Source organism: Delphinus delphis, chromosome 6, assembly GCF_949987515.2.
Source record: "Delphinus delphis chromosome 6, mDelDel1.2, whole genome shotgun sequence".
In the NCBI taxonomy this organism is placed as follows: domain Eukaryota; kingdom Metazoa; phylum Chordata; class Mammalia; order Artiodactyla; family Delphinidae; genus Delphinus; species Delphinus delphis.
This window is the reverse complement of record NC_082688.1, coordinates 89,192,063-89,417,025: the sequence shown is the minus strand read 5'-3', so window position 1 is coordinate 89,417,025 and position 224,963 is coordinate 89,192,063. Positions and strand designations below refer to the sequence as shown.

Sequence of the window (224,963 nt, the reverse complement as noted above, 5' to 3'; positions counted from 1 at the left end):
CCCCCACCTTTTTCTTCTGCTTCTAAAAGCAATACTGCGATGATCATCCTCTCCTGGTACTTAATCTTTGCACATACGCATGACTTTTCTAAAGAATAAATTTCTAAAGCAGATTTAGGGAGTGAGATAGCTGGCCTCAAGATGGGCACAAGGGTTAAGAATCCACCTGCCAATGCAGGGGACATGTGTTCGAGCCCTGGTCCAGGAAGATCCCACATACTGCAGAGCAGCTAAGCCCGTGTGCCACAACTACTGAGCCTGCACTCTAGAGTTTATGAGCCACAACTACTGAAGCCCGCGCTCCTAGAGCCCATGCTCCACAATAAGAGAAGCCCCCACAACGAGAAGCCCGTGCACTGCAACGAAGAGTAGCCCCCTCTCCCTGCAACTAGAGAAAGCCAGCGTGCAAAAATGGAGACCCAATGCAGCCAAAAATTAAAAAAAAAAAAAAATGGCCACAATAATCTTTGCTTTCATTTTCACACCCTTCTGTAGTCTCTTCTTACAGTAAATCAGAGCTAGTGTATATGGCCAATAAATTACAGCAGAGGTGATGGTGTGTGACTTCTGTGGCTTGGTCATAGAGGGCACTGTGGCTTCTGCCTTTCTCTCCTGGATCACTCTCCCTGTGGGAGCCAGCTGCCATACTGTGAGGATGCTCAAGCAGCACTGAGGAGAGCCCAGTGTGGGGAGGAGCTGAAGCTTCCAAGCAATGGCGGCCGGTACCAGCTGGCCATGAGGGAGTGAATCACCTTGGAAGTGCATCCCCAGCTCCACTCAAATCTTCAGGTGACACTATAGCCCCTGTTGACATCTGACTGCAGCCTCATAAGAGGCCCTGAGCCAGAGCCACTGTGCAGAGACACTTCTGAATTTTTGACCCACAGAAACTATTAGAGACACTAAATGATTATTTTTTAAAGCCACTTATTTGTTTCAAAGTGATAGATAACTAAAAGTGTGAGTATTTTGGTCGAGAGGCCAAACTCTGCTGTGGTATCAGATAAACCCCAGCATCTTAGTGGCTAATACAGAGTGGTTTATTTCTCACTCTCACACACCTGATGTGGGTAAGGGAGCTCTCCTGCTTTTCAACCAAGTGGTGCCCAGGGACCCAGCATATTTCAATCTAGTAGCAGGTCACTTCCTCCCACACATGAGAATTAGTCATGTGATCACACCCAGATGTATGGGGCCAAGAAAATAATTGGACAAACTCTGAGCATTGTCTCTGCCAGTGAATCAAAAGAAATATAAACGGCTACCACATATTTTAAAAAATAGCCTCAGAGCTAAAGACCTATATGTTGAAACCATGATTCACAATGACCAACAAACCCTGAATGTACACAAATTTCCACAGTTGCTACACGAGAAGCATCTGCAAACCCAGTGACTGACTCTTCCACACAACAATTTGGCAATGTATATCAAGGGCCTTCAGAATATTTATATCCTCTGACCCAAATAACTTTGCTGCTGGGAATCTATTCTAAAGAGATATTGTTTAATATGATAAAATCAGTATGAATAATTCACCATAGCATTATGTGAAGTAATGAAAAATTGTAGGCAACTTAAATGTTTGCCAGGGAAAGGATAATCTGTGGCCCCTCCGTGATAGAATATCATGTAACCATTGCAAGAGATGCTTACAGGGCAGCTTGTTATGGCTGACACTATACTGTTATGGGGAGAGGTCGCCAAATTAAGTGATTTCAATGATACAAACACACTTCCTTAGAAAAAAACCACTGAAATGTTAACCATGGTTTTCCCTGGGTGGTAGGATGAGGTCTTCCTCCTAATCACCTTTGCTGACTTACCAAGATTTTTCCAGTGGGCATGTGACACCTTGTAAGCCCGCTGGCTTCTTTCTTCATCCATAACAAAAATGGCATAACAAAAACGCCTTTTGTTTTTAGAGGACTTGCCTCTGTCAGTTACAGTTCTGTGTGTATACTTCCTACATTATTTTATAACCAGACAAAAGCGTTAAAAGAAACAACTTAAAAAGTGTTGCTGGTCTTTTTGATCCCTAGTCAAAGGCACGTCTATTGGCTTCACTGTCCCCTCTCAGATGACAGCTTCCCAGCATTCCCTAAGCTTCCCCAGGAGTGGATGCAGGAGAGGGCGCAGGCCAGGTAGGATCAGGGATGCTTCAGAGAGTGCCAGGGTCCTGATTCTGCATCCCCAGGGATGGGGCGGGGATAACCCTGGGCTCCTGGGCACCACCCACTCAGGCCAAAGTGAGAGCCCAGCCTAAGGCTGGGGACATCTCCCACCTCACTGGCCCCAGAGGCTGATGGCCCCCATGATGCTCATATCCCCCTATGATGTCCGTTTCCTCCATGATGCCCACAGTCCCTGTGATGCCCATGTCCTCCCATTATGTCCATGACACCCCATGATGTCCTTGGCCCCCTTGGTGCCCATATCTCCCATAATATCTATGGCCCACATGATGCCCATGGTCCCAAATGCCTATGGCTCCTATGATGTCCATGACCCCCACAGGCCCCATGGTCCCCATTATGCCCATGACCCTCTGTGATGTACATGTCCCCAGTGATGCTCATGGCCCCTGTGATGTTCATGACCTTCATGATGTCCAAGGCCTCCATGATGCCCATAGCCCCCCAGTGATACCGAGGAACCCCCCCACCGAAGGTGGCCTCTGCTCCCAGCCCACCACCCACTGAGTGCACTGTCCATCACACACTCCTTAGGGAACGCCCTGTGTCAGCTGGGGTGGCCAGAGGTGTGCAGGTAGCTCCTGGATGCAGAAGTTAGTCGCCGGGGTGTGGGCTGGGGAGGGCAGAGGGAACCCGAGGGACGCACTCGTCTAAAGGCTGGCCTCTGCCCTCGGGCCGTGCGGCCTCAGGCCTTGGTCTTGCTTCTCTGAACTTTGCAGGGAGAGCCCGTGTTGGAGCTACCTCCCCAGCCAGGGCTAGACAGGGTAAAATATGCGTTAGATGTTAGCAGTGAATTATAACTCACATACACCAAGAAAGCACTCATCTTGGAGGTCCAGACTGATGTGTTTTGAGAACTGTTTAGATGGACCATCACGAATATCAAGTCTTAGAACATTGCTGTCCCCGAGAAAGTTTCCTCTGGCCCCTGTGCAGTCAAGCCCTCTCCCCCCCACTACAGAGGCCACCACTGTTCTAATTCGCTTTGCCTGTTCTGGAACCACAAATAAATGGATTCATTTATTATATGTCTGGCTTCTTTCACTCACCAAATATTTCTGAGATTCACCAGTACTGTTTGTGTATCAGCAGCCCATTCCTGGATAAGCAGAAGTTTTCAATTTTATGTAGTCCAATTTATCAGATTTTATTCAGATAAATTCAGATAAAATAATAATTTTATATTATTTTACCAATTATTTCTTTTGGCATCCTGTACTGGAGGCCTCTTATTCTCCCAAAGTCAGTGTACCAGTTCATCGCCCCTGAGCTCCAAATACCCTTGGACATTTCTCCTTCCTGGTGAGCAAAATGTCAGGCTCCCCCAGTTCAGGACACTGGAGGGGTGGAAGGGAGAGGAGGCTCTGATGCCTGGGGGTCTGAGGTGTGGGGGTCAGCACATTTGGTGCCCAGCCATGCACCCCAAATGACATTCCCTTGTGACCTTGCAGCCCCACCCTGGTGATTACCTTTCCAAGGCCTCTAGATTCAGCTTTCCCCCTCTCAGCCCCCACCTGCATCCTGATGCCCTGAGCTTGCTATGTACCTGGCCACCAGGCACAGCGCCTGCGCCATGGTGGCTGCAGACCGGCCTGGCCCACACAAACCAGCAGGTTTCCCTGATACCTAGTGGGCTCAGGCATGCCTTCTCCATTGAGGCCTAGCTCCTTCCAAGCTGGCCTCCGCCAGTGCCGTCCCTCAGCCCTGGGTTCCCTGGAGCTTTCTTTTATGTCTCATCAGTGCTTACCAACTGGGCCTATTAGACATCCTGTTCAGGTCACTGTGTGGTCCCTACCCTCTGACTGGACACAGATTGACACAGTCACAGAGATACTCTCCAAGAAGGTCTGTGACCAATGAGATACAAGAGATCTATCAATATAGATACAGGTAGGTAATCTTTTTTTTACCACTTAATCTTTTTTTTTTTTTTGCAATACGCGGGCCTCTCACTGCTGTGGCCCCTCCCGTTGCAGAGCACAGGCTCCAGACGCGCAGGCTCAGCGGCCATAGCTCACGGGCCCAGCCGCTCCGCGGCATGCTGGATCCTACCGGACCGGGGCACGAACCCGCGTCCCCTGCATCGGCAGGCAGACTCTCAACCACTGTGCCACCAGGGAAGCCCCCACTTAATCATTTTTAAGTGTGCAGTTCAGTAGTGTTAAGTGTATTCACATTGCTGTACAAAAGATCTCTAGACCTTTTTCATCATTCCAGACAGAAACTGTCCCCATTAAACACTAACTCTCCATTCCCTTTCCCCCAGCCCCTGGCACCCCACATTCTACTTTTTGTTTTTATAATGTGATGACTGTAGATGCTTCATACACATGGAATCATACAGTATCTGTCCTTTTTATGACTGGCTTATTTCACTTAGCATAATCCTCAAGGTTCAACCATGCTGCATCATGTATCAGAATTTCCTTCCTTTTTAAACTGAATAATATTACGAGCGTCTGGAGTGGGAAGAACTCCACGCAGGCTCGGACCGGGGGCTGCAGCGCCTGAGCTTCCCCGTGTGTGGTGCGGCTGTCGGGACCTCCCCGGGAACACTGCCATCAGTCCCTCTGCTCCTGGGGCGTCCGTGGAGCACGTTCAATCTGGGCTTCTCCTCTAGCACTCAGAGGACTTTCCTGCCACCCAAACAGCAGATGGTCAGGAAATGAAGACTCACTCCAGTATCAACAAGAGGAAAATCTAATTGAATTGGCAAAACGTACAGTCAGAAAAACATGTGGCTTAACACTTGTCGTTTTGTTAGGTGTTGGCCTTCAGAGACCAAGGACCAATGACCAATAGCTGGGCCAGGGCTGGGGTGGGGCAGTGGAATTTTGTGGTCTTCTTTGTGTCAGCTTCCCTCCCAGGCTTACAGGCCTGGGTTCATTTCTACTCCACTCCCATCATACATGTGTGACTGGGTAGGATCCTCAGCTGGGATGCTTGTGATGGGCCAGATGCTGTGCCAGTTACTTTATATGCTTGGGGCAAGTGTGACTATGAGTAACACAAACCCCAACATACCAGTTGCTTAAGCAAGAAAGATGTTCTTTCTTATCATGTAGAGGATGTCCCAAGGCAAGCAGGATGAGCCTGGTGTGGCAGTTCCATGCTGTGAGAAACCCAGTTTCCTCCTAACTTCCTGTTCTGCTCGTCTCAGTACGTAGTCTCCACCGTGTGGCCGAAATAGCTGCTTGAATTCCAGCCATCATGCTTGCATCTATCCAGCAGGAAGGAGGAAGAGAGGAAGAAGTGTGCATCCTCCACTCTAAAACACTTCCTTTTTTTTTTTGGCCACACTGTGCGTCTTGCGGGATCTTAGTTCCCTGACCAGGGACTGAACCCAGGGCCACGGCAGTGAAAGTGCTGAGGCCTAACCACTAGACCACGAGGGAACTCTCTAAGACACTTTTTAGAAGTTTCTGGATACTTCCACTCACATCTATGGTCAGAACTTAGCCACGTGGCTATACCTAGATGGAAGGGAATCAGGGAGATGTACTTTCTGTTCCAGGTATCCATCCATGCTCCCAACTAAAGTTTCTATGATAGAGGAAGAGAAAGGATAGTGGAGTGCACTTAGCCATCTCTGCTATACACACCTAATTCGTTTTTTTTTTTAAAGTTAGAATGGGGTTTTTTTGGATACATTTATTTATTTTATTTTTGGCTGTGTTGGGTTTTTGTTGCTGCCCGCGGGCTTTCTCTAGTTGTGGCGAGTGGGGGCTACTCTTCGTTACAGTGCCTGGGCTTCTCATTGCGGTGGCTTCTCTTTGTTTCGGAGTACGGGCTCAAGGCGCAGGGGCTTCACAGTTGTGGCACGCAGGCTCAGTAGTTGTGGCTCACGGGCCCTAGAGCGCAGGCTCAGTAGTTGTGGCGCATGGGCTTAGTTGCTCCGCGACATGTGGGATCTTCCTGGACCAGGGCTGAAACCTGTGTCCCCAGCACTGGCAGGTGGATTCAACCACTGCACCACTAGAGAAGCCCAACACACACCTAATTCTGATAAGTTCTAACTATTGTTTAAGTTTAAATCTTATTTATGTATTTTTTGTTAAGTAGCCTGATCCCACAGTATGAAATTCAAAACGGTGTGTGGTGAAACCTCTCCCCCTCACACCTGCCCCCAGAAGTACCCAGTGCTACCAGAGGTTGTCTGGGCCAACAATTCTCAAAGTGGGTCCCAGGACCAGCCCAGCATCATCAGGAAACTTCAGAAATGCAGATTCTTAGGCCCCTGTTCCAGATTTGCTGAGTTGGATGGTCTGGGAGAGAGCCAGGAATCTGTGTTTCAGCCACCCCTTGGCGGTCCTGAGCCTGCAAATACATCTATGCGTGGAGGTGTCCCAGCCCGTCTGTGCCAGTGGAAGCCCACTACTCGTGCCGTCCTTCCCACCATTTCACGGAGAACATTCAGGACCACAGAAAATTTCCCCTTTTTTAACAGCTTGCTTGAGAAAGCATCCACACCCCATACATTTTATCCACTTAAAGTGGTTTTAGTATATTCAGAATTGTGTATCTACCACCTCAATCAATTCTAGGACACTTTGATCATTCTTTTTTATTTTTAATTTATTTTTTGGAAAGTCATATTCAGGTGACTCAGGCACTTTAAGAAGGCCTCCCCTCGTGCCTGCCTCCACCTGCTCAGTGCACCCACACCCAGGAAACCACTGCCTTTGGGTCTTGGGTTTCCTTCTGGAATCTCTTGTTGGGAAGGAGTGAAGCAGACACAGACCAAGGTTCTTTGTCCATACACACAGATGAGGGCAGGGCCGCGTTCTCACCATCCTGCACTTTGCACTTTTTCTTGACTTTTCTGTCGGGTGATGGGGCCCACCTGGCTGGCTCTCGGGGGACTCGGGAGCTCCATGGGCAATGGGTTCCACTCACAGCAGGAGCAGGACCAATGAGGCCTCTGATATCTCCCTCCCAGGCTTTCTTCAGTCAGCATTCAGCTCTGGGCTGCCAGCCCCAGAACAATGACATCCCTTCTTCCACACTCCCCACCAAACGCTGACCCCAGACCCCGGGCCAGGATCCTTGGAGTCCTGGCCTGAAGTTCCCAATGGCATCAATCCTGTTAAGTCTGTCCCTGACTGAGTTGGTCAGGGCTCAGCTGGGGTCTTTGTGGGGATACATCCTCACAAATGTTTGTTGAAAGAATAAATGAAAGAGCTCGTCCCTGAAGCTCCATCAGTAACTCTGGACCTTGGGCACTTACTGCACTTCCCCAAACCTCAGCTTCCTCCTCTGTAGAGTGGGGACTGGAATCTTCACCTCACAGTATAGTGGGCAGGATGCAAAGAGAGATGGCCAGTGGTCAGCTGTGTCTGGGACTGGGAAGCGGCAATGTTTTCCTCTTTCTCTCTTCCCAGAGGAAGAAAGTAGCCTTGAGCACAGATGTTGCTTTGTCACATCTAACGTTGATGCCCTCAGAGCCTGATTGTGCCTTGCTGCCTGGATCGCCCACGTGTCCTGAATGGCCAGGCGCCACCAGGGGGCGCAGCGCACCAGGGTCTGAGAACGGGCCTGCTGTCCAGGAGACTGAGCAGGGAGAGGGCACAGGACTTTGTCTAAGGAGCGTGGAGAATTTAGTCAAAGGTTTTGTTGGGCACAGGCAACCAAGGGAAAAACAGATACACTTCATCAAAATTAAACACTTTTGGAATCAAGGACACTATTAAGGGAGTGAAAAGACCACCCACAGAATGGGAGAAAATATTGGCAATTCACAGATCTGACAAGGGTCTAGTGTCCAGAATATGTAGAGACCTCCTAAAACTCAACCACAAAAAGACAAACAACCCGATTCAAAAATGGTCAGAGGAGCTTCCCTGGTGGCGCAGTGGTTGAGAGTCTGCCTGCCGGTGCAGGGGACACGGGTTCGTGCCCCGGTCCGGGAAGATCCCACATGCCGCAGAGCGGCTGGGCCCGTGAGCCATGGCCACTGAGCCTGTGCATCCGGAGCCTGTGCTCCGCAATGGGAGAGGCCACGACAGTGAGAGGCCCGCGTACCGCAAAAAAAAAAAAAAAAAAAAAAAAAAAAAAAAAAAAATGGGCAAAGGACTTGAATAGACATTTCTCCCAAGAAGATATGCAAACGGTCAGTAAGCCCATGAAAGTATGCTCAACATCACAAATGTTAATCAAAACCACAGTGAGATACCACCTCACACCCATTGGGATGGTTAGAATAGAAAAAATGGAAAATAAGTGTTGGTAAGGATGTGGAGAAATTGGAGCCCTCATACACTGCTGGTGGGAAGGTAAAACGGTGCAGCCACTGTGGAGAACAGTTTGGTGGTTCCTCAAACAGTTAACACAGAATTACCTTACGACCCAGCAACTCCACTTAGATATATACAAAAACGTGTACACGAATGTTCATAATAGCCAAAAAACAGAAACAACCCAAACATACACCATTGGATGATGGATTAAACAAGATGTGGTGTATCCAAACAATGGAATATTAATCAGCCATAAACGGGGTGAAGTGCCAGTACATGCTACAATGTGGATGAATCTGGAAAACATGCTGAGTGCAGGAAGCCAGGCACAAAAGGTCATGTATGGTATGATTCTATTTATATAAAATGTCCTGAATAGGCAGATCCAGAGACAGAAAGTAGACTCGTGTTTGCCAAGGTCTGGGGGGCCTGGAGTGGTGAGTGATTGCCTGATGGGTACAGGATCTATTTTTTGTTTTCCACTTTCCTAAACTTTATTAAAGAAAAGGCAATGATGGTAGCTCTCTAGGACATAGTCAAATTTCTGGGATTCTTCCATTGAAAATGTGGTATTTGATTTCCAAATATATGCCAGAGAGTACTAGGTAAAGGGGAAGCTAAAGTTCTAAAATGTTCATCTTCCAACTTTCTCCAGTCTGTGGTCTGTCTTTGGATCAGCAGTAATCACCTGAACAGCCACTCTGGCTGCATTAATTTTTGTCTGCAGCTCTCTGAGCTCTTCTATATGCAGCAAGTGCAGAATTTGACCAGCTTCATTAAGGACCACGTCTCTTGTGTCAAAACCAAGAATATACTTGTCTAAACCAACAGGCAAGCCCTCTTCTGCTGGGTTTGTGCTAGCAGCTACATCCCGTGTCAGGGCTCCTGGACCAAAATGCGAATTGCCTGAAGCACTGCCAGGTAACCACCATGAGCTGACTCTGAAGGTTAGCCTGGACCATGACACCAGCCCTAAAATTAGGATTAGTTACATCCAAATTGATCCCGGGCTCTGCATTTTCAGTTGCATTGTCAGCATTTTGTGCATTATCAGGTACCCGATCCTTGTATTTTTCAGCGTTATCTCCATATTCAAGACTAACAGCTAAACCAAGAAGCCAGTCAATTGCTTCTTGTCCATCCTGAATCTTGAAAGAACAGTTGACATCTCTGAGATACTTTTCAAAGAACTTGGGCTGGTCACTGCTCTGGATGTTTCTTAGCTTACCTCTGTCTTCAGTCTTGTAGTATCTCCTTTTCTGGTCTTCAGTGCAAACATCGTTTCTAAGTTTTGTTTCATCTCTTCAGTAGAAGAGGTAGGTGGTGGTAGTTGAAGGCCATCGTGCTCCCTGCTTCAGTCGGGAGGGCGGGGTATCCTTTGGGGGTGCCGAGAACATTCTGGATTAGTGGTGATGGTTGCATAAGTCCGTGAATGTGCTAACAACCACCGAACTGTACGCTTTAAAAGGGGAATTTTATGGCATGTAAGTGATGTCTCAATTAAAAAAAGACTTTCTTGCTCAGTGTGATATGTGGTGGCTGAGGGTTGGTCATGTCCTTGCAACTCTGGCCCCCCAGCCCAGGGCATTCTTAAACATTTCTGCCCAGTTTCCACATATTTCCAGCTTTCTGTCAAATTCATGTCCTCATTCATTTCGCACTGTGATTCTTTCTCTGGGGCTAGGTCGGGGGATGTGATGGAAAACTGCAATGTGGCAGACAGGAGCACAGCTGGGGGCCTGGCTATGTAGGTGGGATGGGGATATTCACTGTTTCTGGGACCCTGCTTGGCTGTCCCAGGGCAGTTACAGCACAGGAACATCAGGTCTGCAGTAAGTCTGGGCATCTTGAAGGCCGTGTGCTCCCATCCTGGAGAGATGCCAGCAGGGCTGGCTGTCACCCCTCAGGTCCCGGGGAGGGGCTTCCTGTATCAGCTGGGGGCTGGACCAGATGATGTTGATTTTCTCTGTCATGCACAACATGCGTGCATTCAAAAAATATCTCCAGAGGTACACACAGTACCTCAGAGTAGATTAAGTTATTCAACTAAATAACAAATAAACACTGTTTTATAATTGGCCCTGCGACTGAACTGCTGATCCGCAGTGAGTTTAGGGTGAAGTCAGATGGAAGCAGCACCTCCCCACCCTGAGGAGCCCAGCACAGCGGGGTGTATATCACGAGCTGACCATGACTGGGCACTGAGCACCACGATGTGCTTCTTAAAGTGCACAGACAAGAAAAATGCCAGAACAGTGCCGGGTCTGGGAGCTCCAGGTGCTGGGAATCCAGGATAAGCTATCTTCCCCTCTATTATTATAGTTTCCATCCTGCAGGTCAACAAGGAGAGCTCAGAGAGGTCAGTGAACCTGTCCAGGGTTTCACAGCTGACCATACGGGGGCAACTTCCTAGTTTATCCTTAACAGATCGTGATCCTGTCTTTTTGCCTATTCATCTTTCCTCCCTTCCCTCCCTCCTTCCTTCCACCTTCTCCCTTCCCTCCTTCTCTGTGTCCCTCCCTCCCTCCCTCCTTCCCTTCTTTCCATCCTCTAATCCTCTGAGCAGAGACTACCACATTCATTCACTCATCTGCCCGTCCTCACCTTGCAAGTGGGGAAACCGAGGCTGGAGAAGGGTGCCACCACCCGCTCAAGACCGCTGAGCCTCCTGGCTGCCTCCACCTGTGGCTGCAGGGCCTCGCGCCATTTGTGTTAAATTCCTGTGGAAGAAGATGAGGGTGCAAGGCTGCAGGCTCGGTGCTCCCAGGGAAACCATTCGCCTCCCAGCCCCCCTCCACAGGGAACCTGCAGAGTCGGCGATGAACATGGACACTGCTTGGATCAGGTGGGAATTGGTCTTTGAACCTCATCAGTGACTAGACTGTTCTGGGCTGGGTCCTGGACCCACTAGGAAAGACCTAGTGAGTGTTTGCTGAAGGAATGAATGAACACACTTTGAAACACGTGTGCCCATGAATAGTCTAGAGGGGACACAGCACAGCATGGTGGCTGTCAGGTTGGGAGGTGGGGTTATAGGTGAAGTCCCCTTCTCAGAACTTTCTCTGATAGCACACTGCTTCAGTCAAGACATAAGAGAAGAAGTAGCAGATGTTTATGGGGATACAAGCACTTAGCTCAAAGAAAATGCCTTAAATACTAGAAAAGGTGGGTGCGAGGTGATTTCCGAGGTGGGAGTGAGGGAGAGAGGCCCCATCTGTGAGAGAGTTCACAGGGCTGGCTCTGGCCTCCACCCTGCCAGTGGGAGGACCATGTGCAGACCCTGAAGAGTTGAGGTGTGGCCTCCCGTTTCAGCAGGGCGGGCTGGTGAAAGCCAAGGCCGACAGGCTTTGTTAGTTTCAGCTGAGTTTGGGGACCTGGATGGGACCTTGGTGTGGATAGGGGTGCTGGGGCTAGCTGACTCCACGTCTAGGTATTTACCCCATGAGCTGCATTTCCACAGGTTATTCTGTTTTTGAAGAAGCAAAAGGGTGGAGTCATCAAAATGCCCGCAACAGGGCTTGGGAAGATAAACATGGCACATGGTGCAACAAAACGCCACGTGGCCATCAACAGAGGAGGGTGAACTGGAAGTGATGGTCTTCAATGAGCGTGAATACAGCAAGGTCCACTCACCCATTGGCTGGGCTAGGTTCCCCGGGGAGCGCTGGGGGGAGTGGGACGGCCCCCCAGGACTGCCCACCATGAGAGCAGCTCCCCTGCTGGCACAGGCCCAAGGGAAGTGTGGGAACCCTCACTAGGATGTTCTGAGCAACCTTCCCCAAACAGCCCATCAGTGTCACCTGAGTGACGGAGTATAGGGCCATGGTCCTCCGTGCTGCAGGCACCTACACACCGACCACAGGCCTTGTGGACGCTCTCAGTGGAAGCAGCAGCAGGACTTCTGGGCGTGACGCCCTGCTCCATGACATTGCAGACAGGGCGTTCAGACTCGAGCTAGGCTCCCTGGGCCCTTGTGGTTTTGAGGTCGGAAAGGCTCACCCGGTGCCTCTCCTGCCCTGCCCTTGCCCTGGCAAAGTCATATGCAAGGTTTGCAGGTGTTCATTTGGTAGCAAAACGACAGACAACAAAACAGCATCCAGGCTGTGATTACTGTGAAAGCAGGGTTGGGGCCACCTCTGGGGTGTCAGGACCCAGGAGGACAGAGTTCTGGCATCACCGCAGGTGTCACGTGAGTGTGTACTTTGTAATGATTCTTCAGTCTGTTTAATGCATGTTTCTGGGTTTGTTTTGCATTTTGCAGTAGGAAGTGTTTACAATATAAATAGACAAACCAATGTCCAGAATTTTGAGGAAAGTGAGGCAGCAGCGTGCCTGGCCTGCCCCCACTTGGGCAAACCCAGGAGGGAAAGGGTCCATGTGTAGAAAATGCCTCTGAGGACACGGAAGCCGGCACCTCCTTGTGGAGGGAAACAGGCAGCGGCTGGAGTGTGAGAGACCTGCTGGGCTCCCAGAATGCTGAGTCCTATGCTGTATTCTTGTTGGAAAAGGTGGGATCAAAATGCTGCTGTGAATGGAGTCCCAAGCTGTTGCTCTCAAAGCAGGTGTTCACGCCCTGGCTTGCCCGAGCTGCAGGGAGGGAGGGACTGAGGGGGGTTGGGTCACTCTGAAGAGAGCAGGACGCAGCCTCACGGAGACCCAGCTGAGGTGACCTGATGGATGTCCCTGCCCTTGCGGAGATCACCTCCTTCGGGCCAGGCTACCTTGGGACCCCGCGAGTGAATGCTGGTGCTGGTGCTTTGTGAATGGCCGGTCCCTGTGCACCCCTGGACCATGCTAGCCCCTCTCCAGGTGCCACCCTGAGAACACCCTGGACTCCAGTCAGCACTGCCCACAGTCATCAGTCCATGTGGTGTGGGGGATGCTGGCCTCTACCACCGGAGCCGGGCATGGGCTGCAGGCAGCCATGGGGACCACGGAGTGGGGGGTCTGGCTGGCAGGGACCAGGCATGGACTAATTGATCAATCCAGCAGCCCCTCACCCCAACCATGGCACAGGCTGACAGTGGGCCCTGGGAGGGGAGACGCTGACCCAGCCCCAGCATAATCTGGGGGAGGATGGAGAGCTCAGGGGCGTGGTCCTTAGCTGCCTAGAGCTGCAGTGACCGATCCTCCTATGTTCTGGCCTAGGCTGCCTACTGGAAGCACTGCAGATGTCTGCTCTGTCATATTTATGGTGACATTGGGGGTTGGCAGATAGGAAACTGAGGCGCAAGAGGTGAACTTATTGCAGCCTAGGCATCTCTCCCTCAGGGTGGTGTGGCCTACAGTGGCCCAGGGGCTGGACTTGAGTCCAGGCCACACTCCTGATGGCCACATACAGGCCTCTGTCTTGAGGCTAAAGGCCTTGCTCAGTGGGGAGCTCAGAAGAGTGAGATGGGTCAGTTAGCAAAGATTCATCTCCAACTGGCTCAGGGCCTGCTGGGAAGATGGAGGTACCAGCACCAGAAGGGCAGGGTCCCTGGGCTGGGACCTGAGTGTCTATTACGGAGAAGCAGATGCTTCGATCAGGATGAGTTCAGGCAGGGCTGTGGGCCCCTCAGGGACCTCATCTCTCTGCGGAGGTGACTTCTGACCCTAAGGCTGACGGAAGAGACAGAGCCAGCCACTCAGAAGCTGAGCGAAGGTGTTCTGGGGGTCGGCAGGGCAGGGAGACGTCAGCCCCTATGAGGACAGCTCAAAGAAAAGAAAACTGGTCTGGACCCACGGGCAGAGGCTGAGCTCACGCATGATGGGAGACATGGAAATTAAAGCCTTGCTGGGATGTGGCGTTTCTCCTAATGCAAAAGTCAATTAACGTGCTTTGTGGGCATGTCTACATCACTGGTGGGAGTGTAAATTGGTACGACATCTCCTGAGAGCAATTTGACAAAATCTGACACAATTACAAATGCATAAACTTCTGACTCAGCAGCTGGTTCAGGGTTGGCCAAGCAGGTGAGTGCATGGTACAGCTGTGGCTGCCAGAAAGGCATAAAAGCAAAAACTGGAATTCACCCAAATAGAAATAACCACTGCTGATATCTGGTGTATTTTCTTTGAGATCATTCCTTTATTTGCTCTTTTAACAATTGTTCCTTGAGCTTCCAGGATCCACCAAGCTTTCTTGTGCCAGGAATCCAGTGTGGAGTGTATCAGTCCACATTTGCTGCAGTAACAAGTGATCATAAACCCTTTGGCCTAGGATAATGAAGGGTCACCCAGGCCTCCCCCTGGAATTTTGTCATTTCCAATCTTTTGGCATTTATAGTAACTCTAAGGTAAACCACTCTAGGTCTAAATCTTTGCTTTCCTCAGGGTAGATCCCAAAAGTGAATCAAAGTAAGAATAAGTGTGAGGCTTTTCCAAGCTGCTTTCCTGAAAGGTTGGACCAACTGACTTGCTCACAGCTTGCCTGTCTGCATTGGGCCTTATTATTAAACCAGGACTGCTAATCTCCACGTGAAGATGCCTGTTTGTCTTGCCTTATGACAGTTCCTGGTGAGATGAAACTGTGGTTCTACACATTCCATGACTTTCTGTGCTTGTCTGAGCGTGACTTTCACTCTCTTTTCTTTTGGGAATTTGGATTTTTCCACTCATACTGAACCCATATTGACTCATATGAGTTTTTGCATATTAATGATAACTCCCCTTACCTTTTGTATCTGCTGTGAATCTTTTTCCTCAAGGAAATGTCTGCCTTTTGATCTTATTTCTTAATATTTTAAAATTTGGTCAGTTTTACTTTTCCTTTTCTTAAAAAGAAAGTTATTTATTTATTTGGTAATGCCGGGTTTTAGTTGTGGCAGGTGGGCTCCTTAGTTGTGGCTCATGGACTCCTTAGTTGTGGCACGTGGCCTCCTTAGTTGTGGCATATGAACTTTTAGTTGCAGCATGCATGTGGGGTCTAGTTCCCTGACCAGGGATCAAATCCGGGCCCCCTGCATCGGGAGCACAGAGTCTTAACCACTGTGCCACCAGGGAAATCACCTACCTTTCCTTTTTATTTTTAATTTTAATTTTATTTTTTACCTTTCCTTTTTAAATCCCCCCTCTCTCTTCCTTGCCCAGTCCCTGTTGCTCTTGTGTCTGGAAGTTCCCCCCAACACATGCACACATCTGACGAATGTTCATGGAAAGCTCCCTCTAGCTGAGACAAAGCCTCTTTTGAACCTGGAGCCCTGGTTCTGTAGCCTGCTCACTGTATGCTCTTGCCCTTTTCATCTCTGAGCCTCAGTTTCTCCTCCTGTTAAAAGACCTACTTTGCTCTTGCTGGTGTCTGCGCTGGCCTCCGCCCCTCAGCTTCAGAACCAAGGCACCCTGCCTCCCGCCCCCCACCACCACTCACATCCTCAGAGACACAGACCAGAAACATGTCAAGCCCCAACACAGCACATTATGCCCCACATCCTTATCCTGGGGGCTCTAGGGCTCAGCTCCTGCCTGGCTGTCCCTGTGATAATGATGCAGAGATCACCCCAGGCCCTGAGGCTGCCTGTAGTACCCCGCTGATACCCGGTGGATGCCAGTCATATTTCAGGTCCTTATTCAAAGCAGAGTATGCTTCTGGTCATTGGTGCTCAATTATCTTGCAAAATGGCAATTCGGTCTCTAAGACCAATAAGTATTTGTTAATTGAGGGGTCACTGCTGTGGGTTATTGATCAGTGACTTCATTCCTGGATGTGTAGTTCACATAAAACCTTCTAGAAAAACATGTTGCAGCCTGATGGCCCCAGCGGCTCTGACCTGCTTCTTTGGCAGGTGTGTACGGAGCACTGAGCCCAGGAGGGTGGCATTAGGGTTTAATGAGCACCTACTGTGTGCCAGGTTGTCTTGGAGCCTCGCATTCTCCCTTGCGTGGCGTGATGAGGTGAGCCATTTAGCAGATGAGAAAACTGAGGCCACGAGGGTAGGAAGCGTGCGTGGGGCTCCCTGGAGGTTGGTGCAGTTCTTCAAAGGGGAACAAAGCCTGCTTCCCCAAGGTCAACGCCAGAGTGTAGGTGGGATGCTTCCCCTTATTTTGGAACAAGCCCTCCTCCCACGTGCAGTCCTTGGACCCATGGGAGACACATGCCCAGTTTGGCACATCAGAACATCCCAGCCCTGTCTACAGGGGTGGTTCAGGGATGACCACGTGACCTGTCAGCTAAAGACATTCTGTTCTTGGGCTTTCTCTAGGGCTATGGAGGGAAAAGCTCGGAATTTCGACGTGGCGCTGCTGGTGGACATGCGTGCCTTCTCCAGGAAGGGTCAGAAGCCACCGCAGAAGGAAGCATAGCTGAAAGACAGGCAGTGCTTCCTCACGTGATGTGGCCATTTTCCACTGTGTGCACTGGGCCTGGCCCCCAGTAGGCTCGACAGGTGTTTGATGACATATTATGTCACCTGGGCACCTCTTCATTCTGAATGAACAGGCATCCCCAGGGGCAGGCATTGCAATTCGAGCCGGGTCTGCTGGAAAACCCCAAGTCAAGCAGGCTGAGTCTCCAGCCAGAGGAAAATGCCTCTTCTGCATCACATGGAAAATTGTGTGGCTCCCCTGGGAGCTGATGGGGGCTGATGGGGCCCACTGAGTGTAAAGTGGAAACTCTGGGTGGGAGAGACCCCTGGGAACCCCTGGGGTAGTCAGCTACCCCAGCTGGCAGGACAACCTGACTCGGCCACCGGTCAGAACCTGCCCTGGACAGTGGCGTGGCTCTGGTCTGAGGACCCCTGCCAAGCCACTGTGGCACCTGGCTCTCCATGCTCCTTCTCTCTGCTCTGTCTGTACGAGCCCACATGTCTGCCCCTCCACTGGCTAGCTCTGTGGTCCTGAGCAAATCACTAAGACCTCAAACCTCCATGTCCCCCTGTGGAAATGGGGATTGAATGGCTCTCTTGAATCGGGGCCATTCCTCTCTCCATGACAGGTCCCACCAGCAAGGAGACAGGTGGCAAGGCAGGAGGTGGCCAGAGTCCAGGATGGCTATCATGTTTCAGTCCTACTGGGCTGCTGGACGCCTGGGGATTCCTTTAGCAATTCTTTCACAACCCCGGGAACTGGGTGCCACTGCCACCTGGTGACTGAGGAAACTGGAGTTCAGAGAACTTAATTAATGAATTGAAGGTCATGGCCAACGCGTGGTGCCAGGATTTGAATCGGATCCATGCCTCTAGACCCTTGATGGATCAGTGTGCCCCTCTTTCCCAAAGACACAGGCCAGACATTAGGTGGAGTTGCCTCTCGTCCAAAGTGCAGAAAAATGCACAAAAGCAGAAGCATCCACTGCTAACATTTTGGTGTGTTCCCTTCCGGTTTTTCTCCTGTGCACTGTCACTTCAAATTATCTCCTGCCTCATTATAAAACTCCATGAAGCGCATTTAAATGGCTTCATCATATTTGACTACATAGGAATAACAGAGTTTACTGAGCCATATTCCAATTGCCAAAAATTTACGTTATTCCTAATGCTTATTATAAACAACCCTTCAGTGAACATCTTTATGCACCACTATCTGCATAGCTGGTCACTTCACTTGTACACATTCCCCAAAAGGGAATTACTGACTTAAAGGGTATAAACATTTTTTAGATTCTTGCTCCAACTGTGAACTGCTTTCCAGGAGGCCTGGGCCAATCTGCTCAGTGAATCCATTTGGGCAGCAGGATGAGACAGAGGCAGCGGATCCACGGTGAGCAAGGGCTGGCATGCACCATCAGGACCAAGAGGAGAACATAGCCCAGAATTTGGGGCCTCACCGGGATGTGGCTGCTCTGAAGGGCAGTGGATAGATGTGGTTGGGCCTGAGGTCAAGCTAGAATTGAAGGAGGGTCCTGACTCCTCGGCCTGCCCATTAAGACGGACCCCCTAAGAGGAAGGAGTTTAGAGTTGAGGAGAGAGCTGAGGCTGAGACTGGGTGGAAATCCATTCAATACCAGGGGTTAGATGCCAGGTGCTGGCAGGGCTGAGTGAGCACAATGGGGGCTCTGCTCCCATTGAAACCCAGACTGCAGCGCACACTCTGGGTATGGACAGAAGGAAGCTTGGAGGGAAAGCCACCCCAGGGGATGCTCAGCCCCCCGGGGATTGGGAGTGTAGAAGGGGAAGCTGCTGCGCTCTGGCTGCTTCCTCAAAGGGGAGTGGAGCTGTGTGACTGGCTCTGGGGACTAAAAGAAGCCTGATGGAGAGCTCTTTCTACCCCTTCCCCAGTGGATGTGGATGGCAGCCCCTTCCAGTCTGCTGCCACCAGCACCTCCTCTGGCAATGCCTCCCTGAAGTCGCTGGGGGCTGGGAGAGGTGGAGCACAGACTCCCAGCCCCAGTGCTATATGGGGTGGAGCTGAAGGTGGATTGGGTCATGGGCATGTGACAGCAGAGCCAGCAGAGCTAGAGCTCCAGGGGCCATGTGGACAGAGGTGCTAAGAGAGGATGAGAGAGAGCTGGCACGATGGAGAATGTGCCAGCTTGCCGAAGACCGGCCCCTGGAGCTAGCGAAAGTCGATGGGCAAGGACTGGCCACAAAGTCCTGAAAAGGCTGGATGGCAGCCGTTGCAGGCTGAGAGGCAGCTCACTGTGGGGTGTGGGTAAGTTGGCCTCGTTCACCTCTGGGCCCACTGCCTGCGGTCGACTAACTCAGGCAAGTCTCTTTGCCTCTTTGCTGCTTCCTATCTGATAACAGGGCCCTCTAGGACAGTGTGGGGCAAGACAAGAGAATTCCTGCAAAGACTTAGCTCAGCACTGGGGATCATCATCATTATTATTATTTCAGCAGCATGACTTACTTGAGGCCCCACCACCCGCTGGGCTCAGTGACCCACCCCCATTTTGTATGGCTATCAGTTACTCAAGATCCCTAGGTAAAATTCCTGGGGCTTTAGGAGAGATGAAAACGTGGAAAATGGCCTGTGTTTTCTTCTGCCTGTCTCCATATTTCGTGATCCATGCAGGTCTCTAGGGCCACTTGGTCCTTCTCTTTGCAGATCAACTTCAAATCTGCTCTGAGACACTAAAAGAGGGCTCACTCAGTGGGTCTCAGGTGGTGGACACTGACATCACCTCTTGTGAGCAACCAGAGGAAGTCACACCCCGTCTACTTCTACCGAGTGCTTAAGAGGCTGAGAATGAAGGGCGGGCTGTGAACAAGGATGACAGTCACGGCGAACGCAGTGCTCCAGCTCCCGAATTTACCGCAACTCCTGCAGAGGTCGAAGGCTGGTCTGAAGGTGTGCAGGTGCCCTCTGTGCCCACCTAGCAGTTCCCCACTGAGACTGATCTGCACCCCCATGGCTCAGGCTACTGAATGGGTAGGAATGACCACTGAGTGGTCCTAGCTGTTCTTCTTCAGACTTTTAACCAGAAAAGTTTAAAAGTTGTTTCTAAAAGTTGTGTCCATTAAAACAAAATTCCTGAGGGCCAGGAACTGAGTGGTGCAGTTTGGGAGTGGTTCCTGAGGGGAGCCTGAGTGTTGATAGCATCCCCCACACCTGGCAGCAGGCTCACTTCAGCAGGGTGATGGGTAGAGGATTTCAAACACCTGCACATTCTAGGACATCTGAGGGCTGAAGCCGCATTCTCTGGACTGAACCAGCTAGGATATGAACCTAGCATCTGGTGTGAGCCTACCTGTGTAAAATTAAATGGTAACTTGCTGCATAGGAAAGAAAAGGTTTGAATCATTATTTGGTTATTATTATTTTTTAAAATAAATTTATTTATTTAATTAATTAATTTTTTGGCTGCGTTGTGTCTTCGTTGCTGCGCACAGGCTTTCTCTAGTTGTGGCGAGTGGGGGCTAGTCTTCATTGCGGTGTGTGGGCTTCTCATTGCAGTGGCTTCTCTTGTTGCAGAGCATGGGCTCTAGGCATGTGGGCTTCAGTAGTTGTGTCACATCGGCTCCGTAGTCGTGTCTCACGGGCTCTAGAGCTCAGCCTCAGTAGTTGTGGCACACGGGCTTAGTTACTCCGCGGCATGTGGGATCTTCCTGGACCAGGGCTTGAAACCGTGTCCCTTGCCTTGGCAGGAGGATTCTTAACCACTGCACCACCAGGGAAGTCCCCATTATTTGGTTATTTGATGCAAGCCTTCTGAGTGTCTCCTGAGTGGACAGCTGCACATGGAAAGACATGTGCCTGCCACAGGAGGTGCCATGGGATCACACTTGGGTAACAACTTAAAAAAGTTTTTATTTCTACTTTTTCTATCTTAACTTTCTTTAATGAGTACTTGCTCTTAAAAAATCAATATGGCCACAAAAAGAAGTGAAGTACTGATATATGCTATAATGTGGACTAAGTGAAACATTATGCTGAATGAAAGAAGCCAGTCACAAAGGACTGTTGTACGATTCCACTTATATGTGATGCTAGGAATAAGCACATCTATAGAGTCGGAAAGTAGATTACTGCTAGCCTGGGGCTGAGAGAGGGGTAATGTGGAGTGACTGCTAATGGGCATGGGTTTCTTTTGAGGGCGATAAAAAATGTTCTGGAATTAGACAGTGGTGATGGTCACACAACTCTATGAATATACTAAAAACCACTGAATTGTACACAGAGTGAATTTTATGGTATCTAAATTATATCCCAATGAAGCTGTTATTTAAAAAATCAACACGTTTTCAAATTTTTACAGAGAACAGAGTAAAAGAAATGTTATATCATCTTATTATAAGAGAGGAAAAAAACTGTGTTATAGAACTTCTCGGCCCCCACTGGATGGGGAGACTTCCTCAAGTGGCCAGAGTCCCAGGGGCCCCATTATTTGCCCACCCAGTTGCAGGAGGTTCCAGGGCCTAAGAGCCCAAGCTTGCGAGGTCCATATACCCGCACTCCATCTGTCTGCCCCAGTACCCTTCCTTCAGTTCCCTGAGAAGCCTACCCTGCCCCCATCACCCCAGGACACCCCTGCTGCCCCCATCACCCCCAGATACCCCTGTTGCCTCCAACTCTGCTCTCCTGGCACAGTCCCCCCATTTGCCCCTGTCCCCTTATGGGACCTGGGTTCTCCACTGTTTCACCTGCCCTGGGGTGGGCCCCACATGGTCAAGTGAGGAGCCACCTCCCCATGTAGTAGCCTGTGGGGGGCACTCAGGGAGGTGGCCCGGCTGTACTGGGTCTGACCACTAGACTGACCCCTGAGCCCACTGAAAGGCACACGCATCCTCAAAAGTACCTCTTGACTGGGGCTCCCTGGGGGCAAGGCCAGACCCTGACCTTCCTACCAGTGGGCTTTGCTGGGGACTGACTGGAGCAGAGGCAGAGGGTAGGCCCTGTCTCCTTTCCTCCCTGCCTCTGTAAGCATTTGTTGAACACCAGCTGTGCACTGACCATTATGTCCATCTCATGGATGAGCAAACTGTGACCTAACTGCTTAGCTGTGTTCTCATGGGTCATGGGCCGGCAGAGAGAGTGAGCTCCCTGTCATGAGAGGTATGCAAACAGGGCTGCCCAAAACTACCTCTGTGGGCTCAGAGAGCACATAGCGCTGAGTCAAGGACAGGTCCTCTGTAGTCCCCCAGCACCTAGGTTGCCGCTGCAATGTGTGGGGATACTGCTGCCGTATTATGTACATCTGCCAGCTGTCGGTGGGCAGCAGTCTGCCGGTGATGACGTGAATTGCCAGTCATCTCCTCCATTACCAGGCAGGCATGATGCCCACTTGCCACGAGTATGTCCCAGGGAGAACGGTGGAAGCCAGACTGGCTTGCATGCGTCTGTCTGGAACATGCTTAGCTCCATCCCTTCTCAGTTTTCCCTTTGATAGGCCTAGGCACGTCATCATGGACAGGCTTGAAACGGATAGGCTTGCAACTCAGGGTGTCTTCCTGGACTGACCGAGTCTTGGAACTGGCAGCCTTTCCAGGTGGACAAACTAGGATGGCCAAGCCAGGTTTGCAGGGGGGGATAACAGACCATTCGCGGCCAGCAGCCGCATGGGGCATTCCAAAGATCCTCAGGGGCCAGCAGTACCCGCCGGAGGGGGAACATGAGGGCCGCAGTGGGCCTGCGCGGCCCCGGGGGCTGGCCCGCAGGTGGCCGCGCGCGCCGGAGGACAGGTGGGCGTGCCAGGCCCCGCCCCGCCGCTCCGGCCGGGGGCGGGCAGCCGAATGCCCCGCCCTCCTCGCGCGCAGGGTCTGAGCCGGTGCGGGAGCGCAGCCGCGCGGAGCAGAAGCAGCACCCGGGAGCGCGGCCCCGCAGCGGGCTGGCTGGAGGAAGTAGCGCGGCGATACGGCACCGAGCGTGACCCGGGTCTGGAGCGCAGACCCCGGCCCTGAGAGCGACCCCGGACCGAGCGCAGACCCCAGCCCCGAGCGCGGATCCTGGCCCTGAGCGCGGCCTCGCCCGCCGGGGCCGCCGAGCCGCGGGCATGGACGGCGCCCGTTCGCCCTGTGAGTGCCGAGCCCCCCGCCCGCCGCCTTTGTGTGCGCGCCGCGCCGCCGCATCCCCCTCCCCGCGCGCCCCTCCTGCGCCCCGGGCAGCGTCCTTTGTGGAGCCGCCGCCTGGCCACTACCTCCTTCTTCCCCAACCTCCTTCACCCCTCCGCGGCCCAGGGCACTCCCCCAGCCCGGGCCTCCCGGCCCCGTGTTAACCACCCCCACCTCCCAGGGACATCCCAGTAGGCCCCCTTCCCCGGGGCTGGGCAGGGCGCAGGTGCCCCTCTCCCCGGCCTTCCGGCCCCTTCTGCAGCCTCCCTCGTGTCCCCCGGGACAGCCCAGCAGGGCTCCTCTCCGGCCCAGGCCTGAGCAGGGCACGGCTCCCTCCCATCCAGCCCGGCCTCCTGGTCCGGTCTGCAGCCCCCCTTCCCCCGCCCGCCCCAGGGACAGCCCAGCAGGCTCCTCCGCGGCCGGGGCGGGCAGGCCGTGGGCCCTGGGGCGGCGCTGTCTCATCCCACGTCCCGGGCAGGTGCGGCGAGGCCCGCGCTCACACGGGCCTGTGTGTCCTTGCTCGCAGAGATGGACTACGATGGCGGCCGCCGAGACGCCCCCGGCGCACTGATGGAGGCGGGGCGCGGTGCGGGGCCCGCGGGCATGGCGGAGCCGGCGGCGGTGCCGCGGGCGCGGGCGGCGCGGCCCGGGCCCCAGCGCTTCCTGCGACGCAGCGTGGTGGATTCTGATCAGGAGGAGCCGCTGGGCCTGGAGGGGGCCGAGTCGCCGGGCGCGCAGCCCCCGCAGCCGCTGCAGCGAAGGGTGCTGCTATTCTGCAAGACGCGCCGCCTCATCGCCGAGCGCGCCCGCGGTCGCCCGGCAGTCCCCACTCCTGACGCGCCTGCCGCGCCGCTGGGCGACCTTGCCGACCCCGGCCCTGAGCCCGCGGGCACGCAGGAGCCTGGCCCGGACCCCGCGCCCTCGCCCGCGCCTGCCCCCGTGGGCGGTCCCCGAGAGGAGGAGGCGGCGGCGGCCGCGAGGAAGGAGGACGTGGGGGCTCTCGAGGCGAGGCCAGAGCTCGGGCGCGCACGCCGGGAGGAGCCCGAGGAGGAGGAGGACGACGAGGACGACCTCAAGGCTGTGGCCACCTCCCTGGACGGCCGCTTCCTCAAGTTCGACATTGAGCTTGGGCGCGGCTCCTTCAAGACGGTCTACAAGGGGCTGGACACGGAGACCTGGGTGGAGGTAGCCTGGTGCGAGTTGCAGGTGAGGGGCGAGATGGACGCAGGTGGTGGTGGGCGAGTGCGTTCTGGCATCGGGCCATGCCTGGCCTTAGCCACCCTTGGCAGCGGCCCTCTGTGTGTCACCCTCTGGGTGGGTGGTTGGTTGCGCTGGTGGTCTGTGTGGTGATGGCTGGGTGACGGAGGTCGGATCTCCCAGTGTGTGGTGTCTAAGTGTGGCACGATGTGGGCCCATGATGGAGACTGGGCACTTGGAGGGCGTGTCTTTCAGTGCCGATCAGTGCCGCTCCTTCTTCTGGGCTGTACTGACCCAGGCTGACTGGATCGTCTGTGTCTGTGCAGAAGCAGTGTGTGGGCTGCAGGGCCCTGTGTCCAAGTGGTCACAGGGTGGTTTGGGGGACTCTCAGCTGCTCTTAAATGAGCACCTTACTGCGTCTTGCAGAGTGTGGATGCCCCAGTTGGGGATGTCTGAGGGGCTTTTCACCTGGGGTCTGTTTATGGTGAGGGATGGTGGGCCCTGGCGCCTCTGGGGCAAAGCGTGGAAGTGTTGTCACTATGTCCCGTTAGTTCACAAAATGGATATGTGAGAAGTCTTAAAACCCAGTCATGTCAAATGCAGGTGGGGTTTGGTTTTGTTTAGGTTTGGTTTTTGTGGATGCAAAGGCTCTGGACTTGCATTTTTCATAACCTTGCCCTCATGTTGGCTATGTCAGCCCCAGCCCTGGAAGATTATATAAACGGTAACTCAGGCTGTCCTGGGCCGGCCGTGGAAGCTGGGGCAGCAGCTGTCACAGTGGGTGTTTATTGGCCCTCCCTTGTTTGGGGGAACAGCTGTCAGGCATGGGGCTGGACTCTGCGAGAGCTGGCCATGCGGATGTAAGCCTACCCCAGCGCCCTGGAAAGTTAGCTGGGCCTGCCAGTCCTGATGCAGGCCGCCTGCCACACTGCAGGCAGCCTGCCTTTTTGGCTCAGAAGTGGGATTTGGTTGCTTTGTCCTCTGGGCCCCTGCAGGGTGGCCTGTGTGTGTGTGTATATGTGAGCTGGCTAATTTGTCCAGTGTCCACCTGTCCTCAGCCTTTCTCCTGAGACAAAGAGCTTCGGAGACCACCCCTCCTCACAGCTCCTTGGTTCTGTTGTGGAAATAGGGACTTTTCATGGTGGAGCCGGGGTGGCCTATCGAGTCCCTCACTGAGAGGGACTGAGAACTCCCCTCCCTCGCGGTTGCAGGTTCGGGGACCTGCTGAGGGGTGGCCTCAGTGGTTTGTGGTCTGGGGCCCTGGGGATGGTGTGCTGGGATGGCATAGGAGTGAGCTGGGCATCACTGCTGTGTGTGAACGCACAGGGGAGAGAGGACCCGGAAAGGGAAGACCGGAGAGGGAAAAGAGGATTCCTGATTCCAGAGTGTGGCTGTGTGCCTTCCCTCCTCGCCTTCTCGCTCTTGCAAGTGACCTGGTGTGGCACTCCAAGCACCCACTGGTGCTCTGCTGCGGAATGCCTCTGCGGGTGGAGGACAGGAGTGGGGGTGCTGCAGCAGGCGGGAGCTGAGTTAGACCTCAGCAGCAGAGCCCAGCTGATCTGGTTGAGGCATTGCAGGCGCATGTGACCCTTGGAGGAGGTTGTTAATTCCCATTCCCTTTAAGGCAAGGCAAGCTGTTCTGCCTCTGGGTCCCTAAGCAGAGCAGCACCGGAGTGGAGCCTGGCTGCTGTCCAGGGGGCTTTTACTCCTGTACTCTGGGTGGGAGTAGGAAAGTGGGAGATGGCTTCTAATCTGTCTGGTTTTGCTTCTTATACAGTAGTTACTGGGGGCCCCATGCCAGCCGGGAAGCTGTTCCTGTATCTCCCCCAGCAAGAGGGCTGATATGCAGCAGTTAGGGTCAGCTGCCTTCTGATGGGTAGGTCTGAGAGGGTTTTACACCAGAGGGGGCTGGGAACCAGCCTAGAGCCTGCTGTGTGTGCACTCTCCTTTTCACCAAACAGGAGGCTGTTGTTTCCCCCATTTTATTGTTGAGAGCCCACCAAGGTCACCTGTGAGGATACAGATGGTAGAGGGGGATTGCAGCATCATGGGAAGAGGCCACCTAGCATGGCCGTCCTTAGGAGAGGAGATAAGGGTGGAGGGCAGGGCGCCAGGTTAGTCCTCTCGGACCACCAAGCACCAGGGAGGGCGACAGGTGGCGTGCTGGCTTTGCGCCTGGGGAGGGGGTTTCCTAGTGCACAGGGTGGAGATGTTCATCCTCCACCCAGCCACCAGAATTCCCAAGCATCAGGGCTCCCACTGGAGGGTGGGTTGCCAGGAGCATTGACCTTCAGTACGGGGAGCTTTGCAGTATTCCTACTGCCCTCCAACCCTCCCTTCCCCAAGCCCCATAAGCTCCTCAGCTGGCATCTTTGGAATGCCCTGGAAGTCGACCCTCAAAAGTCTGTTTCCTCCTCTCAACCTTGGGACCATGGGGGATGTTGGCACCTGCCTGCCTCCCCCAGAACTGAGACAGTGTCACCCGCTTGCTTTTTCCAGGGTTCCCTGCCAAGGGGAGGAAAGGCCGTATTTTTGGACCTAATAAGTCTGGCTTGGAGGATGTAAGATCCCCACGACTTCAAGTTTCCTTCTGTAATTTAGTGTTGAAAGAGCTTTGCAGAAAGGGCAATATGTGTTCATATCACAGTGAAGGGCAGCGAGGTGTTTTCATCTCCTGAATTCTCCAGACGTTTGAAGCTGACATTGATTTTTGGGGGGAAGCCATTTAAAAATATTACCTCCCCTTCTGTTTTCTTTTGAATGAATGTTCATTTCTGGCACCAGGACACATAACAGCAACAGGGAAAGTACAAATGCACCCAGAGCACTGCCTTTACTCTGGCTCACATTTCCCACGTCCCTGTGGCCAGCTCTGGCCCCTCACAGACCCCATCCTGTCAGACAGTGCACGGGATAGCTGGAGGCTTCTGGTTGACTCTGGGTTGCCTGGGGTGGGGGTAGGTGTAGACCACTGACATGGTCTCAGGTGACTCAGGCACCCTCTCTCACCTGCTGATGCCTCTGAGCCAGGGGTGGGGCCTCCGAGCAGAGAAAATGCAGCCAACCCAGATCCCAGCCAGTGTCCAGAAGCCTCATTGGAGGCGGCCTGTTGGCCTTTCCTGGACCACCTGCTTAAGTGTCTTCCTCGAGAACTTGGAGAGAGCCTTGGTTTTCAGCCCCCTTGGTCAGTGCTGCCCCCTCTCATCAGCAGGCCCCTGTCTCCAAGGGTCCTCTGTGCTGCCTCCTGCTCACAGAAGGCTGCTTTGAGCTGCAGTTACAGGGTTGGGCACGGCCTCTTGGGGGACTCCACCCGCAACTCATGTTTCCCTCGCTTGTGTCCTGGCCTGTGCCCAGTGTGGGAGTCATTTAGCCTCATGGAGGTGTCAGTCATTGACCCTCTGCCTGGAGTACTTGCAGGGACTTTGAGGGCCATGAGAGTCCTGAAGAGGTACCATGGGGCCTGAGCCCCCATCAGCCAGGGACAGGTGTCTGGACCCCTCAGGTGTCATCATGAAGCTGTCCTGTTGCTGCTCTGCACTGCCCAGAGGTCCCTGGGCTCCCGTGGGGTGGTGATGGCCTGGACTCCAGGCCAGGGAGAGGCTGTGGATGTGGGGACCACAGGATCTGCTGATGTCTCCTTCGTGTGGCCACGGAGGACTCGTTTTTTCCCAACTCACCCACCACAACCAGACCTCTGTGTCACCTTCCTGCACCCTGGCAGTGGATAATGCCTGTAGGCGCCTGTCGTGTGCAGCCGTGCTGAGCATGCCGGGTCCCCTTGCTGTCCTCAGAGGGTGGCCAGGTCTGCCTGCTATTGGTGTGGTCTGGCACCGCTCCCATGGCTGTGGGTGCCCCAGCTGTACTGGGTGCTGAGCTCACACACCTGACCACATAGGTGCATCATCGCCTTTCATAGACCAGGCATGTGCCCTGTGGTGCTGGGCAGCCGCAGGCCCAGGGTTGAGAGGTCTCCCCTGTGGCCTCATGTGGGAGGGTCAGGTGTTGCTTTCAGAGGAGCCACAAGCAGCCCGATCTGGCTGACATGGGGAGATGAGGGGGTGTGCAGAGGAGATGGTGCTCACTTGCTGGAGCAAGATGCTTAGAAAGGGCTCAACTCAATTTGGCTGGCAGTCCCCCTGCTTTTATATTTTTATTTTTAAAAAATCTTCTAAGGGCACAATTTTGTTGGAAGAGGTGTAATTTGAAAGCAGTTGGGTGTCAACACTGAGCTTGCTTTCCCAAATGATGTTTCATGGGTCATCTTTTTTTTTTTTTGGCGGTATGCGGGCCTCTCACCGTTGTGGCCTCTCCCGTTGCGGAGCACAGGCTCCAGACGCGCAGGCTCGGCGGCCATGGCTCATGGACCCAGCCGCTCCGCAGCATGTGGGATCTTCCCGGACTGGGGCACGAACCCGTGTCCCCTGCATCGGCAGGCGGACTCTCAACCACTGCGCCACCAGGGAAGCCTCTCATGTGTCATCTTGACCACAGTTCTAGTTTGGTTGGTGAGAAAGGCTGGTGCCAACTTCCTGAGAGGCCTGTGAAATGCACTGGGGAGGGGCCCATCAGTGCAGAAGTGTGGGCATCCAGAACCCAGAGGCCCCTCCCCTATCCCCACGCTTTGTTGGGGAGGGGAGTGTGGTCAGCAATGATGAACAAGCAGCCCGAGCTGTGGGTCACCACTGTGGGCACATTGGGCATTGCAGCTTATTCCCTGTTGGAAGCAGGTGCTCCTGTGGCCGAGTGTGTGCCTCTCAAGGTATCCTCAGGGCTCTGGCGTGTGAGGGTACCAGGCTGAGCATTTCAGGCCTGAATTGCCCAGTGACTTGGACCCCAGAGGGGGGGATCCCCAGACTGTCTAACTTGGGTGGAGGGCTGGTGAGCATCTCCCCACCTCTTGTGCCATTTCCAGGTGGTGACTGGGTAACTCTGAGGTGGGTGAAGCTTTGCTGGTGGACTGTTAGCTGGAACATTATGGTGGCAAGGGAAAGAACTGATAAGAGAAGCGTAGAGACTGGACGTTCCCTAGGGTTCCCAATGCTGGGTCTCGTGCCCAGGCTCAGCAGCGCAGGCTGGTGTGGTTTATTGGCTCAGCAGGCATTTTTTTTTTTTTGCGGTACGCGGGCCTCTCACTGTTGTGGCCTCTCCCGTTGCGGAGCACAGGCTCCGGACGTGCAGGCTCAGCAGCCATGGCTACGGTACTAGCCGCTCCGCGGCATGTGGGATCTTCCCGGACTGGGGCACGAACCCGTGTCCCCTGCATCGGCAGGCAGACTCTCAACCACTGCGCCACCAAGGAAGCCCTCAGCAGGCATTTTTTGAGCATGTGTCCTGGTTCCAGCCCTGGTGTACCACAGTCAGCAGGAGAGTCATGGTGGGAGAGCCAGGTTCTCACAGAGGAGGGGTGTTTGCGAGAAGCCTGCAGGAAGCAAGGGAGTCAGTCTGTGGAGAGACTGTCCTGCGGTCCTGGGCTGGCTGGACTTGTTGGGTGTCTGCCACTCACCTTCCAGAATGGCTGACCCTAGCAGCCCTCTGCCTGGCTGTAGGCATCTCTTGGGGCCAGTAGCTTGGGCTGGCTTCAGGCTGGAGCTGGATGATGCCGAAGGTGAGAACACGGAGCCGTAGGTCACCACTTAGATGGGGAAGAGCTTGACTCCGTCCTGCAGGGGTTCAGGCCACAGGCTCGGGTCTCCTTTGTGGTCTGCCGTGGCTGAACGGTGCCAGCCTCTGCCTGAGGTGGTGGGAAGGGGCGCTTAGGAGCCTCGCAGCCAGGCAGGGCACACCGTGCAGTGCATACAAACACTGTGGGAGCGCGTCCTGCTGCATTCGGACCCCAGCCCCACAGCTTCCCAGTGGGGAGGCCATAGAGAGGGCACCCGCCTTTCTGAACGCCGGTTTACCTGTTTGTGCAATGGGGACTGTGGAGAGGTACATTCAGCACCGAGTGTGCAGCACTGCTGAGAGTGGGCACTCAGAGTTAAGCCTCTTCTCACCCTGCAGATGAACAGTTTAAGAAGCTGAGATTGAAGTGGAGAGCAAGCTGAACCTGGAGGAGCAGGGAGGCCTGCCTGAGGCTGGAGGTGGGCCCCTGGGGTGGCCCAGGGGCCTCCAGGTGCAGGCAGACTGAGGGCCTGTGCCCCTGCAGCTCTACCTGAGCACCTGGCTGGTGAGCTGCAGATAAGGAAAGGGTGTGAGTGAAGCAGGTGGAATCTCTAAGAAGCATATTAGGATCTGCTTCTGGCCACAGACAATCCAGGAGTTGTGTTTTGGGTGGAGAGGCCCCCTGGTGAGGATGCAGAAGCCCAGCCTATCTGAGGTTGGCAACCTGAGTCAGCTGTAGGTTTTCCCGCTTCAAGTATTTTTCATATCCAGTTCTGTTCCTGAGAGACTTGAATTCTAAGATTTCCTGGAATACTTGATCATTACCTCCAATTTATGTCAGAAGTTTTGGAAAAGAATAAAAGAAAAATGATCAAGGCAGTGTGGTATAGAGAAATAGATCAATGAAACAGAATAGAGAGCCCGGAAACAGATACACATAAATATATGACCTGACCTTTGACAGAGGGGCAAAGGCAACACAATGGAGAAAGATGGTCATTTCAACAGATGGTACTGGAACAACTGTACATCCACATGCAAAAAAATGAATATGGACACAGACCTTATGCCTTTCACAAAAGTTAACTCAAAATGGATCATAGACCTAAATGTAAAATGCAAAACTGTAAATTTCCTGGAAGATAACATAGGAGAAAATGTAGGTGACCTTGGGTTTGACAGTTACTTTTTAGATACAACACCACAGATATGATCGATGAAAGAAAAACTTTCTAAGTTCAGCTTCATTAAAATGAAAAACTTCTGTTCTGCAAAGGCCTATAAGCAAATGAGAAGACAAGATGCAGACTGGGAGGAAATCTTTGTCAAACACCTATCTGATAAAGGGCTGTTACCCAGAATATACCAAGAACTCTTAAAACTTAACAATAAGAAACCAGACAACCAGATTAAAAAATAGGGGCTTCCCTATTTTTGGCGCAGTGGTTGAGAGTCTGCCTGCTAGTGCAGGGGACACGGGTTCGAGCCCTGGTCTGGGAGGATCCCACATGCCGCGGAGCAACTAGGCCCGTGAGCCACAACTACTGAGCCTGCGCTCTGGAGCCTGTGCTCCACAACAAGAGAGGCCGCGATAGTGAGAGGCCCGCGCATCGCGATGAAGAGTGGCCCCCGCTTGCCACAACTAGAGAAAGCCCTCGCACAGAAACGAAGACCCAACACAACAAAAATAAATAAAATAAATCAATAAAGTTCAGAGAAAAAATTCGTCATTATAAAAAAAAAAATAGGCCAAGACCTTTTTTGTGGGTCACGGAAGGGGAACACAGAACCATGGTCCCCTCCTTGCCTCTGACCTTGGCTTCTTGAACAGAGGAAAGCTCGGGGGTGGGGGTGGGGGGAAGTGGGCTAAAGACCTTAACAAACATCTCATCAAAGAAGATACACAGATGGCAAATAAGCATATGAACAGACACTCCACATCATGTTTCATTGGGGAAATGCAAATTGAAACAATGAGATATCTCTTCACACCTATTAGAATGGCCAAAATTCAGAGTACTGGCATCACCAAATGCTGACAAGTGTGTGGAGCAACAGGAGCTCTCATTCATCGCTTGTGGGAATGCAAAATGGTACAGCCGCTTTGGAAGACAGTATGACGACATCTTACAAAACTTCACACTCTCACCATATCATTCAGCAATCGTGCTCCTTGGTATTTACCCAAATAAGTTGAAAATTTATGTCCGCACAAAAACCCGCACACAGATGTTTATAGCAGCTTTATTCATAATTGCCAAAACTTGGAAGTAACCAAGATATCCTTCAGTAGTTGAACAGATAAACTGTAGTACATCCAGGCAGTGGAATATTATTCAGCGCTAAAAAGAAATGAACTTTCAAACAATGTGAAGATACGGAAGAACCTTAAATGCACATTAGTAAGTGGAAGACGCCAATCTGAAAAGACTGCATACTGTATGATTCCAACTATATGACATTCTGGAAAAGGCAAAACTGTGGAGACAGTTAAAAGATCAGTAATTGCCAGGGGTTAGTGGGGAGGGACTGATGAATAGGTAGAGCACAGAGGATTTTTAGGGCAGTGAAACTATTCTGTGTGATACTATAATGATGGATACATGTCATTATAAATTTGTCCAAACCCATAGAATGTGCAACACCAAGAGAGAACCATAATATAAACAATGACTTTAGTTAATAATAATATCAATATTGGCATGCCAGTTATAACAAAGTACCACACCAATGCAAGATATTAATAATAGGGAAAACTGTGTGCAGGTGTGAGGGAGTACAAGGGAACTCTGTACTTTCTGCTCAATCTTTCTGTAAGCCGAGAACTTCTTTTAAAAAAGTAGTTCATTAATTAAAAAGCAAAACAAAGCAGCATAACAGCTACATTAAAGAAGTATGCAGAAATGAAAAAACTACTCATAATTCAAGTGAATATAACTACTTACTATTTTTGCACATTACCTTCAAGTTCTTGTTTCCCCATGTATTTTATAAATACAGCTATAGTTACTAAGTGTCACAGCTTTTATTTTTATTTAGTTATATATTTTAAATATAAAGTTATTTACGTATGTATGTATGTTTGGCTGTGTTGGGTCTTCCTTGCTGCGTGCAGGCTTTCTCTAGTTGCGGTGAGCAGGGGCTACTCTTTGTTGCGGTGCGTGGGCTTCTCATTGCGGTGGCTTCTCTTGTTGCAGAGCACGGGCTCTAGGCACGTGGGCTTCAGTAGTTGTGTCACATGGGCTCAGTAGTTGTGGCTCATGGGCTCTAGAGAGCAGGCTCAGTAGTTGTGGCGCACGGGCTTAGTTGCTCTGCGGCACGTGGGATCTTCCCGGACCAGGGATCGAACCCGTGTCCCCTGCACTGGCAGGTAGATTGTTAACCACTGCGTCACCAGGGAAGTCCCATCACTGCTTTTAAAATTTATCTTTTTATTTGTTTCTAGAGTGTCTCTTAATGCAATTTATTGGTTTGCAAGGAGAGGATCTGGTTTGGGGTCCATTCCTGTCTTTGTGCTTTGTGTTCCGGTCCTCTTGGAGGGGTTTTCCAGAAAGCCCTGCCCAGCCGTGCTCTGGGGGGAGGCTGCAGTCTGGGCAGAGCATCCTTGGCCATAGAGAGGTGGCCCTGGATTGTGGGCTCCCTGAGCATCTGCTTCCAGGGGCTTCTGTGCCAAGCGGTCTTCATGGCACAAGTCAGGAGGACTGGACAGTGGTCCCCCTCAAGCGCCACCTCCCTGAGGACCCAGGCTGGTCAGCCCTTGAGCTGGGCGTATTTCTCAGGTGTTCAGGAGTGGGGTCTTTCTATGGTGGCTCCAGAAATTAAAGATGGCATGGCATGAGCCCTGCCCAGGCACATGGGCAGAGGAGCCAGTGGAGTAGAGAGCGGTGCTGGGCGAGGCTTGGTGCCCCCAAGTTCTGGTGGTTTGCACAGGGCTGTCCTGGCTTGGCTTCGGGGGCCTCCGTGGCAGGAGGCTGTCAGCTGGCCATGGGCAGGAGGGCAGGAAAGAAGCCTGGTATGGTGAGGGCTTTCTTGGATGTCTGGACCCATGTGTGAGTTTATCAGGTCCTCAGAACCACTTAGAGAAGTTTTGGGACTCTGTTTTCATAGATGAGAAGGAGACTCAGGGAAGGTGGCTCACATCCAAGCTCACACAGAGAGACAGCAGCTGGTGGCACGCTTCCTGCTTCTCCCCTGCATTGTCATTTTGCATGTGTGTTCAGAGGGTTGCTTTGGAAAGGGGTGTTACTAAATAGGCTTGAAGAGTGCTGGGTCAAGCATGAATTGCTGTTGTGGGACTTCTCAGAGCCTTTAAAATACTCGCTGTGTTGTGAAGCTCTTGACAGGGTGTGGGAGGCCTTGCACCCCTTCCCCCTTTTCTTTAGTTTTGCGAAGATCTCATGGGACCAGGATGGGCTCCGAGGAGTGTTGGCTGACTGTTGGTAGAGTTCCAACAGTTCCAACATTGGAACATAGAGTTCCAATGTTCCCATGGCATGTCTTGGCTGCGTTGCAGACATTGCAGACATGGGGGTTCCCATCTCACTTATTGGTGGTGCTGTTGTCAGCACTTGGATCTAGACATGGAAAGCTGGCCTTGCCCTTGAGAAGACTCCCTACCTGTCTCAGGCCAGAAGCTGCCTGGAAGGACCTGTCCTCCTGATGTCCACTTTTTCCCCCAGGCCTCCTGCTTTCCTGGCTGTCTGTGTGCTTTCTCAGGAGTGGATAAGCTGGGAAAATTCTTAGCTGCAAACCAAGTGTGGCTAAGCAGTGCAGACTTTTGATCATCCCCAGAATCTGAAATCTGGGGATGCCTGTCCAGGGCCCTAGTGACTCAGCAATGTTGGCAGGGAGAAAGGTGCTGTCCCTCTTTCTCTTCTGCTTTCCTCAGCCTTGTTGGATTTGTCCCCAGTCTTGTCGCCTCATGGTGGCAGAAAGGCTGCCATAGTTCCAGGCATCACAACCATATTTGAAGACAGGAAGCAAGCAGGTGGTTAGGTGGAGGTTAGGTAAGGTGTCCATATTTTAATCCATAAAGGAAAACGTTTACCAGTAAGCCTCTTTGGTTTTTCTGGTTACAATGAGATTGTGTGGTCTCCCTTAGCTGCAAGAGCATCTGGGAAAGGCTTGATGGCATAGATGGGTTATGATCTATTCCCTGGGGCTGGGCACAGTGGGTTTTGTTGGTAGACAGGGGTGGCAGGCAGTGGGCGAGTGCGAGGGGTGCCTGCCCGTGTCTGTCTTGGTTACTTTATCCCCCCAAGATCTTATTGGTGCTCATTACCTCATCCCTCCAAGATCTGATTGGTGCCCATGTTTGATGAGGCCCTCTTCCACCCGGGCCTGTCTTCCGAACAGAACAACCCACATACCCTACTGCTTCTAGGTGCCTCCAGGGGCTGCCATGCCCTGCTCCTTCCACCTCTCACCTCCAGGAGTCTGTGGCTGGGACCCTGTGACATGGCCTCCTAGCTGTCTACCCACTGGCCCTACCCTCTCCTCTTTCCTCTTTCTCTGAGCTTTCTCCTCTCTGCCAGCAATCCAGTTTACGCTTTTCCACAAACTTTTTATTTTGAAAAACATGGATGGGAAAATTGGAGTTACCAGCTGTAAACATTTTGCCACATTTGCTTTATCTCTGTACCTCTGCATATGTTTTATTCTGGCCCTGAAAACTTCAGCACACATCTCATATAGGAGTGAGGACGTTTTCCTACAAAACCATAGCTCAGTGTCACACTCAGATCTAACTTGGGTGCTGTCAGCCACACGTCTGACGTGGACTGCGCCTTCCTGATGGTTTTCCTGTTTGGAGCCAGGATCCAGTCAGGAGTCATGCATTGCATTTGGTTGTCGTGTCAGTTTTAATCTAGAACAATCCCTCCCCCCAACGTGCTAGCCCTGGACCTCCTCCAATGAGTGGGGGTTGTGAGGATGGAGGGGGTGGCGGACGATGGATGGGGAGGCCACTGTGGGGTTTTGGGGGGGACGTTTCAAGCTACCTAAGTTACGGTTAGGGTGACGGACATGACAGATGCTGAAACCTGAAAAAGAAAAAACTGCCTCAAATCTCTTTCCTCTGACGTAGCTGTTTTCACTTTGGTACATGCCCTTCTTGTCTCTTTTTTATGTTCTGGGTATTTTGCAAAGTCATAATTGTAGCATTTGTGCTAACGTGTGCAGTGATGGTGAATCACCACGTGGCCTGCAGCTCCCACCTCCCTGAGCTGTGGTGAGAGCCCACCACTGGGATGACTGGATCCACGAGCCTCCTCTTTCCCCTGGGGGTGAGTTCAGGGTGGGCTCACACCCAGCCCTGCCCACAGCTGGGCCCGGGTTTTTGCATGTTCCTGTCATCTCTAGACTGGGGCCAGACACGTCAGGGTGCTTCCCCTTGCACCCTGTGGGATGCAGCTTCTCAGCCTGCGTGCTGCTGTGGTCCTCCAGAAGGAGCTGGCTGTTGGGCTGTGTCTTCAAGCCAGGAAGTCCTTTTGCTGCATTGGCCGGCAGCAATCCACTGACACCTACCTTGACAGGTTCTGTGGCATTTCTTCTCTCTAATTAAGAGTTTCAAGAAGGAGAGTAAATTTGGCTTTTTTGGAAGAACATTGAAAGCTTGAAGGGTGGAGGAGACTGGATGGGGAGCAGGGCAGGGGTGCAGTCACCAGGTGCCTTCCTGGGTGTGGTGGGGGCCCACGTGTGCTTGGATTTTGGAAATACTCCATCCTCAAGTGTTTTTGTGCAATAGCAGTAATTGACTTAAGGGGACTGCAGGGTTGTTGATTATCAGCATTGCGAGGGTCCCCTGCCACTGTTGAAAGACCCCCTGCATCCTCTTAGGTCTTTGGGGCCATCCTGTGTTCCCAGTTGGAAGCATGTTCCCAAAGGTCTGGGTCTGGATGGCCACAGCCACAGGCAGAGTGGGCTGGTTCTAGGGGACCCTATGGAACAGTCTCGATGTCTGCACATTCTCGGGCCCTGGGGACCCAAGCAGCACCCCCGCCTCTCCCTGGCTATGCACTAGACCTATGACATATGTGAACGATCTGCTCTAGCTTTTGCTTGGGATGGTTGCCCCCACCCTGCATGCTGTAGGTCTTGGCCTGGTCACCTGGACTGTTGGGCTCCTAGGGGGACAAAAGCTGCCCTCAGTGGTGGCTGTCTGTGCTTTGACAAGCTTCCAGACATTTCCCTAGGGACGTTTGATTGGGGTGGTTCTGCCCCATGATAGCGGCCTCTGAGCGTTCTGGGTGAGGACTCTGGGCTGTGGGCCTTGTGTGTGTGCTGAGTGGTCCTGAACTTGGAGCCACCACGTGGGGAGAAGGTTATCAGTTGGGGAGGAGCCATTTCGTGGAGAGGGGTAGGGGCTGTGTTGTGTGGGGAGGGTGGCTGGCTCTTGGTGTCTTGGGTGGCCAGGCTGGGCGGCTGGGGGTTCTGGTTTAACCAGGGGGTGATGGAGAACACTGAGGCTTCTCTGTTAGCACAGGTGTGGTGCTGTGAGTGATTTGGAGTCACACGGGGGGGCTGGTTCCTGGGGGTGGTAGAGGCAAGGGTGTTCCCAGGCATTGGTGGCCCTGACTGTGAGTGGGATTCTTGGCCTTTAGATGCCAGCGGATCCACCTTCCCCACCTATACTGTCTCCTGGCGTTTGGGGCCCAGCCTCAGAAGGGCTTGCCTGCCCTCTCCCATCTTGCTTAGCTGCTTTTGCAAGTTGGAGGTTAACATCCCCTGGATAGCACCCCGGGATACATACAGGACTGGTGTGGGTTTTGGGGCCCTCAGGTGGTCTGCCCGTGCTGGGGTCTGGTTGCTGTGGCCGCAGACCCGGCTCAGCCTGAGAGGAGGTACGCACAGATGACTGCGTTTGCTGTTTGTGAAAAGAAGGTTAAAGAGGACACTGGAAGTGAATAAACTCAGCTAGGCATACTTCAGAGGAAGAGGACAGGATGAGTTTAGGGACAATGGCAAAACACATTAAAAGCTATCAGTTAGAAATAAAATGAAGCAAAAGCAGATGAAAATAAACAGTGAAAGAGTTTTTAGGAAGAGAGGGATAGATGGTATTCTTTGAAAGTAAAGGAAAATAAAATGCTAAACAGTAGAGGGGCGTTGCTTTATTATCGTGGCGGTCAAACTGCTGGAGCCTACAGAGCAGGTCAGTGCGTCGTGAGCCCTAGCTGGCAGAGGCAGACATTCCCTGTAACCCCGGCCCCGGGTCCTGTTGCCCGCCTACCGTCCTGTAGATCGCCTGCCTGCCCTAGAATTGCCTGCACGGAGATCACACAGTGTGTGTTCAGCCTTCTGTGTCTGCTGCCCACACATGTCAGTATGCCCTTTGGGACTCAGCCCTGGCTGCACCGATCGGCCGTCGGTCCCTTTTCTACCGTGTAGGTGTTCACGGTCTGCCTGTCGATCCATGGACAGACTTGGGTAGTTTCCAGTCTGGACTGTAACGGATTGGAGGGAGGAGGCTAAGGTGGGCGTGGGGGTCCGGGGCTGCTCTCTGCCTGTCCTTGGCAGCTCTAGGCCCCTGCTTGCCTGGGCTGGAATGGGTGCCCGCTCATTCCCTTGCTCTTGAGTCCTGAGTGTGGAGAGCCCTTCAGCCTGTTCCTGTGTACTTCTTGCAGTGGGGACAGCATAGAGGCAGCCTGCTCTGGGTTCTGTGTCCAGACAACAAGGACCCAGACCCAGGGTGGGCATGTTTGCTCCAGTCGGAGAGAGCAGTGGCTGCCCTGCAGGAAACCTCACCCCTCTGGCTGCCCTGCCTACTCGCCTGCACCTCCGCCTGTCCTGGGAAGTGTGGTGTTTGGCTCACGGCTGCCCTGCCTGAGATGTCTGTCAGCCTCTGTAAATATTTGATGACGGTGATAATAAAAGACAAAGCCCTGCTCTGTTCCTGGAGGGGAGCAAGATGGTGACTCTGGAACGTTCTGGCCCTGCTGGCTGCTTCCTGGAGAGCTTTATAGATGCATTTTTGAGGCAGGCCCTTTGTGTCCTTGATCTGGCAAGACAGAGCGGAGGCAGCGTAGCCAGCTTTCCACCTGGAGCCAGGCTGGGCCTCTGTGAGTGGGGCTGGCCAGGCCAGAGGTCACAGTGGGATCTTGCCCTTCAGATGTGACTTGGGACAAACCCCTGGCCACAGGTCCTGGGGAGGAGCGCAGAAGAGCCGGGGGACCAGGGTTTGGCACAGGTGCCAGACTTATAGCAGAGGGGTCTGTGGCTGGCCAGTACTGTCAGGCCCTGGTGGGCTTAGCTGGGCTGTCATGGCTGTCATTGCATGCCTGCCCCCGTGGCCCTGCCCCCATGACCCTGCTCCTGTGGTCCTGCCCCCATGACCCTGCCCCTGTGGCCCTGCTTCCATAGTCCTTCCCTTGTGGCCTGCATGTGGCAGCAGTGGCACCTGACTCTGGCTTCCCCACCACTGGCTGTGGCTTATGCAGGTTGCGTGTGCGGTGAAGAAGCCCCATCAGGCCTTGCTGGCCTTGGTGTGCATTTGTGTCTGTCATCTTGGGTTTGTGTGCCAGAGAAGAGGCCTGCCTGCCCCGTGGGCGCCTCTGTGGGAAAGACAGGCCCTTTGAGGCAGCCTTGCCGAAGGGGAGCAGGCCTCCAGGGCTCTGGAGTCAGGGCCACCGCCCTACCAGGCGGTGAAGCCTTTCTCCTTGGGCGGGGCAGGAACTGTCAGTGGGCCTCTGTGCTCCTGGGGAGGGGGTGGGTGTTCCAGGCAGGTGTTCCATGGCTGATGGCCTTTCAACAAAGGGTTTCTGCTGGGTTTTCTCTTTGGAGGAAGGAAACTACTGTGGGCAGAGAGAAGGGTAGGTGTAGTTTGGTGGAGGTTGAATTATGAAGGTTTCAAAGGGCCTTGCCTCTGAGTATAATTATTAACGGTCGTGATAACAGCTACAGCAATTTCCTGAAAGCTCACTGAGGCCCCGTGCTAACGTGTGTGCTTACGTTTCTCATTGAGTCCTGGGTTGCTGCCCCAGGAGGCTGGCTCTTCTCTGAGGCCCATGAAGGCTGTGCTTGCCGGAGATGTCCTCCACTGCCCTGGGCTGCCTTTGCTTGGGATTCCTGTCGGCCACTCAGAGTACCCACAGTCTTGCTGGGGCGGGGCAAGCCTGGAGGCCCCACTGCCGGACCTGGAAGGCCTTTCCTGGGCGTTGTGGGAAGGGGGCCAGCCAGTCTGACTCAGGTCGGGGGCACTTTCGGGGGCCTTGAGCACACGTTGCTGAACCTGGCTTGTGACATGAAGCTGGAGTGAGGGCACTGGGCCTGGTGGGCGGGATGTGGCCCAGAGGAAGGTGGGTGGCCAGGAGGGGACACAGGCATGGCAACGTGGACAGATGGCGCCTGTGTGGGCAGTGATAGTCGGGATGTAGATGAAAGAGGGCCCATGTGGGGCTTCCTTCTTCATTTTGAGAGGGGAAAGATGAATTAAAAAAGATGGCATTGCTGCCATAACATCAGGTGTGAAGCTGGGTGACAGCCGGCCCCAGAGAAGGTTGGAAGGCAGCCTGAAGTAGGCGGCTGCTGGGTCCAGGCCCAGGGTCAGGTGGGCCAGGAAGGGGTGTGGGAAGCTAGATTATGGAGGTGTCCACGGCCTTATACCCTAACCTCTGAATATGCCACCTATGTGGTTAGAGGGACTTTGCAGATGCAGTTGGATTGAGGACCCTGAGGTGGGAGATGATCCTGGATTATCCAGGTGGACCCAGGGTCATCACTTGGGTCCTTTATAAGAGGGGGCAGGAGGGTCCTACGGAGACATGACTACAGAAGACGGAGGAAGGAGCCATGAGGTGAGGAACATGGTGACCTCTACCGGCTGGACAAGGGGATGGATTCTCCATGGAACCCCAGAAGGAAGCAGGGAGATGTGTGACACCTTGACTCTGCCCATGAGTCTGCCTTCTCGCTTCTGGCCCCCCAGAACTTTGGGAGAATGTGTGCTGTTTGGGCTGTAGTGGTGGCAGCTTGTACAGCAGTGACAGGAAGGTAGCCAGCCTGCCTCCTGGTGGACAGAGCACAGCTCGGGGCTGGACACCCAGCAGGCCAGGAGAGGCTGCCTGTGGGAGGAGTGTCAGGGGGTTTATGGGCTGTGGGTGGAGCCACTGGTGGTGCCTCTGGACCGTGCTCCCCCAGTTGGGTGTAGGGGGACAGCTGGCTTGGGGAGAGATGTGTCTGGCCTGAGTGCTGGAGCCGCCGGCGGTGTCATAACCTGGTCAATGGGTATGAGGGGCTGTTGCAGGCTCTTGGGGGCTGATGTGAAAACAGGGTTCAGGGACACGGGCCTGACAGCTGCATGTGAGGTGGTGGGAGCAGTAGAGACAGAGAGTGGCCGTGGCCCCTTCCTGGGGACCTGTCCATGCAGGCAGCCTCCTGGCTCACATCACTGCTGGGGGAGGCAGAAAGTAGTGAAGCCTCCAACTGTGACATGTGATGAACAGCCTGTGGCCCCACGGAGGGGTAGGGAGGCCTCTGGGGAGAGTTGTGAACGGAAGCCTGTGCACAGTGGGGAACCTCTGGGCCCTTAGGGTTCTATTCTAAAAGCTCCTGCCCAGGACCTGGCTCTGGGGCTGGTGGCACATGTGCCCCCATCTGCCCGTCACAGAGCTGAGGGGAACTTACCTGCCAGGTGGGATCTCCCAGGGCTGGGGTCTCCATGGCAGGGAGAGAGGGAGTGCAGGAGAGGCCACGGCCAGCTGTCCTATGGCCATTCCCTCGGGCTCCCTCCTGGAGGGCCGTCCTGCTGCTCACTACAGGCCGAGAGTAAACTCAGCCCATAGGAGGTAACAGTTTTAGGTGAGACAAGTCAGTGAATAGTAGGAATCAAGGCTCTCTGGGGGAATATGTTGGACTTGTTGCGCTCAAATTAGAAAAGCGTTCACATTTGTGGGAGATCCTGTTTTCCTCCTTCCGTTCTGGTACAAGTATTACTGTTTAGCGACCTCCCTCCCCAAAGTCTGTATTTGCACATCAGCTTTACCAGTGATGGGGGGCATGAGGGCCAGGGTTGGCCAGGTCCCTCCCTCCAGCTGACCAGCCTGTCTCTCCTGCCCCCTGCTGGTACCTCTCTGTTCTTCCACCCCATCTCCGTCCCCCCATATCCCATTGCTGTATTCCCTTCCCCCACTAGTCCCCCTGCCCCATCTCTGTCCCCACCGCTTTCTGGCAGGAGCCCTGTATCCATAGCAACAGTTGCTGCTGTGGAAACCGGTGCCTGCCTCCTCATCCCATGGGGAGGTATTTTTGGCACTGCAGAGAGATTTTTATTTTATCTTTGGTTTTGACTTTTACTCTCTGAGTGAGCACTACACAGACAGAGCTGGGGGCAGCATTCAAGGAGGCCTTTGCACTGGGGGGCACTGGGCCTGAGAGCCACCCTGTGGTTGTGTAGATGCAGGCCCTTCCCCGTGGGATCCTGTAGACTCACTCAGAGATGCTGGCTCCTTTGAGCAGCCTCTGGGGCCGTAGATCATGGGGTCCACAGATTGTACTGGGGGCTTTAGGCAGTGACTCTGGACAACAGGAGAAACCCAGGGGTGAGCCTGGACATGTGAAGTGGTTTGACTGAAGCCCCTCAGCCTTGGGCCTGAGCCAGTGGTCATGATAATAGCTCACTGGGAGTACCCGGGGCATTTGCTTTTGGGGCACCAACCCAGCCCTGGCTCTGTGTGGAGCCTAATGCAGCAAGTTCCTGTGATGCTGCCCAGGGCCCATTTTACAGATGAGGATACTGATCCCACCAGGGTGGTTTTGGGCACTTCTGCTAGACATCTCCTTCTGAGACGTCTTCCTGTCCCCCCAAGGCCCATGGATGGCATGATATCTGGGGTCAGCTTCTTCCATCGTTTCTTTGGGGGCTTGGACTGTACCCCTCCGTTACCCTGGTCTTGACAGCTGCGATTATAGGTGACCCCAATGTGTGGCACCTGCCCTGACACAAATTCACCCCTTGCCGGGGTTGCTACTGGGATGCCCAGGAGGCCCCAGGGGCATGGGATCTGCCCTGTCTGGCCCTGGTACACCCTGACATTGTGGCTGGGGGCTGTGGGTTCCCAGGTGTCCTTGATTGGGATGCCAGGGAGGCTGGTGGCCACATGGCTGATGGGGTAGACAGGTCTTCCCGTGAGCCAGTGCTGGGGTTGACGTGTGCCGGGCCTGCCCTTGACGAACAGTCACTGAGGATGGTCCACAGTGCATCTGCTGCCATTGGTGGGGAGCTGTGGCCCCTCGGGGAGGGAGTCCAGCCCCCTCTCCTGGTTTCCTTGTTGGGGAGGTGGCTTGGGTGTGCTGCACCCCAGGGTGACTAAGAGCTGCTCGCTGACCCATCATCTCTTCATCTTCCAAGTGGGGGTGATGACAGCTTGCAGGGGGCCATGGCGTTGCCCATGATGCCCATGCCTGCCCAGGTCTCCCTGGAAAGGTCATGCCCTGGGCATCCAAATCAGAGGCAAGGCCACTGGTACTGACTGAGGGCCAGAACATCCCAATTGTTATTACTGACTTATCATCATGGAAATTACAAATAGGACGGAAAAGTAGACTAACAAACGTCATCCCACCCTGAATTACTATCAGGAGTCTGCTGTACTTTATCTTCTCAAATAAACTCCCAAGTGCAGACCTGCCCAAGGTCAGACCTGCCCAGATCTCTGGGGGGACCTCAGTTGCCGTCCCTGACAGGCAGGACCCTAGTTCCCCCCAGCTTCCGCAGACGGTCTCGTCTCCCATTAAGCAACACACAGTAAGTGCTCAGTGCACACTCAGGGGGATTGGACTGGTCCCTCTTCTTTGCCCCCTGGAGGAGATGGAGCTCAACAGGAAGAAGCATTCAGCATTTGTGGGTTTTACAGAATTAGGAATTCTGTCTCCAGTGAGTGCGTTCGGCGCAAACCCAAAGCCGTTTATAGAACAGATGCCAAAGGGAGCATTTGAAGTAAACGCCATGGTAACCTCACTCTAGGGAGGAAAATAGCCTTGCAGTAAAAGTAAGCATTGCTGCTGCCCAGAACATGGTCCAGGGGTGTAGCTGGTGAGTGCTTTTTGTTTTTAGTTTCATGAAGTTCAGCAGATCGCAGAGAATGGGGGAAACAGAGGGAAGGAAGAAAAAAGTCCCTGTGCCCTCCTCCCTGAATGCAGCCCCCATTCTCATTGGCTGTTTTGTTCTCACTGTGTGAATTTTATGAAATCCCAGCCTGGTGCTTTTCACCCTTACCTGCCTCACCACTTTCCTCAGTAATCGGGGTTTGTAACTGCTCTGTGGACCACATGACCCACATCACCGCTGCCACGCCTGTCCTGGGATGTCTGGTTATTTCTCGAAATTATAAATAACCATCCAGTGAAGAATTCCAGACACACACACAGGCATCGTGGTTTTGGATGACTTCCCTGGGGGGGAGAGCACAAGAGTGAGAGTCCCAGGTGGGAGCTGCAGGGCTCGAGACAGGCTGTGGGTGCGCTTCCTGGATTGCGGTGCCTGCTGGCATGAGCAACTGAAAATGGAGTTTTTGTGTTAACATTATCTGCCACTCTCTTATGCTGTATTCTCTGAGAAATATTTTAAATACAGTAGAGGAAATAGCTTTTTACGGGGGAGAAACACCTGACTCCTGTCACTGGTCCAAGTGTAAGCACTTGCTCCTGCATGTGTCTCTGCCGCTCCTACCCGTGTCCTTTTGCGTGTGCGCCTTCACACACGTGCAGTCGGGCTGTGCTCAGCACTTGCCTGGCTGCTCAGACGTAGGGTTTGGGGTGCGTTGCTGAGGAGGAGCAGCTCAGAGGAGACAGCTGTGCCCGGCAGAGGCAACAAATCCTGCGTTGCAGGGAGCTGAGCGTCCGGCTGTGTGGCCTCGGGCAGGCACCTGCCTCTGGTAGTCTAGTGAGGGTGCTATGAGCATTGGGGTCACCACTGCCCAGTGGCCTTGCAGGGTACCCTCCGCCAGGCTTCTTCCTGGGTCAGGGGTCAGAGGGAGGATGGTTGCAAAGAGTTACGAGATGATGGTGACCCTGGCAGAGAAGGCCGTGAGCGAATGAGTTGTATCCTGTGGTTTACACTGGCCGAGTATCTACACCGGTCTTAGGCATTTCCTGTGCTGCCGAACCACACAAGGAGGTTCCCCATGTCAGTGGCAAGGAAGCCGATGGGGCTGGTTCATGTGGGTCACGTGATGCCTAAGCCCTGGCCCTGACCTAGGGAGTTGTGGGTGCCTTGCGGCACAGCAAGGGAGGAGCCCACGTGTGGTATGAGGAGTGAAGGGTGCTGAAGGTCACTGAAGAGCTCTGTCACTTTCTCAAGGCTCTGGGCTCTGGTGGGGAGGGGGGTTGTGCTTGTGCTGTGAGGATGGTGGAGTTGGGTAGAGTCAGGGCTCTGACCCACGTACCTGGGTGGGCAGGCCCCGTGGCCAGGTGGCTGACGTGCTGACTGCTCTGGGCACTGTCCCTCATGGGGAGTGGCATCCCCACCTCTCCCTGCCGTCTCTCCACACTGTGATGTTCCTGCCTGTGTATTTGGGGAGAACCAGGGGTCTGGGGGAGGTGGAGCTGTTTGTGCTCCTGGGGCCGGGTAAAGAGACTCTGGAGTGAGTGCAGCTGGGATGGGTGTGGGGGAGGCCAGGTGCCACATGATCCTGTGCTGGTGGCTATGACGCCCGCCACAGCCTGGGTGCTGACTGCGGCAGGCTGTCTGGGAAGGGGTATGAGCAGGACTTGGTTATCTGCAGAGCAGCCCTGGGAAGGGTGAGCTGGAGGGTGAACTTCGGGAACTCACCCTGCTTTCTGCTTGTGCATGCGTCCTGGGTTCTTTCAGGCCTCCCCACCTGGAGCAATGTGTGCATCCTACTCTGAGATCTGCCCGTCTTCTGCAGCCATGCTTCACCCATGTCAACCATGTTCCCAGGAGCCCGCACACACCTGGAGGCAATGGGAGCCAGGCTGGCTGGGTGTCGCGTTCTGACCTGCTGCTTGTGGAGGTGTTGAGCTTCTCTGAGCCTCAGCTTCCTCTTCTGTAAAATGGGGGCAGCACCGACTTGCATGGCTCATAGGGTTGAGCACCAAAGGCAGGGGTCTTGTCTTAAGGTCACCTTAGTGAGCCCAGCATGTGGCTGCACAGCAGGTCATGGCTGTTGGTAAATGTTTGCCTGAGGGAGAGGTAGATACAGGTGTGGAGGAGCTGGAGGCATTTCTTCACCCATCAGGGTGTAAGTGACAAGGAGAGAGACTCACTGACACCAGCTTTCCCGACCCTGAGTTCACAGGGTGTCAGACCTCAGAGTTTCGCTCCTGGGCCTCAGGAGCCTTTCCAGCTGTTGGAGGTGAGACATAACAGGTGGAGGCAGAGAAGCCCCTGTGGGATGCCAGACGTGGCATCTCTACGTCTTGGTCGTGAAATGGGGAGGTGGCTTTACCATCCCCCGGGGAGCAAACCCTCCTACAGAAAGGAGCTAGTGCCCCACTGAGCACTAGCTCTGCATTGGATTTGGGATTCTGTTCTGATCTTGGGAAGACCATACCATCGTCCCATAGGTTACTGGGGCCACAAAGATGGTTGTCTTTTGCAGGTATGCCCTGGGGAGACCTGGGCTGTAGGGCTGGATAACCCAGGAGGGCAGGATGGAGGGTGACAGAGAGCAGGATAATTGGGGTGGTGTGCTTATTTCACCTGTCATTTCATTTTACTTCATTTCACTGTGTATTTGTAATTTTTGGTCATTATTTCATTGCATACTTGTGTATCCACATAGTGGTAATTTTAACAACTGAGGTGTGGTTTCAGGTGTGTCTGCCTTGTTATTGGATGAACCAATCGTAGAGCTCTGGGCTTTGGGCAGTTTAGAGTTTGTACTTAGAAAGTTTGTTATGCATTCTTTTCTAAGTTTTTTAGTAGTCCAGCTAGAGACTACAACAATGTATCCTTGGTTATTAAAGCCTGGTATGAACTAGAACTTCTACCACATCCTGGGCAAGGCAGGGGTCTTGGGATGTGGAATTTCATCTACCCACCCCTGCCTGCCTTTTGTGATATTGTGTCTAAGATTTTCCTGTGTGTTTGAATTTGCAGGAGGTTTGTTTTGCTGCAATGTGCCCTGGTGTGATTTTCCTTGTATTTAACCTGGTTAGGGTTTATAGTACTTACTGAATCAATGTCTGGATGTCTTGTTTCAGTTTTGGAAAACTTCGGGCTGTTATTTTATACATATTCCTTTTGTTCCATTCTTTATGCCCTCTTGTTCCAGAACCCCATTTATGCATAGGTTGGACCTTTTCACTGTGTTCTATGAGTTTTTCAAAATCCTCTTTCTTGTATTGTCCATCCATTTGCCTCCATGTTACACTCTGTATACTTTGTACTCACCTATTTTCCAGTTTGCTGATCCTGTCTTTAGCTGTGTCTAACCTGCTGTTAAACCCATATATTGAGTTCCCAGGTTCATTTCTTGGTTTTAGCTTCCATTTGATTCCTGTTCCATAGATTTTAGTTCTGGTGAAATTATCTGTCTCACTATCTATTTTCTGGACCACACTAATTAGGATTTTATAGTCTGTGTCTAATAACTATAATATTTGGGTCCTCTTGTAGTTCATTGCCATTGTCTTTTTTTCTCTCTCGGCTTTCTCTCATTTGGCCTAGTCTCCTAGTCTGCCTGGCCATTTCAGATTTATGTGTTTAAAACTTATGGAGGTATTTGAGGGAGGTTGTGGGTGATTTTGTCTTTCTCTAGAGAAGATTTACTTTTGTTCCCAGAGGCAGTTAGAATTAGAGGAGATCATGTTAATCCAGTCTGAAATTGAGCTGATTCAAAGCTGAGCTTCAGCCTTTGTGAGGGCTGCTCTGTTCCATTTTATCCATTTTCCTAGCACTTTGTCCTCCTGGGGGGACTAGACTAAAGCCTGGGTGTTCTCTGAGGCCTCTCTTCCTCAGCAATCCCTGTCAGACTACTGAGGCTCTGCCCAGCCTTTCAGTGTCTAGTCTACTGCATAGTGCCGATGCTCTGAGGCAGAGCAACAGTGGTCCTACAGAAATGTATTGTGAGCCATATGTGTAATACATAGTTTAATAACCACATTAGAAGTGTAAAAAGAGGGCTTCCCTGGTGGCGCAGTGGTTGAGAGTCCGCCTGCCGATGCAGGGGACACGGGTTCGTGCCCCGGTCCGGGAAGATCCCACATGCCGCGGAGCAGCTGGACCCGTGAGCCATGGCCGTTGAGCCTATGCGTCCGGAGCCTGTGCTCCGCAACAGGAGAGGCCACAACAGTGAGAGGCCCGCGTACCGCAAAAAAAAAAAAAAAAGTGTAAAAAGAGCATGTAGAGTTAATTTTAATAATATATTTTCCTTAACTCAATATACCAAAAATATCTTTTTAATATGTACAGTTGACCTTTGAACAACACGGGTTTGAACTGCATGGGTCCACTTAATACATGGATTTTTCCCCCACTAAATACATGCCACAGTATTACACGATCCGTGGTTGGTTGAATCCATGGATGTAGAACCATGAATATGGAGGGCCAACTGTAAATTTGTATGTCGATTTTCAACTGTGTGGAGGGTCAGTGCCCGCAGCCCCCATATTGTTCAAGGAGCAGCCCTAATTAATGTAAGGTTATTAACGAGACTTTAAAAATTCCTATTAAAAATGCTATGTCTTAGAAATCTAGTGTATATCTTACACTTCAATTACATCTCAGTTTGGACCAGCTGCATGTCAAGTGCTCATAGCCACATGTGGCTTGTAGCTATTGTCTTAGGCCACACGACTCTAGGGGAGAATGTGCTGAATGTGGGGCTCCCTTCTCTTCAGAGGAGTCAGACCCAGACCTTATTGCTCATTTCACACGCATGTGCCCCATGTGCCTGCTGTCTTGTTTTGATTGTGGCCCCAGGGCTTTTACTGCCATCTTGGGGAGGAACCAAGGAGTTGGTTCACAGGATTGGAGCAGATGGGAGCCACTGGGCTTTCCTTCATTCCAGACGACGCTGAGCCTCTGTGGTCCTCTGTGGCCTTGATCGCATGTATTGTCCATCTGTCAGTGCCTCCCCCCACCTTGTGTTCTGGTGCAGCACCTGGCCCAGAGGGACAGGCCCAGCTTCTTGTCCTGCATCCCTGGTACAGCGCCTGGCCCAGAGGGGCATCCCCCTGCCCTGTACCCTGGAGCAGTGCCTGGCCCAGAGGGACACCATGGGTGTTTCAGTCCTGGGAGCATGTTCACTCAGCAGACACTAGCCTGAGGCCATCGGTCTGTAGCCTGGCCCGTGAGGTCATCTTACCTCTGTTGGTCAGATTACTTGGGCTGCCCAGGGCCTCTGGACAGGAGAGGAGTGAGTCTGGGCCACGTTTTTCTGGGGTGGGGCTTAGAGGACTTGGCTGGATGGGGCCTTCTGCAGTAGGAGGCATTGGGTTCTCCCTCCTCTCTGCTCCTGAGCAGGCAGCACTGCAGGTCTGCATGTTCCCAGGCTTGGAGGTGTGTGGGGGAGGGTAAATACTTTTTACTTTCTGGTGGAGTGTCCACAGCATTCAGCAGATTGTTACAAGGACCCTGCACCCCACTGCTACCCTAGGGTGCCCCAGCCACAGAGGAACCCTGTACAGGAAGTGGGGCCAATGAGGAGGCCCCAGAGGAGTGACCGGTCAACAGCCCAGCCCTGGTGTTGGGCAGTGTTTGCTGTCCTGCCTGCTCCTCCCCACAGGTGCTGTCCTTGGTTGAGGTGCTCATCTCGGCTGACCCGTGTCTGTGGTGCGTCCATATCTATCTTTAGGTGTCCCTGTGGAGAAGTGGCCTGGGGTGGGGCCAGCCCTTCCTAGAAACCAGACTCGTGGTGTGGTCAGATGTAGGGGTGGCTGCCGCCCAGCCTCTGCCTGCTGGGCCTTGGGGCTACCTCAGGCTAGTGCTCCTGGTTGGGAGGTTGTAGGGGAGCCAGGGCTGACGCAGGGAGTGGCCAGTGGGATTTCTCTTGCCAACTCCCATGCTCACCAGCCTCCTGTTTGCATTTCACACCATGATGACCCACTGCTGTGGCCCAGGGTCCCAGGGTTAGAGCAGATGTTCCCCTGAGAAAAGCAAAGCCTTCCCTCCTCTCCCTTGGCTGTCATCGTCCTGCATGGGTCTGCTGCCCTGGCCTCCTGGTTTCCCTTGCCCCACTGCCCTGTTTTCCCTTGTCCGCCTGCTTCTAGGAGAGAACGGACCTGAGTTTGGTACCACCCCCACTAGATCTCCATCCTTTCCCATTGTATGGAGGGGGAATAAGTGCGAATAGACCACAGCTGTAGAGTCAAGACCCCATGGCCAGGCCAGGAGGGACTAGATGGACCGTGGAGGGCTGACTCCCCAGGCCTTGCCAGGGAGGCCTGTTCAAGGCCGCTGTGACGGGAGGAAGTGTGTCTTGGCCGTGGCCATCTGTCATTACCTGGGACTGTTTGTGGGCTGGCTCAGGTCTGTCTGTGGCCCGTGTGAGGCCTGAGGTCCCATAAAAGGTTTTGTGGGGTGGAGGGCTTGGGGGTGGGTACTGCAGGAAGGCTCGGGCCTGCCCAGCGAGTTCCTGCTCTTGGGGATGCTGGTGGGCTGTGGCTGTGTCCCTGATGAGGTGCTGCCTCCTCCCCCTGCCCCCCCCCCCCCAGCCTGTCTGCTCTCTTAGAGATATCCCCCATCCCCCACCTGGTCCTCTTCCTCTGTTGGGCTCCTTTCCTCCACCTGTCCCTACCAAGTATGACAGCTCCCGCTGGCTTCTCACCATGGCCTGGTCTGTGTCCTGTGATGAGGAGGGTGGGTGGGCCTGGGGTGGGTGGGGTCCTGTAGCTTGCCCATGACCCAGAGCCTGGGATGGGGCATGGGGCAGAGGCCTCCACCCCAGGGGTGCCCAGCACAAAGGGCCTGTCCCAAAACTGACCCACTGTGTTCATGCCAGGGATAGGGGCTTCCTAAAGGGTAGGCAGGGGTCACCCCCCACCCACCCTGGACCTCACCTCTGACCCTGCCCAGAGTAAAAAGTAATTCTAGACCCTAGTGAGGGTCTGGGAATGGGGCTCCCACAGACGGGGTGACACACTCTATGTCCATAGAAATGGAGGAGGCCCTGATGGGGCTGCCGGCTGGTCCTGAAGAACTTCTCTGTGCTGGAACCATATCTGCTCCCTCACCCCATCTGCTGGCTGATGTGAACCAGAGATGAACAGAACTGATGCTGGCTCAGCTTCAGTTGAGTGATAATTAAGGTTCACCCACGGAGAATGTGTGAAGTGTTAGGGAAAAGGCTCCACCTGGCTCAGTAAGAGCTGCGTGTTCAGAAAAGTTTGTTATCTGTTTGATCAACTATGCACTACTCTTCTGTAATAATAACGCAGCGCAGAAGAAAAACGTTTGGCCCTCAAAGCAGTATGACCACAGGAAATAAAAACCCTAAATTCCAACGTGCATCATTTTATGACAGACAAGTGTGGCCAGGTGATCAATAAAGACTTTCAGGAAAAACTGTATTATATTAGGTTTGTGGAGTGGAAATAAGAATCTGCACTTGTGTATTTTTATAATATAGCTGGAAGACCATGAAGTTCCATGGAACCATTTCATAGAGCATTAAAATAATAATGGTATTTACAGTATGCTGGAGATGACGTCCTTTATAGCTACTTAAACTTATGACATAGTTGGATCCCAGCTCACACGTGGTGAAGGCACCTAATTTTACATAGTCCTTCTGTAGGCGGCAGAAGGGGCGGGGCCCAGTGGGGCCCTTGCTGCTGCTGGTGGCTCTGCCTTTTGTGGGAAGGGCAGTGGCCTGGGTGGCCTTAGAAGAGCAAAGGCCCTTAATTTTGAGTCATTTGTGCACCTAAATCTACTGCCCCACACCAAAGAAGATGGTATTATTTATGATAGCAGTGAGGGGCTGGATGGTGATGTTCATGTTCCTCCTCAGGGAATTACAAGCTTGTTGGCACCCATGACAAAGAATGTGTGAGTGTTGGAGTGCCCGACCCTCCCTGACCTGTGTGTCCCCTGAGATTTTACTCTCAGTCCGTGCCCAGTGGGATCTTCCTTTTTCTGTGACTCCATAGACCCTTCATGTTGGGTCTACGCTTCCTCAGAAGTGGGATACCATCTTAAGGCAGCGGTAGGAGGACTTTATACTTTAATAACGATGCCTTTATTTTATTTTAGTTTAGTTTATCTTTTATTTTATTTTTTATTTTTTCAGAAGCAAAGGAAAACTGTATTCTTTGATCAAAGAATGGAGAGGTGCGAGCTCGTGCTCTAGAGTACACGCTCTCTGATGCCTTTGTTTTAAAATGGATTAGAAAAAGCATACCTCCCTCTTCTGTGAGTTCACGTATTTTATAGCTTAGATGTGGCTAAGGAGAGCACTTGAGTTTAAAAGAAGTGAATTTATTTTTAAAACTACAGTAAGGGGGGGCCTTCAACATGGCAGAGGAGTAAGATGGGGAGATCACCTTCCTCCCAACAAATACATCAAAAATACATATACATGTGGAACAACTCCTACAACTCCTACAGAACACTTACTGAACAAGACCTCAGACCTCCCGAAAGGAAAGAAACTCCCCATGTACCTGGGCAGGGCAAAAGAAAAAAGAAAAAACAGAGACAAAAGAATAGGGACGGGACCTGCACCTCTGGGAGGGAGCTGTGAAGGAGGAAAAGTTTCCACACACTAGGAAGCCCTTTCACTGGTGGGGATGGGGGCGGGGGCGGGAGTGGGGGTAGGTGGGTGGGTGGGGAAGCTTTGGAACCAGGGAGGAGAGCACAGCAGTAGGGGTGCAGAGGGCAAAGCGGAGAGATTCCCGCACAGAGGATCAGTGCTGACCAGCACTCACCAGCCTGAGAGGCTTGTCTGCTCACCTGCCAGAGTGGGAGGGGGCTGGGAGCTGACGCTTGGGCTTCGGAGGTCAGATCCCAGGGAGAGGACTGGGGTTGACTGCGTGAACACAGCCTGAAGCGGGCTAGTGTGCAACAGCTAGCCAGGAGGGAGTCCGGGAAAAAGTCTGGACCTGCCTGAGAGGCAAGACACCATTGTTTCAGGGTGTGCCAGGAGAGGGGATTCAGAGCACCACCTAAACGAGCTCCAGAGATGGGCGCAAGCTGTGGCTATCAGCTCGGACCCAGAGACGGGCATGAAACGCTAACGCTGCTGCTGCAGCCACTAAGAATCCTGTGTGCAAGCACAGGTCACTATCCACACCTCCCCTCCCGGGAGCCTGTGCAGCCCGCCACTGCCAGGCTTCCGTGATCCAGGGACAACTTCCCTGGGAGAACACATGGCGCACCTCAGGCTGTTGCAACGTCATGCTGGCCTCTGCTGCCGCAGGATCGCCCGCATTCCAATTATAACTACTGTACCCCTCCCTCCCCCCAGCATGAGTGAGCAAGAGCCCCCTAATCAGCTGCTGCTTTAACCCCCTCCTGTCTGGGTGGGGAACAGATGCCTGAGGGCGACCTACATGCAGAGGTGGGGCCGAAACCAAAGCTGAACCTCAGGAGCTGTGAGAACAAAGAAGAGAAATGGAAATTTCAGCGCTCAGCCTCAGGAGCAGTGGATTAAATCTCCACAGTCAGCTTGATGTACCCTGCATCTGTGGAATACCTGAATTTTATTTTTATTTTAATAATTTTTAAAATTTTTATAATCTTATTTTTATTTTTTAATTTATTATTTCTTTTTCTTTCCTTTTTTCTCCCTTTTCTTCTGAGCCGTGTGGCTGACAGGGTCTTGGTGCTCTGGCCTGGTGTCAGGCCTGAGCCTGTGAGGTGGCAGAGCTGAGTTCAGGACATTGGACCACCAGAGACCTCCCGGCTCCACATAATATCAATTGACAAGAGCTCTCTCAGAGATCTCCGTCTCAACACTAAGACCTAGCTCTGCCTAACAGCCAGCAAGCTCCAGTGCTGGTCGCCCCATGCCAAACAACTAGCAAGACAGGAACACAGCCCCACCCATTAGCAGAGAGGCTACCTAAAATCATAATAAGTCCACAGACACCCCAAAACACACCACTGGACGTGGCCCTGCCCACCAGAAAGACAAGATACAGCCTCACCCACCAGAACACAGGCATCCGTGCCCTCCACCAGAAAGCCTACACAAGCCACTGAACCAACCTTACCCACTGGGGGCAGACACCAAAAAACAATGGGAACTATGAACCTGCAGCCGGGTAAAAGGAGACCCCAAACACTGTATGTTAAGCAAAATGAGAAGACAGAGAAATACCCAGCATATGAAGGAGCAAGGTAAAAGCCCACCAGATCAAACAAATGAAGAGGAAATAGGCAGTCTACCTGAAAAAGAATTCAGAGTAATGATAGTAAAGACGATCCAAAATCTTGGATGTAGAATGCAGAAAATACAAGAAACGTTTAACAAGGACCTAGAAGAACTAAAGAGCAATGATGAACCACACAATAAATGAAATTAAAAATTCTCTAGAAGGAATCAATAGCAGAATAACTGAGGCAGAAGGATGGATAAGTGAACTGGAAGATAAAATAGTGGAAATAACTACCGCAGAGCAGAATAAAGAAAAAAGAATGTAAAGAATTGGGGACAGTCTCAGAGACCTCTAGGACAACATTAAATGCACCAACATTCAAATTATAGGGGTCCCAGAAGATGAAGAGAAAAAGAAAGGGTCTGAGAAAATATTTGAAGACATTATAGTCAAAAACTTCCCTAACATGGGAAAGGAAATAGTCAATCAAGTCCAGGAAGCACAGAGAGTCCCATATAGGATAAATCCAAGGAGAAACGTGCCAAGACACATATTAATCAAGCTATCAAAAATTAAATACAAAGAAAAGATACTAAAAGCAGTAAGGGAAAAGCAACAAATAACATACAAGGGACTCCCCATAAGGTTAACAGCCAGTCTTTCAGCAGAAACTCTCAAGCCAGAAGAGAGTGGCAGGACATATTTAAAGTGATGAAAGGGAAAAACCTACAAGCAAGATTACTCTGCCCAGCAAGGATAGCATTCCAATTTGTCGGAGAACTTAAAACCTTTAGAGACAAGCAAAAGCTATGAGAATTCAGCACCACCAAATCAGCTTTACAACAAATGCTAAAGGATCTTCCCTAGGCAGGAAACACAAGAGAAGGAAAAGACCTACAAAAACAAACCCAGAACAATTAAGAAAATGGTAATAGGAGCATGCATATCAATAATTACCTTAAATGTAAATGGATTAAATGCTCCAACCAAAAGACATAGACTGGCTTAATGGATACAAAAACAAGACCCGTATATAGGCTTTCTACGGGAGACCCACTTTGGACCTAGGGACACATACAGACTGAAAGTGAGGGGATGGAAAAAGATATTCCACGCAAATGGAAATCAAAAGAAAGCTGGAGTAGCAATTCTCATATCAGACAAAATAGACTTTAAAATAAAGACTATTAGAAGAGACAAAGAAGGACACTACATAATGATCAAGGGATCGATCCAAGAAGAAGATATAACAATTGTAAGTATTTCTGCACCCAACATAAGAGCACCTCAATACATAAGGCAACTACTAACAGCCATAAAAGGGGAAATCGACAGTAACACATTCATAGTAGGGGACTTTAACACCCCACTTTCACCAATGGACAGAGCATCCAAAATGAAAATAAATAAGGAAACACAAGCTTTAAATGACACATTAAACAAGATTGACTTGATATTTATAGGACTTTCCATCCAAAAACAACAGAATACACTTTCTTCTCAAGTGCTCATGGAACATTCTCCAGGATAGATCATATCTTGGGTTACAAATTAACCCTTGGTAAATTTATGAAAATTGAAATCATATCAAGTATCTTTTCTGACCACAACGCTGTGAGACTAGATATCAATTACAGGAAAAAAACCTGTAAAAACAGACACATGGAGGCTAAACAATATGCTACTAAATAACCAAGCGATCACTGAAGAAATCAAAGAGGAAATAAAAAAATACCGAGAAACAAATGACAATGAAAACACTATGACCCAAAACCTGTGGGATGCAGCAAAAGCAGTTCTAAGAGGGAAGTTTATAGCAATACAATTGTACCTCAAGAAACAAGAAACATCTCAAATAAATAAATTAACCTTACACCTAAAGCAATTAGAGAAAGAAGAACAAAAACCCCCATAGTTAGCAGAAGGAAAGAAATCATAAAGATCAGAACAGGAACAAATGAAAAACAAATGAAGGAAACAATAGCAAAGATCAGTAAAACTAAAAGCTGGTTCTTTGAGAAGATAAACAAAATTTATAAACCTTTAGCCAGTCTCATCAGGAAAAAAAGGGAGAAGACTCAAATCAACAGAAGTAGAAATGAAAAAGAAGTAACAACCGACATTGCAGAAATACAAAGAATCATGAGAGATTACTGCAAGCAACCATATGCCAATAAAATGGATAACCTGGAAGAAATGAACAAATCCTTAGAAAAGCACAACCTTCCGAGACTGAACCAGGAAGAAATAGAAAACATAAACAGATCAATCACAAGCACTGAAATTGAAACTGTGATTAAAAATCTTCCAACAAACAAAAGCCCAGGACCAGATGGCTTCACAGGTGAATTCTATCAAACATTTAGAGAAGAGCTAACGCCTGTCCTTCTCAAACTCTTCCAAAATATAGCAGAGGGAGAAACACTCCCAAACTCATTCTACGAGGCCACCATCACCCTGATACCAAAACCAGACAAAGATGTCACCAAAAAAGAAAACTATAGGCCAGTATCACTGATGAACATATGTACAAAAATCCTCAACAAAATACTAGCAAACAGAATCCAACAGCACATTAAAAGGATAATACATATGGCTTCCCTGGTGACGCAGTGGTTAAGAATCTGCCTGCCAATGCAAAGGACACAGGTTCAAGCCCTGGCCCTGGAAGATCCCCCATGACATGGAGCAGCTAAGCCCAGGTGCCACACCACTGAAGTCTGTGCGCCTAGAGCCCGAGCTCTGCAACAAGAGAAGCCACAACAATGAGAAGCCCTCGTACCACAATGAAGAGTAGCCCCCGCTCACTGCAACTAGAGAAAGCCCACACACAGCAATGAAGACCCAACACAGCCAAAAATAAATAAATAAATAAATTTAAAAAAAGAAAAAGGATCATACACCATGATCAAGTGTGTTTTATCCCAGGAATGCAAGGATTCTTCAATATATGCAAATCTATCAATGTGATACACCATATTAACAAATTGAAGGATAAACACCATATGATAATCTCAATAGGCGCAGGAAAAGCTTTCGACAAAATTCAACACCCATTTATGTTAAAAACTCTTTGGAAAGTAGGCATAGAGGGAATTTACCTCAACATAATAAAGGCCATATATGACAAACCCACAGCCAACATCTTGCTCAGTGGTGAAAAACTGAAAGCATTTCCTCTTAAGATCAGGAGAAAGACAAGGTTGTCCACTCTCACCACTATTATTCAACATAATTTTGGAAGTTTTAGGCACAGCAATCAGAGAAGAAAAAGAAATAAAAGGAATCCAAATTGGAGAAGAAGAAGTAAAGCTGTCACTGTTTGCAGATGACATGATACTATACATAGAGAATCCTAAAGGTGCTACCAGAAAACTACTAGAGCTAATCAGTGAGTTTGGTAAAGTAGCGGGATACAGAATTAATGCACAGAAATCTCTTGCATTCCTATACACTAATGATGAAAAATGTGAAAGAGAAATTAAGGAAACACTCCCATTTACCATTGCAACAAAAAGAATAAAATACCTAGGAATAAACCTACCTAAGGAGACGAAAGACCTGTATGCAGAAGAGTATAAGACACTGATGAAAGAAATTAAAGATGATACAAACAGATGGAGAGATATACCATGTTCTTGGATTGGAAGAATCAACGTTGTGTAAATGACTCTACTACCCAAAGCAATCTACAGATTCAATGCAATCCCTATCAAACTACCAATGGCATTTTTCACAGCACTAGAACAAAAAATTTCACAATTTGTATGGAAACACAAAAGACCCCGAATAGCCAAAACAATCTTGAGAAAGAAAAACAGAGCTGGAGGAATCAGGCTCCCTGACTTCAGACTACATACAAAGCTACAATAATCAAGACAGTATGGTACTGGCACAAAAACAGGAATATATGTCAGTGGAACAGGATAGAAAGCCCAGAGATAAACCCACTCACATACGGTCACCTTATTTTTGATAAAGGAGGCAAGAATATACAATGGAGAAAAGACAGCCTCTTCAATAAGTGGTGCTGGGAAAACTGGACAGCTACATGTAAAAGAATGGAATTAGAACACTCCCTAACACCATGCACAAAAATAAACTCAAAATGGATTAAAGACCTAAATGTAAGGCCAGACACTATAAAACTCCTAGAGGAAATAATAGGAAGAACCCTCTTTGACATAAATCACAGCAAGATCCTTTTTGACCCACCTCCTAGAGAAATGGAAATAAAAACAAAAATAAACAAATTGGACTGAATGAAACGTAAACGCTTTTGCACAGCAAAGGAAACCATAAAAAAGACGAAAAGACAACCCTCAGAATGGGAGAAAATATTTGCAAATGAAACAACTGACAAAGGATTAATCTCCAAAATATACAAACAGCTCATGCAGCTCAATATCAAAAAAACAAACAACCCAATGCAAAAATAGTCAGAAGACCTACATAGACATTTCTCCTAAGAAGATATACAGATTGCCAACAGACACATGAAAGGATGCTCAACATCACTAATCATTAGAGAAGTGCAAGTCGAAACCGCAATGAGGTGTCACCTCACACTGGTCAGAATGGCCATCATCAAAAAATCTACGAAAAAAAAAATGTACAAACAATAAATGCTGGAGAGGGTGTGGAGAAAAGGGAACCCTCTTGCATGTTCGTGGCAATGTAAATTGATACAGCCACTATGGAGAACAGTATGGAGGTTCCTTAAAAAACTAAAACAGAACTACCATATGACCCAGCAATCCCACTACTGGGCATATACCCTGAGAAAACCGTAATTCAAAAAGAGTCATGTACCAAAATGTTCATTGCAGCACTATTTGCAATAGCCAGGACATGAGAGCAACCTAAGTGTCCCTCGACAGATGATGAATGGATAAAGAAGATGTGGCACATACATACAATGGAATATTACTCAGCCATAAAAAGAAACAGAGTTGCATTATTTGTCGTGAGGTGGCTGGACGTAGAGTCTGTCATACAGAGTGAAGTAAGTCAGTCAGAGAAAAATAAATACCATATGCTAACATATATATGTGGAATTATAAAAAAAAATTTATTCTGATGAACCTAGGGGCAGGACAGGAATAAAGACGTAGACGTAGAGAATGGACTTGAGGACACGGGGAGGGGGAAGGGTAAGCTGGAGCGAAGTGAGAGAAGAGCATTGACCTATATACACTACCAAATTTAAAATAGCTAGCTAGTGGAAAGCGTCTGCATAGCACAGGGAGATCAGCCTGGTGCTTTGTGACCACCTAGAGGAGTGGGATAGGGAGGGTGGGGATATGGGGGTATATGTATACATATAGCTGATTCACTTTGTTGTACAGCAGGAATTAACACAACATTGTCAAGCAATTGTACTCCAATAAAGATGTTAAATTAAAAAAAGAAAATAAAATAAAATAACCTTTATCTTCCAGAAAACCACACTAAATATTAGAGGGAACAGGTCACAACCCAAAGCGTGAGATATTACCCTCTGTCCAGAGCTCTCCTTTGCTTACCTGGTGGAGCTCAGCTCTTGAGAGGTCAGGACGTCCCCAGTGAGCCACCTGCCTGCTGTCCCTGCAGCCGCCAGCCCCTGTGCTGATGTAAACTACAGTCAGCCCACTCTTTCTGGGACCTCGCTCCCTCATACAGGATGCTTCTTCCTGGGATCCCTACCCTGCCAGTGCCCTAGGTAGGTGGGGGCTGCCCTTCTCCCCAAGCCATGGGGGTGTTCTCTGGTTCAGGGGTGCCCCTAGCTGCCCCACCCTCCTATCCCTTTCCTCTGTTTTTTGGTGCAGTGTAATTGTATATTTATCTGTTGCCTGCCACTCCCTTCCCCCCGAGATTGTCCACAGCCCTTTCCTGCATGCCCAGAGCCTCAGTGACCATCTGGTGACTGAGAGAGGTACATGACCCTCGCCAGAAGCAGGACTCGGGGGACCAAGCATCCTCTTCTTCTCCACTGACATGTCCGCTCCCTGTGCACCTACCTGGACCCCAGACTCTGTGCCTTCTCTCTGCTTCATGGTGAAAGAGTGGTGAGGAATGGGCCAGCTCTGCAGCGGGTTGAGCCTGGGTCAAATCCTCTAAACTTGGGAAGGCTCTTCCCACCAATGGAATCCGGGGCCTAGAGTGTGCAGAGACACTAGGCGGGGCCAGTGACCCCCCACCCTTGGGCCCATTCTGTCCCCAGAGCCCCTGTCCTGGAGTGATTCCCTGTACATGGGACTGTTCTCAACAAAGACCCTTGAGGCTTTCTTTTGTTTTATGACCCAATGGGGTTGGAGCGAGGTCCAGGTTGCCACCCCCAGGACTTTGGCTGTTCTGGGCATTCTCTCCCTGCTACTCATGTCCCGTCTCTGTACTGTGTGTGTGGATCCTGCCTTTCCCTGGCAGGACTCAGGGCCGCCGGGCAGCTCTACTCATCGTAGGGTTGGTTGGGCTTTGCCTGGCGAAAGGAGATGGTCGCAGAATCCCCTGCGAGCAGACGGTGTGGCCATTTGCGTCTAATGGCTTCAGCCCTCACTGGTGGAGGTGGCAGAGCTGGTCCCTGGGTGACCTGGGAGGGCCTGTCGGACCCGGGGCTTTCTTCCTCTAAGCACCTTGACCACCCGTCCTCCCTGTCCCCACTCCGAGGGTGCCATCTGTGACTGGCTGGACCTTTTCCCTATAGGAGACAAGAGCCAGCATTGTCCCAGAATGCTTTTATCCTTTATAATCTGATTGACTCTCGCCATCTTTACCCAATAAATAATTTACCAATAATTTATCCACCACCAGGGACCTGGCGGGAGGGAGGCTGGTCTAAGAGAACTCACCTCCCTGTGTGGTGGGGGTGAACTGTCCCGTAGCGGTACTATGTGAGCAGCCAGAGCCCACCACTCCACACCAGACCTCAAGAGCAGCCTGACTTTGGCAGGATTTGGGGTTCTCAAAGGGCTCAGGTGCCCTCTTCCTATCCTGATTCATGACTTGAGCCCCCAGCACCTCAATTACTGAATTCACCCCATAAAGAGTGATGATGCATCAGTCGCTGGGGTGGTCCTGCCTCCATGGAGTCACTGAGCTAATGGGGCCAGCCAGCAATCAACAAACAGGGAAAAGGACCCCGGCCAGCTCTGAGAGGGGGACGCTGGGCAGCACACTGCGGCGGCTCTGGGCAGTTCTCTGAGGACATGCCAACTGACCTTTTAAATTATCAAGCGGTGTGTCACCTAGTTAAAAATAGCGCAGTGGCTTAGAACATAAAATAAGGTATGCTCCCTCCCACCTCCACACCCAGTCCAGCTCCAAGAGGTGCTGTCATTAAAGAGCTGACTTTTGTGTTATACTCAGGTCTTGGATTTATCGTGTTTAGCTGGCATCTAAAAATGAAAACTATAGCATATGCAGGGCACATATGTTAGCTTTGTTAGTTATGTTATTTATGACGTGAACCTTTTGCTCCGAACTATAATATAATGAAATCTTTAACTTTGCTGTTGGTTGATGCTGAAATATTGGCAGACACAATTTTTATTATAACTATAAATAATCCTGTGAGTTTCCTCTAGAATCAGTGACTAGACCATTGGAAGGTCTAGTAACTGAAATATAACTGAGATGTCATCGCCCAAAGCTATCTGTTGGGGCAGGGAGTGGCACAGTGGGGCAACCCCATGTCCTTTCTGGTTTCCTTCACCTCGTGCAGCCAAGTTCAGTCGTCCGTCGTGGGCCAGTGGAGTTGGCTTCACCAGGTTCCTTTCTGTGTTGTTCTGTGTTTTGCAGAAACACTTCCAGTAGCTGTTTCACCTAGGGTGCTGGGAAGTAACCTTTGGGTTCTCGAGTGTCTGAGAATAAGTCTTTGGGCCTGGTGGTTTGATGTCCCTTTGGCTGGTGATAGAATTCCAGATTTGAGCCGGCACCAAATTCCAGGTTTGTTGCCAGTGTTGCCGGTGAGACTGGATGCCTGTCTGGGTGTTCCTCAGCAGGTAGAACTTGATCTCAGTCTTTGGGAATCTCACTTTTGCTGGAATGAGACTGGAGGGGGGTCACTTTTCATTTACTCTGACCTGGCCTCGGCACATGCTTTTATTCTAAATAGTTCTTCTTTTAGCTCAGGGAAATGCTATTCTGCTATCTTCCTCCTTGCTGATATCTGTTTTCTGCTCGTATAACTCCTGTTCCTTGTTGTTTAGGACTTCCAGCTGGTTCTTTCATGCCTCTTGATGTTTTTCTTCTATTTCTCTCATTTGGTTTTCAGATGCTTTCACTTTATTTTTTACATTTGAGAAATGGAGGTATAACTTACACATAATGAAACACAGATCTTAAGTGCATAGCTGATGAGCTTTGACAGATGCATGCGAAGGTGTAACCCTCGTCCTCTGTTACAATGTCGAGTGTTCCCGTCGCCCCCCACACCCCCCCAGGTTCTCAGCTCCTGCATCTTCCCCCACCAAAGAGGCAAGCCCTTGTTCTGGTTTCAACCCCACCTGTGAGTTCTGCCTTTTCTGGAGTTTGGGAGATAGTGTGAATGGAGCTGCTCTCAATCCTTTGTTTTGGGGTGGTTACCTTGGAGGGGAGTGGCTGGATCTAGAGCAGGGGTGAACCCGCCAAGGGCTCACTGAGGCTTGTGCCAGCTTGCACTTCCAACAGCTGTGTGCCCAGAGGGATCAGCTGCTCTCAGATGCCCAGTGGTTGGAATGATCCATCTTTTTATTTTAGCCCTTCTGGTGGGTGTGAAGTGGTATCTTGTGCTTGTAATAGGCATTTTCCTGGTGATTCATGATGCTGAGCATGTTTTCATGTGCTTATTGACCATTTCTGCATCTTCTTTTGTGACCTTGCTGTTCATGTCTTTATTGTTGAGGTATGGGAGTTCCATCTGTATTCTAGATGTGACTCCCATGTCAAATACACGTATTGAGGATACGTTGGTGGCTTGACTTATTTTCTGAAACAGAGCATCACTCTTGATGAGTAGAACATGTTTCCATGTTATTGTCTTGGTTAAATGGTTACTTTTTTGTATTTAGTGTTTCATTAGATTACAGAACATCTTATTCTTAAAACATGGAGCTTTAATTTGCAAAATCTCTTCCTTGATTGTTCCTTTTTAAGTAGAAGCTGCTCTTATCTATGTGTGTCAGCCTCTTAGATCTTTGAGGACATGAACTAGATTTTATTTTGAAGTCACTTTTGTCCCTGAATTATTTGTTTTTCTGGGATCAGTCTTGGTATGTCTTTGCTGTGTTGGTGATTATGCTGTCCAGTTCCACTTGTGCGTGGAGTGTCTGATGAGGGCTTGTTGGGGTGGGCCTGGTGGGAGGGAGGATGCCTAATGGGTACAGTGCCACTTGGGATAGAATTCCTTAACCAGCTGATCTTGTCATGATTCCAGGGCCCTCCTCTTCTCTTTGAATTGGTTGGAGCCTGGCTTGATGTCCTCTGAGGTCTTTCAAAGGACCCGAGGGGTTTTGGCCTGTGATTTTTTTCAGCTCTGATTTCTTCCTCCATTTGTCCAGATTTATCTATTTCTGTTCTCCTAGAACTCCTCAAAACTTGACGTTTTGTGTTCATTTGTATTTATGTTTCTTTCTGAGAGTCCTCCTGGTGGGAGGGTGAAGGCATGGGCTTTGTGGGCTGATTGGGCCGTGATGGAGGTGACACTGGGGGTGCACACTCAGGCTCGGGGAGAAGGCCATGCTGGGGTCCCTAGAGGTAAGATTCATCCATGAGCTGAAGTTGAAAACAACAGAGCTCTGAGTGCTCTGAGGTGGGAATCCTTTGGAAGGTTTTAGGAAGGGAAGGGCCAGGATCTAGGCTGCAGGGGTGGGATGAGGCAGGGGGCAGGGTTGGTGATGGATGGGGTCAGGGAAATGCTGGAGCAGATGGGGTGGGGACAGACAAGGTGCTTGCGGTATTGGAATGTGCTGCGGGTGTCAGTGGTCTTCCTCCAAAGATGTGGCTGGAGCACACTTACGGGCGACACCCCAGAGGTGACTCCTAGTACTTTGATGATGGTGTTATAGTTCCCCACTTAAACTTAAGGTCCAGCTTAGTGCTCAAGGTGCAGGTGTTCCCAGGCCCCAGGAGGTGTGTCTGCCACGTCCTCTGGGACTGATGCGGGCATGGCTGGAACTCTGCTCTTCTTCTCTGTTCTTGTCTCTTGTCAGCATCTCCTGATTTTCCGGTTGTCATCTGCTGTGGTTGTGAACGTATTCTCAAAGTTACGTGTAAATTAGAAGTAAATGGATGCTTCTTTCTTTTAATAATACTCAGTAAGTAGGTGTGGAGGGAGCAAGGTTTCAGAGCTGTTTTTAGGGGAGAAGGTCATGAGTATCGCAGTGTGGGTTTTGGAGGTGTCTCTGGTTCCCGAGACCATGTTGCCTCAGCCCTTCTTGAGCAAGGAGGAGCTCATTCAGGGTCAATGAGGCTTCAGGGTCCTATGTTGCAGATGTTGGAGAGCCAGGAGCAGCTTGTGCCGGCTTTCTAAGTCAGAGACCTGCTCTGCTCTCTGTGGATAAAGAGGGGAAGGACTTGGGTCAGACTTCCCTCGACCCTAGATGTCTAGTCCTTTCCATCTGCTGTGCTCTATGTGGAAGGAGACGAGCGAGTGGCCTGGCAGATTCCTGGCCCTGGCTCCCTGGAAGGCCTCTGCCTGAGGCTGCGCAGGGCGTCCCTCTCAGCCTGTGTGTGTTTCTTCCTAGGACCGGAAGCTCACCAAACTGGAGAGGCAGCGGTTTAAGGAGGAGGCTGAGATGCTGAAGGGCCTGCAGCACCCCAACATTGTACGCTTCTATGACTTCTGGGAGTCCAGTGCCAGGGGGAAGCGGTGCATCGTGCTGGTGACTGAACTGATGACCTCGGGGACGCTGAAGACGTGAGCATGCCACCTGCCCAGCCAGCCGGGGCCTCGGGGTGGGCTTGACCCAGGGCTCAAGGGTCGCGATGGCTGAGGCCCCAGGCATCCTATCTGCTTGGGGTGGTCCCGGCTGGTGTGGCCAGCACCCCTCTCTCAGAGGTGCCCCTGTTTGGGTGATAAATACACAGCCCCCAGCAATTGGAAGCCCCTTCCCCACATGAGCCGTCGGTGAGCCGCACCCCCACCCGCAGGTACCTGAAGCGGTTCAAGGTGATGAAGCCCAAGGTCCTGCGCAGCTGGTGCCGGCAGATCCTGAAGGGCCTGCTGTTCCTGCACACCAGGACGCCCCCCATCATCCATCGGGACCTCAAGTGCGACAACATCTTTATCACCGGACCCACAGGGTCTGTGAAGATTGGCGACTTGGGCCTGGCCACCCTCAAGAGAGCATCCTTTGCCAAGAGCGTGATAGGTAAGCCCGTCTCCAGGGCACCTCCCCGCCCCTCGGGGTCACCGTCCTGCAAGAGTGGGGTGCGCTAGTTCTGCTCCCTTCCTGTGCCCCTCTGCCGGGCTGCCGCCCTGGATGCCCTGTGAGTCCCTTGGCTCTGTCCCTTGGGTGGTGAGGCTGACTGGCACCAAGGGGCTGTTAGCACTGTGGGTACTTGGGAGTGGGAAGGAGGTCCGGAGGACAGAGGGATGTGGGGACTTTGTGGTCAGTGAGGCTGGAGCTGGCTTCAGTGGGCTGAGGGGTGGGTAGGGTGCCCCAGGCCCTGAGGCCCACAGAAAGGAGCCCTTGGGGTACTTTGGGGCACGGACTGAGCGTGTGGGGCATGGGGGCTGAGGGATTCCATGTGGATGGCGGTTTGCTGGCCGTTCCTGCCTCTGCATTTCTTGTCCTCCTCTGAGAAGCCGCTCTGTGGCTGTAGCTGCCATGAGGAGATGGTCTGCAGCTCGTGCCAGCCCCGTGTGGGGTCCTGGTGTGGTCCTGATACACAGTGGGCACTATGTGTCCGCCAGGCCCGGTGGGAGCCCCTCCAGGCTTTGCAAAGAGAGTGCTTGGAGGGACTGTGGGGCAGCCATTCACGGGGTTCAAGATGTCTGGAAAATGCCAGTGTGCTGCAGGGTCAAGTGGCTCCAGGATGTGGCTCTGGAAGCTTGGATCAGGTGGGATTGGGAGAGGCTCTCCTGCGTGCCGTGATGCGAGGGCTTCTTCCCACATAAGCAGAATGAGAGGGTGACTCAGGGCTTTGCGAGTTCATGGTTTTGCTCTATGGTTGGAGACAGAACTTGACCTGTTTGTGGAAAATGAAACTGGTGGGAACTTGGAAACTTCTCTGGCAGGGTAGTGGGTTTGGAATGTGGCATCTGGGGCAGGGTGGCCACAGGGGGTGCCCTGTGGACATGGGGCCTCCGGCTGAACAGGGAAGCTGAGTGGTAGGGCAAGGGTTGACACAGGCCTCAGTTCCCTATCTGTGAAATAAGTGGAGCAGGTGAGGGTCTGGCTGTGGGGCACACCCCCAGGCCTGTGAACTGCTGGAGGTTTCCAGGCGGGTTTTGCAGATTTGGCCTTGGAAGTGGGGGTTTCCTCGGTGCCTCTTTTCCCTCTTGGAAATGGACTTTCCAGTTGTTGGGGTGAGATGAAGCCTGGGTGTTTCCAGGAGGCACAGTGAGCCCCACAAAGGGTGCCTGATTTCATGGGGCTCCCTGATCACCCCACCTCTTGCTCAGCCGGAGCCCACGAGACTCCACACTCATTGTAAGTGGGGGCTGATTAACGCATCTAAACAGGCCCTGGACAGCAAGGCCCTGGCCTCAGCAAGGGGCCTCAGCTGAGTGTGGGGGGCGTCTGTGGTCAGGTGGGGGATCCCCCAGGATGACGCTTTCCCCTCCATGCTGTGTCCAGGGTACCTGAGGGGTGGTCGATGCTGTGGACCCATTCTGGGTGCAGCCGTCAGAGAGGTTTTGTGCAGATAAGACGTAGCCCACTTGAGACATCTGGGTGGCAGCCTCCCAGATGCTGTCTGTGACCCTTGTGGGGTTTGTCCCTGAGGGCCACTTGGATCTGATGCTGTCATGGTGTGCTCTCACTGCGTTTGTGCTGGGTCCCGAGTAGGTGGAGGTGAAGTGGGCGCAGTCCTTCCTGCAGGTGTTCACAGCCATGGAGGCTGGGACGTGGGGGATGCAGGGCCATGGGGCTGAGGAGGTGTGCCCAGAGGTCCCTGGAGAGACAGGTGTCTCTCTTCTTAACATTTAAATTTAAATGGCTACATTGTAAGGAAAGAGAAAAAGGTTCAGTGTCTGTGGCCCAAGCGCATGTGCAGAATTGGCATCCCCCACCATCCCAGATTGGAGCTGGGCCCACACACACCCACTGCCCACCCTACCCACCCCCCCAAAGCCAGGACATCTGGGGGCCTTGGGGTATTTCTTGTAAAGCAGCATTCCTGGTTCCCAAGGGTCTCAGAAGAGACTGAGCTGGGTGAGTGGGAGTCCTGACCAGGTGAGTGGGGTCCCCCCAGGCCAGCTCAGCTCCCAGCTTCTTGCCAGCAGCCCTGAGGCTCCTTTCTCCCTCTTCCCCTATAGATGGATATAGCCAAGTGCAAAAAATTTTCAGTACAGTCATATGGTTCAAAAGCCCAAAAGGATGAAAAATTCCTTGTGCAAGGTCCCTTGAACTCCTGTTTTCTCCCTACTCATCGTTATTTCTGATGGAATCTTCCGGAATTCTTTATGCGTGTATGTAAATCATAACATAGATTCTTGTTTTTCCCATTTTTTTTACCCAAACTGTTAATTTTTTTTACTAAACATATCGTACATCTTAAATTTGAAATTACAGGTAAAGGAGAAAAAATTAAAATCACCCTTAATCTCTCTGCATCCCAGGCCCCCCCCACAACCCCCCATGCTTTTTAACCCAATAGTTTGTGCTGCTTTGCATCTGCTTTTCAAGAAAACTGGAACATTTTGAGAATCTTCCAAAGTCCACAAAGATGGAGAAGTGAAAATTAAAAGCAGCCTTATTGAAATTGATGGCCCCTTGTCTTTGCATTCAGCTTGACAGGTGCTCAACTGGACCTATTTTAATAAAAGGAGTTTGTGATTTTTTAAAGCAAACGTTTGTTACAGGAAAATTAAAAACACCAGACTAGTGTAACTAAAGGAAAAAGCAGCCATAACCCCACCTCCTAGATGAGTCATTTTGGTCTGTGCGTATCGTTTTATATGGGATGGTCAGCCTGCATGTGCAGTCGTATATATGGCTTATTTGACTCAGCCTATGTGAGTCTCTCATGGCCTTAAAAATTCAGAGTAGGCGTTATTTTAAAAGTCTCTTGTGCTTAGAATGGATGGGCAGTTCTCACCATAACACCTAGCTGGTACCTGCCAGGTGAATGGTGCCTGCCCAGCTGTCCCCAGGCAGCCATCCTCAGCGAAGATGGTCACCGTCTGGGCTGCTGGGTGCTCTGCTTGTCTAGGGACATGGGAGGCTTTCTGGGGTTTTGCAGTTTAAGGAGCTCTGTGGTGGCCACACGTTTCCGTCTGCTTGGGGTTATCTGGGCCTGTGGCCGGGACGGGTGTGCTCAGGCTTCTGCCTCCTCAAAGAGGCACCTCTGCCGTTTCTGGCACAAACCCTGTCTCCTGGGAAGTCATGGTCTCCCAGCTCTGTGGTCAGGGGATGGCGCTGTGAACTGATCCAACCTGGAATCAGGAGGGTCCAGGGGGAAGTTTGGGGAACTTCTGTCAGTAAAGCAGAATCCTGTTTGAATCCTGCATTCCAGGACCAATGACAAGGAGCATGGGGGCAGGGCCAGCCCTGGCTTGTGGATGGGGGAGGAGGCGTGGGGCTCTGAGAGGCCCAAGGGTCTCCTGGGCTCAGTGACCACTGACCCTGCATCTTTTGCTCCTGGGCGCAGGTACCCCCGAGTTCATGGCGCCAGAGATGTACGAGGAGCATTACGACGAGTCCGTGGATGTTTACGCCTTCGGGATGTGTATGCTGGAGATGGCCACCTCGGAGTACCCCTACTCAGAGTGCCAGAACGCTGCCCAGATCTACAGGAAGGTCACCTGTGTGAGTCCACCGGCCCCTGTGACGGGCTGTGCGTCCCGCGCTGGGCTCTGTGTGCTTTGTAAAATCCTCGCAGAAGCTGTGTGAGGACGGGAAGGAAGCCGTTTTACAGATGGGGAAATAGAGGCTTAGTGGGTAACTCAGGTCTCTGAGCTGCGGTGGAGTAGCAGCAGTTGTAATGTGGGTCATGGGCGGATCCTGGAGGCTGTCACTGGGGCCTCACGCAGCGCTGCGGGGCTGGAGCACCGAAGGGGCCTCTCCAGGAGGTGCCCAGGCCGCCTGTCCATAGAACCCCTCCTCTGTGCCACCTGGGGGCTGCTGGCTTTCCCATCTTCCGGCATGTCCCTAGGCTTTAACTGGATGGTTTCAGTTGTGAAAACAGCATCCTGTTCTTCTCCCTGTGGCTGTCCCGCTGGGTGGGGCATGCAAGGGGAGCATCCAGGGCAGGGCAGCTGGGGCTGGGGCTTTTCCGGGCCCTGGTAACTCACTGTCCATTTGCACCTGCGACCCCAAGGCCCCACCACCCGCGTGCTGGTTGCCTCGCCCCACCCCCGATGCAGCCTCCTCACTTCTGCAGAAGCATGAGGAGCCATGGTTCCGCCACTCCAGAGTGCCCGCCCTTATCCCGCCCTCACCTTGAGCCCTTCCCGCAGGTTGCAGCTTGCTTCTGTCCTTTGGTTCTTAATTCTAAGTTATCTGTTGGTCATTTTTTTGCTTTGAGCCCCTCCTGTGTGCCGCTGAGGGTGCAAGGTGGGAAGGGAGAATCCTTGGTTGGCAGCACTTGTGGGCATGGGTCAGAGACCCACAGATAGGCGTGCAGCTCCCCAGTGGTGCTGACCGGAGAGGTGGTCCCATCGGCTGTGGGCAGTGGTCCTCCAGGAGGACAGGGGAGGGACCCAAGGGAGGTTAGAGCTGCATTGCCAGGCCTTGAAGGGGTGCTGGTGCCCAGGGTGCAGGTGGAGCAGCTGCTGACCTTGGTTCTGGTTGCACATGTGGATGGGGTGGTGGTCCTTCTGCTGGGCTTGGGAGACAGGGACTGAGTCCCCTGGGCACATGCTCCTCGGCCACTCTGGTTCTTCCACCAGCCCTGCTGCCTCCCATTTAGGCCCTGGGAGACAGGACACTAGTCAGGGTCCCGTGGCTCCTACGTGGACCCACGTTGGTTTGGGTAAAGCTAGGCTCGGCCCCACCTTGCCTCCTTGAGGAAATCAGATGAAAGGTGCATCCCCTGATCCTTGGTGTTTCCTCTGTTTGCAATAACACCCGTGTGCTCTGGGTCCTCTGGGCCCTCACGCTACGCCCACACACTGGTCCAGCCGCCAGCATCTGCTCCTGTCCTTGGGGGTCTCCTGGGGTCTTGGTGCCCATAGTTCTCAGCTGCCCCAACTCTGTGCTTCGGAGCCCAGAGACGCGAGCCCTTCAAAACAGCCACTTGTTCTTCTGGCACATTCTTCACCCGCTTTGGGGGCCTCAGCTCTCCAGAGATTTAAATGACAGTGTACGTACACACTTACCTGTATTTATACTTTCTCAGACCACCTGCCCCCACCCCCGTAGGACTGTGGCCTTTCTTTCTGGCATAGGTAAACTTTTTCTGTTGGCTTCAGTGGTGTGGCACGGGGTTCTTATCTTAGGGGGACCCCTTATCTGCTTCTGAAACCCAGCGTGCTGTGTCTGTTGCTGCACAGACTCCCCTGCGTGTCAGGCATAACCTGACCCCCATTGGTTATGGCTAGGGGTCGTGGGCAGGGGCTTGGTGGGCACCATGGGGCCCCAGCCGGGTGGTGGGAGCTGCTGGGGATACTGCACTCCCAGGTCTGCCCCTCGGCTGGGGGTGCGCCTCCCCTCTCCCCCATCCCTTTCTGTGGGAAAACGTATGCTTTAAAAAAACAAAAAAACAAGCCAGGACAAGACCTTTGAAGGCAAAGTCGTTTTGAAGGAGGAAGAACATGACGGTTGAGCCCTCACTGTGTTCAAAATGTTTAAAAACCAGGATCCCCTCCCCACAAACCCCATCCTGAACAGATTGCAGATAAGCCCGGCAGTCCAGCCCCTGTTTCTCCCGGAATCCTGTCTGCTTGTGGGATTGACACGCTGCTGCCCCCATGCCTCTGGCTGCACACCCCTAGCACCCGCTGGGTCTCCGGGGATTGACACTCTGCTGCCCCCGTGCCTCTGGCTGCACACCCCTAGCACCCGCTGGGTCTCCGGTCAGCATGAATGCTCGGTCACCTCCTGCTCCCGCTGCCTGAAAGGCATCTGATGTGGCTGCTGGCTGTGGAATTCCGTGGCACAGATGCTTGCTTGCAGCCCCCTCAAGCCACCAGGCCTTGGAAGTCAGCCCCACTGGTGACCACAGTGGGGCCAGCCACGGCGACCACATAGTGACCTCTGCACCCTCCAGGGGGCTGTGGTGAGAAAGGCCAGCTCTTTAGGGTTCCTTGTCCAGCCTCCAAGACCCTCTGGGCAGCTGGCATGGGAGGCCCTGGCTGGCTGGTGGGTGGCCTTGGGCAGGTGCGCCTCTCCCGCCCCCTCTGCTGTGCAGTAAGAGTGCACGTGCTCCCTTGTGGGGAGCTGGGTTGGGCAGAGTGAGCATCGTTGATGTCTGCTCTGAGTGTCCCCTGAATCTTTCTCTTCCCCAGACCTCACTACTCCCGACAGCCCTTCAGTGGGGACTTAGACTGAAACAGCCCCCCCGACCCCAACCCCAACCCCAAACAAGGCTTATGCACTTCCTGCCTTCTCTTCTGCTGGGGTGAGTGTGAGGTGCGCAAGAAACAGACCCCAATTTGGTATTAGGTGACTCTGCTCATGTCATCTTCAGGGCATCAAGCCGGCCAGCTTTGAGAAAGTGCATGATCCTGAAATCAAGGAGATTATTGGGGAGTGTATCTGCAAAAACAAGGAGGAAAGGTGAGTTCCCAGGCAGCACTGGATCTGGGCTGTGGCTCTGGCTGAAATCGCTTCCCAAGAGAAGAAGAGCGTTGGAGATAGGCCACTTTAGGCCACAGGCATACCGGGTCCCAAGAGGCCTGCTGGGCGGTTGGTGGGCAGTCCCTGCCTGAGCTCTGCTGCCTGGAACATGCTCCCTGGCTTTGGGGACTGTCCTAGAGCCCCCAACCCCTTGGCTGGCTGCTTCTTGCCCACCCAGCCTGGAGTGTGGGCGCTACTGGGGCCTCATTCTTCCCTTGTTGCTTTTCTTCTGTGTTGTCCCCAGCAAGTCTATCCATCCCCCCAGCCTGGAGGACACCCCCATGCCAGGCTCCCCTCTCTCTCAGCTCCAGGCTGCGTCTTTCATGCACCTGTTTGTCTGACCCATCTCAAAGTCCCACATTCAAGTCAGAGCCCTTGAGATGCCCCGCAGACCAGCTCCCACCTCAGGTCAGGGCCCTTCCTTCCTCAGCTGGTCAGCCAGGATGCTAGGTGTGTGTTCGGAGCCTTCCTCCTTCCTTCCTCCCTCCCCCATCCCTCCTCCCTCTTTCCCTTTTTCCCTCCCTCCCCCCTTCCTCCCTCTTCTCTCCTCCCCAATCCTTCCTTCCTCCCTCTCTCTCTCCTTCCTTTCTTCCCTCCCTCCTCTCTCTCTTCCCCACTCCGTCCTACCTTCCTTCCTTCCTTCCCTCCCTCCTTCCGCATCCCTCCATCCCTCCCTTTTCTCTCCTTCCTTCCTCTCTTCTGGCCCTTCTTTCCCTATCTCCTCCTTTCTCCCATCTCCCTCCCTCCTCCCTCTCTCTTCCTTCTCCCCCCTGCCCTTCTTCTCCTGCCCATTCGCCACCCTCCCCATTCCTCCTCCTCCTCTCCCCACATACCTCTTCCTCACTTCCTCATGTGCCCTGCCTGCCCCTGCACACCCAGCTCATGCCCTCTCCCCCAATTCTGTGCCTACCGTTGATCACTGTCCTTTTCTGTCATCTCTCATGTTGGGGCCCTGTCCTGATCCCCAGGCCTTCTCTCTTGCCCCCTGCAGGTTATCGTGTTTTGTTTTTTAAACAAAAATACTAAACGACTGTGAAAAGTATATCACATCAGGAAAGTACAGAGACCACCTCCCAAACCAGGACAGACAGAGCCCCCAGGGCTGTGACCTCTGCACCCCCAGGGGCCCTAACTCCTGACCTTCCCCAGGGTCCCCACAGGCATTTGTCACCCTCCCTGAGGGTTGCTCACCCTACTCTCCCCCTTTCATTCATGGTGGCTGTCTGGGCTGCGTGTGGGATGTGTTGTCTTCAGCAGCAATCAGGGATGGGCCACTGGAACTCGAAGGCCACGGTGACCACAGACAGGATGCTGGGAGGAAGCCGGTCCCAGGGCAAAACAGGGATCTGTTTGTGCCAGAGACGGGAACTAGACGAGCATTTAGGGATGTGGATTTGGGCGGCAGAGTGGTTAGCATGGCAACACCCACCCCCCATTACCGTGCTGAGGAGCCGCTGAAAATGTCCCTGCTTCCTTGAGGCCAGGGTCCCTCGGGTGGTGAGCTGGGGAGGTGGGGGCCTGCCTCTTCTGGGTCCAGTTCAGTTTTACCTGGAGCCAGGTATCCTGTGACAACTGAGAGCTCCCTGGCACCTCAGCAGGCTTTGACTACACAGTGCAGAGCCTGATTCAAACATTCTTTTCTGAATTACCCAAGTCTCTTAAAAGTGGGGATGTTTAATTTTTATAATGAGAGAAAAAAAGAAGGCTTACGTATTATGCAGTTAGATGTCTTCAGTAGTAGGTTTTTTCTCTTCCCCTGGGAGTTAAGGAATGGCGATGTACTGTTTTGTGCTGCCCTCTAGGGCAGATACTGCCCAGTGGGTAGTACAGTCAGAAGACTTTCTAGAGGGAGCTGGGCTGGTCGTGGCCCCTGCACCCCATGTCCAGGACCCCCTCAGCAAGTGTGCCTTTGTCCTGCCTGACAGCCATCCCCTCCCCAGGTACGAGATCAAGGACCTGCTCAGCCACGCCTTCTTCGCGGAGGACACAGGTGTGAGGGTGGAGCTGGCCGAGGAGGACCATGGCAGGAAGTCCACAATCGCCCTGCGGCTCTGGGTTGAGGACCCCAAGAAACTGAAGGGCAAGCCCAAGGACAATGGGGCCATAGAATTCACCTTTGACCTGGAGAGGGAGACGCCGGATGACGTGGCGCAGGAAATGGTAATGTGTGCTCGTTCCTTGGCAAATCTGGGTGCGTTCCTTGAAAGCGTGTGGTTTCCAAAGATTAGAATGAAGTCAGAAAGGGAGTGTGGTCCTGCAGTGGGTGGGCGGTTCTGGGAACAAGGATCCCTGTTGGTCGAGTGCAGCTGTGAAGGACGTAGGTCTGAATCACCCTGCTGCACAGATGTAGGACATCACCTTGGAAATGGTGCCGTGAAAGGATATCGCGGACTGGTCGGAGAGATCCCTGGGGACTTTAGCATAGCAGGAAGAGCCCTGTTTGGACCAGATTCTTGCTAACTTTGTGCAGGTGTGGGCCTTTGGGTTTGATCTTTATTTCACTTTGTTTCTGTGGAGGATTGTGGTCTGGAGGGCCTGGTGAGAGCAGGAGAATAGAGATGTTTTGTATCACAGAGGGAAAGAAGTATCCGTGAGAAATAAGACACTGGTTTTGACTGGAAAATCTGAGCAAGAGTGAAAATATGCATGCTTGTTGCAGGAGAGTAAGTGCTTGGCTGTGCCTGTCATAACCACAGAAATGCATGCCCTTTTTTTCTCTTTTTTAAAATAAATGTGTCACTGAAAATAGCACATCTATCAAAAATGTAGTAAGTCACAAGGGTATGGCTGATGGAGTCTTTACAAGTGGATTCCCTGGACCCCAGTAGGTTTTTTTTTAAATTAATACAATAAAATATATTTTTACAAATTGAGGTATGGTTGATTTACAGTGTTCAGGTGTACAGCAAAGTGATTCAGTTATGTATATGTGTATATACATGTATAGGTGTGTGTGTGTGTGTGTGTTTTAGGTTCTTTTCTAATATAGGTTATTACAGTATATTGAATATAGTTCCCTGTGCTATACAGTAGGTCCTATTGTTTATCTATTTTATATATAGTAGTGTGTATCTGTTAATCCCAAACTCCTAATTTATCCTCCTCCCAACTCTTTCCTCTTTGGTACCATAAGTTTGTTTTCTATGTCTGTGAGTCTATTTTTGTTTTGTGAATAGTTCATTTGTATCATTTTTTAAGATCTCACATATAAGTGATATTGTATGATATTTGTCTTTCTCTGACTTTACTTCACTTAGTGTGATAATCTCTAGGTCCAACCAGGTTGCTGCAAATGACATCATTTCATTCTTTTTTATGGCTAATATTCCTTTATTTTATTTAAGTAATATTCCTTTATGTATATACAGTATCACATCGTTTTTATCCATTCAATTGTCAGTGGACATTTAGGTTGTTTCCATGCCTTGGCCTGTTGTAAATAGTGCTGCTATGAACATTAGGGTGCATGTGTTTTTTTTTTTTGAAATAGAGCTTTTGTCTTTTCTGGGTAATGCCTAGAAGTGGGATTGCTGGATCATATGGTAACTCTGTTTTTTAAGGAACCTCCATACTGTTCTCCACAGTGGCTGCACCAATTTACATTCCCCCCAACAGTGTAGGAGGGTTCCCTTTTCTCCACACCCTTGCCAACATTTATTATTTGTAGACTTTTTGATGATTGCCATTCTGACAAGTGTGAGGTCATACCTCATTGTAGTTTTGGTTTGCATTTCTCAAATAATTAGCCATGTTGGACATCTTTTCATGTACCTGTTGGCCATCTGTATGTCTTCTTTGGAGAAATGTCTGCTTAGGTCTTCTGCCCATTTTTTTGATTGGGTTGTTTGTTTTTTTTGGTATTGAGCTATATGAGCTGTTTGTATATTTGGGAAGTTAATCCCTTTTTGGTTGCATCATTTGCAAATATTTTCTCACATTCTGTAGGTTGTCTTGTTGTTTTGTTTATAGTTTCCGTCACTGTGCAGAAGCTTTTAAGTTTAATTAGGTTCCATTTGTTTATTTTTGCTTTTATTTCCATTACTCTAGGAGACAAATCCAAAAAAATATTGCCGCGATTTATGTCAAAGTGTGTTCTGCCTATGTTTTCCTCTAGGAGTTTGATAATATCTAATCTTGCATTGAGGTCTTTAGTCCATTTTGAGTTTATTTTTGTATATGATGTTAGAGAATGTTCTAATTTCATTCTTTTACATGTAGCTGTCCAGTTTTCCCAGCACCAATTATTGAAGAAACTGTCTTTTCTCAAATGTATATACTTGCCTCCTTTGTGGTAGATTAATTGACCATAAGTGTATGGGTCTATTTCTGGGCTTTCTTTCCAGTTCCATTGATCTATGCGTCTGTTTTTGTGCCAGTACCATACTGTTTTGATTACTGTGGCTTTGTAGTATAGTCTGAAGTCAGGGAGCATGATTCCTCCCGCTCTGTTCTCCTTTCTCAAGATTATTTTGGCTATTCGGGGTCTTTCGTGGTTACATAAAATTTTTTAAATTATGTTGTTCTAGTTCTGTGGGAAATGCCACTGGTAATTTGATAGGGAAAGACCCCAGCATGGCCCTGGAAGGTGGGCTACAAGACGTGGAGGGGAGGCTGCCTGCACAGGCTCCTGTGGGGGGCGTATCTGCGGGGCCAGGCTGTGCTGACCACTGCTCAGTGAGGCTCTGCTCAGATAAGGAAATTGAGGCTGGCCATGCCATGTAAGGTGTGGGAGCCACGGACCAAGGAGAATTCAGGGGACTGGGCATGTGTCAGGTGAGGGGTCCATGGAACTTGGTTTAGGTAGTTGCAGCAAGTTAGGGCAGGACAGGAGTGGGAGGTGCATGGCCAGTCAGGACCCTGCCTTCCACTGAACAGCAGCCTGTGCCCCTGATGGCATGTGTGGTAGGTGTGACGCCCTGCTAATGGCATGGAGCCCGTGTCAGGACTCCTTCTCAGCTGCTGGTCACATTCCTGGGCCTAGAAACAGACACCTCTGCTGTAATCGGATTTAACAGTATCATTTAGCTCTGTGCTTCTGGGAGGATCTTTCTATGACCTTGCATAGTGCGCACTGTTGAACTGCTACATATTTGTTGAGAGTTGCATTAAGATGATTACCAGCTTATCTATTTTAGTATAGTAGTTTGTATCTGTTAATCCCATCGTCCTAATTTGTCCCTTCCCCTCCCTTTCCCCTTTGGTAACCTATGTCTGTGAGTCTATTTCTGTTTTGTATATAGATTCATTTGTATTATTTTTTTAGATTCCACATTAAAAAATTAGAAAAGAAAAAAAAAGAGAATTACCAGCCCATCAGTCCTATAATTCAGGATCTCTGTTTTTCCATACCGCGACACTGTGGTCTCTCCATGCTTTCTGCTGAAGTTTAAAGCACAAACATAAGTAACGATCAAGGTGGTGTGCAGGCTGGTATCCTGTGAGCTGAGGTTTAGGAAGGTGGGTTGCATATGGAAAGTGTCCTGGAGGGACCGCGGGGACTGGGGGTACCTGGCTAGCAGCTCCAGGTGTCCCGGGGGCAGGAGGAGCAGAGGGAGGCCTCGGGGGGGTTGGCTAGGCCTGCATGGAGATGAGGTGGGTCCCTGGACAGCCTTGAGGGGGTGTGTCTGTCGAGGTGCAGGCACCTCAGGAAGCACAGGTGGAGAGCAGTGTTCTCGTTCCCCCATGAGCATTGCATAGCGATGGCGTGAGAATGACAGGGCACACAGTTTCCACGTGGTGACCTGTTCTGGAGGCGCCTGGGACCCAGACAGCCTGTGCCATCTGCGTCTCAGCTGGACCAGGTACCTCCTCCAGCTCCAGCTGTGTTCTCGGTTCTGTTCCAGACACTCTTCGGTTATATGACAGTGGTACCCAAACGTGGCCTGGGCCCCTTCCCAGGACCTGCCCGCCCTCCTGAGAGGACTCATCCCTTCTCTGCCTCGACATAGAAAATACCTTGGCCCCTGGCCGCAGCACAGATGCTGCCCAGCCCCCAGGTCCTTGCGTACATGCCTGTGCCTGTAGCCACGGCCTGGTCCTCACCAAGTCCCTGGCACCTGACTGGACTCATGGGTGGGAGGTGTCTCCAAGAGCTCCCAGTGCAGGCCCTGGGCCTGGCGCCTCCCCCTTCCCTTTCCTCTGTCTCCTTTAAAAGCGCCTTCTTGTGGGGAACGTCCTCTGTGCTGTATGCCATCCTTGCAGAAGGTGCACCACTGTGTTCAGTTAAGGAATAATAGAAAAACAACACATACCCAACACTCTGCTTAAGAAACAGAATGAGCCCAGAGCCCTGGAGTGCCTGTGATGAAAGTGGCCGCACTCACACAGCGGGGTCTTCCACCTGTGTGAGTGCCCCGGTTGTTACTGGCTGCTGCTCCTGAACCCTGGCGAGACCTGGCTCCTGGCTGGTCCTTGCAGGTCAGTGCTGGTCCTGCAGCCGTTGGCCAGGGTCTAACTTTCCCTCTACTCCCCTCCCCTTCCCACCCATCCGTAAATACCAGAGCCAACCCTGGGGTCTGGGGCTCTCCTTCTCCCTGGGGTCCTGATGGCAGCTGCCTGGGCCTCTCCTGGGCTGTCCCTGGGCCAGGTGTTAGGACCCCGAGGAAGCCCCAGCTGGGCAGAGTTTCAGAGCTCACAACTCCCAGGTTGCTCAGCTGGGTGTTCACTTGCTGATAGCTTTAACTCAACACACACACTTCTTCAAAACTTAAAGTAATTTGAAGAGGAGATGACTACGAATGAAACACCAGTGTTGGTTATCATAAACAGATGGTAATCTTACAAAGGAAGTGCTTTGAAAGCATAGGGGTGTCACTGCACTGCCAGTTCTAGGACTTGGCACCTGGTCTGGGCTGCCCTGTTGTTAACACCTGAGCTTATTGACTGTTGAGTGGTGAAGATGATGAGGCTGCCTTCCTGAGGCTGCCTGGGGGTGGGAGGCAGGCCGATGGGATAGCTTTCTCTTCTCCCTCTACCATCTCCCCCCAGCAGGGGGCGTGGGGAGGGTGCCGGTGGTGGGTGGGGGATGCAGTGGGGAGGCCTGTGTGAATGTGGATCAGAACAAAGATGCCCCCAGGGCTCAGAGAAGGGTGGACTCTTTGGGGACCTGGGCTGGCTCTGATCTGGAAGTGACCCCTCGTGTAGACCCCCAGGGTGGGAGGGGAGGGAACTTGTAGCCTAGCCCAGGGATTCTCGTGTTTGTGGTACCAGCCCTTCTCCTACACAGCCTCCAGATAATAGGATGTTCCAGTGTGGCCAAATTCTCTGCTGTTTGGGAAAAAATAGAAGAAACACCTTGGAGAGGATCACTGGGGGGTGACTGTGAAAATGGAGATGGAAGGGAAAATGGGTCATGGGCAGAAAATAGAAATGGCAGGCAAGCGTGTCTGTGGGATGCTTTCTTTCCAGCGGCCTCTGGTCAGGTCAGCCACGTGGGGGTGGCACTGAGGGTGGGTGCTGAACCCTGGCTCAGCCTCTTCAGCAAGTCCTGGCCACGTGCCCAGCCCTGCTCACACCTCCCCATCCTGGTCTGAGCCTGGCGGGGGCCTCAGGGTGGATGTCTGCAGGATTTCAGCACAGTTCATTCTGTCAAATGGAGTTGTCTTCTGAAATGAGTCTTTTGAAATAATCACAAACTTATAGAAAAGTGGCAAATGTGGAACAGAACTGTTCAAGGTGACTTCTTTTGGCCAGACCCGTGTCTGTTTCCCACAGACAGGGACTTTCCTAACAGCCACCTCGGCTGTCAGAACTGGGAGAGCAACCCAGCCCCACCCAGGGTCCGAGTTGTCCAGTGATGCCTTCATGGCAAGAGCGCAGATCAGGGTCGCTCACCACGGTCAGCCCACTGAGGACACTCCCTGAGATCACGTGGTTGAGGGTTTCTGCCAGGGGTGTCCATGTGCAGTTATAATTAATAACTATTTTGTGGGGAGGTACCTTGAAACTACGTAAATATTCCATTTTCACCAGGCTTGCGTTTATTTATATCTGTGTGCACTCACAGTTTCTCTTTTATTCAGTAGGTTGTATGCTCCATTGGTGAGTTACCTATCGCTGTCAACAAATTACCCCAAACACAGGCCTGTACACACTTATGGTCTTGCGCAGTCTCCGAGGTCAGGTATCCGGGAGTAGCTCAGCAGGTGCTTCTGGCTTAGGGCCCCTCATGAGGTGTAGCCAGTGTGTCTGCCAGGGCTGACTGGGGCCGAGGGTTTGTGTCTGCTTGCTCACCTGACTGGTGGCGGGACACTCAGTTCCCAGCCAGGTGGGACATTCAAAGGGCAGCTCATGACATGGCTTCATGGGAGCAGGTGATCCACAGGAGGGAGAGAGACAGAGACACAGAGGGAGAGACAGAGAGATAGAGACAGAGACAGAGACAGAGGGAGGCACACAGAGAGACAGAGGCTGAGAGATAGATTGAGAGACAGAGAGACAGAGGCTGAGAGATAGATTGAGAGACAGAGAGACAGAGACTGCATGTATGTGGCCCCCCTTTGTGTACCCTCACTCTGGCAGCAAACCCATCACTTCTGCCACCACAGATCACTTTCATTTCTCCTGTGTGCATTTGTAGACACGTCCTTCAAACCATCATACATCACTGTTTATTTTGGTGCTCAGAATGCCCCAGATTCAGCCAGTGGGAGGCCCTGGGTGCTAGCTTCCATGTTGTCCTGCATGTCTGTCATTTTCTGAGCATGTCCTTGATTTCAGGCACAGTGAGATGTCCAGCTCCCCTCGCCCTTTCCCTGCAAGCCTGAACCCACTCTCACAGCGGCCAAGCTCCGGTCGTTGGCCTGGGCCCACTCGGTTCAGAAGCACATGCTACACCATAAATGTACACACTCACATCTACATCTGGCGTATTTATGTGTGTTGTACTTTGAAAACCGTGAGTTCACATGATGCCAGCGCCCCAAGGTTTGTTCTCTGGTTTTCTCCGGTTTCACATGGGGAATCCCACAGTGACGGCGAGGAGCCTGGCTTCCGCCGTTTTGTGGTTTTGCCATAAATATTCTCAGAGAGCACTCTGCTGTTTCCTGGAGATCCTTGATTCATTTACAAACGCTCTCAAATGCTCCGTTGGGAAAATTGGGTTCAGAATTTTGCTAGGCATGGGTACACACCTTTCTGGTCTCTTGTTACTAAATGTGCCTCCTTCCCCCAGCCTCTGTGACTTCTCAGAGAATGTCCAGGACAGCACTGAGGACTGGTTGAGGCTACTTGTCCCTGTCCCTGAGCACACAGAGGCAGCCAGGACCTCTTTCCCGCCCTCGGCCAGCCTGAGAAAGGGGCTCCATGAAAGCCCTGCAGCCCAGCCAGTGAGGGGCCACTCTGAGTTTTGGCCCTGCCAGAGGCAGATGAGGTTCTTCCCTTCTCCCTCACACATCCAGCCCATGGTTACGAGCATCTGCTGTGTTGCCGCCGACCAGGAGCCGGGTCAGTGTAGGTTTAGATGGTCACTCTCCCTGTGGATCTGCAGTCGATGGCGGGAGGATATTTACTTACGGGATGACGAGAGCGTCCACGAGAGGAGCGAGCTTGGTGATGGGGGTGAGGGACCCGAGGAGGGGACTTTGGGCAGAGACCCCACGAGCAGGAGGCGGCGGTGCATACGGCAGGGTTGCCTGGTAGTGGGGCATGTGGGTGGGGCCCATCCCAGTCATGACACGGTGATTTCCTTTGCAGATTGAGTCAGGATTTTTCCACGAGAGTGATGTGAAGATTGTGGCCAAGTCCATCCGTGACCGCGTGGCATTGATCCAGTGGCGGCGGAAGAGGATCTGGCCAGCACTGCAGCCCCAGGAGCAGCGGGACCCCGGCAGCCCTGACAAGGCCAGGGGCCCACCCACACCCCTGCAGGTCCAGGTGACCTACCACTCTCAGGCTGGGCCGCCAGAGCTGGAGGAGCCCGAGGCCGACCAGCACCTCCTCACCCCTGCGCTGCCGGCCAGCGCCACCTCCCTGGCCTGTGAGTGCTGCCCGCCCCAGGGCCCCCCTGCCCTGCTGCCCTCCCCTTAGCCCACCCCGCGGGTATGAATGATTGGTGTGGGCAAACATTCTTCCAGGGAGGGCACTGGAAGCATCCCCACGTTGCAAAGAGATCTGTTCCCAGAGGGGTTTAAGTCTCCCTGAAGTCCAGCTTCTCAGGACAGGTGGGGGACAAATATCCAGGGAGACCCAGAACCTCCTGCGCCCCCCGAGCCAGCAGGGATAGAGCTTGTTTAGTTCAGCTACTTATCCCGTCTGGAATATATCAGTCCCCGCCTCACAGGGAACCTGAGGGCTGGGCCTCAGGCCTGGAGTCGCTGACCAGTGGAGGCGTCTGTGCCACATGCTGTGGTCCTGGGGCTGCCAGTGGCTGCAGCCTCTAGTCATGCCGTGGTCTTGGTTGTGACTTTTGCTGCTCGGATTGTCCGTCCCCAAGGTTATCTCCCTTCTGGTACTGAACCTTTGAGACCTTTAGTGTGTTTCCCAGAGAGTGTCACTGATGGATTGGTGGGAGTCACTTTGTAGCTGGCTTCATCTCAGACCACTGGAATGAAGAATCCCGTGTCTTCTCCATGTCTAAGTGGAAGTCCTCAGTATCCTAAAAATTTAGCCGTGAGCTGAGGATGGGGGATGTAGCCTTTTCTGTCTGTTCTGTGAATAAGCATGGAGAGCTGAGCCACCTGCCCAAGCCACTATTTCAGGTTGTTTGTGTGGAAAGACCAAAATAGTCTGTGTAATCTATTTAATAGTTACATCCTTTCTTTATCAGTAAAATAGCTAAACATTCTTCAAAGCAGGCTGTTTGAATTCAAACCATCGGCTGGCTGGCCATCACTTTGAGATAGGTTGCCTACTGTTTACTTCTCTCCTACCTGCTCAAGTTTGCTTTGGAGAACAGAATCGCCACATCATCACTCCATTTTCTGATGAACCGAAAAATTAGTTCAAGAGCATAAAGTTTTTGCAGGAAAAGGCTTTCCACTCCTGACATACCACTACACACTCTGAAAACATAATTTTTAGTTGAAAAATTTCTAGGACAGGAATTAAGAAATCTCCTTTTGTTGAACTTTGAACAGATACAGTCTGTGACCTAGAAAATGCTCTGCTGTGGTAAGATGTTGTGACACAGGCTCGACCCGTTGCATAGATGTGAATCAACAGATGAGTTTAGGGTGGGCGTTCTGTCTGCAAACAGATCCCCTTCCTGACTGACTAAGAATGAGTGTGCTTCATGTAGTGGCCATGCTTCTCAAAAACAGTTTTACCTATTTACCGTAATTTCTCTAAAGTAGACTATATTTAGTCACATTTTATAAAATTCAGAAAATCCAAGAGGGTATACAGCAGAAACCAGTTAATTTTCCTCCCTGGAGGTCACTGATGTTTTAAGTCTTTTAACTTAAACTTCCAGAGATAATAACTTCCAGACGTAACCTATACCTGCAGTCTACCACACACACGCTCAACATGCATATGCATACATACATACATGTGTGCACGTAGAATATACCCACACGAGTGCATGTGCACAGGCGCATGGGCACACGTGCACACACGTGGGCACCCCTGTGTCTCCCTCTAATCTGTAACCCACAGCACCCTGCACATGCTCTTCTGCACCTTGCAGTGGGTCAGAACAGAAAGCCTGTGCTCAGCCATCCCTCTGGCCGCAGTGCCTGGGGCCGGCTGGACCACACTGTGCTTCATAAAGATGAACTAATGTAGACGCAAGCAGCACACACATCACTGGAGGGGACCTGGTCTTAGATAACAAGATGGGCACACACACACTTTCATATATTGGAAGGTGCAGCAAATATCATATGTTTTGACTCCCCACTCTGTTTTCTGTTAGCTGCCCACCAGCTAACCAGATCAGGCTCAAGCCTGGGCCAGCATCTGTGACTGTGAGAACACAATTTGTCAATAGGTTAAAAGTGATTTTTAAAAATAATTTTTATTATACAAATAAACACATTCACTTTAAAAATATAAAGTGTCACATATATGGTTAGAGTCACTGTACCTGAAATTGGTCTGTACACTCTCTCTCATGCACTCACCTCTCTGTCTCTGTCTCGTGTGCCCACACTCTGTCTCTCATGTGCACATGCTGTCTCTGTCTCTAAGTAGCAATGACTACCAGCCACCTCATCAAAACTCAGAGCCACTTGGTAAATTGGTTTTGCACAATCAAACCTCACCATTCTTAAGTCTTCCTGGGTCAAAATAAGTTCTGATCAGCTCTTGGGAAAAATTATTTTGTTGCAAAGCCAACAAGAGTCCTCTTTTACTTTATTTGTTTAAATTACAAATGGACACGTAGGCCAAAAGGTGCCCCATAGAAATAGCTTGGTGTTCATAGGTGACAAATCCTAATGCTTATGTAGCTTTTGGAACCTGGAGGCAGTAAAACAAAAGTGCCACTTCAAACAGGTTTTTGCTTTTCACTCTTGCCTGGCATGACCATGCAGGCGCCCTGTCTTCCCAGGTGTCTTCCCAGGCTTGGTGAGACCAGCCTGTGGGCCGTGGCAGTCTTGTCTGTGCCCCCATGTGCAGGCAGCTCCTTCCACCCAGGCTGGGTTTGATGGCCAATCTGGGCTGATCTTGGGTGAGGCTGGCCTCTTGGGGGGCTGCCTTGGGCCGTGGACTCTCCGGGTCCCCCTTTTATGGCCTCTCTGTGGGGCAGGCACCTCGTCCGCCCCGTTTTCCAACCACGTTACACCTGGGCCTGTGAAGCGAGGGGCTAGATTTGGACCCAGGTCTTCCTACTTCAGGCTCTTTGCTGTGGTGAGTGGAGGTGGTCAGGGTCCTGAGACCTCCCTCCCCTGCTATAAAACTCAGGTGGTAGTTCTTTCCTCCACATGACTGTAGCTTTTCCTAACTTGGACGTTCCATCTGGTGCCTTTGAAGAGCTGAAAGTGCTCACTTTCAAGGCCAGGTCAGGTGCCAGATGAGGTCCCTATCTGTAAGCTGGTGGAAGTTGTCCTGCCTACAGAGGGTGGTGCAAGGTACCCACCTGGGATCCATGGTGGCCCATGGTGAGCACCAACAGATGTCAGGCAGTGTGTGGGCAGGCTGCCAGGGCCATTGCTGGGTGGTACAATTACAGCCCCCTGTACCGTTCTTTAGTTGATTTTTTTTAATGACACACATTTATTATGTATGTGATCTGGAAATGTAACCAAGTCTTTGTTTTACAGAAGAAAACACGAGGACAAGCTATCCCATGTTTGCGTTCCCTGAGACTTGCTGGAGTGCTGTGGGGGTGATGTTTGGGGGTGCCCACTTTGAGCTGTGCTTTTGTCCTCCTTCCCCAGCGGACAGCACGTTTGACAGTGGCCAGGGCTCCACGGTGTATTCGGACTCGCAGAGCAGCCAGCAGAGCGTTGTGCTGGGCTCGCTGGTGGATGGAGTGCAGCCCCCCGCCCAGTGTGTGTGCAGCCCCCCTGTGAGCGTGAGTGACGGGCCTGTCCTGCCACATAGCCTGCCCTCACTGGGGGCCTACCAGCAGCCTGCCGTGGTGAGTCAGCCCACCCCTTCTGGCCAGAGTTCCTGTCCACATGGACTAGAGTCTGTGATGGTCCATCTAGTTGGTGCTGGCCTGTTGTCAGTTCCCAGCCATGCAAAAGCAGGCCCGTGGGAGGTCCATCCTTGCCAGTAACTGCAGGGCTGCAGGCTGGAACAGCCTATGGTGTACCCTCAAAGACCTGCCAGATGAGAAAATACTGGAAACAGAGCCCAGTGACACCCAGTGCTTGCAAAGCTGTGATAAACCTGGCAAGGTCCCGCCCTGTGACTGACGCTGGGCCTGAAAAGTTACTTCTGACTGTCGCAAAGGTGACAGAAAAGCATCATTTATAGTAATGAAGCCTTTGATTTTGTCTCAGTGTCTGGCTTCACTGAGGGAGTGTTAAGTATCTCCTGGCATTTCTCCACCACATATGCAGCTGTTAAAAGTTAGAGGTATGGAAACGACCAAATCATGGGAAGCATTTTCAGTGATGTTTGAGAAGTAGGATTGAAAGGGCCTCATGCTTCTTTATGCCTGTGGAATAATTTGTTAGATGAGATGGAAATTGCTAGATGAGGGAGTCACATTTAGCATTTGTTTTTTTATTTTGATTTTTTTTAATGTTAAAGAAAGCAAAACAATTGCTTGCTTCCCAGTCCCAAATGGTCAGTCCCAGGGAAGTTGCCCTTGAGCCAGGCTGTGGAGAGGGGTCCAGAGAGAGATTTAGATGCCCCTCAGGCCCAGAAGTGGTCAGGGCCAGTGCCCCTGCCCGAAGAGCGTCTCCTGCCTCACGTTACAGTGGCTCCCAACGTGCTCTCACATGTGCTCTCACTCCACGCTCTCACGTGTGCTTTCAATCACGCACTCTCACACTGCGGCTGCCTTTTGGGGCTGCTGAGTGCCGGGCCCCAGCCTTTCTGGCCACCTCTGTCTCTCTTCCCTCCCCTCCTGACTGCTCAGGCTCAGAAAGTCCCTTTGGAAAAGCAGTTGAAGCATTTGCCTCTGCTGACTGGAACCCAGTATTCATCTGCAGTTTGACTCGTTTCACAAAATTAAGTGAAATATGATTTTAGAGCAGGAAGAGTTCATTTATGAGAAGGCCACCTGCTTCTCAGAGCAGTGGTTCTCGGCTTTAGGTCACCCATGCTAGGGCTGAGCCAGAACCTTCCACCGGCCCTCATCCCCTCTAGGGCAGGATCATACTTTCCCTGGCCCCACAGTGTGCTCTCCACCCAGGTCCCTGCAGCACTGCCCCTGTCCTAGTTTTGGCTCACAGGCCGGAATGCCCGTGCACAGGTAGGTCGAGGGCCTGGCCAGGATGCACCCAAAATTGGCTGGAGTGTTCTCTCCCATCTTTTGCCTATTTATGCAAAAACACCTTGGACAGAAGGGGTCCCCAGGGTGCACTGAGGGCTCCTGGGGAGGGTTGCCATGGTGATTTGCCCCTGGGACCCAGGGAAGAAGTGGCACAGACGGTGGAGTCAGGAGTACAAGCCGCTCCTCTGAGGCCTCCAGGCTGCCTGAGCTCCTGACTCCTGCTGGGCTAGGGATTGCGGCTCTAGGAACACGTGCACACGTGACTCATTCCACCCTGTGGCTTCAAGTGAACGCAAAGGAGGGATTCCATTCTACCCCATGCTGCTTTTCATAAAGCGTTTACTGCAGAAGATGAAATGAGTGATAATGGTTTTGGAAATCACGTGTTTCATCTAGAAAACAAGTGAGAGAACTTTCTGATGTCGATGTGCTCTCACCTTCAGAAGTCATCTCTGTGTTTTTTTCCATAGCTCTCACCTGCTTCTCACATCCCCACTATTTTGAAGTAAATCCTAGACAGAAAGATGTTTTGCCCCAAGATATTTCAGTCTATATCTCTTCAGGATCAAGACTCTGAAAACAAAACCCCGTACCATTATTGCACCTAAAAATGAACAAGTTAGCAGCTGTTCTTAATAGCATCAAACATCCACTACTCAGATTTCTGACTCTTTCCTAGTCCATGTCTATGCTGTGCTTGGCGGTGAGGGCTCACGTCTGTGGCCTTGTTTCTTTCCTGATGGGTGAGTCATGGGAGACTCGCAGCTCTTCAGGGCACCCCTCTCTCCAGCTCTGTCCCATGTTTTATTCCCACGTTTCCATATTCTGTTTGTGAATATATCCACATGTACACATTTTATATTGTCTTATGAACAAGACACGTATGGCTTTTTATCTTTCCCTCATTTAATGTCATAACAAGCGTTTTCCAAGGTTCCACAAATCTCTTTTAATGATCTTTTCTCACAGCATGATATTCTGTGGAGCTGAAGTTCTAGGACATTCCCTGGTTGGGAGGTGTGGCTGTTCTTGGTTTAGGGACCTCCACACCTTGCTTCTGCTGCATCATGTTCCTCGGAAAGGGTCCCTGGCAGGATGGCAGGCACGGGGAGTGAGAGATGGGTCCCTGGAGATGGTGAGTGTGTGCTTGGCAGGGCTCCTTAGGACAGCTCCTGAGTGTGGCTCTGGGTGCTTTTTGCAGCCTGGCCTGTCGGTGGCCTCCATCCCGCCCCCCGCCCACCCTCTGCTCCCACAGCAGCCTTTCCCGGAGCCGGCCATGAGCTTCGCCCCTGGGCTGCCGCCGCCCAGTGCCCCTGTGCCGACAGGCCCAGGCCAGCCCACACCCCCCGCCCACCAGGTGAGTGCTGGCTGCCCCTCTTTATGGGTACCATGGGTGCCTCGGTCTCCCCAGGCCCTGCCCATCCGTATTGGCTGGCCTGAGCCCAGTGTCTGTGAGCCTCCTGGCAGGTCCAGGCCCCCTATACGCCTTCTCTGCAGTTCCCCAGGGCCCAGGGTGTAGATGGGAGTGGGGGTGGGTCTCTTGTGTCTGTGGAGTTCAGGGTTCCGCAGCACTCAGAAGGTCCCCGTTGCACACAGTGGTCCTCCCAGATCTGTGTGTCCCGGGCTCCAGCCTGGGTGTTTGAACATGTGTGTGGGTATGTGTGTGTGTGCATGTGTGTGAGTCGATATATTCTGTTGTGTCTAAGTACATAGGTGTATCTCAGGAGGGCACTGGTCTAAGAGAAGCCCCTCTCTCTTTCTAGCCTCCTCACGTGACCCAGCCGGTACCCCTGCCACAGGTCCTGGCCCCACAGCCTGTGGGCCCCCTCCAGCCGGTGCCCCCCAACCTGCCTCCATACCTGGCTCCAACCTCCCAGGTGGTGGCCCCTGCTCAGCTGAAGCCCCTCCAGATGCCTCCGGCGCCCCTGCAGCCACTTGCTCAAGTCCCTCCACAGGTACCTCTCTGTCCCCTGCCCTACAGCCTCACCTTCTCCCCCAGTCTGGTTGGCTGTTCCTTGTCCTCAGGGCACACGGGTCCCTCAAGAGACAGACACTCCCTGATGACAGGGCGGCTGGGCTGCCGTGCTCTCCTGCCTTTGACTTCTGCCCCACATGCATCTAGGATGGGGAAAGGTTTAGTCCAGAGTCAGACCAGAGAAGCCAGGATGGGGCTGTGAGCACGTAGCTATAGTCACCGTCCTCCACAGAGCTACTCGAGGCTGTGCTGACCCTGGATTCTTGGGAGTCCAGGGGACAGCCGAGCAGCTCGCCAGCTACAAAGAAGAGTTGACTGTAAAAGTGACTTCTGATGCCCGTCTTCGGGGGAGCATCACGGGACCAGTATCACTTGATAGCACGTGGTTGATGCTTGGGTGCTGTCACTCAGGCTAATGCTGTCAGTGGTCATGCATGTTTCCAGTGAACCTTGATCACGGGACGGCTTTCGTTTCATGGATCCCATTATAGTGTGTTGGCAGAGCTAGGATGGGAAGTGAAGCTGTGAGTGTTCCTGCGGTTTATAGGCACCACCCAGAAGGTTCTTTCATGTCAGCAGTTGCCTGTCACCAGCCTTGTCCTCATTACTCCTGCATTGGAGTCACTTTCATCATCTAGTTCACCCACCACCTTGCTCCCGGTGGTCGGGCATTTAGTTGCTTTTCAAATACACAGAGGTCAGTTTGCATATTTTCGCTGTCTTATAATTACACAAAGGCACATATTATGCAATGCTCGTGTGCCCGCAACCAGAAAAGCTTTATTTTAGAGAGAACTGTCAGAGAATCTGCTGAAATGTTTGAAGGGCTAGATCCACGAGATGTCTCCAGGATGGACGAGCAGACACTGAAGGTTCCAGAGCTCTGCTGTTGTGAGACGCTGCTGTCTCCCAGGATGCATGGCACAGGGGCATTCGGCCAGCAAGGAGGGGCTGGAAGATATGCTTTTCTTGAGATAACCTGTTGAAGAATTTGGTCTCAGTGTGAATTTATACAGATTGGAGGGAATCAGGCAAAGTAATTTCAGATGTTTGGGGCCAGTCCGGTAGCTCTGGCAGTCCTGGTCTTTCTGAATGAGAACATGCCAAAGCTGTGAATCTGATGGTCACTGTTATAACCCCTGATGTCCTTGCAGTCACCTAGCAGTAGCCTCAGCATGGCCCAGCCTGAGCCCCTTTGAGGTGGTGCTGAAGGTGGGGCTGTCTTGAAGGTCATGTCTGCACCCCACACCCTTCTGAGGCCTCCTGCCTTTCCTTCTCTTTGATGGTATCATACACTTGGTTCCATTTAAATTGGGTTTGTTTTTGTTCCCTTCCATAGAAGCTACACAGAAGTGTGTTGAGGCAGAAGCTGTGGGTGACGTGGACCCTCTCACCCAGTGCAGATGTGCTGCAGACACGGCCAAGTCTTGGTGGGGCTGACATGCTTGTTCTCTTTCAGATGCCTCCACTTCCTGTTGTCCCCCCCATCGCTCCACTGGCCACAGTCGACAGCCTCCCTGCAGCCCTTCCTGACCTGCCAGCCACCAGTGGGCCCGCCGTGCCTCCCCCCTCTCAGTATTTCTCTCCAGCTGTCATCTTGCCAAGCCTCCCACTCAGTGCCACCACTGCTCCCCTGCCCACGTCACCGGCCCTGCCTCTGCAGACAGTCAAGCTGCCCCACCCTGCAGGGGCACCACTGGCCGTCCCATGCCAGACCATCGTGCCAAACGTGGCGGCCACTGCTACTGGCATCCCTCTGCTGGCTGTGGCTCCACAGGGTGTGGCTGCCCTGTCCATTCACCCCACCGTGGCCCAGCTCCCTGCCCAGCCTGTGTACCCGGCGGCCTTTCCGCAGATGGTGCCCAGCGACGTCCCGCCTTCTCCCCTCCATGCAGCGCAGAATGTGCGGGCTGCCCCTCCCCACCCGGCACCCCCCATGGTGCCACAACCCCACAAGCCAAGTGTTGCCCGCCTTGCCGAGCAGGCTGCTCCGGCCGCCAGTGCTGGGAGTCAGGTAACCCACCTGCTGGCCAGGGCCCACCCTCTAGGCACTGGGAGACCCCTTAGCACACGAGGAGTTCATGGACCTCTGCTCCTTCTCAGCACCTTGACCCCGGTAGCAGAGTGGGAATGGACAAGCAGGCAGCTCTGTCCCATGGCTGCAGCGTCTCATCCAGCATGGGGGGTGTCTGCTGCCTCCTCTCACCTCCCAGCACGTGTTAGGAGCCTTGGGGATTGGGGTGGCTAGAAGCTCCACTCTTGGTTCCTTCCCAAGTGTCAGTAGCAGCTGCTTGTGGTGGGGGGGCTCCTGGGCATTGTGGCACCTGCCTTCACCTGGACAGGGTTGGCAGTCTCGGTGCAGCTGTGTCAGCCGCTCCGTGGACGCTGGAGAGGCTCACGCTGCCTGTCTTTTTGCCTGTCAAAGTAAAGAAGGCGGGTAACCCCCATCTCAGCAACTGGGAAATGAGGCAGATGGGGTTCTGACGGGATCTGTTGGTTGTGGACTGGGCAGTGCTGGGTGTACATGGGTTATTGGTTCCAAGGCAGTCATGGCAGACAAGGATGATGTCTCAGAATCAGGTGGGGACCATGGGCAGCTTGTTGGGCTGACAGTGAAGGGATACAGGGACACGCACCTTGCTGGCTGGGCGGACCTCCCCGTGGCTCCACGCACCTGCGCAGCCCATGCGTGTTTTGGAGCTCCAGGGCAGTTATCCACCCTCAGGTGAGGAGAGGAGCTGGCGTGGGGCTCTCACCTTGTGGGGGGCTCTCACCTTGTGGGGGGCTCTCACCTTGGGGAGGCTCTCATCTGGGCATCCCCCCACCTAGGGAGCCTCTTACTTGGGAGCCCTCCCACCTCAGGGCCTCTTACCTGGGCGCCCTCCCACCTGGCCACCCTGGCTCTAAGCCTCAAGAGCTTTGTGCCTGTTGGGCGTGTCCTTTGCTGTTTGAGCTCAGGCTCCTGCCCTTTTGATTTGGTCATGAAGATTCATTCTGGAAGTGTGCTAAGGGGCCGGGTGTCCCCCTAGCTCGTTTTGTACTGAATCCATTCTAGAGTAAGGCACTGTGTCCTAAGTATGCACAGATTCTCCTGGATGTTTCTGTCCACCGGGTGTGGCTGCCCTGTCCATTCACCCCACTGTGGCCCAGCTCCCTGCCCAGCCTGCGGCCTTTCCGCAGATGGTGCGGAAGAAGGGATTTGTACTCGGAGAAGGAAGGGATGATTTTCCTTGACCAGTAGGCTGGTGTTTGTTTGAAAACCAGTGTGAGGAGGTGCATCAGTCCAGTGCCTTGCCTGAGCAGGCACCTCCCTGGTCTGTTACTTGGAGTAGCACTGACTCGGGTCAGGGCCATTTGGGGAAAGCCAAGGGCCGAGTGGAGGCCTGGGGGTCTGTGGTGTCATTGCTGGGCCCGTGCCTGACGCCACATGCTGGCCTGGCACACTGTTGGCACTGGGTTGTTGGCTCAGCCAGTGGCTGGAGAAGGTGCTGGGTGCTTAGAGGTCACTGGCCAGGCCTGGTGGCCTCTCTGTGGTCCGGCTGGCAGAGGGTCTGGAGTTGATTGATGAGCTTGTCTGGCCGCCCAGAGGCTTCCCTGCGCTGAGGGAAGAGACTCCCCTGAATGCACCAGCTGGGGTGTCTTTCCAGGAGAGAGGGCTCCTCGGCTAGGCTTTGGCTTTCGCATCTTACCCCACATACCACGTGTCTTATTGGTCTCATACCAGCAGGCCCGGTGGCGGGTCATTCCCATTCCCAACCTCAACCCCGAACTGGAGCCCTTAGCCTGTCTTAGCCTTCCCCCATGAGAGCTTTTCAAGAGAGAACAGTAGGGAATCTGGTCCAGCTCCTGAGTCACCCCATGGAAGGCATAGGTCCACAGTCCCTCTTGCCATGGCTGGGATTGGAATGCAGGATTTGTTTGTTTGTTTTTTGCGTTACGCGGCCCCTCACTGTTGTGGCCTCTCCCGTTGCGGAGCACAGGCTCCGGACGCGCAGGCTCAGCGGCCATGGCTCACGGGCCCAGCCGCTCCGCGGCATGTGGGATCTTCCCGGACCGGGGCACGAACCCATGTCCCCTGCATCGGCAGGCGGACTCTCAACCACTGTGCCACCAGGGAAGCCCCGGAATGCAGGTGTTGACCTGACAGGAGGCTTGGATGGAGTAGCGTGGTGGCCTGGCCCTGTAGGGTGGTGGCACGGAGCCCAGACAGGTGCCAAGTGTATGCCATACTTACAGCTTCTCAGCCTGACTCAGCTAGAAGTTCCGAGATGAAGTGCAGTTTTAGGTCTGATTTTATACAGATGGGGACATGAGAGTGTCCGTTCTTGTTTGTTTCATTAAATCTGCATACAAACATTCCTGGATTTGTCTGTGGGGTGTGGGTGGATGGAGAGGGATGTCTGCATTTCCTGCTCACCTGCCTGGATGGTGGAAGTGCCTGCTTTGGTCCGGGACCCTCAGGAAATGCCATGGCCCGCACCCCAATTTGCATCCCTGTCCTCTGTGCCCCCAGATCCTGCTTGGCCACCCGCCTCCATATGCCGTGGATGTCACCACCCAGGTCCCCACAGTGCCTGCGCCTGCTGCCGTTCTCTCCCCACCTCTGCCAGAAGTGCTGCCGCCTACTGCCCCTGAGCTCCTGCCTCAGCTCCCCGGCTCCCTGGCCCCCACAGTGATGGCAGCTGCTCAGAGCTTGCCTGTCCAGACCACTGCGCTCCTGCCACCTGCTAACCTGCCACTGCCCAGCGGTCCTGGGATCACTGGTCCCTGCCCAGCCGTTCAGCTGACAGTGGAGCTGCCCCCGGAGGTGTGTGGCCCTCCCCTTGGGGCTTAGCCCCCATTCCGTCACCCTGATCCCAGCACCACGGCAGCCCTCCTGTGCCATGACCTTGGGTCTCAGCCCTAGAAGTCGGGGATGCCCTTGGGAAGGTGGAAGCATGTACTCAGGGACACCATGGGTGCTGTTCTTATCTTCCTCTGCTGTCCCTGGATGTCACACTTTCTTTAATGACACATCCAGCTGGAGACCGTGATTTTTACACATGGATTCAGAGTGCTTTTCTTTGGAGGCGATGGGAAGGCCTGTGACAATTCTTCCTGGGCCATGTGCTCCCTCATGGGGATGATCAAAGTGGGTTAGCGTGTTTGGAAAGGGGGTGGCCCCAGCTTTTAGAAATCTGCTTGGCTCCAAGCGTTAACATAAAACCCCTCACTCCTGCCACCCTGCGTGGTTTGCTTGCTGCAGTCAGAAGGAGGCGGGTGGCGGGCTGGGCTGTGGAGGTGGGGAGACAGCAGACTGATGCGTCTGTGTCGCGGGGGAATGGATGTGACCTGTCCTCCTTTCCATGGTTTTATTTCAGGAGCAGGCCTCGCAGGACAAGCAGCCAAGCCTCCCTCAGAGCTGTGAGAGGTAATGGCACACTTTGCCCTCATGTGTCAGGGCTTCTAACAATGTCGCTCATTTCCAAGTCTGACGTGGTGGAGCTTCAGGTAGCTCCTGTGGGGTCTTTGTCAGTGCTTGTTGAAATTTGGTAGTCAGTTGTGTTCTGGGTCCTTGTGCTGGTCTGCAATGCCGAGGACCTTCTAGAAGGGAGAGGCTGCGGACAGAGAGTCAGCAGGTCTGGGGACCGTGGGGAGGCCTGGAGGGCAGGGCAGAGTCCAGCCCACATCCTGGGTCTCCCAGCACCTCAGGCACGGAGAATGTTGCATTTGGGGAGGGAACTGGTTACAGGAAGTGACCCTGTGTCCCACCCTTCTGGTAATGCCAGCACCAAACTTGGTGTTCCGCAAAGTCTCCTCAAATCCTACAACAGCTGCATCTGGCTGGCGTGTTCCCCTTGCTGTTGAACAGATGGGGGAACCGAGGCACGGGGGAGGATTGTGTCTTAATCCTGACATTTACTGTAAGCCGAATAAGTCTGATTCACAGGCCAGGAGCTGAGAGGACTTAGGTCCTGGGTCAGAAAGGCCATGTGTTCTCTACGACTCCAACACTGCCTGGGACAGATGTTACAGGGGGAGAAGGGCAGCGGGCTCAGGGATCTCTCTCCTGGGCATGGCCAGCGTTAGACTCTCTAGGTTTTCCAGGTGAGCACACCCAGACAGTCAATCTTCTGGCTGTTTCCCGAAAAGCCAAGTTTCCACGTGAGGCAGGCTTGCAGGCCCTTCCCTTGGGTACTGTAACATTCTTGGTTTTTGCGTAGCTACGGAGGTTCTGACGTCACTTCTGGAAGAGAGATGAGTGACAGCTGTGAAGGTGCATTTGGTGGGGGGAAGCTGGAAGGCAAGGCCGCTCGGAAACATCACCGCAGGTCCACGCGTGCACGCTCCCGCCAGGAGAGAGCCAGCCGGCCCCGGCTGACCATCCTGAATGTGAGTAGCCAGGCAGAACGGGCCGGCAAGACAGGGCTGGCTAGGCACGGCCTCCTCCCTGGTCTCACTGCCTCAGTGTCCTGTAGGTGTGCAACACGGGTGACAAGATGGTGGAGTGCCAGCTGGAGACCCACAACCATAAGATGGTGACGTTCAAGTTCGACCTGGATGGGGATGCACCTGACGAGATTGCTACCTACATGGTGAGGCTAGGTGTCCTGCCTGGTCAGATGAGTCAGTGGCCCTTCCCCTGGGACTGTGAGGCTGTCTCCCTGTGTCCTTTGGGCGCATGCCTGCCAACCCCACTGAGGAGAATATTGGTTGCCAGCCTTACCTGTCCTCCCGCCTCTGCAGGTGGCTGCCTCTTGTGGGCAGCACTGGCCCATCACCTGGAGGGCCTGCTTCTCAAGCTGTGGCTTCTCTTGCTGAACCGTGCAGCCCTGATGTTGGGAACTGGGCTCCCTGGCTGTGTCTCCCCTCTTGGGTTTAGTCCAGAGTAGAAGTCAAGCAAATCAATCAGTGAAGACCCAGTGTGGCCAGTGGCCCGAGGTACATCCCTACCAGCAGGGTTGCATGCGCTGTTGCAGGTAGAGCACGACTTCATCCTGCAGGCTGAGCGGGAGACATTCATTGAGCAGATGAAGGACGTCATGGACAAGGCAGAGGACATGCTCAGTGAGGACACGGATGTGGACCGTGGCTCTGACCCTGGGGTGAGCCCGCCGCACCTCAGCACCTGTGGCCTGGGTTCTGGGGAGGTAAGTCCCGGGTAAGAGGTCCCAGGAGGGTCTGGGCCTGCTTATCCCCCAGCTCCAGGCTCTGTGAGTACAACACTGTGATGTCGCCTGCTGGAGGAGCCTGTAGGCCATGCAGTGTTGGGTGAGGTGGCTGGGAGGGTGGGCGCCTTCAGTTCAGTTAGAAATGTCCAAGCTCCTGAGGCCCCTCAGATGATTTGAGGCAGTGCTGTGCTCTGAAGGAAGTTCTTGTTCCACGCAGTCTGCTGAGTTCTGATCCTTTACCTCCTTCAGGAGAGTCGCCAACCCCAAGCGAATGCCCCGGTGTATCAGCAAAATGGTATGTCTCCTTTCAAGGCTACACCTGCCAATCAGACATGCATTTGGAGGAGGCATATCTGTCATTGTCCCTTCTCTGCCTTCCAGCAGGCATTTGATAAGAGTCCCACAATGAGCATATTGTAAGGGGTTTTGACTACCACACGGGGGGGGAGTGCTGGAGTGTGTGGTGAGCATGCCCCCATTGGGGGACAGCTGCCCTGTCTGAGAAGCCATATCTGGCCTGGGTTGGGACGGAGCATTGTGTGGACTCGCTGCTGTCTGCTGGTCCCCCAGCCAGCATTACCGCTTCAGTGATGCACCACAGGTGTCCTGGGACATAAGCCTGTGCTGGGGGGACTTGTGAGAGCCTCTGCCAGTGAGGACCCCCTGAGTGGGTTGCACATCCTCCCCACTGGTGTGAGAGGAGTTCCCCAAATCCCCATACGGCAGGTCTGGTGCTGGTGGGGAGGGGTCACGCCAGCCTTGGGAGAAACCTGCTCACTCTCACCAGCTGTTTTTGCCCTGCCTCTTAGTCCTTCACACTGGGAAGAGGTGGTTTATCATCTGTCCAGTGGCTGAGCATCCAGCAGCAGAGGCCCCCGAATCTTCACCCCCACTTCCTCTGAGCTCCCTGCAGCCAGACACCAGCCAAGGTATGAGCAGCCAGAACCCCTCAAATCTTCCTCCTTGATAATTAGGTGTGCCTCCTGTGTATTGCTCCACATCACCTCATTGTCCTCAGCCTGGCTTTACCTGTGTTCATGTTTTGCCAGCAGGTGCTGTGTGCCCAGCAAAGTGCAAGGGCCTCACCCTGCACTGTTGCCCCAAAATGCAGAGCAGTCTGTGGTGCTGTGTCCTTGTCTGTATCCCTGTCCTAGTTTTCCACCAAATGAGCCAAGTCAAGGTGGCACTTAGGCTTGGGCCTGCCAGTTACCTTCACAGTGCAGGTGAGGCACATGGGCTGCACAGGTGTGTGCTGAAAGGGCTCTGCGCTTGCCCTTTCTTACCAGTATTGTTGTGGGAAGAAGTCTCAAGGAAAATCAGAAAACATTTTGATATGAACAAGAATGAAAATACAACATATTAAAATATGTGGGATGCAGCTAAAACAGTAATTAAAGGGAAATTTATAGCACTAAATGATTAGAGGAAGAAAGAGATCTCAAATCAGTATCCCAAGCTTTCATTTTGAGAAATTAGGAAAACTAGAACAAAATCCAAAGCGAGCAGAAGGAAGGAAATAAAGAGCAGAAATCAATGAAATTTGAGACAAAAACAATAATAAAAACAATGGAACCAAAAACTGATTCTTTGAAAAGAATTAATAAAATGATTAACTTCTTGTAAGACTGACAAAGAAAAAGACACAAAATACCAATATCAGGAATAAAAAAGGAGACCATTACAGGTCTTGCGTAAAAGGATACTAGTCATGGAATACTATGAACAAACCTGCACACATAAATTTGACAACTTAGATGAAACAGACTAATTCTGAAAGCCACAAACTACTAAAACTCATCCAAGGTGGAATAGATAACCTGAATACTCCTATTAACAAGATTGAATTTGCATCAAAAAAATCTCCCAAAGGAATTTTCTAGGCCCAGATAGTTTCACTGGTGAATTCTATCAAACATTTAATAAAGGAAATAACACCAATTCTATATAGTCTCATCCAGAAAATGGAAGAGGAAGGAACACTTCTCAAATAATTTTATGAAGCCAGCGTCACCCTTATATCAAAACCACACAAAGGCAGTACAAAAAAAGAGTGACAGATGCTAATCTTTCAAGGATATAGAGGGGGAAAAAACACTCAATAACACATCAAAAAGTCAAATCTAGAAATTTATAAAAAAAGTAATATGCCATAACAAAGTGGAGTATATCCTGGGAAGGCAATATTCAAAAATCAATTAATTCACCATATAATGTCAATGGGAATTTCCTTTCTCTACAAAGGGAAAGATACATGATCATATCAGTTGATACAGAAAAAGTATTTGACAAAATACAGCATCCATTTATGATAAAAATGCTCAGCAAACTAGCGATAAAAGGGAACATCCTCAACCTGATAAAGGGCATCTCCAGAAAACTGACAGCTAGCATCATATTTAGTGGTGAAAAGCTAAATGTGTTTTCCCAGAGATTGGGATCAAGGCATAGATGTCCACTCTCTCTATTCCTATTCAACATCACACTAGAAATCTTAGATTCCAGATGGGCAAGAAACAGAAATAAAAGGCATGTGGATTGAAAAGGAAGAAATAAAACTGTCTCTGCAGCTAATATGATTTTATGTGGAAAAAATCACAAGCATTCTTAACAACAAACAACTCTTAGAACAAGTAAGAGAGTTTAGCAAGATCACAGGATATATAATCAACAACAAAAATAACTATATTTCTATGCTGACAGTGAACAATTAAAAACTAAAATTTTGAAAGAATACTATTTACAGTGGCTCAAAAAAAAAGATAATAGCTATAAATGTAACAGAACATATACAGAATCTGTATGGTGAAAACTATAAAATATTGATGAAATGGATTAGAGATGACCTAAATAAATGGAGAAACATTCTATGTTTATGGATTGGAAGACTCAACATAGTAAAAATGTCAGTTCTTCCCGAAGTGATATATAGATTTAATGCAATACCAATAAAAATTCAAACAGGATCATTTTTGCAGATATAGGCACTCTGACTCTAAAATTTATATGGAAGTACAAAGGTAATTTAAATAGCTAAAGCAGTTTTGAAAAAGGAGAATGAAGTTGGAGGCATCACACTACTCAGTATTAAGGCTTATTTTAATGTTACGGTAATCCAGAAAGCTCAGTATTGGCAAAGGGATTGGCACATAGATAAGTGGAAAAGAATAGAAAGCCCAGAAATAGATCCATAGAAATACGGCCATTTGATTTTTTGGCAAAGATGCAAAAGCAATTCTATGTAGAAAGGATAGTCTTTTCAATAAATGGTGTTGGACTAGTTGCTTATACATATGCAATAATTGAACCTTGACCTATGCCTGACATCTTATATAATAATTAACTCAAATTTCATTGTATATCCAAATATAAAATGTAAAACTATAACTTTTAGAAAAAAACATTGGAGAAAAACTTTTGTGACCTGAGCCAGGGAGTCGTTAGATCTAACACCAAAAGCATAACCCATAAAAGAAGAAAATGGATAAATCAGACATCATCAAAATAAAACTCTTTTGCTCTGTGAAAACGACTGTTAAGAGAATGAAAAGACAATCTGCAGACTGGGAGAAAATAATTGCAAATTACATATTCAGCATAGTATTTGTTCCTGAAATATATAAAGAATTCTCAAAACTCATCAGTAAGGAAACAAAGAACTCAACTAAAAAATGGACAATGGACTTGAATAGACACTTCCTTAAAGAGAACATAAGGATAGCAGTTAGGCACATTAAAAAAAATTAATGTCATTGACTACCAGGGAAATGCAAATAAAAGCCATAGTGAAGGATCACCACGCACTTGTGAGAATGGCTAAGCTAACAATACTAAGTTTTGGTGTTGGATGTGGAGCAACTGGATCTCTCATGTTAGTGGGAATGCAAAATGGTATAGCTATTCTGGAAAATAGTTGGGCATTTTAAAAATAAAAGATATACTTAGTATATGACAACAATTTCAATCCTCAGTATTTATCCAGGAGAAATAAAAAATCATGTTCAGTAAACACATATATAAGTGGTTATAGCAGTTCAGTTGCCTAATTGCCCAAACTGGAAACAACCCAAATATCCTGCAGTGGGTGAATGGAAAAACAAACTATGGTGCTTTGAAAAAGAAACAACTATTGACACATGCAACAGTATGAGTGAACCCCAAAGGCTTACTGAGTGAAAGAAGCCAGTCTCAAAAGGCTACATACTGTATAATCCCATTTATAATGACATTCTCAAAAAAACTATAGATAGAGAACAGATCAGTGTTTGCAAGGAGTCAGAGGTAGGGGGAGAATGTGAGTATAAAGGGATAAACCAATCACATTGTTTTGGGGTGACTGAATTGTTCTGTATTGATTATGGTAATAATTCTATGGATATATGGTGCTAAAGTTCTCAGAACTCTACACCTAAAGAAAAACTCCATTTTACTGTATGATAATTTAAAAAGTGAAAAAAATATATATATGTTATATATGTTGATAATGAGGCAAGATAGCATGAAAGGAAAGCAGCAGCAACAACAGACAATAAAAGAGACCCTCAGACTTCTACTTTGGCCAAGATGGATAATAGGCACTGGATTTATTTTCCCTCAAAACAACTAAAAAAGCATGCAAAATATATGAAAGAATGTTTTTTAAGACTTTGAACATAAGGCAGTGAAGGACATTGATCCCTGAAAAAATCTATGATCATTTCAGCTGACTGCACTGAGAAAGTTTTCACATCCCAGAGCATGGAGGGAGGGACCCAGGTAGAGCTCAGCGGACTACCTGTGGTGAGGAGACTGACCTGAGAGTCTGAGAAAGCCCGAGGGCAAGAGTTGGCTGGGTAGAGTTCTGGAGAGGAGAGAGCAGCACAAAGAGAAAAGTCTGTGGATTGACAGAGGATTCCCCTTGATTATTTTGCAGAGTAATGTATGTGAGGAAACTAGCCAATGCCAGGAAATGAAGCACCCCCAAAGGATTAGAGGGAATGATACTAAAGCTCATATGGACCAGAATGTCTGTTCCTACCAGTTAGCTGGAAGGACTTATAATTCAAGGGACATTGGGTAGAGTACTGAAAAGGGCCTTGCCTCAGTTGTGGGGAATAATTAGCCCTAGACTTAAGAACAGGATCTGAAAATATCAAGCCACAGTAGCTTAACTGCATCCCACAACAAAGAATGTTTCTAGGAATACAAATTCATACAGCACCCAAGAAGGCAAATTTTACATTGTCTGGTATCCAATCAAAATTACCAGGCAGGACAATATGAGAAAAATTCCTCATTCTAATGAACCCATAGCTGACACAGTTGTAAGAATTAGCAGACAAGCACATTAATACAGTTACTACAACTGTATTCCATATGTCCAAAAAACTATAGGAAATAGGAAAGAAATGTAATTTACCTTATTGATAGGAAAGACAATTCATAAGATTATCTCAATAAATGCAGAAAAGGAATTTCACAAAATTCAACAGCTATAAACATCCTTAGCAAACTCTATATGAACTACATAGGGTTAAACCTGATAAGGTATATGTAAGACCTGTGCAGTGAGAACTACAAAACAATGTGGGTGGAAACCAAAGAAGACCTAAAGAAGTACCCTATTCATGGGTCAGAAGACACAGTATTGTTACAGAGTTAATTCTTTCTCAGTTAATCAATAAATTTTATGCAGCTGCCACAAGAATCCCAGAAGTGTTTTTCTAGCAATTGAAAAGCCAACCCTATGAAAATGTAAAAGCCATTGGAATTTGGAAATAAGAGAAGTAGATTGGAATGCTAACACTAGCTGATTTCAGGAATTATTATAAAACCATAGTGATCAAGACTGTGTGGTATTGGTATAAATACAGATAAATAGATCAATGGAATAAAATAGAGTCCAGAAATAGACCCAAACACATAGAGACACTTAATTTTTTATAAACATTTCAAAGAACATTCAGTGAAGAGAGGACAATCTTTTCAGTCTTAGGACTATTGATCATTCATATGTGAAAAATGAATATCCATACTTAACACTATATACAAAAATCAACTCAAAATGGAATGTAAACCTAAATGTAAAACTGAAAACAATGAAACTTATAGTAGGATACACAGGAGAATGTTTGTGTGACCTTGGGTTAGATAGAGATTTCTTAGATATAGCACCAAAGCATGATCTGCAAAAGAAAAAAATTGGTAAATGAATCAAATTCAAAATGTCTACTCTTTGAGAAACAGCAAGGGAATGAAAAGAGAAACCAGAGACAAGGTGAAAATATTTGTTAACCATATATGCAATAAAGGACTTGTGTCCAGATAATATGAGGAACTCTCAAAATGCAGTGAGAAGAAAATAAACAAGCTAACAAAAATATTTGAACAGACACTTCACCTAAGATTTGTGGGTGCCAAATAAGTATATGAAAAGGTAATTATTCAGTAAGAAGCTGCAAATTAAAATCGCAAGAGGATACCACTACACACCTATTAAAATAGCTAAAATTTAAAAGACCAAGTGTTGCTGAGGATGTGGGGGAATTGAAACTCTTATACACTGTATAAAATGGAAAACAGCTGGAGAACCTTGGAGAACAATTTGGTAATGTCTTTTAAAAATAAACATACAAGTGCCATAGGATCTAGTTATTCTGCTCCTTGGTACGTATCCAAGAGAAATGAAAGCAGATGTCCATACAAACACTTACACAGCATGTTCATAGCAGCTTTATTTATAATAGCCGGAACGTAGCAATAGCTCACATGAACAGAAAAACATATTGTGATTTATCCATACCGTATAACACTACTCTGCAATAGAAAGGAATGAACAACTGACATTCATTATAGTATGGGTGATTCTCAGAATACGTCAGTGAAAGATGCCAAACAAAAAAATAATGCATGCTACATGATTGCATTTATGTAAAAGGCTAGAAAATGCAGACTAATTTATAGGGATGGAAAACAGACGAGCGGTTGTCTGGGAATGAGGTTGTGGTAGGAAAGGAAGGGAGGTATAGATTACAAGGTTCATGAAGAAATAGTTGGGAGAATGATGGACATGTACATTATATTGATGGTGGTGAAAGTTTTGCTTATATGCCTGTGTCAATACTTACAAACTCTACACTATAAATATGTACAATTCATTGCATGTCAATTATACTTCAACATAGTGGTTAAAAACCAAACAACAGTTACAAAGAAAGCTAACTCTCAGGGGCTCCAGATAGTGGAGTTACCAGACAGATAACTGCTTACTTAGTGTTAAAATAAATAAATGACTAGAGTGAAACTTTTGGCAGAGAATTGGAAAGTGTACCAAAAAAACCGAACCAAAAAATTCACCCTTCAAAAACAAACTCAAATGGAAATTCTGGAGCTGAAAGTTACAGTAGTTAAGATTAAGACCTCACTGGATAGTTTGTACACTGCTGGAGAGAGAATTAGCAAACTGAAAGGTAACTTAAAAGAAAATACTTAAAGTAGAATAATGATATCAAAACTGATGAAAAACAAAAGAGGAGCTAAGGAATGTAGGGGTTACTATGAGATAGTTAAACATATATAATTCAAGTCCCAGAAAGTAGAAGAATGAGACAAAATCAAGTTTTAGGAGGTAATGCAGAGAATTGAAAGGCATTAAGACACAAATTCAAGAAGCCCTCCAAACTCTGAGAGAAAAACTACACTTATATATATTATAGTTAAAGTACTGAATACCAAAGGCAGACCAAAGAATTTAAAGGATGCTAGAGGAAAGAGCAGGTACTGATTTGGACAGCTCCCATCTCACTAGATACAGTGTTTGCCAGTAGACCAAGGAATACTGCTATCCTCAAAGTGCTAAAGAAAATAAGCATAAACCTTGAATCTCTACCTGGTGGTATCGTCCTACATAATATGAAATGAAGACTAAAGGGATTTATCACCTGCATATTTCAAACAAAGATATACCAGGGGGGATATTTTTAGGCAAAACGACAGTGACCCCAGATGGAAGGTCAGAAATACAGGAAGGAATAAAAGTAATGGAATTATAAACACATTGGCAGGTCTAAAGGAATGTCGACTGTATAAAAACATAATGTCTTATGAGATTTGAAATATATTTGTTGTGTTAAAATACATGAAAATAAGGGCATATTTATCAGGGGGAGGGAATTGTACTCATAGGGCTCCTGGGTTCTTGCACTGTAGGGGAAGAGGGTCGAAATCAAGAATGTATATTGTAGTCTATAGAATACCCTTGTAAGAGTTGTAAAATAGTAGATAACTTTCACACTCATGGGGAATGGGTGGATGGGGGAGAATTTTTACAAACCAAAAGGCAAAGAAGGAGAGAAAAAGCAACATTGAACATGATGAAAATATAGAAAGTCATTACTAAGATGATAGTTTTAACCCCAACAAATGAGTAATTAAATTAAATGTAAATGAAATAAATATCAAAGGTTGTCAAAATGTGAGAGAACAAACCAATAACAAACTAAGGCGTAAGACTACAAAAGGTGAAGAGTAAAGAGCATGCTAATACTAACTTAAAGAAAGCTAGAATAGATCTTGTCTTTTTCTTCTCTTTTTTTTTTTTTCTGCACTGTGTGGCATGTGGGATCTTAGTTCCCTAACCAGAGATCGAACCCGTGCCCCTTGCAGTTGAAGTGCAGAGTCTTAACCACTGGACCACCAGGGAAGTCCCATAGAGTAGATCTTTTTATATCAGACAAATAGACTTTAAGACAAAAAAGTAATGGTGAAAGATTCAGCTTTCCAGGAAGATCAAGTAATTCTATATTTGCATGTCTTTTAATAACACAGCCTCAAAATATATAAAGCAAAAATTAACAAAACTAAATGAAAAAATAGAGTAATCTATAATCATCATGGGAGTTTTAACGTTTAGAATGGGAAGACAAAACCCAATAAGGATATAAAGGATTTCAGCAATAGAATTAGCAGTCTTGTTCTATATGTAGGACACCCAACAGCTGAAGAATGCACATTTTTTCAAGTCCACAAAGAATATTTTAAAATTAGCCATATGCAGGACACAAAGCAAATCTCAAATTAAAAAGGATCAAAATTATTCAATGCATGTTCTCTAACTACAGTTGGCAGTAAGCTAGAATTTGAAAACAAGAAGATACCTAAAGTCTCGACATGTATGACAGTTAAGAATTACATCTATAATATCTCATGAAGCAAAGAAGAAATATAGTGGAAATTGAGAAAATATGCTGAATTATAATGATATGAAAATCATGCAAATGAAAATATTACTTATCAAAACATGTGGGTTGCAGCTAAATCTATATTTTGCAGAAACTTTGCTGCCTCAAATGTCCATACTAGAAAGGCAACAAGGCTAAAAATCGATAATCAAAGTATATCCACTGTAAAAAGTTAGAAAGAGAAGAGAAAATTGAATGCAATTAAAAGGAAGAAATAAAACAGATAAATGCCTGAATTAATGAAATATAAAATAAATATACAATAGAGTGTCAACAAAGCTTAAAGCTGGTTCTTTGAAGTGGCAAATAAAATTGGTGAGCCCCTGGTGATACTGACTGCAGGAAAGAGAGAAGGCACAATCAATATCAGGAATGAAAAAGAGGGACATTGCTACAATCTGACAAACATTAAGAAAAAGATAAGAGTACATTCTGTATAACTCCATGCCAATAAATATGAAAACTGGTATGGATGTTGTCCTGGAGAAATATAAGAAGAAAGAGAAAATCTGAAAAGTGCTATAAACATTAAAAAGTTGAATCAGTAATTAAAAACCTTCTCACATTTATGCTTTTGTTGTGGCAAGATTGCTGGAACAGCTCAGTGTATAGACTTCCAGATTCAAGTATAGTCAGGAAAGAGAGTTCTCCCTTTTCAGAAGGATGCAGAAATTCTGGGCCTAACTCCACAATGCAGAACTAGGAATAATATCTGTCTCTAAAGCAGTCATGTGACAGGTGGCTGGAATGCACAGACTGACCTGTGCCCAAGTTACATGCACATCCCTGGACAGTGGTTCCCTAGAGGAAATTCAGAGTGCTGCTGCATGAGGGAGGGGATGAATGCTACATAGTCAAACCTGAAACATGTTTATGATGGTGAGAACGGTGGACTTGCTCAAATGTTGGAAAAGAGGTGATAATTGTTGAGAAAAAAGGAAAAGAGCAAAAGATTCATGTGAGGAGTGGAGAATTCTGGCCAGATTAAAAAAAACAGATTAAATAGACCCTCCCTCAGAAGATAATGGGGGAGGAGTGACATCAGCAAGATTGCAAAGTAGGTGATATCAGCATTCATCCTCCCATAAAAGCAATTGGACATTGATCCATAAATGGAAGCAGCTGTGGGATGGCTCAGGAGTCCAATTAAGGACACAGTGGAGCAAAAACGGAGAATAACTGCACAGAAAGGATTGTGGGAGATGAGCTTAGATGAGATGTCAGGAGATGGCAAGGAACAAAGAAGGCTGAGGTATCTGTATCAGCCACATTGCCAGTGCCATTGTGGTCCCCAGTGGCCTGCTCTATGGAGGCCCCATTAGCCTTTGCTGCTAAGGACCTAAACAGCCCCCATAGCAGCTGTGGGCTCCCCACAGCTTTCACGGCAGAGGACCCTGTAGTGTTAGCTGGCATGGGCCCCAGTTGTATACTCCACAGAGGCCATTGGGAGCTTTCACCATCGAGGTAACCAACAGCCATCACCACCACGAAACAGCCCAGGGAGGAAGATGCTGCTGCACCTTATTTCCCCCTCCCCTGGAAGGAGCTTCTCTCTTGCTGCCCTGGGACCAGGGCTGCCAGCTGCCTCCCCCAACCCTGTGCAGACCCCAGACCCCAGAAGCCTGGCTATTGCTGTTGCACCCATGCTTCCGATACCAGCTCCATGGTAGCTACCATAAGCTACCACACTTCTGCACCTGAGACACTAGAGCCACCACCATTGTGCGCTAGCCGGCACCCCAGAACCTGGAGCCATCATTGCTCTGTGAGTGCCTGCACTCCAGACCTCTGCTTTGTCTCTGTGCCATCGGCACCTATACATCAAACACCAGTGCTACCACTGCCAGGAGGGTGCCCACAAGCTGGGCCCAGTGCCAAGAGGTATCCCCTCAACAACAAAATCCCCATGGGAGAAAAAGAGATCAGGAGGTGTTCAGAAACTTTTACCACTGTAGATCCCAACAGCCTCCACAGCCACTGCAGCCACCTGCAGTTGAGGACCCCTGCCATCTTTGCTAGTGCTCACCTCAGCTGGATGGAACCACACAGAGACTACACTGCTGGGCCTGCCCTGTACCTGTAATCAATATACCCCACCCAGCCAGTGTCCCTGCACCCACTGGCATGTGAAGGTCTTCCCCACCAAAATCAGTTTGTAAGTTCTAGAAGAGATGACTGCTCCTTCAGATACACAGATATCAATACGAAGTTACAAGAAGCATGAAAAAGCAAGGAAATATGACACCACCAAAAGGCACAGAATAATTTTCTAGTAACTGACCCCAAAGAATTGAAGATCTATGAATTGTCATAGAATTCAAACTTGTTTTAAGGAAACTTGGTGTGCAACAAGAAAACACATGTAGACAACACGACAAAATTAGGAAAACAATACACAAACAAAATGAGAAGTTCAGCAGAGAAATAGAAATCATAAGAAGACCAAAACAGAAATTCTGGAGCTGAAGAAATACAGTGAATGAGATTAAAAAAAAAAAATGCAGTAGAGAGCATCAACAGCAGACTTGATCAAGCAGAAGACAGAATCTGTGAACTTGAAGATGGGTCATTTGAAATTATCCAGTCATAGAAGAAAAAAGAAAGAGGAATGAAAAAAAGTAAAGAAAGCCTGTGTGAATTATGGTGCTCCATCAAGTAAGTAATATTTGCATTGTGGGAGTCCCAGGAGAGGAGAGAGAAAGAAAGTGCAGATAGCTTATTTTAAGAAATTCCCAAATTTAGGAAGATATCATGTACGTCCAGGTATGTGAATATCTTAAGTCCCCATATAGATTTAACTTAAAGAGGGCTTTACCAAGATACGTTACAATAAAGCTATAAAAATCAAAGACAGAATTTTGAAAGCAGCAGGAGGGAAAAAAAAAAACCTCGTTTTATATGAAAAAAGGCTTTTAGCAGGTTTCTCAGAAGAAACCTTGTGGGGCAGGAGAGAGTGGAGTGATGTATTCTAAGTGCTGAAGAAAAACCCTGGTGACCAAGAATACTACTTTAACTGGCAATGAAGGAGAAATAAATACTTTCCCAAACAAACAAAAGTTGAGGGAGTTCATCACCACTGTACCTGCCTCATGAAAACACAAGAAAGTAAAAAATTCACTGGTAAAGGTAAGTATATAGGCTGTTTTAACTATATTTTTATTGTAAGCTTCATGGTAATCACAAAGTAAATACCTATACATAAAAGGTAAAAGAAACAAAGTGTACCATTACAGAAAATGATCAAATCACAAAGGAAGCTGGAAAGAAAGGAAGAAAAGAACTACGAAACAGTAAGATAACAAGAAGATGGAATAGTAAGTCCTTGCTTATCAATAATTACTTTAAATGTAAATGGATTAAATTCTCTAATCAAAATATAGAGTGGTGGTATGAATTAAAAAAAAAGACAAAACTATATGCTGTCTACAAGAGACTCACTTCAACTTTAATGGCATACATATGCTGAAACTGAAGGATGGTAACATATGTTCCAGGCTGATGGAAACCAAAAGAGAGCAGGGCAGTTACATTTATATCAGACAAAATGGCTGTAAGTCAAGATCTATGACAAGAGACAATGAAAGTCATTATATAATGATAAAGAAGTCAGTTAGTTTATCAAGAGGATATAGCAATTGTAAATATATATACCCAATATCAGAGCAACTACATATATTAAGCAAATATTAACAGCTCTTCAGGCAGAAATAGACAGCAGTGCACTTATAGTAGGGGACTTAAGTACTTCACTTACAATAATGGAGAGACTTTCCAGACAAAAAATCCATAAGGAAATATTGGACTTCAGTGGCACTTAGAACAAATGGACCGTAACAGACGTAAACAGAACATTCTACCCAACAGCAGCAGAGTACATGTTCTTCTCAAGTGCACATGGAACATTCTCAAGGATAGATCATTTGTTAGATTACAAAACAAGTCTTAACAAATTTAAGAAGATTGAAATCACATCAGTTTATCTTTTCCAACCACAGTGGTATGAAACTGGAAATCAATAACAGGAGGAAAGCTGGAAAATGCACAAATATGTGGAAATTAAGCAACCCGTTTCTGAATAACAAATGGGTGAAAGAAATAGAAAAAGAAATAAAAATATCTTGATACAAATGAAGATGGAGACAGAGCATACCAAAACTTATGTAATTCAGCACAAGCAATTTTCAGAGGAAATTTATAGTGATAAAAACCTGTATTAAGAAACAAGGAAGATCTCAAATAAACAATTTAAGTTCACACCTCAAGGAACTAGAAAAAGGACAAAATTAGTCCAAAGTTAGCAGAAGGAAGGAAACAACAAAATTCAGAGCAGAAATAGAGATTAGAAAAAATATAGAAAAGATCAACAAAACTAAGAGCTAGTTTTTTGAAAAGATAAACAAAATCAGCAAAATTTTAGCTAGGCTAAGAAAATAAAATCAGAATTGAAAGAGGAGACATTACAACTGATGCCACAGAAATACAAAGAATCATGAGAAAATAACATGAACAACTACACACCAAAACATTGGATAACCTAGAAAAATGGATAAATTCCTGGAAACATACAGCCTACCAAGACTGAATCATGAAGAAATAGGAAATCTGAATGGACTTATAACTAGTGGGAGAGTAAATCAGTAATCAAAAATCTCCCAACAAAGAAAAAGTCCAGGACCAGATAACTTCAATGGTGAATTCTACCAAATATTTAAAGAAGAATTAACACCATTCCTTTGTAAACTCTTCCAAAAAAATTGAAGAAGAGATAACACTTCCAAACTAATTTTACTAGGCCAGCATTACCCTGATATCAAAGCCAGACAAGGCTACTACAAGAAAAGAAAATTATAGGCCAGTATCCTTCATGAATCTATATTGCATCTATATGCCAAAACTCTCAACAAAATACTACCAAATTGAATCAACAGCACATTAAAAGAATCATACACCATAATCATGTGGGGTTTATTCCTGAGATGCAAGGATGGTTCAACATAAGCAAATCAATAAATGTGATACAACACATTAACAGAATGAAAAATGAAATCTTGTGATCATCTCAATAGATGCAGTAAAAAGCATTTGAAAAAATTCAGCATCCTTTCATGATTAAAAAAATCTCAACAAATAAGGTGTAAAAGGAATGTACATCAACATAATAAAGGCCATATACAACCAGCCCACATCTAACATCATACTCAATGGTGAAAAGCTAAAGCTTTTGCTCTTAGTTTAGGAACAAGACAAGGATGCACATTCTCATTACTTCTATTCAGCATCATCCTGGAAGCCCTAGCCAGAGCAGTTAGGCAAGAAAAAAAAAAGAAAAGCCATCCCAATCAGAAAGGAAGAAGTAAAATTGTATCTGTTTGCAGATTACATAATCTAATATATAGAAAACCTTAAAGACTACATCAAAAAACTGTTAGAGGGCTTCCCTGGTGGCGCAGTGGTTGAGAGTCCGCCTGCCAATGCAGGGGACACGGGTTCGTGCCCCGGTCCGGTAAGATCCACATGCTGTGGAGCGGCTAGGCCTGCGAGCCATGGCCACTGAGCCTGTGCGTCCGGAGCCTGTGCTCCGCAACAGGAGAGGCCACAACAGTGAGAGACCCGCGTGCTGCAAACAAAAACAAAAACAAAAACAAAACTGTTAGAACTAATAAACTCAGTGAAGTTGCAGAATATAAAATCAATATGCAAAAATGAGTTTCATTTCTATAAACTAATAACAAACTAACAAACAAATTAAGAAAGCAGTCCCATTTATAATAACATCATACCCAGGATTAAATTTCACCAGGAGATAAAAGCCCTGTGCACTGAAAACTATGAGACATTGATGAAAGAGACTGAAATAAATGGAACCATATCTCATGTTCTTTGATTGGAAGAATTAAATGTCTATACTACCCAAAGCCATCTGCAGATTCAGTGCAATCCCCATCAAAATTCCAATGGCATTTTTCACAGAAATAGAAAAAAAAATTCTAGAATTCATATGGAATCACAAAAGAAGCCAAATAACTAAAGCAATTTTGAGAAAGAACAAAGTATATCATTTCCTGATTTCAAACTATATTACAAAGCTGTAGTAATCAAAACAGTATATGGTATTAGCATAAAAAATAGACATAGACCAGTGGAACAGAATAGAGAGCCCAGAAGTATACCCAAGCATATATGGTCAACTAATCTATGATAAGGGCACCACATATACACAGTGGGTGAAAGGATAGTCTCTTCAATAAATCATTCTGAGAAAACTGGGTATCCAAACACAGAAAAACGAAATTGGACCCCTATTTCACACCACTCACAAAAATCAACTTAAAATGGATTAAAAACTTAAACTTAAGACCTGATACCTTAAAAATAGAGCTGCCATATGTTCCAGCAATCCCACTTCTGGGTATTTATCCAGAGGAACTGAAATCACTGTCTCGAAGAGATATCTGCACCTCCTTGTTCACTGCGGCATTATTCATAGTAGCCAAGATATGGAAACAATTTAAGTGTCACTAGTTGAATGGATAAAGAAAACATGGTAACTACAGACAATGGAATATTCAGCCACGAAAAGAAGGAAATCCTGCTATTTGTGACAACATGGATGAAATGAAGGTCATTATGCTAAGTAAAATAAGCCAATTGGAGAAAGACAAATACTCTTGATCTCAGTTGTATGTGGAATTTGGGGGGAAAAAAAAAGTTGAGCTCATAGAACCAGGGAGTGGAATGGTGGTTGCCAGAGGCAGATTAAAGAAGCATGTGATCATCTCAATAGATGGAGGAAAGCATTTGATAAAAGTCAACATCTATTAATGACTTTAAATAATAGGAACATAGGTATAAAAGTGAATTTGTTTAATCTGACAAAGGATATCTATTTAAAAAACAACAGCAAATGTTATTATTATTTATTATTTTTTTTTGTGGTACGTGGGCCTCTCACTGCTGTGGCCCCTCCCATTGCGGAGCACAGGCTCCGGACGCGCAGGCTCAGCGGCCATGGCTCACGGGCCCAGCCGCTCTGCGGCATGTGGGATCTTCCCGGACCGGGGCACGAACCCATATCCCCTGCATCAGCAGGCGGACTCTCAATCACTGCGCCACCAGGGAAGCCCCACAGCAAATATTCTTAATGGTGATATGTTGCTTTCTTTTTGAGATGCAGATCAATATAAAGATACCCGTTATCACCACTGATTTTTAGTATCCTACTGGAGGTCTTCGATAGTGCAGTGTAGAGTAGGACATTGTAAATGGGTTCCTTGACCCAATTCCAACTTTGTGTGTGTGGGGGGGGGAGGGGGACTTCCCTACACCAACAAGCAGTTCTCAGATGCCAGCAAGGTGTCTGAGAATTCAACTGAATTCTGACACTTTCTACCTGGAGATAGAATCAGATTCCACAGGTAAGGGGCTCAGTCCCACTAGACCACCCGCCACTTCAGATGCCGGTCATAAGCCCAGGTTGTTATCTGTGCATCTGACCAACTGGCTACAAACTGGAGTTTCCAATGATGCCCTCGTAAGTCAGCATGCCAATCATAAGTCCAGGTTGTTTCCCGTACTTCTGACTGACTGGCTATAAATCAGAGGTTCCTGTGACCCCTTCCTTGGGTTGGATTAATTTGCTAGAATTGCTCACAGAACTCAGAGAAACATGTTATTTACTAGATCATCAATTTATTATAAAAGGATACTAAAGTATATGAATCAACAGCCAGACGAAGAGATACATAAGGCAAGGCATTGGGAAAGGGCATGGAGCTTTAATGCCCTTTCCAGGCTCACCACTCTCCCCAGTCTCCCTGTTAAAAGTTCTAACAATAGTCTAATGGGCATCGATAAGCTGAATATACAGTATTTGTGGAAATGCACAGGCCGGAAAAAACCAAAACACTCTCCAGGGGAAGGACACTGTTCTATTGAATGCCATGACCAGTTACGTAAACGTACAGCCGCGAAATGATACTGGTACAAGGATAGACAAATTGAACAATGGAGTAAAAGCCCAGATGCAAGCCCATAGCTCTGTTGACAAGAAAAGCCTAACTGCTAAATGATGGGGACAGGATGTTCTTAAAAAAAAAAGGGCAATAGGCTGTCCATATGGGGGAAAACCATCCTTGTTTCTAAACTTATACCATAAACCAAACTCATTATAAGTAGATTGTGAATGTCAAAGTAATATAAGAGAATATAATATCTTTATGACTCCAGTGTAGACATAATAAAGTTCACAAAAAAACTCTAAAGGAAAGACTGGCAAAAATTTGGTTAAATTTGACTACATTAAAATTAAGAACTATTGTTCATCAAAAGACACCACGAATTGAGCAAATAGGCAAATTACAGAGTGAGAGAAGATATTTACAATGTTTATAACCAACAAAAGCTGGTTCTCATCCAGCATACGTAAAGAACTATTATAATCAAAAGGAAAAGAATGATAACTCAATAGAATAGGCAAGGGGCTAGGACAGGTATGTTGTTACAGAGGATAACCAGATAAAGATAAGAAAAGGTGCTCAATTTAATTAGTTATCAGGAAAATGCAAATAAAAATCACAATGACGTACCACCTCACCACCTGTCAGGATGGCTATCATAAAAAAAATAAAAACAGAAAGAGAAGCATTGGCAATGATGTGGATAAATGGGAACCCTGTGCATATTGGTGGGAATGTAAAATGGTGTGGCCACTGTGGAAAACAATATGGAGGTTCCTCAAAAAGAAAAAACAGAACTACCGTATGATTCAGCAGTCCCACTTCTGGGTATTTATCCAAAGCAAGTAAAATCACTATCTTGAAGAGAAATCTGCACACCCCCCCATGTTCATTCCAGTATTATTCACAATAGCCAAGATATGGAAACAACCTAAATGTCAGTCAGTAGATGAATGGTGTTGGGCTGCACCCTGGAGGGCTACAAGGCCTGCACTTGCCCAGCCTTAAGACCAGAGAAAGAGCCCAGAGTCAGTAACAGAGACATCAGTGATTTAATTGATGGGGGAGCTTACATGTCTGAAGCAAGGTCCTGGAGCAACACCCTACCGTGTGTGGCACATGGTGGGCAGGATGTGGTGGCAGCCTTTGCTCCTAGGGGGAAGGGGAGATTGCCAGTTAAAGGGGAAATTATATCAGGTTGGCTTATTAGTTACTAGGGAAACCAACAGAAGGGCACGCCCCCTCACCACTCTTTGATAGCTGGGGCCTGGAGCAAGTATGTGGGAAGGTCAGTCATGTGAGTAGGGTGTAGGTGAAGCAGGCACTGTTCTGGCAGGGGATGTACAGAGAGCAAGAGAACAGCCATCTTTAGTGGCCTGACCATACAAATGGATAAAGAAAATGTGGTATTTACTTACAATGGAATATTATTAAGCATTAAAAAAGGAGATCCTGCCATTTGTGACTACATGGGTGAACCTGGAGGACATTATGCTAAGCAAAGTAAGCCAATCACAAAAGACGAACACTGTACGAGTCCACTTATTATGAGGTATGTAGAGTAGTCAAACTCATTGAAGCCCGGAGTACAAGGGTGGGTGGCAGATCCTGGGTGGGGGGCAGAAATGGGAAGTTGCTGTTCAATGGGTATAAAGTTTCAGTTAGGCAAGATGAATGCATTTTAGAGATCTGCCGTACAACATTGCACCTATAGAAAACAATACTGTATTGTGTACTTGAAATGTTAAGGGAGTAGATCTCCTGTTGAGTGTATTTACCACAATAAAGCAAATGACAAAATCATATTAAGATCCTATTACACTCTCCAGGATGACCTATGGAGGGTAGGAAGCCCCAGGAGTGCTCAGAGGCTGCTATGGGAGGGGGAACTGGCACACTTGCTTTGGGAAGCTGGTTAGTGTCCTCTCCTGAAGGCTGAAGCTTCTTTGACCCAGCAGCTTTGCACAGCTTTGCAGTGTGCACAGGCACACTCACTGTTGTGTGTTAGTATTAGTCACACTCCAAGTTGCAGCAAGCCAAAGCACATCAGCCGCACAATTACTAGTGAGTCGTGGGAGAGTCCTAGAGTGAAACAGTCTACAGACACCCAAATGGATGAATCTCCCAGATATAATGGTGAGAGAGAAGCCAGACAGGAAAGGATAAATGCAGTGTGAGTTCACTGATACAATATTCTGAATCAGGCAAAACTCAACTGTGGTGTTTTAGAGCACATACTTGCATGGCAATGCTTTAAAGAAAAACAAATGTGAAAGTTATGTTACATATGCTGGGGAGGGGCAATGTGAGTCTGGGGGCTTAGGAACCTGGCACTCTCCCCCACTATCATTTTTTTGGTAAGCTTTTAAAACCTTGCGTTTTGTAAATTTTGTTTGTGTTATTAAAAGGAGAAACTTTGTTGTTTTTAAAAAGACAAGTAGACTCGAAGACCAAGTAAGTATTGGAAACTCTGCATCCTGTTTTCTCCTCTCAACTTTCCCACTCCTGTGAGCGCACAGAGGCTCTGAGAGGTCCTAGGTGGGATACTGTTGAGCTATGTTCTACCAATTGGTTCCCAGGGTACTTTCCTACCAGGATCCCTTTCCAGCCCCTGACAGGATGCTGTTGGTCTGAGCTTCTTTTTTTTTTTTTTTTTAATTATTATCTCCACTTTATCTATCTACCTATCTATATTGAAGTGTAGTTGATATACAATATTACATTAGTTTCAAGTGTAAAACATACTGATTCAATATTTTTATAGATTATAGTTGATTTAAAGTTGTTATAAAATATTGGATATATTCCCTGTGCCATACAATATATCCTTGTAGCTTATTTTATACATAGTATTTTGTTGCTCTTAATCCCCTAACCCTATCTTGCCCCTCCCCCTCCCCTATCCTTCCCCTCTCTCCAGTGGTAACCACTAGTTTATTCTCTATATCTGTGAGTCTATTTGTTTTGTTTTATTTTTTGGATTCCACATATAAGTGATAATATACAGTATTTGTCTTTCTCTGACTTATTTCACTAATCATAATGCCCTCCAGATCCCTCCATGTTGTTGCAGGTGGCAAAATTTCATTCTTTTTAATGGCTGAGTAGTATTCCCTTGTATATATGTATAATGCATCTTTATCCATTCATCTGTTGATGGACACTTAGGTTGCTTCCATATCTTTGTTATTGTAAGTAATGCTGCTATGAACATTGGGGGTGCATGTATCTTTTACATCAAATTAGTGTTTTCATTTTTTCCAGATATGTACCTAGGAGAGGAATTGCTGGATCACATGGTAGTTCTATTTTTATTTTTTTGAGGAACCTCCATACTGTTTTCCATGGTGGCTACACCAATTTACATTCCTACCAACTGTGTATGATGGTTCCTTTTTCTCCACTTCCTTGCCAACATTTGTTATTTGTGGTCTTTTTTTTTGATAGCCATTCTGATAGGTATGAGGTGATATCTCATTGTGGTTTTGATTTGCATTTCTCTGATGACTAGTGATTTTGAGCATCTTTTCATATGCCTACTGGCCATCTGTACATCTTTGGGAAAAAGTCTATTTAGGTCTTCAGCCCATTTTTAAATTGGGTGGTTTTTTTTTCATATTGAGTTGTATGAGCTATTTATATATTTTGGATTTAACCCCTTATCTGTTATGTCATTTGCAAATATTTTCTCCTATTCAGAAGGTTGTTTTTTCATTTTGTTAGTGGTTTCCTTTGCTGTGCAAAAGCTTTTACATTTAATTAGGTCCCATTTGTTTATTTTTGTTTCCTTTGCCTTAGGAGACAGATCAAAAAAAATATTGCTTAGATTTATGTCAAAGAGTATTCTGCTTATGTTTTCATCTAGGAGTTTTATGGTTTCCAGTCGTTAATCAGTTTGGGGTTTATTTTTGTATATAGTGTGAGAAAATGGTCTAATTTCATTCTTTTACACATAGCTGTCCTGTTTTACCAGCACCACTTGTTGGAGACTATCTTTTCTCCATTGTATTTTCTTGCCTCCTTTGTCGCAGATTAATTGTCCATAAGTGTCTGGGCTCTCTGTTCTGTTCCACTGATATATGTGTCTGTTTTTGTGCCAGTACCATCCTGTTTTGATTACTGTAGCTTTGTAGTATAGTGTGAAGGCAGGGAGTGTGATACCTCCAGCTTTGTCCTTTTTCCTCAAGATTGGTTTGGCAATTCAGGATCATTTGTGGTTCCAGATAAATTTTAGGATTATTTGCTCTAGTTTTGTGAAAAATGTCCTGGGTATTTTGATAGGGATTGAATTAAATCTGTAGATTGCTTTGGGCAGTATGGCCATTTTAACACTTAATTCTTCCAATCCAGGAACATTCAATATCTTTCTCTTTCTTTGTATCAACTTAAAATCCTTCATCAATTTTTTTTAACATCTTTATTGGAGTATAACTGCATTACAATGGTGTTTTAGTTTCTGCTTTATAACAAAGTGAATCAGCTATACATATACATATATCCCTTATCTCCTCCCTCTTGCGTCTCCCTCCCACCCTCCCTATCCCACCCCTCTAGGTGGTCACAAAGCACCGAGCTGATCTCCCTGTGCTATGCGGCTGCTTCCCACTAGCTGTCTGTTTTACATTTGGTAGTGTATATATGTCCATGCCACTCTCTCACTTCATCCCAGCCTACCCTTCCCCCTCCCTGTGTCCTCAAGTGCATTCTCTAGTAGGCCTGCATCTTTATTCCTGTCTTACCCCTAGGTTCTTCATGACCATTCTTTGGTTTGTTTTTTAGATTCCATATATATGTGTTAGCATATGATATTTGTTTTCCTCTTTCTGACTTACTTCACTCTGTATGACAGACCCTAGGTTCATCCACCTCACTACAAATAACTCAATTTCGTTTCTTTTTATGGCTGAGTAATATTCCATTATATATGTGCCACATCTTCTTTATCCATTCATCTGTCAAGGGACACTTAGGTTGCTTCCATATCCTGGCTATTGTAAATACAGCTGCAGTGAACATTGTGGTACATAACTCTTCTTGAATAATGGTTTTCTCAGCGTATATGCCAGTAGTGGGATTGCTAGGTCGTATGGTAATTCTATTTTTATTTTTTTAAGGAACCTCCATACTGTTCTCCATAGTGGCTGTATCAGTTTACATGCCCACCGACAGTGCAAGAGGGCTCCCTTTTCTCCACACCCTCTCCAGCATTTATTGTTTGTAGATGTTTTTGATGATGGCCATTCTGAATGGTATGAGGTGATACCTCATTGTAGTTTTCTTTTTTTAAAAATTTAATTAATTAATTTATTTTTGGCTGTGTTGGGTTTTCGTTTCTGTGCGAGGGCTTTCTCTAGTTGCGGCGAGCAGGGGCCACTCTTCATCGCGGTGCATGGGTCTCTCACTGTTGCAGCCTCTCTTGTTGCGGAGCACGAGCTCCAGACGTGCAGGCTCAGTAGTTTTGGCTTATGGGCCTAGGTACTCCGCGGCATCTGGGATCTTCCCAGACCAGGGCTGGAGCCCGTGTCCCCTGCATTGGCAGGGAGATCATCAACCACTGTGCCACCAGGGAAGCCCCAATTGTAGTTTTGATGTGCATTTCTCTAGATTAGTGATGTTGAGCATCCTTTCATGTGTTTGTTGGCAATCTGCATATCTTCTTTGGGGAAACATCTCTTTAGGTCTTCTGCCCATTTTTGGATTGGGTTGACTGTTTTTTTGATATTGAGCTGCATGAGCTGCTTGTAAATTTTGGAGATTAATCCTTTGTCAGTTGCTTCATTTGCAAATATTTTCTCTGATTCTGAGGGTTGTCTTTTTGTCTTGTTTATGGTTTTCTTGTGCAAAAGCTTTTAAATTTCATTAGGTCCCATTTGTTTATTTTTGTTTTTATTTCCATTTTTCTAGGAGGTGGGTCAAAAAGGATCTTGCTGTGATTTATGTCATAGAGTATTCTCCCTATGTTTTCCTCTAAGAGTTTGATAGTGTCTGGCCTTACATTTAGGTCTTTAATCCATCTTGAGTTTATTTTTGTGTATGGTGTTAGGGAGTGTTCTAATTTCATTCTTTTACATGTAGCTGTCCAGTTTTCCCAGCTCCACTTGTTGAAGAGGCTGCCTTTTCTCCACTGTATGTTCTTGCCTCCTTTATCAAAAATAAGGTGACCATATATGTGGGTTTATCTCTGGGCTTTCTATCCTGTTCCATTGATCTATATTTCTGTTTCTGTGCCAGTACCATACTGTTTTGATTACTTTAGCTTTGTTGTATAGTCTGAAGTCAGGGAGCCTGATTCCTCCAGCTCCGTTTTTCTTTCTCAAAATTACTTTGGCTATTCAGACTCTTTTGTGTTTCCACACAAATTGTGAAATTTTTTGTTGTAGTTCTGTGAAAATGCCAGTGGTAGTTTGATAGGGATTGCGTTCAATCTGTAGATTGCTTTGGATAGTATAGTCATTTTCACAATGTTGATTCTTCCAATCCAAGAACGTGGTATATCTCTCCAGCTGTTTGTATCATCTTAAATTTCTTTCATCAGTGTCTTATAGTTTTCTGCATACAGGTCTTTTGTCTCCTTAGGTAGGTTTGTTCCTAGGTATTTTATTCTTTTTGTTGCAGTGGTAAATGGGAGTGTTTCCTTAATTTCTCTTTCATATTTTTCATCATTAATGCATAGGAATGCAAGCGATTTCTGTGCATTAATTTTGTATCCTGCTACTTTACCAAATCGATTGATTAGCTCTAGTAGTTTTCTGGTAGCATCTTTAGGATTCTCTATATACAGTATCATGTCATCTCCAAACAGTGACAGCTTTACTTTTTCTTTTCCGAATTGGATTCCTTTTATTTCTTTTGCTTCTCTGATTGCTGTGGATAAAACTTCCATAACTATGTTGAATAATAGTGGTGAGAGTGGACAACCTTGTCTTTTTCCTGACCTTAGACGAAATGGTTTCAGTTTTTCATCATTGACAACGATGTTGGCTGTGGGTTTGTCATATATGGCCTTTATTATGTTGAGGTAAGTTCCCTCTATGCCTGCTTTCTGGAGGGTTTTTATCATAGATGGGTGTTGAATTTTGTCAGAAGCTTTTTCTGCATCTACTGAGATGATCATATGGTTTTTCTCCTTCAATTTTTTAGTATGGTTTATCACATTGATCTACATATATTGAAGAATCCTTGCATTCCTGGGATAAACCCCACTTGATCATGGTGTATGATGCTTTTAATGTGCTGTTGTATTCTGTTTTCTAGTACTTTGTTGAGGATTTTTGCATCTGTGTTCATCAGTGATACTGGCCTGTAGTTTTCTTTGTGACCTCTGTCTGGTTTTGGTATCAGGGTGATGGTGGCCTCGTAGAATGAGTTTGGGAGTGTTCCTCCCTCTGCTATATTTTGGAAGAGTTTGAGAAGGATAGGCGTTAGCCCTTCTCTAAATGTTTGATAGAATTCGCCTGTGAAGCAGTCTGGTCCTTGGCTTTTGTTTATTGGAAGATTTTTAATCACAGTCTCAATTTCAGTGCTTGTGATCAGACTGTTTATACTTTCTGTTTCTTCCTGATTCAGTCTCGGAATGTTGTGCTTTTCTAAGAATTTATCCATTTCTTCCAGGTTGTCCATTTTATTGGCATACAGTTGCTTGTAGTAATCTCTTATGATCCTTTGTATTTCTGCAGTGTCTGTTGTTACTTCTCCTTTTTCATTTCTAATTCTATTGATTTGACTCTTCTCCTTTTTTTTCTTGATGAGTCTGGCTAATGGTTTATCAATTTTGTTTATCTTCTCAAAGAACCAGCTTTTAATTTTACTGATCTTTGCTATCATTTTCTTCATTTCTTTTTCATTTACTTCTGATCTGATCTTTATGATTTCTTTCCTTCTGCGAACTTTGGGGGGTTTTTGCTCTTCTTTCTCTTAATTGCTTTAGGTGTAAGTTTAGGTTGCTTATTTGAGATGTTTCTTGTTTCTTGAGGTAGGATGGTATTTCTATAAACTTCCCTCTTAGAACTGCTTTTGCTTCATCTCATAGGTTTTGGATTGTCGTGTTTTCATTGTCATTTGTTTCTAGGTATTTTTAGATTTCCTCAGTGATCTCTTGGTTATTTAATAATGTATTGTTTAGCCTCCATGTGTTTGTATTTTTTACAGATTTTTTTCCTGTAATTGATATCTAGTCTCATAGTGTTGTGTTCGGAAAAGATACTTGATAACATTTCAATTTTCTTAAATTTACCAAGGCTGATTTGTGACTCAAGATATGATCTATTTTGGAGAATGTTCCATGAGGGATTGAGAAGAACGTGTATTCTGTTGTTTTTGGATGGAATGTCCTATAAATATCAATTAAGTCTATCTTGTTTAATGTGTCATTTAAAGCTTGTGTTTCCTTATTTATTTTCATTTTGGATGATCTATCCATTGGTTAATGTGGGGTGTTAAAGTCCCCTACTATGATTGTGTTACTGTCGATTTGCCCTTTTATGGCTGTTAGCGTTTGCCTTATGTATTGAGGTGCTCCTATGTTGGGTGTATAAATATTTACAATTGTTATATCTTCTTCTTGGATCGATCCCTTGATCATTATGTAGTGTCCTTCTTTGTCTCTTGTAATAGTCTTTATTTTAAAGTCTATTTTGTCTGATATGAGAATTGCTACTCCAGCTTTCTTTTGATTTCAATTTGCGTGGAATATCTTTTTCCATCCCCTCACTTTCAGTCTGTATGTGTCCCTAGGTCTGAAGTGGGACTCTTGTAGACAGCATATATATGGGTATTGCTTTTTTATCCATTCAGCCAGTCTATATCTTTTGGTTGGAGCATTTAATCCATTTACATTTAAGGTAATTATTGATATGTATGTTCCTATTACCATTTTCTTAATTATGTTGGGTTTGTTATTGTAGGTCTTTTCCTTCTCTTGTGTTTCTTGCCTAGAGAAGTTCCTTTAGCATTTGTTGTAAAGCTGGTTAGGTGGTGTTGAACTCTCTCAGCTTTTGCTTGTCTATAAAGTTTTTAAAATCTTCATTGAATCTGAATGAGATCCTTGCTGGGTAGAGTAATCTTGGTTGTAGGTTTTTCCCTTTCATCACTTTAAATATGTCCTGCCACTCCCTTCTGGCTTGCAGAGTTTCTGCTGAAAGATCAGCTGTTAACCTTACGGCGGTTCCCTTGTATGTTATTTGTTGTTGCTCCCTTGCTGCTTTTAATCTTTTTTCTTTGTATTTAATTTTTGATAGTTTGATTAATTACGTGTCTTGGTGTGTTTCTCCTTGGATTTATCCTTTATGGGCCTTTCGTGCTTCCTGGACTTGACTGACTATTTCCTTTCCCATATTAGGGAAGTTTTCAACTATAATCTCTTCAAATATTTTCTCAGTCCGTTTCTTTTTCTCTTCTTCTTCTGGGACCCCTATAATTCGAATGCTATTGTGTTTAATATTTTCCCAGAATTCTCTGAGACTGTCCTCAATTCTTTTTATTCTTTTTTCTTTATTCTGCTCTGCGGTAGTTACTTCCACTATTTTATCTTCCAGGTCACTTATCCTTTCTTCTGCCTCAGGTATTCTGCTATTGATTCCTTCTAGAGAATTTTTAATTTCATTTATCGTGTTGTTCATCCCTGTTTGTTTGCTCTTTAGTTCTTCTAGGTCCTTGTTAAACGTTTCTTGTATTTTCTCTATTCTATTTCCAAGATTTTGGATCATCTTTACTATCATTATTCTGAATCCTTTTTCAGGTAGACTGCCTATTTCCTCTTCATTTGTTCGGTCTGGTGGGTTTTTACCATGCTCCTTCATCTGCTGTGTGTTTCTCTGTCTTCTCATTTTGCTTCACTTACTGTGTTTGGGGTCCCCTTTTCACAGGCTGCAGGTTCGTAGTTCCTGGGTTTTTTTGGTTTCTGTCCGCAGCGGCTAAAGTTGGTTCAGTGGGTTGTGTAGGCTTCCTGGTGGAGGGGACTGGTGTGTGTGTTCTGGTGTATGAGGCTGTATCTTGTCTTTCTGGTGAGCAGGACTGTGTCCTGTGGTGTGTTTTGGGGTGCCTATGACCTTATGATTTTAGGGAACCTCTCTGCTGGTGGGTGGGTTTGTGTTCCTGTCTTGCTAGTTGTTTGGCATAGGGTGTCCAGCACTGTAGCTTGCTGGTCGTTGAGTGGAGCTGGGTCTTAGCATTGAGATGGACATCTGTGGGAGAGCTTTTGTTGTTTGATATTACATGGATTCCAGAGGTCTCTGGTGGACCAATGTCCTTAACTCACCTCTCCCATCTCAGAGGCACAGGCCTGACACCCAGCCAGAGTACCAAGACCCTGCCAGTCACATGGCTCAGAAGAAAAGGGAGAGAAAAATAAAGAATCAGAGAAAAATAAATAAATAAATGAAATAAAGTTATTAAAATGAAAAATAAATTATTAAAAGTAAAAAAAAAAGTAATAATAAAAAAGAAAAGAAAAAACGGACAGACAGAACCCTAGGACAAATGGTAAAAGCAAAGCTATACAGACAAATTCACATGAAGCATGCGCATACACACTCACAAAAAGAGAAAAAATATATATATATTAAAAAGGAAGAGTGCCACCAGATCAATAAACAAATCTACCAATGATAATAAACTCTAAATACTGAAATAAGATGAACATTACACCAGAAATAAATTAGATACAGAAAGCAAACCCCAAGTCTACAGTTGCTCCCAAAGTCCACCGCCTCAATTTTGGGATGATTCATTGTCTTTTCATGCATTCCACAGATGCAGGGGACATCAAGTTGATTGTGGAGATTTAATCCACTGCTACTGAGGCTGCTGGGAGAGATTTACCTTTCTCTTCTTTGTTTGCACAGCTTATGGGGTTCAGCTTTGGATTTGGCCCCGCCTCTGCATGTAGGTCGCCTGACGGCACCTGTTCTTCGCTCAGACAGGACGGGGTTTAAAATTAGCAGCTGATTAGGGGTCTCCGTCTCACTCAGGCTGGGTGCACGGAGGGGTATGGAATGCAGGGCAAGCCTGCAGCAGCAGAGGCTGGTGTGATGTTGCAACAGCCTGAGGTGCGCCGTGTGTTCTCCCAGGGAAGTTGTCCCTGGATCACAGGATTCTGGCAGTGGTGGGCTGCTTAGACTCCTGGGAGGGGAGGTGTGGATAGTGACCTGCACTTGACAGGCTTCTTGGTGGATGCAGCAGCAGCCTTAGCATTTCCTGGCCCCTACTTTGGTGTCTGCGCTGATAGCCCACCCGTCTCTGGAGCTCGTTTAGGCCGTGCTCTGAATCCCCTCTCCTGGCGCTCCTGGAAACAATGGTCTCTTGCCTTTTAGGCAGTTCCAGACTTTTTCCCGGACTCCCTCCTGGCTATCTGTGGCACACTATCCCCCTTCAGGCTGTGTTCACGCAGCCAACCCCCGTCCTCTCCCTGGGATCTCACCTCCAAAGTCGGAACCTCAGCTCCCAGCCCCCACCCGCCCCGGTGGGTGAGCAGACAAGCCTCTCATGCTGGTGAGTGCTGGTCGGCACCGGTCCTCTGTGCGGGAATCTCTCCGCTTTGCCTTCTGCAACCCTGTTGCTGTGCTCTCCTCTGTGACTCCACAGCTTCCCCCCCGGCACCCCCCATCCCCACCAGTGAAGGGGCTTCCTAGTGTGTGGAAACTTTTCCTCCTTCACCACTCCCTCCCAGAATTGCAGGCCCCATCCCTATTCTTTTGTCTCTGTTTTTTCTTTTTTCTTTTGCCCTACCCAGGTACGTGGGGCGTTTCTTGCCTTTTGGGAAGTCTGAGGTCTTCTGCCAGCGTTCATTAGATTCTGTAGGAGTTGTTCAACATGTAGATGTATTTCTGATGTATTTGTGGGGAGGAAGGTGATCTCTATGTCTTACTCCTCCGCCATCTTGAAGGTCTCTCCCCTTCATCAATGTTTTATAGTTGTCAGATTACAAATCTTTCACCTCCTTGGTTAAATTTATTCCTAGGTATTTTAATCTTTTTGGTGCAATATTAAATGGGATTGTTTTCTGATACTTGATTATTAGTGTATAGAAAAGCAATAGATTTCTGTATATCAATTTTGTATTCTGCAGCTTTACTGAATTCATTTATTAGTTCTCATAGTTTTTTGGTAGAGACTTTGTAATTTTCTATATATAGTATGTCACCTGCAAATGGTGGTAATTTTACTTCTTCCCTTCGAATTTGGATGCTCTTATTTCTTTTTCTTGTCTGGTTCCTGTGGCTAGAACTTCCAGTACTCTGTTAAATAGAAGCAGTGAGGGCATCCTTGTCTTGTTACTGATTTTAGAGGAAAAGCTTTTAGCTCTTCACTGTTGAGTATGATGTTAGATGTGGGTTTGTCATAAATGGCCTTCATTATGTTGAGATATGTTCCCTGTGTACCAACTTTGAGAAGAGTTTTTTTCATGAATGGATGTTGAATTTTGTTAAAGGTTTTTTCTGAGTCTATTGAGATGATCATGTGATTTTTATCCTTCCTTTTGTTAATGTGGTGTAGCACACTGATTGACTGTGGATTCTTTCATCCATGGAATAAATCCCACTTTATCATGGTGTATGATCCTTTATGTATTACGTTGATATTTGACTTGCTAATATTTTTTGAACATTTTGCATCAGTATTGATCATAGATATTGGCCTGTAATTTACATTTTAAAAAAATTTTTAATTGAAGTATTTGTTTTACAATGTGTTAATTTCTGCTCTACAGCTAAGTGATTCAGTTATATAACCATTCTTTTTTAAAAATATTCTTTTCCATTATGGTTTATCATAGGATATTGAATATAGTTCCCTCCCTGTGCTATACAGTAGGACCTTGTTGTTTATCCATTCTATATATAATAGTTTGCATCTGCTAATCCCAGACTCCCAATCCATCCCTCCCTCACCCCACTTCCCCCTTGGCAACCGTAAGTCTGTTGTCTGTGTCTGTGGGTCCATTTCTGTTTCGAAGATAAGTTCATTTGTTTTATATATATATATAGTTTTTTTTTTTTTTTTTTTTTTTTTTGCGGTTACGCGGGCCTCTCACTGTTGTGGCCTCTCTCATTGCGGAGCACAGGCTCCGGATGTGCAGGCTCAGCGGCCATGGCTCACAGGCCCAGCCGCTCCGTGGCATGTGGGATCTTCCCGGATCGGGGCACGAACCTGTGTCCCCTGCATCGGCAGGTGGACTCTCAACCACTATGCCACCTGGGAAGCCCTGTGTTATATTTTACATTCCATATGTAAGTGATACCATATGGTATTTGTCTTTGTCTGACTTACTTCACTTAGTATGATAATCTCTAGTTCCATCCATGTGGCTACAAATGGTATTATTTTGTTCTTTTTTCATTTTTAAAAAAATGCTCATATAATTGTATAGACACATATATAGATGTACATGAAATATTTTTATTGTTTTTATAGTTTTACAAAAACAGGGTCATATTATTCACACTTTTCTGCATCTTGCTTTTCTTTTTTTTAAATTTAATTTAATTTATTTATTTTTATACAGCAGGTTCTTATTAGTCATCCATTTTATACACATCAGTGTATACATGGCAATCTCAATCTCCCAATTCATCACACACACCCCACCCCCCGCTGCTTTTCCCCCTTGGTGTCCATACGTTTGTTCTCTACATCTGTGTGTCTATTTCTGCCCTGCAAACTGGTTCATATGTACCATTTTTCTACGTTCCACATATATGCGTTAATATACGGTATTTGTTTCTCTCTTTCTGACTTCACTCCGTATGACAGTCTCTAGATTCAACCACGTCTCTACAAATGACCCAATTTTGTTCCTCTTTATGGCTAAGTAATATTCCATTGTATATATGTACCACATCTTTTTTTTTTTGGCATCCTTATTGGAGTATAATTGCTTTATAATGGTGTGTTGGTTTCTGCTTAATAACAAAGTGAATCAGTTATACATATGTTCCCATATCTCTTCCCACTTGCGTCTCCCTCCCTCCCACCCTCCCTATTCCACCCCTCTAGGTGGTCACAAACCACAGAGCTGATCTCCCTGTGCAATATGGCTGCTTCCCACTAGCTATCTATTTTACGTTTGGTAGTGTATATATGTCCATGCCACTCTCTCACTTTGTCACAACTTACCCTTCCCTCTCCCCATATCCTCAAGTCCATTCTCTAGTAGGTCTGTGTCTTTATTCCCGTCTTAACCCTAGGTTCTTCATGACCTTTTTTTTTTTTTGATTAGATTCCATATATATGTGTTAGCATACGTTATTTGTTTTTCTCTTTCTGACTTACTTCACTCTGTATGACAGACTCTAGGTCCATCCACCTCACTACAAATAACTCAATTTCGTTTCTTTTTATGGCTGAGTAATATTCCATTGTATATATGTGCCACATCTTCTTTATCCATTCATCTGTTGATGGACACTTAGGTTGCTTCCATGTCCTGGCTATTGTAAATAGCTCAGCAATGAACATTGGGCTGCATGTGTCTTTTTGAATTATGGTTTTCTCTGGGTATTTGCCCAGTAGTGGGATTGCTGGGTCATATGGTAATTCTATTTTTAGTTTTTTAAGGAACCTCCATACTGTTCTCCATAGTGGCTGTATCAATTTACATTCCCACCAACAGTGCAAGAGGGTTCCCTTTTCTCCACACCCTTTCCAGCATTTGTTGTTTGTAGATTTTCTGATGATGCCCATTCTGACTGGTGTGAGGGGATACCTCCTTGTAGTTTTGATTTGCATTTCTCTAATGATCAGTGATGTTGAGCAGCTTTTCATGTGCTTCTTGGCCATCTGTTTGTCGTCTTTGGAGAAATGTCTATTTAGGTCTTCTGTCCATTTTTGGATTGGGTTTTTTTTTTTTTAATATTGAGCTGCATGAGCTGTTTATATATTTGGGAGATTAATCCTTTGTCCGTTGATTTGTTTGGAAATATTTTTTCCCATTCTGAGGGTTGTCTTTTCGTCTTGTTTGTAGTTTCCTTTGCTTTGCAAAAGCTTTTAAGTTTCATTAGGTCCCATTTGTTTATTTTTGTTTTTATTTCCATTACTCTAGGAGGTGGACCAAAAAAGATCTTGCTGTGATTTATGTCAAAGAGTGTTCTTCCTGTGTTTTCCTCTAGGAGTTGTACAGTGTCTGGTCTTACATTTAGGTCTCTAATCCATTTTGAGTTTATTTTTGTGTTTGGTGTTAGGGAGTGTTCTAATTTCATTCTTTTACATGTAGCTGTCCAGTTTTCCCAGCACCGCTATTGAAGAGGCTGTCTTTTCTCCATTGTTTATTCTTGCCTCCTTTATCAAAGATAAGGTGACCATATGTGTGTGGGTTTATCTCTGGGCTTTCTATCCTGTTCCATTGGTCTATATTTCTGTTTTTGTGCAAGTACCATATTGTCTTGATTACTGTAGCTTTGTAAGATAGTCTGAAGTCAGGGAGTCTGAATCCTCCAGCTCCGTTTTTTTCCCTCAAGGCTGCTTTGGCTATTCAGGGCCTTTTGTGTCTCCATACAAATTTTAAGATTTTTTGTTCTAGTTCTGTAAAAAATACCATTGGTAATTCGATAAGGATTGCATTGAATCTGTAGATTACTTTGGGTAGTATAGTCATTTTCACAATATTGATTCTTCCAATCCAAGAACATGGTATATGTCTCCATCTGTTGGTATCATCTTTAATTTCTTTCAACAGTGTCTTATAGTTTTCTGCATACAGGTCTTTTGTCTCCCTAGGTAGGTTTATTCCTAGGTATTTTATTCTTTTTGTTGCAGTGGTAAATGGGAGTGTTTCCTTAATTTCTCTTTCATATTTTCCATTGTTAGTGTATAGGAATGCAAGAGATTTCTGTGCATTAATTTTGTATCCTGCAGCTTTACCAAATTCATTGATTAGCTCTAGTAGTTTTCTGGTGGCATCTTTAGGATTCTCTGTGTATAGTATCATGTCACCTGCAAAGTGTGACAGTTTTACTTCTTCTTTTCCAGTTTGTATTCCTTTTATTTCTTTTTCTTCTCTGATTGCCATGTGTAGGACTTCCAAAACTATGTTGAATAATAGTGGTGAGAGTGGACATATTTGTCTTGTTCCTGATCTTAGAGGAAATGCTTTCAGTTTTTCACCAATGAGAATGATGTTTGATGTGCATTTGTCATATATGGCTTTATTATGCTGAGGTAGATTCCCTCTATGCCCACTTTCTGGATAGTTTTTATCATAAATGCGTGTTGAATTTTGTCAAAAGCTTTTGCTGCATCTATTGAGATGATCCTATGGTTTTTATTTTTCAATTTGTTAATATGGTGTATCACATTGATTTGCGTATATTGAAGAATCCCTGCATCCCTCGGATAAATCCCACTTGATCATGGGGTATGATCCTTTTAATGTGTTGTTGGATTCTGTTTGCTAGTATTTTGTTGAGGATTTTTGCATCTATATTCATCAGTGATATTGGCCTTTAGTTTTCTTTTTTTGTAGTATCTTTGTCTGGTTTTGGTATCAGGGTGATGGTGGCCTCGTAGAATGAGTTTGGGAGTGTTCCTTCCTCTGCAATTTTTTGGAAGAGTTTGAGAAGGATGGGTGTTAGCTCTTCTATAAATCTTTGGTAGAATTCACCTGTGAAGCCATCTGGTTCTGGACTTTTGTTTGTTGGAAGATTTTTTTTTTTTTTTTTTTTGCGGTACGCGGGCCTCTCACTGTTGTGGCCTCTCCCATTGCGGAGCACAGGCTCCGGACGCGCAAGCTCAGCGGCCATGGCTCACAGGCCCAGCCGCTCCGCGGCGTGTGGGATCTTCCTAGACCGGGGCACGAACCCGCGTCCCCTGCATCGGCAGGCGGACTCTCAACCACTGCGCCACCAGGGAAGCCCTGTTGGAAGATTTTTAATCACAGTTTCAATTTCATTAGTTGTGATTGGTCTGTTCATATTTTCTATTTCTTCCTGGTTCAGTCTTGGAAGATTATACCTTTCTAAGAATTTGTCCATTTCTTCCAGGTTGTCCATTTTATTGGCATAGAGTTGCTTGTAGTAGTCCCTTAGGATGCTTTGTATTTCTGTGGTGTCTGTTGTAACTTCTCCTTTTTCATTTCTAATTTTATAGATTTCAGTCTGCTCCCTCTTTTTCTTGATGAGCCTGGCTAATGGTTTATCAATGCTGTTAATCTTCTCAAAGAACCAGCTTTTAGTTTTATTTATCTTTGCTATTGTTTTCCTTGTTTCTATTTCATTTATTTCTGCTCTGATCTTTATGATTTCTTTCCTTCTGCTAACTTTGGGTTTTGTTTGTTCTTCTTTCTCTAGTTCCTTTAGGTTTAACGTTACATTGTTTGAGATTTTTCTTGTTTCTTGAGGTAGGCTTGTATAGCTATAAATTTCCCTCTTAGAACTGCTTTTGCTGCATCTCATAGATTTTGGATCATCGTGTTTTCATTGTCTCTAGGTATTTTTTGATTTACTCTTTGATTTCTTCAGTGATCTCTTGGTTATTTAGTAATGTATTGTTTAGCCTCCATGTGTTTGTGGTTTTTGTTCTTTTTCCCTATATTTGATTTCTAATCTCACAGCATTGTGGTCAGAAAAGATGCTTGATATGATTTCAATTTTCTTAAATTTACTAAGGCTTGATTTGTGACCCATTATGTGATCTGTCCTGGAGAATATTCTGTGCACACTTGAGAAGAAAGTGTAATCTGCTGGTTTTGGATGGAATGTCCTATAAATATCAATTAAATCTATCTGGTCTGTTGTGTCATTTAAAGCTTGTTTTTCCTCATTAATTTTCTGTTTGGATGATCTGTCCATTGGTGTAAGTGAGGTGTTACGTTCCCCCACTATTATTGTGTTACTGTCGATTTCCTCTTTTATAGCTGCTACCAGTTGCCTTACGTATTGAGGTGCTCCTGTGTTCGGTGTATATATATTTATAATTGTTATATGTTCTTCTTGGATTGATACCTTCATTATTATGTAGTGTCCTTCCTTGTCTCTTGTAACATTCTTTATTTTAAAGTCTATTTTATCTGATATGAGTATTGCTACTCCAGCTTTCTTTTGATTTCCATTTGCATGGAATATCTTTTTCCATCCCCTCACTTTCAGTCTGAATGTGTCCATGGGTCTGATTTGGGTCTTTTGTAGACAGTATATATATGGGTCTTGTTTTCGTATCATTTCAGCAATCCTGCGTCTTTTGGTTGGAGCATTTATTCCATTCACATTTAAGGTAGTTATTGATATGTATGTTCCTATGACCATTTTCTTAATTGTTTTGGGTTTGTTTTTGTAGGTCGTTTTCTTCTCTGTGTTTCCCACTTAGAGAAGTTCCTTTAGCATTTGTTGTAGAGCTGGTTTGGTGGTGCTGAATTCTCTTAGCTTTTGCTTGTCTGTAAAGCTTTTGATTTCTCCATCAAATCTGAATGAGATCCTTGCTGGGTAGAGTAATCTTGGTTGTAGTTTCTTCCCTTTCATCACTTTGAGTATATCATGCCACTGCCTCTGGCTTGTAGAGTTTCTGCAGAGAAATCTGCTGTTAACCTTATGGGAGTTCCCTTGTATGTTACTTGTCATTTTTCACTTGCTGCTTTCAATAATTTTTCTTTGTCTGTGATTTTTGCCAATTTGATTACTGTGTGTCTCAGCATGTTTCTCCTTGCTTTTATCCTGTATGGGACTCTCTACACTTCCTGGACTTGGGTGGCCATTTCCTTTCCCATGTTAGGGAAGTTTTTGACTATAATCTCTTCAAATATTTCCTCTGGTCCTTTCTCTCTCTCCCCTCCTTCTGGGACCCCTGTAATGCAAATATTGTTGTTTTTAATGTTGTCCCAGAGGCCTCTTAGGCTGTCTTCATTTCTTCTCATTGTTTTTTCTTTATTCTGTTCCATGGCAGTGAATTCCACCATTCTGTCTTCCAGGTCACTTATCCGTTCTTCTGCCTCAATTATTCTGCTATTGATTCCTTCTAGTGTATTTTTCATTTCAATTATTGTGTTGTTCATCTCTGTTTGTTTTTTAATTCTTCTAGGTCTTTGTTAAACATTTCTTGCATCTTCTCAATCTTTGCCTCCATTCCTTTTCGAGGTCCTGGATCATCTTCACTATCATTATTCTGAATTGTTTTTCTGGAAGGTTGCCTATCTTCACTTCACTTAGATGTTTTTCTGGGGTTTTATCTTGTTCCTTCATCCGATACATAGCTCTCTGCCTTTTCATCTTGTCTGTCTTTCTGTTAGTGTGGTTTTTGTTCCACAGGCTGTAGTATTGTAGTTCTTGCTTCTGCTGTCTTATTTTGTTCTTTTTTTTATGGCTGTAGTATTCCATTGTATATCTGTACCACTTCTTCCCTTTTTTTGTACCACATCTTCTTTGTCCATTTATGTGTCAATGGACATTTAGGTTGTTTCCATGTATTAGCTATTGTGAATAGTGCTGCTATTAACGTAGGGGGTGCACGTATCTTTTTGAATTATAGTTTTGTCTGGATATATGCCCTGTAGTGGGATTGCTGGATCATATGGCAAGTCTATTTTTAGCTTTTTGAGGAACCTCCATACTGTTTTTCATAGTGGCTGCACCAACTTACATTCTCAACAACAGTGTAGGAGGGTTCTCTTTTCTCTACATCCTCTCCAGCATTTATTATTTTTAGACTTTTTAATGATGGCCATTCTGACTGGTTTGAGGTGGTACCTCATTGTAGTTTTGATTTGCATTTCTCTAATAGTTAGCAATGTTGAACATCTTTTTATATGCTTGTTATTGGCCTGTAATTCTTTTGTAGTATATTTTTCTAGGTTTGGTATCAGGATAATGGTGGCCTCGTAGAATTAATTTGGGAATGTTCTCTCCTCATCAGTTTTTGGGATAGTTTGAGAAGGCTAGGTATTTGCTCTTCTTTATATATTTCATAGAATTTCCCTGTGAAGCCATCTGTCTTGTCCTGGACCTTTGTTTGCTGGGCGTTTTTTGATTATGAATTCAATTTCACTACTAGTGACCAGTCTACTCAGATTGTCTATTTCTTTCTGATTCAGTCTTAGAAGATTGTGTGGCTCTAGGACTTTTTATCCACTTTTAGGTTGTCCAGTTTGTTGCTGTATAACTGTTCTTATGATTTTTCATACCTCTGTGATATCAGTTGTAATTTCTCCTCTTTATTTCTTATTTTGTTTGAGTCCTCTCTCTTTTTTTCTTAATGAGCCTGGATAAAGGCTTATCAATTTTGTTTGTCTTTTAAAAAAAAAAACATCTCTTGTTTTCATTGATTATTATGTTGTTTTTTGGTCTCTGTTTTATTCATTTCTTCTCTGATCTTTATTATTTCTTTTTTCTGCTGACTTTGGGCTTTGTTTGTTCTTTAATTCCTTTGGACAGTAAATTCGGTTATTTATTTGAGATTTTTCTTTCTTTTTGAGGTAGGCCTATATTGCTATAAACTCCCCTCTTAGAACCACTTTTCAGTGTCACATAGATTTTTGAAAGTTGTGTTTTTATTTTCATTTCTCCAGATGTTTTCTGATTTCCTCTTTGATTTCTTCGTTGACCCATTGTTTTTATAATAGGATATTGTTTAATCTCCATATGTTTTTGTTTTTTCCATTTTTCTTCCTGTAATTGAATCCTAGTTTCATACTTTTGTTGTCAGAAAAAATGCTTGATGTAATTTCTGTTTTCTAAATTTGTTAAGACTTGTTGTGGCCTAGCCTGTGATCTATCCTGGAGAATGTTTCACATGCACTTGAACAGAATGTACATTGTGCTGTTTTTGGATGGAATGTCCTGTATGTATCTATTAAGGCCAACTGGTCGAATGTGTCATTTAAGACCACTATTTCCTTATTGATTTTCTTTCTATATGATATGTCCCTTGATGTAAGTAGGGTGTTATAGTCTCCTACTATTATTCTATTGTCAATTTCTCCTGTTAATATTTGCTTTCCATATTTAGGTGCACCTATATTGGGTGCATATATATTAATGAATGTTATATTCTCTTCTTGTATTGATCACTATATCATTATATAATGCCCTTCTCTGTCTTTTCTACACTTTCTTCTAAAGTCTAATTTGTAAGATATGAGTATCACTACCAGCTTTCTTATCATTTTCATTTCCATGAAATATCTCCTTCCATCTCCTCACTTTTAGTCTGTGTGTCTTTCACTCTAAAGAGAGTCTCTTGCCCATAGGTGGGTCTTGTTTTTTATCCAGTCATCCACTTTATGTATTTTGATTGGAACATTTAGTCCATTGACATTTAAAGTAATTACATATAGGTGTGTACTTAACTGCCATTTTGTTACTTGTTTTCTGGTTGTTTTTTTTCATTCTATATTCTTTTCTTCTTCTTTTAGTTTCTTCCCTTGTGGTTTGATGATTTTCCTTAGTGGTACGCTTGTCTTACTTTCTCCCTATCTTTTGTGTATCTATTGTAGGATTTTGATTTGTGGTTACCTTGGGGTTCATATATGTTGACCTATGTATCTACTTGTTTTAAACTGGTAGTCATTTAAGTTCAAACACATTCTAAAAGATCTACATTTTTTTACTCCTCTCCCCCACATTTTGTGTTTTTTTTTTTTTTTTTTTGGCCATGCTGAGTGACATGCGGGATCGTAGTTCCATGACCAGGGATCAAACCTGTGCCCCCTGCAGTGGAAGCGTGGAGCATTAACCACTGGACTGCCAGAGAAGTCACCACATTTTGTGTTTTTGATGTCATATTTACATCTTCATGTTTATCCCTTAGCTGTTTATTGTAGTTATTGTTGACTTTCTAATTTTTGTCTTTTAATCTTGTACTAACTTATGTAAGCAGCTGATCCACAGCCTTTACTATATATTTGCTTTTACTAGTGGGATTTTTCCTTTCCTATAAATTTTTACATCTTGTTGTAGCCTTTTTTTTCCCACTTGGAGAAGACCTTTTAAGACTTCTTTTAGGGTGGTTTAAGTATTGATGAACTCTTTTAGTTTTTCCTTATCTGAGAAGTTCTTTGTTGCTCTTTTAATTCTGAATGATAATCTTGCTGGGTAGAGTATCCTAGGTTGTAGATTTTGCCCTTTCAGCACTTTAAATATGTCATGCCATTCCCTTCTGGCCTGCAAAGTTTCTGCAGAAAAATCAGCTGATACATTTATGGGTGTTCCTTTGTATGTGACTCTGTTTTTTTCTTGCTGCCTTTAAATTGTCTCTTTGTCTTTAACTTTTACCATTTTAATGATGGTACATTTTGGTGTGTGTCTCTTTCAGTTAATCTTGTTTGGGGCATTCTCTGCTTACTGTACCTGGATATGTTTCCTTCTGCAGGTTTAGGAAGTTTTCAGCCATAATTTCATCAAATACATTTTTGACACTTTTCTCTCTCTTTTTTCTTCTGGAGCCCCTATAATGCAAATGCTAGTATGCTTGATGTTGTCCTAGAGGTCCCTTAAAGTGTTCTCATTTTTTTATATTCTTTTTCTGTTCTGATTGGATGATTTCCATTATTCTCTCTTCCAGATCTCTTATGCATTCTTCTGTATCACTTAGTCTGCTATTAAATCTTTCTAGTGTGTTTTTCATTTCAGTTGTTGCATTCTTCATCTCTGACTGTTTATTTTTTATATTTTCTACTTCTTTGTTAAAATTCTTACTGTGTTCATCTATTCTTTTCCTTAGTTCATTTAGCATTCTTTTTACTAATGCCTTGAACTCTTTCTGGTAAATTATTTATCTCTGTTTCATTCGTTGATTTTTCAGGTTTCTTTATTTTCATCATTTTTTCATTTCAAACAGATTCCTCTGTATTTGCATTTTGCTTAACGTTGTTTCTATGAAATTAGGTGAAACAGTTACCTGTCTTGGTTTTGGAGGGTTGTACTCGTGTGGGAGCATCTGTGTGCAGTCTGTCTGCCCAGTGGCTTTGTCGGGAGAGCTGGATCTGAAGTGAGCATTGGTCATGTCTTGCCCCAGAGTGCGCTGACTGGTGTCACCTTGGTGGTAGGTGGGGATGGAGATGGAGAGGGTGGAGGCAGAGCCAGATATGATCTGGGGCTGCTTCTAAGCTCAGTGGTCATCACTGCCCTTTTAGGAGCGGTGTCTGGTCCCGAGGTCTGGAGCCGAATCCCTGAGGGTGGGGTCTGAGCTACCTCCTTCCCCTCTAAGTGTGTGCTCTTCACCCTCCCGACAATGGCACCTTTGCACCAGTGGAGATCCATGCTGGAGCAAGAGTGTCTGAGTGGTGCCTGATGTAGGCCGGTGTGTGTGCTGATGCTGTCCCTGCACACCAGTCAGAGCTCCAGTCTAGACTGATTTGCCACCTCTGTGAACACCAGTAATAGCTGCTCCCACCCCATTCAGATGCAGGGCTGGGTCAGAGCCAGCTCTGTCTCCCACAAATGCACACTTTACTCCGTGACAGCAGCCTTTGACCTAGTGGAAGGCTGTGCTGGAGCTAGAGGTGCCGGAGTGGGTGTTCAGTGTGGGCTAGGGCACGTGTTGGAACAGTTGACCAGAGTCCCAGGCAGTTTCAATCTGCTTCCTCTGTCTTGTTCCTAGAAGTAAGCAAGAGTGTTCACACTCTTCACAAGTGAATTCTAGGATTGTTATAGCCCAGTATGTGTTCAAACGGCTCACTCCCCAGGGAGGATCTCCAAGCCCTTGTAATCCCTCTCTACTGTGTTCCCTCCTAGGGGTGCCGGTTCTGACCTGATCGCTTCTTACCCAACTCCATGTGGATCTTTACTGCCTTGGTTGTATAAGAGTCTTCCTGCCAGTCTTTGGTTTGATTTTAGTGAGAATTGCTCCATATTTGATATATTTTTGAAGTGTTCATAGGGGGAGGTGAACTAGTAGAAGGTGTCCTTCTATTCCTCCATCTTGATCTCCTCTCTCTGGTCTGAGCTTCTGATCTTACCAAAGCACGGTGTCTGGTTCATCAGAAGTTCCTGCTCACTCCAGGGCAGGAGAGTGTGTACAGTTCACTACTTAGATTTTATAATTTCATTTTACAATTTTGTGGAATGGACCAGTGCAAGGGTGACCAGAGCCATATTTTTATGGAGCTGGAATGACAGTCGACAGACAGGTGATGGGTTATGCCTGATGGCTTGGTGCTACAGAAAAATCAGAAGGAAGGTGTGGGTGTGCTAGTGCAGCTGAATGGGACACTGCTGGTGCATAGCCTGAGGTGGGAAGTGGGGCTGCGGGAAGACCTGTGCTAGATGTCTCAGGCAGAGGCCAGCACATGCATGACGTTGGCATGTCTGAGCAAAGGAGAGAGGACTGGTGTGTAGGGCACCGCCAGCTCATAGAAAGCATCTTTTTGGCTAGCGAAGTGCCAGGTAGATAGGACCAGAATAGGTTAGTATAGAGGCATGTTCCCTGTTTCTTCTAGATCCAGCATTCTCCAAAGACCAGCTGTCTTCGAAGGAAAAGCCCAGCTTCTCGGCCAGTCTGCAGCTTTTGAGCCAAGCAGGCCCCAGGGACCCTCCTGGTGGTGCACCATCCCCTCTGGTGCCATCATCCCCTCCCGTGACTGCTGTGCCCCAAGACATGGCCCCACCAGCTGCCAGTCCTAAGCCAGAGCCAGCAACAGGGGCTGCCGTGCAGGCAGGGGTCCCAGGGACCCCTCAGGGGCCGGCCAGTGAGCATAAGACCCCCTGGCTACCAGTGGAGACTCATGATGCCCAGCTTGCTGCACAGGCCCCTGGCACAGGCCGAGGGCCTTGTGCCCCATCTCTGGAAGCCCCATCCCACTCCACGGGTCTGGGGGATCCTGGCTCAGCCAGAGAGCCCAGCACCAGGGGGGAGCCCCTGTTGGCTTTGGCCCCTGTGTCTGGTGCCCCTGGCGGGGCCCCTCAGCCCACCCTGGGCCAGCCCCTTCCTCCACTCCCCTCTGTAGTGGGGGCCATCAGCCTGGCCACTCCCCAACTTCCCAGCCCCCCGCTGGCACCTGCCGCCCCCCCTCAGCCGCCCTCAGCCTTGGAGTCAGATGGGGAAGGGCCACCCCCAAGGGTGGGCTTCGTGGACAGCACCATCAAGAGCCTGGATGAGAAGCTGCGGACTCTGCTCTACCAGGAGCATGTGCCCACCTCCTCAGCCTTGGCCGGGACCCCTGTGGAGGCAGGTGACCGAGACTTCACCCCGGAGCCCCCAAGAGGGGACGAACCCCGCACAGAGGCCTCTGGGGGTGACCTGGCCCTGCTGCCCCAGCCTGCGGTGAGTACCACCTCACCCAGAGGCACTGTCCCCAGGTGGGGGTCTGGACAGGGGCGGGGACTGACTCTAACCCAGGCCAGCAGGCATCCTGGCCATATAAAGCCGCCTTACCCCAGCCCAGGCCGTCCTGTTCTCGGGGACCTCTGCCTGACCCACCCGTGCGTGTTTTGCTCGAGTGGCCTAGGGAGGAGGAGCCCAGCCTTTGGACTGGGGGAGAGGATTTGCAGTTTTGCTGCAGAGGTGTTAGCAAGTGAGGCTCACAGCTCTTTCCTTTTTGTTTCTTTCTTCAGTTGGAAAAGTCAGAAACAGCCCTTGGGTTAGATGTCACGTTGGAGCAGGCCACGTCCTTGCCGGTGACAGGTAACAAGCCATAGGCGCTACCAGCCTTCCTTACTCTGAAACATTCTGCCTCTTTACCCTTCATCCCCACAGCATCTTGGATGGGACCCGGATGTGGCAGGAGCTCATCACGATAAAGCCTTAGTTAAAACCCACTGAGTTCTAGCACAAACCATGTATTCACACTCCAGGGAGAGAAAGTCCTCTGTCTGTGGAAATGGGTGAACGCCCTGTTGACTGTGTGTTGGGATGTTATCAGGGCCTCTCTGGCCCCCCAGTGCTCTCAATATATTCTGGTGGACACCCCTAGCTTGCATTTCTGTAGAAGGTTACAAGATGACTGTTTCTATTTTGGACAGAGTACAGGGCTGGGACTGGGGAGTTCCAGCAGGTCCACGGGAGCTGCCAGGCTGGAGCCATCTGTGAAGTTCTGAAACAGGATTTCCTCCGTGGCTCCTGGGTATTAGGCATCTCTGCAGGGACTCTCGCTGTAGTTCTCATTTCATTATCTGAACACCTGTGTTTCAGCCCAAGGGAGTTGGTCTGACCTTCTAAGGTGTTGGTTCCTTCTTGGCCTGGAATTCCTTGGGAGATTAGCAAGATAAGGATCCAGCTGACCTTGTAACGGGACCCTGGGTGTGTGTCAGTGGCAGGCGCAGCCCCCCAGTTCACAGAGCAAGGGGAGTGGACCGTTGGATTCTGGCTAGACCCATGGACAGGGCATTCTCTTATAGATGCCACACTTGAGAGGGGTGAGGCAGCTGTAATTGGGGTCAGAAGCTGTAGCATATGATGTTTGCCTGGGGAAGATGAGGGTCATGGGGTGAAGCAGGAGTGTGCTGGGGAAGGGAGAAGGCGAGAGGTTGTACCTGAGTGCCTGCTCCATCTCCTGACTTCTGTCCGTGAGATGTGTACCATGGGCCTCCTTCTGCAGCATCAGTGACTTCAAGTGCTGGAACCTTCCAGAGTACAAAACTCATAGGAGAGTTCTAAGGAGACAGATTCTAGTTTGGAAGAGGTGAACTTTTCTGGCAGTCAGAGCTGTTGGTAATGAGCCTCCTGTCCCTGGAAGTGTGCAAAGCAAGGTTGGAGGATCCCTGCCACAGGCACGTGGGGAGGAGTGTCATGTGTTGCCTAGGGTTGGGGTTGCATGACAGACGGGTCTAGGTCTTCCCAGGAATCTGTGAGGGGGGCAGCCCCCCAGCCTGGCTGGAGGCTCTATCAGCCCCTGTCACCACCCCCAACCCCCCACAGCATGTCAGTCCGGCTCGGGTTAACGCACAGCCTCAGCTTTCTCTTGCTGTGTGCAGGTCTCAGCTCAGGCCAGACTCCCACACATGAGGTCCTTCTGCTTCTGTTGTTTACTCTTCACAGCAACCTGGGAAGGCTGATCAGAAATATCACCTGTAGATGGGGAACTGAGACAGCCTCAGATGACGGGGACCTTCCCTAGACACTGGAGCAGCAGGGTTAGGAATTAGCCTTATTGATCTGATTTTCCAGGACCTCATAAGACCCTTTTATCATCGGAACATGTCAGGGAGAGAGAAGGTGATGCCATCAGGTGATAGAGATATCAGGTGAGACAGGGTGACATCGTCAGGGGTCTAGAGAGGACAGGTGAGACAGGTGATAGTCATCAGGTATGTAGAGGGCCTGGCTGTGCCTGAGGGTCTGGAGCAGGGGTCTTCAGGGACCTGAGTGGTGTTGGGCTGATGTCTCCCTGCTTTTCTGGGTTCTAGGGAGTCTCCTGTGAAGTGACAGGGTTAGGATGTCAGTAGTTTTCGTTTTCCTAGCTGCACACACCTTCTCAGTGCCACTCCCTTTCTCTTCTGACTGGCTGCTTTTGGGCCATTCCTGCCCTTGTTCACTGTACCAGCCTGAGTAATGATTTTGATGTTCCTACAGCAGAATCATCTTTGAGCAGCATGTTGGGCTGTGAAGGAGGACAGGTGGCCTCAGATTCGCCCGTAGTACCCAGTGTCCCCCAGGTAAGGAGTTTTCTCCAGTGAGACGCTCAGTGGGTTGGCGGGCTTGCTCTCTGATGGTGTTTGTGTGGAATCTTTTCCTTTCCACTGTTTCCCAAGGATGCCCCTGCTTCTGCCATCCCTGCACGTCTGGAGCCCACAGATTGGAGCAGCAGGGTCCCTGGGGAAACCTTGGCCGAGTCCACGCAGAGCTGCCCGGGGACATTGACTCAGCGTGGCCTGGAGAGCCACCCCCAGACACACAGCACTCTGATCTCGGGATCCCCTCAGAAGTGGCCAGGGCAGCAGGATGGCAGCTCGCCAGCCAAAACTGTGGGCCGGTTCTCAGTGGTCAGCACCCAGGATGAGTGGACTCTGGCCTCCCCCAGTAGCCTGCGGTACTCAGCCCCACCTGACGTGTACCTGGACGAGGCCCCCCACAGCCCAGACATGAAGCTGGCTGTGCGGCGGGCACAGACAGCCTCCTCCATCGAGGTTGGCATGGGCGAGCCCATGTCCAGTGACTCTGGGGACGAGTGCCCTCGAAGGAGGCCCTCCATGCAGAAGCACACCTCCCTGCCTGGCAGCGGTGGTGGTGTGGCCAGTGACTTTGTGAAGAAGGCCACTGCCTTCCTGCACAGGTCCTCTCGGGCTGGCTCCCCAGGCCTGGAGACACCCAGCAGGATGGGCGTGAAGGTCCCCACCATCAGCGTGACCTCCTTCCACTCCCAGTCCTCCTACATCAGCAGTGACAATGACTCAGAGATCGAGGATGCTGATATCAGGAAGGAGTTGCAGAGTCTTCGAGAGAAGTAGGTCCTGCGGACCAGGTCGGGTCCGGGCCATGGTGTCAGGGAAGTGTCCGGCAGCTGAAGTCCAGGTCCTGCCATGTGCACTTTGAGCTGCCTGGGCCGGGTGACAGGGTACAGGTGATGTCCCTGCCGTCAGACCTGGTCCCTGGTCTCTGAGGACCACACCTCCCCTCATCCTTTGGCCTCACACACAGGCCTTGCTCACACTCGCTCTCTCCCCCTGCAAGTTCTACCTGCCCCTGCTGTGGTCAGGGTCACTGAGGTACAGCTACACCGTGAAGTCTCCTTCAGGGCAAGAGCGCCCCACTGTACAGTTACTAAGGTGGGGAGAGGCTGGAGTCCTTGGGAAGGAGTGGCCATGGGCTCTTGGAGTGGGCCCAGAGATGGGAGACGTGGGCAGGAGGAGCCCGTGCCTCTCTCTCCCACTATTGGCTCTGCACGGAGAGCCCCAGCCCCGCCCTCACCTCAGCCCCGCTCTCCCCTTCCCCTGCCCCAACACTGGTCCTAGCTGCATGCTCCCTGAGGAAGGCCAGCAGGGACCACCGGGCCCTTTCCTGGACTGTTCTAGAAACTGCCCTTGCCCACAGCCAGTGATTCTACCCAAGTCGTCATGGCAGCTTCCTACCCACGTGACCTGTCATCTCGACTCTGTTCCCAGGGATGATGTTGCTTGTGGGGTCAACCTGAGCTGGAAGCTCCACTGGCCAGGGCTGGAGCCCTGGGTCCCTGGATAATAACATGTCTTCTGTAGACTTGCTTGTGCAGCCTTCCTCTCCTCTGAGAGGCCTCTTGGGCCCTGTTCCCTCACATGGAGGAAGTAACACTTATTTGCCTGATAAGCTGAGGCAGCCCTCCAGTTCTGAGCACTGATTATTTGTTGCTTCACCCATGTTCATGGTTAGGGTTTGTGTTGTAAGCATAAATGTGTGAAGTTGTTCATACCGCTCCCCCTACCACTAAAAAACATAGCAATGTCACAAGTCTGGATATCAGAAAACTTGACTCTCCTTAGGCTGGGCTTCGTGCAGTTCTCTATTGCTGGGTGTGTTGATGCCAGAGGCCCCCAGTGATACTCCCCCTTGGCTTAGCTGTAAACAGAAAGTGATGTTTAAATGCCCCCGTGTCCCCTGTGCGTGGCCCATCTGCCCAGGCTACCCTGTGGGCTCCCCGCCGCACTCCTCACACCTGTCCTGCCAGCCCCGGGCTCTCCTGCAGGGGCCTCGTGTTGGAATCAAGCAGAATGCCCACCTGGCTTCCCTCTTCCCTTCCCTCCTGCAGGCATCTGAAGGAGATCTCGGAGCTACAGAGTCAACAGAAGCAGGAGATCGAGGCACTGTACCGCCGCCTAGGCAAGCCGCTGCCCCCCAACCTGGGTCTCTTCCACACGGCACCTCCAGTCGGCCGCCGGAGAAGGTCCAGCAAGAGCAAGCTGAAGGCGGGGAAGTTGCTGAACCCCCTGGTGCAGCAGCTCAAGGTCGTGGCCTCCAGCACAGGTTGGCCCAGGGCCCTCCTGGCCGCCCTCATGCGTGGGAGCCGGGCAGGCGGGAGGCAGGCACGAGGTCCTGAAAAAGCGCTTCTTGAATCTCCTTGCACTGGAGCAGGGAAGCCGTTTCAGGCCTGGGAGAGTTCGGGCCTCTGCCCCTCCTGCCGGGAAGGAAGGACTGAGGGGCAGGCTTTCGCGGAGTCCTCGGCCACCTGTGGTTGCAGTGTGCTCCTCCTTGCAGAATGCTGCCTGGGACGGAGGCTGCTTCCTCTGACCCCGTTTCTCAGGCATATGTCACCCCCTGACAGAGGGGGTCGAACAGCTGCCTTGGTGGGGGGGAGAGGATGGTAAGGCTCCCCCACCCCTAGCCCTTAACCGCAGTGCCCAGGCACTGAGAGTGCACCCTGACCCCAAGCCCCCACACTCTGGGGTGGGGACCCAGGGAGCTGAAATCCCCAAATGCGCCAGGTAGGAAGCCAGCAGTCAGTTAACCTTAAGCCCTCCCTCTCCATGTTACAGATAACCTGCAGGGCACACATCCAAGGATTACAAGAATTACACAAAACTACATGAATTCCATGCCAATTCCTAAAGCTAACATGAGACTTATGAGAGTGAGGAAATCCACAGGTCCCCTTTGAGCCTAGGTGTGCATCTCCAGGTGTGCTGTGGTCTTTTCACTGCACTTGCACAACACAGGCTGGCACAGTGTTGGTGATTAGTAGAAAGAGTGGTCGTTTTCTTTGATCTTCCTGACACCCCCACGTGGGCGACCCAGCCATGCCCCCGTTGCCTGCAGGGACTCAGCTTCCCCAAGGTCACCCAGCAAAGAGCAGGGAGGATAGACATGGCCTGAGCTGGCTGGTCTGTCCTGTGGTGCCTCATCGTGCCTGTCACCCCTTCTCCCCCCAACCCAGGTCACTTGTCAGACTGCAGCAGAGCCCCTCCTGCTAAGGACCCTGCCCAAGCTGGGGCAGGGCCCGCAGCAGCTTCAGACCCATGTGGGAAGGCAGTTCAGACCCAGCAGCCTTGCTCCGTGCGGGCCTCCCTGACTGCAGACATCTGCTCCGGCTTGGCCAGTGATGGAGGCGGAGCGCATGGCCCAGGTGATTCCCAGCTCGCCCGTCTCCGAGCATGTGCTAGCCTCATAGGGCCCGTGTGGCATAGAGGGGACGTGAGCTGCGGCCAAGGCTGCCGACAGCTTCTTAAGGAAAATAATAATAGACGTAGCTTTTGAATGAAAAAAGTGGATGGCCTTCCCATCGTCGAGTCTTGCTGTAAGCAGCTCAGAGGGAGGTGCGCTTTGCAAGAGCCGGCCTGGGGAAGGCGCCAGGACCAGTGAGAGGTCAGATGTGGCGTCTGCTGCGTGCTCTGCGCCGGTTCCCAGGCACTAGCCCACCCCGTCCCACCCCATTCCCCACTAAACATGGGTCCTTCCGTCAGGAGGGCCAGCTGGGGGGACGAGGGCACAGCTCTCGAGCTGGGAGATTGGCCTTGAGGAGGAAATGCTCGTCACCGCTGCCGTGGACGTAGCAGCTACGCGATGAGGTGCTCCACCCCCCACCATCTCTGTCCAGAGAAGTCGTGGTGACCGCTGCCGGTGCCCACCCCCCACCCTGCCCCGCACGCTCTCCTGGGGTCCGCTTCTCTTCCGCTCCAACACTGCCTCCTTTGCATTACATGGTCAGTGGCTGTGGTCCTCTGGGCTGGGCTAGGTGGAGCCGTGGATGCTAAGTGAAGAGGCTGATATGGCTTGTGGTGTGTAGGAGGAATCCCAGAGACTGTACTTGATGCCTGTCTCTTTGTTTTCTTCCCTCTATATTCATTTGCAGGCTGGACGGTTTACCACCCAACGTCTGAGAGAGTGACCTATAAGTCTAGTAGCAAACCTCGCGCTCGATTCCTCAGTGGACCCGTGTCTGTGTCCATCTGTCTGTATTTGTTCTTTTGTATTTTATCACCTCCTGGCCCTTGGTTTCTCCCCTGCCCCTCCCTGTCTTCATTACCTTCCATACATTCTGTAGGACACCTACCCCACCCCATTGAAATCACTTATTTAATATAAGAAACGGAACCCCGTCCATGCCCACCCTTCTGGCCCCAGAAAGCGCCAGTGCATGCTCTTGGCTGGCTCATGCCCGGACACCAAAAGCATGTGCAGTGGCTCACCCACTCCTGGCCTTGGGCGCTCTGCCGCCAGGCCCCCAGGTGCTCTGCATTTCTCTCGTCACTCGTTTGTTTAGTGTTTTTTTCTTTTTTTATGTTGGACGTAGTTTTATTTCTGTTGCGATTGTGGCAAATTTACACGTCCGCTGTCCCCAGCTCCAGCGACAACAAAAAGACAACCCCGGCCTTCTCTAGACGCATGGTGTGTTTCACACGTGTCTGGACTCTGAAGACATGCATGTAGCAAGCTGAGACAGTTCTAGAAGGTCACTGGAGGGTGTAACTTCTGTACAAGGGCCGTATCACAACATCCAGTACTGTTAACCCACTGCCCCACTCCCTGCATGTGGAAATGCTGAGAGAACGTGCTCCAGCTAGGATGTCCCAGCCCCCCTCTCCATTCTGGTCACGTCAGGAATCTCTAACCCTGAGAGATGTGATTCCCAGCCTCCTGCTGTGCCTCCCTTTCTGGGCCCGGCCCCTCCTGGTCTTGTCTCTAGCTGGAGCACTTTACTTGGTGTATTTCCTTCTCATCTCACCGACCTCAGAGATGAAGTCAATTATTCAGTTCCTCAAAGCTCTGCTAAACCAAAACTCAAGTCCCAGTCAGACTCCCTGGAACACCCTCCTAGTACCCAAGGACTCCATGTCCAGGAGTGGCACATCTGCTCAGGCTGTCCAAAATCGTTTTCAGTCCTCAGATCAATTGGCCAATGATTCAAAAGCTGTGAGGTTTTCAGGTTTTTGTTTTTCAACGGAAAAGTTAAGCTTTTAACCAGTTGAATTGTACATGCTGGTTTAGGGCATGTGGCTTTTGCTGGTACAATAAAGATACATTGTGCTTGTTGTGATCTGAGGCCACGTCCATGGCAGCCGTCCATCAGCGTTCAGTGTCCATCCCCATCAGAGGGACTCTGGCACCCTCCTGTGGGAGGGACAGGTTGGAGGCATAGGACCACATAGAAATGCTCAGGGACTGCCCAGTGCTTCTTGTCCACTAACAGGGGCCCTATTTCAGCTCGAGTGTCATGGGGCTACTGGTTAGTTGCTAAGTTGGGTGGGGGGCTGGGAGGCCTGCATGCATCCTGGCTCCCTGCTTACCTCACGGCATCACTCACTGGTCCTCTTCTGCCCGTGTGTGCCTGGCTCTTGCCTGAGAAGCTGTGGTGAGGGCACCTGGGTCTCCAGGTGTCTCATGGTCGGACAAGTATGTGTGTCACTGCTGGGAGGGTGGCTGGCCAGGCATGGGAAGCAGATCAGAGCAGGGCACTTAGAATAAAAGCGTGCGAGTGACCAGCACCATGTTCGCCCCTGAGGTCATTGCCATGCTACTTTTCTACCCACGTGGTTCTTTTTTTTTCTAAGGGTTTTCATTTGCATCGTTAATTCTTGTTCCAGGATAAAAAAAAATTTTTTTTGAGGCACAGTAGGGACAAAGCGTTTATGTTTTACTTCTGTCTCTGTGGCCAGGAGGAAAGGAACGTGTGAGGCACGGCTTGGTGGAGACAGGGACCAGGCCTAGGCGGGTTGATTTTAGGTCGTGGTACCTGCTGGCCTGTAAGGCCTTATTCCCTCTGATGCTGTGAATCTGATGGTACTGCTCGTTTTCACACCCTGGCCCTTTTAGGCACACCTTGGCTGAGTTCCTAGTCTTCGGGCCACAGCTTGGCCCCCACATGGTCTGAGGTTGCTGGTCCGAGGCTGTGCTGTGGGTTCCTGCCCTGGGCCCTCTCGCCCACAGGCCTCCAACGGGGGGCATGTGCAGGCTCAGCCTGAGCTCCTGCTGCTCTAACGGGGTGGGATGCCCCAGGGCACCCCCTCCTGTCCCACGTGCTCTGGCATTTGCCAAGCCCTCTAGGGGTCCTCAGTCTGCTGGTTTCTGGGTGACCAAGGAGCTTTGTGGTCCGAGAGGAGACTGAGTACATGGCTGTGAGAGACTGGAGGGAGATTCAAAGCTGGTTGCAGCCCCTGAGGGCTGAGAGGCAGGGGGACTTTGGGCAAAGATTGTAGAGAGGAGGGCATGCAGAGCAGTTGGAAGACCCTGAAGTGTGCCCACTCGGTGGGATCTGGGTTGGCTGCGAGGGCTGGAGGGAGCTTGAACTTGGGTGCTGAGAGCCACGGCTTTGGGGATGTGGGGGCAGCTAGCCCAGCCCAGAGCTAAAGCCAAAAGAGGGTTTTCAGTTTGCTGCCTTGAACTGAACAGGAGCCAAGACGCTAGGAAAATAAAACCTGTGTTAAGCTTTGGAGTACAGAAAGAAGGTCCCAGCTTCATTGAAGCTCAGAGAAGATGAGAGAGGTTGGAGATGGGTGGGGGCGACTGGGGTGGAGCTGCAGGCAGCTTCAGGAGGTGAGGAGGTAACTTGGGGTGGGTGAGGCAACCATGCACAGGATGGAGAGCCGGGGGAGGGAGGGTAAGCCTGGACGCCTCTGTGGGGCGGGTGCCGGGACAGGCCAGCCGTCGGAGCAGTAGGCAGGCCGGCCCGCAGGGAAGGGCAGATGTGGGGCTGAGGCTCTGGGCACAGAACCCTCCCTGCGGCCAGTGGAGGGTTCAGGGAAGCTTGGAGTCGGTGCGGGGTGGGGGTGCGTGGTCGTGTTCAGAAGTGGTTGTGTGCTGTTAGTCAGAAGCTGTTGTCAGACCCATTGATCCTCCCTGCCTCTGGCTCCTCCTCATCTGAACAGAGGCAGGTGCGGGTACCCTTCCAGGACTTTCTCTGTGCATGTAGAACGATGGGGTCTGCTTTGTGTTTTTCGCACGTGTCCATCAGCAGCAGGCCAGGTGCCCATGCTGTAGCAAGTTTGTCTCTGGGACCCCCAGGGGCTGCTGTGCAGCCCCCAGGTCCTTCCCTCACCTGGGAGTGTTCTCATCTCTCCCTGTGGGGACTCAGGCAGGGGAGGTCACCCAGGGAGGAGACACCCCCTCACAAAGCCCCAGCCCACCCTACGACCACTCAGGTCGAGCTGTCCGAAGGGCAGGCCCTGTGCCAGCTGGGGAGTGAAGCTCAGGGTGGAGTCACCCTAGGGCAGAGCCGAGACACATCCTGCTTCCCTGTTCATGCTGCACAGGAGAGTTTCAGCACTTGTCTTGGCTCGAGACTAGGGGGCCGGATACAGAGACGCCCGGAATGATGTTTTGGCTCTATAGGCCATTTGTTTCTGGTGCCAGAACAGAGTGTCTAATGCCACTGTCAGGTGAAAGGCTGACCGTTGGAGGTACCCCTCTTGTCACGGGGAAGGTGGGGAGGCCCCTGGCTGGTCCACACTGAGGCTGCGGGCCCCAGTTCCCGTGAGCTTCGTTAGTATTTGAACACTGACAAACAGCAGGTGTGGTCGTGGCTACAGGGCCTGGCCCACTTCTTGAGCAGTCTGCCTGCATCGGATACTCTGGGACTTGAGGTGTCCCTTGAGCGGTCCAAGGGTCTAGACGGCACTGGGTGCCCGAAGTGCTGACCGTCCACACCAGGAGCAGCCTTTGTTTCCATGCCAAAGTGAATGTGGGGGCAAAGTGGTGTGGGGGCCTCACTGCACACAGGCCTGGGTGCTGCCTGAGACCCCTGGCCTGGCTGTGAGGGCAGGTGGCTGGTGGCTCTGTGGGCGACTCCTGCAGACACGTGCTGCACCAGGACAAGGCTTTAGGTCATCCAGTGTGTTGCTCCTTTGCAGTCTGGGAAGAACAGTTTTCCCAACAGCTGGGAGAGGCTGCCAAGCCCTGCGTCCCTAGCATCTGCCCTTGTGGAAGCTTCTCTGAGTCGTTCTGGGGCCTCTAAGCCAGCTCTTGCCAAGCCTTGGCTAAGGACGGAAGTCCTACAGGGGAAGACTCACTCTTCATGGGAAACCAGGGGTGGGGCTGGTTAAAACCATTATGCCCCATGTGGGCCTGATGTGGGCTTCCTGTGGGCCCACGTGGGTCCCCTGTAGGCCTCCTGTGGGCCGTAAGTGGGCCCCTTGTGGGTCCCATGTGGGCCCTCTGTGGGTCCTGTGTGGCCTTCGTGCCCTTGTGTTGCTGCCTTGTAGCCTGCTGGCTCTGTAGGCAGGAACTCGATGTATACACTAGCACAGTACGGGTTGAGCAGGGCTGGGTGGAGGCTTGTTCATCAGAATCTGTCTGCGTGGTGGGTGTTGAGGGCAGGACCCAGGCCAGGGCACAGACACGGGGGAGGAGATTCAAGTGGCCACCTGAGGATGGACAAGGGCTCTGGTGTGAGTATGGACTGGTTAGCCACACGATGCCTGCTCAGCTGTGGTTCTGCACTGAGCCGGACAGTGTGGCCTCAGTGTGGAGGGACCCGAATCTGGTTGGTTTGTGTTTAAAGGTCCACCCTAAGGGCTGGGAGCTGTCTGTATTCTGGTCATCTCAGGGCCTGTGTTCAGCGAGGGCATGGAAGGCTGGGGGCTATCCGTGCTCCATCTCCTCGGGCTGTGTCCGGTGAGGGTGTGGAGGTCTCAGTGGGCTGGTATCGCTCTCTGGCTCTGAGCACCGTGTCCTGGTGGCCGATGGCTTTGACCCTGGGTTCCCGGGAAGGTCGGTCTGGGGCCCTGATCGCAGGCCCAGGCTCTGTCTAGCACTCCTGACCAGGCAGCTCCTGGGGCTGGCTGGCGTGTTCTCTTTCCTGTGAGCTCTGAATGCAGAGCTCTAGCTGCACTAGGAGGTGCTAGGCAGGCACAGAGAAGCCTTTTGAAAGAACCTGCTACTGTGAGGCTGCAGGGACCTGGCAGAGTGATTAGTCCCATGTCCCAGGGTCATCTCTAGGGGACTGCTACGGCCCAGAGGACGCTACAACCACAGGAATCTGACTAGGAAACGTGCACTCATCTGGTGCCCTGCATGCTCACAGAGCCCAGGACCCTCCTCCCTTCGTGCCTCAGAGCCCCCAGAGGGCCTTGTGCTCTCAGTTGGGGTCCATCACAGGACACAGACCAGCAAAAACACTTCAAAGTTCCCACTGAGAATCAGTCAGTCTGGATTGCTGGCCTTTTTTGGTTTTATTAGCACATTAGAGACCCCAACAGAATATCACCTCCCTTTTTATCAAGTCAGCCTCATAGAACACAACAGAATGAGCAAAAATAAGTGCAACTCAATTTGAGCTAGGTTTCTGAGCCCAGTGGGCACAGCTCTTCCCCAAGGAGCCTTTGTCCCCGTCCCCAAATGCAGGAGGCAGCATCTTGCCTTCCACAGCGAGAGTGCTAGGAATGACTGTGTGGCGGGCACCCTCCAGGGAGTATGGGGTGTGCAGGGAATTGTGCTCCAGGCGACGGGGCCGTGGGCCGGAGCACAGACACCCTCCGTGCTAGTGTGGCCTTGCTGAGTGACCTTGGGGACACCTGAGCCGTCCTTGCCCATCCCACGTTTGCCTGCTTGGCTCCCTGGGATGCCACTGGGTAAGCTGGGTGTAGCAGCCCCTCCCAGGCAACTCATCTGCCCTCCAGGTGGGCACTGACTGTCAGTGCCAGACACTAAAGTCACTGCCCATCTGTCTTAGCACAGACAGCCTCTGGGGAGCACAGGGCCTGGCAGCATTTAGTCATGGTGCAATAAGGAGGCCTCGCCCTGCCCCAGTGGACCTGGAATACCAGATGAGGCAGCAGCGATACAGAGAATCAGGGTCGGCCCTGCCTCCCACCTCTCTAGATAGGATCCCTCAGATTTCCTCACCACACTTGCCACTGGCCTGTTCAGGGCAGCTGTCCAGGATCTGGGATTGGCCTCAAACCTGCAAAACAATGTATCTTTTTGCACTTGGAAAACTGCCCATGGGCCTCCCTCTGGGCAGAGCTAGGCTCTGCTCCATTGAGAGCTCTCCTGGCTGACTCTTAGTGGGTTTCCTGCCTCAACCAGCGGGGCTCCCAGAAACCTTACATTTGAAAGCCAAGCAGTGTGCTTTGCTTTTTTTTTTTTTTCTCCTTTCTCTCTCTCTCTCTTTTGTTTTTTGAATATGCTTCTAGAGACACACACACTTCTACCTGAAGCTTGGGGCTTGGCCCTGCACCTCCGCCCCTCGGCGAAGCTCGTGTGAACCTCCACACTGACTTGGGGGCCGCCCAGTTAGCCCAGGAGGCTGGTCCCTTCTCTCTGAACTGCTGGCCTTTGCTCCTCCTCACACACTGATGACTTTTGCTTAGAGTGTGGTGGCTTGTCCCCCATGTGTGCTGTCCTGCCTAACCCTGTGGTCTTGTGTCATTTCTTCTTCCCTTGCAGGGTCTGCCTTGAAGCGTCTCTGTCTAGGCAAAGAGCACAGCAGTCGTAATTATCGGGTTTTTTACCCCTTGTCCGCTTCCATCGCATGGGCTTTATTGTCGCTAGTGTGCATCAGGGTTTCCGCAACTAGACCGGGAGCCAAGGGCCCAGCGGGTGGCCGGGCGTGGGCCTGCTCTGCGCCCACCCTTCACAGGTGCTGCTTGGCCTCCGCCTGGCGAGATAGCCGCCCTCGGGCGCCCTTTTGAGTCTCCATGGCTCCTAGAGTTTGTGCATTCTTGCCAGTTCACATCTAACAGGCTGTCCTTCTCCGGAACATCCACATATTACCAATCATTAATTGGCTCCTTTTCCAAAACCGTAGGAATGAGTATTTCCTTGAAGTGCTAAAGATGAGTGCCCCTCACAGAGGAGAGATGCCAGGACAAAATGGGTATCAGTTTACCTGGGCCGCCCACTGCTCTCATCTCATGCCTTTTTTTTTTTTTTTTTAATTTATCTGTTTTTCTTTTCTGGCTGAAATGTTCATGTAGAAATAGCAGCGTGTGTAAAATCTCATCACTAATGTTTAACTGTTTGTGTCTGTGCTGTTTCATTGCTAGCCTCTAAAGTAAACTACATATTGCAATGGCTTGTTTGAAGAGATGGTCATTAGGTTATTTATTTAATGCAGAAAATTTAAAAATTGGTTTATCCAAAATTGCCAATAAGAAATTATGTGCTGGGGAAGGAAAGGGACACAATTCAAAAATATTTAAAAGTCCTGTTTTGGTCATTAAAAAAGATCTTTGAGTGAAGTGGCGAAGTGCGCTCACCTTTGTCCAGCTCCACCTAAGCCACAGCCCCAGGCCTTCCCGGGCAGCCGGGCCTCCCAGTTCCTCCTGTGATAGGCATCAGCCCCTCCGTTGGCACCAAGCTTGTAGACCCATGTCGGAAGGCTCTGGGTATTTGTATCCTTTATTGTTATTACACACTCTGGTGAGGAGAGGCGTGATTTCTGTGTCTTAAATTCCAAATCACCAAGTCATTATCATTCACGGAAACATCAGCAATCCAGCCTATTGCAAGCATTTTCCCTTTGCTGGAAGGATAGCAGCAGCTGCTAAGCATTCTGCCTAAAGTATTGTTGAACCACCTCTGAATCCTCATATTAGAGCTGAGAGTGCAGAAGCGTGAGGAATTTGCCCCCAGTCTGTGTCCAGCTGCACCAGGAGTTTTCTAAACTCTCTCACATGGGGGTCTGGTGGTCCTGGGCAGTGTGGGCACAGAGGATGCTGAGTGAGGCTGCCAGCAGCTGGGATCCTGTCCCCTGGCTGATGAGATGGGTGATGGCTGCCTGGCAATGCCCAGTCCCCTGAGGTTGCTCCACTGTGTCTAAAACTGCATGGACCCCCCCAATGCAGACCATCTCCTGAAGCAAGGTGTTGCCTGGCTTAAGCGAGACCACTGTATGAATGACTGCAGCCAGCCAGTGGTGCTGGCGTGTGGTGTCACCAACCCTGGCCTGTGTGTGCTCTCTAGGGTCCTCCACCAGCAGCCTGGTCCCGGGCCCTGAGCCGGGCCCCCAACCTGCCCTGCACATCCAGGCGCAGGTGAACAACAGCAACAACAAGAAAGGCACCTTCACGGACGACCTGCACAAGTTGGTGGATGAGTGGACAAGCAAGACAGTTGGGCCCACACAGCTGAAGCCGTCACTCAACCAGTTGAAGCAGACGCAGAAGTTGCATGACATGGAGGCCATGGCAGGCTGGCCCCCGGCCTCTGGCGAGGCACGGGCTGTAAGTGGGACACGGGGTGGGGGGGAGGGGCAGGGCGGGGCTTGCCCAGAGTCGAAGACACAGAATGGGAATGAAGCTGTGACTCCAGATCTCAGCAGAACCTCTGAGCAGCAGGCCTTAGCCCAGTGTTGGGCAGTGTCTAGGTGGGACTGGCCAGCAGCTTGCAGGTGTGGCCTCATCCTGGTGAGCCCACCTCAACCTGTCTTCCACCAGAGCCCAAGCTGGCAAAGTAGGTGGGGTCTGCACAACATACCCAGGGGACACCCCTTATTGAGTTTTAGCTCAGGTGCCCCAGACCACGTGGGGCAGAAGTGAGGAGCTGCTGTCTTAGGTTTTGTTGTGTGAATTGTTCCTGTATTAGGACCACTGACTTCAAAGCCTACTTGAAGGAGTATTCCCTCTTTTTCAGTCTCCTGGAGGAGTTTGTGCAAGATTATGTTATTTTTTCCTGAAATGTTTAGCAAAGTTCACTGGTGAAGCCATCTGGGCCAGGAGGGTTTTGTTTTTCTTTTTAACTTTTAATTTTTTATTGGAGTATAGTTGATTAACAATGTTGTCTTAGTTTCAGGTGTACATCAAAGTGATTCAGTTATACATATACATGTATCTATTCTTTTTCAAATTCTTTTCCCATTTAGGTTGTCACATAATGTTAAGCAGAGTTCCCTGTGCTATATAGTGGGTTCTTGTTGATTATCCATTTTAAATATAGCAGTGTGTACATGTCAATCCCAAACTCCCTATTCCTCCCGGACCCTTCTCCCTGGTAACCATAAGTTCAGTTCTCTAAGTCTGTGAATCTGTTTCTGTTTTGTAAATAAGTTCATTTGTATCATTTTTTATTTTAGATTCCACATATAAGTGGTATTGTATGATATTTGTCTTTCTCTGTCTAATTTACTTCACTCAGTATGACAATCTCTAGGTCCATCCATGTTGCTGCAAATGGCATTATTTCATTCTTCTTAATGGCTGGGTAATATTCTGTTGTATATATGTACCACATCTTCTTTATCCATTCCTCTGTTGATGGACATGTAGATTGCTTCCATGTCTTAGCTATTGTAAAAAGTGCTGCAGTACGCATGGCACAGGGATATTGGCTCGGTGCTTTGTGACAGCCTGGAGGGGTGGGATGGGGAGGTTGGGAGGGAGGGAGACGCAACAGGGAAGACATATGGGAACATATGTTTATGTATGACTGATTCATTTTGTTATAAAGCAGAAACTAACACACCATTGTAAAGCAATTATACCCCAATAAAGATGTTAAAAAAAAAAAAAAAGTGCTGCAGTGAATATTGGGGTGCATGTATCCTTTTGGACCATGTTTTTCTCCGGATATATGCCCAGGAGTGGGATTGCTCCCCTATGATCTTTTACTTCAAAAAGTTTCAAACATACAAAAGATTGAAAATTCTTCAGTGAACTCTCAGGTACCTTCTACCTATGAGCTATGATTGACATTTTGCTGTTACATATTTATCACCCATGTCTACATCCCTTGAGGGTAAGGTTTCCATTTTGGATTTAATTTCTTTTACAGTTTTAGTACCATTTGGGTTTTCTATTTCTTCTTTCTGTTAAATACTGCTTTTCTAACAATTTGATACACTTCTAAATTTATCTGAGTTTTCCAATTAATTGGTATAAAGTTGTTTATAATATTTTCTCTTCACAGTTTGCAGGATTTGCAGTGATGATTTTTCATTCTGATATTGGTGATTTCTCTGAATTTATATATTTTATTCGCCTTTTCAAAGAGCTCATCACTTTGATGGTAATTCTTTATTGTATATTTCATTAGCTTCTTCCTTTTATTTCTTCTCTTCTATCTTTGGGTTACTTTTTTGTTCTAGAAAGTTTCTTGAGATGTGTAGTGCATTGATTTTGAGCCTTTCTTCTTTTATAATACAGACATTCAGGCTATAAAATTCCTTCTAGTGGTATTAGCTGCATTCCAAAGGTTTTGATATGTAGCATTTTCTTTAACCTCTGATCAAAATATTTTATAATTTCCGTGGTGATTTGAGGTAATATAGTTATTAATTTCCTCATGAGCTTTTTGATAGTGGTTTTCTGGGGATTTTTTAAGCCTAATTGCACTGTGATAAGAGAACAGATTTTGTGTGTTTCCAGTTCTTTAAAACTTGCTGGGACTGGATTTTCGACCCAAGCTGTCAGCCACTGCTCCACAGGTGCTTGAGGTCATCCTCTTTCATTCCCTCTCACGTCCACACTCCCAGTCTGAACTTTTGTTCCTCTTCTGTAGTAACCTCCTGACACTGCACCTCCATGAGTTTAACTCTTCAAATCTATTCTCCATTATTCTGGGACAGAACTGAGAATTCATAACACAGCCCCAAGGCCCTGCAGGTTCTGCACCTCAAGCCCTGGGCAGGCTAGTCTCTACTCTTCTGTCCAGACTCCACCACATCAGCTCTCAGTATCTGTGCTGGGCCAGGCCCTGTCGGTCAGCTCTGCTAATTCTGTTGTTCAGATGTCTGGGATTCTTTTTCTTTTCTTTTCAGAAAAGCCCCATTTGTTTATTTTTGTTTTTATTTACATTACTTTAGGAGGTGGGTCAAAAAGGATCTTGCTGTGATTTATGTCATAGAGTGTTCTGCCTGTTTTCCTCTAAGAGTTTGATAGTGTCTGGCCTTACATTTAGGTCTTTAATCCATTTTGAGTTTATTTTTTTGTATGGTGCTAGGAAGTGTTCTAATGTCATTCTTTTACATGTAGCTGTCCAGTTTTCCCAGCACCACTTACTGAAGAGGCTGTCTTTTCTCCATTGTATATTCTTCCCTCCTTTGTCAAAGATAAAGTGACCATATGTGTGTGGGTTTATCTCTGGGCTTTCTATCCTGTTCCATTGATCTATATTTCTGTTTTTGTTCCAGTACCATACTGTCTTGATTACTGTAGCTTTGTAGTATAGTCTGAAGTCAGGGAGCCTGGATTCCTCCAGCTCTTTCTTTCTCAAGATTGCTTTGACTATTCGGGGTCTTTCGTGTTTCCATACAAATTGTAAAATTTCTTGTTCTACTTCTGTGAAAAATGCCACTGGTAATTTGATAGGGGTTGCATTGAATCTGTAGATTGCTTTGGGTAGTAGAGTCATTTTCACAATGTTGATTCTTCCAATCCAAGAACATGGTATATCTCTGCATCTGTTTGTATCATCTTTTTAAAAAATTAATTAATTAATTTTTTAACATGTTTATTGGAGTATAATTGCTTAACAATGGTGTGTTAGTTTCTGCTTTATAACAAAGTGAATCAGCTATAGATATACATATATCCCCATTTCTCCTCCCTCTTGCATTTCCCTCCCAGCCCCCCATCCCACCCCTCTAGGTGGACTGTTAGTATCATCTTTGATTTCTTTCATCAGTGTCTTGAAAGACTTTCCTTCCTTTTAAATGCTGAGTCATAGTCCATTGTACGTACATACCACATTTTGTTTTATCCGTTCATCCGTTGATGACACTTGGGTTGCTTCTACCTTTTAACTGTTGTGCATAATGCTACTATGAACATGGGTATATAGATATCTCTTTGAGTCTTTGCTTTCAGTTCTTTAGGGTATATACCCAGAAGTGGAATCACTAGATCATATGGTAATTCTAGTTTTAATTTTTTGAGGAATCACCAAACTACTTTCCAGAGCAGCTGCACCATTTTACATCCCCACCAACAGTACACAAGGGCTCCAGTTTCTCCACATCCTCTCTAATACTTTCTATTTTCTGATTTTTTTCATGGTAGCCATCTTGATAGGTGTGAGGTGGTTTGCATTTCCCTAATGATCAGTGATGTTGAGCATCTTTTCATGAGCTTATTGGCCATTTGTATGTCTTCTTTGGAAAAATAATTCAAGCCTTTTGCCTATTTTTTAAATATAAACAACAGATATTTATTTCTCACAGTCCTGGAGGCTGGACGTCTGACATGAGGATGTCAGCATGCAAGGGTGAGGGCCTCTTCCAGGTTGCAGACTTCTCATTGTATCCTCACATGGTGGAAGGGGTTTTTGCCCATTTTTTCATTGAGTTGTTTCTTTTTTTGTTGTTGACTTGGAGGAATTCTCTCTATATTCTGGATATTAATCGCTTTTCAGATATGTGATTTCCAAAAATAATTCCCATTCTGTGAGTTACCTTTTTACTCGGTTGATAATGTCTTTTGATGCATAAAGCTTTTTCATTTTTATGAATTCCAGTTTATTTTTTCTTTTGTTGCCTATGTCATTGGATTTGGCAATGATTTATTGCCAAATCCAACGTTATAAAGCTTTCCCCCCATGTTTCCTTCTAAGTGCTCTCTAAAGATGCTAAGAGTTTAATGATTGTAGCTCTTATGTTTAGGCCTTTTATCCATTTTGAGTTAATTTTTATATATGGTGTTTGGTAAGAGACCATGTTTATTCTTTTGCATGTTGATATCTAGTTGTCCCAGCAGTATTTGTTGAAAAAAACTGTCCTTTTCCCATTGAATGGTCTCGGCACCCTTTTTGAAAATCAATTGGTCATATATGCAAAGGTTTATTTCTGGATTTTCTATTCTATTCCGTTGGTGTACAGTCTGTCATGTTGCTAATATTACACTGTTTTGATTTCTGTAGCTTTGCAGTAAGTTCTGAAGTCAAGAAGTATGAGTCTTCCAACTTTGTTCTTTTTTAGGACCGTTTTGCTTATTGGGATCCCTTGAGAATCCAAACGAGTTTTAGGATGAGTTTTTCTATTTTTTGAAAAAATGCCATTGAGACTTTGATAGGGGTACATCAAATCTCTATAGATTGGCTTTGGGTGGTATTGACATATTAACAATATTAAGTCTTCAAATCCACGAACATGGGATGTCTTCCCATTTACTTATGTCTTCTTTAATTTCTTTTGGCAATGTTTTGCCGTTTTCAGTGTGTAAGTCTTTCAACTCCTTAGTTTAATTATTCCTAAGTATTTTATTCTTTTTTGTGCTTAAATGTAATTGTTCTCTTAATTTTCTTTTCAGATTGTTCATTGCTAGTGTATAAAAATACAACTGGGACTTCCCTGGCAGTCCAGTGGTTAAAACTCCATGCTTCCAATGCAGAGGATGCAGGTTTGATCCCTGGTTGGAGAACTAGGATCCCACATGCCACGTGGAGCAGCCAAAAAAAAAAAAAAAAATGCCACTGATTTTGATGTGTTGATTTTCTACCCTGCAACTTTGCTGAATTCATAAATTAGTTCTAGCAGTTTGTGTGTGTGTGTGTGTGTGTGTGTGTGTGTGTGTGTGTGTGTGTGTGTTCTTTAGGGTTATCTGCATATAAGAAATGTTATTCTGAACAGAGATACTTTTACTTCTTCCTTTCCAATTTGGGTGCCTTTTATTTCCTTTTCTTGCCTAATTTCTCTGGGTAGAACTTCAAGTACTATATTGAATAGAAATGGAAAAAGTGGGCATCTCTGTCTTGATCTTAAAGGAAAAATATTCAGTCTTTCACCATTGAGTGTGATGTTAACAAGGGTTTCTTCATATATGGCCTTTACCATACTGAGAAAATTCTATTTTATTTCTAGTATGTTGAGTGCTGTTGTCATGAAAGAGTGTTGGATTTTGTCAAATGGTTTTTCTGCATTAATTAAGATGATCATATTTTTTAACTCTTCATTCTATTTTTTTTTTACATCTTTATTGGAGTATAATTGCTTTACAATGGTGTGTTAGTTTCTGCTTTATAACAAAGTGAATCAGTTATACATATACATATGTTCCCATATCTCTTCCCTCTTGCGTCTCTCTCCCTCCCACCCTCCCTATCCCACCCCTCTAGGTGGTCACAAAGCACTGAGTTGATCTCCCTGTGCTATGCGGCTGCTTCCCACTAGCTATCTATTTTACGTTTGGTAGTGTATATATGTCCATGCCACTCTCTCACTTTGTCACAGCTTACCCTTCCCCCTTCCCATATCCTCAAGTCCATTCTCTAGTAGGTCTGTGTCTTTATTCCCATCTTACCCCTAGGTTCTTCATGACATTTTGTTTTCTTAGATTCCATATATATGTGTTAGCATACGGTATTTGTCTTTGTCTTTCTGACTTACTTCACTCTGTATGACAGACTCTAGGTCTATCCACCTCATTACAAATAGCTCAATTTCGTTTCTTTTTATGGCTGAGTAATGTTCCATTGTATATATGTGCCACATCTTCTTTATCCATTCATCCAATGATGGACACTTAGGTTGTTTCCATCTCCTGGCTATTGTAAATAGAGCTGCAATGAACATTTTGGTACATGACTCTTTTTGAATTATGGTTTTCTTAACTCTTCATTCCATTAATGGTGTGTTACATTGATTAATTTTCATATATTAAACCATCCTTGCAGGGTTGCACCTGGTCATGGTGTATACTCCTTCTAATATGCTATTGAATCCAGTTTGCTAATGTTTTAGTGAAGATTTCTACATCAGTATTTATCACAGGTATTTGTAATTTTTTTTCTTATGATGTCTTTATCTGGCTTTGATACCAGAGTGATGTTCGCTACATAGAATGAGTTAGGAAGTGTTCCCACCTCTTCAACTTTTTGGAAGAGTTTGAGAAATATTGGTGTTAATTCTTCTTTAAATGGTACAATTCACCATGGAAGCCGTCTGGTCCTGGGCTTTTCTTTGTTGAGAGGTTTTTTATTAATAATTCAATCTCACTACTTGTTACAGGTCTATTCAGATTTTCTATTTCCTCTTGAGTCAGTTTTGGAAGTTTGTGTGTTTCTAGGAATTTGTCTATTTCATCTGAGTTATCCAGTTTGGTAGCTAAAGACTTTGCCAATTTTTGATCTTTTTAAAACACCAACTTTTGGTTTTGTTGATTTTCCTTTATTGTTTTTCTATTTTGTATTTTGTTTATCTCAGTTTATTATGGTATACAGTTAAGTTATTGGCTTAAGATCTTTCTTCTTTTTTAATGTAGACATCTGCAGTTATAAATTTCCCTCTGGACACTTCTTTTGCTATATGTAATAGATTTTAGTATCTTGTGTTTTCCTTTTCATTTGTTCTAAGGTGTTTTCTGATTTCCCTGTGACTACGTCTTTGGCTATTTGGTTGTTTGAGTGCATTGTTTACTTTCTACATATATGCCAGTTTTCTAGTTTAAATTTTTTTTTAATTTCATTCATTGTGTTAGAAAAGATACTTTGTATCATTTTAATCTTTTAAAATTGTTTTGTGGACTAACATATGGCCTGTTTTGGAGAATGTTCCCTGTGCACTTTAAAAGAATGTGTCTTTGTTTTGTGCCACCCTCAGTCTATCAATAGTGATGCTATCAGCTAGAAATGCTTGGGAGCACTCACCTGGGCCTGGGTTCCCCTGTCAGAACCAGTCATATGGCTGGACCAACCCTTGTGGTTCTTAATATGATTGCAAGATTCTTCAGCAATAACCATCAGTGAACTGTGGAAAGGACAAGCTTTATTACTTACCGGTCTGGAGGGGAGGGTTACATGACACACCTGGGGCTACATAGTGAGGTGGCAAGGAGGGAGAGAGAAAGAGAGAGGGTGAGAGAAACAGACAGGCAGGCCTGGGGTTCTGCTTTTATTGGAGTTTCACTAGTTCATTCCTTATTTGTGAACTTAAAATGTAAGAGTGGGAATTAAAGTGCAAGAAGAAAAGAAAAAGGCAAATAGCCAAATGGTCAGTTATTTAAAATCAATCAGAGATCTCTAAATTACAGGAGCTCGGATGAGGGTGGGTGAAGGGGATGGTAGGTCTTTATCTAGTTGTGTGGCTGGCAGTGTTATTATTTGAGATGGCTTCTTTGAAGTGGGTGCCTCAGGAAATCAAAGCTTAAGTCAGGCACTTGCATTACAAAAAAAAGAAAGAAAGAAAAGCTACTTGTCAGGGCTTACACTGCAGAATTCTGCTCTCATTGGGTGAAATGTTTTGTAAATGTTTGTTAAGCCTAATGGGCTTGTGATGTTCAGGTCCTCTCCTTACTTATCTTGTATCTGGTTGTCCTATCCTTCATTGAAAGTGAAGTATTAAAGTTTGCAACTATATTGCTATGATTTATGTCAAAGAGTGTTCTGCCTATGTTTTCCTCTAGGAGATTTATGGTTTTCAGTCTTATTTAAGTCATTAATTCATTTTTAGTTTATTTTTATATATGGTGTTAGAGAATGTTCTAATTTTATTCTTTTACAGGTAGCTGTCCAGTTTGCCCAGAACCACTTATTGAAGAGACTATCTTTTCTCCATTATATGTTTTTGCCTCCTTTCTGCTAGATTAATTGACTATAGATGTGTAGGTTTATTTGTGGATGTCCTATCCTATTCCATCGATCTATATTTCTGTTTTTGTGCCAGTACCATACTGTTTTGATGACTGTAGTTTTGTAGTATAGTCTGAAGTCAGGGAGCCTGATTCCTCCAGCTCCATTTTTCTTTCTCAAGATTGCTTCAGCTAATCAGGGTCTTTTGTGTTTCCATGCACATTTTTAAATTTTTTGTTCTAGCTCTGTGAAAAATGCCACTGGTAGTTTGATAGGGATTGCACTGAATCTGTAGATTGCCTTGGGCAGTATAGTCATTTCGACAATATTGATTCTTCCCATCCAAGAACATGGTATATCTTTCTATCTGTTTGTGTCATCTTCGATTTCTTTCATCAGTGTCTTATAGTTTTCGGAGTACAGGTCTTTTGTCTCCTTACGTAGGTTTATTCCTAGGTATTTTATTCTTTTTGATGTGATGGCAAATGGGATTGTTTCCTTAATTTCTCTTTCTGATCTTTCATTGTTAGTGTATAGAAATGCAACAGATTTCTTTGTATTCATTTTGTATCCTACAAATTACCAGAATCATTGACGAGCTCTAGTAGTTTTCTGGTAGCACCTTTAGGATTTTCTATGTATAGTATCATGTCATCTCCAAACAGTGACAGTTTTACTTCCTCTTTTCCAATATGGAGACCTTTGATTTCTTTTTCTTCTCTGATTGATGTGGCTAGGACTTCCAAAACTATGTTGAATAAAAGTGGCGAGAGTGGACATCCTTGTCTTGTTCTTCATCTTTGAGGAAATGCTTTCAGTTTTTCACCATTGAGAATGATGTTGGCTGTGGGTTTGTCATATATGGCCTTTATTATGTTGAGGTAGGTGCCCTCTATTCTCACTTTCTGGAGAGGTTTTATCATAAGTGGGTGTTGAATTTTGTCAAAAGCTTTTTCTGCATCTATTGAGATGATCATATGGTTTTTATTCTTTAATATGTTAATGTGGTGTATCACACTGATTGATTTGCAGATATTGAAAAGTTCTTGCATCCCTGGGATAAATGCTACTTGATCATGGTGTATGATCCTTTTAATGTGTTGTTGGATTTGGTTTGCTAGTATTTTGTTGAGGGTTTTTGCATCTGTATTCATCAGTGATACTGTTCTGTAATTTTCTTTTTTTGTAATATCTTTGTCTGGTTTTGGTATCAGGGTGATGGTGGCCTCAGAGAATGAGTTTAGAAGTGTTCCTTACTCTGCGACTTTTTGGAATAGTTTCAGGATAGGTGTTCACTCTTCTCTAAATGTTTGAAAGAATTCACCTATGAAGCCCTCTGGTCCTGGACTTTTGTTTGTTTGGAGTTTTTTAAATCACAGATTCAATTTCAGTACTTGTAATTGGTCTGTTCGTATGTTCAGTTGCTTCCAGGTTCAGTCTTGGGAGATTGTACCTTTCTAAGAATTTGTCCATTTCTTTTAGGTTGTAGTAGTAGTAGTAGTCTGTTATGGTCCTTTTTATTTCTGTGGTATTGGTTGTAACTTCTCCTTTTTCATTTCTAATTTCATTTCTAATTTTATTTGATTTGGGCTTTCTCCCTTTTATTCTTGATGAGTCTTGCTAAAGTTTTATCAATTTTCTTTATCTTTTCAAAGAACCAGGATTTAGTTTCATTGATCTTTTCTATTGTTTTCTTTGTCTCTGTTTCATTTATTTCTGCTCTGATCTTTATGATTTCTTTCCTTCTACTAACTTTGGGTTTTGTTCTTTTTTCTCTAGTTGCTTTAGGTGTAACTTTACATTGTTTATTTTAGATTTTTCTTATTTCCTGAGGTAAGCTTGTATCTCTATAAACTTCCCTCTTAGAACTGCTTTTGCTGTGTCCCAGAGGTTTCAGATCGTCATGATTCTGTTTTCATTTAGCTCTAGGTATTTTTTGATTTCCCCTTTGCTTTCTTCAGTAGTCCATTGGTTATTTAGTAACATATTGTTTAGCCTCCATGTGTTTGTATTTTTTGCAGTTTTTTTTCTTGTAGTTGATTTCTAATCTCATAGCGTTGTGGTTGGAAAAGATGCTTGAAATGATTTCAGTTTTCTTAAATTTAGCAAGGGTTGTTTTGTGGCCCAGGATGTCATCTATCCTGGAGAATGTTCCATGTGCACTTGAGAAGAATGTGTATTCTGCTGCTTTTGGATGGAATGTTCTGTAAATATCAGTTAAGTCCATTTGGTCTAATGTGTCATTTAAGGCCTGTGTTTCCTTAGTGATTTTCTGTCCGGATGATCTGCCCATTGATGAAAGTGGGGTGTTAAAGTCACCAGCTATTATTGTGTTACTGTCAATTTTTTCTTTTATGGATGTTAGCATTTCCCTTATATACTGAAGTGCTCCTATGTTAGGTGCATATATGTTAACAACTGTTATATCTTTTTGGCTTGATCCCTTGATCATTATGTATTGTCCTTCCTTGTCTTTTTTTTTTTTTTCTTCCTTGTCTTTTGTAACAGTCTTTATTTTAAAGTCTATTTTGTCTCACATGAGTATTGATATTCCAGCTTTCTTTTCATTTACATTTGCATGGAATACTTTTTTCCATCCCCTCACTTTTAGTCTGTATGTGTCTCTATAGCTTAAGTGGGTCTCTTATAAACAGCATATATACAGGTCTTATTTTTGTATCCATTCAGCCAGTCTGTATCTTTCAGTTGGAGCATTTAATCCTTTTACATTTAAGGTAATTATCAATACATATGTTCTTATTGCCCTTTTATTAATTGTTTTGGGTTTGTTTTTGTAGGTCTTTTTCTTTCCTACGTTTTTCTCTTCTCTTGTGATTTGATGACTCTGTACTGTTGTATTTGGATTCCTTTTTCTTATGTGTGTGTATATCTATTATACATTTTTGGTTTGTGGTTACCATGAGGTTTTGATACAGCAGTATACACACACACACACATATATGTACACACACACAATTGTTTTCAGTTGCTGAGCTCTTAATTTCAAATGTATTTCAAATATCCTGCATTTGTACTCTCTTCCTCTCACAATTATGGGTTTAGAGATCCTATTTGTGTGTGGATGATTTCTTACCTTTACTGTATGTTTGCCTTTCCTGGTGAGCTTTCCCATTTTGTAATTTTCTTGTTTCCAGTTGTGGCCTTTTCTTTTCCACCTAGAGAAGTTCCTTTAGCATTTGTTGTGAAACTGGTTTGGTGGTGCTGAATGCTTTTACCTGTTGCTTGTCTGTAAAGCTTTTTATTTCTCCGTTGAATCCGAATGAGCACCTTGCTGGGTCGAATATTCTTTCCCTTTCTTCATTTAAATCGTGCCACTCCCTTTTGGCCTGCAGAGTTTCTGCTGAAAAAATCAACTGATTAAAAAAAAAAAAGTCAACTGATAACCGTAAGGGGATTCCCTTGTACATTATTTGTTGCTTATTCCTTGTTGCTTTTAATATTTTCTCTTTGTCTTTAATGTTTGTCAATTTGATTACTGTGTCTTGGCATGTTCCTGCTTTGGTTAATCCTGCCTGGGACTCTCTGCATTTCCTGGACTTAAGTGAGTGTTTTCTTTCTCATGTTAGGGAATTTTTCAGCTATTATCTCTTCAAATATTTTCTCAGGCCCTTTCTCTCTCTCCTCTCCTTTTGGGACCCCTGTAATGTGAATGTTGGTGAATTTAATTTTGTCCCAGGGGTCTCTTAAACTGTCTTCATTTCTTTTCATTCTTCTTTCTTTATTCTGTTCTGCAGCAGTGATTTCCCCCTATCTGTCTTCCAGCTCACTTATTCGTTCTTCTGCATCATTTATTCTGCTATTGATTCCTTCTGGTATATTTTTCATTTCAATTATTGTATTCTTCAACTCTGGTTGTTCTCTATATTTTCTAATTCTTTATTAAAAATTTCTTGTATTTTCTCACACTGTGCATCCATTCTTTTTCTGAGATCTTGGATCATCTTTACTATCATTATGCTGAATTCTTTCTCTGGTAGATTGCCTGTCTCTACTTTGCTTAGTTGTTCTTTGGGGTTTTATCTTGTTTGTCTGGAACAAATTCCTGTATTTGCAGACTCAGTTCTGCAGGCTGCCTGATTGTAGTAGTCTTGTTTCTGGTGTCTGCCCCGGTGGGTGAGGCTGGTATAGATGCTTGTGCAGGTCTCCTAATGGGAGGGTCTGGTGCCTGCCTACTGGTGGGTGGAGCTGGATCTTGGCACTTTGGTGGGCCGATGGGCAGAACCGTGTTAAGGGATGTGTCTAGAGGTGGCTGTGGGCTCAAGAAGTCTTTAGGCAGCCTGTCTGCTGACGGGTAGGGCTGTTGTTTGGCCTGAGGCGTCCCAGTACTGGAGGCTACAGGCTGTTGGGTGGGGCCGGGTCTTGGTGCTGATAACCCAAGCAAGATGTCTGCCTCCTTGAGAGTTCATGTAGCTGCACACTCCCTGAAATCTCCACCACCCATGTCCACATCCCAAGGGAGAGCCACAGCCACAACCCCCTCCCCAGGAGATCCTCCAAGACCAGCAGGTAGGTCCAGCCTAGGCTCCTGTGAAGTCACTGCCTTTGCCCTGGGTCCCAGTACATGCGAGACCTTGTGTGCACCCTCCAAGAGTGGAGTCTCCACTTCCCCTAGTCCTGTGGAGCTCCTGCAATCAAGCCTTCCTGGCCTTCAAAGCCAAATGTCTCTGGGGCTCCTCCCTCTGATGTCAGACCCCCAGCTGGGGAACCTAACGTGGAGCTCAGAACTCTAACTCCTGTGGGAGAACTTCTGCAATATAATAGTTCTCCAGTTGGTGGATCGCCCACCCAGGGTAATGGGATTTGATTATATTGTGAGTGTGCCCCTTACGATCTTGTTGTGGTTCCTTCTTTATATCTTTGGATGTAGAATGTCTCTTTTAGCAGCTTCCAGTCTTTTTTATCGATGGCTGTTCAGCGGTTAGTTGTGGTTTTGTTGTGAGGTAAGCCCAAGCTCCTTCCACTGTACCATCTTGGATCATCTCTCAGGAGGTTATTTTCCCATCATTTCACTTTCTTTTTCTTTTTTTAAAGAATTTTTAATTGAAATACAGTTGATTTAAACTATTTTATTAGTTTCACGTGTACAACATAGTTATTCAGTATTTTTATAGATGTACATCATTAAAGTTATTATAAAATGTTGGCTGTATTCCCTGTGCTGTATAATATATCCTCGTAGCTTATTTATTTTATACCTATTAGTTTGTACCTCTTAATCCCCTACCACTATCTTGCCCCTCCCTCCCTCCAGCTTCCCACTGGTAACCACTAGTTTGTTTTCTATATATCTGTGAATCTATATGTTTTGTTATATTCGTTTATTTTATTTTTTAGATTCCACATATAACTGATCATATACAATATTTTTCTTTCTCTGATTTATTTTACTAAGCATAATACTCTCCAGGTCCATCCATGTTGATGCAAATGGCAAAATTTCATTTTTTATGGCTGAGTAATATTCCATTATATATGTAACCCACATTTTCTTTATCCATTCATCTGTTGCTTAGGTTGTTTCCATATCTTGGCTATTGTACATGAAGCTGCTGTGATCACTTTATCTTTTCAAATTAGTGTTTTCATTTTTTATGGATATATACCCAGGAAAGGAATTGCTGGATCATATGGTGGTTCTATTTTCAGGTTTTTGAAGAACCTCCATAATGTTTTCCATAGTGGCTGCAATTTGCATTCCCATCCACAGTGTACTAGGGTAACCTTTTCTCCATATCCTTGCCAACATTTGTTATTGGTGGTCTTTTTGATGATAGCTATTCTGACAGGTGTGAGGTGATACTTCATTGTGGTTTTGATTTACATTTCTCTGATTACCAATGTTGAGAATCTTTTGATGTGCCCTTTGGCCATGTGTATGTCTTCTTTGAGAAATATCTATTCAAGTCTTCTGCCCATTTTTTAATCAGGTTATTTGTTTTTTTGATATTGAATTATATGAGCAGTTTATGTATTTTGGATATTAACCCCTTATCAGTCATATCATTTGCAAATATTTTCTCACTTTCAGTAATAGGTTGTCTTTTCTTTTTGCCAAAGGTTTCTTTAGCTGTGCAAAAGCTTTTAAGTTTAATTAGGTCCCATGTTTGTTTTTGCTTTTGTTTCATTTGCCTTAGGAGACAGAGCCAAAAAAATATTCCTTTGATTTATGTCAAAGAGTGTTCTGCCTAAATTTTCCTCAAGTAGTTTTATGGGTTTCAGTCTTATTTAAGATATTAATTCATTTCGAGTTTATTTTTTTATATGGTGTTAGAGAATGTTCTAATTTTATTCTTTTACATGTAGTTGTCCAGTTTTCCCAGCACCACTTACTGAAGAGACTACCTTTTCCCCATTGTATATTCTTGCCTCCTTTGTTGTAGATTAATTGACCATAAGTTTATGGGTTTGGGGAGGGGCTGTTCATTCTGTTCCATTATGTATGTTTCTGTGTTTGTGTCAGTACCATGCTCTTTTGATTGCTGTACCTATGTAGTATAATGTGAAGTTGGGGAGTGTGATACCTCCAGCTTTGTTCTTTTTTCTCAAGATTGGTTTGGTAATTGGGAGCCTTTTTGGTTCCATATAAATTTTAGGATTATTTGTTCTAGTTTTGTGGAAAATGTCATGGGTAATTTGATAGGGATTGAATTAAATCTGTAGATTGCTTTGGGTAGTATGGCCATTTTAACAGTATTAATTCTTCCAATCCAGGAACATGGAATATCTTTTCTATTTGTTTGTATCATCTTAAATATCCTTCATCAATGTTTTAGAGTCTTCAGGTTATAGATCTTTCACCTCCTTGGTTAAGTTTATTCCTAGGTATTTTATTCTCTTTGATGCAATTTTAAATACGATTGTTTTATTGTTTTCTCTTTCTGATAGTTGATTATTAGTGTTTAGAAAACCAATAGATTTCTGTATGTCAATCTTGTATCCTGCAACTTTACTGAATTCATTTATTAGTTCTCATAGTTTTTTGATGGAACTTCAGAATTTTCTGAGTATAACATCATGTCATCTGCAAATAGTGACATTTTTACTTCTTCCTTTCCAATTTGGATGCCTTTTATTTCTTTTTCTTGTCTGACTGCTGTGGCTAGGACTTCCAGTACTACTTCTCAGTGGCGAGAGTGGGCATCCTTGTTTTGTTCCTGATTTTAGAGGAAAAGTTTTGGCTTTTCACTGTTGAGTGTGATGTTAGCTGTGGGTTTGTCATAAATGGCCTTTATTATGTTGAAATATGTTTCCTCTATACCAACTTTGATGCAAGTCTTTATCATGAATGGAAGTTGAATTTTGTCAAATGCTTTTTCTGTGTCTATTGAAATGATAATGTGATTTTTATCCTTCCTTTTGTTAATGTGGTGTATCACACTGATTGACTTGTGGATATTGAACTGTCCTTGAATCTGTGGAATAAATACCACTTGATCATGGTGTATTATCCTTTTTATATATTATTGAATTTGGTTTGCCAATATTTTTTGAGGATTTTTGCATCTATATTCATCACAGATATTGACTAGTAATTTTCTTTTCTCTGTAATGTCTTTTTCTAGATTTGGTATCAGTGTAATGGTGGCCTCGTAGAATGAATTTGGGGGTGTTCCCTCCTTCATTTTGTTGGAATAGTTTGTTACACTAGGTATTAGCTCTCCTGTAACAATAGTTTGTTACACTAGGTATTAGCTCTTCACTAGGTATTACTTGTGCTAACTTGGGCTTTGTTCTTTTTCTAATTCATTTAGATGGAGGATAGGTTGTTTATCTGAGATTTTTCTTGTATGCTCAGGTATGCATGTATTATTATAATCTTCCCTCTTATATTTGCTTCTGCTGCGTCCTGTAGATTGTGCAAAGTTGCGTTTTTTTTCATCTGTCTCGTTTTTTTCTGATTTCCTCTTTGATTTTTTCATTCATCCGTTGTTTCTTTTATTAACATGTCGTTTAGTCTCCATGTGTTTGTGTTTTTCCCATTTTTCTTCCAGTACTTGGTTTCTAGTTTCATACTGTTATGGTTGAAAAAAAAAGCTTGATGTAATTTCAGTTCTCTTCTATTTATTGAGACTTGTTTTTTGGCCTGGCATGTGATCTATCCTAGAGAACATTCCATGTGCACTTGAAAAGAATGTATATTCTGCTGTTTTTGGATGGAATGTCCTATATATATTTATTAAGTCCAATTTGTCTAATGTGTCACTTAAGACCAATATTTCATTATAGTCTCCAACTATTATTCTATTATTGTCAGTTTCTCCTTTTTATGTCTGTTAATATTTGCTTTCCATATTTAGTTGCACCTATATGAAGTGCATACATATTAATAAACGTATATTCTCTTCTTGTATTGATCACTATATCGTTATATAATATCCTTCTTTGTCTTTTTTGTAGACTTTTTTTTTAAAGTCTAATTTGCAAGATATTAGTATTGCTACCAGCTCTCTTGTCGTTTTCATTTCCATGAAATAGCTCCTTCCATCCCTTCACTTTTAGTCTGTGTGTCTTTAATTCTAAAGAGAGTCTCTTGCACATAGATGGGTCTTGTTTTTTATCCAGTCATCCACTCTGTGTCATTTGATTGGAACATTTAGTCCATTGACATTTAAAGTAATTCTATATAGGTATGTACTTAACTGCCATTTGTTACTTGTTTTCTGGTTGTTTTTGTCATTCTATATTCTTTTCTTCTTCTTTTAGTTTCTTCCCTTGTGGTTTGATTATTTTCTTTATCAAATCATGGCATGCTTGTGTTACTTTCTCCCTATTTTTGTGTATCTATTGTAGGATTTTGATTTGTGGTTACCTTGGGTTTCATGTATGTTGACCTATGTATCTGCTTGTTTTAAACTGGTCGTTATTTAAGTTCAAACACATTCTAAAGGATCTACATTTTTTTACTCCCCTCCCATACATTTTGTGTATTTGATGTCATATTTTCCATCTTCATGTTTATCCCTTAACTGTTGACTGTAGTTATAGTTTATTTTCCAATTTTTGTCTTTTAATCTTTGTACTAGCTTATGTTAAGTGATTGATCCACAGCCTTTGCTATATATTTGCCTTTACTTGTGGGGTTTTTCCTTTCCTATAAATCCTTACATCTTGTTGTAGCCTTTTTTTTCCCACTTGGAGAAGACCATTTAAGACTTCTTTTAGGGTTAGTTTAAGTATTGATGACTCTTTTCGTTATTTCTTATTTGAGAAGTTCTTTATCTCACTTCTAATTCTGAATGATAATCTTGCTGGGTAGATTGTCTTAGGTTGTAGATTCTTCCCTTTGAGCACTATAAATATGTCATGCCATTCCCTTCTGGCCTGCAAAGTTTGTGCAGAAAAATCAGCTGATAGACTTATGGGTGTTCCTTTGTACATGACTCTTTGCTTTTCTCTTGCTACCTTTAAATTCTCTCCTTATCTCTAACTTTTACCATTTTAATTATGATACATCTTGGTCTGTGTCTCTTTCAGTTCATCTTGTTTGGGATACTCTGTGTACCTGGGTATCTGTTTCCTTCTCCAGGTTCAGGAAGTTTTCAGCCATAATTTCATCAAATACATTTTCAACTCTCTTCTCCTTCTGGAACCCTTATAATGTGAATGTTAGCATGGTTGATGTTGTCTCAGAGGTCCCTTAAACTGTTCTCATATTTTAAAAATTTGTTTCTCTTTTTACTGTTTTGATTGGGTGATTTCCATTATTCTATCTTCCAGATCACTTATGCATTCTTCTCTATTACGTATTACCGTCTGTTAATTCCTTCTAGTGTGTTTTTCATTTTAGTTATTTCATTCTTCAGTTCTGACTGGTTTTTATATTTTCTAGTTCTGTGTTAAAATTCTCTCTGTCATCATCTATTCTTTTCCCTAGTTCAGTTAGTATTCTTATTACTAATGCTTTGAACTCTTTATCTGGTAAATTTTCTCTCTTTCATTAGTTGTTTTTTCAGAGTTTTTTCTTTGTTTTTTCGTTTTAAAGACATTCCTTTGTTTTCTCATTTCGCTTAATGTTTTTTATCTCTATAAAATTACGTGAAACAGTTACCTATCTCGGTCTTGAAGGGTTGTACTTGTGTGGGAGCATCTCTGTGCAGTCTGCATGTGTTCAGTAGTTTCGGTGCGAGAGCTGGATCTGAAGTGAGCATGGGTCATGTCTTCCCCCAGGATATGCTGTCTGGTATCAACTTGGTGGGTGGTGGGGCTGGGGATGGAGGGGTTAGAGCCAGAGCCATGTGTGAGCTGAAGCTTCTTCTATGCTGAGTGGTCATCACTGCCCTATCAGGGGTGGGGTCTCATCCCAAGGTGCTGAAGCAGGGGTGGGGTCCGAGCTGGCTCCTTTCCCACTAAGTGTGCTCTCTCCCCTCTCCCAGCAATGGCACTTTTGCTCCAGGGGGCACAGTGCTGGAGCAAAGGGCTGCAGTGGGCACCTGGTGTGGGCCAGGGTGTACACTGGGACAGTCCCAGAATGCTAGTCAGCTCCATACAGCTCCTGATCTGCTGCCTCTGTGAGTGCCAGCAAAGGCTGCCCTTGCCCCATTTATATGCAGTGTTGGGTCTGAGTCAGTTCCATCCCCAACTGCACACTTTCCTCAGCAATGGCAGCCTTCAACCTAGTGGGAAGCTCTTCAGAGGTAGATGAGCTGGATGCATGCTAGGTGGTTTCATGAAACCATCCGGAATTCTGGGGCAGTTTTAATCTCCATTCTACACCTCATTCCTGGGAGTAAGCAAGCTTGTGTCACGAGCCAGGTCTAGGTTTCTCACAGCCCTCCTCGAAGTCCTATTAGTTTTCAAACCAGTAAGAAGACTTGTCTCCTTCTGGAACCCCTGTAATGTGAATGTCAGCATGTTGGACGCCAGGGCTGGGGTACCCAATATGTGGTTCAAACCACTCAGTCCCCAGGGAGGATCTCCTAGTGGTGATATCCCCCTCCTCTTCTGTGGGCCTGGATCCCAACCTGATAGCTCTTTTCCCTTCTTATCTGACTCGTGTGGATCTTTCTTTTACAGCTTTTGTTTTAGAAGAATATTTCTGTCCATTTCCAGTTTGTTTTCAGAGAGAATTGCTCCACTTTATGGATGTATTTTTGATGTGTTCTTGGGGGGAAGTGAGCTCAGCACCTTCCTACTCTGCCATCTTTTTTTTTTTTTTTACGGTACGCGGGCCTCTCACTGTTGTGGCCTCTCCCGTTGCGGAGCACAGGCTCCGGACGCGCAGGCTCAGCGGCCATGGCTCACGGGCCTAGCCGCTCCGCGGCATGTGGGATCTTCCCAGACTGGGGCACGAACCTGCATCCCCTGCATCGGCAGGCGGACTCTAAACCACTGTGCCACCTGGGAAGCCCCTACTCTGCCATCTTGATCTCCTCTCCTCCATCCTTTTACTTTCAATCTCTTTGTGTGTTTGTATCTAAAGTGTGTGTTTTGTAGGTAGCATATAGATTAATTATGCTTTTTTATCCACTCTGCCAATCTTTGCCTATTAATTGGAGAGTTCAATCCATTTACATTTAAAGTAATTATGGTTAATAAAGGACTTCTGCTGGTTTAACTATTTTTTTTTTCTGTATGTCCTACAGGTTTTTATCCCCTCCCCCCCCTTTTTTTTACTTTTCTGCATACGTTTTTGTTATTTTCTTATTGGTTACCTTAGGGATTACAATTAAAATCTTAACCTTATAACAACCTAGTTTGAGTAATACCAACTTTGTTTCAACACTCTCCTCATATATGTCTCCATCCCTCCTCCTTTGTGTTGTTTTTGCACAGATTGCATCTTTATACATTGTGTGCCCATTCACATAGATTTATAATTATTATCTAATGCATTCTTTTAAATCATATGGGGGAAAAAAGGAATTAAAACCAAAAGTATAATAGTGTTGGCTTACGTATTTAGCTGTGTAGTTGCTTTCTTTATTTCGTCTCATGGCTTTGAGTTACTGTCTATTATCCTTTCATTTCAGCCTGAAATGAAAGTTCTTCTTTTAGCATTTCTTGTGGGGCATATCTTTTAGTAACAACCTGCCTTAGTTTTTGTTTATCCAGAAGTCTTAATTTCTCCTTCATCGTGAAGGTTCATTTTGCTGGATGTAGAATCTTGGTTGACAGTCTTCTCTTTCTCTACTTCAAGTATTTTTTCCTGTCCTTCACTTTCTCTTCTCCCTGATAGGCTCTGTATACTTTTCTTTTCTTCATTCTTTTTTTTTTTCTTTCTGTTTCTCAGACTTGATAATTTCAATTCTGTGGTCTCAAGTTTGCTGATTCTTTATTCTTCTTGCTCAAATCTGCTTTTGAGCTTCTCTAGTGGAATTTTAATTTCAGTTATTATGCCTTTTAGCTCTAATATTTCAGCTCTAATATTTGGTTCCTTTTATAACTTGTGTCAATTTATTGATATTCTCATGTTGTTGATGAATCATTTTCCTGGTTTTCTTTTTGTCCATGGTTTCCTTTAACTCTTTGAACATATTTAAAGCAGTTGATTTAAAGTCTTTATTTTGTAAGTGCAGTGTTTAGACTTCTTCAGGAACATTTTCTATTAATGAAAATTAATATGGATCATACTTTTCATTTTCTGTATGGATCATACTTTTCATTTTCTTTGTAAAGATTTTGTGATTTCTTGTTGAAAACTGGACATCTGAATGTTATAAGTGATAACTCTGGAAAACAGATTCTCCCCTTCCCCAGCATTTGCTGGTTTTGTTTGCTGAAGCCTTAGCTAGTGGTTACTTTCTTTTTTCAAATTATATTCCATTATAGGTTATTACAAGATATTGGGTGTAATTCCCTGTGTTATACAGTAAATCCTTGTTGCTTATCTATTTTATGTATAGTTTGTTAATACTTCTAATTTGTCCCTTCCCAAGAATTTCTTGATTTTTCTAGGTCTTTAATAGTTCCACCTACATTTTAGAAACAGCTTGTATATTCCTACAAAATAGCCTTATGGGACTTTGATTCCAATTGTATTGCATCTCTTAAGCATCTGGGTAAGATTTGACACATTAACAGTAGTGAGTCTTTCTATAAACACGGCATTGCTTTGTTTATGTCTTTTTAATTTTCTCTCAGCAAAGTTTTATAGTTTTCAGTGTAAAGGTGTTACACAGCTTTCATTAAATTTACCCTGAGATAGTTGATATTTTGGAACGTGGTTGTAAATTTTATTGCTTTAAAATTTCCCTTTACAGTTATATGTTGGTAGTATATAGAAATATGGTTGTTTTCTGTTCCTTGTAGCCTGCAATCTTGCTAAATGTGCTTTTTAGTTCTAGAAATTGGTTTGTCTGCTCTTTTGGGTTTTCTCCATACACGATCTTGTCATCTGCAAATAAGGATGGTTTTCCTTTTTCTTTTCTAGTCTGTGCCCCTTATTCCTTTTCTTTTATTGGCTGGAACTTTCCACACAGTGTTGGCCAGGGACAGGGGGATCCTTGGGTGAAGTACATTTGGCATTTCACCGTCGGCACAGGGTTGGCTGTGGGTTCTGCAGAGGCCCTTCCAGATGGAGGAGGCACCCTCCAGCTTCAGCAGCTGTGCTTTCCATGAAGCAGGGTGGAACTCCTCAGACACTCTCCCTGCATCTGTGGGGAGCATCACATGGAATTCTCCCTTGGGATGTAACTGTGGTGAGATGCAGTGATTTCTACTGGGACATCATTGCATTCCTGGGGCAAACCTCACTTGGCTCTGATGTTTTATCTTTTTTTATAGTTGCTTGGTTAGATCTGCCAACATTTTGTCTAGACAGTTTGAAGGCTGTTGGGCCCTACTCTATTTTCTTGCAGTAGCCTCATCAGGTTTCTGCATCACGGCCGTGCTGGCCTCACCAGCTATCACAGCTCATTTCCCAGTCCTTGTGCTGCTTCTCCTGTGGGGTTATACCTGAGGTGCAGAGAGCAGAAGGGCTGCCCTGCCACTGACTCCGGATCTCTGGGCACACAACCCTGCACAGCTCCCAGCTGTTCTGGTCCTGCCATAATGGCACTGACCAGTCAAGCAGGAGGCCTTGGGTTGGGGTGTGTGGTCCCCTTAGTGCGACTTCAGGGTTCATGTCCTGCGGGGTCTGCTTTGAAGCCCACTCTGGCCTGTGGACAGTCGGGGCATGTGGCCCAGAGGTGGGCAGGCTGCAGCTCTGTGGAAGGAGGGAGGGACGGTGGCTGCCTCCCAGCTGCGTACTCTGGCATCAGCCATTAAAGGTGCCCCATGTCAGGTCCTGAGACCACCCTCTCCTGAGGATGGAGAAACTGTGGGGACCCCCAAGGCCACTGAGGGAGGCTAGCTGATTGAAGCCACGTTTCTTGTCTTGTAGATGAACACGTCTCGACCAGCAGTGGGGATGCCATGTCTGGCCCCGGCACCCAGCCCTCTACCCACCGCGGTCATTCCTGGAGCTGCTTCAGCCCAGCCTGTGCCCATGCCAGGTACTGCTCTCTCCTGCCTCCCAGCCCCGCCCTACGCACTGCCTTTGGGCCAGTATGGAAGCCTGATCCCAGCTCCAGTGTCCTGGGGGCCCTGGGCAGCCCAAGCAGGCAGCTGGAGCCTCGATGAGGGGCCAGGCTTGGGTGCAACAGGCACGCCAGCACTCCCCATGTTCTTGTGGCCACCTATGGTCAGCATGCCTGGCCCCAGGCTGCGGATCACATAGCTCCTCTGTCTCACCACTTGCCAAGTGGAACATACTGAACTGAATAGCCCAGAGGAGTCAGGTTGTGGTTTGGCCTCCAAGTCCTGCCCCGCCTGCCCATGGGTGCCCAGCCAGGGCGGCAGTCCTTGCTTTCTTTATTGCTGCAGACCTTGTTCCCTCTTAGTTTCCCATGGTCCACACTTGCTGTCTTTGCACTCACTTCCTGTACTTGAGTTGATGGTTAGAACATTGTAATCACCCTGCAGAAGCACAGTGCCTTGAATTCCAGCTTTTCCATTCCCTGATGGAAAGAGATGTTTTAAAAGATCATGTATCAGAAAAGATGTATTTCATTTACAGTTGGCTTGTGTATTGATATCTCTATTTCCCTTGTTAAGTTGCAGAGACATGAATGGTTTGAAAATCTGAAGCTAAAGTCTGATCTTGACTTTTCTGTTGTACGTGCTTTAAAAGAAATTGAACTAGTGACCTTGAATATTGAAGAGTTGCAAATGCTAGAAGAGTTCTGCTTTGTACTCATAAAACGAGGTCTCTCCAGCTGTATGGTCATAGATAGCAAACAGATGGACACACTCCCTCAACTGCAGTGCCACGGGCACTGCCAGCAAACTGCCCAGGGATGCATGGTTATTGGGGCAGTGCATTGCTACTGGTAGTTGGTCTCTTAGTCAGGAATGTTAGCATCTGTGTTTGGCTCTGTGGAACCTGCTGTAAAGCGCTAGGTAAGCAGACACGCCCTCATGACCCAAAGCCCGCAGGGCTGCTGTGAGTGTGGGGGAGGTACAAGTGTGTGTCTGGTGCAGGAGCACAGGCAGGCCGCCTGCTTTGCAGAGACAGTGGACCCCTTCTGCTCTGGGGGCCTGCCAACTCTCCTACTGACCTGCCTTCCTTTTCTGTCATTTGCACTGAGGCCTGTGGCCACTTGGGCCTAGCTTTGCCATGTGTTCACAGGCTGTTCCACCCACCTCTGGCCTCCAGACTTCTCCAGGCACTGAGGTTGCCCTGCTAGGGGTGGGAGTGTTCCTCTCCTGGAAATGTCAGTGGGGCTCATCCCAGACAGGCACCAAACAGCCCAGGGTGGGAGCTGAAGGCCCTGCTTCTCACTGACCAAGATGTTTCCCATTTCCCACTGGGAGGCCACTGGTTGGGCTGCCCAGCTGTGAATTGTATAGTTCTGCTGTACTTTGGGACTTTACTGGGACTGGCTGAATTATTTTGATTTAAATATATTATTCCATCAATTCAGTTAGAATTGAATTTTCTAGGTGATTATACAGACTCTTCTGCCAGGCCATGATACTATAGTAAGAGATTTCTGTTCTCTGTAATGTGCCCCTTGGTCCTTGGGTTGAGAATTATGTGCGCCTGGTTCCTGAGGGTGGTGGAAGCCACCCTCTTCCCGCTCCCCTTGCTGTACCAGACATGTGGTTTGGAGTCCTGCCCTTGTATGTGAACGGTCAGTGGCACAGACTCCCCAAGAGATTGTATATTTGAAGGAGAAAAATAAACATTTTTGCTTGAAAACAGTGTGGAACAACATCTTTTTCTTATCTTCTGTCCCCGTAAAAGCTGAACAGCCAGTCTCAAAGGGAGCATGGGGTGGGTAGCCCTGGCAGGCAGCACTGCCCTGTCCTGACAGTTTCACTCTCAGCTCCATGCCTGCTGTCAACACCTTGCCCAGGAGGCCGGGGTGGCCATGAGGGGCCTGGGGGCTGAGTGGCAGGTACTTTCTTCCTGGCAGGAGCCGGGTGTGATTGACACTGAGCCGACATGGCTCAGAGGACGAGAGTGGGCTGTTGGGCGGGAACCCCATGCCAGCTCTGTGGCTTCGGGCCTAGGTTGGCTTGTTCACTCGGCTTTCAAACTCTGAATTTGAACTGCATGTAGATGTACAGTGGACTCTGCCCCATGGAGGGCATGAGTCTCACAGCCAACTAAATGGTGTCTCTGACCCCTGTCCATGTTGGCTGTCTCACAGAAAGCCAGGTTTGTGTGACTCACTTTGGACAGAGCTGGGTGGGGGGCTGGGCCACCTGCCCTGGGGTCACCTGAGGGGCTCTGCTGTCCTGTAGGTGCAGGGCCTTGGTGCGGATTTGGGGAGGGCCCCGTGGAATTCAGCATGTTTTCCTGGCTCGCCGGCCCTGATGGCCTTATGGTCAGCAGCTGGTGCCCCTGCGTGTGTTCTGCGTGTACTCAAGCTGGGGGTCGTGGTGCCTCCGGCTCCCCGCGGCTGGGGTGGCAGCCCTGGTCTGTTGGTCCTGCATTTCCACCGAGATGCAGTCAGGCTTTGTGCCCCTGGCCACCTGCAGTGCTCCGCCTCAGCGCTAGCTCTGAGCAGAGGCCGGGCAGGTCGGCAAGCAGACTCTGCTTGCTGTGCCCGTGGAGCCAGAGGTACCTTGCTCTCCAGGGCAGTGGGCCCTGCAAGACCCTGCCTGGTTTGGGCGGTTGCTCAGTGTGGAAGGTGGCCAGATGGCAGAGGCAGCCCGGGGTATGTATGCATAGTGCCTGGGTCATGGTCCGGCAGCCCAGCCCTCCAAGGAGCGTGACCACTCTGGTGTCGCCATTCCAACTTCCAGGGCCTCGTGTGACCGCGTCAGGCCTGTAATGAGCTGTGGCGGTTTTGTTTTCTAGATTCTGAAAGTGAGAAGCCCGACTGAGCCCAGGCAGGCCGACCCAGACCCAGACGCCAGGCCCCGTGTCATCTCATGCAGAGAAGGCGAGCCCACACCTCGTGTCCGGTTCACGATGTTTTGTAACCACTTTCTAAGCATTTTTTATTCACAATTGGAAACACAAATGTAAGCAAGAATAAAAAATATTTTGGGGGAAACAGGACGTTGGTTTTTCAAACTCCTTTCTTGTGGTCCCCAGACCGGCAGGTGGCCTGAGATGGTTGGTAAGTGAATGAGAGTGTTGGAGAAACTCCTGGGACCACACAGTGGGACAGGTCTGAGGGTAAGTATCCTTAGCTGAGGGATTCCTGAGTGTGGTGATGAACACTTTAGATGGTGCTTTACAGTACACTGGTTAGCTCATGGTCCTTGTGTCCAGACAGCAGCTGGGATGGGTCAGACGTGTGATAAGGTCCCACCTCTTAGAGAAGCAGCTGAGGCTGTGGATCTCAGGCGGCCTGGCCCCAGTTTTCAGGCATTCTCCTCCTTCATACCCAGGGCAGCCCCCATTCTATTGCAGAGCCCTGGAGGCATCAGACCCTTGGAGGCTGAACAGTGATGCCCATCACTGGTGACGGCTCCCTGGCTCGCACAGACTTGGACCCTTGCGCACACAGCTCCATTCATTATGCTGCCCTTTGGGCTTCCTTACTCTGTCACATCAATCCACCAGGCACAGGACAGGCATCCACAGTGGCTTGAAATGGCCCTTCCTCCAGAATCCACATGCACCATTGGGAGGGGCCCGCCTCGGGTCTCAGACCCCTGGCTTCGGTGGATGGCAGGATAGGCCCACTGGCCCTTGCAGGGCTGCACCACCACTGTGGTAGGGTGTCTGAAGCACAGTGTGAAAGACAGGAAACCTGCTAGTGGCCTCACAGGGTAACATGCAGTAGTAAAGTTGCAGCTTGGCCAGCAGGAATGGGGGCTCACACTGGGGCCTGGGGTTTGGGTAGAATTGAGGGGGTCCCACACCTTGAGATGAGAAAATTGTATCTTTGTGTTAATTAATCTCTGACTTCAGTTTAGTGTTTCCTTCAGTGAAGAATGTGGTGTAGGGGTTATGTCACCACTGGAGCCCACAGATGCTGTGTATAACATTGCAGTTGTCGTAGGCGTCCCCAAACGTCATTTATGGTCATCACACAAAATGCCAACCCCTGAGACTCAACTCCTGTCCAGTTGGCTGATGAAAGCAGAGCAGCCTCCCTGCCTCCCCACAGCTTCCCAGAGGGTGTGCGGGTGAGGTTTGGGGATGCATATGGGGGCTGCCCACCTCATCCCTTGCCAGCTCTTGGTGCTGCTGCCCGGGCCAAGTGGACATGCCCTGGTGTGTGCTCTCCTCTGTGATAAAGTAGAACAGGCCATTGTTAACATCTGTCATTACAGATGTAATGACATCGTGTATTTTCATTGTGTTCATTTTGTCATTGTCTGTTTGTGGCTCCTGTTACTGGTTTTCTATTGATGGAAGTAATGCACAGCTTACCTTTTCAGACAGCAAATTTATTTAAATCATTTTAAGCAAGTAAGAGTGCAGGTGCTAATGGTAAAAATTGGTGGTAAGATGGTAGTAACTAAAGGTATAAGCACATGAGCAAATGGTAAAAATTGCGAAGGCAGATGGCTGACGTTTGGAAACCCAGCAGTGGCTCACAGGTAGTCGTAACAGCCCCTGGATGCAAACACCTGTGAGGGCCCAAGCTTCCTCCAGAATTTCTGAGTAGGCAACAGTCAGATTCCTTTACTAGAGGGTGTGTTTCTAGTGGGGCAAGGGGGAGAGATTGGGTTGGAACACCTGGACAGATTGAATACCTGTTCACACCACAGCATCACTGAGCACTTACCCACTTCCCCCAGCACATCTTTGGAGGAGGAGCTGGTGGGTACCTTACCGCCTGGGACCCCAAGTAGCAGAGTCTGCCTCACTCCGATTCCAGGAGCAGCCAGGTCCTCCCTACAAGTGGGGATGGCCCTCTGGAAGCAGCTCTGTTGCTGTATTGAGGCAGAGGGACAGGCCAGTGATGTTGATGGTCAAGCTACAACCCCAGGGGGGATCCTGCACGTTGGTCTTCTGGGGCCCTGTACGCCCAGCCTCATCCACTGCTCAGAAATGCCCAGTGGCTCTCTGGAGCCCCCAGGTAAACCTTAATCCCCCGTGTTGAAGTCTGAGGCTTTCGGTGGTTGGCCACACCTGCCAGACGTGTCCCTCAGCTTCAGACTTGGCTGCTGGGACATGATTCGCCCACCCTAACTCTGCCCCCAGCTGCTCACAGTCCTGCAACACCCTTGGAGTCTCTCCTCCACTGAGCTCTGTCATGCGGCTGGCAGGAACATCTCACCAGACCCCCATAGGAGATCTTGGGTGTCTGTCTCATGTGTCATACTTCGGTTTAAGCCTCCTGAGGGCAGACCTTAAGGACGTCTTCTGTATCCCACACCTTCCAGAACAACTGTCGATGAACACAGCTGCTGCACAATGAATTGTTGCCAAAAGTAAAACTCTCCCTGTGAGTAGAAGTCTGCAGTAGCTTGTTGCTACTTATAGGATTACTGGAATGGAAAAGACCCACCTTGCGCCTGGTGCCTCCCGCACAGCAGCTTCCAGGCCCAGCACAGGCTTCCCAGGACAGGGACAGCAGCATCGTCCAGGTTTGCCCTGAGTTCCCCCTGCAGGGCCACGGTGGTGAGCTGCAGGCTCTGCTTTTCATTCTCATTCTGTCCTGGAGGGCTCCCCGCAGCCCACTCTCTGGTGTCTGCTGTGGTATGTGAACCTCCACTCAGGTTGAACAGCTTCAAATCTGAAATGTGCCTTTTATTAAAGGGCTGGTTGATTCTCCATGACCCGGGAGAACTTGGAGAAACAAAAGTAAGCATCCCCAAAGGTTCTGAGTAACAGATTATGCTATTCTAGCACTATATTTCCAAGTCATAAACAATTTCATACTCTAGCCAGGGAGCTCAGCCTTGATGTTATGTCCTTTCTTTGGGAAATAAAACACATGGTGTCTTGGGCTGCAATAACAGAATACCACAGGCTGGGTGGCTTAAACAACAGATATTTATTTATCACAGTTCTGGAGGCCAGAAGTCCAAGATCAAGGTGCTGGAAAGTAGGTTTCATTCTGAGGCCTCTTTTCTTGGTGTGTAGGCACCGACATCTCGATGTGTGCCCACATGATCTCTTCTTTGTGTGCATGTGGAGAGAGAGCAAATGAGCTCTATTTTCTCTTCCTCTTCTTATAAGGACACGAATTCTATCATACCAGGGCCCCACCCTTACGACCTATTTAATCTTAATTACTTCCATAAAGGCCCTGTCTCCAGATATAGTCACATTGGAGGTTAGAGCTTCAACATGAACTTTGAGGGGGACACAAACATTCAGTCCATAACACATGGCTTACTAAATAATTTTAGTACACAATCTGTTTGTAAGATGGAAACTATACTTGTCTCTATTTGCACACACACGCATTTTAAAACTAAAATTAAGTAAATACCAAATGTATATATACAGGGAGAGAAAGAAGGAGGGAGAGGAGGTCAAGACATATTTGTGGCAGAAAACTGAAAGGAAACACCCACTGCTCCTTTTGCTGAGCCCCACATGAGCTCATGGGGGAGATAGGGAACCCCTCCCCAACCCTAAAGCATCAGCATCGTGGACTGGAGGGACAATGTCCAGTGGTGAACACACCAGGCCAACTGCACAATGCTGGTCAGCACACCAATGCTGAGGGCCACAGAGCTCTTGGTTTAGAACTCAAATGGACAGAACTGCAGAAAAGAGAAAAGGGGGAACAAAGGACTGATAAGATAAATAAAAATCAAATTACAAGATGATAGACTTAACCCTAACTATATCAATAACCACGTTTTGTAATGGTATATAAATGGTCTGGTCACTTTGAGTAGAAGAAATTGTCACATTTGATTAAAAAATCCAATTTTATGTTGTGTACAATAAACATACTTTACATATAAAGACAAATAGGTTTGGGTAAAAGGATGGACCAAAATATACCATCCTAACATCAATCAAAAGGAAGCTACAGTGACTATTAATATCAAACAATGCAGGTTTCAGAGCAAAGCTTATTATGAGGGCAAAGATATAATTTCATAATGAAAACAGGTCAACTCACCAAGAAAAGGTACAATTCTAAATGTTTCTACCCCTCATAACAACTTTGAAATGCGGAGGAAAACAGAAGAGAAATAGACAAATTCACAATCACAGTCAGCTATTTGAATAAATGGCAGAGCATGTAGACAGAAAGCCATTGTAATAGAGCCTGACTCCATTTTTTTTTTTTTTTCTTTTTTTGCGTTATGCGGGCCTCTCACTGTTGTGGCCTCTCCCATTGCGGAGCACAGGCTCCGGACGCGCAGGCTCAGCGGCCATGGCTCACAGGCCTAGCCGCTCCGAGGCATGTGGGATCTTCCCGGACCGGGGCACGAACCCGTGTCCCCTGCATCGGCAGGCGGACTCTCAACCACTGCGCCACCAGGGAAGCTCCTGACTCCATTTTTGATGTCTGAGTGCTGACAGCTTTTAAGTCTCACCCTCCCTCTTCTTCTCTGCATATCTTGTCATGCTGATAAGAAGCCCTAGTGCTCCATCCCTTGGCACCATGAGAAATTCATGCTATAAGTGGAATCTTGACCCTACTCCCTAACCACCATAAAAACCCTAAGCCAGTCTCCCTTCCCAGCCAGTCTCCTTTCCCCACTCACTCAATCTGTTTTGGATCTTAAAACCTCCTATGTGAGAAACAAACCTTTTTATCCTCTTGCAATGTGTGTGTGTGTGTGCACACACATCATCAGTCTCAATATCCAAACCAAATTTTGGGTGAAGGTCCCTCTTGTTTCCATGACATGACCACAACAATCACTAAGAACACATAAGACTTGAGCACCACTCTCAACCAGCTTGGCTTAACATTTCTAAGACTCCACCCACAGCAGAGCACACGTTCTTTTTATGTGTACGTGGTCCATAATAAGGCAGATTCTGGGCCATTAAGATGAGTGATAATAAATTCTAAAGGATTCAAATCATACAGATGACATTCTCCAACCACAATGGAATTATATTAGAAGTCAAACACAGATATCTGGAAAACACCCAAATATTTGCAAATGAGGTAACACACTTTTAAATAACCTATGGATTAAAAAGGAAATCAAATGAGAAATTAGAAAACAAACTGAATAAAAATGAAAATACAACACGTGAAAATTGGTGGGATACTGCTAAAACAATACTTAGGAGGAAATTGATAGCACTAAGCCTACATTAGAAAAGAAGACCAAATTAATGACTTCATCTTCCACCTTAAGAAACTAGCAGAGAAAGAAATTAAATCCAAAGTAAGCATAAGAAAATGAATAATAAAAATCAGTAAAACAGGAAAACAATAGAGAATATCAATGTAACCAGAAGCCAATACATGAGAAACTCAATAAAACTGAAAAACCTACACAGAAATCTCTTGCATTTCTATACACCAACAACAAAAGATCAGAAAGAGATTAAGGAAACAATCCCATTCACCATTGCATCAAAAATAATGAAATACCTAGGAATAAACCTACCTAAGGAGGCAAAAGACCTGTACTTGGAAAACTAAAAGATACTGATGAAAGAGAGAAAAGATGACACAAACAGATGGAGAGATATACCATGTTCTTGGATTGGAAGAATCAACATTGTGAAAATGACTATACTACCCAAAGCAATCTACAGATTCAATGCAATCCCCGTCAAACTACCAATGGCATTTTTCACAGAATTAGAACAAAAAAATTTACAATTTGTATGGAAACACAAAAGACCCCGAATAGCCAAAGCAGTCCTGAGAAAGAAAAACGGAGCTGGAGGAATCAGGCTCCCTGACTTCAGACTATACTACAAAGCTACAGTCATCAAAACAGTATGGTACTGGCACAAAAACAGAAATATAGATCAATGGAACAGGATAGAAAGTCCAGAGATAAACCCATGTACTTATGGTCAGCTAATCTACAACAAAGGAGGCAAGAATATACAAGAGAAAAGACAGTTTCTTCAATAAGTAGTGCTGGGAAAACTGGACAGGCACATGTAAAGAAATGAAATTAAAACACACCCTAACACCATACACAAAAATAAACTCAGAATGGATTAAAGACCTAAATATAAGGCCGGATAATATAAAACTTTTAGAGAGAACACTCTGACATAAATCACAGCAAGATCTTCTTTGATCCACCTCCTAGAATAAGAAAAATAAACAAATGGGACTTAAAAGCTTTTGCACAGCAAAGGAAACCATAAATAAAACGAGAGGGCTTCCCTGGTGGCGCAGTGGTTGATAGTCCACCTGCTGATGCAGGGGACACGGGTTCGTGCCCCAGTCCGGGAAGATCCCACATGCCGTTGAGCAGCTAGGCCCATGAGCCATGGCCGCTGAGCCTGCACGTCCAGAGCCTGTGCTCCACAGCAGGAGAGGCCACAACAGTGAGAGGCCTGCGTACCACAAAAACAAAACAAAAAAAAAAGGGTGGAAGATCTAAATAGACATTTCTCCAGAGAAGACATACAGATGGTTAAAAAAACATGAAAAGATGCTCAACATCACTACTTATTAGAGAAATGCAAATTAAAATTACAGTGAGGTATCACCTCACACTGGTCAGAATGGCCATCATTAAAAAGTCTACAAACAATAAATGCTGTAGAGAGTGTGGGGAAAAGGGAACCATCCTACACTGTTGGTGGGAATGCAAACTGGTACAGCCACTGTGGAGAATAGAATGGAGTTTCCTTAGGAACTGAAAGTAGAAGATGTGGTACATATATACAATGGAATATTACCCAGCCATAAAAAAGAACAAAATGATGCCATTTGCAGCAACATGGATGCACCTACAGATTGTCATATTGAGTAAAGTAAGTCAGACATAGAAAGATAAATGTCATATGATATTGCTTATACATGGAATCTAAAAAGGGTACAAATGAACTTATCTACAAAACCAAAATAGAGTTACAGATGTAGAAAATAAACTTATGTTTACCGGGGGGTAAGGGGGATTGGGATAAATTGGAAGATTGGGATTGACACATACACACTACTATATATAAAATAGATAACTAATAAGGACCTACTGCATAGCACAGGGAACTCTACTCAATACTCTGTAATGGCCTATATGGGGAAAGAATCTAAAAAATAGTGGATATATGTATTTGTATAACAGACTAGCTTTTCTGTACACCTGAAACTAACATAATATTGTAAATCAATTATACCCCAATAAAATTTTTTTTAAAACCCTGAAAAAGCACTAGCTAAACTGAAAAAAGAAGACACAAATACCAGTATCACAAATGAGAGAGATGACATCAATTCTGGTTCCATAGATATTAAAAGGATTTAAAGGGCTATTACAAACATCTTTACACCAATAAATTTGATAACTTAGATGAAATGGACAAATTACTTGAAAGACACAAACCACCAAAGCTTCTCACCAAAGCTTACTTAAGAAGAAATAGATACGCTGAATAGCCCTGTATATATGAAAAAATTTATTTTGTAGTTAAAAACCTTCCCACAGAAACAAAACTCCAGGTGCAGATGGCTTCACTGGTGAATTCCTCTAGATAAGAGAGAAATAATGCCAGTTCTATACAAACTGTTCCAAATAATTCTGATGCCCTTATCCTATGCCAAAGATATTAAAAAACCCCACAAAACCTAGAGACAAATATCCCTCATGAACAAAAATACAAAAATTCTAAACAAAATATTAGCAAATGGAATGCAACAATATATGAAAAGGATAATCTTTTTTGACTAAGTAAGTAGGATTCGTCTCAAGAATTCTTGGATGGTTCAACTTTCAACAATTAATACAACATTAACAGTTATGATACTACAAAAACTATGAAATACTTAGGAATAAATCTGATAAAAGGTGTGAAAGACCTATATAACCTGTATTAAGCTGAGAGAAATCAAAGAAGACTAATAAATGGAGAGACATGGGTTGAAAGACCCAATGTTGTTAAAATGTCAGTTCTCCAAATTGATCTACAGATTCAATGCAATTCCAACCAAACTCCCAGGAGGTTTTTTGGGGGGTAGATATGAAAAACTGGTTCTAAAATTCATGTGGGAACACACACAAAGGACCTAGAACAGCCAAAGCAACTGTGAAAAAGAACAAAGTTGGAAGGTTAACACTACCTGATTTTAAAACATATGAAGCAACAGCGACCAAGATTGTGTGCTAATGGCATCAAGATAGAATAATAAATAAATGGAACAAAAATAAGGAGCTCAGAAACAGACCTACACATATATGAGCACCTGATTTTCAACAAAATCACAAAGGCAAATCAGTGAAGAAAGGATAATCTTTTCAACAAATGGTGCTGGAACAGTTGGATATTCATGTGTAAAAACATAAAACTTTTGGGGGCTTCCCTGGTGGTGCAGTGGTTGAGAGTCCGCCTGCCGATGCAGAGGACACGGGTTTGTGCCCCGGTCCGGGAAGATCCCACATGCCGCGGAGCGGCTGGGCCCGTGAGCCATGGCCGCTGAGCCTGCGCGTCTGGAGCCTGTACTCCGCAACGGGAGAGGCCACAACGGTGAGAGGTCCACGTACCGCAATAAATAAATAAATAAAAATAAAATAAAACTTTCATCCATATTCACCATATACAAAAATCAAATTAAAATGGATTATAGTCCCGAATATAAAACCTGTAAGTGTAAAACTTTTTGGAAAAAATTTAAAAAGATCTTTATGACCTTGAGCTATGCAAAGATTTATTAAATATAACACCAAAAGCACAAAACATTTTTAAAAACTGATGAATTGGAATTCACTAAAATTAAAAACTTCAAAAGGCACTCTTGAGAGAATGAGAAGACAAACCATAACTGATACCTGATAAAGAACTTGTATCCAGACATAAAGAATTCTAAAAATGCGATAGTAACAACATGAACCAATTTTTTTAAACGAGCAAGTGATCTAAAGAGATACGTCACCAAAGAAAAGCTATGGATGGCAAACAAGCACATGAAAAACTCTCAATATCATTAGTCCTTACAAAAATATAGATTAAAACCTCAGTGAGATGTCACTACACACAGTGAAATGGCTAAAACACCAACCACACCAAGTGCTGGTGAGGATGTGGAGGAACTGGAACTCTCACACTGCTGGTGGGAATACAAAATGGTGTGAGTACTTTGGGAAACATTTTGGCAGCTTCTTACAGAGTTAAATGTATATTTACCCTATGACCCAGCCATTCCACTTCTGGGTGTTCACCTAAGAGAAATGAAAGCAGTCCTCACAGAGACTTACTGACAAATGTTGACAGCGGCTTTCCCTAGACTAGCCAAGAACTGGAACACCCGACTGTCCCTCAGCAGCCTGGAGTACGTGTGTGCTCCATCTTTACATTTGATGCTCAGCAACAGGGAGGAATCAGTCACCAAGATGGCCAGCAACACAGCTAAATCACAAGTTATGCTCAGTGAAGAAGCTCAACAAGAGAGGAGACTGCCATGTGATTCCATTCATATACAATCATAGAAAATGCAAGCTGACTTATAGTGATGGGAAGACCACCAGTAGTTGCCTAGGGAGGGGCTGGGAGATGGCAGAGAGGCAGAGGGAAACTTCTGGAGGTGAACGATGACTCTACTCTATTAGTGGAGATATCACCAATGTATATGCATGTCAAAATTTATCACACTCTACGTTTTCAGTATGTATGGTGTGTTGTAGTCATTTATACCTCAGTAAGCTGCTACCCTTCAGTGCCCACCTACGCCTTCCCATGCAGCCCAGATCCTTACTCTGGCTTGAGTCCCACCTGGCTTGTGCCTCTGTTGTCTTTGTCACCTTGAGCGTTAGCTATTCTGATCATTAGTTACTCTGCATTGTTTTGTTTCTTTCCTGATTTCCTGTCTTTCCAGAGTAGAATGCATGTTCCACCACAACGGGCCTGCTCTGTTTACTTCTTGGGCCCTCAGGAGTTCTCAGTGGCTCTTAGCTGGTGAATGAATGTGTTGGTGGTTGGGGAACGAGCATGGTCCACATGGAGCTGGAGAAAGGACAGGCCCCACGGGCTGCCACAAGGAGAAGCCAACCTGGAGCTGGCCAGCAGGGCTGAGGTCAGGGAGGCTGCTGGCGCCTCGGGAATGCAGCTTGCAGAGCTCTAGTCCTCAGCAGGGGCTGCTCCTGCGCTGTTCAGAGATCAGAGGCCAGGAAGGGGATTGTGGCCCGGCTGTGGTAGGCAGAGGGGTGGGGGTGATAGAGACTGCCACGTGCTGGGAGATGGCTTTTCCCGGGCTGTGCTCGGATTACCTCTCTCAGTCTCGGGGCAGACTTAGGCGTGGCACCTCAGACGCCTCAACACCCGACTGGTAAGTGATGGGCTAGAGATTTCAACACTGACACCCTGCTGCAAGGCCTTCCCCATTTCTTGGTCTATGACAGAGTCAAGTTTTTGAAGCTTCTATCTCACATACATCTTCCAGCAAATTGCACCATTTTGCCCACCATCTGGACCACTGGCTTGGGTCATAGCAGGTCAGAGTAAGACTGCATTGCCTCTGGTTTCAGGACTCTGGTATCTCCCCAGGTTCTAGTAGGGGCACACCATTCCCCAGCAGGTCAGTGCTATTGGCAAGAGAAACTGTGCTGGCCATGCAGGGCACATGGTTTGAATGGGGCAAATGTGAAGTAAGGGCTGGCCAGGAGCCTCTGTATCCAACGTTCTTTTCCTACTCATCTGGTCAGCTTGGCGAAGGGAATTGACAAATCCTGGGACGCCACAATCACCCAGAGGGGAGAAGGGAGGCAGCCATCCTGTCCTCCGCAGGCACCTCCTCTTGAGTCCATGAACATGCAGGGCTCCAGCTCCAACCAGCACTCCACCAGAATCCTTTGTGTGGCCAGGACTGCTTTTCTAAGTGGAGCCAAAAACCTCAGTTTTATATTGATATAATTGGAAATAAATTGTATTCCTTAAAAAAAACCCAAAACTGTATGGCAGAACAAATCACCCTGTGTGGGATTTGCTTCAAAATCACCCAGGGCAAGGGCAGTGGGTGAGTGTAGAGATAGTGTACTAGTCAGCTTGGGCTGCCCTTACAAATACTGCAGATGATGTGGCTCAAAGAACAAAAACTTATTTCCTCACAGTTCTGGAGTCTGGACGTCTGAGATCAAGGTGTAAGCAAGGCTGGTTTCTCCTGAGGCCTCTCTCCTTGGCTTGTAGATGACCATCTTCTCCCTGTGTCCTCACATGGTCATCTGTCTGTGTGTGTTGTGTCCTAATCTCTTCTTATAATGACGTCAGTCATATTGGATTAAGGCCCGTCCATAAAAAGACACCATTTTACCTTAATCACCTTATTAAAGACTCCATCTCTAAAAATAGTCACATTCTAAGGTCCTGGGGGTTAGAATGTCAGCATATGAATTTTGTGGGGGACACAGTTCAGCCTATAACACATGGTAAAATGAGATATTAGCTGGTCATTGTAGAGTTGGCCATGGGTCCAAGGGGCTCATCACTATATTATACTCTCCAATTAGCAGATACTTGAATATTTCCCCCCAAACAATACAAGACTTTGTTCAAGTCACACCACACCTGTTTGCAGGCTGCCTTGGACCACAGGCCCAGCTGTATGGCCTCAACAGAGAAGGTGCTGTGCTCACTGCAGAAGCCAGCCTGGCCTGCCCCCTAATGAACCTTCAGAAGAGAAATTCATGGAGTCCTCTTGCTTGCCTTCCTTGGCCTTTGAGAGAAACAGTTCTTACCCCACATGGGAAAATCAAGAAGTCTTTGTTCCCTTTACGTGATGCGTAACCTATCATATCATAACTGGTGTGCACACTTCTCCTGTCCCCCAGCTTGGTGGGGCTAGGAGTGAGGGCAGATGGAAGGCCATGCTCCCAACTCTCCTGAGGGGTGGGGAGCCTGTGCAGGGAGAGTGGGGTCTGTTTTTAGGGTCTCACTAGAGCTGTAAATAAAATACTCTCTGTTTCTGACATCATTTATTTCCAGCGGTGTTTGGAGGATTCTGAAAATAACTGCAGAGTTTTTAAAACAGAGTATTTTAAAACTTCTCAGTGGCTGAGCTCAAAAAAAAAAAAAAACAAACAAAAAGAGGAATGGGCCTGTAATTGTCTTGTTCTCACAGGCCCTTGCTCTTCCTGTGCAGTTATGTGGTCAGTAGACATCAGAAGAAAAGTACGTGTTTGTGCTCAGTGCAACAGAGCTCTCCTTCAAAGCAGGCCCCGACCCTCAATGTGAAGTCTTAGTAAAACCTGAGAGTTGGGACTGGCTTTTAAACACCCAGAATGTCAGTGCTGATGGCACTTCCAACCTTGTAAGGGTTGGATTCTTGGCCAACCTGCTTGTTTTATAGGAGGGGAAAATGAGTCAGGAGCACCCTCGCTCCCATGCCCCTGTTCTAGTGTGTCATGTGCTATAGAACACAGCTTTGGAGAGGTTCTTTTGTGTTTTGTCTTTACCGGAAATGGGAGCCACCTGGGCTGAGTGGGGTTGCTGCCATGGTCAGGAGAGGACTGTGGGTGCGGAGCTCTGCCTGCCCCCCAGCATTCTCAGCGCTGGCCCCGGGAGGTGCACCTGGAACCACCCAAGATGGGCTCATGTGATTCTGCAATGAGGCTTCTGACCCCAGGCCTGGGGGCCCTCGTGTTGCATGTGGACGGGGGCACCTGGTGGGTCCCAGCACCTAGCTGCACTTCGTACATGGGCGCGAAGCCGGAGCTTTATCTTGAAGGAGACTGAGGGAGGAAGTGGCTGCCCTGCCTCCAGGACCAGCACCAGGTGGCTGGGGCAGCTGGGCCAAGGGAGGCCTGGCACTGAGTACCCATGGGTGGGCCCGGGGCCAAAATTAAACAGGCCATGGATTTTGATACAAAATCTGATTTGTAAATATGGGGACTCATCCAAACCAACAAGGCCAAAAGGCAGAGCAAAAGATGAGGCCCCGGAGCCTCCAGTCTACAATTTTTAGGTTTGACTGTGTGCAAACTTATCTGAGCCCTGTGCTACCAGAAAACAGTGATCTTTATAAATCCTGCCCCTTACTATGTCCCACCCTCCTCCACGTGACAGCTGAGGCTTGCTGTCTGTGACCATGAGACTCAGGGTGACACCTGTGCCCCCGGGACAAAGCCATTCCCTTTCTGCCTGAAGCTGCTGACAAGGAGGTTCCTTTCTCCTCTCAGAACAGACACAGCCCCGCCTCCCCCCCCCCCCCCCCCGCCCCTTCTGCCCCTCCTGCAACACCTTCCTCCTCTCATGGTTGATTAGCAGAGATTTGAGTGCTTTGTCCCGTGAAACCAGCTAGATGCAGAGAACACCGTTTCCTGTGATTTGGGCTGACTGAGACTTCTGCAGAGTGCAAACCATTCGCTTGTAAATCACCCACCTGTACATCAATTACCCATGAGTCAATCATTAAATCACTCACCTGTGAATCACCCCCTGTAAGTTAGCCACGTGCCCATCACCTACATGAAAACCAATCACCTGTAATCAACCACCCGTAACCTGTCTCCTCCCCTTGCTACTGCTTGAATAACAACATCCCGTTCACTTGCTGGGTTTTTTTTTTTTTTTTTTTTTTTTTTTTTTTTTTTTGCCAGGTTCAAGCCTTGCAGACAGGGCTGAAGGGCTGGGATGGAGTTGTCCAATGGCCTTGTCAGGGGTGAAGTGAGCTGCCCCCATCCCAGCTGGTCAGCATGACTGGGCAAGAGTGCTCAGGTGTGCAGGCAAGCCAACCCTCTAGGTGTGTGGGCAGATGGGCTCCCGGCTCCTCAGCCCTGCTTGGCCCCTTAGGTGCTGGGCTAACTGGGCTTCTGGGGCCAGTTCTTTGCATCTCCAAATGACTGCATCTGAGATATTAAATCCTGGGTGACGAATTTAAATAAGCTTTCTCCACAATAGTCTGCTGTATTACGTTAAACTGAGAACGCTGTTTACCTCTCAAAGCTTTTCATTAAAGATTTCCCAAGTGATCCATAAACGTCAATTAAGACACTGATGAGCCCTGAGGTCCAGAAGATAACCAGAATCCCAGAGAGTGGAACTGGGAATCCAGGTGGCTAGCTGATGGGTTCTGCTTCTGTTGTTGAGCCCAGAGAGATGGCAGGGACAGTAGCATGGCAGCCACCGACCGAGCCTGCAAAGACTGCTTGGCAAGCACTGTGGCCTCCCGACCCCATGACGCTCCCTTTTAGAACCTAGCTTTCAAAGGGAAAGGTGTTCCCTTTGGGTTCGCACAGACTCGGCTGTGGAGCAGAGCAAGGTCAGCTACTCACCAACAGGTCCGGGCCAGCAGGGACAGTGCCGTGGAGGATGGCCAGGCATGGGTGTGCCTTTCTAAGTCCTATACAGGCAGTATGCAGTGACCAAGGGCTTCTGTGGAATCTCATTGGGCCAAATGACAACACCTGAATAATTCTGACCTACCTGGCTTCCATCCCTCAGAAGGCCAACAAAAGGAACATAGTCACGAAACTTTTTCTGTAAAAAGTATTAACTTTGTTCATTACAAAATTGTTTCAAGGTAGCAGGCTGAGCACATGCTGCAGTTCCCCCACCCACCGCCAAATTCATGCAAAAGTATACAGTGTAATAATGAAGGTCAAATTCAGAAGAGAAGCAAGCACGGAGACAGTAGGTTGTGAGGAGCCACTGAAAGATGGAGAGGAGACTCGGAGTCTCTGAAGGACACTGCAAAAGGTGGGATCAATACCAAAGTCACCAGTGCTTTGAAGCAGAGGGGCCTGGGGCTCAGGTAGTATAGAGGGACCACAGGAGCCACCCAGCAGGATGACCCCCTTCCCACCTCCTGTTTCCTAAGGGTGAAGCAAGGAATGCCTACCTTGGTCAGCATTGGGGAAAGAGAGAGAGAGGCAGGGAGAGAGAGAAAGAGAGAGAGGGAGAAACATCACAAGAACTTACATCAGAGGAAATTGAGTTACTAGAGTAAGATGAAGATTTTAAAAAGATATGTGTAGCTAAGAGATAGAGAAGTGTGTTCATTTGTGAAATACAAAGAGATGAAAAAGAAAAACTGTAGATTTGAGAACAAATCATTTCTAAAGTTAGAAGCTTTTAGAAATAAAAATTGAAATATATAACTTGGAATATTAAAATAACTTCATAAATTTAAATAAAAGAAGAAAGTGAAGAAAAAATTATTCACGATTCTATTCCAAAAGATACACGGTTCATCATATTGGTGAATTTTCTTCCAGACATACACACACACTAACCAAAATATTAGGATTCTATGTATAAATACATCTATTATTTTGTAAGCTTTTATAGTTAACAGCATAATATATCTTTCTATGACCTTAGACCTAATTCTGACCTAACAAGAAAAAAGTTGCTGGTTAATTATAAGTAATGAAAACTGCCAGAGGATATGATGATGATATGTGTGTATTTATGTGACCAAGAAAGAGAACACTGGGTGCCATCAAATATTCTCTAGATTTAGAAAAACTAATTCCAAAAATTTCACAGAAAGGGCACAGATCTAAATTTCTGCCTTGAGAGAGTAAGTCTTTCAAAAATAAACTCTGACCCTTTAATCATTAATTATTTTAGTGAATAATAAACCAACATAACCACAAAGAAATAAATGAGAATAAAAATAGTCCTAAGAGAGGCACAAAGCAGAGTTTAGTCAGGAAACAGGGCTGAGCTGATGTTGAGGAGGGGAATTTTCTTTTATGAGCGAAGGGGAGACAGAGGGAGACAGAGGCAGAGGGAGGAGAGAGAGAGTGTTACTTCCTGGAATAGATATAAAGTTATTGGTTGATGGAGAACAAAAAACTCAGGGACTCCTGGCTCCAAGACCAGGGTTTTACCCCCAAGAAACGATGGGTCATTTTTAAAATTTTTTATTATTATTTTTATTAAGTACAGTTGATTTACAATATTGTGTTAGTTTCAGGTGCACAGCAAAGTGAGTCAGTTATATATGTATATATTTTTTTCAGATTCTTTTCCATTATAGATTATTACAAGATATTTAATAGAGTTCCCTGTGCTATACAGTAAATCCTTGTTGTTTATTTTATGTATAGTAGCGTGTATCTATTAATCAATGACGGATCATTTTGTTGCTATAAAACACACAAATAGTTAGATCTGACCTAGCTGTTGTTAGCAGACGCCATGTGTCCATTGCTTGGGGTGCACGGCCAATGAACACACAAGTGCTTTTGATTAAAGCAGAAGCAGTTATTAATTGTGACAAGTAGGGAGGCAGGGAGATAGCTCTCAAAGCACTGTCTCCCCATGTGGTTGGACGGGGCGGAGGGTGGGGCAGGGTTAAGCCTGGGGGTATGCATATTCATGAAAGGGCAGACTGATCAGCCGTAAGTATTGTAATGAGGCAAAGGTTACTCTAGGTTGCCAAAAACTGCAAGCAAGCAGGTGGTTGGTTGTTTGCTCACACTATGGTATCTTGTTGACTTGGAATGTACTGTAACCTTTTCGGATCATCAGGTGTTTGGAACATTCTGCCATTTAATAGTTTCTACAAAACAAAGCACACTTTGGTTTAAACCCATTGCTTCCCTACCACTGCCTAACTAACACTATAAGGCCCCTGCCACTGAGGAGTATTTGCTTTCAGTATCCAGGAGCAACCAGCAGGCCACCGAGAGCTCCCTCTCCAAAATGGAAGTCAGGAGCCACACGTGGCTATTTGCATTTAAATTAATTGAAATGCAATAATATTAAAAATTCAGATCCTCATCACACTAGCCACACTTCAAGTGCTCAAAAGCCACATGTGACTGGTGGCCACCATCTGGGACAACCCAGGGCATTTATATCATCACTGGAAGTTCTATTGGAACTTGCGGTTCTATAGGAGTCTTAAAACAAATTATTGTTATTTATCTGAGAACACAACTTATTAGGTTTCATCTTAAGTGTGTTCACCTCCTTTCCCCCACCCCTTGAACGGAATTCAGACTTTGTCTAATCAGCCCTCCCTGACAGTTTGAGGAGAATTCTGGCTCCAGCCATCCTGTGTGGAGTTGTGCACAGGTTTGAAGGGGCACCAGTTGGAGGAGGGAACAGGGGAATAAAGGGAAATGTTTTAAATCATGCATGGATTAAGTCGAATTTCCCAAACATTAGTTATTCAGTACCTCTCTCACAATGTTTTGTTGTGTCTAAGAGATATGAATTCCTACTTTCTTTAAACCAGCTCATTTTTCTCAACATAACCTTGTTCTAAGTGGTATTAGTAGGATACAGTATAGAACATAATTTTTTGTTATAATTGTTGTTTGTCTAATTTGTATTAAAATAAACACAGCTATTAAAATAGATATGTCCACTTTTTTGGTAGTGAAATGTGGTTTTATTAGCATATTTGGACTACTGGGGGTCCCTGTAACACACTCTGGTATGCCCTGGATTATGTTTTCAGAGAAACATAAGTGAAAAGTTTGCCTTGGTTAGAATGACTTCTGATGGATAACTTGTGCTCTGAGTATTATGTACTCCGGGGCTGAATGTGTGGACCCTACTTTATCAGGATGCTCACATCTAGCAAGTGCTCCTGGCCAGGCTATAAAACTCTCATGTGTAGAAACTTTCCTAATCCTGGAATGCCTGATTCTCATTCCCATATGAAAACACAGAAGCTTGGAGGTTTAGGAACCCATCCCAGGTCATAAACAGCAGGTGGGACTTGGGTGTCCCTGGCCTAGAAGCATGTAGACATGCTTCCCTGAGTGTCCAGCCCTCGCTAGACCCTGGCTGTTGGCAGACTGATGGTGTTGGGCTGCGATGTTACACGTCTCTGGTTGCCTCAATGTTAATCATGTGCTCAGTTTGGAAATGTCCCAACTTTGCATGGGGCTGACTATGTGGAATGATTTAGCTTCTCACTTTATTTGAGAAGCTGAATGTTGGATTTATTTTGTTTCAGTGCAAAGTTGACTTCCTGTCTTCCCATACCTCCTGCTCCACACATGCATCCACACATTCAAAATGTCAGAATCGAAAGGAGAATATAAGCCTGGATATTTTGGTGGGTTTGTGAGGAAAAAGATAGTTGTCAGGGATCAGTTCTGGGTCTGTTCACAACAAATGTCTCAAGGAGCTCTACTGACAAACCCTCATGGCATGGCAGGACGTTCTCAGCTTTAGACCTTCCCGGTGCAAGACCCATGTTATCTGTGTTCAAGCAGGTTACAAAGATGTGCACTGGATGGGCCGCCATTATATCTCCATCAAATCCCCAGCTCCCAGGACATGGTAAGCACTCAAAAACCATTTCTGGGATAAATGAAAAGAGCAAGGCTCTGATTAGAGAGATTGACCAATGAGGGAGCAGTGACTAGTGAGAAAGCCTGACCAGTGAGAGAGACTGACCAGGAAGGCAAGAGCATTATGTTCCAGGCCCTTCCTCCCACTCACGCTGTGAGACTGACCCATGACTTGGCTCCCTGCATTTCCAATTCTCAGCCACAAAATGCCCTCTACTATATCCAGGCAGGGTCTAGTCCTGTGTGCTGAGGTGGAGTCCTTGCTCTCAGGCCTGGTGGAGGCAGGCTCAGACACTTGTAGCCAACTGCAGCTTGCAGTGACCTCGAGGAATACGCCACATGGGGTCCCAGACCCAGATGATATAACTTGAAATTTAGCCCAAGATCTGAGCCACAGGAGGGGTGACAGTCCTCCTGAGGGTGGGGGACACATTTTACTTGCTGGGCCAAGAGACCGTCACATTCCCCCAGGAGACCTGAAACACAGAGCAAGGGAAAGGAAGACCAGTTTACCTGAGTGCACTGCCCGGCATGCTGGCCAGGTCACTGTGAGGTCTGGGCTCTGTCTCCTCTGGGCTCCTCAGACAAGCTTCCCTCCAGGGCCCTCAGAGCCCTGGGCAGGCCAGCAGCTGCCTCTCCCTCAAGAAGGCAGCCATGGCTCCCAAGATCATGTGGGGCTCTTCTTCTCAGGGTTATTAACAGACTTTTGGATTGTCGTGGAGCTCCCTGCAAACCAAATGTTGATTGGAGGAAGAGATGTTATCTGACCAACTAATCAGACACACAATCTGCAGGAAGATAAAATCAGCTGTTTTGCCTTGTGATGGGTATGCGCTGAGCCACAGGAACAAAGATACCACCTCGTCTTCATGATTTAAAAACAACAACAACAACAAAACTGACAAGAACAAAGAGTGTCCTTCTTATGTCTTTTTTTTTAATTTAAAAAAGTATAAGTTTTACTGGCATATAATTGACACACAATTATACACATATTTAAAGTGTACAATTTAATAAGTTTGAAGTATGTATACACCTGTGAAAACATCACCACAATCAAGAGGGTGAACTTATTAGTCATTTCCAAAAGTTCCCTTGTGCTCCTTTTTAATCTTTCATTCCTCTCCCTAGCAGCCACTGATCTGCTTTCCGTCATCAAAGATTTGTTACATTTGCACTTTCCAGAGTTTTCTATACAGGGAACCAATGATACAATATAACTCTTTTTTGTCTAGCTTTTCTCACTCAACACAATTATTTTGAGAGTCATCCATACTGTTTTGTGTATAAATACTTGGTCTCTTTTTATTTTTGAGTTGAATTCCATCATATAGGTGGACCACAATTTGTTTATGCATTTACCTGTTGATGGGCTCTTTCTAGATCTTGGCTGTTTGCAAGTAAAGCTACAGAGCCTGGAGTTCATAAATCAAACCTCAGAGAGCAGGGCCCTTCACCAGCTCTTGGGCCCCTCGTGCAGGCCGTTCTCTAACAGCTGCTGTATTCAAGGATGGCAAGATGTGCAGCAGCCAGGTATTCCCCAGGCTCAGTCTACTCCTGCTTCCCCCACGATGTGCTGCACCAGTTAATATGCCATATACCTTCTCTGTTCCATTTAGGGGCCAGGACTCAGTGAGTTGTCACTGAGTCCCTGAGACAGAGACCAATGTGGAGCATGGGGTAGAAATGTACGCCAAATGCATACAGCTACTCCTTCTTCTTATGAAAGGTACACACAACTTCTGAAAGGTACACACCACTCCTGGTGACTGAATATACCTGGGGTTATACTGCTGTGTTAAAACAATAAAGAAATCAAGAGCTTCCTGAGAGTTGCTGGGGACTGGACTGAACAATGTGGTCAGCACCAGGACTATTCTCATCTCTCTAGCTTCTGAAAAGGGCAGGAGTAGTTGTGTACTGATTTGGCCCTCACTGGGCATTTTAAAGATTTGACCTGAATGTCTTTACACCGGGCAGGACTCTCCTGTTTGCCACAGACCCCACCACTCTGTATTGTCTTAGACCTGGTTAGGCTTCATTTATTTCTATGACCTGCATGAACCCTGTAGGCGTTTGGAAGGTACTGATTCAATCCAAACCTTTTATTCTAAAGATAACAAAACAGACACAGAGGAATTAGGTGTCTGACTTAACGAAGTTCACACAGCAGCTGCATTGGTTGGAGCCCAAGTTTTCTAAATTTTATACCACTAGTGTTTTGCTGTATCTCTTAGTTGGGTATGAATGGAGGAGTCAGAGAATGCCCTGAATTGGAATGTAAAAAAGATAGTAGGATGGGGAGCTTCCAGGCATGGGAGGATGGAAGAAATTTCAACAGCCCAATTGTACACAGAGATTGCTCTGACATGCTTATGATGAAGCTTGTCCTCAGAAAGCACTCTAGACCTGCCATTCCAGGAAGAGGTACCATAGACCCACTTTTCCCTGTCCCTACCCTCTAACTACAACTAAATAACCTGAAAATAACTCAACAGACAATCATAAAAGGACTCAGAATGGTAGAAAGAGGAGGGTACACTGGTTAGGAACTTTAACACTTGAAGAACAACATGATCCCTAGATCTTATTTTTAATCTCATATACATGCAGATCTGGGTGCTGGGGACCCTACACTAGGTGAAAATGTGACTTCCTGTAATTTTACAGGAATGAAGGGTAAATACATCCTCAGATGAAGAAAAGTTTAGAGAATTTGTTGCTAGCAGATCCACCCCAAAAGAATGATAACGGAAGATCTCCAAACATAAAGTAAATGATAACAAATGAAGGATTTAGAAAGGAAAGAACAATGGAAAGGGTAAAAATATGGATAAATATATTTTATCCATATTTATAAGTATATTTATAAAATATTAATATACTTGTCCCTATGAATTTTAAGATCATATCTGATGGTTGATGCAAAGATAATAACAACAGCAATTGTGGAGCTGGAAACAATTATATTCAAAAAGTAGAGAAGGTAAAAATACCTAAGTGAAAGTAAAATTTCAATATGTGAAATGGTAAGAGTCTGATAACTGTAGGCTATGATAAATTGCTTATGTATTGGGTTGGCCAAAAAGTTCCTTCGATTTTTAAGTAAAAATAAACGACACATTTTTCTTTTTCACCAACAATTTTATTGAACAACGTTTTCACCATTTTGTTCCACTACCTTCTGCCATTTTCAGGCAACTTCATAACTCTGTCTTCCCAAAACTTTTTATCTTCTTGAGCAAAGAACTTTTCCAGGTGCCTTTTACAGTCTTCCAGGGAATTGAAATTTTTTCCATTAAGAGAATTTTGTAAAGATCGAAATAAATAGAAATCTGAAGGTGCAATGTCTGGAGCAATCAGAACTTCCCAGCCAAGCTGTAACACTTTTTGCCTGGTCATCAAAGAAGCATGAGATCTTGCGTTATCCTGATGGAAGATTATGCATTTTCTTTTGAGTAATTCCGGACACTTTTCGTAGAGTGCTGCTTTCAGTTGGTCTAATTGGGAGCAGTACTTGTTGGAATTAATCGTTTGATTTTCCAGAAGGAGCTAATAATAGAAGGCTCCCTTCCAATCCCACCATATACACATCACCTTCTTCGGATGAAGACCAGCCTTTGGTGTGGTTGGTTGCGGTTTATTTCACTTGCCCCACGATGTCTTCCATTCCACATTATGGTACAGTATCCACTTTTCATGGTCCGTCACAATTTGTTTTACAAACTTAACGTTTTCATTATGTTTAAGTAGAGAATCACATGAGAAAATATGGTCAAGAAGGGTTTTTTTTTCTGAATTTATGTGGAACCCAAACATCAAAGCAATTCACACAACCAAGCTTGTGCAAATGATTTTCAATGCTTGATTTGGATATTTTGAGTATGTCAGCTATCTCCCGTGTGGTATAACCTTGATTGTTCTCAATTTGATGGCTATCAACTTCAACTGGTCTACCTGACCATGGAGCATCATCCAGTGAGAAATCTCCAGCATGAAACTTCGCAAACCACTTTTGACACATTCAATCAGTCACAGCACCTTCTCCATACACTGCATAAATCTTTTTTTGCGTTTCAGTTGCATTTTTACCTTTCTTGAAATAATACAGCATAATATGCTAAAATGTTGCTTTTTTTCTTCCATCTTGAATATTAAAATGGCTACACAAAAATTCACCAATTTTGGTGTTTCTTTTTTTTTAACGCACACTGATATGACAGCTTTCACAATACAATCTAACAAAATTGTTTCAAATGAAGTTAAAGACAACTAAGCACTACTAGAGTCATCTTATGGAAAAAACCAAACGAAACTTTTTGCTAACCCAATATATTATAGTATCTAGAAAACTACACAAAGCTCTATACTAAGAAGAGTATAAATAAAACAATATGGAATCCTAATAATATGTTTAGGGAACCCACAGGAAGCCACAGGAAGCCAAGAGAAAACAAATGGAAGAATGAGAAAAAGAAGAAACAAACAGAAAACAAACAATAGAGTGGTATACTAAAGTCCTAACATATCAGTAATTACTTTGAATGTAAATGGTTTAAATAAATCAATTAAATGACAGAGACTGGCAGAGAAAATTTTGAAACAAGACCCAGATCTATACTGTCTACAAGAAGCTCACTTCAAACACAATGACATGGGAAGGTAAAAAATGAACAAATAGAAAAAGGTATATCATGCTAACATTAATTTTCAAAAAGCAGGAGTGACAATATTAATATTGTTACTGAACTCAGGTTTAGCTGCTCGTCCCTCAAGAATCCGATACTGAGAGAGAAATGTTGGGTAAAAGGAAAGACAGCTTTATTGAGGAGGCCAGCAATCCTGGGGAAAAGGTGGACTCATGTTCCAAAGGACCAATTCCCCACTGCCAATCACGGGGCAAGAGATTTTAAAGGGGTTTCAGGAGTGTATAGGTGGTGGGAGGGGGCTTTGTGCAGAACAGGAGTCAGCTCTGACAGTCGTCTTGAAATTGGTCATGCAGTGGTCTGATCAGCGTCATCTTGATTGTCTTAAGTACAGTTAATCTTCAATTCCAGGACTGGTTTGTTTCCATTTCTTTGAGGTCAGTTCTTGGAATTGTGTAAGATGGAGCAGCTTATGTCATGGCTACAGCCCAGTCACCATGTAGTTAGCTTCTTCCACCTGATGGGGATTTCAGTATCTGCAAAACAGCTCAAAGGATATGGCTCAGAATATTAGCTATAGCTTTTGAGGGGGGACTAAATGTCCTTGATGTTGTTTAATGGCTAAACTATTATCATTTTGTCCTGTTTGACTGCTTTTCTTTGCTTCTGTATTTTTTCATTTATCTGATTAAGTTTGTTCTTTGGCTAAAATTTTCCTATAGACAAAAGGCAGATGGAGGACATGCGGGGTGGGATCTGTCCTGCACAAGCCCCATACAGTCCTGCTCTATTACTATATCAGCTAAAATAGGCTTGAGGAGAAAGAAAATTTCTAGGAAAAAAAGAACGATAGTACATAATGATAAAAGTATCATTCACTAATAAGACACTGAGATTCTTAATGTGTATGAACCAAACAATAGAGCTTCAAATACATGATGCAAAAACTGATAGAACTGAAAGGAGAAGAAGACAAATCCACAAAAATACTGGTAATTTCGACACCCGGCTAAAGGAGAACTAGACAGAAAATTAGCAAAAATACTGAAGATGTGAATAATGTGCTCAACAAGGCCTACAGGACAACTATGGAATACTCCACCTAACAACAGCAGAATGCACACTGTCAAGTGCCCCTGGAACACTCGCCAAAACAGACCATATCCAAGGCCATTAAAAATACCTCAACAAATTTAAAAGAACTGAAATCATACAGCATAAGTTTTCCAGCCATAATGGAATAAAACTATAAATCAATAAAGACAAAACAAAACACAATAGGAATATCTCCAATTCTGGGAAGTTTACAAAACTATACTCCAAAATAATCCATGTGTTAAAAAAGAAGTCTTCAAAGAAGTTTTAAAAACTCCAAAAAAAACCCCACAACAAAACATAGAACTAAAAAAAAATGAAAATAAAACATATCAAAATATGTGGGATGCAGTGGCAGCATTTCTGAGAGGGAAATTTATAGCACTAAAGTTTGATACTAGAAAAGAGGAAAAGTCTCAGATTAATAATCCAGAAAACTAGACTAAAAAGGGAAGAACAAAATGAACCCAAAGCAAGTAGCAGGAAGGAAATAATAAGATTAAGCAGAAATCAATGAAGTTGAAAACAGGAAAACAATAGAGAAAATAAATTTTTGGTTTAAAAGCTGATTCTTTGAAAAAAATCATAAAAATTGCCAAACTTCTAGCAAGACTGACAAAGATAAAAGAGAGAAGGCACTATATATGACAAACCCACAGCCAGCATTGTTCTCAATGGTGAAAAACTGAAACCATTTCCTCTAAGATCAGGAACAAGACAAGGTTATACACTCTCACCAACATTATTCAACATAGTTTTGGAACTTTTAGCCACAGCAATCAGAGAAGAAAAAGAAATAAAAGGAATCCAAATTGGAAAAGAAGAAGTGAAACTGCCACAGTTTGCAGATGACATGATACTATACATAGAGAATCCTAAAGATGCTACCAGAAAGCTACTAGAGCTAATCAATGGATTTGGTAAAGTAGCAGGATACAAAATTAATGCACAGAAATCTCTTGCATTCTTATACACTAATGATGAAAAATCTGTAAGAAAAATTAAGGAAACATTCTCATTTACCACTGTAACAAAAAGAATAAAATACCTAGGAATAAACCTACCTAAGGAGACAAAAGACTTGTATGCAGAAAACTATAAGACACAGATGAAAGAAATTAAAGATGATACAAACAGTTGGAGAGATAAATCATGTTCTTGGATTGGAAGAATCAACATTGTGAAAATGATTATACTACCCAAAGCAACCTACATATTCAATGCAATCCCTATCAAACTACCAATGGCATTTTTCACAGAACTAGAACAAAAAGCTTCACAATTTGTATGGAAACACAAAAGACCCCGAATAGCCAAAGCAATATTGAGAAAGAAAAACTGAGCTGGAGAAATCAGGCTCCCGGACTTCAGACTCTACTACAAAGTTACAGCAATCAAGATAATATGGTACTGGCACAAAAATAGAAATATAGATGAATGGAACAGGATAGAAAGCTCAGAGATAAACCCACGCACATATGGTCACCTTATCTTTGATACAAGAATATACAATGGAGAAAAGGCAGCCTCTTCAATAAGTGGTGCTGGGAAAATTGGACAGCTACATGTAAAAGAATAAAATTAGAACACTCCCTAACACCATACACAAAAATAAACTCAAAAATGGATTAAAGACCTAAATGTAAGGCCAGACACTATCAAACTCTTAGAGGAAAACACAGGCAGAACACTCTATGACATAAATCACAGCAAGATCCTTTATGACCCACCTCCTAGAGAAATGGAAATAAAAACAAAAATAAATAAATGGGACCTAATGAAACTTAAAAGCTTTTGCACAACAAAGGAAACAATAAACAAGACAGAAAGACAATTCTCAGAATGGGAGAAAATATTTGCAAATGAAGCAACTGACAAAGGATTAATCTCCAAAATTTACAAGCAGCTCATGCAGCTCAATATCAAAAAAACAAACAACCAAATCCAAAAATGGGCAGAAGACCTAAATAGACATTTTTCCAAAGAAGATATACAGATTACCAACAAACACATGAAAGGATGCTCAACATCACTAATCATTAGAGAAATGCAAATCAAAACTACAATGAGGTATATATGCCCACCAACAGTGCAAGAGTGTTCCCTTTTCTCTACCAAATGTAAAATACATAGCTAGTGGGAAGCAGCCACATAGCACAGGGAGATCAGCTAGGTGGTTTGTGACCACTTAGAGGGGTGGGATAGGGAGGGTGGGAGGGAGGGAGACGCAAGAGGGAAGAGATATGGGAACATATGAACTGATTCACTTTGTTATAAAGCAGAAACTAACACACCGTTGTAAAGCAATTATACTCCAATAAAGATGTTAAAAAAAAACTGCAATGAAGTATCACCTCACACTGGTCAGAATGCCCATCATCAAAAAATCTACAAAAAAAAAAAATGCTGGAGAGGGTGTGGAGAAAAGGGAACCCTCTTGCACTGTTTTTGGGAATGTAAATTGATACAGCCACTATGGAGAACAATATGGAGGTTCCTTAAAACTAGAACTACCATACGACCCAACAATCCCACTACTGGGCATATACCCTGAGAAAATCATAAGTGAAAAAGAGTCATGTGCCACAATGTTCATTACAGCACTATTTACAATAGCTGGGACATGGAAGCAACCTAAATGTCCAATGACAGATGAATGGATAAAGAAGATGTGGCACATATATATACAATGCAATATTACTCAGCCTTAAAAAGAAATGAAATTGAGTTATTTGTAGTGAGATGGATGGACCTAGAGTCTGTCATACAGAGTGAAGTAAGTCAGAAAGAGAAAAACAAATACCATATGCTAACACATATATATATGGAATCTAAAAAAAAAAAAAAGGTTCTGAAAAACCTAGGGGCAAGACAGGAATAAAGATGCAGACATAGAGAATGGACTTGAGGACACAAGGAGGGGGATGGGTAATCTGGGACGAAGTGAGAGAATGGCATGGACATATATACACTACCAAATATAAAATAGATAGCTAGTGGGGAGCAACCACATAGCACAGGGAGGTCAGCTCGGTCTTTGTGACCACCTAGAGGGGTGGGATAAGGAGGGTGGGAGGGAGACGCAAGAGGGAGGAGATATGGGATATATGTATATGTATAGCTGATTCACTTTGTTGTAAAGCAGAAACTAACACACCATTGTAAAGCAATTATACTCCAATAAAGATGTTAAAAAAATAAATAAAAGAGAGAGAAGGCACTAATTACCAATATCAGAAATGAAAAAAGGGATATCACTATAGATCTTGCAACAAGTGAAAAGATAATAAAGAAATACTACAAACAACTTTGTGCTAATGAACTGGACAACTTTAAAGAAATGGACCAATTTAACCACAAACTACCAAAACTCAACCAAGATGAAAAAGTTAACCAGAATGATCTTATAACCATTAAAAAAAATTGTTTCCTAAAAGGAAATCCACAGGCTTATATGGCTTCATGGAGAATTTTAGCAAGCACTTAAAGAAGGATTAACACCAATTTTACACATTTCTTTTAGAAAATAAAAGAAAGGAGGAAACACTTCTCAACTCATTTTATGAGTCCAATATCATCTTGATAATGAAACTGAAGACAGTACAAAAACTCAAAAAACGACAGACCAATATCTGTAATGAACTTAGATATAAATCCTAAATCTGACAATGTAAAGAAAGCATTATATACCATGACAAAGTAGGGTTTATTCCAGTTATGCAAGGCTAGTTCAACAGTTGAAAATCAGTTGTTGGAATCCAGCACACCAACAGGTTAAAGAAGAAAATGTATATGATCATACCAATAGATGTAGAAAAAGCATTTGACAAAACCCATCACCCATTCATGATAAAAACCCTCAGCTAGTTGGGAGTAGAGGGGGACTCCCTCAATCTGATAAGTATCTATAAAAAACCTACAGCTAACATTACTCTTACAGATAAAAGAAAAAATGTCTTCCCCTTAAGAATGGGGACAAGGCAAGTCTGTCCACTCTCATCACTCATTCCACATAGTACTGGAAGTTGTACTGACTACAGTAAGGCAAGAAAAATAAATAAAAGGCTTATGGATTGGAAAGGAAGGAATAAAACTCTTCCTGTTTGAAGATGGCATGATTGACTATGTAGAATATTCCAAGGAATCTACAAAAGAAACTTTGAGAACTAATAATTGAGTTCAGCAAGGTCATGGACACAGAGCAATACAAAAAAATAATAAAAATTTCTATATACTAACAATGAATATGTAGAAACTGAAATAGTAAGCACAATACCCTTTAAAATCACTCCAAAGAAAATTAAGCACTTAGGCTTAAACTAAGAATACAAGTGTATTTGTTTATTTTGTAAACACAACAAGTTTACTAAATAAATAAATACAGAGACATACTGTGTTTATGGACTGCGAGTCTGAAGATATATGTTCATTCTCCACAAATGAATCGACATGTGTCATGCAAATTCCTATCAAGAGCTCTGCTAAGTTTTTGGAGACAAAGATAAGCTTATTCTAACACTTATATAAACTTTCTTTAAAAAAAACTAAAAATGGAACTATCATATGATCCAGCAATTCCACTTCTGGATACATATCCAAATAAAATAAAAACACTGATTTGAAAATATACATGCACCTCAATGTACATAGCAGCATTATTTACAATAGCCAAGACATAGAAGCAACATAAGTGTCCATCAACAGATGAATGGATAAAGAAGATGTGGTATATATATACAATGGAACATTACTCAGCCATAAAGAGAATGAAATTTTGCCATTTGCAACAACATGGATTGACCTAGAGGTTATTATGCTTAGTGAATTAAGTCAGAGAGGGAAAGACAAATACTGTATGTTATCACTTTAAGTGTGGAATCTAAAAAAGAAAACAAATGAATGAATATAACAAAACAGAAACAGATTCATAGATATAGAGAACAAGCTAATGGTTACCAGTGGGGAGAGAGAATAGAGGAGGAGCAAGACAGGGATAGTGGATTAAGAGGTAAAAACTAATGTGTATAAAATAAATAGGCTACAAGGATATATTATATAGCACAGGGAATATGGCCAATATTTTATAGTAACTATAAATGGAGTATAATCTTTTTAAAAAACATATATAAAAGCATAAGCCCTAGAATTGCTAAAACAAATTTGACCAAGATGAATAAAGTGGAATGAGGAATTAAATATTTATACAGTTTCAAGTTACCTCCTCCACAAAGTACTTATTATTACAAAGGTGAAAAGGAGAGGCCTGGAAGACATTTCCTTAATCAAGCAATCATCCTCAGTAATTGGACAAGCAAAAATAATGTGCCACCTAAGAGGAAGCAGTGAAGAGAACACATACTCCAAATGTGCTTCACTTCTGTGAATTTCTGTAAAGATGCACAACCTGAATCATGGAGAAACAGTGGACAAACCAAATCAAGAAACAGCTGACAAATAACTGACTGTATTCTTCAGAGGTGTCAAGGGCATGAAAGGCACAGACAGAGGCCTGTTCCAGATGGAAGGAGACCTAAAGGATGTGGCAACAAAATACAAAATGTGATTCTGACCCTGATCCTTTTGCTGTAAGGGGCATTATGGAACAATTGGCAAAACTTGGTTGGAGTCAGATGATTAGATGGTAGTGGTATATCAATGTGAATTTACTGACTCAGATTGTTGTTTTGCATAATGTAAGAAAATATCCTTATTTGTAGGAAACATGCATTAAAGTATTCAGTGTTAATGAGGTATCAGGTTGGCAACTTATTCTTAAATGGTTCAGGAAAAAACATTGATATTCTGCTTCTAATTTTTCTGTAAGTTTCTGGCTGTTTCAAAATAAAAACTATTTTAAAAAGGCAATCTGTATAAATAATGGCACATCCATACAATCCGATGAGATGTATTCATTGAAATGATACTGTTGAAGAATACTGGTATAAGAAATGGTCAATGAAACCAATTTGTAATAACATGTTCCTATTTTTAAATTTAATTTAATTTTTAATTTAATTATTATTTTATATTGGGGTATAACAATTGGGGTTGATTAACAATATTGTGTTATTTTCAGGTGTACAGGAAAGTGGTTCAGTTATACATATGCATATATCCACTCTTTTTCAGATTCTTTTCCCATATAGGTTATTGCAGAATATTGAATAGAGTTTGCTGTGCTATACAGTAGGTGCTTGTTGATTATTTTATTCATAATAGTGTGTATATGTTAATCCCAACCTCCTAATTCATCCTCCTCAAAATGGGTTAGGTCTTTAATCTATTTTGAGCTTATTTTTATGTATGGTGTTAAAGAATGATCTAATTTCATTTTTTTTACATGTAGCTGTCCAGTTTTCCCAGCACCATTTGTTGAAGAGACTGTCTTTCCACCATAATATAGTCTTGCCTCCTTTGTTGTAGATTAATTGACCATAGGTGCATGGGTTTATCTCTGGATTTTCTATCCTGTTCCATTGATCTATATTTCTTTTTTTGTGCCAGTGCCATACTGGTTTAATGACTGTGGCTTTGTAGTATAGTCTAAAGTCAGAGAGCCTGATTCCAGCTACATTTTATTTCTCAAGATTGCTTTGGCTATTCATGGTCTTTTGTGTTTCCATTCAAATTGCAAAATTTTTTGTTCTTATCTGTGAAAAATGCCATTGGTAATTTGATAGGTATTGCATTGAATCTGTAGATTGCTATGGATAGCACAGTCATTTTCACAGTATTGATTCTTCCAATCTAAGAATATGGTATATCTCTCCATTTGTGCCATCTTTTATTTCTTTCATCAGTATCTTATAGATTTATGAGTATAGGTCTTTTGCCTCCATAGTTAGGTTTATTCCTAGGTATTTTATTCTTTTTGATGCAGTGGTAAATGGGATTGTTTCCTTGATTTCTCTTTCTGATCTTTCATTGTTAGTGTATAGGAATGCAAGAGATTTCTGTGTATTAATTTTGTATCCTGCAACTTTACCAAATTCATTGATGAGCTCTAGTAGTTTTCTGGTAGCAACTTTAGGGTTTTCTATGTATAGTATCATGTCATCTGCCAACAGTGACAGTTTTACTTCTTTGCCAGTTTGGATTCCTTTTATTTTTTTTGTCTCTGATTACCGAGGCTAGGGCTCCCAAAACTATGTTTTTTTAAAAGTGTCGAGAGTGAACATCCTTATCTTGTTCCTGATCTTAGGGGAAATGCTTTCCACTTTTTACCATTGAGACTGATGTTGGCTGTGGGTTTGTCACATATGGCTTTTATTATGTTGAGGTAGGTTCCCTCTATGCCCACTTTCTCGAGTGTTTTCATCATAAATCGGTGTTGAATTTTGATGCAGCTTTTTCTGCATCTGTTAAAATGATCATATGGTTTTCTTCAATTTGTTGATGTGGTGTATCACATTGATTGATTTGTGGATATTGAAAAATCCTCGCATCCCTGGGATAAATCCCACTTGATCATGGTGTATGATCCTTTTAATGTGTTGCTGGAATTGGCTTGCTAGTATTTTGTTGAGGATTTTTGCATCTATATTGGTCAGTGATATTGGCCTGTAATTTTCTTTTTTTGTGGTATCTTTGTATGGTTTTGATATCAGGGTGATGGTGGCCTTGTAGAATGAGCTTGCAAGTGTAGAATGAGCTCTGCAATTTTTTGGAATAGTTTCAGAAGTATAGGTATCAACTCTTCTCTAAATGTATGATGGAATTTGCCTGTGAAGCCATCTGGTCCTGGACTTTTGTTTGTTGGAAGATTTTTTTTAAATTACTTTTATTTATTTATTTTTGGCTGCATTGGGTCTTCTTTGCTGTGTGCAGGCTTTCTCTAGTTGTGGTGAGCAGGGGCTACTCTTCATTGTGGTGGCTTCTCTTGTTGTGGAGCATGGGCTCTAGGCACATGGGCTTCAGAAGTTGCAGCACGTGGGCTCAGTAGCTGTGGCTCGCAGGCTCTAGAGTGCAGGCTCAGTAGTTGTGGCACAGAGGCTTAGTTTCTCCGCGGCACATGGGATCTTCCTGGACGAGGGCTCGAACCCGTGTCCCCTGCATTGGCAGGTGGATTCTTTTTTTTTTTTTTAATATTTATTTATTTATTTGGCTGCATCAGGTCTTAGTTGCAGCATGAGGAATCTTTAGTTACGGCATGTGGGATCTAGTTCCCTGACCAGGGATTGAACCCAGGCTCCCTGCATTGGGAACGTGGAGTCTTAACCGCTGGACCACCAGGGAAGTCCCCGGCAGGTGGATTCTTAACTACTGCACCACCAGGGAAATCCCTGTTGGAAGATTTTTAATCACAGTTTCAATTTCAGTATTTTTGATTGGTCTGTTCATATTTTCTATTTCTTCCTGGTTGAGTCTTGGAAGTTTGTACCTTTCTAAGAATTTGTCCATTTCTTCTAGGTTGTCCATTTTATTGGTGTATCGTTGCTTACAAAAATCTCTTGATGTAGATCTCTTATGATCCATTGTATTTCTGTGGTGTCCATTGTAACTTCTCCTTTTTATTTCTAATTTTGTTAATTTGAGTCCTCTCCCTATTTTCTTGATCAGTCTGGCTGAGGGTTTATCAATTTTGTTTATCTTATCAAAGAACAAGCTTTTAGTTTCATTGATCCTTTCTATTGTTTTCTTTGTCTCTATTTAATTTATTTCTGTTTTGATTGTTATGATTTCTTTCCCTCTACTAACTTTGGGTTTTGTTTGTTCTTCTTTCTCTAGTTCCTTTAGGTATAAGTTTAGGTATTTTACTTGAAATTTTTCTTGTTTCTTGAGGTAGGATTGTATTGCTATAAGCTTCCCTCTTAAAACTGCTTTTGCCACATCCCATAGGTTTTGGATCATCATGTTTTTGTTTCCATTTAACTCTAGGTATTTTTTAATTTCCTCTTTGCTTCTTCAGTGATCCATTGGTTATTTAGTAACATATGGTTTAGCCTCCATGTGTTTGTGTTTTTTACAGATTTTTTTTTTGTCATTGATTTCTAATCTCATAGGGTTGTGGTCAGAAAAGATGCTTGATGAGATTTCAGTTTTCTTAAGTTTACTGAGGCTTGATCATACCCAGGATATGATCTATCCTGGAGAATGTTCTGTGTCCACTTGAGAAGAAAGAGTATTCTGCTGCTTTCAGATGGAATGTCCTATAAATATTAATTAAGTCTATCTGGTCTAATGTGTCATTTAAGGCTTGTGTTTCCTTATTAATTTTCTGTCTGGAAAATCTGTCCGTTGGTGTAAGTGGGGTGTTAAAGTCCCCCATTATTATTGTGTCACTGTCAACTTCCCATTTTATAGATGTTAGCATTTGCCTTATATATTGAGCTGCTCCTATGTTAGGTGCATATGTACTTACAATTTTTATATCTTCTTCTTGGATTGATCCCTTGATCATTATGTAGTGTCCTTCCTTGTCTCTTGTAACAGTCTTTATTTTAAAGTTTACTTTTCCTCATATAAGTATTGTTACTCCAGCTTTCTTTTGATTTCCATTTGCATGGAATATCTTTTTCCATCCCCTCACTTTCAGTCTGTATGTGTCCCTAGGTCTGAAGTGGGTCTCTTGTAGATAGCATATACACAGGTCTTGTTTTTGTATCCATTTGGCCAGTCTATGTCTTTTGGTGGGTGCATTTAATCCATTTACATTTAAGGTAATTATTGATATGTATGTTCCTATTATCATTTTCTTAATTGTTTGGGGTTTGTTTCTGTAGGTCTTTTTTTCCCCCTTCCTGTTTTTTTCTCTTCTCTTGTGGTTTGATGACCAGTTTTAGTTTTGTGTTTGGGTTGCTTTTTCTTTTTTGTGTGTATCTATTTTAGTTTTTGGGTCTTCAGTTCCCATGAAGTTTTTTGGTTTTTTTTTTTAGTTTTTATTTTTATTTCTTTTTATTTAAAAAAAATTTTTTTAGCATCTTTATTGGAGTAAAATTGCTTTACAATGGTGTGCTAGTTTCTGCTTTATAACAAAGTGAATCAGTTATACATATACATATGTTCCCATATCTCTTCCTTCTTCCTTCTCCCTCCCTCCCACCCTCCCTATCCCACCCCTCTAGGTGGTCACAAACCACAGAGCTGATCTCCCTGTCCTACGCGGCTGCTTCCCACTAGCTATCTATTTTACGTTTGGTAGTGTATACATGTCCATGCCACTCTCTCACTTTGTCACAGCTTACGCTTCCCCCTCCCCATATCCTCAAGTCCATTCTCTAGTAGGTCTGTGTCTTTATTCCTGTCTTACCCCTAGGTTCTTCATGACATATTTTTTTCTTAGATTCCATATATATGTGTTAGCATACGGTATTTGTTTTTCTCTTTCTGACTTACTTCACTCTGTATGACAGACTCTATGTCCATCCACCTCACTACAAATATCTCAATTTCTTTTCTTTTTATGGCTGAGTAATATTCCATTGTATATATGTGCCACATCTTCTTTATCTAATCATCTGATAATGGACACTTAGGTTGCTTCCATGTCCTGGCTATTGTAAATAGAGCTGCAATGAACATTTTGGTACATGACTCTTTTTGAATTATGGTTTTCTCAGGGTATATGCCCAATAGTGGGATTGCTGGGTTGTATGATAGTTTCACAGAACTAGAATAAAAAATTTCACAATTTGTATGGAAGCACAAAAGACCCCAAATAGCCAAAGCAATCTTGAGAACGAAAAATGGAGCTGGAGGAATCAGGCTCCCTGACTTCAGACTATACTACAAAGCTACAGTAATCAAGACAGTATGGTACTGGCACAAAAACAGAAATATAGATCAATGGAACAGGATAGAAAGCCCAGAGATAAACCCACACACACATGGTCACCTTATCTTTGATAAAGGAGGCAAGAATATACAGTGGAGAAAAGACAGCCTCTTCAATAAGTGGTGCTGGGAAAATTGGACAGCTACATGTGAAAGTATGAAATTAGAACACTCCCTAACACCATAAAAAAAAATAAACTCAAAATGGATTAAAGACCTAAATGTAAGGCCAGACACTATCAAACTCTTAGAGGAAAATATAGGCAGAACACTCTATGACATAAATCACAGCAAGATCCTTTTTGACCCACCTCTTAGAGAAATGGAAATAAAAACAAAAATAAACAAATGGGACCTAATGAAACTTAAAAGCTTTTGCACAGCAAAGGAAACCATAAACAAGACCAAAAGACAGCCCTCAGAATCGGAGAAAATACTTGCAAATGAAGCAGCTGACAAAGTATTAATCTCCAAGATTTACAATCAGCTCATGCATCTCGATAATAAAAAAACAAACAACCCAATCCAAAAATGGGCAGAAGACCTAAATAGACATTTCTCCAAAGAAGATATACAGATTGCCAACAAACACATGAAAGAATGCTCAACATCATTAATCATTAGAGAAATGCAAATCAAAACTACAATATAATGTCATCTCACACCGGTCAGAATGGCCATCATCAAAAAATCTACAAACAATAAATTCTGGAGAGGGTGTGGAGAAAAGGGAACCCTCTTGCACTGTTGGTGGGAATGTAAATTGATACAGCCACTATGGAGAACAGAATGGAGGTTCCTTAAAAAATTAAAAATAGAACTACCATACATCCCATGAAGTTTTGATATAGCAGTCTATATATGTACAAGGTGGTTTTAAGTTGCTAGTCTCTTCCCACCTAGAGGAGTTCCTTTAACATTTGTTGCAAAGCTGGTCTGGTGGTGCTGAATTCTCTTAGCTTTTGCTTGTCTGTAAAGTTTTTGATTTCTCCATCAAATCTGAATGAGAGCCTTGCTGGGTAGAGTATTCTCGGTTGTAGGTTCTTCCCTTTCATCACTTTAAATATATCATGCCACTCACTACTGGCTTGCAGAGTTTCAGCTGAGAAATCAGCTAATAACTTTATGGGATTTCCCTTGTATGTTATTTGTCATTTATCCCTTGTTGCTTTTAATATTTTTTCTTTGTCTTTAATTTTTGTCAGTTTGATTGCTATGTGTGTCAGCATGTCCCTCCTTAGGCTTATCCTGTACTGGACTCTCTGCACTCCTGGACTTGGGTGACTGTTTCCTTTCCCACGTTAGGGAAGTTTTCAGCTATTACCTCTTCAAATATTTTCTCATGTCCTTTCCCTGTCTTCTGCTTCTGGGACCCCTATAATGTGAATGTTGGTGTGTTTAATGTTGTCCCAGATGTCTGTTAGGCTGTCTTAATTTCTTTTCATTCTTTTTTCTTTATTCTTTTCCATGGCAGTGATTTCCACCATTCTGTCTTCTAGGTCACTTACCTGTTTTTCTACCTTGGTTATTCTGTTATTGATTCCTTTTAGTGTATTTTTCATTTCACTTATTGTATTTTTCATCTGTTTGTTTGTTCTGTTCTTATAGGTCTTCGTTTAACATTTCTCGCATCTTCTTGATCCTTGCCTACATTCTTTTTCTGAGATCTTGGATCATCTTCACTATCATTATTCTGAATTCTTTTTCTGAAAGGTGGCCTATCTCCATTTAGTTGTTTTTCTGGGGTTTTATCTTGTTCCTTCATCTGGGACAAAATCCTCTGCATTTTCATTTTGGTTATCTTTCTGTGATTGTTGTTTTCATTCCATAGGCTTCAGGATTGTAGTTATTCTTGCTTCTGCTGTCTGCTGTCTGGCAGATGAGGCTATCTAAGGGGCTTGTGCATGCTTCCTGATGGGAGGGACTGGTGGTAGGTAGAGCTGGGTTTTTTTGCTCTGGTGGGCAGGGCTGGGCTCAGTAAATCTGCTTGTCTGCTGATGGGTGGGGCTGTGTTCCCTTCTTGCTGGTTGTTTGGCCTGAGGTGACCCAGCAGTGGAGCCTACAGGCTCTTTGGTGGGGCTAATGGCAGCCTTCGGGAGGGCTCACGCCAGTGAGTATTTCCCAGAACTGCCGCTCCCAGTGTCTTTGTCCCCACAGTGAGCCACAGCCATCCCCTGCCTCTGCAGGAGACCCTCCAACACTATCAAGTTGGTCTGGTTCAGTCTCCTATGGGGTCACTACTCCTTTCCCTTGAGTCCTGGTGTGCATAAGACTTTGTGTGTGCCCTCCAAGAGTGAAGCCTCTGTTTTTCCCAGTCCTATTGAAGTCCTGCAATCAAATCCCGCTGGCCTTCAAAGTCAGATTCTCTGGGGATTCCTCCTCCTGCTGCTGGACCTCCAGGCTGGGAAGCCTGATGTGGGGCTCAGGATCTCCACTCCAGTGGGAGAACTTCTGTGGTATAATTGTTCTCCAGTTTTTGGGTTGCAAAATGGAGAACAATTATATTATGGGATTTGATTTTATTACCTTTGTACCCCTCCTATGGTCTCATTGAGGCTTCTCCTTTGTCTTTGGATGTGGGGTATTATTTTCTGGTGGGTTACAGCGTCTTCCTGTTGATGGTTGTTCAGCAGTTAGTTGTGATTCCAGTGGTCATGTCCTTCTACTCTACCATCTTGAACCAGTCTTGAGACTCCACTCTTAAATAAAGCATACACAATCTCACATGCTCTGGGACCCAGAGCAGAGGCAGTAATTTGAAAAGAGCCTGGGTCAGATCAACCTGCTTATCTTGGAGAGCCTCCCTGAGAGGCAGGATGTAACTAGAGCTCACCCTGGGGACATAGACACTGGCAGCAGCCAATGTTGGGAGCTCCTTCTACCATGAGAACACTGGTGCTGGAAGGCACCATTTTGGAATTCTACCTCTAGCTTATTAGTGCCTATTGACACCAGTAATGGGATGCCTCAGGCCAAGCAACTAGCCAGGAGGAAACACAGCCCCACTCACCAGTAAGCCTGCTGCCTTAAATACCCAGAGCTCATCACCACCCCAGGACCTTGTCCACCAGAGGGTCCAATACTTGACCCCAACACCAGTGTCACCACACTAGCCCTGGACAACCAGAGCCTTATAGCCAGACACCATGGGACATGGCTTTGCCCACCAATCAATGGGCAGTAGCCCTATGACCAGACGTACACACCACTGGGTTGTCACTAGTTTGGAATCCCCTGGGTCCCAGACCTGCCAATCAGCAAATGGGCACCAGCTCCAGGACCACTCAGCTCAGCCTCACAGCCTGCTGTATCAAGATCCAGCCCACCCACCAGCAGGTTAGCACCAGCTGGGAACACCTGGGACCTGACCCTGCTCACCAGCAGGCCAACATCAACTCTGGGACAACTTGAGCCCCTCAGCTAGGTGCCCTCCTGTGCCATGATACACTGGTGCAGAGAAGGGAAATGACCTGGCACTGCCATGACCCTCTAGGGGTGCTGTAGGACCAAGTAAGCTGAGAGATGCCCAAGCTGCAGTCTGTAGTCAGCCTGTCCCACTTCCCCCATGCACTGTATAATAATATCACTTTCTACCTGTGCAGTGAGCAGAGCAAAGGTAAGTGGCATAGTTTCCGGGAACCTGGCTGGTCTCCCCTCGCCCAGCCAACAGTGGTCAGACCTGGTTGCTGGGCATTCGTTTGCATTGGAGACAGAATACTACTCTACAGGGTTCCATGTGGTCAGTTGTGGTCCAGAGGACTGACAATCAGAAGCTGAGAAGTGAGGCTCTTTGGAGATAAGGAGACTGGTTTATTGGAATGAAAATGCCTCCCCAGTAGTTTCTGGAACAATGGTAAGCTGCTCTGCTGATAATGTTTAAAAACCTGAGATATATGTCAGGAGATTTTGTGTTTTCCTGAGAGACCCTGGTATGTACTGCTGTGGTGGGTTTTTACAGTGAAAAGTAGACATAGATAAGGAGAGGAAAAGAGCTCTCCTAAAGGTGTCTTCCATTTGGTTATTTATTGCCCACAAGACACTGGCAATTGGAGGAAGAGCTGCCAGGCCCTTCAGAGAGAAGGTGGGCTGGTCAGGGCCACCGACATGTCTCCCTAGCTGGTCCTGAAGCAGATGTGGGCTGCCTTGCTGGTGGTGTTTGAAAGCTTGAGACATGGGCCAGGTGTCTGTGGGTTTCCCTGGGAGTTCCTGGAATGTACTGCCGTGGTGGTTTTTATAATAAAGCTTTGAAATGGTTTTAAAAAAGGAAAAGAGCTTCCCAGAAGGGGATCTGTCCAGGGTGAAGCCTATGGGAAAGGCATAGAGAAGATTGGACCAGTGACATAAGCCACTGATGCTCTCATGTCCCTTGTGGTGGGGGGCAGTCCTTCCACATTATAAACCCTCTCTCTGGCTGCACTGAATGAAAATCTGAGCTGGTCTTCACTTCTGCACACTAGAATTTCTTAAAGAAGGACAGAAAGGCCAGACTCCTAAACTTTCCCAGGTGACTGAAGAAAATCCTGATTAGAAGCACCACAGGACAATGGAGAGCAACCTGGGAAGAAAATAACAGACAGTTTGAATGACAGTGCTGATCTTCAGAAAGGCCCAGAACTACTCACCCAAGAAATTTCAAGATGGAATCAGAGAGTGCTGGAGGAGAGAGTAGAAAGAAAGGCTGGAGCTCTCAAATGCCCAAATGCAACAGGCCAGGAGAGATGATTTGAGCCAATTAAAGTCCCTGGGCCAGAATATGCTAAAGATGGTCAATTTGCTTGACCTGGTTAGAGATCACATGCATGATGGTAACTTCGAAAAGAGAGAGGAGGGAAGCAGAAAATGATGATCATCCTATCTGTCTGTCAGAAGTCCATCAAAACTTGAAGTCCATCCATGAAGACGGTAATCTAAATACCCCCTTTGAATGTCCACATGGGGAAAACAAACTCTCCTGAGAATTGTTGGAAGAAATTCAGAGGATTAAAGATCTGACAGGAGAAATAACAAGCCCCCAAACCGAGGAAGCATATTTGCACTTTGAAAATTCACAACTTGAAAGTGAGATTCAGAAGCTCCAGCTGAAACTTCAAATAAGGCCTGAATTACATGAAGAACATGACATGCAACAGGAGAAAAGAAGCATCTGAAAGGAAACACACTATTTAGAAATTGGGAAGAAACTTCTCAAAGTGTCCAGGAGCCTGAACTCCACCTGTCAGACCTGCAACCTGTACAAGAAGATGGCCGAAGACATGGGCAGAAAATTGGAGAGAACCACGTCCTTCTGTCAAAAGGAGATCCTCTTGTAAGAGAAGGGAGTTCAGGAAAGCTGGATGGCAGCTCTGTCAATGGAGAGAAAGGTCCAATGGCTGGGGAAGAAAATGTTCACCACAGGCAAACACTGGCTAAAGTCGTCTAAGTTCCATCCTGTCCCAAGTGGGCCTTGTGCTCCAACTGCAGCCTTCAGAGGCCCAGAAGTATTATACCAGGGGCTCCACTGCATCCTGAAGTTTCCAGGAGAGAGGAGGCTCATGCTGGGAGGGCTCTGAGGCCCGGGGTCACCTGCAGGTTTGACTCAACTTCACAGCAGCTAGGAGGACACCTACAGCCACAGCAAAGCATCTTAGGTTTTCTCCCCTAAGATCATTTCCATTTCTCTATTTTGAGTTTAGTACTTATTACATAATTGATGCTACATAATTCTTATTGAACTTTGATACAGCATTGTAAGATAGTATTTTTTACATAAGGATTTGTTTAATATAATTCTTATTATTCCAGGTCATTAGATACTGTAGAATTACATAGTATATGCATTGCTTTTAAATTTTAGTATAGATTCCCTAATATTGCAATCTTCAGCAACATTTGACATGGATAGAGAAATTTAAAACAATACATTTTATTTTATTATGTTATAAGCTGTCTTTAGAATTCTCTCTATATACATTTACCTTATAAAATATTTATTTTAAAAAGAAAGTCGAAAGAGAGATGGGGAATTCCCTGGTGGTCCAGTGGTTAGGACTCTGCCCTTTCACAGCTGGGCCACAGTTTTATCCCCAGTTGGGGAACTGAGAAGATCCCAAAAACCACGTGGCATGGCCAAAACAAAACAAAACAAAAGAGAAATGTAACAAAACACCCCATAAATCTACATAATGTTGTTATTATGTTAGCACTTATTCATAGATTAATTTGTAAGATTTGGTATTTTACAATCATTTGTTTCTTACCTTATATTTGTTTTATTTTTGTTATTTATTTATGGTATTATTTGTGTATTTCTAAATATTACCCAGTCAGAAAAAGTTTTCCATAGATGACAATTTCAGACACATACGCACACGCACACACACACACACACACACACACACACACGTGCAGATGCAAGCACTTTAGTTGTTTATGTCTGTATATGAGGAAAATGTAAAATTAAAGACAACTAAACTTTGAAAAAATTTTAGATAAATATATAATGGAGAAAGAAATAATTGCATACATGCTATTCATATATACCAAAAAGATCCCTAAATATATACACACCAAAGGAGAATTGTCAGATGTATTAGACAGGATTCTAACAAAAGCACTTCATCCAAATGATGCAGAAAAAGAGACAGTGATGGAGACACAGGTTCCCCACTGTCGACAGGGAAAAAGAAATGGACAAAGGGTGCTGAGGCGCCCAGACACTAGCAATGGGGAAGCTGTTCCCACCTTGACTGGAGGGAGGGGGAGGAGGAGGTGTCATCTGATACCATTGAGGAGCTGTCCAGGGTCCCAGAAACCCTACCTTACCCTCTCTCCTCCTACCCTCCCATCTACTGCTGGAGCACTGGGCAGCTGCCTGGAGAGGTGAGGAGTTGGGAGGGGGACAGATGATATATGTTCATATAATCCCTTTGTCTGTGGAAGGAGAGGAATATGAGGGGCAGGATTGGGTGAGGGGCCTTACAGGGGTATGTATGGGAGCCCTGGGGGTTAAACCTGGTGGGGTTGTCATGAGGATGGAGAAGAGACAGATTCAGGAGAGTTTGGGTGGTTGTGGGCGCAGAGAAGAGGAATGAAATAGGGCTCAGCAGATTCTAGGAACCTTGTATATTTATTGTTAGGCACTCCTTTAAATAAGCCTTAGTAAATTCTCCACAGGAACCCTGGAAAGTCACCAAGACATGCCACCTCCTGTGGATATGGACTAGCTGGTGGTGTAAGGAATGTCCATGTGGGTATGCATTCGTTTCCCCTATAGCTGAAGCCCTCATGGCCATGTGGCTTCATGACCACTCAGTTCTCCTCTGAGGGGCTCCCACAACAGAGGCTCCTTGTGCGAGATGGGAAAGCCCAGCTGCAGTGAGAATTCCCAGTGTGAGAGATTTACAGCCTGTGTTGAATCTCTATGATTGTACTCTTAGGCATACCAAAGTGAATTAGAAGTTTAGCCCACAGAGCTCACAGCCAGTGAAGGAAAAAGTCTTGTGAACTAGAAATGCTCATGAATATGGGAGACACACTCATATCTGGGACTGTGTCTGTCTAACTCTCCCTGCTGGATGTGAGGTGGGTGGAAGTTCAGGGAAGTCTCCCTGGAGGAGATGGCCCTGATTTGAACTTAAGGATCAGAGTGAGTCATCTACAATGCTCTTCCAACCTTGGGGACATGACAATGACTTGGAAACCTTGTTACAATCAGATGCAGGTTTATCAGGTCTAGCATGGGTCTGAGACCTTGCATTGCCCCAGGGAATTCCTATTCTGAGACCAGATCTAGACTACCCAGGACTTTTAGATGATTATGGTGTAGGAGTGGGGTGAAAATGAAGAAAGCAGGGATATTTCTGGCAGAAGTCACAGCATAGCCAAAGACACAAGATCACAAACAACGTGGTCAGGGGTGGGCAGTGGTTAATTTGTGTAATTATCATCTAAAGCCTGGGGCTAAGGTGGGAGGGCAGAAGAGTAGCATCTGTGGGGCTTTGACTACCAAGAAGTTCCTGTCCTTCCAGCTTTCCTTAGGTTGATCCCTGGGCAAGCCAGAGGAGACTGGAGACTGGAGAAAAGAAGGGTGACCCAAGGCATACAATCTCCTGGCTCCTTCCTGACAATGTCACTTTGAGCTGACTCTGTGGGATTAAGCACATGCTCCTTTTCAAGACTAAGTCTATATTGTGTGTCACTGGGGTTCCCCTGTTCCTTCAGGCATGGTGGTGTAAAAGGCTGAAATGCTCCTAGCCCCAGGTTAATTCTTGTGTTAGGTTCCTAGTTATGCTATAAAATAAACCAACAAGTGTGCATGAAAAAAAATCAAGTATTAAAAAAAAGAAAAGGGCTTCCCTGGTGGTGCAGTGGTTGAGAGTCCGCCTGCCCATGCATGCGACGCGGGTTTGTGCCCCGGTCCGGGAGGATCCCACATGCCGTGGAGTGGCTGGGCCCGTGAGCCATGGCCACTGAGCCTGCACGTCTGGAGCCCGTGCTCCACGGCGGGAGAGGCCACAGCAGTGAGAGGCCCACGTACCACAAAAAAAAAAAAAAAAAAAAGAAAAGAAGACATTGAAAATAATTTTAGCTGAAAAAATGTCATAAACTAAAAAATTCACTAGAGGGGTCCAACAAGATACTTGATTAAGCAGAAGGAAGAATAAGTGAGCTCAAAGAGAGGTCATTTGAAATTATCCAATCAGAGAAGAGAAAAGGGAATTTAAAAGTGAAAAAAATCAAGGCATTTATGAAACACCATCAAGCCTACATTATATGCATGATGGGAGTTCCAGAAGGAGAAAAGAGAAAGAATGGGGCAGAAAACTCATTTAAAGAAATAATGGCTTCAAACCTTCCCAGTCTGAGGAAAGAAATGGACATTCAGATTCTAGAAACCCAAATGTCTCTAATGTGAATGAGCCAAAGAAGTCACAATTAGACACCTCACAATCAGTGTGTCAAAAGGCAAAGAAAAAGAGAGTTTGATAACAAAAAGAGAAAAGTGATTGTCATATATTAGGGAATTCTGTTAAGACTATCAGCATATTTCTCAGGAGAAACTTTACAGGCCAGAAGAGAGTGAGATGATACATCAGAGTGCTGAGAGGAAAACTGCCAAAAAAGAATATTGTATCTAGAAAATGTATCCTTCAAAAATGAAGGAGAAAAAAAATAAGATAAAGCTGAGGGAGGTCAATATGAGTAGACTCGCCTTACAAGAAAAACTAGAGGGAGTCCTTCAAGTTGATATGAAAAGATGCTAATGTACCAATGTTAATTTCTTAGTTTTGATAAATGTATCATGGTAATGTAAGATGTTAATATTAAGGGAAACTGGATGAAGGGCATATGGGAATTCTGTACTATCTTTACAACTTTTCTAAAATTATCCCGAAATAAAATGTTTATTTTAAAAAAATGCTAAACCACAGCACAAAACATATGATAATATAAAGCTCAGTGGTAAAGTTAGATATGTAGAGACATACAGAATATGGTAATTCTGTAATTTTAGTGCATAAATAAGTGTTGATTCTATATAAAAGTTAAAAGACAAAAGTATAAGTAATATCTATAACTAAAACATTTAAATAGACAACAATATAAAATGATAATTTGTGACATCAATAACAAAGTGTAGGGAGAAAGAAATAAAAGTAAAGTTTTTACATGTGATTGGATTTAAGTTATTAGCTTAAAATATTTTGCTATAACTACTAAGTATTTTATGTAAGCATCATGATAAACACACAGAAAATGAGAGAGGAATCAAAACATGTTATTACAAAAAGTTAACAAAACACAAAAAAGACTTCAAAAGAGGATAATGAGTCCAGAAAAACTATAAGACCCACATAAATATAGTCAAGTGACCATTGAAAAAAGAGAAACAGCAATACAATGGAGGAAAGGTACTCTTTCAACAAGTGTTGCTGGTAAAACTGGACATCCACATGCAAAAATATGAATCTAGACAGAATTTACACCTTTCACTCAAAATGACTCACAAAGTGCAAAGTGTAAAACTCAAAGCTATATTACTCCTAAAAGATAATACAGTAAAAAACCTAGGCGAACATGGATTTGGTGATAAATTTTTAGATAGAACACCAAAGGTACAATCCATGAAAGAAATAACTGATATGACGAACTTCATTATAATGAGAAAATTCTGCCTTGTGAAAGACAATGGCAAGAGAATGAGAAGACAAGCCACAGCCTGGGGGAAATTATTTGCAAAAGACACATTTGTTATAGGATTGATATCCAAAATATAAAACGACCTCTTAAAACTCAAGGTAAAAACATAACCCTATTAAAAAATGGTCCAAAGACCTTAACATGCATCTCACCAAAGCACATATTCAGTGGCAAATAAACATATTAAAAGATGATCCATATCACCTGTCCTCAAGGAAACATAAATTAAAACAATAGTGAGAAACAACTATGCACCAATTAGAATTGAGACAGCACCAAATGTTGGTGAGGATGTGGAGCAACATAAATCCTTATTCATGCCTGGCGGGAAAGCAAAATGGTTCAGCCACTTTTGAAGACAACACGGTGATTTGTTACAATACTAAACATACTCTTATTAAACCATTCAGCAATGGAACTCCTTGGTGTTTCCGCAAATGCGTAGAAAACTTACATCCACACAGAAACCAGCACAAGGATGTTTACAGTAGTTTTATTCATAACTTGTAAAACTTGGAAGCAAATAAAGTGCCCTTCAGGAGGTGAATGGTTAAATAAACTGTGGTACATCCAGGCAATGTAATATAATTTAACACTAAAAGAAATGAGATATCATGCTATGAAAAGAGATGGAGGAAAGCTAAGTTCATATTGCTCAATGAAAGAAACTAATTTGAAGAGGCTACATAATGTATAATTCCAATTATATGACATACCGTATGCAGGAATGGGTGAAGGAGAAGGATGACTAGGTGTAGCACACAGAATTTTTATAGCATTGAAAACAACTGTGTGATACCTTAATGATGGATACATGTCATTATGCATTTGTCTAAATCTGTGAAATGTACATCAAGAGAGAACGCTAAGGTAAACTACTGACTTTGGTCAATAATGAATGTTGATGTAGGTTAATCAATTTTAACAAAAGTACCACTCTGTGGAGGATGTTGATATTGGGGGAAGCTCTGCATGTGCAGTGGCAATAGGTATATGGAAATCTCTTTATCTTCTCATAAATTTTGCTGTGAACCCCAAATTGCTCTGACAACATGAAGTCAATTTAAAAAAGGTACAAGACAGAGAGAAACCATGAACAAAATGGCAATATTAAATCATTTCTTAACTTTTTTTAAACATCTTTATTGGAGTATAATTGCTTTACAATGGTGTGTTAGTTTCTGCTTTACAACAAAGTGAAACAGTTATACATATACATATGTTCCCATATCTCTTCCCTCTTACGTCTCCCTCCCTCCTACCCCCCATATCCCACCCTTCTACGTGGTCACAAACCACCTAGCTGATCTCCCTGTGCCATGAGGCTGCTTCCCACTAGCTATCCACCCTACTTTGGTAGTGTATATATGTCCATGCCACTCTCTCACTTTGTCACAGCTTACCCTTCCCCCTCCCTATATCCTCAAGTCCATGCTCTAGTAGGTCTGTGTGTTTATTCCCATCCTACCGTTAGGCTCTTC

The 224,963-nt window shown here is 46.3% G+C and overlaps 1 protein-coding gene and 1 pseudogene across 1 annotated transcript; one reads left to right on the top strand and one right to left on the bottom strand.

The window, feature by feature from the left end:
- Positions 1–9,065: 9,065 nt before the first annotated feature.
- LOC132426734 (RNA transcription, translation and transport factor protein-like) lies at positions 9,066–17,785 on the bottom strand (annotated as a pseudogene).
- Positions 17,786–22,670: 4,885 nt separating this feature from the next.
- On the top strand, positions 22,671–178,573 carry WNK2 (WNK lysine deficient protein kinase 2). Its single transcript, XM_060015032.1, has 30 exons — positions 22,671–22,800; positions 23,363–24,042; positions 64,554–64,726; positions 64,960–65,180; positions 68,626–68,783; positions 71,605–71,693; positions 73,694–73,913; positions 81,447–81,729; positions 85,073–85,275; positions 87,785–87,940; positions 88,347–88,538; positions 90,018–90,572; positions 93,072–93,365; positions 93,919–93,968; positions 94,762–94,930; positions 95,017–95,133; positions 95,518–95,688; positions 95,959–96,004; positions 96,519–96,638; positions 137,235–138,058; positions 138,349–138,418; positions 140,306–140,388; positions 140,485–141,176; positions 142,455–142,669; positions 143,577–143,765; positions 144,492–144,590; positions 151,022–151,066; positions 152,540–152,799; positions 175,413–175,524; positions 178,380–178,573. Exons 2-30 carry the CDS (start codon positions 23,365–23,367, stop codon positions 178,403–178,405), a joined length of 6,510 nt encoding a protein of 2,169 aa, XP_059871015.1. The 5' UTR covers positions 22,671–22,800; positions 23,363–23,364; the 3' UTR covers positions 178,406–178,573.
- The last annotated feature ends 46,390 nt before the right edge of the window (positions 178,574–224,963 follow it).

Bases quoted from the DNA above. Each gene is read 5' to 3' on its own strand.
- WNK2 (XM_060015032.1), top strand. From the start codon at position 23,365: ATGGACTACGATGGCGGCCGCCGAGACGCCCCCGGCGCACTGATGGAG. The intron at 93,969-94,761 runs GTAATGGCACAC...GTTTTTGCGTAG, and splicing joins CTCCCTCAGAGCTGTGAGAG to CTACGGAGGTTCTGACGTCA. The intron at 138,059-138,348 runs GTGAGTACCACC...TTCTTTCTTCAG, and splicing joins CCCTGCTGCCCCAGCCTGCG to TTGGAAAAGTCAGAAACAGC.